This window comes from Pagrus pagrus, assembly GCF_965226575.1.
Source record: "Pagrus pagrus genome assembly, chromosome: 11".
Taxonomy (NCBI): Eukaryota; Metazoa; Chordata; class Actinopteri; order Spariformes; family Sparidae; genus Pagrus; species Pagrus pagrus.
This window is the reverse complement of record NC_140195.1, coordinates 23,234,151-23,522,508: the sequence shown is the minus strand read 5'-3', so window position 1 is coordinate 23,522,508 and position 288,358 is coordinate 23,234,151. Positions and strand designations below refer to the sequence as shown.

The 288,358-nt window shown below is 40.6% G+C and overlaps 1 protein-coding gene across 1 annotated transcript; it reads right to left on the bottom strand.

Moving 5' to 3' along the window:
- Positions 1-121,529: 121,529 nt before the first annotated feature.
- Positions 121,530-287,519, bottom strand: nphp4 (nephronophthisis 4). The gene is made up of 29 exons (XM_084367532.1): positions 287,210-287,519; positions 286,468-286,605; positions 264,458-264,624; positions 263,830-263,894; positions 252,133-252,282; positions 248,990-249,126; positions 230,439-230,623; positions 227,073-227,208; positions 200,998-201,216; positions 200,459-200,588; positions 194,197-194,249; positions 182,188-182,325; positions 174,352-174,509; positions 171,408-171,599; positions 167,828-168,015; positions 159,375-159,535; positions 158,333-158,516; positions 149,754-149,885; positions 146,856-147,055; positions 144,655-144,878; positions 140,117-140,306; positions 138,909-138,992; positions 133,935-134,091; positions 133,122-133,198; positions 132,751-132,836; positions 130,690-130,861; positions 127,603-127,782; positions 126,890-127,033; positions 121,530-121,854 (listed from the first exon to the last, which is right to left on the bottom strand). Exons 1-29 carry the CDS (start codon positions 287,384-287,386, stop codon positions 121,714-121,716), a joined length of 4,365 nt encoding a protein of 1,454 aa, XP_084223658.1. The 5' UTR covers positions 287,387-287,519; the 3' UTR covers positions 121,530-121,713.
- Positions 287,520-288,358: the final 839 nt, after the last annotated feature.

The following is a 288,358-nucleotide window of genomic DNA, read 5'->3' as shown; positions in this document are numbered from 1 at the left end:
AGTGATAACGCCATATGAGACAACACAGATATTGTTCTGTGCAGCGAATAGAGTGGAGAAATGGACATGGATGAGTGGCGCGTATTAGCCTCCTATAGCTCAACGGGATCAGCTTTATTTGCCGAATATGTGAACACACACAAGGAATTTTTTTTATGGCTATAGCGCATTGTTATGGTTTTCCTACAAATGGACAGCGGGAGTTTCTGTTCTCATCGACTTCATTTCCAGCAGCACCTGGTAACTGTTTTCAGCAAGAAGCTTTGATAAATCAGCTGTTGAGTATCAGCACCGCTTCAAATGGTAGACAGGCAAGGTTACAGACTAGCTGTTAAATAAAGTGGAAAATGTAGCTGCTAAAGAGCAAGGGTTTTTCCTCAGGAGCTGGTGGAGACAAAGCCAGAGCTAAAACCCAGATAGCACACATGCATCTTGCAGACGTCAGCGCAACAGTGGAAGCGGAAAGACGTAGTATGGGGAGCGTTTGGGAAGACGTCTGCAACATCTTCCCAGTTAGCACCTGCTCCCATACTACGACTTTCCGATGTAACATGCGCCAACGTCTGTAAGATGTGTGCAATTGGGGAAGGAGAGTGAATAAATTGACCTACTGATGTGTAAATAACACAGATCCACTTTGTTGTTATCATAGACTGTATAAAATATGGATGTGGTCCCTGTGACATCACCCACTGGTTTCTGAAGAGTCGTATGTGAGGCTCAATGTGGGTGGCTCCGGCCAGTTCCTGCCAATGCCTGACTCCGCCCAACTACTTGCTCATCCAAAATGGACAAAAGTTGAGCATAGGTGGAGCTGAGGTGAGTCGAATGAGGTTACTGAAACTCCTCCACCCAGCTCAACTAACAGAAAGCGAACCAAATGTTGTGTTTTGTTAGGATCATTTGTTTTTATTTGCGTCACACGTGCAAGTTTGAAGACAGGTTATTCACCCAAACAGCCAGAAGGCCGTACAGTGCATTAGCCATAAGCTAGCAAGCGGGCACTGATGTGTGTCAGTGTATATTTGTTTACAGTCTGTGACTGACCTCAGCAGCTTCTTTGTTATCCTCCAGTGGCATTTCTTTTTCCCCTCTCCTCTCTGTATGTTCACAAAATACAGTACACTTCCCCTCCATTCAGCCGTCCAGTAAGATTACAGTGCATTACAGTGGCTTCTGGTACATCTGCAGCTCAATGCTTCAGAAGTTTGGAAGTGACAGTGAAGTTAAATCCATATTTTAATCCCAGAAGTTTGAAACTAAACTCGGTGCTCTCCTCCCACTGGTAAACAGCTCCGCATCAGAGCAGAATGACCGAAATGCTCTGAAACGCTTCATTTTTTAAGATGGACTACTCCTCCAGAATGTGCATGCAAGTTTTTCCATCCAAAACTTTACGAACAACGTACGTTTTTGTGCATATATGAATCTATTTGAACTCACAGAGGGTCACATCCCCCCTCCCCCACTTGAAACCATTGCTGGATGGAGATATTCTGATTTGCAGTTATTTGTGGTAGGAGCCAAAGATTGCAAACACATTGACATAGTCCCTTTAAATGCAGAGGTGTACAAGAACTTATACCCATATCCCCGAGTTCTCCAATGTTGAAGTGGTAGCGCTTTATTTGAGCTAGTGAAGTCCTGTTCATTGTCTGTCAAGCACTGAAGCCCAGAGCATGATGGGAATACAAAGTGTAAGAAACAAGTAGGTGGCATGAAGGGTGACGAATGACCTGAATCCACTCACACAAAGAACTTTTGTGTAATTCATGCACATACCTGTAAACTACAGCCAATCATTTTACTGCTAACATACAACACACAACTCCAGTCAACATGTTTCACAACACAACTGTAAAAGAAGGAAGTAAGTAAGTTAAACTGCATTTGAATTGAGGAGATAACTGCACCAGCGGCCAATTGCCACGTTCAGTCTGGATGAAGCCTGAAGTTAAGACGTGTAGTAAGTGGCTGAAAACACACATGCTCTATGGGAAGATGGATCGCCACTAATAACAACCACGTGCCCTATGTGATGTTATCTCTTCTCGGACATGGAAGCTGTAACATTGCTAGCTCAATCTAACAGTTAGAGTAATGGCTTTTTGGCATTCGAGCATAGGTCTCATGTTCTGTAATTGCTCCATTCAAACGTGATAGGCCCATTATGGATAGAGCTGCAAAGCTGGCTGGAATGCTTTGGCACCTGGTGCATGAGAAGGAGCATGAGAAATTTATGACAGTGCTCTTTCTGAAGGCAAGACATGCAAAGCTCTTTATTTTAAGTCTCCCTCCAGTCAGAAATGCGCTTTTCTTCTTGTTCTTACAGTTGTATGTTTGAGCTTCACTGTGTAAAGTAACACTAGAGGGCTGTTTGAGAACCCACTGCACTCACAGTGTAAATTTTCTCTGTGCTCATTGAAAATAGAGTTTTAAGAGCCGGGACTATGAGCATTATTTGTGACATCACAACATTTTGGAAGCCAATCCTCGTCCAATATTCACCATGCATATGTCCATCCAACCATCTTTCATCGACCGCATCTCCGGGTTCGGCTCGTGGTGGCAGCTGGCTGAGCAGGGTAGTCCAGATGTGCCTTTCCCGAACAGCGCTTTCCAGCTCCTCCTGGAGGATCCCGATGGGTCCCCAGGCCCGACAAGATAAATGATCTCTACAGTGAGTTCTAGTCTGTCCCTGGGTCTACTCCCAGTTGGTTGTGCCCTGAAAACCTCCAAAGGGAGGCACCCAAGAGGCATCCTAGTCAGATGCCTGAACAACCTCAACTGGCTCCTGTCAACGTGAATGAGCAGAGGCTCTACTTCGGGTGTATGAGCTTCTCACCCTATCTCTAAGGCTGAGCCAAGCCACCCTACAGAGGAAGCTAATTTCAGCCGCTTGTAGCTGCAATTTCATTCTTTCGGTCACTAACCACAGCTCATGACCATAGGCGACGGTTGGAGCGCACTGTAGATGGACTCAGCTCCCTCCCTCTTCACCACGATGGTCCAGCGCAAGGCCTGCAGTACTGTCTGTCCATCTCACGCTCCGCTTTCCCATCACTCGTGAACAAGACCCCAAGATACTACTCAGGTCTGGTGTAGAAACTCAAAGCGTCCAGTGCACATAGACTGAGAATGGACTTTACAGAGAAAGACATCTCGTTTCCAGCTGTCTGGAATTTTTAATGAGTGAGTGGGAGTAGGCGCCATTTTAAGAATTTTAATGTGGTAATTATACATTTTTCTGCAAAAACCATATCAGAAAGTGAGAGAAATGTTGCGTGCCTTAATACATGTGCAGAGGGGGATCTTTGAACATCTCCTGCTGTATCTCCCTGTTAATGTCATTCAGGTCTGAAGAGTTGAGAGAAGCGTTTCTAGGTCTGACCTGATAAGACTGCCATCGAGAATTGTATGGAACTGTAGCCAGTGGCATAGCTGTTTTATTCCTTATACAAAGTTATTGATACAAAAGGAACCATCCTGAAAAAATGTTGTAACTTACTTGCACTATTTGAACTAGGGTGCACTGATATTTTACTTGAATAAAGCAGTAAATGATTTTTTCCAACTCTGATTAAATCCCAAACTCTGTGCAACAAAATTACAAGCAGACAAAACAGCAAATGATGGTGCCGATATGCCAGCACTAATTGCTGTAATAGCTCAGTCTGCCAGCATTGTGCGAAAAGCCCAATATGTCTGCTTTTTTGTAGCATATGAGATGTGGAAAGGCAGGGTGCTGCTGTGCATACAATCAAACAGAGTTGCAGGAAAGAGCAGAGGACTTGGTGTTGTTCGGAGATAACAAGATGTCGTCTCCTGTAGTGGCTGACATGTTTTTATGCCACACGGGGGGGAAGGATGCCATTAAGCATGTCATCTGACAAAACAAAGCCCTGTGTGAAATTAGGTTGCAAAGAAACAGCAAAGGTGCTGGGATATGAAACCAGCAGTCCTCTGGTGGTATTTTCCTCTCAAACTCATATTAGTAGCCTTAAATTAGGTTTAATGCTTTCTGTGTGAGACAGCGAGAACCCTGATTCTCCCCACACCAAAGGAGTGGAGCTCGGAGCAGACAGGATATTTACTGCTTTCATTTTGTTTTGAGACAGCAGCTTATTGCTTATTGTGTTCCATTATTACTGCCTCCAACTGGGGCTAATTTATTTAGATTAAACAGCACAGTTGTTTCTTTAATGCCTTTTGAAAAGAAAAAAAAAAAAGGCGGGGGGAAAAATCATATTGTCTGGGGTCTGGATAGAAAACAAAAAATATTGCCAAGAAATTGTTTTGTGAAGAAACAGAGAAATGAAGCATTACAAAGTTGATCCTGAAAGATGAAGAAAAAAAGCTCTGACTGTTTAGCCTGGAGGTGTTTGGCAGGATCATTTGGCTACATCACCAAGCATGCTTCTTCATCCTTACAATATCTTATGCCTCAATAATAATGCAAATGACTCAGGTAACTTACGCATTTGTCATCTCACAAGAACATTTATAACAGGTTTTTTTTAGGGCTGAATACCTACGGCATTTGTATCCATGGCTTGGATGATAAAACTGTCCAGTGATTAACGCTTATGCACACTACTCCTCAGGCTGGCAAATGGGACCAAATCAGCAATAGCTTTTCAAAGTGGAGCATCACACTTTTAGCAACTTCCTCTGCATCCAGTGCAGCAACAGTGAACACAATATGAAACAACAACAATATTCACGTATTTTGGGATATTTCACCTCTTCTTTGTCATTGAATATCCCAGTGTGGAGTCACTGCCATGCAGCTCATAGCTGTTGCATAGCACACACGTTGAAAATGTTGTTACAGAAGTAAAAAACGGAAAAAACTAACTGAGATGTGTAATTATTTTGTACATGATATGTTTTTGATAAAATACTGAAATGAACTGAAATCAATAGTCAAAAAGATATAATATGTATAATTTCTGCATTAAGAAGTCTAAAAACGACTGCACCTTTGTAGCATGTGTTGTTGCATGGTGCACTGACCCTTATCTGGATATTTCCAACAATGACCAAACTCAGAGAACCTGGGTGTTTATTCCTCCAGAAGGTCTGGCTCTGCAGCTGACTCTCCTCTGAGCAGCTAAGCAGAGGTTCTGCCCCCCACCCTACTTTGCTCTCCACAGAAACAATAATCAGACGTCTTTTGTATTAATTGAGAGACTCCATAGCGGCAGAAAATACACATTGTGCGCTTAACTTATTACTTATTCCTGAATTGAGTGGATATAGTAATATTTGCAATTTAGCACTAACAAATGCTAGCATGAAATATTGGAAATATCCAATGAAAACTAATAAGACTGTAACAGCAATGCAAGCAGCTATACTTTGAACTACATGCTAATGTTAGCATGCTAACATGCTCGCATTGACAGCGTTCAAATGCTGATGCTTATCTGGTATATTACCATGCTTCTGCTAATTAGCATTGAACACAAAGCACAGCTAAGGTTGATGGGAGTTAGTTTGCAGGTAATTGTCACAAATCAAAGTGTTTATCAAACAGACACTTTGACCTGATGGTTGTGCTGAATGATCAGTGATTGCAATTAATTCCTGAGGGTAACATGAACTTCCGTGCCTAATTAAAGGGCAAAGAGTTTTGCTGTTAGTGTGGCTAAAAACCCAAGTACCAGTACAAGACTTTTAACACTGGATCACACGTTTCTTACCTTCTCCCATTAAGTACGTGGCAATGACTGTGCACTCCTAACATCCTGAGAGTTAACAGGATTTCTCATGGTCTTGAAAATGTGCCTGAGATTCAAATCATGGCCCACATGAGTAAGTGCCTGCCTAAGGCCTGTAGACCGATCCTTGCTGTCATACAGCCTAATACAACTCCTCTTAAAGTCAGTGGATAGATTGTCATACTTTGAACCTTAATTCACATCCCTTCTCAACAGCCAGAGTCAGACTTAGTGTGGCCTGCACTAACCCCTGACCGTGAATCCCCAAGTCACTGAGTAAACTAACATTCGGTGTGTGACTAGAAATGCAAGCCCACACACACACACACTCCACCCTGACTCTCTCACCTCAGAGTGTCTCAGCTTTTCTCACTCAGTGACTTCTATTAAGTAAACAGTGGCTGTAAGCTGCTGGGATGTGTCCGCTCACATTCTGACTGTTTTCCCCCCCAAACTGCCCAAACTTTGCAATTAATCTCTCTTGATGTCGTCAAATCTGGTGATACAGCTAGGTGTCATGTTCTGAGGCAGCACTTTGCATATACACAGACGATGTCTGAAAGTGTTATTTCTGAACACAGAGCATATGGTCAAGGCAATCATCTACAGCAAACATTTTAAATCGTGGTTTGGCATGGACATATTAATGTGTGTTCAGATATTCAGCAGACTCTTTGTAATGCAGATCCGGGTGGTGTGCTCGTCTGTCCCCTGAACAGCCTCAAGTCTTTGTGTTATGGATTCAACAAGGTGCTGGAAACATTTCTTAAAGGTTCTGATCCATGTTGACATGATAGCCTCATGTAGCTGCTTCAGATTGTCAGTTGCACATTCATGCAGCTAAACTTCAGTCCCATGTGATCCCAAAGTTTCTCTACCATATTGAGAACTAGTGTCTGTGTTTGCCATTTGAGAACACTGAACCTCTTTTGAACCCACTGCCTGTGGACCTAGACTGAGATCACGTGTGCTTTGTGACATGGTGCATTAGTAGCCATAAAATGATGGGTAGACTGTGGCCACGTAGGCTGTGGCATTTAAAAAACGCTGGTGTGGTATTATGGTCTGAACCCCTGACACAGGCAGGAGCGTTCCATGGATTCATGTCGCTAACACCAATTTTTGATCCCATGAACTGCGTGTTACAGCAGAAATTGAGTTTTATCAGACCAGGCAATGCTTTTCCAATCGTCTGCTGTCCAGTTTTGGGTGAACCTGTGCCCACTGTATCCTCACTTTCCTGTTCTTTGACGATAAAAGTACAACCTGCTGTGGTTTTCTGCTGTTGTAACACATCCCCTTCAAGGTTTGAAAAAAGGCATTCAGGGACATAGTCTCTTGCAACGTGTGGTTATTTGAATGAATGTCACCTTCCTGTCAGCTTTGATCCAGTCGGGCCATTCACCCCTGACCTCCCCCAATGAAAATTTCAACAATATTTTTGCCCACAGAACTGGGAGTCACTGAATGTTTCTTTCTTTCTTTTTTTCTTATTTCACCATTCTCAAACCAACCTGCCTGAAACCAACACGCCTTCCACAGTCAATCCCCCTTGGATTACATGTAATGATGTTGATTGGATATTTGCATTGAAGGTCTATAAAACAGGTCTTGGTGCTATATAAGTGCAGTGACAGTATCAAAATGCTCAATCCACAGAGAAATGCACAAAAAAGCCTCAATCAGAAATTGTGCCTTTAAACGAGCCGTCAGGACTCAGATTTTGATGTTACAACTATACAATCACGGCCCTCAGCCATCACCACAGTATGGCTGTCTTTGCAAAACAACCAGCAGAGCTGATTTAGAGACACAGTGTGCAGTGCCTGCTCAGGCCTGTAAAAACTGACCAATCAGAGCAGACTGGGCTTTTTTTTTTTTAGAAAGGGGCTCTTAAAGAGACAGTCACTAAAATTGAACATTCAGGACAGACTGTGAAAAGAGATGCTGCAGAAACAGACAGCATGAGAAAAATAATGTGTTTTTGACAAAATTGGATCTTTAATGTTGTAGTCTTGCTTGATTTGGCGACACCAAACACATTTTGTTTCCTGGGATTGCCTCTCAATAACAGTCGAACGCTTTCAACTTGAAGCAGCAGCTGCTGTGTATTGTTTGGTTTGCATTAGCAGTAACATAATAAAGCCCACGTATGGCTGCGGGAGAGTGAACAGTAAACATTGAGGCTGATATCAATGAGATAAAATTAAAAACAGTAAGGCAGAATCACAGGCATGCCTCATTTACTGTGAATCCTGCCAATTTGACTCCATCACTAACACTGAAATTACTATTGAAGTGCTTACAAACAGGCTTTAATTCCAGCCCATTTGCCAGGATGTTGACAGTTTACATTTCTGCAAACCACTGATACATTCACATTTGTCCACATAATATACAGTATGGACATTTCAACAAAACATCATGTTCACATTACATGTTTATGACCTGACTTTCATGTCTGGAGGTGGATGGCGGTGGAGTTGTAGGCGAGAAGGCTGCCAAACCAGTGACCACTGTTCAAGACTGTGTTTCAACATTTGTAAGTGTGACACTGCATTTGTGGTGACTGATCCAAATATTTTAAAGGCGGGCCATCTCATGCCTTGTTTGTCCCAACACAACACACACACACACACACACACTAACACACACATATGTATGTATATATATATATATATATATATATATATATATATATATATATATATATATATATATGTGTGTGTGTATATGTATATGTATATGTAATGTAATGCTTCCCTGATAACCGCTGCCTTGTGGTTTATTGAGGATTTAATGGATGATGGGCTCTAGTCTGCAATTCTGCAAATATTCTACAAATAAAGCATATGAAAAAGATTCTTTAGACACATCTCCAATATCAACCCTTTTGGAAAGAAAAACTGAATACCAATATTTTAAAATGTACGAATTAACATATTCCCAAAGCAGTCATGGATTCCAAATAAGCCTTTCTAAATTGTAGTTGAGGCAATAATCAAAGTGTTACTGCTTTTGAATTGACCTATCAACACACTGAAATGTGCTGCAGAGCATTAAAGGAAACAAACACAAATCCAATAACAACCTCTGATATGGAGTCAAGGCTCATTGATGATTCTGTTCAACATGTACATTTTATGTTTGGCCAAAGAGAGACACAGATAACCGACTGACCACGTTGTCCATCTGAATATTTTATAAGCCCACTGATTGTCTGGTTAATGTCAATTAAAGTGAAATTATAGTATCGTGAGCTGGATAATTCTGCTCAGATGAAAAGTGGCTTGTGTCATGAGTGTGATCGAATTCGCAACATAACTGTCAGTTCCAGTAATACTGGAGTTGAGGTTTAAGTCCTCCTGTCAAGCTTCACTGTAATTTTTTCAAGGATGTCACTGTGGGTAATGTGCATCAACTTTTACACTGTCATTGTAAATAAAATACCACGTTCTCTGCTTTGTCTACCAACGGATAAACAACAAACTAGGATTTTTTCTAAAGCCTTATCTTATCTCTGTTCTGTCCTTGAGTCTGTAACAGTCTGTGTCTAAACATAAGGGAAAAGCACATGAAAATAATCCCTCAGACCCAGGAGCAGCACACAGTGTGCAGGAGGGGATTATTGATTCCATGTGGTAAATAGGTAATGGCGGGAATGCATCTCACCCCAAAAACAAAACAATTTCTCATCTCTAGAGGAAGTCAGTGTTGTCAGGCTCGGTCGTTTCACTCAAGACAACAGACTTGACAGGATGTGTGATCACTTTTGTAGCTTCTCAAACAGGATGAATGTCAGATGAAAATGACATACCTGGCAAAGAGCTTTCATTTGAATCCAGACACATTTTGTTGTCAAATAATCATCTGCTCACAGACGATTGTGGTTTCAACAAGGTTCATTCTTCAGGGTCACATAACACGACTGGGCAGCTGACGAACATCGAGGAATCTGTCTAGAAAACGTGAGCGAGAAGAGGTAACAAAAGAAAAACACTAATTATATCCTTTCAAAAAACTCCTTTGATGCTACCTGACTTTGTTTGGTATGAGCAAAACCTCATATGGGGCTTTTCCACACACATATGCTGGCCCAGCGTGACTCGGCACATCAGCCCATTGCAGCAGGAGTTTACATTTCCCTGCTTGAAGTTTTCTCTTTAACTGATGACTCATTTGTCTTGAGTAGTGGTTCAAAAAGAGGTTGTTAATATGCTTCCTCCCCGCAGTACTAACGAAGAATAGTCGCCAATAAATCGCCAATATTTTGGTTATAAACACACCTCATTTCCTATACTTTCTCCACGATAAACCGCAGTTATCTGGTTATCTCAAAGCTCTTATTGTGGAGCAGCAAAAGCAGAAAATGTGTGGTTTTCACCAGCAGTAACGTAACACGAATCTTTAGACAGCTGAAAACGAACATGATGAAACAGTAAAATAAAGCACATATCTGAGCGTACAAACAGGGACGCAGGATAGAAGTTTAACTTCAAACCACACAGAATCATTTAGAAGCTACAGAAGTTCAGAGAGCTGAACACAGACACTTTTAAAAAATGCCTTTCTCTCAGGTTTCATGCAGAGATCAGTAGAGTATTGCATCACAGGCTTGTTGAAGGGGAAGAAAGGGGGTCTTCATGGGTTTGCAACGGTCATGAAACATCCCTGCATCAGTCTGGCATGGCCAAAAGTGCCGGTGGAAAAGCTCCGATAGCGGCTAATGGTTGATAACGCGAGCATACTTAAGATAGATATTTGTTGAGTTACTGACATTACAGAGTCTGATTGGTGACCTTGTGATTCTTCAGCAGCACTCATTTTTTTAAATCAAGGAAATTTGGCAACTTGGCTGTCGGTCTTTTTTTAAATTAGCAAGTTTAAAATAATTAATTAAAGTATTATACATTTGGAAAATGATCACACTGAACAGGGCTATGTTCAGCTTGTGATTTTACTTGGTTTATATCGTTAAACGTGACTCATAGTCATGTAGTGTTCAAGCCCCCGGTAGCAGTCTAAGATAAACAATTTAACACTTAATTATGTAGTGTTATGATCTGTCACAACCCATTTAAGCCAAAAGACAAGCTAAAGCAAGGTACTTCTACCAATTACAGTTGTTGAAATGATAAATAACGATCCATTTTTCACAATTTAACCTGTCGACTTTGTTGTTACTGAAAGGAAATGAACACTTATGCTGACATTTTCCCTTGTTTCTGGAATATTGTGTAAAGAGTCATGGTCAGTGACATAAACCAAGTGAAAAAACACTTGAATTTGCATGAATATGACCCTGTATTGAGATTATTTGAGTTTGATAGTATTCTGTATGAAGAATACACAGTGATGTATTTGTTGCAGTGTAAGTAAATTTAATTCTCTGAAGAGACAGTATGTCTAGGCATGTGTGGCACAGCAAAGTGATGCCTTGTGAAAAAAACAACATATGGTCGTTTTATTCTAAATACGTCCTCTCTCTGACCTGAGGGCTCTCCTTGAGCACGCCTGTGGCCCAGCCAGCCCCGTAAAAACCACGTAAACCTTCATCTATCAGTCTGTTTGCACTCTAAGCTTGTTGGAGGCCATTTTAGATTTTGCTGCGTGTGTTGAGAGTGTTTCTCTGAGAGTGCATTTTGTCCTGATGGCCTCCAGCGGTGTGCGGGGGCAGCGGGGGCGTTTCTGCTTGTCCTCCGTCTCTGAGGACCGCTGCAGTGTCACATACTGTCCCTAATTAAGGCGTAAGAGCAAGCTGGGTCGATGTTTGCAAGAGGAGGTTGCAACACAAGATTGGCCCTTCTCCAGAGTTTTTTCTTCAACCTTTAACACGTTCGCACAGCTCTACATATTCACACCTCCATGCTTCCTGGTAATGCAGTCTTACTAGGAACTGGCAGCTGGTTGGGTAAGTGTTCCATGAACACCTCTTGTTCGGTTTTGGGTGGTTAAGTGCCTCACATTCATGTCTGCGAAAGCTATTAGGCCTGAATGTATGTGTTATTCACTTCACCCACCTACGTTTTAACAGCCGGGCTGAGAGTTGGACCCTGTGACCTTACAGTTGCAACTATAACTTCCATAACCTTTACATCACCCAGGGGTGCAGGATGTATGCACACTTCATCCATATATTGCGAAGCCTCCTGCTACTGCCGAGGCCAAGTTGCAATTCACCGTCCCAATAAAGTTTATTTGTAACTATATGACTTATTAATGAAATAAAAACTGCGCTGTGATGTCACTGGATGCTCTTTGTTGTATAGGCACAGAGAACAATATCACTAAATGAAAGAAGAGTTGGAGAGAAAAGAAGTGAAGCAATATTGTACCAGCTCCAGGCCTCAGGCACTTAATACTGGTGGGTGAATTTGGTTGCCAGGGCAACAGAGCATCCAGCATTGCAGAAGTGCTTAAATACATTTTTTATGAGATTGTATAAAATGGGGGAAAGAAGGTGAACTGAGAGCAGCTGTGCCACACTGATCTTACGTAACTCCAGGAGCGCCACGACGAGCGCGGCGGCAGGTGAGCGCGCTCGGACAGTCAGCAGTCACCGGCGGAGTGCTACTGTTGTCAATTATAACAGGATCATTTCATAATCCAGCAAAAATAAATAGCCCAAAGGCAATGTAAGCAGGAGGTAATCGCAGAAAATCCCCCATGTTAATAGCAAGTGGGAAAAAAATCTAATTGGCTGTTATGTTGTGTTTGTCTGATATCCTAATTTGTATGCATGCTGGAAGTGTAAAGGGAATGGATCCTGTTGTTGACACATGGAATACACTTAAAGCTACATGACAATACAATTATTCCAAGGCAGTTTTTTTCCCCCCGCCGTGCTCTCCGTCTCGAATAATTTCCCAGCTTCAAAAGCACATCAAAAGCCTCAGTGGCCGCAACTTAAATCTCACAGTTGGCTGGCCATCAAATTGTGTGCATCAACGATGATGATAATATCGGGTAATAATGGTTGTAACGCATGTGAAAGAGGAAATACGAGCGACATTTCGACATCAAAGACAGCAGCCCCCCGCAGTCTGCAACAGGCTGAGGATGAAAGACAAAGTTGCGAGGCCTCTCTTTGCGTCAAGCCAATCACATTTCTAATTTCCAACCTCCCCGCGCTCTTTTAAGGAGCCAAAAGTAAAAAAGCAGCTGTTTGATGGCTTCAAGGTCTGTGGCAAAATGTTTTGGGTCACCATGCAAGAGTCCTAGATATGATCCCCAAAACTGCATAGCTCAGTGAAAGCTTTATTCACCTGCTGGATGATCAGAGAATCCATTTCTTGTTGCATCCAGCTCAGATCACCTCCAGTATTGGAAGCACTCAGCCAATAAGTTGCAGTGGGGATCTGAAGATGTTTCCCAGTGGCAAAGATAAAACTACTAATCCTTTTGCTCACAGAATAAACTGAAATTGCTACTCGATGCCGAAGGATAAGTATTATGTATCTAGAGTGAGTAATCTACTTCAGGCTGGCTGAAGCCATATGGTGTTCCACAGGGCCCATCCTTCACTTTCACAATTCAGGAAGAGGTGCCCAGGGCTGGGATAAGTAGCTGGAAGGCTCTCCTGTGTCTGTGCTCTCTAGATGGATGGTATCCCCTCTGCGTAGCGTGTCCCACTAATTACACCGAACCAAACCTCCACACCCACCCACTGCTGGCTGTCGTGTGTTTTCAGATCACACCTCTCTATTGCTGCCCTCTGTCCTCTGCTGTCCTGATTTTTTTCCTCCTGTCCTGATTTGTTCTCCCACAGGCAATGACCATGACATGGCAACTGCGCTACATAATGAATTTTCTTCTCTCAGCCCCGCTCTTCCCTTTTCCTTCTTTACAACCACTCCCACTGGGATCCAACTGGCCATTGTGCTAAATACATTCAGAAGTGCTTGGCTAACCCAGCGCACCTTCTTTCAGCTTTTGTCTCTCAGTCGTCCCCTCGTCCTTAACATGCAGTAACTCAAGAACCATAATCCTGGGACTACATAAACACATGTTGTGTTTGGCTGTAAACAAGTTGTGCTTTTGTTTCTTTCTACAAAATGCATTTGCCAAAGTAAATTAGTTGTACATGAACGTCATTTTCCAGAGACAGGTTTTGATTACTGAAGTCTTGTTTTTCTTAAAGGGGCACTATGTAGTCAAGAAATTCAAACTTGTTAACGAGGTTATGATTCAAACTCAGAAAAATGTATCTTTTCCATAACTGGATAAACAAGCTGCTCTCAGAGGAAAATAAGATCCACAAAACACTTTGAAACTAGAAAGGTGGCAGGGTCGCCATTTCTAAACAAAGTAAAACCGTATGAAATTGTGTCGTCCTTTAAGGTCAGTTAAAATGAAGAGTTTGTTTATTTTTAGGCATCAAAAATCAGTCAGTGGAGATCTTTCTCTTCTGATTAAAATGTCTTCCCCAAAACTACACGGTGCACCTTCAAGTCCTCTAACAGCTGTGAACAGAGCCATAGTTTGCATCCAGTTTTGAGGGAAACCTCGAATCCCTTTGATGTATTACAATAATGTGTCATGTTTAACCTAGTTCATACCTGAAGACCAAATGAGATCTGCAGATCTTGTAAATCCAGTTATAAAAAAGTCATAAAGACATAAGCAGTTTTTCTCATGTAACTTTTTTAAGCTTAATGCGAGGAGGCCTAAAAACAGCGTGTGAAGTTCTGGTATGTTGAACCAGTTTACTGTAATAGATTTTGGCAGATGCAGTGTGGTGCCTGAGGGGGGACAGAACATCAGACAAATGATATATCAGACCTGGGAGAGATAAGTGTTAGGAAAGTTTTTGAAAAGTTCAGATCCACTGATATATTGCTCGCTCGTTGGCCTTGCGCTAGATTCAAAACATCATTTATCTTGAAGCGGGCTCAGACGTGCGGTATGTCAGACCCTGCCATGAAGACATCACAGTGATAAACATTCCAGAGCAATAATGATTAATTGAAGTGAAGATCATGACTGAAGATTTATCACTGGAAAAAAAAACACTGCTGTTGGCACACAATCGATGGCAGGGAAGTAGAAGCAGCATAACCTGGTTCTGATTAGTGCTGATTTTAGCAACACGTTTAGCGTGTAGCAACGTATTTGTTGGGGACATTCTTAAGACAATATAATTAGGCTAAGTAACGTTTGACAATCAGAATCACACATATCCCCTGAGTGGTAAAGCAGTCATTTCACCTGCTCTAAACCATCTCTCTCTTTAGAAGTTCATTTAGCTGCTTGCTTTGGTATTAATGACGGCATCTTGCATTTCATTTGTGCCCATTATTTTAGTTAAAGAAACCCATCCTTGTAAGGAAAGAGGTAACAGATTTCGTTTTTTACAAAATGCTTCTACGATTCTACAGAAAAATTGACACAAATTTTTCACGAGCTACTTGATCTAAATAACAAAGTTCTGGTTGAAAGACATTAAGTCTGTAAGATTACATTTCGACATGAATGTGACACCTGGAATTGATGTGACCCATTCTGCGAGACAAGTCACAAAGTGAAGAGTCTTCCCTCACAAAAGATCTTTGATGAGTTGTGTGTACCTGTCAGAATTGGACTAAGGTGAATTAACAGCAGCTGATATGATTCGCTGCAGTGACGTTTGTCGTTATAATCAGCGAAGGAGCTGCTGTAAATGAGAGGCTGCTACCTGACTGTTCTGTACACTGAGCTCTGCTAATGAGAAAGAAAGAGGAAGGGAACAGGTTTGTTAGGCAGAAGTGAAAATTAAGGAGAAAGTACACTAAATGGGTGAAATCATGGATGTTACAGCGACAGACTCAGGGGGCTTTCCCTTTCTATTCTGTTTCTCTTCTCTTGCACCGATTCATTTGGCTGAACAGTGATTTCTCTCACCGACTGGCTCTACTGCTGATTCAACACACTATCTGCCAAAAAGTCACCCACAAGAGACGACTAGTGTCAACAGTCCGGGACCCACTGCAACAACTAGGGCCACAGACACTCACAATGGCCTGACTTTGGCCGACAACCAGCCATCGGGCTGGTGTGGTCGGGTCCTCACTCTTCCTCGTTTGGGGGCCAAATGAATGTAAGCACTGTGTTGCGTACAGCTTATTTAAATGTTTATAGGATATGTAGAATCCTTTTAAAGCTTAATGTGTCAATGTTTTGAAGCAGTGTATTTTTGGTAGGTCATCCCTATCTCCAAGGCCCAGAGTTTTAGCAGTACAGCCACGGATTTGTCAGTCATCTCTCTGTCAGATGAAATGATGTTAACTTTTCTCCACTCCCCCAAAAGGGAGATCTGATGACAACCGTGCTGTGCTTGAGTATTCCCTAGCACTCGTCTCTAAAATACATCTACTGTTCTCTCTGGCCACATGGTAAAAGAAAAAAAGAGTCCTTAATACATCCCCAGATGTCAGAAGCATTCCTCTTTTCAACGGGGGAGCGTCTGTCTACCTCACAGGCGACCGCAACTCAAAGAGCGATGCACTTTTGGAATGATAATCACCTCACAGTGCGTTTTTGTGACACCCTGCAGCCCCGCTGATGGATGAGTTACCAAATCAGAAAGATGACAGATGTTTCCTGAATTAACACATTCCCCCTTTAAATTCCCCTGCTGTCAGAAGGTCCACCACACAAGTATGATTTGTTGTCAAAGGGGACAGCGGAGTGACTTTTTTTCATTTCAAGTGTCTTTTTAATCAACTGGCACAAAGGGAACCCTGCTGTCAGCTGACAGGAGGGAGGTAGAGGGGTGATAGCAGCGGTGTCAGATTTGAATCCCTCACTGACATTGATTTAATTGAGATCTCTGTGAGGTGAAGCTCAAATGAAGAGTTTAAATCGAACTGAGACTTTAGATTGGGAATTAAAAACTCAAGGCACATATAGAGGATTAACCACATGAATAGCAATGATAATGTGACTACAGTTTTAATTAGTATCATTTAGCACTGCGGGGTCACAGACAGACAGACAGAGAGAGAGAAATGTCACTGTTCAATCAAGATCTATGTCAGATATTGTTATAAATAGCTGACCTATAAGTAATAAGTGCCCTAAAATCATGTGAAGGAATCTTAAAGCTGCAAGAATATGGCAAAAAAATAAATAAATAGCATCAGTCTTAACATCCAGATGGCCAAGTGAGATCCTGCAGCGAAAATCAAAACTCTATGCACAGCATCAAGATTATGATCATGCTGTGCGGGGGTTATTGACATCATTTGATATTATTTCTGAAATGGAGAACGTATTACCAAAGTCCAGACAGCACCCATCTCTGCAATGCCCCCGGGCAGTTATTTCAGGCTAACAAGACCAGGCCCCCATCTGAATGAATGGGGAGCGAGCCAAAACTTCACTTTCAATGGTCATCAAAACATAAAAAAAATCAGCATGTACAGTATAGAATCACCAGTCAAATCTGATCAAAACCACTTAAAAAGGTTTTATGAATTTTTGGCATGGTTCAACAACCAACTTCTCTGACGGCTCAATACACAGCGGCACAATGTGACGGCATCAGCTCACCGCACCAGAGCTCTTGAACAAGTCCCAGTTTCATGCCCAGTGTTTGAATAACCTTACCGTCCTTAGTAATCCTGTGTATTACTGCGTTATCCTCCTCTTACTTGCCTATAGAAGTTCATCTGCAGCTGCAACAAATAGATTGAAAATCTCCTGAATCTCGACTGTGCGCTCGCTTCACTGCAGCAACGCAGTTGGCTGATGTGTTTCTGGATTCGACTCTGATGAAGTAGACGATTTGCTTTTGAGGGGAAGGGGCAGGATATGTGTCATACAAACGGCCTATTCAAACCACCTATTCAAAATCCAATAAGTGGTTTGTCTCCTCTCTTATGACATCTCTGGTAATACCACTTTATTACATTGTTAAAAACATTACCTAATGCTTAAGCAGGTAATGTTTACGTTCACCCTCTTATTTAAAGGGCCAGTGTGTAGGATATTGGTACAAATGAAATTTAATATTCATTCAGTATGTTCATTAGTGTGTAATCACCTTAAACTAATGTTATGGACCACAGGGAAGTGAAGTGACGGTCAGAGGGAGTTGTTCTCTCCCTCAGGATTTTTTGTGATTATCGTAAAAGCCAATTATGAAATGTAACTAAGTACATTTACTCAGTACTGTACTTAAGCTCAATTTGAGATACTTGAACTTGACTTGAGTGTTTCCATTTTCTGCTACTTCATACTGATGACTTTAGTTACTAGTTACTTTATAGATTGTATGCTGCATCAGAGCCAGAGTAGCACATTTTAAAACGTAAACATTTATTTTATCAGCTATAATTGAAAAAAACACTAATTCTGATAATCAGAATACTGCATACTGTATGATAATCGGTCGACCCACAGTAACAATGTGTACATACATGTAAATATATGTTTAATTTACTTGTACTTGTACTTTTCATACTGAAGTACATTTCTCCCAGAAAATTACTCTCGATACTTGATGGATTTAATATCAGATGCTATAAGACTTTTACTCAAGTACTACTTTTATTGGTGACTTAATATTTTAGCATATTTTCTTTTCTAAAGTTTGACCTTTTGTGCCTTTTACAACTCTGTTGAATGCTCCGATTTTAATGACTCTAAATAAATAATGATCTGTTTGTGCTGAGAGATTTAGTACAGTACCGAGGTGTTGTTCAATGTGCTCCAGGCACTACACGATTATTGACACGTTCTGTGACGTTTTCTCCCGGGAACAGCAGCCTCACTGTGATCCCAGATCACCTAATATACAAATTAAGCACTGAGCCAACCCCTTCATTTTATAGAGCGATGACACTGTTGAGTGGAGGGAGTTTACTAAAAAGCATGAAATAGGAGTCGGTTAGTACCCGGAGCTGTCAACAAACAAAACTGTGTTTTGGAATTTTTTAGGAAGTTTGATGCTGAGCAGGGACGGTGCCTGTAAGTGCAGCTTTACCTCAGAGTCTACCATCTCTCTACAGCAACAGTAAACCTTGTACATCTGAAATGCTGGTGGCTATTATGTAGAGCAACTTGTGGAACTTGTGCAGGCAAGAGACACTGTTAGATATTTTTCCTTGCTTTAATTTTTCACATCTGAATCACCACGTCCTATAACTTTCTCATCCAGCCCTTCTCTTTAAATTTAATACAGATATCCCTCAGACTTTGGCTGATGTCCAGTCTCGGTGAGTTAACATGTTTCAACCTTTTCAATTACTTGCTCAGCAGGTTGGAAGGAGAGGATGTCCAAAGACTTGAATGGTGTAAGCCGATTTTCTCCTTCGCTTCAATCCTAATTGAGTTTCATCGAGCCACTGATTGGATCCTGATAGGACTCTGCCATCATCTGATTGCTTGCCGCTGTAATTTCTCTTTTTAATCTAATTAAATCAATTGGCAATGTTAAAGAGATTTATTACTACTAAGGCTTTTCAGCAATTCCATTGAGCTCGGGCATTTATTCATCATAATCTGGACCCTGAAGTAATTTAATATTTCACAATAACATTATGTTTGATCACTAAAAAATGGTTACATTTAATTATTCCTGCTTTATTGTGCATCTACAAAGAATAATTATATAAAGGCCTTAAATCCTAAATTGGGTTTTTTTTATTAAAGAACAAATATTTGGTCAAAAGCAGACTTATTATAAAAAAAAACAGTATTATCTACTGTTTGTTTGATTAACTTTTGAAGCCAATTGGAAATGAGCAGCTGAATACTGTGACTCTCAACTGTGCTGACAGGCCTCATCAAGGAGGTGAAATTGGCAGGCAAACTCAAAGTGGTTTACGATGCCCTGAAACACAAAAACAATCACTTCATTTGTCACGCTTAAATTCCTGTGGAACGATACTTCAAATTCCCAAGACATACAGTCTGTACATCAGAAACTCATTACACGCTGATTACCAGGCAATTAGAAAGCACAGAGCATGTGAGACAGTTCAAGAGATATCTGCCATCCCTTGTTATGCTAAATAATAAGCTAAAAAACTGGGATTTTGGCTCTGTAGACTGGGGTGTGCATGTTTATTGCTTTCATTATAATGTGCTGTCATACTTCGCCAGTGTGGGCTGGAGTTGGACTATAATATTTGTTGAGTTGAGTTATACTAAAATTAAAGTTTCATTAAAAGTCAGTTGTCTTCCATGCAGTGTTGTGTCTGTCTTTTATGGCTATGATATAGTTTGCTTCATTTCACTGTCTATTGGAAGCACTTAAAAATGCTTCATTCTAATGCAGCATGTTTTTGTATTTCCTGCGTGCAAACATACGATTACGATAACGATTATTTCACAATTACTTTATTTCATTATTTTCTGATTATTTCAATCAGGAGACTTCATTCGAGAGAACAATTATGGATTGACATGTGCACAAGTAAGGATGATAAACGAGGCAAGTCTTTGGCAGTTAGACTTGATCATGATGTATTTTAAAGGGTGTTGTGAAGCCATGAGAGGTGCAGGATACCATCCAGATGGAGTCTAGACAGTGGTGATGGTGGCAGTGATGAATAAACAGGGATGCTGACATCTGGATGGATGAAAAGGGGAGCAGGCTTCTCAATGAGTTTTACTTCCAGGCTGAAACAAATTTGTCCAAAATGTGCCTGGATGTTTCAGAATGAATTTAACCCCATCGTATCTTGTAACAAAAACCAAAAAATGCTGCGAAAGTGCCCTCTTGGATGCCCCTATGGTAGATAAAATGTGATAAAGTGCCCTCTGGTTGCCCTTCAAGGGGACAGGAGGTCTTCACTATACACAACTTTCAGCACCTTCACTGTGCCAACTCAATGGTCTCATTGACATGAATGAGGGGGCTGACTTACTTTGATAACATGATAACTGTGAATGCACCTTATTACGACCCAAATGTACTACATGTATTTCTTGCGCCCTCTAGTGGCCATAGTCAGTATTACGGCAGCAAAGGAGGAAGTCAGGCAGAGTAGTAGAAAGTGCGACAAAGTCTGCTTAAAGGTATAGTTCGTAATCCTGTTCAGAAACACTATTTGTTATACTGGGTGAAATGGTCTTTCCACCCTGAGAGTAGTCCATACATAATGTGTTCAGAAAAAGGAACAAAATAAATCAGACCTCTGTGGCAGCTGCAGGCCTGTAAAAACTCTGACCAATCCCTCCTTCTCGGTCCGAGTTCAAAGAACCAATCAGATGCCTTCATGTCTCGTCCTGCCTGCACCCCCCTCTGTCCCCCCCTCCTCCCTGCGCGCACTCATCACGTGTCACGTGTTGCTGGATATATTCAGCACACTCCATATGGAGTTAGCAGGAGATCCACTCCAGGTCAGAAGGTGGCGGTAATGCACACCTAAAAGTTGTTTGCCAACAGCCATAAAACAACAGTAGAAGAAGAGTTAGCACAGTTAGCAAGAGAACGATGGCAGAGGAAATGCAGCCAAAGGTAGCACTTCCAGAAGTGATGCAGAGGTTGCTGTCTTTCTGTTGGACAGGTAATTAGTTGTTTTGCTTCGGGGGGATTTGTTATTTTCATGAAATATGTAACGTTAGCCAACTTAGCTACTTTTGTAGCTTGTATTAGCCCAATGCTTACGGCTCTCCTCTGCCCTGCTGACGGACTGTCTGATGCGCGTTCAAGTTTGTGGGGGCGGGGCTTTGGACAGAGCAATGACGGGAGGGGGAGAAGGGGGTGGAGCTTAGACGAGGTGCCACTTTCAAATCTTGCTAGCTCTCCAACATTACCAACTATACCTTTAAGGAGGAGGTAGCAGACGGATGGCCAGGTTAAACAGGCACATGACTTTGGCCTAGGAGTCCACTGTTCATGTCCCGTGTGAAACCAAATGTCAACAATGAGTTATTTTTAAGTTAATAACTTACTTAGTTAACTTGACTCATCATTCATAAAGTAAGTCAAATTACATATATGTAACATAGGAATATTTGTAACTGAGTTGCATAAGTAACATAGTTATGTAATTATTTGCCTAAACCTAACCATACAGGAGCATAAAAGCTCATTTATGTTCTACATTAAATAGGCTCTGTCCATAACCTACATTCATTTCAAATCCGAATTTCTGCATGTTTTCTGAAAGCTTACGGATACAGAGCAGCGCCTCCTGTAGTAGTGAGAGAAAGTGTAGCAGTGTAGCCAGTAGTTCAAGCAAGTCACGACCACAGGACGAGAGGAATAAGTTTTAATAATGGTGGAACTTTTTGAAGAGAGGAAATGCAAGTTGGTGAGAAGCTTTAAACATCTGTATGCATGTTACTTTGCCAGGACACAGAGACAGTTACTACAGAACAGCTGGGAGGAGATTGGACGGGAATCATATGTGGGTTGAATGGTGGCGAAGATGAAGTGGACGTCCATGCAAGACTGCTGGGCGGCGCGGTGGCACACTCTATTGGTTGCATTACTTTGGGAATCACTGCGAATCAACCTATCAACCTGATAGGATATGTTGGTGTAGGCCTCATTTGTATCATTAGAGTTGCAGAATTAATTGGACACTATTAAAGAATTTGAATTCATTATGTGAAACAATTACTGACACTAACAAGCACAATAGGTAGTTTATCAACCAAACTGCAATAGTTTGTAGCCCTAATATATTGATAATGTTTAGTTGGCTTGAAGGCAATAGCAGTGTTGAAGTGCCAGTCTCTGTACTGTATGTGTGTCTGTGGACTTGTAATGAGGCCCACAGAGGCTTAAAGCTACATATTCCTTCTCCCTGTGGTCCTCTGTGCTCGGCCCCTTCATCTCGGCCACTAATCCTTCCTTTGCAGATTCCCAAGGTAAGGTAAACTGAGGGAACAGTGCAGCGGTTGCAGTTCAACAGTGCATGTTAGGGAACACTTCTGATGTGGGCTATTGTAATTCGTCTCACATGGGGGAAACCGACTTCAGAATACACAGGCGATTAGATGAAAAAAAAAGATGGCAATGCAGTTACGGTGGACAGTTTTGAATATTTTCTGAGTCCCATTTGGGGATTAGACAAAAAACTGGAAATACCTACAGAATATGAGTTTCAAGCACTTCTTGGAAGTTTTCTTTTTGTTAAGAAGCAAGTATTCTTGTTCTTCAGTTGAGTGAGGAAATCTTTCAGATCTGCTGACTGGAGCCATGAAGGGAATTCAGCGGTACATTGCTGTTAATTAAATCACACTTAAATTTATTTAGCAGTGTTTGTGGGCCTTCATCATTTTATACCAAACGCTAACCCTGATCCTGCAAAATACTGCAGAGTGGCTACAACAGAAACATATGCAAAATGAAATGTTGCCATCTCCACAGTTATGTTTCTTGCATAAAAGCGTAGCACGGGTGTAAACAGTGCATGAGGAAGGCTGGTAGCAAAGAAATGCTGTAAACAACAGACAGCAAGAATAAAAAAAAGGATGTTGATGCAACCAGCACAACAAATATGGAGGAGGTTGAAGACACCATCTTTTATTGCTTTATTTTATTTTTGTTTATTTACTTTTTTTTTTTTTTTTTGCTGCATGAATATTGGATGTTTCCACAAGACAAACAGATATCGGGAGACTCCTCTGAGTCTGAGAAGCAGATGAATACCAAAAATAATTCAGTCAGTCCTTTCAGTAGAAACCTTGGCTTTATCACACTGTCATACTGACAAGACTACCAATAACACAAATATGATGAAAATATTATCTTATTTGCACAAAAGCAGGCTTCTCATATTTTACATTCATATATTCAATGTCAGTTTGTCTGCTGGTTGGTCAGTCAACCACTTAAGACTAGCAATGGATGGACTGACGTGTAATTTGCTACGGCGATTAATACCTGCCTCGGCATTGGATTGCCATAACGTAGGTGAAACTAAGTTAAACTAAAAAAATGTTTTTTGACCAATGACCAAATACCTACAAAACTACTGGCGATGCGGTCTGATACTGCGGTTTATGAACGGCAGATTTGCTGGTAAACGCACCAACCTTTTCAGCCTCTCTACTGGTTTTCTGCTGCTCTTCTCGGTGTCTTTCATCCTTTGCTCTTTGCTGCAGGAGTCTCTCTGCGTTTGTTAGGTAGAGCGACACCAGCCTGTCGGCTGTACTTAAGGAGCCCAGAGACACTGCAGTTGCGACAGCCAAAGTGGTCGGTGTGTTTACCAGGGCAACTAAGAACTAACTTTTTGTCTTACAAATCAATGTGTTGCTTACACAAGCAACACATTAACAACAGACAACCACTGAACATCAATTACGCTGGCCGAGATTTTCGTGGTCCACTGGATAGCAAGAGGGTGGGAGATAGGTAAGACACTCACACATGGCTGAGTACCTGTTCTTGAGCTACTTCTAGAAGTACTATATGACAAGTTTACTCATAGTTGTAAACCAAAGGTGCAATTTGCAAAAAAGTACAATTTTGAGGCAAAAATACTTGAGTTATGTATTTTGATCTTGAGGAAATTAATGTTTTTTCCCACCACATTTCAGAGGAAATTGCCAACTCAACTTGACTTGACTTACCATTCCCAACTCAGCAAATACTGATGCTTTGGGATCGTAGGTCGGGTCAGCCACCATCCCAAGCGTCTTTTTTGACAAGTTGGGAATGAGACTCAAAAAATCAACTTTTCTTACAAATAGCACCTTTAATACAACTCTTTAAGACCATTCTTCTAGAGGACTTTTACTTCTGAAACTGTATATCAGCTCATGTTGATAACATACAAAGACCCATTTTTAACTTTGACCATACTGGGAGGATAACTAAGTTAACTTTCTCTCGTTGCAAGCCTCTGAATACTTTTTCTACACTGATTTAAAAGCAGTGGCATAGCGAAGTCACGCTGTGCAGCGAGACACTGCAGGACTGAGATGAAGCCTTCCACCAAAAGCCCCTGGTGCTTGCATGTGGCCCTCTCCTGAGGTGGATCTAAACCAGGAACTACACACGTCCTGAAACACTCCGAGAGACTGCAAATACATTTCACAAGAGTTACATGTGGAGTCCAGTCCTGCAAATTGGGTGGCCAGTGCCCTTTCATTATGAAATATTAGTTGCAATCATTTGTACAGTATATGGCCTCATTTCAACAATAAAAGCTTGTTGCTTACTAAGTATGTTTGCCCCCATATTCTCACAATGCAGGACAACTTTGATGATTTATGAATGAATCATCGTGTGTTTATATGGGCATATTTAACTAATTCAGGCTTTGCCTTTGATGGAAGAGCACTGGGACAGTTACCATGTTATATAACCTCTACCAACTCATTCAAACATTTCCAGAGTGTACGTGGGGTGCGGAGGTTTCTGTGCACAACTTTTGAAATGTGCCCGCTGTGAGGCAGGGATTTCAGGCACACACGTTCCTGATCTCCCCCGTGACAAATCACTTTGATGGTGATTCGCTTGTCTGTTTGCATTCGCAGCAACTGTCCTGAATTTTGTACAAGTCAATTTTCCCAGCTTGTATGCATGTGGCGCTTTAAAATTGTCTCATTTCCTGCCTCAAACTGTCAGGGGGCAGAATCCAAGATGTCATGGTTAAAATAATTATACCTCAGTAAGTCTCATGATGACTTTGTATCTGTCACTCAGGCTTATGCTGATTTATATTTAAGTGTTCATTTATGTTGCGCCTCTCTTTTGTGTTTGGCTCCGTTTTTTCCATATGGTTACTAAGGAAACAAAGAAAGGGGGAAACATTTAGTTTTCACTGTTTTTTTAATTAGGTAAAGTGGTGGCTTTGAATGTATAGTAAACTGTGGCTAGACAGTAAAGTTTACACTTTGGCTACATTGAAAATGTAACACATGCAGTCCACTTGTGGAACTGATGTGCAGCAGAATGTATCTTTTAAGTGGTTACACCTGCAGCATACATACTGCATAGGATTGTTTGAGTAACAGGCCAACACAAGACGGTCAACTTTGGTTTTTGGGATTGGGTCTTCAGTATTTGGACCCAGTAGCTCTGTGAAATGTCAACTTTCACCAAGTTTGTGTAATATGGGTGATATAACATCTACAAACTACAGAAGGCTAGGTAAGGGATACAGTTACTGAGCAAAGATCACTCTGATGGCTCATATTTAATTTTTTATTCGGCCTGCTTTAATAATTTCCCTGTCATTCAGTCTGCTATTACAATCTCTCTCGTAGGAAAATATCAAAGGGCACACGTGAAAGCAAACAATAAATAATAGCTAGAGTCATTTCCTGTATACTGGCAAGGAACCTATAAAAGAAGGAAAGGGCATCACGTCATCGTGCCAAAATTCTTGGGGCCTGACTTTGGTGCCAGTTCTATTGTAGCCTATGGGAGATGCATGGACACGCAGACTAAAACCCAACATATCTACATTGTATGTCCTTCGATGAAGAAATATCTCTACAAAATGAAAGAACACACTTCAGAGAACAGGCTAATGACTTCCAATTGTGCACATTAGTTTATTTGCTGTTGGTCTCCATATAATATCAGAACACGATTATAGGCATACTCTACAGGGACCATGGCTAATTAAAATGCTCACCATGGTAAATGTAATGAAAAAAAGTTGAAAGTGAAGTGTCCCTTGAAAAGGTACAACTCCATATCCTCTTTCTTTTATTGCCATAGGAATATCACATGTGCTATAAACTAACCTTTAACTATAAAGCAACAAAGGTATACATTCTAACTATTTGAAACATGTAGAAACACTTGACAACAAACTTAATCATCTGAAAATAATGCATTGTAATTATGAATGAGACTCTTCATTCAGAGGCTAATACCTAGTGCATGGTCACCATATCATAAACTGGGGTTCAGAGTTAGTTTAGTTACAAGTATTATCATTGTTTCTAGTCTGCTACTAACCTCAAAGAGAAATTCCAGTCAATTATAAGTCTAGCATAAGATTTACTTAACTGGCAAATAATTTAATTAACATAGAAAGCAAAGGAAATCTACCTTGAAAACAGCTGAAAGACTAACTAAATAATGCACCAATAAAAGGGTGCCTCCATCACACAGAATGTTAACCTGTGAAACTGAGAGGGGAATGATGAAGGAGTGGTCTGTTCATTCTCTGCTAACTGTGCTGAAATTTCTGACTTAGATATCACTATTTGGAAACCAACAGCAAACAATCTAACGGGCACATTTAGACAAATCAGTCAATAGTCTTTTCAGTGTTTTTTTTTTTCATCATGTAGAGGCATTTCTTCATCAAAGGTTATATGATGTAGGTACGTTGAGTTTTAGTGTGTTTACCCAAAGATTTCAACGGAGCTTGCATCAAAGTCTGGCACCAATGCAAAATTCGATGACACAGGCTAATGGCCCTTCCTTCTTTTACATTCCTTGTACCAGACGTTTAAATTAACACAATATAGACAGACAGATTGGATCTCCTTGGCACGTACGCACCACTTACACGCACCTCTCACACCTGGTGTTTCCAGTTTCATTGATTATAGTGAAAGCATAGTGTTGCATGAGCCGCTCCACGAGCAATGTTAGTTTACTGGGTCTCACCCTTGTCAAACTTCCTGATGTATAAAATCCACAAAATATACAACTGCAAATATGTGGATCAAGGTTGTAACATAACAGCAGTTCACTGATATTGAATACCATGTACTTTGACGTATCAGATAATGCATGTCAAAGTAAATATACATGCTATATAGGAATGTATGCATTAGGCCAGTGATGAAAAGGAAGATAGATTGAATGCCTTCCTTAATTACAGCACCAGTCCTAAATGACTGATGCAAATGTTTACAATTTGTTTAATGTTTAACTCGGTTTGACATTAACACATTAACCCGCCCTACCCCTATATTCTCTCTCCACACACACACACTAACACACACCATTATAAGTCACACTAATTCTTTGTGACATTTAACTTCACAGTGTTGGTCATCGCTGTCATCTAAAAATAAACAACAACACACACACACACACACACACACACACACACACACACACACACACACACACACACACACACACACACACACACACACACACACAAACACACAAACACACACACCTCTAAAACCCCATCCAGAGCAAAGTTATGCTGCTGCTTGGTTTATTTCAAAGTGCATCAGCAGATAAGAAGCTTTTAGAGTGACTTAAGTAAAGTGGATTGTCGCAGTGACTGCCAAATGTTTTCTGAAGAAATTATGAAGTTGTTTATGCTGACAACAATCTTTAAAGAGAGAAACTATTTAAAGAGATAGCTGTATATTATCTCAAGGTGCTACATTTATCACCCTGACATCAGCATTACCACATTAATTTTAGACATTATGATATTACAATAAACACACACAACTATTTTAGACAATCGGATTTATTTTGCACTCAGTGACAGGAAATCTGCTGCGCTGCTTTACAGCACAAAGGCTGCATGCTTTCAGTGAATATCAGCAGCAGATGGTGGAAGGACTGAATGCATGCTGGCGGGTAGCAAAACTTCAGTTTTGTAGTGGACTTCAAAACAAACCATTATAAGTAATGGAGGATGGGAGGGAGAATGATGGCACACTGTCAGTCTGGCAGGCACCTGTGAGGTTGTTAGGAAATGTCTGAATGCCTGACAATAAAAGACCAGGATAACTACAGGTGGGCAAAAGGCCAAAATCCCACTACGGTGTATGAAATTTTAACTGTGTAATAAATAGTAGCTGTTCTGCAGATTCAATGAAGAAATTGTTTAAAATAACCATACTGTATTAAATCACATTCAGTTATTTTCATTATTGAGTTGGAACTTCCATACAAACAAAAACAACTGTCTCACATGAGATAATACTCGAGTTAAAAAACAAAAGGCTCAAAATGGAAGCTTACCTGCTCTGTATTCACAATTTCACGTTCCTCCTCTACAGTATTTTATCTTGTCACTCTGCTCCTCTGCAGCAGTTGTCAAACCAGCTTACATTACCACCACAGACTCTCGCTCTCACGTCACTTGAGAACATAGCAAGCAGTCCTGCTGCCAAAATCACATTACCTTGCTAGGCAGCTGGATTCGCATGATCACATGCCTGCTTTGAATATGCAGTAGAGACACTAAGGAATAGCTCCCAAAGTGGCAATGGTACTGCCAAATCTCTACCAGAGGATACATTTCTACCATTGCTGGGTATATACCGTCATATCGTCCAACTCTATGGCCAATAAATGTCACCAACACTCTTCATTTTTCATTTTTCATTTTACTTACCTGTTCATGTTATTCAAATGTACAGCTCAGTAAAATCAGCACTGTATTTGAGATTTTGCTACCTTTATAGTACAGTAGATTTCAATTATGGTGCATAATTACAACATGTTTTCATTGTTGGTAAATCATTTTCCTGTTCAAGTTCTGTGATCACATGCTTGTTTCAGAAGTATTAAACACATATTTTCCCATTCCCTCTGATATATATAAATCTTTGTATAAATCGTGTTTGCCCATCTGGTATTGACCTCTGCCTGTTTTTGGATTGAAGATTGGACTTCGCTCTTCACTGTTTTGAAACTTGTGAGTTTCAGCCTGTTCAGGCCAACAACCATTAAAGCACAAATTGAAAATGAACCCAGCTGGCTCTGAGTCAATAAGGCCGTTGCTGGGGCTCTCCCTGAATTCTCTGCACAAGAAGACAAGCAGTAGATTCCATCCGTGAAAAAATTTAGCTGCTTTCCATCAGCAGCAGTGCCGACATCAACACGCCAGCTCCTCTATTCACCACACCAGAACCACGGCTCAAACTACCGGAGTGATTGTCCAAGGCTTCGTGTACCTGTCGGCAGTTCCTTACTCATTGCTCTCTGATGTTCTGGATCACTAATGCCCCCCACTGTCTTCCAGGCCCCAGTAAATTATGTCCTCAGAAACTTTATTAATGACTCTCTATTAATTTACCTAGATGGCATCCCTGCAGGAGCATGTGGAGCACATCAAGTTAAGCTCCTGGGGACAGCAATTTCCAGACTTGAAGATCCTATCAGTGTTCAGTAACCATGGTAATTAGGGTTTGGACCCGACTGAGGAAGAAGACGGAAAAGTGTATTCCACTAGATTCTAACATCCCAACATCTTGAATTACCTCACCTAACTTTAGGATAACAGTACAGCTGCTCTTTCATTGCTGTCACACAACCAACAAATGTCAACCGTTGGATCTTCATCTCTGAGAGGCTATTTTGTGTATCATAGTTACAACTCAGCTCAGAAGATTGCAAAAAGGAAGTCCACACAAAGGCAAAGATTGAAAGAATATTTTATTAAAGGTGCACTATGTAGTTTGGAGAAAGACATTATAATCAGACTAGAAATATCTTCATTGACTGATTTTTTAATTTTTTTTATACCTAAGCAAACTTAATAAACAAACTGTCTTTGTTTTCATGACTGACTAAACTGAATAAACAAACTGACCTTAAAGGTCAACACACTTTCACCTTATTTTCCTCTGAGAACAGCTTGTTTATTCACTTATGGAATAAATAAATATTTCTGAGTTTGTATAATTACCTCATTAATATTGTAAATGTTAAAATTAAAATAAAGAGTTTGAATTTCTCATCCAAAAGTACATAGTGCCCCTTTAAATCATATTGAAAAAACTTCCTATGTAGGAAGTAACTAGATAGTAGGTAAATATCATCTAACACTTATAACACTTAGGGATATTTAAGTTTACTTTGGGAAATTTTCAGGTGTAAGTCTTTGCAATATATTTTCTAATAGAGGTGTCAGAACTCCATAACTACAACATCAACAGTTGTGTTGAGTATAGGTCACAGTGTGTCAGTTGATAAATGCAGCAGCGTATTAAGATGTTAAGACAAGTCTCCCCTGTTGTTTTCCAACTTCTGGAAAAATGAAGCCAGCCCATAACAACCCCACCTACATTTAAGGGTACTGTCCACAGTGGAAACAGTAGATACTGTTAACAGGGGTTATGTAGCGTTCAAATGTTACTACAACAAAAGAAACGAAGGTAAACACGGATATAAGAAACTGACAAAATTATAGCAAGCCATTTTAACATTTACACTTTTCCTCGATTGCTAAGACATATTTCTTGAAATTAATTTCCCACTTCCCAAAACTCTAAACACAAACTAAACACTCATCGTCACAGACTTCAAACTTTCATGTCAAAACCAAACTCTCCACTTAAATGGCATAATCTGCCTACCTTACACGAAAGCCCTCAAATACACTACGAAATGGCAATAACACACTGGTGAGATCAATTAAAACACCACCATAAAAACCTCTTTCTGCAATGAATAATTAATCTGTACTGTACTCTTACTGTATGGTTTCCCTGAGAGCAACCTCTTTTTACGATAAACACATTTAAAAAAGGCACAACACATGTATACATTTTCAAAATCTTTGATTTTACAATGTACTCTTTAACAAAGTGAATATGAACAGTAAATCAGATGCAACTGGTAAAGATTTAGAGAACAGTCAAATTATTTGCATGCACAGGAATATAAAGCAATGATATAAACATTTACCTAACAGACAAATCATATTGTTCTGACTCGGCATCCCTTCGCATTTGTGTATCAGAGATTCTCGTGAACTTCAATGACACACTTTTGTCTAACCTCGAGGAAGAGGGTAGATTAGCTCAACCCTGACTGAACCCTGGGGATTATTCTGCCTCTAAACTACAATGACACTCTATCAGGAGGTCATATCTTGCTGAACTAGGGGCAGAGGGTATTCTACCATAACCCCAACTGAACCCTGGGGATTATTCTGCCCCAGTTTCAAGGGTTAGTCTCTAAATTACAATGATACTGTGTCAGGAGGTTGTCGTTTGCCTGACATAGGGGTAGAGGGTAGTCTCGCTCTATGCCTGTCCATGTCCGGTGTTTAGGTTCTTGACTGATGCCTTTACTTTTCCTCCTTTGGGGGTCCTGGTTGATGTCTCTGCTCCTTCTGCGTTTTGGTTCTGGGTTGATGTCTCACCTCTTTCTGGGTTTGCTGACATCTCACCTCTTGCTGAGTTGGCAGAGGAACTTCCTTGTCCTGAACCTCAGACAGTGGTCATCCCATCAGTCCCTGGGATAGTCAACAACACTCCAGCGCCTGTTTTTCCGGTGGCGGCTCAACCACTGCCTTGGTGGCATGTTCCATCACCAAGGAAATAATTAACGAGTTACTGTCTACAACTGCACTAGGAGCAACAATTTTCATACTAAGATATGTCCTACACACTTTTAAATATACTTTTCTAATCGAAAAATTTGGACTCTCGGCAGGGATCAAGTATGTTCACCAACCAATCAACCAATTACCTACTGATTCCTAAATGAGATAGATGAGAAGCAGGGTAGATGGGCAGTCAAAGTGATCAAGGTGCCTTACCCCAACATTTTTTCTTCCTTTTTGTTCACTCAACCTTCTGTGAACTCTCAACATTATTTTACAAGTTAAGTACATTAAGGTTAGACTCAAGTCTGCAATCATATAATAATTCTAACAAAAGTGACAACATAAAATGCAGAAATGCATAGACTACTCTGTGCTTCTTTCCCTCTTCCCATTAACAATTTGCATTTACGACACATGACACACAGACCACTGGCATAGCTGAAGAAAATCTTCTGAAAAATTACATTTGAAAATAACCAAACCCAACTCTGGCCCAACCATGAAGCTTTACAGTACATAAAGCCCTGAGCCTGAAGGATATCAGAACCAGTGTTGGGGGTAATATAACAGTAATATATATTTTTTAGCTGTAATGGAGTAATATACAGCTAAAAGCATTTATTGTGGTATAGTGTATTGTGTATACATGACCATATTAATATGTTAATATTATATATTGTTAATATTAATAGGCTATGCGTGTGTTTTCTATAGCCGAGCCTAGTTAAGTCTCTGTGTGACTGAAATGAGCCATATTTCGTAGGCCTAATGATGGAGATGAATTCTCTGAGTGCACTTTAATTTACATTCTTGAATCACATGCCCATGCATTCCTTGTTCTGTGGACTAAAATAAAAAGGCATTAAAAAAAGAGATGTTGGTCTTGTCATGTCATTAAAGGCTACATTACAGAAGGTATAGGTCTATTGTGTTTCATATAACTAACACTACAATTAAAAATATGTATTTCATATCTCATAATATATCAGACTTTGATCCTCCTTGCCTGGCTGCTCATCCCTGTGTCAAAGGCCATTCATTTATTCAAAAAGATCAAGGCTTTTTAATTGTTCTATATAGGTTATTTTGGCATTTTGTTGAAGCTAATTAAAAAGTAGTGTATAAGTAAAATATTACTCTACACAGACAGTAATAATTACTTTAAAATGAAGGTAACTAGTAATATGTAATATCTTGCATTATGAAAGTAACCTGCCCAACACTGTTCAGAACCCAATTTAAACACTGGGTTTGGGTAGAACACATCTAGCGTCTATGAATATTTGATCATGAACATCATTTCACAACTGCAGCAGGGTGTATCAAATTCTTAATAAATTGTATTTCCAACTCTCACTTCCTGGTGAACTGGCACTGCTGCCCTACTTTACAGCAGTTTTTATGGTGTCACTGAGTACTAGAACAGAGCATTTGGTTCCCTTGTCACCAGCACCGTCTTGAGTGGCCCTCACTGTCAATTATTACTGTATGCCCTCAGACAGTAACAGTAGAAGGATGGTAATCATTTATTCATTTGTGAAAAAGAAAGACTCATTTTCCTGCAGCTCAGAGGTCAGACCCCGGAGCTGGTGGGCTTCAGCTTCTTGCTCAAGGACACTTGTGAATTGAATGAGGAAACTGGAAGTTGGGATGGATAATTAGGCAAAATGGTCTGTGGACATGAGGAAGGTTTGCAAGTAAAAAGAAAAATCATGTTCACTATTGCATGTCTTCTCTCTCCCGATCAAAACTGAAACTATTGTGCTCCAGCCGACCCAACCACAGATATGTTTACGCATTACATTTCTTTATGTTGAGACTTTTCGTTTTTCTTTAGGTTAAATTTTCTTCTTTATGTTGTGACGACGCTGTGCTTATGCTCTGGTTAGGTTTAGGCACATAAACCACTTGGCTGGGCTTAGAAAGCTGTAGGTCTTCTTTAAAAAAACAAACAAATCAAAACTCAGTCTCAAACTGTGGTCACTGCAACCTTCTCGTTTAGACCCACCGCTATCCCCTCCATGACATGTACAAATGTGAACCGTATCATTGGTTTGCAGAAAGTTTTACTGCCGCATTTTAGTCTGGTGATAGGGTTGGTATCAGCAGACTTACCAGGACTTATCATGGACCAATTCTCTCTTCTTCACTGTCTTTTCCTGTATCAATTGTCAGCTCCACCAATCATTATTTACTCACCATGCTTTTTACTATTTTTTTACTTAACCATTTATATTCTTATTTCTACATAACTACAATTCTATCAAACAACACGTTCACATGAGAAATATTTGGATATTTTGGATAATAAAACGTCTTTCCCCATTAAAGCAGCTTTCAGTGAAAAACAGACGGGCATGAAGGAGACTGTCTTGGCCTTATGGCTTTCTGTGGCACGTCATTAGTCTGCCTAATTAGATAATAATGACTGCTTTCCATTACAGGCTAGTGTACTACACATGGTGCTCAGAGCTTCAGACCACCTTACCCATGCCAAGACAAGTCAACTCAGCTGACAAAGTAGATCAGAGATCGCTCCCTCTCCCACATCACTTTCCTTTCATGTCTTTGTGATTACTCACGAAACCAGTCCCACTTTATTTTGCATTCTCAGCTGCTGCCTGGATTGAGCTCAAACTGAACTGCTGTTCTGACAGACAAGCAGACACACGGCTCATTTGCAGCTATAGCTGGCGTTGTACTGTGTGCGTTCACAGCAATACAACAAAACATATGAGGAATGCACATTAAAGAGGGTTTCGCAAATACTTCATACCTCTTGAGACAACGCTATAAAGATGACTCATTTGAGATAAATGAAAAGCAGGGTCGCCTGGCAGTGAGCATCACAGGGCTCACAGTCAGGTGTATCTTCCACAAAGCTTTCTTCTTTTGTCACTTCAGATACTGTATCATATAATTTACAATGACGGATGTCCTGAATTTCTTGCTATATAGATTTCAGCCCACAGAGATGACTAAGCTCTTTTGTGCAGACGATGAAAAGATGGCTAGAATTAGTTTTGGTGGGTTTACTATACACAGTATCCCTGCCTTCAGCTCATTATAAAAAGTGAGTTCAACCAGAGAGTGTTTGAGTATAATTTTTTTTTCATAGAATAAGATTCTAGTTTAAAAAGTCCCTTTGAAAACACATATAATCTGCAGCAACATGAACACTTATGAGGAGTTTTTATCAATGCTCAAGTGAGAGTGAAAAAGCTGCGGTGGATTGTTGATCTCTGGAGGATGTTTTTGTCAGTGGCTGAAAGCTCGTGAACTCTTAACCCATTTGTCAAAGCGACTTTTAAGTCCTCAGCTATTCACATCCTCAAAAAATGGAGGAAAAAGAATGACTATGATTTGAGCTGTGTGGGTCGTAATGAAGAGGGAATGTCTTTCACAAGTCAGTGACATCGCTCAGTGCATACCAGGCTTGCAGTCATATTCAAACACCCCTGGTGGTGACCCACCTTCAAATGACAGTACAAAGATGGTTTGTTGCTAGACTGACGCTCTGCCCTCAGCAAAACTGGTTCCCTGTTGTACTGGAAACTGAAACTTTTTCGCTTAAGGTCTTATGAAAGAAAACCCTTCCTCTCCACAATATGTTTCGATGAGCATTTATGGATTTTGGATATATTTGCACCCATATGCTCCTGCAGGGTTCGGCTTTGTTGTTAGTTGCTTTGACATGGATTGTTGAAAATACCACTTTTATCAGCTCTACCATCTTCATATTAAATCCATTCTACTGTCATGCATGCATGTTGTAGAGTGCTTAAAACACATTTATAAACTTCAGATAAAACACCTCATAAATCATCAAGTTATTGTACCAACTATTTATATGCAAATCTATACATTCTGATTCAAAAGCTGATTCCACTTTATGAAGAAATGGAATATAATATTCAGGTGATTATACATAAGTGTTTAACCACCTTCCCCTCCACTTCCTGCTGCAATAAGTAGCTGAGAATCTTAATATGCCACGTTTGGTAGGCTACACATGTCAATCTTGGACGTTACTGTGGTTTGCAGAAATGTGAACTGCTAACACAACATCCTGGTGACTGGGCCGAGGGATCAAAAGTGATGCACTGGGGCCCAAAAAGACTTATTCCCATAAGCTGAAATGTTGTTTCTACAGTAGCTCAGAACAGACAAACCCAACACTGGCTCTTGAGAGGGCATTTTGGGTTATTAGTGGCCACCTTAGGGGAGGCTGAGATGAGGTGTGTTCAGTTGGTTGCAATCTGCAACCTGACTACTGGATGCCACTAAATCCTACACACTGGACCTTTAATCTTGATGAACAGGATTAATCCGATGTATGAAATAGGTGGAAATTCAGATGCTCTGCATTTACTGGGATTATGGGTGTGAATTGGACTGCATGAATAAACAGCTGTATTGTCTGTAAACTTGGTTCAATCTTCTGTGTCATTGTGCTGCATATTATAGGCTTAGCTGTGCTATAGTGACACGATTCACGGTGGAAAACTCACCTGTATTGATAAGTAATATTGTAGAGCAGACTGACACATACTGAAGGAAAGTATCTAAATCCTGTGTGCTGCAGGCAAGTGATGTATTTACAGCATCATTCAAAGAAGTGTTTAGCTGCTGTATGAATATGTAAGTAGTGCTGATGGATCTCTTTTCATCCCAGATCAATCAAATGAAACGAGCAGACAGTCCATTGTGTAAGCGTCTCGCTTATTTCCAACCCATAGTCATTATGACCACAATGTATATCTATTACTCAGATTATATAAATTGGAAATGCATGAAGAATCAAAGTGGTTTGAATACAACAGACGCTTTTCAAACCAATTCTGCCTGGATGGAAGGAGAGCTCACATGTACAGTAGCTTTAGGCTTTCAGTTAATCAGCATGACAGTATCACGAGGATTAAACTGTGTTTTTAAGATGAAATATGAGTGCTTTGAAGAAAGTACATGTGCTCGTGTGAATGTTTCATAAGCGTGAATGGTACGTGGGGAACTAGCGCTGGTGTTGATTCAGCAGATTTACTCCAGGGCGAGATCTATTGGAATGGGTTATAAATAAGCTCTCATGTCACTGGCTGTAGCTGAGAGGCAGTGCACTCAGACTGACCCTGTTTGAGGTGTCAGCAACACAGCGAGGAACCTCATCAGCCAGAATCACTCTCAATGATGGAGTCTGACCTGCTGTACATACACAGATAATATAGATCAGAGGTATAACATACCACCTGCCTACCACCAAACACTGCCTCCTAAATATTATGTTTATAATTAAAAGGGTTTTGCCAAAGGCATTTTTTGTAGAAAAATAATTACTGTCTGGTTTACATTCACTGGTATTGACTATGTAACCACACTGTTGTACTGCATATAATTAATTGTGAGGAGGCTATTAATTTACTTTGACACCAGAAACATCAAAGGCAAAAAAAATGTGTTGTATTTAGAGGACAAGATTGTATACTCGAATAATTAATAATGTAATATTAAACAAGTCCTGTCTCATGTCACCAGTACAGAAGCCCGGAACAGCCATTAGTCAAACATATTATTTCTTGATAACTATTTCTCGAGATCAGTTATGTCAATATCACAGAGTTATCACAGACTTACATACATGGCATAACAAACACTCTTGCCAGCTCCTCACAAGTGTCTCACTCTAAAAAGGCCATGTGGAAACAAGCACTGCATTATAATACTATTGTTACGCTAATAGCTCACAGTAGCTGTAATGTAAATACCCTTATTCCAAATCCAAAGGTAAAACATTCATTCATTCAAGATAAATGATCTTGTTATCTTGGGAAAACAACAACTGCTATCTCATGATAATAACATAAATGACTTGTGTATTCTTAAGAAAATAAATGAAATATAACTCTTCAATAGTGACTTCTTTAATATTTAACTACGAGACGTTTTATCCCTAATCATAGCCAAGTGCTTCGGATTGCTAAACAATTAAAACATGCTTTAGCTGCCACAAGTGAATATTGAGGAAAGCAAATTTAATATAGTATCAGTGTTTATTTTGCAGATATGTATGCAGACGTATCACATTTTGCATATACTGTATGTTCAGCACTTTGGCAAAAGAAAAATTAAGAAAAATCTGATTTGTTGACAGTGTGGAAAGACTGCTCTTTGTAATGTACCTGTTCTTACAGAGAACAGTCAGTCATTGTCCACTCACCACCATGACGATGGAAAGTCAGGTGAAGTGTTGTAGTCCACAAACAATTTCTGGACTTTCACCGCAAAACTGTGTTGCAGCATTGTCCTAAACAACCAAAGTAGATTTGGACTATTTTTCACGTTTTATAAAAAAAAACAACAGAACCCAACAGCAGTGGTCCAGGCATGGTTGGTTGGACGTGTCTGTAACAACAATTTGCCAATACTCATCAGAGGTTAGCGCTGTTGAAATCCCTGCCCACGATGAGGGCTGTGTCTCCATGGTTAGCCTGGTAGCTAACGACATCATACGGCTCAGACAGAGCAGTATCTTTGCCCCCCTGTGGTAAAATATAGACCACACTGATGATCACTGAGGGGAACTCCCATTAAAGATTGATTGATGGCCATTTGATGCCCAGGAGCTCCATACTGGGCAAACAGGAGCTTGTGAGGGACTCAATGTTCTTGCTATTGCACCAGTGATTATTTACCATGAGACATACATCCCTTCCTGTAGATTTTCCAGAGCCCGCTGTTCTCTCCATGTGGTAAACCAAGAGTGAATACCAAGGGGGTCAGCCATGTTTTCCATACGGCAGAGGATGTTACAGTCCCCTGTGTCTCTTGGGAACTTTAACCTGGCCCTGTTGACATCCAGCTTGTTCTCTAGAGACTGAACGTTGGCCACTGAGGTTTTATGTGGAAAGTGAAAATGCGCATATAAGCAGGTTGATGGAAACCCACCATGTATGTTTGAAGATGTGAAAAAAACTGCTTTGACAAAGCAGTAATGGACTGAAACTAACCAACAGGGATACAACAATAGTTGTGGGACAGAAATGATGGATAGACAAACCGACCAAACATTGTTGACAATTTTGTCAATATTAATGAGGTAATAATACAAACTCCATATGTATTTTTTCCAAAACTGAATAAACAAATTGTTCTCAGGGGAAAATAAGGACACTGTTTGAAGCTAGAAAGGTGGCAGGGTCCACCAAATATAAACAAAGTAAAACAGTATGAAATTGTGCTGTCCTTTAAGGTCAGTTTGTTTTAAAAAATGTATTCTTCTGATTAAAATGTCTTCCCCAAAACTACATAGTGCACCTTTAAACAGAACTTGTATTCATAACATTGTCTCCACAACAGCAGGCTTAAGGCTCAGCACAGAAGCCATGTGATTATCTCATCTTATCTTGACATTGACAATAACTGCCAAAGGTTACGATCAATTTGCCTTGGCGATCATTTCAGCTTTCAATCCCGGTGTCTTGGTCCTGTCTAACCAGTCTAACCAAAACTAAATTGGTAATTCTCCATCATTCTCACCAACCACAGATACAAACCAACACGCTCAGAATTTCCAATCCCACAAGTAAATGTGCATCAACTTTAAATTAGCATTCAAGCATGCCCTCATCAATGCAATTGTCATGTTGAATAAATGTAGTCGATATATGGTCGCCCTGAATGTAATGAGTGTGTTCATGTCACATAAATCATGACTGTAAATATTCATTAACAAGACCTAATTACCATTTCAAAGTCGGCGATAATGGCCACAGTGATATGGGGACAAGAGAGGCCCTCAGTATGAATCAAAACAATTTAAGGGGTTGATTTCCCGCGATGACTGCCAATTGGGTTGATGAAATGAACGTTCCGCTTCAGCAGGCTGCGAGTATAAAAAATGAGCCTTCTTGTCCACTTGATGAAAAAAATTCTGCATGTTCACACAGAAAATGTAACCTCTCCTACCTGGTAAACAGGGAAAAGCGGAGTGGGTCCCATCATGCCATCAAACAATCAATCATAACAAGACACAAGAGGGCCAATGATCATTATCTACACAAATCAAACATTTCAAAGGCAGTAAATCACAGCAGATCACCCCGGCTGACGGCGAGTCATCCCACCCACTGGCAAAATATTTGGTCAGTGTTTTTCTATTTAAATGCAAATTAAGTAAAAGGTTTCTCTGCGGCACAGAGCCCCTGGCCAAGGCGATTAGTCTAATTAAATATTTTATATATAAAAGCAGTTGAAATGCTTGTGTTACCGAGCAGGTTCTTCGTTCAGGGAAACGGCAGCAAATGCACATTTGTGGTGAAACAGAGCAGCCCACGGAAACCCAGATGGTGCATTCTTAAGGCCAAAACAAACAGGACTGTACAGAATTTTGTCAAAGAAATGTATAGCTGTTCTGAAAGGAAACACTCAAAAGTGGAGTGAGTAGCCTGTCGCCACAGAGAGGGGCAAATTGTGATAATGACTCAAATGGGGACAATCTTTTCTTGAAGGCACTCATGGGGTTGCACTCATTCACACACACAAACAGTGGCAGAAAAAAGTGTGCAAAGAACAAAAAAAGCAGTTCAAACATCAAATCCTGCCGCTTTTCTTCCCCCCACACACCTGGACAGTCGCTCTCACAGAGTGGGCAAAATTGGGAGATTGTTTGTTGTAGAAAACTACAAAACATTGTCAGATAGTGCTCCCCAAATTGAGCTGTTCAGGTGAGATTTCCACAGATCCGTATGGAGACCTCCAGTTCAACGATCTGACATGACAGTGTTTGAAGCATACAGTTTTCTTAACAGGAAATTAATTAATATTTCGTCAGCCATAACTAACAGGCTAACGCTGCTTCATCAAGAATTTTACACAGCCTAGTATATGTTAACCAAATAAAAAGCAAGCAGCCTGGTTTGTCATGTTTCAGTTTCTCATTGCTCAGACTCTGCTGTCATCACAGAGATATAACTGTCTTAACTAGTGTCAAATGTAAAGAACATGGTCCTTGGTTATGAAAATTTAATACTCACGTCTTTATGTGACCTAAATAAGCAGAGGCAATAATAGGCTGAATAGTTCTTATAGTTAATCTTATTGCCTGTCACCGGGTCAGATTCCAAATGATCTGGTTAGGATAAATATTAATATTAAAGCTATTTTTATGGCATAGTGCTGAGGATGAATTGGTGAGTCACAGCCTGAGGACAGAAGCTTCTCTGTAGTCTTGTGGTATGAAATGGCACTAAAAAAAGTTTACTTTGTTTCACCATAATAATATTACAGTTAGCCACACATAGATACATTTCCTCATCGTTATAAATTAGAGATCACTATAATTGAGCCCTAATAATTAATAAAGGCCTATAATTGATAAAGATTTGATGGAGCGTTTCTATTTTAACTGGCAGCCTTTAAGGGTTTAGCGGCCCCTTGAAACCAACAGACCAATTGCGTGCAATTGTAAATCATCTCACATGACAATCAAATCGGCACATTGGGACGAGCGGGGCGACTCGAGCCAGTGACAAAATACACACAGACAGAGACAGCTGTCAGAGGAATACACAGAATCAGAAAAGATAATTTTCACACGGCTTGCTTTAAAAAGAGAAAAATGGACAACGAAAACAGAGCTTTTAATCAAGAATGGACTCATTCATGTTCATTCTTCGCACAGGCAGTTCAAAAAGCAGTCTGTCTCATATGTTCCGAGCCCGTGGTGATTATCAAAAGCGGCAATGTGAAGCGCCACACCAAGCGCAACTTTTAAACAAACAAACACCCTTGATTCTGAATTAAGGGCACAGAAAACAAAGGACCTTTCTGTATCATCAACATTATTTAAACAAAAGAGAGATAAATATTTTTTTGTAAAAGGCTAATTTTTCAAAAGCTCTGTCATGTATTTTATTTTAAAATGCAGCCCCTATTTTGTCTGAAATGAGAAACCAACATTTATTTATTATGAGAGTAATTTTTTATAATCACTTCAGTTCAATTTGAAAACTGACAAAACAATTTTGTTGAAATATAGAATTGTACTTTATTTAATTCTACAGTCAGTTGTTGTCTACATACAGAAGTTAATAGATCTCAAGATCTCACTAAAGGAAGCTGTGGTGCTCATACCGCTTTTATCCACAGGGGCCGCCAGAACCAACAGAAAATGAAAGTTCCTTGTTGTCATGTCAACCTAGAAAGCGACCCTGGATGTAACAAACCAATCCCAAGCCCATTAACCACAACCTCTTCAGATTTCCAATAATAGCAACATCCATCTATCTAAGTGGGAAATAATAATAGTAGAAACACAGAGTAGAAACACACAAAAAGAATAAAGTAATAGAAAACAAAAGTCAAAAGGAATTGGCTTTAAATTCTTTATGAAATGTTTATACACTTTATTAAGCAAGCAATACAAGGAGTACATGTTTTTCTCCAAAACTGGAGAAAAACATCCAGAGTGTGCCAAAGAAAATGAAGTGACTTGAAGAAAGGGTGTGATCAATGCTTGCTAAAGTCAAATACATGAGCCTGAAATGCTGTGACTCAGCGCTCAACTGCTAAACATGCTACAGTCGTCATACCTGTTATTCAGCGTCATCTTCTCAGTCTATAAATAAGAGATTTTATTCACACAGTTTTATTGTTTCCCCTGAGCTGCAGTGACGGAATACAAGTCCAAAATAGACTCCATTCAACCAATCAGTATCAGGAACAAGCAATTATGGGGTGAGATGTGAAGCGTGTCGGGAGAGCTGCTGGAGTTTCAATTCTGGGAGAAGATGTGGAGGCAGTAGAAGACTCCACATAGCCGGGCATTCACCTGGACACAGACTGGACCAGAAATGTGGCACAGAGACGTTGAACAGGACGGGACAGAGCAGACTTCTTGAGGACGCTTCGGTCCTTCAATGTGTGCAGCAAGATGTTGTACATCTTCCACCAGTCTGTTGTGGATAGTGCCATTTTCTCTGCAGCCATCTGTTGGGGCAGCAGAATCAGAGCCAGCGACTTGAACTGAACAAACAGATAAGGAACGCTGGCTCTGTGCTGGGGACTGCTCTGGAGCCACTAGAGTTAGATCTGGAGAGCAGGACATTGAACAAGCTGCTCAATAATGGTGTTCCCATAGGTCGATACAAAAATATTGATACTTCTGATCCTGATTGTTTCTTTTCTACAATCGATTTTCATATGATACGATATCTAAACTCAGTACTTTGGGGTAATGTGTGTTTCATCATCAACAGGGACACAGTAGAAAATAACTGAGATAACAGCAGGACCTAGTCTAAATAATACCTGCTTCTGCCTGTCTCATATGTGAACTACGGCTCAATAAATGCGGGCGCCACTGACAGAGAGCCGACTTTGATGATGGCTGTACAGTACGTGATGTGTGTGGGAGGACTGTGGCAACACCACAAACCTGAAGCATCTGAGATTAAATCACAATACAGAATATGATTAAAAAGATGATGCAGCAGCAGTCTAAAGAAGAGGAGAAGAAAGGTGCTGCCGGGGCGAAACAGACTTCAATCACAGAGTCCTTTGGCACTGGCAGGCTTTATCCAGGTACAGAGAGAGAGTGTGTAGCTATTGGCAGCGTTTAACTCTCCAAAATTTGTTCGACTGAGTATTGTTATTGTAGTGGTATTGGCAATGCACACCTGGATTTGACTTGGTATTGGCACATCACATCACTAATGCTCGACATAATGGACAACACTTCACACCCCCTACACAACTTCTGGTCAGTGTCGTCAGTCGAAGACTCAATAGAAACCATTACAGGAAGTCATTCCTGTCCACTGGTCCAATAGCCATCTACAATGACACCTCTCTGTCCCATGAGAGGAGACTCCTACTCTGAGTGGCAATGCACATTGAATTTGCACACTTCTACCAATATCAGCTGTCTAATTTCTGTATATAGTAGTATATATTCTATATATTCTTTTTCATGTCAACGTGTCACACCAAGAGGTGCCCAGCTTGCATGGGCTTACATGTGCACTGCAAACATAACGAAGAGCAATATAATGAGATAGAGAGAACAACTACAGTACATCCCTATTCATGTTAAACAATGTCAAACATGAGCACAATCCTACCTCTTGCAAAACAACTTGGGCACACATTGACTGTACCTTTCAAATCAAACAGAAAGTTCCTTCCTACGTTGGTGGTAATTTAACACACAGTGAGATCAATTAAAATGAACTTTGTCAGTAAACAGATCCTGAAGTCTACATTCATCTGACACAGAAAACAAATCGGGACATTCAGCACACAATGTAAGGAAAAGCTTACTTGTAACATTGTGATACAGGTGACACTTTCTATTTCCCCTCTGAAATTGAGTGGAAGCATCCAGGGTCCACTGCCAGAGGCAAGATACAACATCTCAACTACATACAGACCACCAGACCTCTGCACTCTGCTCAGGTTAAGGATGATATAGGGCAATAAAGAATACTCAATCAAACTCTACATTATCAGTGTTGGTTAACACAAAACTTATTCTGACCACAATAGTAGTTTTAATTTGACTTACACTTCAAAACAAAATTAGTAATTACTTTTGTATTATTGTATGCATAATAGGGATGCAACAATATTCAATATTTTATCGAACCGTTCAATACACAAAGGCAAACAATACAATACAATACAGCACAATACAATACTACAATTATGTTTGCTGTTTAACTTGATTGGATACTGCATATGTTTTTTATGTAAGGCAATTAAGATAAGTGTTAAATTTTTATAATAAGGTTTGTGGTTTGACTATATCTGCTTTTAATTATTTTTACATGCAATATTGCCTTTGCTAGTGTGAGTAGTTTTATATTAAGATATTGAAACTGTAGCGTTACCGTGGCCCAAAAACTGTGATGCATACCGAACTGTGGAAAAACTCTACCGTTGCATCCCTATTGCATAACTGCTTTTGTATTAGTTGTCCTACTGATGTTTGTAAGAAGCCCTTTAATAAAAGCAGAGCGAGTGGAGACTTAATGAGCACTAAAATCTTCTAATATATATTTTTTATATACTTCTCATGGAGTGCAAAGTATTTCTACTTTGTCTACTCTAGCTGTTTAAGGTTGCTAAGGTCGAGCTTTGGCCTACAACCTAGGGTTAGGGTGAGAAGGCCAAGACGACCCAAGTACCCACTAATCTTGCTTAGGGTGAAGCCAGTTACTACTGTGATAATACAGTGTTATGGTTTAAAAAGGCTACTTAAAACCCTAATAAAAAAGGCTTTGTTTAAAAGATTAGCGAGTTGCTTAGCAAGCACTGAAGAAGAAGCAGGAAACCTGGGCTCCCTCCAACTTTGAAGACTTCTTTTTTAACAACCCTTACAATAATTTGACAACTTTTTCTGTTTTGTATCTGTAATTGTCAAGGCAAGGCAAAGAAGAATCCAAGAAACCACTTCAACAATCCACATTCATCCACAGCTGAGAAAGACTACTTCCTGCCTCACCACCACATTGTGTTTATCGTTTCCTTTTGTCACGTCGCATTACACTCACTCTCTAAAAGCCAAAGCTTGATTTACAAAATAAGCTATCAAGTGGCTTCAAGCAAAGTTTCCAGACTCTTGATAAAGTGTCTCCATTCCTTTCAGTTACTTCTAAAGTATAATAAAAGCCGTGCAGCAGCTAATGGCACTACTATCGCAGAAATCTTTTATAAAGCCTCAAGGTAGCTCAGCAAATATATCCAAGAATTTATTTTTCTTTAAATACAAGGTAGGACATCTTTATTTGCCAGATGTTTGTGAACAAAAAACACTTAATTTCATGGCTAGATAGAGAACATAAGGAGGAAGGGATGAATGAAGCAGCACAAAGTGTCTCTAGTGTTCCCCGTCTGTTTGTGATATTAGCATTCATATTTTGTTTCAAGAGGGAGGAGTGCATGGCGATGCCTGCAGAGCATGAAGTTCTCCTGCCTCGCCAGCTTTCCCCCCCTCTTTTTGAAAACTTCCCTCTCCTGGATCCTCGGGAGATGTAATTACTGTGCAGTCAACATGTAAGACCCATAGTCCCGGGGAATGCATCTCCCTTATCGACCATTCCTGGTTGTTATTTTTAACGGCTCACATCAGAAAATGGCTGTTTTTGCAGTTTCCCTTTGCTAAAATGTATACCCCGCCGTCACAATCAAGAGAAAATGGTAGTAATTCACAAGATGTATGCAGACAATCAAAGCACTGTGGAAGATTCTGTGAGTCAGACAGTGAGTCATTCTGCTGAGGCCCGAGCTGAGACGTGAAGAGTTAAATTATGACTGAGAATATAATGTGCATTATCACGCACGGATGGAATATCGATCAGTGAGCAATCACACGCCATACATCGCCATTGCATTATATTTCAGCTTTTATTTTCCCAGCAATGAGAAGAGAGTTGACACACTCTCTTTAATGGTGCTGCAGTCAATACAGAACTGACTTCCCTAATAATTTGTGCCTCTCCATGGCTCATTGGTTTCATATTGAGTTCTATAATTCTGTGAGCCATATGGCAACAACAGAAACTGATTGTTCTTGCCTCTGCAGAGTAACTATAAGAAAAACCTTGCTGCCGTTCCTCTTAAGTATGTTTCATTCATTGTTCCTTCAATGTTCCTCCACCTTCTTTATTCAAAAATCAATCTATGAAGCCTGATGGACTGGCAATCTTTGTGTTTCATATGCATTTAAAGAGAGCCAATTCCAGGCACGATGTCACATGCAGTACGCAGTTTAGTTTAATATGACAGAAAACACACTGCTCATGCATACTACAAATGTGTATTTAATATAGGAAATGCCAATTCTACAAACAAGGGGTGTAAATGATTAATCATGAATCAACTGATTGCCGTTAATTGAAGAATTAAATGATTAATAATGTCTTATTTGAAAGTCAGAGATGGGCGAAAAACATCAAAAAGTATCTTTTTTCATTTTTTCAAATTACAAACACTTGTGGATGAGGGCCCGACACTTGCTTATCAAATCCTTTCAAAATAAAAAACAAAATACTGGTATGAGAAAATAATTTATAATTTATAAAAAAAACAAAAAGGCATACTATACAAACTGGTATTAATACATTTTAGCCATTTAGTAGCCTCAATGTGGGCTGGATTTGTTTGGCCAATCGTAATAGCTACTGACAGGAACTCCACAGTCAATTACAGGAAAAGTCAATTCTACAAAGTGCTAACATTTCAAAATATAATACAAAATACTGGTATGAGAAATTGTATTTATTTAAAATACAAGTAATTTATAATTTAAAAAATAATAAAAGGGTTATACAAACTGATTTACATTTTAGCCATTAGACACAGTATGGGTTAGTTTTGTTTGTATAGTGACAGACAGATGCTCCACAATTAAAATAACTACTCATATGTTATTTAGTTCATTCAAGTAATTCGGTGTTTACATCGTCTACACTTTAAACTCTTGATGTAGCCTGCTCTGAATTTGCATCAAACACAGATCATTTCATATATTATCTGTGGCCCACTCGGGATGTTGGAGGGGCGGGGGCCCCCTAAAGTACCAGAGGGCACTTCACCATGTGTTGTCCGCTGGAAGGGCGCCCTGGAGGGCACTTTGTCATGTTTTATCTACCACAGGGGCACCAAGAGGGCACTTTCAACAGACAGTTGCTTAAAATTTGCATCCCCACTACAAAATATCATTGGGGTCTTGTCAGTCCTAATCTCCTGCACACACTCTTACATCATGCAAACAAACTTCTACTGTATCACATTGCAAATGTTTTCTCTCCCCGGTGGAAGCCACAGAATGCTTTAGAAATTATTCAGGGTGTTGCGTTATGCTGATAAGAATGTGAGTTGTGCCACTTAAAAGCTCCAGCACATGTTTTATTAATACCGTGTGCAAAATACAGCCGTCCGAAAGCTGTGAAATCTGTGCGGGGCAAAAACAGATACTCATTTAGTGTCAATTTATGCAACAAGAAGATATAAGGATCATTCTTTTGTGATTAAGAGTGAATATTTTAGCGGGGCTCAATTGAAATGTAGCACTCGGAAAAGTGGGATCCAGACAAAAAGGCACTCATTTAATCGTGGACTTCATCAGAATATATCAAGGTTCATTTCAGTTTGGAATAAGAGCGTGTGGAGGTAGAAGAGAAGCTTTTGAAGACGTGGGCCAGAGACACACTCTGCACTGCGCCGAGAAGGAGGCTTTCAATATGTTCCTTGATCTCGCAGCTTACATAATATAATTAAGCAGTTTAAGCTGGCTTTATTGACGCAAGCACTGAACGCAGCAGTGTCATGGGGGGGAAAATCCCATCAGAGCCCCCTCCCCACCGGCCCTTCACCCACCACACTCCCCCGTTTCCCTCCTCAGCATATGTGGATAGATAACAAGAAAAAAATAAAGTCTTTCTTGCATCGCTGTGCCAGGGATTGCCAGGAGGAATCGGTTTATTCCACAGCTCCCCGCTCTCGTTGGCCTGCCAGCTTCACATCCTACCGGCAGCTACAGAGAAACTGCGAGGTGGTCGCCTCTCAGATATCATTCAGAGGGAAAGCGGGACAGCAGTTAAAGCGGAGTGAATACACAGACCGCGGGATCCATTCCATTTGATTATTGCGCCATTTGAATTATTTAACACAAATGCAGAATTGCTGGTGGTAGGGAGTGGAGGCGGAGTATCAGGGATAAGTGAAGGGAGATGAGGAAAAAATATAACTGTGCAAATCAAACCCTGAGTGCTGAATTTTAAAGATGAAATGCATTATTCATGACTAATCACTTCTGGCAGTGATTGCATGAACACAAATTGCAAGTGGTGGGGAATTGACAAATGCACAACAAACACACCACATTTAAAATGTAAATACTTCTATTAAGCCACCAACATACACAAGATAAAGTTGAAATAATCAGAGGTGCTGTAGCTTGACACTCAGTAGGAGGCTGTCACGTCTCCACGACAATACAGCCCCCCTTATCTCTGCAGTGAAGAACGGAAAAGACTGAGAAACTTTGCAGAAGACGCTGATAGTCTTCTGCATGTGCTTTCAAATTTCTGGTCCAATAAACAGAGTTTAACAGGAAAAAAAAAAGTGTTATCATTAACCAAGGGTGCTGTCACAACCCTGTCTCCCTGTCATCCCTGAGGAAACATAACTGCTGACAGGTTTACATTCACTGGCAACGCTTTTTCCAAGTGTGTGACGTCAGGGCGGGCATAAGAAGCACAGAACTTTGCGCATCAAAGTGTTCACATCCACAGCGACCTCGGTTTCTAGAATAAATCTACATAGAAGTTGAGGAAAGATTATGGTTTCGGCTAAATATAGCAAAACATCAACATGTTCGCCCAACATGCTTCAAGTCAAAGTTCTTCCCCTGACCTTGAGCAAGTGCTTTTAACTTGCTTAAATGTCATATTTATAACACGGCTGTTTAAAGTGAAAAAGCTCTCATGAACAGACTTTATGTCACCTGACGAGCACCAACAGCAGCCAGACAGTGTCAGCGACTATAAAATGAACAAAGTGGAGAATCTAGTTGTTAAAGATCCACATATTTCCCTCAGGAGTTGCCGGAGAGCAAGACAGAGCTAGGAGTGATTACCTGACTTAAATTTGTCAGGTGGCTAGAAACACGACGCCAATTGAGTACTAATGTTACTCCACGTCTGCTGAATGTAAAAAATGGGTAACAATTTGCAAATGCCACAAAAACCATTTAAGCTGACAGTAAGTTAATATTGTGTTTAAATCTTGTTTAAATCCCTTCAAGTGGTGGAGAATTATAAATAATGCAGTTTAACTGCAGGGCATACTATTGAGAAAACAGATGAAATACACTGAGTGAACAGTTTGCAGACACATCCAACGTATAATTTTTCCCTCATTAGGTAAAGAAACACTATGCTAGTAGCATTAATTATTATGAAATGTAGCTGCTGCTGCAAGTCGATAGTTGACATTAAATGAATAAAGATGTAAAGTATGAGCAGACAGATTAATGTAGCATTGCATTATAGCTCAGTCTACATCCCCTGATTGTAAACTATACATCTCCATCCAGTATCACAATCATCATCGCAACTGTTCAAACGGCCTTGAGACACTGGTGGATTTATAAGACTTGTTCAGTGACCTGAGTTTCACCTCAAAACAGGGTGCTAAAATGAAATCCCAATCTGGCACTAGTAAGTCATGGTTTGGGTGCCTAATGCCAGTATTCAGAGTAATATATGACGGGGTCTGAAGGATGGATGAATCCTGAAGGGGGGTTGGCGAACCTATTTTAGTCCGGAGGAATTAGCTGTGAAGATGCAGAGCTTGTGAATATGCGAACGCCCACGTCACATGTCAGGGAAAATGAAATGTGCGCTCTCGGTGTTACCGAAGAAAGGACCAGTCTAATGAAGAGGGACACACCTACTGTATGTCTGTGATTTGACAGGGTTCTAATTGTGTTTACTGTATAGGTTTCATTAGGAGTGACTTCGGGGAAGAATGGAGATAAACAGCAGAGCTTCGGAGTCTGAAAATTCAAGGCTTCCTGAACCTTCTCCTGTGCTTGAGAAGATGGACAGATTAGTCAGTGTGTTTTCCATTTAATACTCTCACTAAAAACCTATTTTACATTCATAAAAAGGTGCTTATCTTAAAATGTCATTTAAACAGGAGTCAGAATCATTTAGCCAATTCATCAGAGAGGAAGTTTCACATTCATACCGGAACAATATGTGACCCGACTGACAAGGGCTCGGAGGCACCCTGCGATACTTTCTTGATAAATTCTGAGACTGATCCGATCTTAACATGCGCTGCACCCTTGTTTCAACATGTAACTTTCACATATGCGTGTGGCGCCCCAGGGAAAAAGGCGTTTACATAAGGATATTAGATTGCATTAATCATTCAGGTCGCAAAAAAGTTTTCTTTGATTTATGGTGAGTGGCTTTTAAGTTAAAGATGGTGGAGATTGTTCCATCAGCAAACAATTCAATCACTCACTGGCATTTTCCTGTAGAGGGCACAGGGGATAAGGATAAGAAGCAGAGAGGGGTGGCGGTGGCGGGGGTACATGGAGAAGGGAGGGTTGAATAATTAACCAAGCCTCGGGGGAGGGCTTTGCATACTCTTCAACATCGTGGTGGGGGCCGTCGGCGTGAGAGAAACGACCGACTCATTCCTCATTCATGAAAATGGCCTGCTTCCTCCCTAGTCATATGGCTTTGGTCTAAAAATACTCCAGAGGTCATTTGCCTGGCTTATTACAATCAATACTTCCTTGCTGCCTCCCCCCCTACCCAGCTGCTCCCAGGTGGGATGGTTGCTGCGCTCAGAAAAGCTACGCAGCGCCGAGGGGGTCCAGGAACAGTACGAGGGTCAGATCTGAATGGAAAGCCGTGACAGGAAACAGATTGCTGATTTGACATAACAGCGTTCAAAGAGTTGCCTGTGTTACAGCCGGGGTCAGACTAATATATCTGTTTGTGAGGGTGTGACAGGCCACTGTTGAATAGCGATTAGCAGTGTCGGCCAGTCAATGCTGTCTGCACTGATATGACAGAAGTGAGGATTTGATTTCACTTGACAGTGTCAGGGGAGTCGCACTGTCAAGTGTTGCCTTCAGGGAACCTTCCTACATCTATTTAATTAGAAAAAATTTCAGAGTCATGTGATGATCTAAATGTTGTTGCAGAGGCTTTTCCAACATAACAGAAATCAAATGAAAGGATACTAAATGGATCTAAAGCAAAAAAACTATGTAGCTTTTTTTTGTTACCTTCAAATAACAGCTTCAAAATCATGTTGATGGTACAGTGTCTTGTAATAGGGTGAATGGTGTCTCTGTCTCAGCCACTTCGCCCCCCTATCACTTGTTTCTGCACTATGTGACTTCAGGAACTAACAGTCAAGTCTTCAACACATAACATTGCTATGACGTAATGAGTTTTGTTTGTAGTTGGCAACAAAAGCCAACTTTAACGTTGCTAACGCGAGCTTACATTAATGTTGCCAACATGATCTAGCCAACGTTAAGGCAGTACAATATGCCGGGCGCATACTGTAGCACTCAACCATTCTTACGTTTTTTTTCCCACAAACTGGTGACTACCAACACCGTTGATCGCTGACGAAACACAAATACAAAGTGATACCACCAGCGTTATACTATTGGCTGGAAATCCTCGGTACAAGCTGGGACCAAGGGTTAGAATTCTGACAGAGATAAACATTACAATCATTTTGGACCCGACAAACATTTTAAAACTGACTGATTCACAATCATAATCATAATAATGTTTTTCAGAAAAAGAGATTTTATTCTGCACCTTTCTACAAGCTCTGCAGATGATTTACACTACTCAAAACTAGTTAGGAATATTGGGATGTGTGTGAATATGTGCATGGATATGCAATGAGAGTCAAATGAAATGTGTCACATTATTTTTGGAGACCAAAAATATTCACACAACACAAAATAAACATTCAGATGTCACAGAATAAACAATCAAGTAATCAACATGACCTTTAACAAAGCACTGGTTAAAGAATTTTCAAGTAGCCTACTGTTTTTTACATTCAAAAGGGCCAGATTCTCTGTAGGAACAACACAGTAGCAGATGTATTACTGTAAAATTATACTTAAATCCACAGGCAAGTGCAGTATATGGATGGTTTTGAGAGTGGGCGTTCTACAGTCCTGTGGGACTTCATTTGTGTGCAGGTGGCAGTGCTGGTAATTGGCATGTTTGCAATAGAAGCCATACAGAGATAATTGTACTGACTTATGTTTTCTCAACGTGATGCTGCATGCCGTGCATCGCTCTGTGCTCACAAGCATTTGCGATGCACTGAGCATCAGAAGAGAGTAATTGTTGGAGTTCAGGGTCACTCAGGAAGCAGCGGGGAGGCCGGTGCAGCTGGCGGGACGTCTAATGCATTCCGTGGTTTACACATACTGCCCAGATGGCTCGGCTAAAAATTTCCACTGATTGCCCTGTCCAATAGGGGGAATGCTGTTGATATGGTGCAGGTACGACAAAATCCTTGGCACATTTCCAGGTCTATAAAATAAATTGCACCCTGATGAGGAAATCTCTATCAGGTATTCATGTCATCATGTACTGTAAGGGTTTGCTCTGTGGCCTCACAGTGGTGAGATACAGTCCTTTCTGTGTGCAGATTGCTTGTTCTTGTGCTCTCCTGGGTCTCCCACAGTCCATAGATTGTGCACTTATGAATCCCTGATCCTCACCACATGCAGCCATTTCAGTCAAAATTTCTGTCAACAAACCTGCAGAAGCAATTGACTGTACAACCATGTATCCCACCATCTAATTGCACCCAGTTGACTCTGTAATAAGCAACCCAACTGAGATAAGTCATCGTCCCGTGTAATACCCTCCCTCCATCTTGCATGCTCTGTATATTTTACTATGGACAAGAAAAAAATAACTTCATGTCAGGCTGAAATGTTAATCCCTTTTGTGGGTGAAGCTCATAGACTGTATAAAAGAAGAGGACTTAGCCACCGTGAAGTCACCTATTGGTTTGTGGAATACTGTTTTGAAGCCGTTGGACGAGAGGTTGTATCTGACTGAGAACCAGAGGACACCATGTACTTCCACCAGTGTTGGGAGTACCACGCTACAAAATAACATATTATAGTAATTTATTACTATAAACAGTAACAAAGTAATACAACCCGTTTTTAATTGTACGTATGTAACATTAGCGTTGCCACCTTGCCAACTCCACCAGTGCGCCACTAGTAGCGTACCTCCTGAAGAAGAATCATGTCGGCAAAATGCCAAAAATTGGTCAGTCAGACGGAGTTTTGCCTACACTTTATAGTCCCAAAGGTTTAAAACATAATCTCCTCAGGGTTTTTATTCCTCCAGAAGGGTCTAATGGGGATTGACTCATTTTTGGGGGCAGCCTCAAGTGGCCATTTGAGGAACTGCAGTTTTTAGCACTTTCATGTTAGCTTAATTGTTCAGTCCCAACGGTTGCTGCTAGATTAGGCTACACCTTGTACTGTTCGTTCAAGAACCAGCAGATCACCAGATCAAAATTCTCTCATTTAACTAAGTTAACATTGCATTACAGCCATCATCTCCAATGTAAATAAATGCAATACAGCTGATCATTATGTTAGTGTGCATTAACATTAACATTCTTTGGACAAAGCGGTCCTGTTTGCTTCATTGTCAGTGACGTGTGTGGAAAACATCTAATGGAAGTATTCTTTCTGCCTTCTACAGAAACAGTAATGTTACTGAGTCCTGGGAGTCAACATGGCATGTGCACCCACACAATGCCACAGAAGTGAGTGCATTTTAATGTAAAACAGTGCATCAGTGTTCTTTCATAACTAAGCTCAGGGAATAATGTATTTTCAGATAACTTTGTGAGGCTCATATAGTAAGAGAGCTGTTTGGTTTGCTTTTTTCTCTCAAGCCTACAATATGAATTTTTTCTCACTAGTATGGGTTTCCATCCAGCCGTGGTCTGGATCATTTTAACCAGACTTTACAATCATCTTCTCTGGCAGCAGCTCAAGATTCAGGTCTGTGAACATTGTTATGGTTCCATGTGTATGTTCATTATTCAAGTGGCAGCTTGATACAACACCTGCACCCACCCAACTCCAGCTATGGATAAATGTTCATGTCTGACAGTGTGTTCACCAGAGAATTAAAACCTGTCTAACGTATTTCTAGCCCTTGTGATACCTTGCATGAAATATGGCTGCGACTTGCCTCCTGTCAATCCATGGTAACAATCCTCTTTCTTAGATCAGTCAGAACGGCATGTCATTCATTCATGAAGATTCTGGGTTAGTGATTTTATTGAGTGAATATTACTAGCACTATTATTATTGCTAAACTCACGCAGCAAACGCTTGAAAGCATCACTTATTATGACACTTCATTATTTACACTACCTCCCCAGTGACTTCCGCAGGAAACTCTTGAATAGAACTTTTGGATTTGCATGATGTAAAACAATGAATATGCCGTCACTCGTTACTCGTACTGTTTTGTTAATTCTGAGATCATGGCAGAATAAGTAACTGAGGTGATGAGGTGATGATTAGCTCCGTCAGATTAGCCCACTGATATAGTATACCTCAACACACACAGTGAGCCGGTCACTTGAAAAAGCATCTTGCCTTCACCCTCCAAATCCTGTCATCAGCAACAGTCGGACCTATGGTCAGAGAAGTCAGCAAAGGAATACGGACTGGTCTGAAGGATGATGCTGTGGCTTTCCCCAATGACAATCAAAGGAAGCAGATCCAGGATTTCTGCTGTTGCTGTGTGGCAATAGATGGTTAACACGTCAGAGTCTGTGCCCCAGTCAACAGTGGAAGTTCCTTCAATAAGATCAAAAGGATTTTGATAAATGGGCACTATTACCCTGTGTGCCATATTTGTGTCAAACATTGTTAATGCATCAGCAGTATATGAAAAAAAGAAATCTCATCACTATTCATAATCTTTATAGCAGGGGCCAATCTCGCTGCTGAACAGCAGGTCCACAACAACTGCCGCTGCAGAGCAAGGTGGGTGGTTGAAAATGCCTTTGGCATTCTGCCGGCAAAATGCAGGATGTTGAAGAAGGCCACAGAGTATTCTGTTTAGACAGCTGAAGACATGGCAAAGGCAGGAGTGGCTCTACACCATAACCTACAGTATGTGGCACTGACCAACTCCAGGCAGAGATTGCAAGGTGCATATACAGCCACAGTGTCACATCTTATGTGGTGAGTGTAAGTTTTTTTTTTAGATTTTATATATATATAACTCATGTGGCTATAACACTGTCAAGTCTTACCAGATATGCTCTTCCTTATTCCCTACACCCTTTCCTATTCCTGCTGTCTTATTCCCTTACCACTCCAGTCTCACCCCCTCATGGTCTTTTACACTCTCTGGCCCCATGTCGGATGTAGCTGTAACACATTGTTAATAGTTTAAAATGTTAGAGTTCATAGTTCATATAGTTCATAGCTCTCAATTATCATAGTTAATGTCAGAGTGCTGTTTCAAGATCATCACTTATTTAGAGAGAGGAGAAAATGTACATTAACATACTCTGACAGGTCTTTGTCCCGTTTATAGTGACCTACGTTAAGGACACAGTCCTGTGGGTCCTTAATCTTTGTCAAGACCTAGCAGTTTTCAGTGTGTAGCTGGCTTGGAGATTCTTCTTGTTGTTTCACATAGCGAATGACTTTGAAGAGTGATGCTGCGATCCTTTACACTCGGAACTCGTAAAAGTGCAATGGAACAGCAGTCCAAGTCAGAATTCAAAGTGGGAAACTGGGGCAAGATCCACCAAGCCCAACTTCACCAACATAAACACACATGACATCGCAGCAGTTTGGTGGTGCACATAGTGAACAATTGCCCTTTTTCTTTTCATCACTGTGTAATTTGTATAGTGTTTGTTTAACGAATACGTTCAGTATATACAACTTTGTGTACAACAACTTCGATTCAGTTGATTTATGCTTGAGAGAAGTCTTAGTGAGCATGAGTAGGGAGCCTACTTCTCCTGTCTCCTTGTAAGTGCACTAATCTCTTAAATCAGCTGCTGTCGTTGCTTGTGAAGTTCACAGACTTCCCATACAAACATCCTTTTGCTGCAGGCATCCGTGTTTACACCGCAACGCATTTATATAGGAAGTTGAAAACACCGGCTCGGAAATACTGACCTCCGACTTGCAATGAAACGCAGCATAACATACAGATCACAGAAATGGAGGCAAATGCTGACTGAAATGCGAATGGCAGTCTTATACCAACAGCCTACTCCCCTGGAAGTCAGACTACTGTGTCAGTCTCAAGGTAGCCCTGGACTGCAACCTTCTTGGGTTTTTTGGAAATGGTGTTTGTTAAAGGCTGCTAAATATTAAAATAATACTCATATTAATATTAATTCATACTAAGATTAATGTGGTTTTGAAAACGGTTTTCCTACAATTGAAACTGAATCTGTTCCAGGTGTACTTCAACTACAGGTGTACTATGTTGTATCCACTTCCTTGTTCATCTGGACTAAAATCTGATGATGGACCTAGATTTTCTTTTCATTTGTTGACTAAATGTAGTATATTTTAAAGTATAATATTTAAGAATTCTGCAGTAAAATGTCTAAAAAATGACTGGACCTTTGTTGTATTTTTTGTTGAGTTGTTACATTATCTCAAATGTTTCTAACAATGTTCAACCGAGACAAATCCACAGGTTTACTCAAGCTAACGGTGAGTTTGAATAGGTAGCTGCCACCACACCTGTGATAGGGTAGTCGGTGAATGTGACTAGATTTAAGGAGAAAACTTTACCTCATTCCGCCATATAGAGATCAGTTTCAATTTCACTTTCTCTGCAAACATTTCTTGTTTTGATAGAAAGTCTATCAGCTGAAGTTACATATTGTACCTTTAATGTTATTGAGGTATCACTTCAACTAAGTCATGGAAAACATTCGTGACAGTTTTTGTTCTTCCTTGAATGATCATGCACTGCAAGTGAAACAAAAAATACCATCATTTTCACATCCAGGCAGCATGTGTTGAAGTGACCACAGCAGTTACCTTATGCTCTGATTTCTTTTGAGAGCCAACAAAGTGGCCCATCGGGGCCATCCTCTACACCGTTGTGAGTACAAGTGATCCCATTTAGGCTGTGTCCCTCGAGAGGCCACACAAACTCTAATGCTCCGCTGAGCATCTGCTGTAAGTGAAATGTTTGCCCTGTGACAGACAATCCTCTGCAGAGCCTCAACTCCACAGCTTTGCAGCCAAGTCCCTCCAAAACACACTGCTCTCTCTCATTTACTCTCAGAGCGTTTTGACAAGTCAAATTACTCTTTACTATATTGCTCCTGATTTAAGTTCATGTATTGCTGTATAATTTAAATGATATCTGGGGCATAGACACATTCAGTGGGACACGTATTATGAGTGTAAGTCCCACCTCAAAGTACATATTTGATCTTTTTTCCAAGCAGTCGTTCTGGTTGAGAGGTGTTACAGACAATTAGCCTCCGCGATCGACTTGTATGCGTCTGACGTTCCATGAGGATAATAGCTGTCAGTTATGTGTAAGTGCCCATAGTGGTGATCATAAAAAGAGGAAGGTTGTGAGAGGTCCCAGCGTGAGATAAATATTTGATGGAGATTTTAATAAAAGGCTTAACAAGCTGAATTATTGAAGGGACAAGTCTCGAGTGAACTGCACCCAGAGCTAAACGGGTGTGTGCTTAATTATTCAACCGGACGCATTTAGCTCCAAAAGAAGCTCATCAAACTGACTCCTTCCCAAAATCCTCCATCGTGAATGGAAATATTTGACATGAAAAATCCTGTCAAATATTGATTCAGGATAAGAATATGAGCATGTCTTTTTTCTTTTGCTGGAAAGGAGCCCGAGGTTAAAAGGCTAAATCTGTCATACCGTTTTCCACAACCATCACAGTCATGCTGAAACCGCATGGGAACAAGAACCTTTGAAATTCATTTCGAGATAGACTCTTGGCTTTAAAAGAGGCATCGATCCTTGATCTTTGACCTTCCATATGATTACCTTTATTGAATCCTGTCAGTGACCAGTCAGAATTACAACAACTGGAATAACGCCTACAGGGACCTTCACACTAGAAAGAGGAGTCATGAAGTGGAGGGTCAATGCCAGTTCAAAATGCAGTCCACAGTTGGGCTAGGCCAAGCGAGAGAGGTGGATGGTGTGGTTAAAGGCTCACAGAAATAGCGACCTAACAGAGGGTCAAACTGGAAAACGAATGAATAGAAGATGCCCAAAGCCTGGCTCATTGTCAAGAGAGAATGCTAAATGGGCTGCATTTGTACAACACTTTTCTGGTCTTATCGACCACTCAAAGCGCTTTACAACACAAGTCGGCATTGACCCATTTACACACACATTCACACACTGGTGGCAGATGCTATCATGTAAGCCACCACCTGCTCATCAGGAGCAATAACCATTCATATGCACACTTACACACTGATGGAACAGCCACCAGGTTCAGTATCTTGCCTAAGGACACTCGGCTGCAGTGGCTAAGGATCGAAACACCAACCCTCTCATTAGTGGATGACCACTCTACTTACTCAATAGATGTTTGCTGTTTACTAAAAGGCATACACACAGCGGACAAATGAATGTTCTATTATAGAATCTATATATAATATTATATATCTCTGATAATTGATTAAGATACAAAGTAATTAGGTATTGGATGTGGAGAAGAAGTTTTATATTATTCCGAATAAATGTGTAACAAATGTAAGCATACAGTATAAATACAGGCTTATTAAAGGATAAATTCACCCAAAGATCTAAATTCAGTCATTATCTACTCGACCCCATGCCAGTGGAAAGTCAGGTGGCGTTTTATAGACAGTTATAAACAGTGTTGCTGCATTCTTCTGCAACCAATGAAGCAGATGAAGACTTGTTTCCAAAATGTAAAAAGAAAAATGAAAAAATGTCTTGAATGCTTAATGTTAATGTTGAATTCTGGAGATATCTTATTGCACCTTTAAATGTGTGGTGTTGTTGTGTTGTATAGCTACATAGTTTTAGAAGCAAAGCACCTTCAATTACAGGAAGAGTATGTCACACACTGGATATAACTAAATCACAACAAATTTACTGCAACAGTCCTTTGCCCTTTTTCTTTCTTTTCATAGCTTGAAACCAAAGGGTATTGACATTTGTAGCTGTAATGGTAGCATTGGCTTACAGGAAGCACCATCTTCCATCACAGAGAGGCTGAAAAATATATCTGACAGAGCTCTCAAAACTCCAGTTGGTGTGGAGTTTTTTTCCAAAATACTCGGAGCAAAGGCCAGAAAGGGGGAAAAACATCTTACTAAAAATCCTTAACAAGAAAGCCAGAGGGCTCTGCAGCTCTCCGGGTAATGGTGGAGTCACAGGTAATGATCAACCAACTCCCCACAGACACATAAGTCATTCTGTGTTGTAGCCAGTAAAAGTCCCCATCCTGGGTAACATGGACACCTTAAAGATGCACTCTTTTTTAACAATAGGTCAAAGGATTGTACTGTATGTACAGTGAGGTAAAGTGAGTTTATCTATACAGCACCATTCAAACACAAGGCAATTCAATGTGCTTTACAGAGACATAGCAGTGCAATTAAATAAGACAATAAAACATTAGGAAAATGTGAAAATTGCATTTAAAAGTTAAAACAAGCAGAAATAAATATTCAAAGATACAAAATGCTTTTATAAGGCAACAAAAACAAAAGCGAGCAGAAGTTTTGAATGTGATTATTGGAAAGTCATAGTAAACAGCAAGTTTTAAGCCCTGATTTAAATGAGCTGATAGTTTTAGCAGCCCTCAGGTATTCAGGAAGCTTGTTCCACAGGCCGGGAGCATAGAAACTAAAAGTTGCTCCACATTGCTTGGTTGGTTTTGACAGATAGAAGTGAAGCTAACTGGAGGCTGAAAACAGGACAGAGCCGACCAGAGACACGATGTACAGTGCTGGCTCAGGCCTGCATGAGCTGACCAATGAGAGCAGACTGAGTTTTTGAGGTCTTAAAGAGACAGGAGCTAAAACGGAGCGTCTCAGAGTGCTGCAGCACTGGAGAGTATGGGAAAATGGACACGTTTTATGAGAAAACCTATTCTAGTAGTCAGACAAAATGCAAAGATGACACTGAAAATGAGAATACGTCTCCTTTAAATCATCTCAACGCTTAGACCTAGTGCATAAATGTGCTGCATGGTGTAACTTCCATTCATTTTGTCAGGGTTGTTTGTATTTTCTGTAATTCACATTTTTAGCAAGAGAATCCTCCTCTCATCCACCAAAGTGATTAGAATTCAGAAACACACTTTCCATTATAAGGCCCTCTAGATGATGTCAACATAATCAATAATGCCATTACCTTTCAATTAGCAGCAATCATGCAGAGTTTAGTAGATTAACACCGCAATAATATCCCTCAATAAAATCAAGTGAGCCTTTTTGAAAGTCAGAGGATGTACCTGCCTCCTGCAATCTACACTCCAATCTGTTCTTTACCATCCCTCTGACACCTTTAACGACATCTCAGTGCATCGGCGCTAAGTATCTCCCCCTGTATCATCTCCTATTCCTTTGCTTTCTCCCTCCTCATCAGCCACAGTGATGAATCTGTTAGCTATCTCGCCCTGACAAAACACTTTATACCAGGGAGAAGGGCCCACGTTTGGAAATCTTCCAGGTATTTCAGAAGAGCATGTTTGATTGTGGCATAAAATATCCTCCAGACCAGCCTTCCATAACGGCAGAAGTTTTATTATCAACTTAAACCTCCTTTACAGGGACACATCGTGCTTTATTACTTTTACTACTTTTAATGTACATCGGACCCTTCGTTGCCAGCTAAAAGAAAACTTCGCCGAAGTTTTCCAGGAGGCAGTTTTTTAAGGAGCGTACATCAGAGGGAGAACACAATCCACTTTGATCACAACATCTGTGCTGTGGTACTTCTGTTCCTTGTCATGTCATGGGAGCAGGCGGATACTTTCTGTGAGAGCTTCTAACCAGGACGGGGTGTACTCCTTGTTTATCCACCATGGTTCCCGCTGGCGTGAAAGGGCTGCCGGTTAATTTTTAATTTCATCCTTTGAAACACATCAGTAAAGTGGGTTCCCTAATTAACCCCATTGCCTATGCAGATTGAGGCAAGAGCCGGCCTGAAACAACACAAGCCTCCAAAGTGTTGTCTGTTTTACTAAGACCTAGTTCCTCCGCCTAAAACCTCGCTATCGCCACTCACCGGCGGCAGCACAAACATCCTCCAGATAGAAGCAATCCAAACATTGACACTAGCTTGTTGCATCGGTCAAAACCAGAAAAACACACGCACAACATGAGATGGTAAAGTTTACTTCAGTGAATGATCTCTTTCTTTTATCTTTGTCGGTAAGATTACTCCCTCCTCCACTCCCCCTGCTGTGAAATGCCCTTTTTCATCTCCCTTCCTTTCTTTTTCACATCTGACAGTACAAACAAAAGGCCCGAAGATGGCCTCATATCTGCTGTGTGAATGGAAAACAAAGCCCACATCAGCCCCTAGACCTCCAGTAGAAGACACTGCCATCCATTATCTTGTTATCTCCTGTTTGGGAATTGAATCGTGTGAGAGGAGTTATACAGTAATCATGCTGCCAGATTCTATTAATTTTGTGTTCCAGCGAGCGTGATGCAAACTGCCAGTTGTCCTCGCTGCCACAGCACTTAAACCTGTCCCAAAAAAACACTGAATATGATGTGATGAAATGTGCCATTTTATCCTTGGTGTCAACCTGCTGCTGAAGATGAAAAGAATATTTCATCAAAAGGACACTGAATCCGTGGCGTTGGACAAAATACAGAAGAGGAAAAGGGAAATGTACAGACGGTGTTTTGAATCAATACATTATGAAGCTGGAAACATTACAAGGTTAATCAGCGTCTTGGCTACTCAGTCATACTTGGCATAACCTTGAAGAGGTTTTCCCCACACTGGTAGAAGAGATTTTACTTAAATGAAAAAGGTGACCTTAATTTTCTATCTCCCAGACTTTGCACAGCTCTAAAATCCCATGGTGTCCCAGGGAGTAGCCAGTTGTTAATCATCCCTTTCTTCTTGTTGTATTGACCCAGTCTAAATCCACTGGCATGGTCACTTTATCAACTCCAGACTTGTTTTATCCACACTTTACTTTTTCACCGATGAAATCTGTCTGGAACGGGAAAATTGAAAGTGTTCTGCTACAAAATAAAGTCACAGAATAAAGTCTGTAAGTCTCCAACGATCCTCTCACATCACTTGATCCTTTTCAAATTACACCATCGATTCTAATTTATTTCACATGGCTGGCTTCAAGCAGAATTATCAGTCACCCTTGGATGAGTTGAGTCATCTCCATATGTTTTGGGAGTGCTCGATGGTTTTTGGCTTCTGATCCTGCGTGAGAACCCCCAAAACAAACTTTTACAACATGATCTTCTTGTCCTTCCTCTCTGTTCTTTTACCCTGTTGAGAACATTAAGGAAAATTGATTTTTTGTTGTGCACCAGGTTATAAAAACAATCCTCATTTCTATGGTTGAATTGCCTTGGGGTCAAAACTATGCCAAAATTAAAGCATATACGATCTAATCACAATTGCAAGGATAGGCCTCAGCTTTATTATAGCCTTTATTTTGTTTATGTGTCTCTAAATGCAGAACCAACAATGTAACGTTTAACGGTGCAATGTGTTAGAACTTGCCACATGTCAAATTAATACTCAAAACAAATAGGGGCAGCTGTGCAGCTAGCGTTCTGGGCTCACGGGAAGTGATGGTGTTTACATTTCTAGCACAGGAGCTTTGGACCAAGACAGGCCGAACTTAACTTAAGTATATCTATGCATCATAACTCTTTATTTCTTTACTTTGTGTTGATACTTTAAGTAATTTTTTTCATGTTTTTCAACTAAAATTCTTACAAAATGCACCTTTATATTGTAGATTTTATCCTCTTTTTCATTTTATAGTTCTATAGTCTTCAAAGGGAGGAAACAGAAACAGGTATGCTAATGTTTTGGGTTTTTTTTTTAAAAAGCATGCTGTTATTGGAGAAGACATTTAGCGAGCAAGTGTGTTTTTGTCTGTGGGCTGGGGCGGTTCATTGCCACAAAGAGTCACATTGTCTCAGCCACCAAACTTTAAGCTGAACAAATTCAGGCAGTAAATGAGTGTCATTACGTCACTGCATTATTAGGTCACATTGATCTCTACAGCCAAATCTAATATTTATGGATTTCTTAGTTCTTGAAATGCTCGTCTGATCTTTACATTTCTTTAAAGCGTGCCCGGATAAAAAAGAATCCCCAGCTGTATACATACTTGCCAATGTAACCTTGAGAGAGAGGAATGTGCTTGTTTGAGGAGTCAAATTGTGTACATACTGTACCCCTGCTGCTGCTGCACTGCAAATCACATGCTGATGACTCAAAGCCTCTGAAGGTTACTTTTTCATAACAACAAGGAAGAAGAACCTTAAACAAATGGAAGGACGGAAACAGTCTGTGTTTACTTGGCCTTTTCGAATGGTGGGAAGGTGCAACAGCTCTCATCCTTTGCCGCTGATAAGTCACTGCCACAAAGAGGGCTTCGGTTGCTTTCATATAGTCTCACCTTGGTTCAGTTCAGTTTTTTAATAGATGATTATCAGCATTTAAACTACTGCAAATGTCAGTTCGCTGAAATGTAAGCTCAAACAATAGATTAATTTATATTCTCACCACAGAATGTAATAGAATATATATAAATAGAATTTTATTGAGCGTCGTCCCTTTTCTTTATGCAAATATATTGCATCTAAGGTAACTTTCTGTCAAAGCTCAAACGCAGCTACAGTTTCTCTATATACTCTTCTTTTAATCTTCATAAATCATGACCGTAAACTCTTCTAAAAGGAATAACACAAAATCATCATTGTCACCACTTTCTTTTAACAAATGTTTGGTTTTAGTGCTGCGACTCTTGTAGAAATAGTTGAACATCTGTATCTAAACAACATGTTTATTTGCTTTCTTGCCAAGAAGATTAAAATAAATGTAAATGTGGTATTTCATACGGAAAGAGAACGTTCTACTACTTTGAACAGCCACGCTCTCGTTTTAGTGTACAGCGTCAGATTGGACTTACGAACGCACCCTAAATATGAAGCTAAAGCCAGCAGCCATCTAGCTTAGCTTAGCAGAAACGGGGAAACAGCTAGCCTGGGTCTGTCTGATTGAGGCCGGGAGAAATCCACTTACCAGCACCTCCAAAGCTCACTCAAAATATTCAATCTCATTTGTTTCAGGCATGCAAGAAAGGCGTTTGCAAAAAATTGTTTAGCCTTTGGACAGAGCGAGGCTAGCTTCCCCCATATCCAGTCTTCATGCTAAGCTAAACTAAGCTAAGCCAACAAGTTGCTAATGCACACTGAACAGCTTTACCCATAGGAAAATAAATCTAGGCTCATGCATTTGGATTTCTATTTAATACCTCCTCCAATGAGGCTGACCTTAAATATCTGTAAAGTGGAGGAAAATGGAAATCCTAAACCAGCCAGTCAAAAAATTGCAAATGAGAAGTTATCTCGCAAAAGAATTCAAACGTTAAAGGAGATCTAATGCAATAAGAACATCCGAAAGAGTGAATACACAGGCTATAATTCTGGGAATAAATTGAGCGCAATTGAATAAAGTAATCATTCAACTAGGCTGCAAATAAAATATCTTGTGTGGATAAACGAGGGTACTGGTTTTGAAATGTTCTGTCACTGTAATACTGCCCTCATTCATCTCAACAAAGCTTGTGTTTTCTCAGCGATCATAAGAAACTCAGAATCTTTGAAATAGTCCACACACAAAAAATAAGAAGAAAAGAAGGAAAGGAAAGCCCTGGGAGGCACTGAGGAAATATTGAGTGACACCTGCCACAGATATGGATCAAAACCAGAGGGGGGATTCCTACTGGGTGACATCTGAAACCTCAACACAGACCAGGCGCTGCATGAAGACTGACACTTCACAAGGTGACTTAATATTCATTCAGCAGTCGCGTTTGAGGTTTTCTACCTGTTTCTCCATGTGTGTATTCAGCAGTATGCATAATGTCTATGTGTGTGTGTGTGTGTGTGTGTGTGTGTGTGTGTGAGCTGGAAGGTAATTGTTTCCATGTGGATATAAATAAAAGATTCAAATGTTGACTTTGCCTGCACAGCCTGTGTTTCTGGGCCTCAATTTATCTGATTATATCTGTTTGGTTACAGGCAAGCAGACAGCATGGATGGAAAAGTCATCACCAATCTCAGCTTCGCACAACCGCAATGATACGCCTCATATTTCAATTTCAATCTCAAGCAAATTGTGGAGATTGTTTTTGTATTTGCACCGTTTGAGGTATTTTGTAGCACTGAAACACCCCAGGAACTCAATCACAACCGCTTTTCCATGAAACCTGAGTTATGATTTACATGATGTAGTTAAAAGCTGAATTTGAATGCTGCATCTGAAGACATAAAGGAGCTGTCCTCTGTACAAAACAACAGCATCAGTGGTTTGTACAAATGACTCTTAACCTTAAAGAGAAACTTCATCGATCTTACACATCAATGTGTGTTTACAGGTTTTTTGCAGAGTACTTATATCTGGGAAAAGTTCCTTAAAGCCTTTTGCAGCTCCAGGGAGCTGCAGGAAGTCTGATACAATGGCTCAAGTGACACCTGAGTCTGTGCTTGTGAAGTCTGAGGACTTCAAGGTTGAACATTTTTTCTTCAACTATCCATTTTGACTCCATCAGTGTTTGAGGGATGCGATCCTACTCTTTTAAACTACGTCATTTCTTGAGTACAAAAGGAGCACATGCCAGCAGGACTGCTGCCTCATGAATGTAAATCAAAAACTTTTGTTCTTTGGATTTAAGGTGATCACATGAAACCACAAAAGAGCCCAGTAAGTGGCAACACTGTCTGTGTTGCTCCTGCAGTGCTGCTATTGCCAGCTCTGGAGTTGAGGATGGACAGGTGTATGTACCGTGACGTGTTCACTGTCATCATGTCATGCAGTGTGCCAAATATCCGTCAGTATTCGGGGGTCCCCATCTCCAGATTGTTGCGCAATACCGATCTAAATTTTCTCAATATGCAGTAGGCCTATAACATTACAATATTTCATGGATGCAAGCCAAGACAATCAGTCTACAGCCTACATGACAACACACACGCACACACTTAACAATTTTTGATAATCCGATATGCTATAGTATTCGTAAAGCAACACTGACATAGGAGGTTGCAAGTTGTTTGGATGCACGTTGTTTTATAACAAAGAGAGGCAAAGTTGTGCGTTACAATTCAGACAGACAATAATTGGCACCAATCTGGCGCACTTACAAGAGCAATCAGCTGAATTAATGCCAGGTATAGCCTGTCTGAGACTGGCACGCGATCAGTGCACTTGCAAATGAGAGCCTGCAGTATGACCGATCGTGTGACATTATTTAACCATCCATCTACAGCAAATACGATCAGATAGATGCATCATTGAACACATACACAAAGCACATTCGCCTAACCGTGCAAACAGGCCATCTCTCAGACAGACAGCCTACAACAAGCCAAACAGCCCGACGGCGGGTGCTCCCACCAGGCCTACATAACTTACAGTCTTTCCATTCGCCCACCTGCTTCTTTGTCCAACCAGCCGCAGGTCGCCTGTGCTAGCAGCAGTAGCAGCTAACGTTACCTCCGCACCTGCTGCGTCTTCGGAGCACTCGGCCTCAACTTCACGTCGTTCTCCTGGGGAGTCGCTGGGTGGAGAGGGTCCTGTTCTGGTACCGACTGGGCCCGCTGTGCTGGCTGCACCGGCATCGTCTTTCGGTGCCTCTTCATCTCTGAGTGCCGCCTTTTTGGATGTGAGCCCAAAGTGTGTGAGCGATACACTCTGGTTTAGCTTTCCCTTGCTAGCCATGTTTAGCATGACTTCTCAACGTCACGTCTTTCTTCTGTTTGGCGCACATGGCTAATTTGCATACGTGCGCAGGACCGGCTGCTCCGCGTGGCAACAAATACAACATATGTGTGAATACATGTTTTGGATTCTGAATACAGGACATGGTGAGCTTAAACACATTTTAGTGACAATAAAATATTTAATTTTTTAGACAAAATTTGAGACCCCCTTCAAATGTTGCTTTTGAGGCTTAATGGGTTAATTTGGCACACTGACGTCATGTCTGCAAGAGCCTGAGACTGCAAAGCTAACAAGCCACTGATAGACAGGCCTGATACAATACAATGCATTTGATTACCTACAGCCTGAACAAATGTCGGTATCATGATGTGGTTTAATATTATTTCTATTCTACGTGATACAACTAATGTTTTAATAAATTCATTCAACAACTTCACATCCACATCCAAATCAGTGAAATCTGCACTCCAAGCAGACTCTCTAAACCTGCAGAAAGTTCACCTGAGGGACCTTGTGGACTGGATGAATTGTGGTGTAGCTGTCATGCCAGGCCTGTTGGGTTTTACACTAAAACAAATAATTTGTGGACTAAATAAATTGGGCATGATTCATTAAGCAGGAAACAGGTAGAGGAAGGCTGAATGCCAGGACATCCTGCAGGTAAGTCTGCATTTTATCAGCCCTAATGGAAGCTGAAGTTAGAGTCAGTTGTAACCTTGCTGACGCTCCCAATTTGTTAGAAAAACACAGTTAATTGAGACACCTGGGGTGGGGATATATTTGCTGTATTGATTGCATTTCACATTCGTGAGGGTCTTTCATTTCATAAAGCATCCCAAATGCCTTCCCCATCATTAAAATGTTTCCAAGTCTTATTAGGAAAAAGACCAAAAAATCAATAAAGCCCACAGTTAGTGTTGTGATAAGTTTTGGGGCTGTTTTTCTCTGCTTGGCCATGTGGGGTTGGAAAATCACTGAAGTCTCATTAACTGAGAGTTATTCCATAGAGCCGGCAATATATGGGGCTACAGTAATTACTGTATTCTTTATGTTGTATATGTGCTGAGGCTTTTAGGTGTAATGGTGCCTCATTAACCTCCCTTACTTTATTTCCAAAAAAGCATTTTTGCTTCTTGTTTCTGTTCTGTTGCCAACATGTCGTATTGATAAAAGAATAAAGTGCACAGTATAATCACTGAAAACATGTACCCTCAACCTTAGTGGTGATATATCTGGAGATATTTGGCAGCGCTGGAAAAATCCTGCCCCCCCACGTGTCATTACACTGCTACTTATCTCACCATTCTCCTACAGCGTGTGACTAATTTCTGCCTGAGCTGACTTGGAATGTCATCGTCAAAGTCAAACCTCCGGCTCTGGACAATCCGCTGCTCGCTGCAGAGACCACAGAAATTCAATCCAAATCCAATTTGGCCTGTGATTGATTACCGTGCCCGCTACTTAATTAGGTGGGCAGCTAGGCTAATAACTGATGTAGATACCTAGGAGCCATTTCCTTCAGCTTCCATGTAAACACACTATTGACCTTTGCAGCCATGGATGACTACGTAGCATCACTTATCTGTCTCTGGCCTGTAAAAGAACACATCCATCCTTAATTCCACTAATATATAGATAATCTGCTGATTCATCATCCGAGCCAGGAATCCTTGTGTAAATGAATTTAAAGATTTCAACCCTCTATGCTGTAATTGTTCCTCTGATCTGTAAAGTGACCTTTGAGGAAAACCTTCTTGACTACATGGAAATAATCAAGCAGGGGATTTAAAGAAGACAGAGGAGGTCATTTACTCATATCGAGGAGCAATCCTGTGCTCCTATCAGACAAATGACACCCTCTTGGATGATGACACAAGGTGAGCGCCATAAATACATACAGCTAATTAAAGTTCAGGGTGAACATCTGGTCGGATGTGATGTAGCCTTAGCATAAGGGAAATTCTCCTTGTTGAAGTTTGAATGTAGCTAATTCTCTGAAGAATTACAGACTCAGTGTGATGAATCAGATCTTTTTAATACATGCAGCATGGGAAGAAGACCCAAGCAGAATGTCCTCTACAGACTTTCAGATTGTCTTGAGTTATATTCTGCCAGGTAACAACAGGAAAACAGATGTAGACCTCATGATAGGTGTTAATTATGCCTTACCCAGGGCAACGACCATTTGATGTTTTGCAAGGCAATGATTGTCAGCTAATCTGACTTCCTTACAACACCTCAGGCAAAGAGAATCGCCCCTCATCCAAATTCCTGACATGGTTTGATCCATACATTGATTTCTGAATCTAAAAATTGTTACAATCCTACATGAGACAAACAGTCAAAGTGCCTTGACCTGCAACTGTCACTCAGACAAGATATTTGCCCTCCACACCAAACATTGTGCAGACAGCAGCAACCAAAGAGCAAGAACTAGTCAGTAAAAAAATCAAGTGCCAGGTGTTTTAAAAAATATCCACCACTTTTCATACAGAGAGCAGCAAGAAGGGAATGTGCTGTGAGAATGTGTGTGTACTTTCCTGCCTGCTGCACACAATGTGTAAACAGAGTTATGACTCAGCTAAGCAGAGTGTGATGAAGAAATGGGGCGCGGAGAGAAAAAGTAAACCACAGAGGACCTTAAAAAACACTTTATTTGGATCCTTAATCTTTTCAGTGCAGCAGGTTTTAGCCAAGTCTCAGCAGAATTCCATTTCCATTGTGTGTGTGTGTGTGTGTGTTTTAACGTCCTTGTCATTTCAACTTTGTTTTAGCACGAGTGAATACGTTTACATAGTCACCCAACACTGGAACTGGAAACAATATCATATCAATCTGATGTGGCCCCTGCTGTATTATGAAAAATCCACATATTTTTTGTTGGATATCCATTTTAAAGGATCAGTCCACCACGAATACTGCTCAGCCTGCCTAAACAGTTGCATAGCGCAGCATGTATTCTGTAATTCTGAAGGAGATTTGCCAAATTTAAGATTATAGCCCTGATGATGTCATAAGACGATGTATGGATGGGAAACTGTTCAATAATAATAATTCATAGTTATCAGTTCTGTTATGGAAGCCTGGATGTTTTTCTGACGGTTGCACATTGTGAAACAACATTAAACTCATGTATCCACGCTGCTGGAAGTCTGCAGCAAGAAGGAGTCATGGTGAAGAGGAAAGGATGTCTGTAAAATGATCATTTCAAGTAACAGATAAAACATCAGCAATAAATTGAAACATCTTTCTATGCAGCATGGGTTTAAATCCCTGGATTGGCATGTATTTGACACCACGCATGAGTTTACGCAAGACCCTTGAATTAGCGGGCCTTTCTGTATGGAGCTTCCAGATTCTCCCTATGCTTGCGTGGGTTTCCTCCAGGTTTCCCCCACCATCAATACTTGTATATTAGATTCATTCTCCAGTCAATACCCTTGACCAAATCACTGGCTTAGTGCTTGAATTGGTCCCAGGGGGCTGTATGTTGGCTGCCCACTGCTCCTCAGGGATGGAAGTGGAAATTTGCTTTCAGCTTGACAGGTTAGTTAAATGCAGAGCGAGAGTGGTGGAAGAAGAGGCAAGAATGGTGTGCAATGGAATAAACAAAACAAAAAATCTCAGTAGAGCACATACCTTTGCCAAGGCCCAACAGGCCCCTTTAATCCAATCAAGCCTAATCATATATCAGACTCGATAGGCCTGTATTACTTAACCATAATTTAAGATCACCAGATCTGGGATCTGAATCAAATTTCACTCACTCATAGACAATAGCCAAATGAATATGAATGCTTTTTTTTCATCAAAATATATGCATTATTTCCTGAGAAATTAACAAAAATGTCGAAATTCCTGGATCCGTCCCTCTATCTGGAACCGCACCAAAAGTTAATGGGGTCTATTCTGGGCCGAGACCCATTATCCATCCAAGTTTCGTGGAAATGTGTTCTGTAGTTTTAGTGTAATCCTGCTGACAAACCAATAAACAAATGGACTCAGGTGAAAACATAACCTCCTCGGCAGAGGTAAAAATATAATAAGAAAAAGGTCAAGTTGGATCCACACTGAAACAGTCCTCCTAGCACTTTGCAAGCCATAAAAAAAACATCTGGACTTTCTCTCATCACTGCTTCTGCATATCTCCAAAACACCCACGTCAACATCCGACCTCTGTTTTGTCCTCATATGTTTGGAGTGCTGAGTGTTCTTCTTGAGTGACAAAACCATTTCATGCAGACTGGAGAGCATTCATTTATGCAGACTCTTGACTGATGTCAGCTGGACTGACGGGGGATGAATGCAAAGAAAAGCTGGGGGCATCATACCCAGCAGCACCGAGGTGCCGGCACATCAAAGAGTGAGGCGAAGCTTTTTGATACAGAGGGGAGGATAGCAGGACAAGCTTCAACTCTGACAGTTCACCACAGTGTGCTTTTGTAGATTACGGTTTGGTCTTTCCCAGGCGAACGGCGCACAGACGGTAAGCAGCAGACAAGCTGACAGAACACACATCAGGGTATCTCTCCACGACGTTGGCTGAAAGAAACAAGAAGTCAAAACAAAAGTTGTGTCAGATGTTTGCGGGGCCTGTAACTCAGGGTCAGTGCGCAGCAGAGAGAGGCACTTACACTGTGAAACTTTGATGATGCGATCAGCTTCTCAGTAGGTGCTCTCTGCTAAAAACTTTATCAAAGTGTCATATAAAATAAAGCCACACAGTATAGTACGCAGAACAAAGCAGTGGATCTTACATTCACAGCCCTGCTTGAGTCTTTGGTTTTCTCTCTACACAACCTTTAAGTCCTTCATGTTGTTGTACTGAAAGGGTAAAATACAAACCTTGGGTAAAATATCGTTATACTTTCTATCTCTGTTGTCATGGGTTGATGTGAGCTATGAATGCTGGCATTCAAAACACTGAATACCAATTCAGCTTGTGTTTTATCCTTGTGTATGAATGTTTTCAGTGCTCTTTACAGCATCTATGATAATATCTTTCAGCTGGTTCGTGAAATATTTTCTGCCAATTATGCAGTTGGACATTTACCTTTGGCCTCATTATGTTTCTTTGCACAGACACATGGCCACGTCTCCTCTTGGGTTACTGTCGCCAGCTATGCATAATTATTCTTTCTTCATGAGAAATTATATTTATTTTTCCATCATTTTTTCCGTGTTGAATACCACTGAATATCAAGCCCAGTGGCCTTTGTGACTATATAACTATATGTACTTTCAACATAGCTGTTCATTAGTTGTACAGATGATTAAACCAGAAATGTTTTATCCTTTAGAGAATTTAGACCGAAGCGTGTAACCTTGCTGAAGTGTTGCTTACAGGTTGTTTTCGTGTGAGTAGATACATTTTCATGTTACCTTCGTATTAAAAAGTGAATGCTCTTATGTGTTAACAGTGTTGGGAACTCACCACATGGTCCTAACAACAGAGAGGCTTGCATGTTAACTAAAAGCCTAACATGTGTCCTCCATGCACTAAAAAAAGCCTGAAAACAAGAGGAAAAAGTGCACTCCAGCAGTCCAGTAAATCACACCTTACCTTTGCCGAGGACGCAGTCTTCAGCCTCGCTGGACGAGCCTCAGTCTGGTTCATGTTTACTAAACAGTTTCTGGATCCAGAGGACACGCTGTACAATCCATCCTCTCATCCCTGTAGAGGTGAGGACTTCCAGCAGCCAAGTCCCGCTTTCTTTGCTTATGTCGACTCTGGCGTTTCCTCCGCCACGACGCACACAACAGCTACCATCAGCCTGCTGGTCGTACGCCACAGCAGCAACGCCATCTATCCACGCCGAGGAAACATTCTGGTTTGACAAGTGAGGCTTGGTTTAATGTTTGGGCAGATATATGATTTATACTAGATATTGATAGCATGAATTGTATGCTTTAAGCTGCATCTGTGAGTTTTGTGGATCGCGAGTCCAACTTGCTGCTGTTTTACACTGGAAAACATTGTGATGATGCCGTTTTTTCTTTGTGCTCTTAGCGAGTTGATTCGAGCTTCTCCACTTTGTGGACTGAAGTGTCAGCTTTGTCACCTTGTGAACGCACAAAAAGCCACATTTCTATCATGGAATGACCAGTGGAAGGTGATCGAGCCCACGTTCGAGTGATAGAAAGGCGAGTATTGTGTCACAACAAGGTCGTTTTCTCCTCCTTGCCACTTTTTTTCCTTCTCTGTCCTCTTTTCATGTTAAATTAAGGCATGTATGTCACAGGATCATGCAATTTTCATTCAACCTATATTTAAATCTTGAGGAATCGTTCCCACGTGGGATCAAAGTGGGATCACTTAAAGCCTATATGGGCAAACACAGGTGGGGCCACCATGGAACCCATTGAAAACCAACTTGGGACCAATGTTTGCAGCCCACACTTAACCCATATGGAGACCAAATGGACATGTTGGTTAAAAGACAATAAATACACACACACAAACACACACACAAGCAAAATAATTAAATAGAGCAGGGTAGTTTGTCACCATGCTTTTACCAGTCTAAAAAGAAAGCATGGCTCATATTACGAGGGAGCTAACGAGAGCTCAGCTCCCCTGAAAGCCTACTTTAAGAGGTTTAGGGGGAGCTCTTAAACATTGTCCACTTTTGTGTCACTTACATACTTGACATTAAGGATCCGGGTCCTTTTAACCTCATAATCCATTAGTAATTTATAAAATCAGCTTCATGTGTGATTAGAAAAGTGCAGCTGAGCAGAATCACTTGCAGACTGGCATCTGGTGCTCGCTCCAGAACTGACGTGTCGCAGTGGTTCGCGGCGTGTCCCGGAGCTGATGAGGTCCATAGACAGACAGACAGAACACGCGGGTTATTCACTTTCCATCTTTCCCTCATTGTTTCAGTCCACAGGCATACGGGAAAATGACAGGAAAGTGAACCAGAGAGGTATAGTGAGAGAGATAGGGCAAGAGAGCATGAATTACAAGCCATGAACAGCTGTTTCATTTCTCTGTAAAACAATCTGTTGAAAATATGAGTTTGCTAAAAATGTTTAACAAAAGTTCAGTGTTTTTGTCCATGTGAAGTGTTATTTTTGAAGGGGTGTGTGAAACACAAAATGTCACCTGTACCTGTGAATGTCCCTGTCCCTTTTGTGATTTTTGTTTTTTATGTGCTCAGATTATTGAATTTATTCCTTGATGTTTAAAAAGGTAGATGTATGTTGTTTTTATTTAGCCTCTATGAAATGTTACTGACAGTATCAACTGTTTGAAGTAGTAACAAGAGTTTTTTGCAGTAATCCTGCAATTAACCACAGTGTCGTGCACGTCCATGTATGCGCATGCATGTGACGTGTCTAGTAAAGGTGGGCACTGGAAAATAGGGTTCCCCTGGAAGTAACTCAAACCCTGTAAGTAAGTGATACATGATGGTAAGTTAACATTAAAGGCTTTACGTCTTATTGTTGTAGATTGCAAAATGTGTTGGATGAAGTATGTTCTTTAATGCATGTGCATTTGCTGCATTTCTGCAGCCTGACTACAAACAGTAATGGCAGTTGTTGAAAGACATTAAGCGAAGGGGAATACATCCTGCAGCACTGGACACGAGGTAAAGCAAAGACAGTGGCCTTGACTATGACGAACAGCAATGCTACAAGGATGCTGTGCAGCAGCTAATCATCAACCTGCAGCATGTAACATTTTAATCCTGTGTTCTGGAGCGGCCCGCCATTCAAACACGAAACACAGCGAGTGCTCCCTGTGGATCAGCCTCACCAGCCCGCTCACTGGGCTCAGGAGGGACATTGTGTGTGGCACCATCTGCTTGACTACCCAAAGGTACATTAGAGGGGATTTCTCAGCAGGAAAAGTTTTATTGTACTCAAGCACTCTGGTTCAATGCAAGTTTCAGACATGTTGATGCTGTTAAAACTACACTCATCAAGTTTATTCACAATAGAGAGAATGAACTGTGCAATGTGAGTGTGAGTGTGCAACCTGAGCTGTGTCCTCAAGTGTCTTCTATGTTTTGGCTTTACAGCCCACAACATTACCGGCTTGGCTCCTCTGTTTTATTTTTGTCAATCTTGTTCTCTACAGGCACTTTTGCTGTTTTCATCAGCACCAAATGGTAGACAAAGAAAGCAACTTGTTTGCTCAAGATGTTGTTTGCCTAATTAGAGATTGAAACACCCTTTTATGAATAAGTTCTTGCATTGGGAATATTTAACTTACATAACCCATAACCCTATACCAGCAAGATTTCAAAGAAGCCAAGGTGACCGGTATTGTTTCTGCTTCTTTGAGGTTTATTGGTGGTAAGCAAAAAAATGGTATTCAAGTTGGCCAAAAAGAAGAAATAATAATTTACTGCACAGTAGTTTATGAGATACTAAAACAAGCCCGAGCCTGTGTCAAGGGTAGCCCCAACGATCTTGGGGCTACCCCAACGATCTTGGGGCTACCGATGACTTGGTTACATCAGAGGAGCTGTATGAAGCCATTTTTCTTCTGGGTGTTTTTTTTTTTTTTACATTTTAAAACCCGAGCTACTTCAGGTTGATAGAGAATGCTGTAACGCTGCTTTACTGTGAAGCTCCAGAACGTTTTGTGGTCTACAAAACTGCATCCACCTTTTCATCGGCATGAGGGTGAGTGATAATGACTGAACTTTTTGGGTGAACTTTTCGTTGAGTGGACTAAGATCATGCACGCTTGAATTTACTTTTATATTTTTACCTTGAGGACTTTTCAGTATTTTTATTTATTCCCAGCCTCCATCTCTATAACTGACCTTTACAAAATAAAACTCTGCTTTTTCTCGTGTGCAGCATTCTCCAAAACAAGCCAGTTCTTTTCAATGAAGAGTGAACATGAACTCACCTGATTTTCTGCCAAATTTCAAATAAGTTGACCCCCCACAAAAACAAATTTGCAAGCAACGTTTTAAAACCGACATTATTTACTAAATGGGGTTTAGTTTTTTTCTTCTTCTTCTTCTTCTTCCTCTGTTACGGTTGCATTTCTGCCTTTTATAGCAAAGTCAGTGACCTCATATCTTCACTCCAAAGGTCGAAAACTAGAATTAGTTTTCGCAAGGATAGCAAATCCATCACACACACACAGCAAGTGTGCATTCAAACATGCACCCTGTCAATTAAATGTAACTGACATGTTTTCCACTGAGGAAAAGACTGACCTGCCTGCGCTCCGTCTGCCCCCAGCACCCACACACATCCGTCTCTTATCTCAGGGGACTGTGAACGCACCAGCTTTCAATCTACAAATAAGCCTGCTTAATTATAGGTAACTGCTGGCTTCGCTCAAAGCCATGAATTTTATTTCATAACGCTGTCCGCAATCGATTGGTTATATCTCATGTGATAGCTATCAACTGTTTAAATACAAGCAGCAAGCTCAGAAGCTGAGGGCAGCCGAGCCCATTGGTGTAAGATGGATGACTTCACAAGGCCTGAATCAATACCCCACACAAGCTGGGAATCAAGCTAAAGACTAGCTGCTCTCAACTCAAAATGAAGAAAAACATTCTGATTGGTCAGGTTGTTTGAGGCGGCCCACTGCTCTGACCTACTTCAAGTTTATCACACATATACATACCAACACACGTTTTTGTCTCCCACACATAAAAGACTCAGGAAGTGCCTTACCCAGGGGAACAGTGAATAATACAAATGAAAGATTTTATACAGGTTTCCTGCATGAAAAGTGAGAAATATGGATTCCCACCATGAAAGCATTATGTGGGAGACATGACAAGGAAAAGGAAGCCAATTAAATGGCATGGTAAACTGTAACATGAAAAGAAGTCCATGCTGGCCATGAAACAAAGGACAAAAATCCAATGTTCATTGCTTGCAAAAATGCATTCCAAAGTTTGAAAAGGTTCAAGGTGACTTACTTGTCATTGTACAACACAGGGTTGCAGAGGGAAATGAAACTTCTTCATGCTACACAAACATACAACACACAAACAGTTATTTGTACATAAACAGTACATTTTTTTAATTTGCGTGTGGGTGAATGTAAACAGCAGCAACAAGATGGTGATGACAATACGATCGGCAGCTTCACATTAAAAGTTTGACTCCGTCAGCTTGGAACATGGTCTGCACGACCAGCTTGAGCCGGGATGTTATGGTGGAGACAGGTCTCTGTAAAGATGTGGGCACAACAGTCTCAGTTTTTCTGTTGTTTGGCCAGGAGCAGCCTTAAATCCAAGCGAGATTAGTGTGGCACCTAACCTGGATCTCTCCTCTCTCCTGGACAAAGACGGCAATTTTCAGCAATAAAGCCAAAAAAAAAAAAAAAAAGTTAAAAAACTAAAATGTAGCAAAATTTGAAAGGGATGTGCCAGGCTGCGACGTCGAAGTTTTGTGTTGTGCTGGAAGCCACTCGTTATGTTAGCGGACTCCATTTCGAAACCAACGTAGATACTGTTGCTCTCTGTTAGCGGAGAGGAGAGACGCACTGAGATGAGGCACTCGAGAACGTCTGGAAAGTCCTTCACAAAGAAATCCACAGTCCAGCAGCGTTAAACAACTTCAACAAATTGTCCACAGGCATGTATATGTAACTGAGAGAGACTGGGAATGTCTAATTTTTCCATGTCATATTACAATCTGCTCACTTATACTACACATATAAATTGCTACAAATTGTTACATATAGAGCCCCATTGAATATAGTTTAATTCTCACATCTGTCCAGCTCCTTATTTCTTGACCCGATCCAGATGCACCCTCTCAAACAGCAGGAATCTGACGTTATTCCTTTTTTTTGGCGTTACTACTAAATAACAGGCCACTTCTTAATTTCTAAATGAAGTCCTGTCTGTCAGGGGTTGAATCTGTATGAAAAGCATATTAATGCAGAGTGGAAAAGGAGACCAGCTTCACAACAGCACCACAGCTTGTGTTTTCAGCTTTACCTGCAAATCATTGGAGCAGAGAGACATCGCCATATGGGAACAGCCCACAGACAGACAGCCGAGGTTGAGATAAGGTAATGTGCTTCTGGCTTCTGTAAGCAGCCTTCCAGTCTTTCATCTGATTGCGTATGCATATCAGTGTCGCAGACAAACAAACACTCGCACTGCCTACAGAGCTGCCTGTGTTTTTGGGTTGTCTTTGTGTCTCTTCCATGAGATTGTGGCTGCACTCGCTCCCAGCCCTCCAATACAATACTCCCTCAGTAGGAATAATTTAATTTGTCGCGATTTTCCACACAGAACATTATCTATGTGAACAACACTTGAGCAATCACTCAGTAGTTTTGTTCAGGCTATCCAAAGAGATTAAGGAAATCACATCTTGGAGGAAACAAGACGAGCGCGAGGCTCCTCGCACCGTCGCAGTGTGTGACTTCGCTGAACAACACGCTTAATTTGCGTCACTCCCAAAAGTTGGTGGCGATTTCTGCTCCTCCGCCCATTCACAACGCCTCAAGAGGAGGCTGGTAATCACTGCAATTAACGTTCTTCTAATTAAAGCTTTGCTTGGTAGTGCCTTAATGGACTGCACAATACTGGCAAATTAATCCATGCTCAGAAAATAAATCTGATTTGACAGAGCACAAAATCATTAACCCCATCACCCGATGACCCAACAGAGTGTGTGAGATGCTGTGATTGGCTGCAGCTGGGGAAAGGGCTCTTGTTGGCATCTCTTGTTGCTTTGAAACAATCAGCAAGTTTTAATTTCCAGACTTTTTGATGTGCTGTGATGTTTTACAGGCGTAATCGTGTAAAATGTTATGCCACCACCCCCTCCACCTCTTTATATGAAAGTCAGGTCATAAACATGTACTGTTCCTGTGCTATGACACATTTTATTGTAATGTCAGTATGGCACGTAGCCTACTGCTGGCACAAATTTGAACATATCTGTGGTTTGCAGAAAGGTTAACTGTTGACATTTTATCCTGGCAACCGGGCTGAAAAAAACAACCACAAAAAAATAAAACAAAAAATGGCTCCATACAGTTTGTCTCCAGGTCTCCAGAAGAGCTGAGTTCCCAAATTGATTCGAAAAGATGTTTACACCCTTTTTTAAGCGGAAATCTTCTCTGTAGCTGCTAAGCTAAAAGCGTCAGCACGCACCCTGTCTTTAGTGGTGTCACATACTCAACCACATGTTAAAGGATAATTACCATATTTTACAACCTGGACCTTATTTCTAGCAAAATATATGATGATTTACTCACCCAGATAACTTTGGTGTCATTTGGCGTCATTCGGACGAAATTAGATCCAGTGGATCGCCGCGTATATCCATATAATGCGAGTGACGGGGCACCGAAGCGCAGCCTTTATAACGCATTATATGCCACGAAACTAGTTCATTTCACCAATATTTTGTTACGATACGCTATTCCCCTCTGAGTCCGGCCTCGTCTATTGTCAACATCTGGGTTCTGTAGGTTGACCTACTACCTCTGACCTGGAAGATGTCGTCTCTGAGCTGTGCACGCACCCGCGACAGCCCGGCTTGTTTACCTGTAGCTGCTACAACTAGTTTGACCCCGGATGTTGATAACGGACGAGCCCGGACTCAGAGGGGAATAGTACTAGCGTATCATGACAAAATATTGGTGAAATGAACTAGTTTCGTTGCAGATAATGCGTTACATAGAGGCTGTGTTTCAGTGCCCCGTCACTCGCATTATATGGATATATCAGCGCTACACTAGATCTAATTTCGTCCGAACAACTTCAAATGACACCAAAGTTATCTGGGTGAGTAAATGATCATATATTTTGCTAGAAATAAGGTCCAGCTTGTAAAAAACGGTAGTTATCCTTTAAGGGTGTAATTAATGGCTTGGGATTTTGGAAGTTTGGGATCTCAGGGCTTCCATAGACTTAGATTACACTAGACGAGCAACGCTGTTTTGGTGTGAAGCTCCAGAAATATTTTGTGGATGACCAAACTTCACCTGTCTTTCCATCTGCAAGGGGGTGAGAATATAACTACTGCATTTCCCTTTTGGGTGAACTTATCATTTACCCCATCCAACACCTTTTGGGATGACCTGATATGACTGCAAACCAGCACCAAACATCTGTGGCCAACCTCCCTGAACTTCCAAATTTTTGTGTTAAGCCTTCCCAGTGGAAGCTGTCCTAACAACATATCAATGTCCATTTTGTTTAAGAATCACATAGTAATGTCTGGGTATCCATATACCTCTGGCCACATCCTGTGTTCAAATTATAGCTAAAATAGTGCTCGACAGCAGATTTGTATTAAGCTATCAGAAAAACATAAAGAGCTAATATGAGGTTTTGGTGTCAGCCTTGAGAATAAAACAGGCAGGCCTTCCTCGGAGACTCACCATTCTGTGCCAGCATTATACAGCTCCGCGGCATTGTTCTCTCTCTGTCTCGCTCTGTGTTCCTCAGACTCGCAGCACTGCTGCTGCTGTCGCTCTCTCCACCTACGTGTTTACACCGCAGAGAAGCCTTTTGTTGGAGGCTGTTAAAAGCCATTCTCAGAAATACAGGAAATTGCTAACTGAAGCGAAAGTTGACAATGCAGGTTGAGGGGAAATGGGTACACGGAAAATGTAAATCACGACACCTCAGCTTCTGGAACACAAGTTGGAAATCAGTCGATTTTTGATGTAGAACAATGTCGAAGCATCTGAGGGTAGGTTTACGTCACCGGAGGCTGGATCACCAAACAAGTACAGAGGGCTGCAGACCCACGGGAACCCCCCACACCTCTCACTTCCCCGTTTTGGTTTTGTAATTTGATTAATTACAGATTTAAACGACACAATGTCTTTCATTCTGCAATATGACCCCGGCTTGTCGAGGGGCTCTGTGTGAAAACAGGTATTTCTTATCCGCGGGGGGTTAATATGGGCATTGCTTTTGCCTAACTGGTTAGTTAGGCCGTGATGTTACTGTATCATATGGCAAAAAATTTGAACGCAGTCACACATGCAACAGCCCAATGGGAACACCAGAGCTCGTGCATGTCATTATCCTTAGATCCAACCTAAAAACCAGACAGATGCTGCTCACAGATCTTCAGAGAGTCTTCCACCGCACTGTGATTGCTAAATTAAGCAGTGAGGACCATGCTTTGTGGTGCACATGACTCCCCGAACAAAACAGGTCAGCCAGAAAGAGAACAGATATCCACATCATGCTTCTGACTTTTTCCCCAAAGTCTCATAGTTGAGTTACTGCACACACAGCATAGAGAATCTCTTTATACAGCAGATATAGGGGTTTCTACCTTCTGAAGGAAACTGGATACATGAGCCTGGTCTGTGGACTCACTGTGAATGAAAATACAGTTTGTAAGCTTGTAACTACAAAGTTAAAAGTGCAATATGTAAGAATTGGCCACCTGTGAAAATCAAACTCAAAACAAATAGGGGGTAGCATAGAGTAACTGCTGCTTACTGTCAGCTAGTTAGCTGTGCAGCTAGCAGCTTGGACTTTGTAATATTCCTCCATACTGCTCGTCCACTGCAATCCAAGTGTCCTGAAGTGGCGACATCCAGAGTTTACTTGAAACGTCATTTAGTACATTTTTGTGTTTACTGTGAGTGTCAAAGTTTCAAATCACTAGTGCAGGCAGATCCCTTGTGTTTGTGTGTCGCGTGGTCGCTCAAAGCAGGAAGTAAATGCCGGTGTGTATCTATCGCGAGTCTCATTCATCTTGTCCAGCGCGGCTTCCGTAGTGCAATCGACTGCGAGGGAGACTCGCGTGAACGCGGAGCGCGCCTCTGTGTAAACATAGCATAGTGACTGTTTAGGCTAGAAAAATGTACTAAATGACGTCGTTTCGAGTAAACTCTAGATGTCGCCACTTCAGGACACTTGGATTGCAGTGGACGAGCAGTATGGAGGAATATTGCAAAGTTTTTGTGTAGTTTTATGGACCTTTTCCTCTCGGGCACAATTGACGCTGGTTATATGGATTGTTCCTGCCGGAGGGTAGCCCCGCGGGTCTCCAGCTGCACTTTGAGGAATAAGAAACTACACCGGAGATCTCATCAGCATGAGGGTGAGTAGATAATGACTGAATTTTATTTTAGAGTGAACTATTCCTTTAAGAAACTATGAAAATATGGCATTCCATTAAAATCATTCTGTGTCCCATGCTGTTGCTGAATTAGTTTGTGTATATGTGTATATATATACCACACAAATATTGGCGATCCAAATGCATGACTCATAAAAACAACACAGTTGCTACTGTTCTCACATTCTTCTGAAGTTTGGGTCCGGGCCAGTGTGTGCTGGTCATATTAGAACCTCTTTTGAATTATACAAATGTCATTAGCATATATTCTACATTTCTACAAATAGTCTCCTACACACTATGCATAGCTTTGTTGAATTAGCTTCTATTAAGAGATACATAGATAGTTTTCAGTAAATGTGACCTTTAGTGATGTTTGCTGCTGTAATCCTGCGGCACAGGGATCCTCGTGTGACCGTGCTCTGCACTCACACATGCATGCGTTCTCAATAATTCAATGCGCTCCCAGGAGACGTTGGCAGAGGAATGATCTACAATGTGGCCCGTATTGGGAATAGCACTTAGACTTCATCCTAGATATTGTTTGTTTGGTGCATAGTCAATATGGTGGCAGCTCTATCTCTATGATTGATAAGGTCCTCGGTATGGGCCCCAGCTTTCCATTAGAGGAGAATGCCTCCCACTGATTTATGCTGTCATGCGAGCAGCTCATTTCCTCATAATCCTTTGTTTTTTAACCATGCTTACAGTTGGGCTCCATTCTCCTCGACCAGAAGCTCCTCTTAACAATCCTCCTCCTTTCTTTTGTTGTCTAACATTATTTCATATGTTTTTCAGAGTCGGTAGATGCCATGCTCTTGGGAGGCAGATTAACTGTTGAGCACACTTCTTCATTTCATTTTTTTACTCATTTGTGCAGAGCACGCCTCACCGTGCTAGGTGGGTTTGTGTGGTCGTGGGCTGACACACACATTTCGCCTGGCAGAAGGCCACAAGGGACGCCAGCGAACAGCTGTTCCTGGAGCAGTGGGTTCTCCCAGCAAGGCAGACGGAGCTACCGGTGCTACAGTGTGTGTGTGTCAGTAACTTAACAGCCAAGAGGCCATATGGGCACTCTAACATTTATTTATTTTTCAGCAGAATAGATGGACTTGCTACCGTTAGCAAAGTCGGCTAACTGTGCTGGTCTCTTCATGCTGGTGTCATCTCAGTATTGAACTGTAATTACTTTACAAGACATTTTGGTGTATCCATTTCCTGTAGCAATCATGGCTTTCTTCAGTGTGCTCTTTTTTTTTGAAAATTGAACAATCACCTGAGTGAATGGAATTGCTCAATGACTGGAAAATTTCAAACTCTGTCCCCCTGAGCTCTCACTGCTGCAGTGCCACTCTCTGTTTCCAGCCAAACCAACATGGACGCGGGGAGAAATTTCAATGCCGAGGGTAAATTGCTTGTATATTTAATTCTGTGTGGATGGGAGAGTGCAGTGGACTGCAGGGAGACAAGAATTGTAAATGCATTTTAGGATACTGATGCGTGTCCCTTCTTGACTTCCTGAATCCATTGTGCACATTTGTGATTGTAAATAATGTGCGTTGTTGCAAATAGCGATAACTCCCTGGGAGAGGAAACTCTTCCCTGATGCAGCCAGTGTTAGTGAGCGAGAGGAGGCCCGCCTAATTGAATTCTCCAGTCCAGTGGTGAAGATGGCTGAGCACAGCAGCCAAAGTGCTGCGGATGCTTGACTCATGACAGAGGTCAATTAAAGACTGGAGGCCCACCAGTGGCCAAACAGCTGACTGGAATTCATAAACAGAACAGCGTAAGTTCACGTGTTCTCAGTTAAAGTTACTATGGACAACTTTCTCTTTCATGTGTTTTACTGTTCACCATGCTTCACCTTTCTTTTCTCTTCCAATTACGTTTTCCCTGCCTGACTTATTTATTTCCAGATTCCCATATCTCAGCAGAATCTTGGGGAATACAGTGTTATTTCTGTACAAATAGGAACAATTGCCAAAACTAAGAAAATGAGATCCAAGTTGCCAAAAACCAACATCTTGAACCTTCATGCAACAATCATTTCAGAAATTGTCAATAAAGGATACTTACATCAGACAGCATGTCAACATTTTGGCATCATTTTTACTCGGCACCCAAGATTTTACTTATGGTTTAACAAGACTTAGACAAGTATCTGCAGCTACACTTGTGGCTCTGTGTGGCCCTACTTAGCAGGCAAAGTAACTTCGAGCTACACCTGCACCACCAGGGGTCATCTTCTCGCTGAAACATGGAGTAAATCTTACACTTCATCAGAAGCAAGCGTCAGAATTGAGGCCATGTGTCGCACTCATCTGTGCAGCTAACCAGCTGTTAGCAAGGCATAAAATGTATCTGGTCACTGAGTAGCCGACACACTCGTACTGCAACACACCAGGACAAACTGACACAATGTTTTTATACAGATAAAGGAATTACTAATGTAGTAAATTATAACAAAAGTATCCCAGTAGCACAAGCTGATGCTAAGCAATAGTCGCGTAGCATTCACATGGACGTGCATAACTAAGACCAAGTGTAATTGAGACAGGGCTTGAGTTTAGGTGGTGTAACCAACTTCTAATGAATGGTCCTAAAAATAACTGAATTAATAGTAAGGACGAGGCTTAGTAAAGACCAGTTGGTGCAACCGGCTCCTGATGTTTTCTTGGGAATGGTAATGATGGTCACTATCTTAGTGTAATGTTAAGAATGACCTGTCATAAGTAGCACTCACACTGTGATGCACAATCCATTTTTGTGGCCATTTTACCAACATTATTAGGCTCAGCCACTGCTTATCTGGTTGCCAGAAGCTTGCAACAGGGTCAAACTTTCTTGCAAGCTCTCCAGCTCGTGTACAGGCCTCTTCAGGTTATTGTCTTCTTCCTTGAAGTATCAGATTCTCTGTAAACTTCGTAATGATTCTGAGACTGCACAGATGACTTTCTCTCTTTCACTGCCTCACTGTGCTGTAATTTGCGGGCAGGACTACTTTAATTTCCTGCACACACTGTATGATGTGCACTGTGAATCATATTTTGTCTTATTGGAGTTTCATATATTGTGCCGGAGCTGTTGTAATATTCCAGAGCTCATTTCTCCTTTTATAAAGTTTTGACTCGCATGTCTCAAGTTTGAAACGGTGTGTAAAGAAGTTAATATCAAGCTTAATGCAAAATAAAAATGAGAGTGGTTGTTTATGAGATTTCCCTTGTCGCTGGAAGAACTGTTGCCCTCAGGTGGTGTGTGAGCGTTGCATAACAGACAATATAGGGCAGTGTGGGATGGAGCTGGAAGAGACTCGAGACAAGAAAGCAAGCGGTGGCTTTCTCCCGAGACCCACATAAGAAAACAGAAGTGCTCTTCGTGATGCATTGACAGAGGTGGTTTGAGCATCACATAATTGAAAGCAAAATATGAAGAAGGGGAATGAAAATATTATTCTTGAATATAGAACAGTACTGTGAGGTTGTGGGTCTGAAGTCAAACTCCTTCCATAGCTGTTATGGCAGATGTCAAATACTTCACAGTCCTTAGGAGTTGTTAAATGTGTTCTCGAAACTTTTGAGCGCCGAGAAACACACAAGGCGTTGTAATATTTCATTTGACAAAGCCTTTTGAACTCAACTGAGTCATTCTTTTCCCTGTCTCAGCCAGACAATCAATGAAGGGCCGGCTAAGAGGAGGAAAGTGTCCATGTTTTATTCACTCTCGCAGAGTGATATCAAGCCTTGTTGGAAACCCCCGTCTTCATCCCAGGGGCAGAGTGTTGTGGTGTGCTAATGGATTTTGCAACAAGGGTGCATCTCTGGGAAGGTTGAAGATGCAATTATGCCGGTAATGGTAGTGCCACTGCAGAGTGAATGCATCAGCAGGAGCGAAAATGATCACATACAAGACCCCAGCAGTGTGCAGCAAGTTTAATTGCGTATCTCTGATCCTAACCTCACATGACGTTCTCTTTACACTGTTGGAGACACACGGTATTGTCCCGATGACAAATTTAGATGATTGTTTTAGGATTGTCATAATTCCCAACGTCAAAATCTGATGTTCTATAGTTGATTAAGAAAATCATGTTTACTACACTGAAAGGCTATAATTCATGCGATGTGCCATAACAATCAATTTTCTTCGTTATTTGGGGTAAATGCTGTGAGACAGAGGCTTTTATTGTGTCGGATGATGAGTCTCACTTAGTCCTGTTCTTGTACAGAATGGAAAAACACTAGAGACACATCTCAGGTTTCGTTTTCGAGCACAACATATTGCATCAGCAACGAAGAATGTAGAAAACCTTCAAAGAAGCAATAGGGAATAACAATTCAAAAGACAATAATTATGAAATGCTTGTCGTGGCATTATCATATCTGATTGACTTTGATGTTGAGGTGCAGATCTCCTCTCCAAACATGTGTTTACATGATAAGCACTGTGCCAAGGAGGAAAATCTACATACAGCCATGCTCATAATGTGCCTATGATGTTTTATAATGGAGATAGAATCAAAAGGAAATGAGGTCAGTGAAAAGAGACAACTGTGAAACTGCTCTATTCAGTGATAATCTGTGTGTTTTTGGAAAAAATGTTTGTAGAAAATGTGTTTGCTACCCGGCATGTGTATCTATTCCTCCAAGAAGGCATCTAGATAAATGGTCCACGGTCCAACACAAAAAATTGCAATTCAAAGACAATTGGATACAATGATTACCCTGTGTTTTAGTAAGGATCCATATATATTTTACTTCGAAAATCACAAATGTGTTTCAGTTTTGAGCGGCTCCATAAAAACAGACCAAAGACTTTCCTGCTGCCACTAGAGGTCAGCGTGTGAGTGTGATGGTTTGGTGCAAAAAGTACACCCGTGTATGAAGGTCCCATACCAGCAGGGGGGGATAATGATGGGAACAACGGGCGGACGCAATTCAAAGATCCAGAGAGTCCATCTTAAGAACAGGTTGGGGATGGTTGGTTGGTTTATTCATAGGACTTTCACCCAGGCGACCAGGAGTTTGGGTCCTGTGTGAGGCAAACAGTTGGTGGGGACTCTTTTGAGGAAGTAGTTATGTGATGGAAATAAAAGAAATACTGTAGTTTGTATTTCTACACACCGCTAAGTATTGGGCAAAATGAAAATGTAAGTAAATGTATCACCCGAGTTACTCAAAGACATTCTCTTGGGACCTTGATATGCATTTTCCATGGCAATCCATCCAATAATTGTGAAGGTATTACACTTATGGCACCACAGTCATCAGGACTCATCTTGTCAGAAACATAAATAACAGTACCAAATTTAGCTGCAATCAACCCCATAGTTGTCAAAGCATCTTACTCTGAACCAAAAGTGTCAACCTGCTGGTCAGAGAATACAGGAAATCTTTGACCTGCTGGTGGAATTAGAGGAAAAGGAAGAGGATCGCCGTAGACCGCAGCTGGAAACCACAATTAGGTAGAATATCGTGTTGTGCAGTCGCTCAGAACTGACTGAACAACACATCCTCAAACCTAAACAACTGAACAGTTCGATTGCCAATGACTCCCAAATCAAGACCTATCTCTCCTAAACCGACATGACTGTTGCAGCGTGTCAGCAACAGGCTTACCGGACCTTCGTCATACCATAACAGTTTAGTTAGGTTTAGGAAACAAAACTATTAGTTAGGTTTAGGAAGAGATGGTGGTTTGGGTTTAATTAAGTATGTAACTTACAGTACATTAAGTACTAATAAAAATTGATGTATGGAGGAAAACACCTCTTCTTTTGGAAACTGTTCAGTTGTTGTTTGTGTTCAAGGTATTTTGTAAAAGGGTAGTTGAGGATTACTCCCATGCACTGAAGCATAGAGTCACCTGTCAGATTGTAATGATGAAAACACAAATCATATATTAAAGTTGACACTTTTTGACAACAGCAGGTTGCATATATGCTATTATCCAGTCACACTAAACCAGTCTTGACCAAAAATGCCAAATATGGCATTGAGAAATTCTTGTCATTCAACTTTTGCAGGGATGGACATTAAAACGACTTCCCTCTGAAGGCAGTATCCCCGACTTAAATCCTTACCATGGACTATGCAATTACTGTCAAGGCTGCAGTCAGAGCAGTGAAAAGTGCTGGAATATAAGCTGTTCTCTGCCTCATGTACAGGTTGTAAAGTAACAACCGAGAAGGAACTGTCAGTGAAACACAAGTCCTCAGAAAGCAAACATGTGCTGTAGTTGTAGTCTGCAAGTCTGTTGACGCATATGTAGCCGTGCATGCTAGAAGTGGACTTGGGTACAGGTGTGAGCTGTAACCTTGAGTATATTTGCAGAGACAGTGGAATTTTGAATGCGATAGAGGAAAAAGTGTACTTTTAAGGACTTTAATGTGGAAATTATATTTGTTTTGCAAGGAAAAAAACAACATATCAGGTGCAGATTATTGTTACAAACAGACTATTTGTATGTCTTAATGTCTTTGAAGGGGATTTTTTATTTGCATTATTTCTATATTAAAGCAGCCATTGCTTTCCATTAAGTTCAGTTCATAATAAAAACCCGCTAGCAAAGACTGCAAAGTGACATTGTTGTTGCTGTAATATGACTGACAAACATAGAAGCAGGTGATGTACGCTGTGATGAATCAGTCTTTGGATTGTTTGTGCTGTATCGTAGGCAACTGGACTTGTTTCAGTTTCTTGAAGATGTCTCACCTCTCATCCAAGAGGCTACCTCAGTTCTAACTAACCGGAGGGGAGTTGCAGGCTTTTAAATTCTGTGTGGAAGTGTCCTAAAGAGTCAATAAGGACACGTATGAGCTCTGAGTTTCAGAGTCATTAGGGCCACTTGTGGGTCGTTGACCCAGCCGGCCTTCATGTGGTTTTTAAGGCTAGATGAGCCCAGGTGTGAATGGTTGTTAAACTGTCTGGGGAGAGAACTCAGTACTGTCTGTAGGTGGGTGATAAGTAATGTCTTAGGCCACCTCCTCTTTTCAAAGACGGTGGTTCCAGTTTGACATAGATGGATTCTCTTACTCCCCTTTCAAACCATCTGTCTTCCCTGGCCAAGATGTTTACACTGTTGTCCTCAAAGGAATGATTTGTCTCCTTCAGATGTGAGTGGACAGCAGAGTCTTGACCTGAGGAGTTGGCCCTCCTGTGTTGTGCCATTCGTGTATGGAGAGGTTGTTTTGTCACCCCAATGTACAAATCTGTGCAGTCCTGGCTGCATTGAGCAGCATAAACTACATTACTCTGCTTATGCCTGGGTGCTTTGTCCTTAGGATGGACAGGTTTCTGCCTCAGTGTGTTGGTAGGTTGGAAGTGAACTCTTACTGAAGATCCTCCTGAGTTTCTCAAATGTTCCCGCAGGTAAGGAATGACGATGTTGTTACGTTTTCTCGTCTCCTTCTCTCTGTCTGCTCTGGATCTTTTAGAGGTTTTGACAAAGGTCCAGTTTGGGTAGCAACAGGTTTTAAGTGCTCCCCTGATGTGCTTCTGTTCCTCTCCTCCCCCTCTTTCTTTGTGGGCACCGTCTCTGCCCAATGGTTTCGGGTTCTGATGACCCCCAGCTTGTGGTCCAGTGGGTGATGAGAGTCGAACAGCAAGTATTGATCTGTGTGTGTAGGTTTTCTGATGAAGCCACTTGGATGAGAGGTGACACGTCTTCAAGAAACTGAAACAAGTCCAGTTGCCTACAATACAGCACTTAGAATTACCATGACCTGGATCAGTCTTTGGAAACTGATTTTATATTTTGTAGCGAAATTAATGGAAAGCAATAAATCATGTGGTGACCATTTTCCTCTGACATCACGCTAAAATGGGATAACATTGTGATCCAGGTTGCCCTATAAATGTAGAGAATCGGACAAATTGTTATTATTTCACTGCTTCCTGATTATCAGCAACTGCAGAGACAATGGATAGTAAAGCTCTGGAGCGACGTCGGGCCCATTATTCTAAGTAAAACAACATATTTATCAAGTATGTCGCTTTACTTGACTTTACTACTACCTCCAGATTTTCACTGTCCATCATCTTATTAGTTGCTGATTATTTGAGAAGCAGTAAAATGATAACAATTTGGCGGATTACCTACGTTTATGACATTATCGGAGCTTCCCACCCAGAGCGTGACATCAGAAGAAAATGGCAGTTATTCTTTTTTTTTCTTGCCTTTATTTTTATGCATCATTTCATCTTTTTTAAGCATATCCAAAATAAATCAATAAGACCATGGTTTATGGCTCCCCAGAAGGAGGGAACAAGACAAGTGTCAAGAGCCATAATGAAAACTGAATCACAAGATGGAGGTTTTTAGCAGCTGAGCTAAATGTAAATGTAAAAGGATTGTGGAATGACAATGCTAACGCTGATACAGTAATAGCAGGTACGGATCACCTTGTACCCCATCTTAATTTAGCATGTGAGCATGCTACGATTTGCTGAAACACAGCTGAGGTCGGTTACAATCAACATTTATAACACGTAAACTGCTGTATCATAATTGATTGCCACTGTCTGGACTGTGTGATACTGAGTAGGAAAACAGATACGATTTAACAAATCACCATATTGGTCTAACCCAAGTATAGAGTTATCAGAGGGAATGTAAAATTGCTTTGTGCCTGTCATTTTGGCAAGACAGCGGCTGTACCTGAGGCTGCCTGCAGGCCAGGTCTGCTCCACTGGAGTTTCCCGAGGGCTTCTTCCCACCACCTGCTCTCCCAGCTGTGATGGAGCAAATCCAAAAGCCCTCCTTAGTATTCTGCCATCCTCGAGGAAAGGAAAGGAACTTTGGTCTAGCTCATTTTGTTTGTGTAACTCAATAAGTGACGTGATTGAAAGGTACAGAGAATGAAAGAGGATTGTCTGGGGAACCTGAGAATGCAGCTTATCGGCAGATTATAGACGCTCAGGTTTTGACAGGCAGACAGCCGAGAGGAGATACCATATCTGCACAGCATCTGGAAATGAAGAGAATTTTATGATGTCGACGAGACAAAGCTTTTTTAAGGTCTCACCCGATTCCCCGCTGCCTCTGGTTATTGTGTCTCTCCAGCCACATACTCTTCTCCCATGGGTGCCAGTCCGAGTTGTCCGTGGAACTCATACATAACAAACATGCCTTTTCATGTTTGTTTGTGCTCTTCGCATTTGGATGCTTATCACAGGCGGAATTGTGCCTCCGCTGTGTGAAACACTGACATTTGACTCGACTTGCTCATTACAAGGAGGTACATGAATATTAAAACACCGTCACAGCTCGGTGCAGCTGACTGGCAGCTCCATTTGGAATTTGTTAGTCAGTAACAAATAGGATTGAGGAAGAGAGCATGACAAAGATCAATAACTTCTTCTGTCCTTGTTTATTCTTACCAAGAGTTTACTTTTATGGCACTGTCAACAATGAGCCTTAATGATTCACATTAGTCACTGTTGGAATCCATTCTTAACTTCTCAGTTAAGATGGTTGACAGTTATGATGACGTTAATATACTGACCCTGTGAAATGCATACATCTTCATAATTAATCAAGTGCTGGTTTTGACTATATGTAAGTGTAGACCATTGATGGAAAGTAGTAACTTATGTTTCTGCTGTCCTGAAACTGTGCTGTCATCAGTTCATATGTGATGTTGTTATTGAAAAGGATCACAACAGCAAGTACTTAAAGAAACCACTTCAATTCATTTCAATTCAAAAAACTTTATTTGTCCCGGGGGGGCAATTAAAGGGAAGAAGTAGCCAGTCAAAATATGCCACTGCCTCTAAAATGATCAATGGAAAGACAAAAGTCACTTTCCCGGTGATGCTGTCACTTGCTGTTCGTGTCAGTTTAAGCAAGTGAGCAAATGGTCGGCCTGTTATTTTGTTTTTGTCATCATCTGCTAAAAACATCTGTGTCGAGCCTGATAGTTGTCATGAAGGGAACAAATCACCCTTTGGGCATGAATTACTAATGTCGGTTTTTGAATTTATAGTGTCATAAAGAGAATATTTTCAAGGGATGCATCATGTTTTTTTTAAAGTCATTAACAATCTGTACAAAATAACAATTCATTCTTGTCGGCATACCTCGCAATCCTTCCCATTAAACTCTGAGAGCGGGTCCATAGTCGGATGACCTTCGTTTTCACGGTAACAAAAAATGTAGTTAACATAACATTTGCAGTTTGGTTAGGTTTAGTCAACAAATCTGCTTGGTGAGGTGTTTAAGTTAAGTAAAGTTAAGTCTCTTAAAGCAACACTATGTGGACATTTTTTATTTGTGTGCTATTTATCGATGCCTTTTCACAAAAAAGTTTGCTAACACAGCCAAACTAGCAACACAATACATAGCTTATGTTACTTACCAACAACAGAAAGTCCAGCTTGGTATTTGCCGTGCAGCCTCTTTTTTAAGCAAAGCTGACGCCAACAACTAAAAGCCAGTCTGAAATTTTTATATTTATTTAACCTGTACTTAACCAGTAAAGAAGTCTCATTGAGATTATAAATCTCTTTATCTTGAGAATTCTGGCCAAGAAAGGCAGAAGCACAGCTACACAGTTGCGGCACAAAACAAACATAGCAATTAAAGTGAGACAGATAACAGATTGCTGAGTCGTAAAATATCAAGACATTCGTCAACATACAACACATCTACAGCCAGATGTCCTTTCTGCTAAATCATTTAGGATCACTTTAAATGAATTCAGTGAGAGCAGCTCCCGAAGACAATTTTGTGACTGATTCCAAGCAGAAGGAGCCGCAACTTAAATGTCCTCTTTCCAAGCTAAGACCAGACTTTAGGGGCAGTTAGTAGAAATAAGTTCCAGGAGCGAAGAAATTAATTTCTCGTTCTTTTTTGGAGGCGTCCTCCATGGAAGCAGACTAAGGCTAGCCATGTGAACAGAAAACACACAATGTTTGAGTCAACAAGTAGGCAAGGCAGACCATCCAATGTGGTGAGTAAGGCTTTTAAATTTGTCATGAATCTCAGTGTGTACTGCATGGTAAATGTGTTGGCATTGCAACAATGCATGCATATAACTATACCATAGTCCAGCACAGACATAAAGGATGCAGCAACACGTCTCCTGTTGACCTCGAAGGGAAGGCAAGACTTGCTTCTGAAATAGAAACCCAATTTCAGCTTTAGGTTTCTCACCAGTTGCTGAATATGAGGCTGAAATGAGACAGAACTGAGTGCAGTTCTTAGATATGTGTATTGAGATACAGGCTCAATGTCAGATCCTTGGAAAGAGCTGATAGATGGACAGTTCAGCGCATGGTGCAGTAAAAAAGAGATAAGGGGCGGGTTGCCCGAGACACCGACACCATTCACACTATGAGAAGTCAGTGTGACATTAAAACGATTTTGAAGCTGTTATTACCTCCTCCAATGAGGTTGTGTTTTCAACCGTGTCCGTTTGTTGGTTGGTTTGACTGCAGGATTATACAAAAACTACTGAACAGATTTACATGAAACTTGAATGGAGGATGGATCTCAGCCCGGAATACTGCCCGATAACTTTTGGTGCAGATCCAGATAAAGGGATGGATCCAGAAATTTCTACTTTCTTTTGCAATGTGTCCATTTTTCTACCTTTTTTGCTAAGTACTCTGGGAACGATACATGGATCGTGGTGAAAAAAAAAGAGTATTGAGTATATGAGTGAGTACAAAAGGAGAATGTTAGGCCTTGGCAGAGGTAGGCACTCTACTGAGTGCCATTCTAGTTTTAAGGTTCTAAGGTAAAATAGTTACAAAAATGTCGCTTTAATTTACAGACATAAATCAAAACAACACAAAGTTGACTTTTGGTTCCACACGGGACAAGAGCACCTTCTGTGCACTTTCCTGTTCTTTGTACTATCACCTGGTATTTCTTATGAGTCGTATTTGGATGCATCTGTTTTCTGCATATTTTAAAGGTGCTATTTGTTGAAAAGTTGATCTCTTATCCAACTTGTCAAAAAATAAAGCTCTAGGTTTCCCGACTTGTCAAAAACTGAACGCTGGGATGGCGGCCGACCCGTCCTACAATCCCAAAGCATCAGTTTTTGATGAGTTTGGGAACTCAGTGTCACCTTTAATGGGCAGGTTTGTTGTTTCACCTGCACATAAAAATAGACTTTGGCGAATGTTCTGAACAAAAATGAATGTCTAAAGTTGTGCTCTTTCTACGCAGATTGAATGCTGCCTCTTCAGTGTGATGATAAGGAGAAGGCCTATCCGTCAACTCAGCATATACAGTTGACCGGGCGACTCTTTATGTGGCACTAATCATTTGCTGGTTATAAGGAACCTCTCCAGTAAAGCGTCGCATAATCCTTAAATTACAATTCCTCTGCCTAAAGAGTGTTTATGAAGTCACATGTGGGAGCATTATTTAAAGCTGACATTTCCACAGCAAATTGACTGTAATCGCTGCAATATGATCGTCACTGCAGACCCGTTAGTGCAAAAGGCACAGGCACGGTTTCCAGCTGCTCATTTTCCTCCCTGATAATGGAGTGAAATTTCAAGAGTGCTTATTTAAATGTTGGATTAACAGGAAGCATTTATTGGCAGCCAACTGCCAGAGTCATGGAGGTGAGAGGCAGTGAAGTCACAGCTCTTCTCTCTGCTCCCGTTACACTTGCAGGTACAAGGTTGGATGAGGCTGTAATGGCAGAAACAGTCAGGGATGCCAGCGCCGTGTTGTTGCACAGAGCTGGCTTGCTATTAAGGGAAATAGTCTTTCACAGCAGAACTTCCGGGGTGAATGAGGGTAAAATGTTTTGTGCGTCTGCCTCAGATGTGAGCCTACCTGGTGAGCGATTCTGCCTTTTTCGCCCATGGGCAAAAGCCAGCAGGTGGGTGACACATCTATGGACACACCTGCTGGGTAAGAGTGGGAGGCTTAATCACAGGCTGACAAAAAAATGATATGGTGAATCAGGGCAGTTGTTACAACTGAATGAGATGAGGCCCGGGTGTACAGTGTTCCTTCTGCCTGAAGACACTGAGGAGTCGCTGTGATCTTATTCAAAAGGCACAGTTCAAGCCTCAAGTTAGACCTCATTAACATACCGATTTACACTCAAATGCCCTAAAGCCTGCGGCGAGCCAGTTGTGACTTTCCTTCATAAATTAGATAGCTATTCATTACTGTATATACTGACATCATAATTCTATGCTGTCTGCAGGACAGCTCGCCGGGCCCCGAAAGAGTCTCCAAGAAGAAATGTGAGCACAGCGGTTGTCCTCATCGTGTCCCTATCACTCTGCACGCTACATCAGGTAAATGCTGAATTGAGAACCATATTGAAAATCACATACATTTGCAGACCCCTGCCATCGGTGTGTTCTTTAAATTAAATTACAGACCCATGATGGATGGGGTTCAGCAGCTCCTAAATATAATCCAGGAAATAAAGTGCAAACTATTTTGCTGGAATCTGCAAATTACTTTTCAGGCAGCACAAGAATCAGCAGAGTCTGGGTTCTGACATGGATAATTTAAGAGCAGCCAATACAGTATCTAATTGCGTGCGAGCGAAACAGCAGTACTTCCTATTAAGTTCTCTGCAGAGAACGGAGGTGACCTTCGTCGTCGTCCATAGTCAGGTAGACTTGAAAATGATATCTCTTTCAAACTGGACAATAAAATCAGTCACACCCACTAACTGTCATGTCTCGTCTGCCTTCAGGTCATGCTTTTGTTTCTGTCTTTTACGTCTGTTTCCTGTTTTATCATGGTGTCTAATTCTCCTCTCGCTTCAGATCCCTTCCTGTCACTGTGTGTTTTCCCGCAGTTGTGATTGTCCTCCCCTCCCTGATTTGCTACGCCTGTGTCTCATTATCCCCACCTCCCTTTTGTATATAGTCTGCGTGCTCCCTGTCTTTTGTGCCAGTTTGTCTTTGTCTCCCATAGCGAGCCTTCCAGCATTTCTCCTCGTGGTAGCCTTCCTAGTGTTTTTCTGATCCTGACTTTTAGCCTTTTTAACTGAACTGTCTCGAGTCGTGCATTTGTCTTCTAATCTAGTGTGTCAGACCTTGTCACTGACATCTGGCTTTTGTCTCTAATGTCAATGACAATCAGCATTCTCGCCCACGTCAAACCACTCTGCAGTAGTCATTTGAGTTTATTGGCACCACGATATGACGTGCATTTGACGTTCAGGCTGCTGGCTTTTAAATACTTACGCATCCATCTGTGTCAAGCTGCGCCGGAACAACATCAGTCGGCCCTGAGTTTGAAAGAGAGCCTGACGTAAAAGACACAAAAAAAGTGACCACTGTAACAACCACTGTCAGTGGCTTCCTTGTCATTGTCGGCTGCCTGATGGGTTCTGTGAATGTGCGACTTTCAACAGAGATGAGAAAGAAGCGAGATGTCTCACTCCTTCGCCACCTCCATCGTACACGTGGGGGAAAAAATAATGTGTCTTATTCAGAATGTTATGGATTAAGACTTTTAAAGGCAAGTTCAATGCGTCGTCGCAGCTCCTCTGTGGTCAGATGGGGATTTGTTTGTAAAGCTTCAGCTGGATAGATCAGCTTCAGAAGGTCACCGTGCTCCAGCTTTGGCCAATCATTGTTCAGCTGCTGCGATGAAATTGGCCTAATTGACACCTACTCACAATATAATGCTGTGCCTCGCTTGCTTACCCACATTTTCACATCCCTAACCTGAAGAAAATCCTCCCTCTGAAATAAAGACAGCGAGGTTGCCATGTCCACAGCCAGCTTCCCTCAGATCAAGGCTACGCATCTCAAAATAATGTCAAAGCCCTCGACATTTCTTTTTGTTACATAAAGGTACGAAGGCTAAGTTTGAGGTTTTATTGCAACAGGGTCTCTTAAACCTTTGTCCCTGCTTTATGGTTTCCCACCTGGCCTTGAACTTAAATCCTCTCCCCTGTGGCCCGATAAACAGATTACAGGAAGTAGGGACTTAATAAAAGATAACACTGTTGACTTTTGAAGAACTTAAGGAAAAGATTAACCTACCTGACTCCTAATTTTCTAGATAACTGCAGAGAGTTTGATATTGACTGTTCTCAACGCTCGAGGGATTGTTTATTTCAACCCCCGTACACAAAATGAACAAAATGCCTCCAACATGATTAGATTTCACACAACGTGATAGGTGAACTGTGGGAAGAGGATTTTAGAGTTATTAATTAATAATGTTTACTAACTTATTACATAGAATTTGGCATACATGAGTAAAACATAATGCTGTCAAGCAAAACTGTATATTTTTAAGTGGATATCTGAACAATCTTCTGCACAGATGATGAATCTGAGACTGTTTTTACCTAATTGAGAGACGTGATGTGATTTCAGCCGTTAACTTTTGTGATATTTTCGTAATGATCACACATTACCCTGGCTGTGTGCGACCAACAGCATGTTTTTATATGTTGTATGTACAGTATGTGTTGGCTTGACTGACGAGGATAAACTTTTGGGAATTTTTTTCCAAACTCATCCTGGGTTGTTGCCACAAAAGCTTCCTCGTCCTACTTCCTGTTACAACCATCCAGCAATTTACACTCAATCGGAACAGCAGTTTATACGCTGCTATGCACACTGATCAGTGACATCATTTGTTTGAAGCAAGTACACAATGTCACAATATTAAAACTGACTTATTCATGTTGAAATGCCATATGTGCCCTAATATTTTTTGGAAAGTATACGGCTCGACCTGCCAAAGACAAGAGCAACATCTACAAAACGTCACCTGACTTTTCATCAGCACGAGGACGAATAAGAAATTTTCATTTTTGTGTGAACTTATCCTTTAAAGACAGTGTTCTAATTCATTATTCAGGAGTAAATCTGATCGATGCACAACCGAGACACTGTTCAGTTTCAATAACACTGTCAACTGCTAGAAAACTAGCTGGCTGTCATTACGGCCCTCTGCTAAAGATAAATGAAATCATTACTCATGTTAAGGATCACAAAGTGACTTTGAGCTGAAAACCTCACAGAACGGATTCAATTTGCTGCTTTTCTTGGAGGGTGTCGGCAATTTTAACAGCACCATTTATTTATTCTTATCAAGAATCCATTCTTTAATTCATTCTTACAGTCTAGGACGGAACAATCAATATCTGCAAAGATGAACTCTATCTCCTCAGACACAAAGCACAAAATTAAAAACAATGTGTCACCCTGATGTTTATTTGCAGTTTTTATACAAAAATCTAAGGCTGATGTATCACGTAACTCTCTTCAAGCTCTATTCAAATACGTCAAATGTACTGCTTCTTCAATTTGCTGTTTTCCTTCCCTGCTCGCTTTTCCTCTACTTAATCCTCTGTGTCTGTGTGTGATATGTTGGATCTATTATATCATTATGAAACAAAGATCTCCTGTATATTTTCCCCATTGGTGTATGTGATGTTCTTGGGCCACAGGGGAAATAAACATAAAAGAAAATAACTATGAAAACTGGCCATTACTTTGGTATGCACCTTGCGTAGCGTTTAATTGGTTTTGCCAATGAATAAGTCATGTTGTTCTCAATCTTTTTAAATCTGCGTACACTCCGCAACCATCTGAGTTAGTCAAAAGATTATGCATTTATTCTGAACATATGACCGGTGCTTTAAACTCATGACGCACACACACTCATCATCACGGCATCGTTTAGTGACTATATTGTGATACAGCTCCTTCCATACCTACCTCTAGCTGAGCATTGAGCAATCACATACATTAAGCACATCAGAGACCTCCGTTGAGCACATGTTCAGCACAAATTTACATAAAAGCACGGGGCCCTGAGTGTATCATTATATATTTTTTTCCAATCTACCGAAGTGAGAACTCATTTGTGGAGTTCTGGGGGGAGGTCTGAGGTGAACAGAGCAGTGATAATGAAACAAACCTTCTCTTTAGCAAATCTAATGGTAAGGCTAAATGATGAGAGCAATGCATGTTCAATTTTCTCTTCCTGTCTCATCAGTGAAGATCATCCTTGACATGAATTTAGTGGTTCCATAGTGGCAAACATGAGATATGAGGCTTTAAAGCAGGGGCGTGGCAATACAACAACCCTGGTGGCTGGTGACGTTAGGAAGCTAGCAGGTTCGAGATGGCTACTGGCTAGTTATTCACTACCTACTACTTATGCTCTGGGTGGCGCAAAAGCTTTTATGCCGGTGCGGCATCATGCATGGTGTCTACAAAGGAAAAGGACTGAGGCTGGATTCACACCAAATCTGGCGCTCCTGACCGTCCTCTTTCATTTTAATGAGGGGAGCGGGCTCTGGTTGCGGCGGTGCGGGCCGCAGGGGGTTCTGGCACCTGCGAAAAAGTTGAAACAGACTAAACTTTTGGAGAAACGCAGCCCGACGTCACACTGTGCTGGCCAATCAAATAAGCTGGCCATCAGACTAGCAGCATGAATGACGAGTGTAACGTGTATTCACAGTTTGGCATTGTGCACCAGTTTAAACACACTTTTCTTTCCCTGAATACCCTGATAGTTTACTACTGTCAGCACCCTGACCAGCTCTCGCCTCAATTTTCATATGATGTGAGCCTTTATGCCCCCAAACTTTCAGCCAATCAATGCGAGCATAGCTTGCCTAAACTGGTCATCCTGGAGACGCAGCCTCTGGGGGAGGACAAAAGGTATTTCATGAGGAACTATATGAGTATCAGTGGTTATTACATCCAAGTGGGATGTCAGGTGACCTTAACCTGACCCGTTTTGTTCAAATTGTCATCTATCGTTCAGAGTTCAGAGCAGAAGCACTGATGCTACGGCTGCCTGTAGTTCAAAGTCACTTCACTCAAACTATATAAAAATATATTTTCCCACTTAACCGTAGTGAAGTCTGGCCATGCAGATAGCTTTGCCTCCTGCCGCCGTCCCAATACAATAAAGCTTTGTTTGTGCTGCTCAAAGCATTGAGAAAGTTACATCTGAAAAAGGTAAGCGTGGCAGTGACACAGTTTTAACAGCCTCTGGCACCTGTCCTCATACTGAGGCTTTTTTTCTTTTCCCGGACAGGCCACTTGTGAATTCAACATTTTGGTTTAGCTGAAGTTCAACCACACTATCTGTGAGGTTCATCCACTTTTTCTTTTTCATTTGCTTATTTTTTTCACGAGTTGTCCAAAATGTAGGTTATGAAGGGACACTTTAAACTTCCTGTCGCTGATCAAACACTGAAGCTGAACATTTCTTTCAATGAGATCTTTGAACATTAGCCTTGGTTGATTTGAATCCTGTGCCCCCCACAGTCTTTAGTCTCTTTGTTTTTTTTCTTTTCTTTTCTTTTCTTTCTTTCTTTCTTTCTTCTTTTTTTTTTTTTTGCATTTTGGCCTTGAGACAGCTGTTACTCAGCTTTTATATTTTGGGCTGCACCTCTCCAAAATGTTGTTTTGAGCATAGTGTGAAGGTTTGGCCTGAATTTAACCCGCAAACATTATAAAGTAACACTTCATACTGTCATGTCAGATTGACATTCACAGACCTGCGGTCCACATCACCCATTTCTGAATGCCAAGAGTATTTAAAAGCTCAGTTCAGGGAAGGAGGAAATTTAGGGTGAAGTCAAAAATGTTTAGTGTCTCAAAATCAGAATCACTATTGAGATCAGACTTGTGGGCTGTTTTTCTGTTTATTACAGAGTCTGTGATGTAGACCAGGGCTAGAAAAGACCATATTTGGATGAGAGGCTGCAGCAGGGGGGTGTTTCCTAATCTGACTGAGAGCCCGGGGACATGCCATGGTAGTAAGTTGTCAGTCACAAGGCAGCTCCGGCCTAAAGCATACCCTGCTTTGTCATCAGATTTACTCTAAATTTGGACCATAATTTACAAAATGAACATCATGCTGTATTGTACATGACAGTGTTGACATTCTGTCAAAGACGTCTCTGTGTTGTGTTGCAGAGACAGAAGTAGCATGCTAACAGACTAGCCCTGTGCCTGAAAACCTCAGTCCAAAGCTCCTGTGCAAGCAGTGTAAACACCAACACTCCCCGAGTGGTCCGGCTAGCTGCGCAGCTAACTGAGCTAACTAGCTAACAGTTAGGCTACTATAGTCATGGAACAGAATACAGTTAGCTGCAATTAGCAGTTATTCTGGTGATATGCTGCCCTAATTTGTAAGTGGGATAGATTGATGCTACTTTATGACTAGATCGCCCAACCTTTATTGACATCAATACAATAAACAACCCACTAACTATACATTTTGATTATCTGCAGATAATGAAATTATAGCCGATAAATAGAACCAATAATACAAAGCCAAATTGCTTTAGTAGACTTAACAAGTCCAGCCTTTACACACAGTATGCAGCGGTAGGCACCTTTTAAGTTGGTTTGCCAGCTGCCAATAAACACAAAGAACAACAACAATGCTGTTGTCGCGTTCGTGGCATAGAGCTGCTGCACTTGTGTAGAGCCACACAATGTAGAAATGAGCCACGCATGTCGTTGCTGGAATGGGTGTTGTTTTTCAAGTTCAGAAGAAGACAACACAACTGTAAGTTGCAATACGTGTTCTGCAACTGTCTAGAGAGGAGGGACAAAGTCTTAGTTTAACACAATAAATCTTATTAGAGCTATGAATAATAAATCATCCATCTTTGCCTGCTACATCTTAGCATTTTTACTCTCAGGGGTGCATAAACTACAGGCTATGAACTTATTTTCAAAATACAAAATGTGAAGTCATTATCGTGCATCCCGAATTTTGATACAAAAGTTGTTCAATTGTGATTGGTGCATTGAAATTGACATCACTTTGTTTCTTCCCAATGGCAGCCTGTGAAGCATGTTAGCATTTTAGCATAGCGACAGAAGCATCAGACCTGCATTCTGGCAGCACTCAGAACTCAATGCACAATCCCTGTAGTTACTCACTGTGAGATATTGATCATGTTACAACATTAATGTAAATAAACCATTTGGGGTCTCGACTTCTCTGCTGTTATTAAGACATAGGGCTCTGTGGTTGCTCTGCAAGACATGTATGTCATACATCAACGCTACAGTTACCATCGGTCACATACAGTCATGAGCATTAACCGGGCGGGCGAGCACTCACGCTGCGCACTCCACCACCGCTGTGCTGTTACCTTCCACCCTCCTCCTCCTCTATGAGCACATATACATTAGTATTAATTAAAGCCGTGTTGGATAAGTAGGGGTATGTAGTGCAAGTTGTCTTTATAATTGCTACTCGGAGTGTTCTGGGATCAGAGCCACACGCTTTATCGTGATGAGAGTGGCCTGACTGGAAGGATCAAAATTGGCATCGCACCCATCTAGTACTTTGTTTTTTATCATGACCTCCAGTAAACCTGCTTTACATTTCTAATCAATAAAGGACTACTCGCGCAATTTCACCCATAGCACAGCTGTGTGGATTTAACATCATGTGAGGCGCAAGAATATATGAGTTTGGGTATCACTAACACTAATTAAACCTTTGTCTAATTATGCAGAGAATTTTATGCAAATGTAAGCATGTATGTTAAGGCTTAAATGAATGCTGTCAAATGTGCAGCTTTTATAACTTTGAGGGCAAGTGTATATTCATTAAATGCCAGCTGTCATAGGTAACACAAGATAAGCCGTAACATTTTAATTTAGTCGACTGCACGACACTGATTCCTCCTCATGTCTTAATAAAAGTCAGTCAGTGTATAAAACCTTATAGGAGGCCTGTAACACCATCAAGTCTCCGAAGCAGGTGTCTTACCATATGCTGCATTAATTACACAAAAATCTTTAATGACTTATAACTCTGCTCGTTACTGAGCTGTACGGCAGTCTGCCCTCTTATCCCTTTTCTCCGGCCCGGATGTTATTTATAGCACACATTATATTCTAAATAGCCGGCGAGAGACATGAGTGCCTGGTGTAAAGCGGAGAAGTGAAATTTCATGTTCAGGGAGACCCAGCGAGGGTATGAGATGAGCAAATCCAATTGTTTTCAAATTATTCCCATGTAGAAGAGCATCAGAGGCAGGCCAAGAAAAACCAAGTAGTCAGAGGGGATTATTTTCTCCGCCGCTATGTACGAGCAGACATTAAAATAAACCTTAATCCGAGGGAAGGAGAGTGGTCATAAGGCCTGATTACTGACCATGCCATTATTATCAAACTCCCTCAGAGTGCAGGCGTGTAGCTGTGGAAGTGGCTTCCAGGTCTGTTCACTATTTATGCATGCAGAGTGTATGTAAGAGCACCTACATGCAAGGTACTGTACATGCTGTGCACAGAGAGAGGCTCTGTGAGGAGGACCTTCAGCACCACGGACAGCACCGCTGCAAGAGGCAGCTGAACCGCAGAGGCCACCAGCTCCCAACCAGTAATCATGTCGGACTTATTTTAAAAGCCCGGATGGTTATTTCTACATCAGGACAGGAAGCTGGCAGGCAGGAAATGTGCTGATGGGACCACTAAGGTAACACCATGAGCAAGTCACCATGTTGTCAGAGGTGAATTCCTGGCTTCCCTGTCGTTGATTGTCACTAGAAAAACCCATGTTTTGTAGCCTGGAGTATGGGTTTTCTATTTACCGCTTCCTTTCCGATAAATCTAAATTTGAGAAGGGTGGAGGAAGTGTGGGTTGAGCTGAGGTGGGACTGGAAACAGCCAGAGGTATGGATAAACTAGATTAACTGCCTTTTGTAGGATCATTTTCTGTGCCCTTGCTAGCTAGGCTACTTCCACTGCAAAACTTGTATATTATGAAGATAATCATCAATAGAAGAGCAAAACACAACTATTCTTAAAGGATAAGTTCATCCGAAATGAGAAATTGAGTCATTGGTATGCTGATGGAAGGACAGGTGATGTTTTGTAGTCCACAAAACATTCCTGGAGCTAAGAAAGTAGATGGGCACTTGTTTTAAAAGATGGAAAAAAAAGACTCCATACAGCTCGTCTTCATACAGATCCCAAACTGATTTCTAAAGAAAAAAATAAATATATATATATACAGTATATATCTACAGGTGGTCAAGCTCATGCACCCACTTCAGATGGGGGGCTTTATAAAGGGTGTATATAACATATTTTTATATCCATATGGGCTACCGGAGACTTGGATTACATTGGACAAGCTGCATGGAGTTTGTTTGTTTTGTTCTGTTTTTAAAATGTAATGTGTGAGGTGACCCAGTCAGTGACCTCAGCGCTGCTCAGCCGACCCGGCCAGAGAAATATAATGAAGAAGGCAAACACATAAGGCAGGCATAACATTCAGTACAATTAGTTGAGAGACACTGTAAAGCCCACAGCCACTGGTGAGCCTTAAGATGGGTCAATCCTTTCACTTTCAATTCACATCATGGACTTCCCCCCACAAAAAAAATCATGTTGAAACTTTTATTCAATTCATGGGGCGTTGCAAAGTTAAAGTTTGAAGTTTGGTATTTTTATGATTCTTCGTATGTGTATTCTCAGACTCACCCAGAATACCAATGGGACAGAACTACATTAATACACAGAACTTAAATTTGGTTTCCAAGAAAGTGAAAACTAGCAGAGACATTCTGCAATAACTATTTAAATGAATACATGTTGTCAAGTTTCCTAAGGGTCTCTTGGATGTTCATTAAGAATTCAACCCGAGGTTAAACATGAATTTATTCAAGAAAATCGATGACGTGAACTGGGAGGCCCTAGCCCATTGGAGCCATTTTGTGTCTTCAGCCCTTGCACATAGTTGTAGCCACTTGGTCCAGTCAGATCATGCGTCCTTTTCCTTTGAAATCTATGAAGTTGCCATTGTCATTCTCATCACTGGATTCTTATCAAAATAATACGAATTTGATGATGTTGATCCTCGTCAGGGTTTTCTCAGTTCGGGCTTTGATGCTACCAACCTATCACAGTTTGAAAGATGTGGGCATTTTACATGCAGGGAGGGTCTCACAAAAAGATGCTATCGGCTGCATAATGGAAAATGAAGGATCCATCGACCCGTACTAAGGGCTAAAAGTCTGCATAAGTAGCTTCATCGACTTTGATTTTGATTTTGACCATTCTGTTTTAATCTGTCTCTTGTGAGTCCTCCAACTTAATGAAAGTGCAACACTAAATCACTGGAGTACCCATTTAAAACTGGGCTTATGTGTTTTATTGAGATTTTCCATTAATTTCCCTGAATTAGCATTTAGATCATGCAACATTAAAACTCTCCATTAAAGAGCAGTCACCCAATAATGAGCAAGTTTATTCTTTCTTGCGCAATTGTGATCAAAACATCTGAGTTAAGACACCAATTCTACACTAAATGTGTAATCAGTCAAACTGCGACAGGTCCTGTCTCACATGTGAGTGTGTCTTTCTTCATGTAGCCGCAACCGCTGCTGATGGCCCATAAAACTACATTAGTCGGTTCTAATAGTCCGTGAGTCTTTGTTCTGTTCTGTTTTATGAGCTGTGAGCTTGTCCACACACATTGGATCATTTTCTGTCTGAGGGGCAGATGAACCTCCGCTGACCCCCGAGCTCTGGGGGCCGACTGCAGGGCTGTGGATGGTGATGCTTGGCCCTGTGCCCAGAGCCAGGACATGGAGTCTCTGTGGGCTGAGGGCAGAGAAACTGGGCTGACCTTAAGGAACACAGAGTGCGCTCCAACTCTGCAGCGGAAAAAAAAAGGATCAAACTCTGACTTTCAACTTAATTTAAGATAGCAAAGTGCAAGATCAATGAGCTGTAAGTGTAAGAGGTGCTGGGTGGTGAGAGATGCGGAGGAAAGACTGCGAGGTCACAGAGGACTCCGGAGCTCGAAGGAAATGGCAGCTTGTCCACAGGCGGCGGGAAGAGCTGAACACAAATGGAAAAGGACAGCTGATGACAACACAGTCAGCAATGCTAAAATAATTCACATTAGACTGTTGCCTGTGAAATCTACAAGGCATGCTTTACTTTGTCCTGTAGCATGCAGAATTCTGGTTCAATGATATGAACTTCCACAGTTCTGACGAGTCCTGAGAAGTGTCACGCAACGCTCCAAAAATAAAATGCAAACAGTGAAACAGCTTTTGGTCATTTCAGTGATTGACTGTTTCAACCTGAAAACCAGCCAACAGTACATCTGTTTAGCCCCAAGAGACACTTGATTATGCTGCCTCCTTCGGTGTTGGATTCCTCTTCACCAAACTCAAAGTTCTTAACATAAACTCACGTGAAGCCACTGTAGCGAGGTCTGCTTTTGTCTCCACTGTTCCTCATCCACTTTGGGGTCAGGTTGCCTGGAAATGAATTAGGACGCTGCTGAGAAGGTAATGCTGAATGCAAGTTTTGCATCAACAGCAACAACCACAAACAGTAACGAGAGTGTTACTACTGCGTCTGCAATAACGAGGACAACCAAAAAGAAGAACAATGGAGAATGCTTGTTTGACAAATGAATATGTCCATGCCCTCATTACTGTTACTCCTAATTACAGCAGAATATAAAATGTATGTTGTAGGAAATCAGAAATAACCTGTTTGTAAAATAAGGCCAGGAAATCATGGTACCAAGGGGTTCTTAGAAGCGTCAAGTTAAGGGTTTCTGAGATATAGGGGGGAGGTGTGGGTACCTCACTCGCCCAAAAATGCTAATGACCAAACCATTAAATCTCTAGCATGAAATTACCTCACCTCATCTACAGATTGTTTCATGTTGAACAAGAATAATGTTTGAGAATGATTAGAGATTAAAGCAGCACTTATCAATTCTTTTGCAAACTTGTAGACAGACCTCTACAACAAGCTGAACAGGTTTTACATTTTACGGCCTTAAAGAGACGATATGGCTAACATGTTAGCAAGTCCAGTAGCAATCTCTTGCCATCTGATGAGTGTAGGCTTACGTATGTCCAGTATCCACTCTCTCCTTCAACACAGCCTCATACCTTAACGACTTAAAAGGTTGATTGCCAGTGACTCGCAAAACAAAATACTGTATATCACCCTGCCTAAACAACATGACCACTACAGCAGACCAACAATAGCCGTCATACAGTACGCTCACAATTCAGTTAGGTTCAGGTACTAAAACTACTTGGTTAGGTTTAGGAAAACACTGTGGTTTAGCTTAAAATAACTATGTTCCTAATGTATCTTCAGAACGTTACAATGTTACTGTGTTACGTTATGCACAAACAGTAGTCTCCTTAGTACCACTTTGCCTGCCTTCCTCCTTTGCTGCTGTAATAATTACTAAAGCCACTAGAGGTCTCTGCCTTATAAGAAACATAAGTATAGGTTGTAATGAGCCGCTTTCACAGTTAACCCATAAGGTTGTTTTGCTGATGAAGATGGCTTTCTCCTTGTATCCTTGCTCTTTGATATTCACCAATTCCTTAAGAGTCTTTTGCTGCTAAGTTTTGTTGCTCAGTACTCCACTGTGTTCACCAGCTCATTGCACTTCTACTTCTGTATGCCTACAGACTTATGTCCACTGTTTGGTGACTGGCAGGTATCATCCAGTCGATTTATTCGAGCTTTGTATCTGAAAACAGCTGCCTGCTGCTGCTGGAAACGGAGCTGATGAAAGCATTGAGACTGAACCAACAAAGTTCCTTTGTGAGCTGTAAAATCAAAAACATCGGCTGAAAAGCGCCAAAATACTTTGTAAAGTGGAGAGGAATTAACACTTGAGTGCAAATGAGCAACACTTTTCATATAACACGTCGTCATCTGAAGCATTCAGGCTTTAAATGACTTGCTAAAATGTAATTTCTTAATCTTATCCTGATGTTGCAGTGGAAACAGTCGTACAATACTGACTTCCTACCACCCTTTTACACTCTCACAACACAGGATGTTGATTAGTTGTCCGGTGTTAACACATGTTGTCCAGCTAACAAGCTTATTGAGAGGTGAGCACTTATTGACGGGTGAACCTTCTGCAGGACAGGATCAGCGATTAAGCCGGAAAATCACCAGGGGCCTACGATTTTTCTTTTTTTCCCTTTACTTTAACAAGTCCGTGCTGACAGCAGGAAATGGAGAATGATTTAGGGTGAGAGCTTTCCATTCTGAGTTGGATTTTATGGAAAGGTTCTGAACTGCCTCCACTCTGCTGTAAGAAATTACCTGAGCTCTGACCCCTCGCTTGATAAGGTGGACACACACAGGCGAGAGCCCAATTTATCTCCCGGGGACCTGCCGCTCACTCATGAATATTTACAATATTTCTAATGCAGTGCACTCAGGTCAATAGGACTGCACTTAGTAATCAACATAGAAGCTATAGGTTAATAACTGCAATTTAGGCTTTGTCTCCCAGCCCGATCTGATTAGGTTAAGATGAATTTTCCGGTTGTAGTCAATCACAGAGGATCAGAATAGAAGCATCCTCGCAGATCATCTCTGTGTACGTCTGACACATGCTGCCTTGACTTTAAATGCAGTGTGTAAATGTAAAAGGACAAGGCAGAGGCGGGAGGCAGCTTTGTAGTGTCTGTGATGTGACTGATAATGTTTCTGTGCATCCCAGCCTCGCTAAGTGGCTGCTCGCTCTGATGTGCAGCGGTTACAAAGCGAGGCAGATAGGTCTCCAATAGGTCTGAATGTGTGAAGTCAGAGGGAAAAATAAAAGAGTGGAGCTCTTGGCTTTGAGCACAGCGCTCACTGCCTCCATTGTGCTGCTTTTCCTCATTATGGCAGGCCATTCTGCTGACAGACAGAAAGTGCACTGTGACGCCCAATCAGGACTCCATATTTCATTTCCTCTCTCCCTCTCCTTTCTAACCGTTAGTATATTAAACCAGAAATCCGGTGGCTGATTTTCAAAGAGACTTGATTAAACCCAGGAAATGGGACATGATTTCCCATTTAAAATTCATAACAGGCTAACACTTAAGTAATTTAAATCCCCTGTACCGTTGGTATCTGCATCAAGACTTAATAATTTTACCTAAACTGCATCAATCCATTTCATTTCAATTTGATAGCAGGCAAACTCAGTCGGGGCACCCCTGTGACTGTGTTTCCTGTAAGATGTTGGCAAACCAAAACACAGAATGCACCGCTGCTTGTAATTACATTTGCTTGACCTTCCAGTTTGCTCTGATTTGAACAAAGGGCTGCATGTGAGAAATGAAAATGCTTCTGTGCATATTAATTCTCCATTAGTGTTAAAAACCTGATGTTCTTATTCTATTATCTGTCTTGGGTTGAATACATCAGTGGAGTATAATGCCCCCGTCTGACAGATCTAGTGTTTCCTGATGAAAAGGGGACACTGTCAGTGCTACACTGGTTATAAATGGGTCTTTTAGTAGAATTCAAATCAAATCTGTTAAATCAGTAATTATTGTATTTTCAGTGTCTTTATATGTTAATAGCAGCTGAGAAATGGACTTCAGTGTTTTACAAAGCAAAACTATGACATTTTGAACAAAGAAATAACAAGTTAAATTCATGAGCAATAAAATGCATCCTCGCTCAGTTCAATTCACAAGGGTTTTGCAAATGCACTGACATTTACAGTTATTCTGTACTACTATTTCACTTAAAGATATAATGGGAACATTTTGAAAAATTTAAATGTTTAAGAAACCACCAGACCTGTGTTGTATATTTCATTGAGCTGAGCACTTACATTATCCCAGATCTTTCTAACAACGTTCAACCCAGAACCCAGACGAAATGTGACGTGAATAAAACTTTAATGCATTACTCCATCCATGAGTCACGGAGATAGATTTTCATTCGTAACGTACACACAATTGAGCTTTCAGCAGTGTAACCTCACATCCCCCTTTGGGGCTGCCACTGAATACGACAGCCATTATAAATATAATTTTTTGGCACTTTTATACTTCAAAATGTGTCTACAAATACATCCTACCCACCTCCCCATGGATGCTGCTTTTGTCGTGTGGCGTCAAGTGTATGGGTAAGAAGTCTGACCTTGACTGATGTTTCATTGTACTTTTTTTAGTAGCAGGTCAGACATGCTAGAGTGAGGAGTTGAGAAATTGTTAGCTAATACTAACTAGCTGATACTTCCAGTGTTTGGTGGAGATATTGTGCACTTCACTGCTTCAGAAGCGTTAGCTAAGTGAGCGAAGCAGAAATAAAAGTGTTAGTAGCAATAACTCTACAAAGTCGGCAACCTCAATCTTCATGAACGATTTACCAATGCTTTACCTGTTGCTATATGAATGAAGATTAGTGTCATGTTACCATGGAAGATGCCAGTGCCGGGTCAGTGACCGGATGCACCGAAACGTGCCATGGAGGCTAGGAATAAAGTGGGTAGCGCAGCAAATGACCAGAGCAGAACACACCGCAGATGGGTTCTTGCTGCAATGATGTGCTGGCAAGTAGCGATTAAAAAAGGCGATGTATGAGAAACGGGATCGCCACGACGCTACAACTGAATGAATGTTGCAGAAACTGGTAAATAAAGTAAAAGTCAACTAAAGTCAAGAAAGTAAAGTAGATGAATAAAATGACTGATGTTTAACACTTGAACTACTGTAAATCTGGAGATTCTTCCCACACCGCTGACTGACTCCTGACAACGTTATTGTGCAGGTTTTGAAAAGGCCTAGTCATTACTGGATTTTTGTCGCTGCAGCAACATTCCCAAAACTTCTTTGATTCAAAGACAGACTTTGAGACGGCGCTTTGTAGTAATGTCAAAAGAACTCTCACTCTATGCCTCGTCAGAAACCTCTGAAGACGGCAAACACATTCATTCCATCAACGCGGAAAAAAACTTGAGTGTCAAGCAGCGAGGACTCCATTCATGTGGATCAGACCTCTCCTTTAATATCGGTGCCTGTACAGTTATCAAAAAGGAATACGCTAGAATCTCCGTGTTACCTTTGATCCAAACCTCTCGTTTAACAAGCCCCAGAAAGTCATATTTTTTTATCTCAGAGATGTTTCCAGAATCTGTAATTCCCTTTCTACCTTTCTGCATGATCAGCCTGACCCGAGCTGCTCCAATGAACTGCACCGGGGTGGTCCGAACTCCAGATGCATAAAAATATGCATATTTAAACATCTGGAGATGGAAAACGCATGCAGACTAGAAAATGTGAACTCTTTGCGTCATCATTCACTTTGTGTTACCGCTCCTGTCATAAAATCTTTAAGAGGGCACTGGCCCGCAATTTATCTTTGGTTTATTATCCGATAAACCCACATGAACTCTCCACTATGCGGCTACAGGATTATTGTTCTCCAGAATCGAAAAGCAAACGGCGAGTAATGGAAGTTTCTCCTCTCTAACACAACCAGACTTTTTGTTTTTTTGTTCAGATTTATGTGGCGCAGCTTTCAGTCTACCTTCCCTCCCACGGCACCAGCAGTCGCTCTCCCTTCCCGTTCTTGACTGCAGCCAATTTGCAGTTTCAATTTGGTTATTTAGCTGACACTCCCATTCAAAGTAATTAACAGCGTAGGGTTCACAAATTGTTCAAGGACATTTAGAACTGGTCACTGCTCGGTAACGGACGGCTGACCCAGTTATAGGATGATTTCTCTCCTCTAGACTGCCATAACATTATTTTAGGCATTTATCCTCAGCTATATACTGAATTAGCAGCGATGAGCGTTAATGGCTTTAGTGGGTTACATAAGGAGGACACTTATTGTACATTCAAGATCTGCAGATAGCAAAAGTGTGTTTCTAACCACGAGGTTAGTGGGGTTCCTGATGCTAGCTGCAGCCACTGCAGTGGTTTGAATGATCTTCTTCTGGTTTAAACCTTTTGATGTATTGAAATGTAATACTGCAACACAAAAATATGACAGTATGGGTTAGAAAAATGAAAGGGGATGATGTTATCTCTGTTTTTCTTGATGTTGTTTTATTCTTACAGGGGTATCACAAATCTGAAGCTTGACCATGTTCTAGTGGTTTATCTTCTACCTTTGATCTGAGCCTTCAGTAACTTTAAAGGTACATTGTCTAGTTTTGAAAGAAAAAACTCAGAAAGTTAGTATTTACAACATAAATACAAACTCAGAAATAGTTATTTGATATATTTCCATATAAGCAAGCCGTCCTCGAGGGGACTAAGGTCCAGAAAACATTGTTTGAAATCATTTTGGTTATCCAAACAACATGGTTGCACTGAATGAAATAACCTACGGTAGATTTTGTGGAAACAACACAATGTCCTCAACAATATAACAAGCTCTCCGTCCAGATTATATCTTTTATACTTGGTGATGACATTTTGAAATTGTTTACATTGTAGCAAGACAGTGTAAATGTTTGAAAGATCAAATCTAGGGCTGCATGATATTGGGAAAAAACACTGACATTGTGACATTTTGATTTGATTATTTATTGCAATATGGAAACGTACAGGAATTGTTACCAAGTAACTTCAATAGAGGCTATGCATGAGATGTCACAGCAGGCGGAAGTCACCATGGTTACTACAGTGCACCACTGAGTGACTGATTGTTGATATTTATCAAGTCCTGCAATCTTCACACTGAACTTGAATGTCGCGAAAAACACAAAAAACACAACTAAATCTTTAGGAGCTGAGTTAATTTGTCTTACTTGACATTGCATATCCTGCAATGTGACTATTTTGCATGTGCATATTGGGATGTTGATGCTCAAACAGTATATTTAATAGCCGTAATCACCACATATTTAATCATATTGTGAGATAAGAAGATCGTCTCATCCCTAATTAATCTCAATTAGGGGAAGAAAAATCTAAACGGACAAAAACATTTGTTAGAGGAATTCTTCTCTTCCATCCTGATTTTCACCATCCACAGAAACTACTGCTGCTGCCACCAGGCTTAATACACTGTGCAGTTATTCCTGTGGATGTGCCCTCGGGCCCTGATGGTGGCTCTTCTTCCATTTCCATCAGAAGTTGTGCTAAAGGTCTTAACACATTTACTTTAGGGGCTGCAGAATATCTCTCTCTGGTTCTCCATGCTGCCGTGCTCCGTGCCTAAAGCAAAACAAACTGGACTGAAGCAGTGGCACGTTCCTGGTTCACTGCAGAAGCATGTCAATCCTCTGTATGAGAGATTCTTCTGTTCTGGGATGACACGCTGAATCTTTCTGGTTGCGGGTAAAAGTTTCAGGGTAGGAGGAAGGACCTCTCAATTTCTTTTCCATCAGTGAAGTAGAGTAGAGCATTTTTTAAAAAGCTATTGGAAACCATGTCATGGAACTGCTTGGCATTGACAATGTCATGTCCTTTTTAAACCAGGCTGTCAGCTGCCCTCTTCACGGCCCTTCCAATTCCATCCGGAGCGCCCTTTCCATGTGGAGTTGGAAAAAAGGTTCCATGTTGCCCTTTAAACCCCAATTTCAGAGGAATGTCACTGAGGAGGAAGATGTTTTTCTCTTATTCTTGTGTTGCTTGCTTGGAGCATCTGACCAGAAATGCACTGTATCGACTCAAAGATGTGCCCCTGTGTACCTCTCTCAGTGTGGGACCCACAGAGGCCCAAGTGGATGCTGCATCTTGATGCTCAGATTCAGAGATTGTGCAGAATTTCGACTCAGCGACTAATACAACGCGTAAATGAAACATAGGTAGGTTCTGTCTGAAATGAAGGCCTGGACTTCAGCATTTTACTTGTGTTTCCATGTCTCTGAAAAGTGTTCGGATAAAAAAAAATGTAAACTCAAAGAGGTCCAGTTAGAGCACATTTCCTCAAGCGAAGGTCAAAAACATCAGAATTTCTATCTTAGCATATAATATTTTATTTCCTGTGCCCTCAGTTTGGATTTGAGTGGGCATGTTTGCTCAATGCTCTGTCCTTTCTCTAGTAGTGGCGCATCACAGGAAGCTTTTAATAATCGCCACAGTCTCAGAGATGACTCATACCGATTTTAAACTGCCCGTGAGTCCATTCTTGATTAACAGCTCAGTTTCCGCTGTCTATTTTCTGCGACTGCTGTCTCTCATCTCGTCTCTTGTTTGTGTGTGTGTGCATCTGTCTGACTTGAATCACAATGCTTAACACAACACGCAGATTTGATTGGAGTGGTGTCGCGGGAGTGATTTACAACCCACGCAACTGGTCTGTGAGTTTCTCGGGCTGCTAGTGCTGCAAAGGCTAGAAATGCTTTCATAATGTTTTACTTTGTATATATGTGGCGGACCCTGCCACCTTTCTGGCTTCAAACAGTGTTCTGGGGACCTTATTTTCCACTGAGAACAGCTTGTTTATTCACTTGTGGAAAAATGTGAGTTTGTATTATTACCTCATTAATATTGTCAATATTACAATTCTGAGTTGGAATTTCTTCTCCAAAACTACATAATGCCCCTTTAATACTAATCAAATTACACATTTATATTTATGGGTGATGCACACCTGATTTGAGTTTGTCAAAAAATAAAAAATAAAAGGAAAAGCTTACCAGTGCCTGAGCAGCGTTCCCGCCTTTTTTGAAACCAGGAAGTGAAACGGGGGTCCTTCTGATAGAGCTAACCCGTTTAATGCCTGATTTAAGTTGTGTTTTTGTAGAAATCTGGGCAGACATCTTAATCAAAAAATATATTTGGAAACATATATTATTATAATCGGACATTTTGACACCTATAGTATAGATACTTTACATTTTGAAGGCTAGTTTGAATTAGTCAATTCTCGTCTGGGACAAGTGTGTTTGTTGTCACAGGGCAAGATTAGAAGTTTTAAAAAATGAAAGCAGATCAAGACATTTTAAAAATCATATTTGCCCTCAAACATAAATCATGAATTGTTGCAATTCTCCTGGCAAAAGAAAACGTCTCTCTTTTAAAATCATCAGGTAAAATGAAAGAGGTTTGTTTTTTACCTTTATTTATTTAGGGAGGTTTCACTGGGAGCGATGTTTTCTCTTTCTGGGACGCCCTAATCACATTCACACAGTGACACATTCACACCTGGAAGAGCAGTTGGGGTTAAGGGCCTTGCTCAAGGGCACCTCAGTGCGGCACCAAGCGCGGCATTTACTTTCCCCACCCAGGGTTACTAATGGGGCCGTTCATCACAACACATAAAACTGAAGTGCTGAATGAAAAGAATACCATACTGACAGGTTTGTCCTGAGGGTGGCATTCAGGTCAAGTGGACACAGCTAATTTCAGGGGATTCTGGCAAGTAGTTTTTTTTGCTGTGGATTAAAGTTCTTTATAGTCAGTCAGCAGAATGTACAATATAAAGAGATAAAGAAAAAAAAGAAAAAACAGACAGCACACCGGCTACATTCATTTCAGTCTTTGCAAGTGCTACAATAGTCTGATGTTCAGGCAGAGTGGCCATTTCTGCTCCATTATACAGCCTGACAATGCTTTCTGTTTTCTGTGGGCGAAGCGTTTGATTGTACCTGAGCACATCTCCAAGTCGACATCCACGCCGCATTTCCTGTATCAGGGCATTATCTGTGTTATAATGGAAACTTAGAAACAAGAGAGACATTTTATATACTCAGGACAAATGAGGCAATCAAGAAGACGGTGGAAACAACTGTTATCATTATCCTCAGGTTAATGTGGGGAGAAATAGGTGGGCTGGGACAAAGAGGATGGTGATGGTAGAAAACACGTTGGCTAAAGTAGCTGATGATAAACTCTTCAGTTTAAGTTCATTTGGATAATGTTCTGTTTCATGCAGATTACAAATCATGAGAAGTGATTTCAAACTGAGTCCAACTAGGTAAGAAACGAAGCCACCGTATCCGGATCAGCTCAACTCCTGCATTTGGAGGCACCCCTGATGGTCAGTCCCTCCTTTTTAAACCACAAATGCAAAAATCAACCCATTGCTCTTGAATTCTGTGCAACCTTGCAATTTTATCCCATTTCAGCATATTTTTTGGAAATTTGACCAATCATTGTAGTTTCCTGTGAGTGTCACCAATCATAGCAGCAGCTTTTCTCCGCTTGAGGAAGGTTTAAATATAAAACCTGAGTGGATCAAAGATTCCTAACAGAGGTCGAGGTGTGCTGTCAACAGCTTTACAGACACTCTATGGGGAAAATGCTTTTTGGGCCACAGCTGAATTTTTATACCCTGACTGGGCAAAACTGGAAGCATGGTTGAGTGTCACTGCTGTTTCCTGGTCTTAATAGTAGACTCATGATGTCACCAAAATCACTTCCTTATTTCTGACTATGAAGACACGACAAGCAACACATAAACACACAAAAATGACTGCTTCTGCCTCAAAAAAGTCTTGAGAATGGCTGAAACATTTAAATCACAGACAGAAGCTGTTGCATTGAAATCTATTGCAAGTGCTGCAAGAACCGAGGTGTCTCAGATTTAATATGCACTGTTAGTGCTGATGTTAATGTAGTGTAAATCACAAATGGATTCAGGCATGCTCGCCTGCTTGCGTGACAAACTGTGTTGTTGTCTGTGATATAAAAAACTACCGAATTAAATGTTGAAACACGGCGTGCAAGCTTTATTTAAAAAATAAGTTGGATGTGTAATGAAATCAGAGATGGGGTGTGATTATACAAAAACCATTTTACCATTTTTATGTTGCAAAAAAGGGCTAATAACGTTGCAACACGTCACAATATTTTTAAAAAGCTGTCATGAAATCAGGCATTTAGGATCAAATCCACACAAATATGGTAGGAAGGTTGTAGTTATAGCTTAAATTCAGACGGACCTTCTGCAATGTACAGTGAATTTACTGATCTTGGTCCTATCCACAACGGCCATTTACAACACCAGGCCTGTTCGAGTTGCTCACCAAATTTGTGTGTGGAATCAGGATAATATAAAATACAGGACATGATCCTCCAACCACCAGGAGATTAGTGCTGCAGCATCGAACACAATCAGGGAGCAGACGGAAAGAGGAGAGGAGGAACTCTGTTTCACCCACCATTTTATTTGCGGAATTGAGTTTATCCCTCTTTTCAGCCTGACCTATTTCTAAATGAAATTGACTGTATGCTGTTTACATACAGCGCAGACAAGCAAACAGAACATTGATTGATCTATTTAAGGGAGAAAGGATGAAATAAAGGACAGAAAGCTTTTCTTAGTATTTCTTAGATTCTTGGTTATCTGTGCCTTACGATAGTTTCAGATTGGAGGTCATAGTTTACCTCCTTGTTTATTTATCGCCTGAGAGGAAAAGGAGATTGGTGAGAAGGAGGAGTGGGACTTCTGCTGCGTGTGAAAGGCTGCCATCTACTGAGAGCTGTCTTCAGACTGGATGTGTGTGTTTGCAGTGAGAGGAAGAGCGTCGCTGCCTCAGCCAAACACACTTCCTCTTCTGCTCGGCGGTCATGGCTGAGGGAAGGCTCGGCTGAGAAGGGTAACGAGGTAATTGAATTTCAATTTGTTAAGAGCTCCTTTTTCCCCACTTCACGTCCGATCTGACCCAGGTCCCCTCCCTACCCGAGATGAAACGAGACAGCTGCTTTAACTTTACCTCTCCTTTCATTTCTCTTGCTTTCTTCTTCCTGTTTCATTGTTTCAAAAATTCATATTTTTCATTCCTGTGAAGGCACTGACTCCACGTTTTTGAAAAAGGAATTCAAGCCTTTGAAATGATCAAGCATGCTGCATTTCCAGTCACACCCCGATCGCAGCGGGTGTTTCGCCTTTGACAGCCGTGGAAACATCAGTTCCGACATCACTGATTAGGGCGTGGCAAGAGGTGAACACACATCTATTTTTCTGCTTTGGTTTATTTCAGAATCTTCCGCAAGAATCGTCTTCCTCTTTTCTGAACTGTGTGTGTTCTCGGTTTGAATCGAACTGCGATAATAAACACAGACTCTCTCCTCTCCACTGTATGAGAGCCGATCCAGGCCAGCGGTGTACATGAGGAGGAGGGCTGGTTGCTAGGCTGCATATCCCTCCAGTTACAAAGCTCTTTGATACCTGCGTCGCTGTGTTCTCTCACAGACACGCACCCACTCACATGGCTCAGGCCAGGCACCTACACTCCGAGCACACAGACACGCACCAGCGGGTAGGCCTGGTTTTCTCCAAATCAGGGCAATAACAGGTAACCTTCCACCCGGCAAACATATCAAGGCAGCCTCTCCAGCGGGCAGCCAGACAGGAGCCGCCTCTAACCGCACTAACAAGGTGAGCAGACAGTGTGAGTTGTTGTGGCGGCTGTCTGTGCTCCTTCAGGAGGAACCGCCAACAACTGGACTGGCACCGCTAATAAGGTGTCAGCGCTGCTCTGCCCCTCGCTGAGAGAACATCACGCGGCTCGAGCTGCGCCGAAGACGACGCGGGGATTAAAACTGCAGCGCGTGTGAACACACCTGCCTCATCAGCCTACAGTGAATCGCAAAGTAGGGCTGCGACAGAAAACATCCCACCCATACCGCAGATGCTGTGGACTATTTTGCCCAAATTGGGGATGGATGGCAGCACGAGTTGTCCTCCACGCGCAGCTAGTGAAGCCTGGAAACATGACGGCTGTTCACCGTCTCCACCCCGACAGACACAGGGAACAAGCTGTGCAAGAAAACTTGTGCTGCCACTTGAGGAATAGGTTTAGATATCTAAAGCCTGTCTTCACACAAGATTCACATGCAGTACGTATGAAAGAGTTATCTGTCGTCTTTCCTCTGGACTGTGAATTGATCCTTTCAGTGTGACAGGCGTGTAGGAAATAAGGCACCAAACCCACATTCCTCAAGTTCAGCAGAAGTTTATACGAGGATTTAGGCCGGTTCCCACTCTCTGAATCCCCTGCCTACGTCTCAGACTTGTTCCGTGATTCATTCATTCAGTTACCCCTGGTTGGAGAAACAATCGAAGCTTGGAAGGCAGAAATAATGGAAAATCATCCTCCTCCATAGTGTGGTAGCTACACACTGTCAGTTCAGTCAAACTATAAGGCCAACTTAACTAAATCGTCAGGATGAATCTTGGCAACGTACGTTTCTGCAAACCACAGATATGGTGAAACTTTACATTTCTTTTGGCTCAAGTTTGAATTTTATCTTGTGGCAACAGTGCGCCTATGGTCTGGTTAGGTTCAAACACCAAAAACACTTAGTTAGGGTTAGGAAAAGAGCATGTTTTAGCTTAAAATACCTGCCTAAACACGGCTGTAAATATCTTTTTGTGCCACAAACACAGCTCAAAATTGTCCGGAGGTCTCCTGAATAATATCCAGTGTCGTCACGCTTCAAAATGCTTAAACACAGTCTGGAACAGTGGTCAGTGGCCTGGCAGCCTTCTAGCTTAACACCACCACCCTCCCCTCCACCTCCAGATGTGAAAGTCAGGTCATAAACATGTAATATGAACATCATATGAAAAGTATTGCAGAAATGTCAATACAGTACGTAGCTTATGACATGTACAAATGTGAACGTCAGTGGTTTTGCAGAAAAACTAACTGCCAATGTTTTGTTCTGGCAACTGTGCTGACCTTAAACAGTCTGGAGACATTTTTACATTTAAACTGCAGAGAACAAGAATGAGAATCCCTTTCACACATGTAACACACACAACAGAGGATTATCCCTGCCAGACGTGTTCTCACCTACTTGAAATACTCAGTTTGATAATCGGCGAGAGGTGACACGTGGGTAGAGCTTGCAGGAGGAGGAGGAGGAGGACCCAGCCGTAATGAGGGCTGTCTTGGCGTTGATATCAGTGCTACATGTATTTGGATGTGTCCACAATATCAAAGAGAGAGTGGAGAACAATATACAGGCAAGCACAAAAGAGTACGAAGCAGCTACACACTCGCACGCTGTGAATTCCCCAGACAATGACCTGCTCTTTACGCACATGGGCTCAGTCGGACATTACACACACTTTGAACTACGATGCCGGCAGGGTCAAGTCTGTTCAACGTCCGGGTCAACCGCCTTCACATATACAGCACCTCCAGGTCAGGGTTCAGGGTAGCGGTGCATGTGTGAAAGGTTCTTGGGTTAGCCAAACCAAGTGGCAGTATTCACCCTCAAAAAAGATCACTCCTGAGCCTGTATGAACAGGATGAACGATCACAACAACCAATTACTATTTCACCTTACATATGGCATACGAGTACTGTAATAAGATAAACTTAAAAAGATCCTAACTTATCCTTTAAGCCACATGTTCAAAGCAGCACAGAGCGTCTTTAAACATAAGAATCAAGTGTCAGAGGCTACAGGGAGCAAATGATGAAGTGAACACAGCTTTAATGTGTATTTCTGTAGGCCTTTAACATATTAACATAAAGCAGAGACGACAATGAGGCTTCTGCTTCAGAAAAGACGTTGGAGAAGGTAAAGATAAAGCGCATCCGCCGTGGTTGCCGTCTTATTTTTTATTAGCCTCTGCTGCTGTGCTGAGGCTTATTTTGCAGCCTGCATTCTAATGAGCGAGCAGGAGGAGGGAGGGCAAGGGAGTGGGGGGATTGTGTAACTGTGTTACATAACACAATGTGCACGGCCTTCACTCTCTCTCTCTCTCTCTCGCCGTGCCTCAGACAGCGAGACACACAGCAGAGCGGGGAGGAAGAGGAGGAGGACGCAGGGCTTTAAGAGGCTGCTGGTGTTAATGAGGGCGACGTGAAGAGATGTGTGCCTCGCTGGAAAGTCATACCTCATTACGACACCGTTTCTAATAATGCCGGCGATGAAGATAAGTTGTTTAGGAGGCGAGGGGACGTACGAGAGCAGACCCCCGGCTTGTCTGAGATTAAAACTCAACTATCAAGTGGCATTCAAGTGGGTCTGCAGGGTAATTAAAGTCGATAAAATGTTATTGCCTTCACCCTTGGACCACCTATTGTCAGACATGTGCTGGACATTTCGGAAGGGGACGGATCACAATCAAGATTTAGTGGTGTTGGTGTGGTTGGATTTTTTTTTGGCGCTGCTTTGCTGATAACAAAACACAAAATCATGTATATATTTAGTTACTTTTGAACATATTTTTTTTTTGCACCCTAAATTTCCCTTAAATGCATAGAAATGCTTTTAATTTCAGTCTGTACTTTGCTTTGCTGTATAGTAAAGTAAAAGTAAAGTAGGTGTTGTGTTCAGGTGTATGTTTGAAGTTCATGAAGCAGCACAAACCCTCGCATTCATTCATCCCTGTACAAAAGACCTGAAAACAAAACATAAACAATACATTTGATTACAAAAGAAAGTTTATTTCTGTCTAAAAATATAATAATACAAAATTCCAAACACCAAGTAGAAAAATTAAAGCTCATTTTTACTCATTTTAGCTCATTTAACGCTCAGAAAATACACCTGAAACACAAATCAGTCAACATTCAGGAAGCAGTTGTAACTCGCTGTATTCATGAGTATATTCACGAGTAGTTGACTTTTACACAGAACGTCTCCTCCGTCTTCTCCTCCAGGTTGTTCACGTAGACGAGGATCTCCATTGAGCCGGGACTCTGGCTGGGGGCGAATCTTAGTCCGATGGAGTAGCTCTCTCCCCCGCCGATCTGAACAAAGCGAACACAACAAACAATGCTTCATATTCATCTGACCGCTTCCCGAGGGTGAGTTGATGATTCGTTCTTTCTCTTCAGCTCGTAACACTGCACTGATTTAACCATGTCCACATACAAAGAGTTCCTTTATCCCCCTTCTTTGCATATAATCAGTATTGTTAACTACAAGGGGAATGTCAGTTTTATCTGTTCAAGTGTTATTTACCTAAAAAAATATTAGTTTTACATAACTTATTATTAATAATTATAATTTATTATTACAGAATCATGCTGAAAAAAATGTGTTTTTAACTTCCCCTTCTGTGATTCTGAATGTGTAATTTTGAAGTGTGGTGTGATGTCAGTCAGCCTCATTTTCCCAGGAGATTTGTGCCCAGTGGCAGACAAAATTGCAGAGTGTTTATAGTGAACCAGTCTAAATGCCTTAGTCGTCATTAAAATGTGTAATGTGTAATGTGTAATCAACAGTGACTTCGTAATGATATGTTAAAACTTCAAATCCCTTCAATGATGTGTTTTAATCAGTGTCTATAGAGGAAGAGAAGAAGAAAAGTGAATAAATGAATAAGTCAAAAGGGAAAGAAGGATATTGCCATTGATACAATAAATAAAACACAGGATCGGGTTACATATCTCTTAATTTGGGATGTGAGGACAAGATAATTTATGATGAATTGCGATAAAAACATGGCTATCCTCACACGAGTTACTTAAAATAGTTAAATAAGCTAGCTAGCGCAACAACATACAACACTATATTGATTTTCCAATGTATTTTGAATTGCTACAAGGAGGGAGCCTGCATCTTTCGGACAGGCTTTGAAGATTTAAAAAACTTAAGCCTGTCAACAAAGATGAAGGCTCAGCTTGCACATAGTATCCCCACAAAAAACTGTTAAATCGAATGTGTGTAGATACTCTGGATTCCAAACTAAAGAATGGGGAGATGAGGTGCATTAATATTTTATTTCAGGTTGTTTGGATGAAAGGATGTGTCACATTTGTAATGCAGTAAAAAATATTTGTTTCTTAACAAAATGTAAGGTAAAGTGATTCCAGTATACTCTCATATATCGTGAATCGCAACTGTAAAGGACCCTGGTGTGAAGTTTACATTTGTTATGCACTTTTGTATGCTTTTATTTTGTAACTTCCTGTTATTTTGAAAGGACTCTGAATGCACGTAAAAAACTGAACATGACGGTAGAAACCGAGCAAACGGTGCAGAAAGCTAACAGTAAGCATAAGGAAGGAATCGATGATAAAAGAAAAACGGGGAGAGCACAAGCAACTTCTTTCGATTGGATGCTGCAGCAACTATTTTGGCACATGTAATTTTCATATCATTGATACGTCAGACAAGAGATCGAACTTCGGACCTTCACAATGCCCATGTCGAGTCACATTCCCTCCTCAGAGAACTTCAAAGACACATGCAAGCATGCACATGCAAACACACACGTAACGTAAGAGTGAAAAGTTGTTTCTTCCTATTTGATGTCGGGTCGTGATGTTCCATCGTTGCCTCTCAAACAGTATTCGTGTCAGTGACTTTGGAGCAACTCTAAACAGCTTTCCAACAGATTTGGTGACATTTCTCTCATTTGTGCAAAGACACGACATTTTAAAACCCCCAACTTTAAGAGGGGCGGCAGGAACAGCACTGGTTTTAGAACAAGATACTGAAGTGCTAAAGTGCATCATGTGTTGTTGCTGTTGTTTCATAGCAATGTATAATTGTGTATGTAGAGTAAAGTTTATCCACACCCTCGCTGCGGGTTTCCACTGACTAATATACAGTAACAGGGGTAGTCTGAAGCTAGGACGTCATTACGTGAACAAACAGTTTGTTGATGGTTTGTATTCTTCGTCCTTATAACCTCTTGACCTCATACTCTTTGTTTTTCTTCCAAATTACCACCTCTCTATCCAAAGTGCAACGTTGATGATTCTTTTATAATAAAGGCACACAATGCTTAAAGTTTTACTGCTTTTTTTATGTGCAAAAAGTCTTTATTTGGTCATTTTTTCCCTTCCTTCAGTATTTCAATCAGACCAGAACTGTCTTCTTGTATTTTCTGTAATAGCCAGCAATGAATATATGGGTCAATTTTGAGGATTTATGCTGTAATCTTCCCCAAAAGCACAGCAGTATTGATCCCTGCTTTGCTCTCCCTTCTGACAGCGGATTTTATCACAGCGGGGTAGTTACGGCAAAAAAGAGAAAAGTGTCTCCACATTTGCTTAATGCTGCGGGCACAGTAAATTCTTTATAAGACACCTGGAGCCTCGCTGACAAGATGGAATAAAACAATGGCTGTTTTTCACTCTCTGCCTCCTTCTGTCGAAGTGATGCAGTGTCTTCTGGACAGCAGCAGCGAGACTCTTAAATAGTTTATGTGGGAACAGACTCTCATTGCATCCCATTCATTTATCTGTTAATTTAAAATGCTGCTTTTCCATTTGGTTTGCCATTTAACACACCCCAGCAAATGAAAGGCAATGACAGCAGCGGCTCTGGTGTCTGTGCGTGTGAGTGAATCAGCCATTAGAGGCACTGGCACTGACAACATAACAATAAACCAATGGCAGTAATGACTCTGTTATATTCTCCTGTTTCGTTCTATAGGCAAACAAGGACATCATTCACTTGTCTAACAGCTGAGGAACGAACTGTCAACATGAGAGGCCTGAAATAACTGATGTCTTTTCCTCACCTGTCAAGATGACAGGAGAGTCAAAAACATATTTTCTTTGCTCATACGGTTAACACTGAAGGTTGCTGCCGCACACAAATGTTCTTATTTGTCACAATCAGCATGTCGGTCAAAACTTTTCCCTCAAAGTTTAACAGTGTGTTGCGGCGAAGCCAATTCATGATTTTAGCTGAGAGGGAACCAAAACTGATTTTGAAGCTGATAACAGGTAAAAAAAAATGTCATTGTGTGACATTGCTGAAATAATCCAATACTAAATTGTCTCCTCGTCATGTCCACTGGATGCAGCTGTGTTGCACTCTGCCTGCACTACAGCTCCATCATAACTGACGCAGTTTAAATGGCCAAGGCTCACAACAAGGTCTGTGTACAACAGGAGGCTTTTTTAGTTGTTTGTCTCATGGACGTCTGATGGAACAAGTACGTGTCTATTTTAAAGACATATTATGTAACATTTCTGCATTAAAGCAGCATTATGTAACTTTTTGTTAAAATAACAGCTTCAGAATCATTTTGATGGTACAGTGTCTTAACAGGGTGAATGATGTCTCTGCCTCAGACACTCCGCCCCTCTATCACTTGTCTCTGCACTGTATAACTTCAGTGAGAGGGTAGGAACACATACATGTTTACTTCAACATACAAGTTTTCAACACACAACATTGTTATGATGTAATGAGTTTCGTTTCTAGTCGGCGCCTATACATTACATCTTGGACGTTACACCTGGGTGTTGCATTAAGAAACTGTGGGGGGGCGCTAAGTCGCACAAAACCAATTTCTACATAATGTTGCTTTAGAATGTCTAAAAACAACTTGACCTGAATACTTTGGTGAGTTCTGTACTTAAATTATCATAAATGTTTCCAACAACGTTCAAACCCAGAGAAATCTGTCATTTTTATTCACAGTGACGCTGCATTTCATTTGGTCACCCGTCGCTATAACTTCCAGGAAAGAGCGAGAGGTTGCGAGGCTGCGTGACGCTGCTGTATTCAGATAGAAATAATCAATTCATGGTATTTTTACATTTCAAGTCTAATATTGCCTTTACACATGTGTAATTACACTGATGAGTGAGGCTGCCAAATCGCAGAGAACCTACAATCAATACTGTGCCTGAACGAATCCTGTGCAGACACAGATGGAGCAATGAAGCTGCTCACGCTATACAGGCTATACAGGCTGTGCAGAGTCATTAAGCAACCTGTTCTTCAGCAGCTACATTTACAATAAGGTTTAGAGGTGTATTGTCAAATTGTTCGTGCTTTATGAGCATATTCATCATCGATGGGGTAACAGATGCTTTGTAGCTATACACTCCTCATTTTAATTACTATATTATAGCAGGTCGTTAGTTTTACCTTGCGTCTCTCTCTTTTGTACCAAATGAAAAGGATCACTTAGTAGTCATTTCAATTTTCAGTACACATTGTGAATGTGGATGCAGTAGCCTTGGGTTTGATTTTGGCAGGTTTTACACTCTATAACAGACAATACATGGACAAACTGAAAAGTTTGTGGTGTCACTGTGAAGAGAAGAGGAGAGAATGTGAAACTATTTAACAGAAGCAACCTAATCATATTCACAAAAAGCCCCAGGAAGCGTCAAAAGCTCATTTTCAGTCAGTGAAGAGACTCATCGCTGTAGCTAGCTCTACAGCAGGCATTCATACTGAATACAGTTTGTTCTGTTGCATGATTGGAATATATTCTGTGAAAGTGCTCAATAGGAATTCTGACTTATTATCGTAAACTGCTTTGTATTGTGACTTGTTTACATACAGATGTGATGTCATTAAGTTAAAGTAGGCGAAAAAGCCCAAATAAGTCTTTGGTATAATTTGTTAATTTACATTTTCCTCTTCTACATCAGCTTCCTGACATTATCATCACTGTCAAACTTTAAGATACAGTAGAATTTTATATGGAATCTGAAATGTGAATAAAGCTGTCAATAATAACTCATTTCCACTGCAGCACTATGATAGCTCTACAACTGACCAGTAGGTTTGAAGAAGTGTCCGCTATTTACATTATTTTATTCTAAATAGGATTAAAACAAGCTGATTTAAAGGGACTCCTTCCATTGGTCAATAGCCCTCCCCTTTAGAGCTAATTACTTACAGGGTGTTAACCATGCAAGGTACCATTAATCCCATGAAACTACCTGTACTGATGCAAGGCTTCATTTCACTTCAACAACAAAGACAAGCTCTTGTCAAGGATGAAGGATCCCTTCGGCGTTAATCAAAGTATTGATTTCAGAGAGAGTGAGAGAAACGGCATGACTTCCTGTCTTATCTCACCTGGAATTTATCCTCTTTGAACTGAAGCAGGTCTGGATGGTCCGAGCGGAGCAGAAACGTGCGGCTGCTGGTGTAGGGATTGATGTAGGTGATTTTCCTGGAGTTGCCACGCCAGCCGCCAACTGGAACGGACACTTCAAACGCCTGCACACACACACGCACACACGCGGACAGTTAGTGCCATAACTGCTTTGTCATTAAATCATTTGGCCACTTCTAGAAAAGCTCCACTGCGCTGCTTATATATCACATTTTTCTCTCAGACCAAAAGTTTAGACTAATACATCACCAGCAGGACTCGAATATGAGAGGGAAAAATGTTATTCAGACACTTCACTGTAATGTGAACTTTGATAGGCAGACAGCACTTAGAGAGGGGATTGGCTTTGAGTGCTGTCCTTAGCTTTCACTTTACACTTGCCATAAAGGGAATGGGAATGTCCAACTGACCCTGGAAATCACTAGACTGGTTCAATAAGCACTGAATGTGGCTCTGTGTCACCAGTGGCTTTGAGTTAGACGTTCCTTTAAGGTTTGAGCTGTCCATCATATCACATGAGAGCAGTAGTGAGAGCTGAATCTTAAAATCAGAGAATCATGTCCACATTGTTTGATCTGAGAGGAGTGTAGTGCAAGTACTTACTGTACACTGAAGATGAAGACATAACAACAAACCACATGTTACCATTTTAAGCAGTAACCTTACAACATACCTTTGACAGTACGGGTCGGTGGACGTTGAGACAGAGCAGCCAGGCGGTGACGAGCCGCCGGTGCTCCACGTCCACTGCGTTCACATACAAGAAGCGACTTCCTGCCTGCCATGGTTGCACCTTCAGCTGGAGTTCCTGCACCGCTGCAGGAGGCAGAATGAACACACTGTCTGGGTCCACCTACAGAGAAGGTAAAGGGTGATTAGGTTTGGCATTAAAGTAAAGAGATGTTGTTGATTAGGTGTGTTGTGAGAATGAGAAAGACACAGTATGAAGGAAAAGAGAGACATTTTATAGGAGAGGTAAATATAAAAGGTCTAGAAATGGACAGAATTAAGAGGAAAAGGTGGTTAAAAGAGTCAGAGGGAAATAAAGAAGGAGTACAGATTACAGGAGAGAGTGGGTGAGGGAAGAGGGCGAATGAGGTTCATTGAAAGCAGCAAAGAGAGGCGGCAGACAATGAAATGAGAGAAAGTCGTGGAAAAAGTGACGGAGAGACACAAGGACGTGAGAATGAGATTTAGTGCGCAGCTCCTTTTCAATCTGTTGAGAAAAGCAAAGCTATTCTCTGGCGGTGAGCTTTATCCTGTTTTATAAGACTCCTCTGATGCGTTCCACAGTGAGCTAACCTGCCGAGAGTCAGATCAAAGCGGCCGCTGATGCACACGGTGAAATCTTTTAAAAAAACATCTGTCGCGTTTGCAGCTCGTACCCTGATTCTGGGAGAGAACGTTTGGGTCGTACTGCATGCACCCATGGTGGCTGTGACAGTCCGTCAACGTCTTTTTCTTTTTTTTGAATGTGAGTGAGTAATATGAAATGCCCCTTTTACAGCAGCTCTGAGTGAGAAGCATTGTCACACTCTCTTCCCTCTTGTACCCAGTTATGAATAAGAAACGATCCACGTTAGAAGAGAAGGCAATCTGACACTCCTGGAACATATTTTCATATGTTCACAGAGCATAGAGGCACTGCTAATTTTTCAGATTGTGTCAAACTGTGTCCCAACATGACATGATTGCAGGAGGTAATGGGGGAACCTAATAAAATGAAATGACATGAAAAGACCCATTATGTCAATCTGCATTTATACATTCTAGATAATGACTTGAATTTTAACCTGGGGTTATTACAAAAGAGACTGTAGCCGTGCCATTGTTTCCTGCTGCTAAGAGAACAATTTGCATGAAATCACATTTGGTAATGCGGATTGAAAATTGCTAATACAGAAAAATATGTCAAAAACAAAGCTCTCAATGTCTCATTAGGAATCAAGGATTCGAGGTGAGATTTGAGCTGTTTTGATTCCACTTTTTGTTATTTCTGTATGTTGCTTCACATTTGTGCCAGCTGTGTTTTGTCCCACTTAAAACACTGAAGTCATTTCCAAAGGGATGACAGAGCAACGTAACTTGCACCAACGCCTCACTGCCCAGTGTAGGGCTTGTGGGCCAAAAATAAGATGTGGCACACCGAATGTGCAGACAGTCAGTCAATTGAGGGAACTTGGGATCCTAGTGCGTTTTTGCATCTTAACGATACAATACATTACAATAAGTGTTTATTTTTGGCCCACAGTCCCCCATTAAGTTTCATTTAGGCCCTCCAAGGGAACAGGTTTGGCCACCCACACGTAGTTTACCACCTTAAACACTACCACTGTTATCTTTTTTCCAATTGCAACTCCAAATGAGAGTCAAGTATGTATTAGTGTGCGGCTTGGGCTGCATTTCCCAGTCAGATCCCAACCGAGTCTGAGAGAATTGTCACCAAGCCCAACCCAAAATTGAGTTGTTTTTTTTTAACAACTGAACCTGACTCAAGCCTGACACCAATTTATTTATTCAGACCAAAGATCTGCGATGAGACGAGTTGAAACTCGACGATCTAAAAAGACGAGACGGTGTATCACCTCAATTGCAACGACTCCTTGTACTTTCTTGTACTTTTTGTAGCATCTTAAAATATGAATGAGCACGGTGATACTTTGATACTTGCTACAGTTGCCTTTCTAGTATTGATGAAATGGCAAAAATAAAAGGTGTGTGCATAATTACCATGGTTACAGCTTGCCTGTTTACCCTGATACAGATATGTGCAGTGTAGATTACCATGAAAAATGCTTTCTGAGATATAAATATTTGTAAATATATTTCATATATATAGGATCTGACCAAAACAGATCCAAACCCGGACATCATTGGAAATTTTCGTTGGGTATCCATGCTCTAGTATGTCACTACAGTGCGGATGGGTATCATGTGTTTCTGGCGGTCATGAAGAATCAAATAGAACTTTCCACTAACCGAATAAACCCAATCTAAAAGGAACGGAGGACAGCACGACCATGTACAAATTGGGCCTGGACAATTAATCCATCTATTATCAAACTCACAATATCACCAAGTGTGATATCCAAATTACAGGAGCAGTAGTTTTTTGAAAAAGGTAAAATGTGTCACAATGTTCCATTATATCTGCAGCACTGTTGTGCTACAGAGACGCCCTGGCCTGCAAATCATATTATATCACACATCATACTTTTTACTCAACCGCAATGTCTATCAAAATAATTCCAGTCTGATTTTTTTTTTTACCATCATTAAGCCCTAATAGACCCACAAATAATTAGTCCTGATCCAAAATGTGGTCCGTGTGGGCAGACCCAAATAGAGACAAAGCACCAACACTGGCAGATGCATGATGCTCCACCAATTAATGAGCAGCTGGTGTCCAAAAGAGCAGCAATACATGTCAGTTTTCCTGCATATGTGCCTCCAAAACAGATTTTCTACTGCAGTGGTTGTGACACACACAAGATTAGAGCTGGTAGAGGATCTGCTCGTATCCTCTTGGGAATTAGACATATTGATACACAGGCTTGACACCTTCAGCTAAACAACTAAACCCTCACTGATGTGATGTGATTAGACTAGGTGTAATTAGGAAATGACACACATTTCTATTTTGATATATGCCTCAGTAGAAATGTCAGTGCTTTCTTTAGGGACAACAATCAAAGTTACTGCGTATTTAACTCACTCCAAAATGTGGCTTCAGTGTTAAGTTCCTATCAAAGATGTGTACCTCAATCTCCTGGGGGTGCGATGAGAAACATTTGACCTTGCGAACAGCCTGCCGCCCCCTCAGCACCAGTGACTGACAGCTCCGCTGGCCACTCACACAGCTGACATCCACCCGCTCCAGGAAATGCACGTAAATCTGCCAGATCTGGGAGGGCGCTGCCATCCACTTGTCACTACAGAGAAAAATATCATCAGGAACAATTAAGCTGAGGGCCCCTGGAGACGCAGCGGGAGCAGCATGAGGTCGGAGATGAGGAGGGCTGATCCACGGCTGTGCTAGCATTTTAATAAGCAGCAACATCATCCTCCTCCTCACACTGCTGAAGAAGCAGGGAATTCAGTCTCAGTGGCCCTCGCTGACTCTGAGAGCTGTGTGTGGGAGGTGATGCAGTCACCTACTCAGCCCTGCTCTGTGACAACAGCACTCAAGGAGCATTTGGGGATATTTGGAATAGAAATCAAGTGATATGGGTTTTTGAAGGCAAACACTATATTACTAGTGTTTGATTGACAGTGCTGAGAAGTGATATTCAGCTGTTCTGAATGTTTAAACTGGTCAGCATTGCAGTATGTGCTCCTGTAATGCTTTATTTTATGGATCCTCGAATTTCTTAATAGCTTCCAACTACATTTACCAGCCCAGAGCTCCAGACCACCAGGGATCTCAGAACTCCCAGTTTACCTGTGCGTCAATTGGTTTGGGTAGTTTGAGAGTTCTCCATTATCATCTTGTGGACCTGTCTGTAGAAGGGGCCATGTGTCGAAATGAGGTAAGGGGTCATTCAACTACTCTATTACTTTAATTTATATTTTGCTCACATGGTGCATGTTCCTAATGATGTTTCAGCCCTCAGGCCTTCCTCCTTTCTTACATTCATAGTAGGTAGATGGTGGATCCAATAGTGTTCCCACCGTCCATCCACCTTGTGGATAGAATATAGATTATGACTTGATGTGTTTTCCATAAAGTGCCTCTATTGATTAAATATTTTAGATAAAGGCGTGTATGATGTTGTAGAGCTGATAATCTTGATCTATTAGAAATATATTAAAAATTAATGTCCTTTTAACATTTCAAAGACATTTTTGGGTCTTAATGATTTTTTCTCACCTTTACATTGTAATATGTTGATCACCAATGTGATGGTGTTAATAGGGTTTGACGACCTGAGGGACCAAACGACGTCCGAAGAGACTTGTGTCTCACATTTTTCAGTAACACTATAATAACCATCATTGATAAATGGTAAATTTATAGTTAATCAACCTTTAGTTAATAGTCATTTGACTGTCAAAAAACAATGAAATGCTTTAGAAACTATTTATTAAGCAGTTGTTAAAGTTTATAAGCATCAGTTGCAACTGTACAGTATAATGGCCATCCAGATAATGTTTATAGATGAACTGCACAGTATTTATTAACCATTGAAATGTTGCAAGTAAATTCACTCAAGTACTGAACTAATGTACAGTTTTGAGGTACTTGTACTTTACTTGTTTTCTGCTACTTAATACTTCCGCTTCACTACGGTTTGGCGGCAAAAATGTTACTTTTTACATACTACATTCATTTTACAACTATAGTTAGTAGTTACTTTTTAGATTACATGCAGCATTTGAATTAATTTATTTTATTGGCAATCAGATTACAGAAAACAAACAAACAAACTAAAGATAATCTACAAAATGTCTGAATTTTGGATTCGATAACTGTCCAGGCGGGTAATCGATTTCTAATAGACAACTAATCTAATGCAGATAAGTTTTGCAGTAAATATGTTACCAGTCAGAACTTCATCATACCTTCATATCAGAGTGGAATTACTTAAATAAGAGACAAACATTGGCCCTGCATAGCAAACCCACAAGTGATATTTCTGTTATCTTGATGAAGATGTGAAAGACTACAGGATGGGTTCTGTAACTTCAGGCACTCAGACCACCAAACCTCCATCTGATTAGTTAATTAATTCAAGCCTGTGTGAACAATTTAATTAGTCCAAAATAGAATGCTTCTTCAGGCTAAGGTGTGCGTGTGTGTGTGTGTGTAAATAATACATACGTAAAAACCATCACAAAGAACATTTTTATGTGTGGACTGGGACTCCCTGGCACTTTCAAGTACACATCCTGAGGCTCCCCTGGTACCTGAAGAGAGAGACAGAGTGAAAGACAGAAAGATGTTAAAACACAGAGGTAAAGGAAAAGAAAGAGGCAGAAATAAAAGAGACCCCACACATTAGCACTTTAAAAGTGTATGGCATGGCTTCAGGGCAAGCCTTTGAGGGACCAGACCAACTTGCAACAGGAAAAGCCGTGACTGGGTAGCCAGGATAAAGTGCTGGTGATGAAGCTATCAGTTCAGTAATTAATCCCTTGCTAATATTAGAGTGGGTTATTAGATAGTGTAAGAAAATAGTGTCAGTCTCTTACCAGCATCCTTGTCTGGCAGATGATATTAGGGTCACTGCAGCGTACGGATATGCGAGTCCTGGCACTTGGGTCTCCAACTGGTTCCCCCAATAACAAGAAAGGGTAAAAATGGTTAACATACAGACAGTAAAGTTCTGAGCTTGATGGTTTATATAAGCATTTTGTTATGGGTTGAATCAGTTTTACACCAAGGCAATCTCAAGGACAAGTCTAATGTAATATATTCACCAAACGCATCAGCATCGGCTGGTAATGTTTTCACCTTGTGAGTCTGTGTATGTGTGTCATCATGGCAAAAGTGGTCCTAGAGACACCGTTCGTGACAGAAACCACCACAGAAACTGTTTTGAATACTTTGGCAACTGTGTATATGTCTATCTGTCTGTCTATGTCTCTAGTTTATGCATACATGCATGTGTACACATAAATATGCATATATGTGCTATAGATGTTGTGCCATTTTCTTCATTTTATCCATTCTTTTTTTTGCTTTTCATTTCCTGCTCTGGAAATAGAGATGCCTCGCTGCTGTTATTGCCCATTTTTCCTGATAGAAACTGTATTAAAATGCAAGATTGTTTCAATTGATATTTTAGTAAAAACACGACAAAATAAAAGGCAGAATATAATTTGCACATTTATGTGCATGTCTATGCTCCTCCAGGAGTGTTGGTGCACCTACTGAATACAAACAATACTAAAAAACACGATATTATGCAAAAAAACAGGATGCAAAGAATCCTCCAATCTAGACAATGAGAGTGGAAACTGTGGGATAGGGAGTAATGGCTCATGGGAGATAACTGGGGTAACCTGTGGGGTCATGCCAGGGTGGCAGGCGGATGGCTTTCTTGAGGAAGCAAAGCTCGGGGTGATAAAGCCGGAAGGTCTGGTCGACAACATGAGGCGTTGGCTCCACGTTCACCTGGCAGATGGCCATTGGCTTGCCGTCTTCAGCTTTGAATGTAACCTGTAGAGGGAAGGGGGAAGGTCAGCAGTGTCAGCAGCATGACATTACCCTACTCTCTGTAGGGCCTGCCTCTGCAGTCTACATGTCGAAGTGTCCTTGGACAAGACACTGAACCCTAATTTGTCCTTGGTGGCTCTTCCATTGGTGTGTGAGTGTGTATGAATGGCTATCGCTCCTGATGAGCAGGTTAGCGCCCTTTATAAATACAGTCCATTTAACATTTACCATTTGCATGATGTCTATCCACTGCAGTGAAACAGCATTTACATCATAATGGGACAGTAAAATTCCTCAAGTCAAACTAATGAGTTAGAAGCTGCTTAAAGGAATTTTAATAACAGAAATTCAAAAAGGAATGTTAATAATACTGAGAGAAATTTCAGTATAATTTAACTTGGGTATTCATAGTTTTACCTACCATTGTTTGTCGGTTATTTTAAAGGGGAACTACCGTTTTTTACAACCTGGACCTTATTTCTGCCATAAAATATGATCATTTATTCACCCAGATAACTTTGATGTCATTTGGAGTCGTTCGGACGAAATTAGATCCAGTGTAGCGCCGCTATATCCATATAACCGAAGCGCAGCCTATACATAACGCATTATCTGCCACGAAACTAGTTCATTTCACCAATATTTTGTCATAATACACTAGTGCTATTCCCCTCTGAGTCCGGGGTTGGCTGTTGTCAACATCCGGGGTCAAACTAGCAGTAGCAGCTACAGGTAAACAAGCCGGCTGTCGCGGGTGCGCGCGCAGCTCAGAGATGACATCTTCCAGGTCAGAGGTAGTAGGTCAACCTACAGACCCCGGATGTTGATAACAGACGAGCCCGGACTCAGAGGGGAATAGCACTAGCATATCGTAACAATATATTGGTGAAATGAACTAGTTTCGTGGCAGATAATGCTCATAGAGGCTGCGCTTCGGTGCCCGGATCATATACGCGGCGCTCCAGTGGATCTAATTTCGTCCGAACGACGCCAAATGACACCAAAGTTATCTGGGTGAATAAATGATCATATTTTATGGCAGAAATAAGGTCCAGGTTGTAAAAAACGGTAATTATCCTTTAACCTTGTAATCAACAAAGTGACAACAAATTCTGAAAGGTTAAGGGCCACCACCGCACTGTTGGCACATGTGATGCTTATTGGCCGAGACACAGGTGACAAGAGGCGACTCAGCAGTCGGCCTTCAGCACCACTAGTTCTTTGAGGTCTGTTTGGTGTGTCGGGGCCTAAAACCTGCCAGAAGTTTTGCCACAATATCTTAACCAGTGCTTCCCAACTTTTAGCTTGTGACCCCTTAAAACAACCTCTTTTTACTTGTGACTCCCTGTTTTAAGTTATGTCCTTACTGAGAGTGAGAGTGTCTTTCTTTCTCTGACTGTTTCTTTTAAAGAATGTTTAAAGGCCCAAAGAGGATAAACTATCAGGTATTGAAAGAAAATTCTTTCTTAGAATCTTTTTTATATTTGGACCCCTTAGGAGGTCAGTTTAGGGTTGGGTTGGGAACTGTTGATCCAAACCATGTAGTTAGAGGGAAATATCAAAGTTAACGCACCAGAAATGTTAAAATCATTGCACGGGAAAACTCTGCGCACAACTACTTCAAGCAAAGAACGTCAAAGTTGAACCAGATCTTAGCGACGACCGTGGTGAGTACAGTTATTTTGTATGTACAGATAGGAATTCATAGCCGTATTAATGAAAATAAGACCAAAGCTACTAATAATTTTAAAATTCTACTGTAAGGCAGTGTGAGGGAGGTCATGTAAATTTCAAGTTATTTTCTGGCAACAACTCTAACCAATTTATTCCTGAGTTCATCTGTACTTTCTCTCCTGTTTTCTGTGTGGTTTGTGTGTGTATGTGACCCTCAAACAATACTGATCACGTGTCATTAGACATTAAGAGAATACCTGAGGTGCAGTTCCTTGACACTATTTAGTGAAACACAGAACTGACATAGCCGTGTCTTTTTTTTCCTGAGGCAGTTCAGCTATAAACAACAAATACAGCTTTACATAAACAGCCTTTGAGAAGTTTTATAATAATATACACCAGAGAACGAATGATGATGATGGAGCACGCTGTACGCTAGAATATAAAAAGTTGGCTTCAATCCGACTACTGAAACCCCCACAGACCTGCTGAATGTGCTTTGAAGTTTGCTGCATTAAAATAGCCCTCAGGATCTGTGCAAATCAACACAAATGTGTTCATACATATACAGTGCACTAATTACATATGGCTGCATATCATAGCTGATTTATACACACATGCCTTTATAAACATGTTGGAATTGCTAACCTTGTCACGTACCATCACAGCCTACACCATCTTAAACTAGTGTTTACTGCCATGATTTATATGTTAAAATGATACACATGTTTAGGAATTATAGACTGCATCTAACTGAACTGCATGATATGAATTATAAAACAATGGTACTTCTGATCATGTATACAGTGGATGAGGCATTATCTTTTAGCTGACCACCTGCCTTTGCCATTGTGCCAGAAAAGGGCCTTGTGCAAATAAATCACAATCATGCTCCCCAGAGCATGAACCATTTTCATTTTGAAAATTCCACAAACTGTCCGATTGTGTCAACATTCGGCCAAAATCCGTTCCAAATATCTCGGAATCCATCCGGCAGATTGCGATCAAATTCACACATTTAGAATGATCTCATGGCCTTTCCTTACCCTTACTACTGTACGAACCCTCCGCGAGAAACCCGAGAAACACAAGTCGAAACTGAAGAAGAAGCCAACAATATTGACTTTGTTGTTCATTCTTGCTAATACATATGTTGCTAATACATATAGATATATAATTGCTAATAATTATATTGTGATGTCCAACAAACAGTGCAGCTTCTAAAGTCAGCAGTCGGAGCTAAAAACAGCTTTCATTGGGAATTGCTCACAATTAGTGCTAAAGTTAAAAATACCAGGGAACACCAGTCTCCTCTAGCTTATATCTGACAATGTGTTTTTCTGTGTTTGGTGTTGGACTCGACTGACATGCACAGAGCCCTGACCTCAACCCCATCCAACACTTTTGGGATGAACTGGAACACCAGCTGTGAGCCAGACCTTGTTGCCCGCATCGACCTCACTAATGCACTTGTGGCTGAATGGGAGCAAATCCCAGCAGCCAGGTTCCAAATTTGTTGGAGCCATCCCAGAGGACAGGAGGCTGTAGAAGAGGCATACTAACAATGTCCGGGTGTCCACATACTACAAACTGTAGAAGTCAATTACAAAAAGACACAATGCAAGTAAATCTATGCAAAACAAGGACCCTGCTAATGAAAAGGACCTTAATTACAGCAACAGTTTAAATATGAGTAATGGCCTCTGAAGCAAACTTTGCACATTTTGGTCACTGATTCACAAACCCAGAGTTGATTCCTGCCAAAGAGCAGCTGTCCAAGTCGTTGATGGGTCAGATTTGCGGGCCCATGCTGACCTGCAGGAGGGGCCCATATCTGGCTCTGGTGATGTGTGCTGACTGACAGCAGTGCCAAAGCTGGCATCCTGACAGCTCTGCTGTTGGGGCTTGTCAGTTTTAGCGGGACACAGATTTGATCCAGACCTGACCTCTTTGACCTCTTGACAGGATTTTTGCTCAGAGCAGCAGTGCTGACACTGACGCACACACATACACACACACACACACACACACACACACACACACACACACACACGTGCGCGCCCGTGCGCTTGGCAGACTGGCAAATATTTCATCACCCTGTGCAATGGGAGAGCTTCAGGGTACTGTACTTTACAGGAACAACAGGATTATTGCGAGGCACTGCAGGTTAGCGCACAGTGATGATATCTTTTTTTTTTTATCAGCAAAAATGTGCTAATAACATACGCCTAGATTTGAGGTCACGTCTGCAGAGAGGGCAGAAACTTCAATTTGAATGGATTCATGAGGAACAGAAGTTAATTTTGGTGACAGCTGTAGCATACAGGGGCTGCAGAGCACATTACATCACATGGAGATACAGAGCGCATCGTCTTATCTGAACTACATCCGAACAAGCACACTCACATTGTCTCTCCTTCCTCTAAACTTCTTACATATTTAAACACTTGAGTAAGTGCGTAAAATTGGAAAATAACTCAAGAATAATGCTACATATGCACGCTTCATTTGAAGCAGATTAGCCAGACGTGTCAAGCTGTCCTCCAATCGGAGATAGTTTAACTCTCCACCCTGACATTTGCCAGTTGGAGAAGATAAACAATGTTGAGTAAGATAAAAGTGATTTCCAGCATATAATTTTGCCTGACAATCTTGTCTGGCTAGCGTAACTTTTTAAATAGTTGACACTTCAAAGCGTTTCTTTGTGTCTGAGCTGTGACTGTGTGGGAGAGGAGGGTAGGAAGGAGGCGGTGCACTGCCACTCTGCAGAGAGTTGTCTGGGAGTGTGTGGTGTGTACACTGGATGTTGTTAGACTTAGGGATGTGAGAGAAGGTTAACACAACTACATCCAAATCAAAAGCTTCATACAATACATGAAGTTTAGGTCTTATCGTCATCTACTCTTCTGAATTAAATATTACATTTTTATACCCTAAGGATGGTGAGAACGTTTAAAAGGTACTATGTTAAAGCTCTTACCATGACAGAAAAACATTCTGTACATACACAGTTCATCTCATATCCATAGCTTACTATAATTCCAGCCTGGAGACAAACAACCGTGAGATTCAGAAGCACAACAGAAGGACATAACGATTGTCCAACACACAGAAACTACACAGAGCATAAGTAGAACACTGTGTACCTTGACAGTCTTGGCAGCAACAATGTTGGAGAGATTCTTCTTGGCCACCTGAGAACCTTTGCCTGTAGGCAGGAAGCTTGGTCCCTGTGAGGATTTGATTAAAAACAGAATAGCTATCAAAATTGGTCATTTACCAAATAACAGCAAACGACTGCAAAGGAAATATTACATCTGCATATTGAGCAAGAAAACTGTAAATGATCACAAGAAGCAGAATAGAACTGGAGGCGGTGTAAAACCCCCCGTCATCTACAGGAGATAAGAGCCCAGTTGGCTTAAATGGCATTTATTTTGAACAGTCCTTCTGGCATCCAATTAATTGTAAGTCCTGAGTTTCCATTACACATCTAGTGACATTTATATCAACGCAATTTCAACTTTTATCACTGCTCCACCTCTTATTCTCACGGTGTTCTCACACCAAAAGGAAAACTTTGGACCACTCTAGGCCAATACATTTTAAAAGATTTTTGAAATGGAGTCAAAAGGCAGACTTACAGTATGCAATACAGTTTTATCTGAAGAGAACTTCGATCTTTCATCTGTGGTGATGGAAATACGCAGTGACTAAAAAGTGTAACGCAGAACATCTGCGACTGGATAAATACAATCATGTTTGTCAGAAATGCAATAACTGCCATTCCTACAATGTTGTTTCATAGGTGATATATCGTAGAAATTTATGGTTTATGGTTTATAAAGCTAGTCTAGGTGCTGTATAAATACCATGAAAGTATCAAAACACTCAACGAAGAAATGCATACAGCCAGTATTCAGACACTGTGCCTTTAAGCAAGCTGTCAGGACTTCTGTAAAGTTGTGATGTCACAACTTTAAATCATCACCCTCAGCAACGCACTCAGCACAGCTGTGGTTGTAAAAACAGTGGCAGAGCTGATGGTGAAACATGGTGGGTGGTGCTTGCTCAGACTTGTTTGAGTTGACCAATCGGAGCAGACCGGGCTGTTAATGGGGGGGGGGGGGGGGGGCTTAAAAGAGACGGGCATTAAAACGGGGCGTTGAGACAGAGGCTGAATAGAGGCGCTGCTGCAACAGTACCAGAAAAATAATGTTTTAAAGTGTGTAAACATTTCTTTGTAGACACCCACAACACAAGTCTGAACCTGAAAATGAGCATCACATGGAAACTTCAAAAGTGGATCAGTCCTGAGAGGTCCATCAGCATCGACCTCTGGTCTCCATTGTACCTGAAGGCTCATGGTGTTGTCGCAGAGAAAGCTCTGGTACTTCAGGGGAATATGGATGCTCTCCTTGGGCCTGAGGTAAACCCTGGGACCCGCAGTACCCTCCTCCAAGTGGAACATATTCTCCTCCAGCGGAGTCGGAGTTTTGGTTAGTGCTTTGAAGTAACCCCACTCATCTGTGTTAGTGATGACACTGGATGGAAAGATTAAAGGACATGAGTTAGATGAAAGCAGGCTCCTGTATATCTTTAAGGGATCCGTCCAGGATCAGAGTTAGACTTGTTACGTGATCAGGAGCACTGCACTGTTCATTATATCCTACACCATGAAAAGATGGCACCAAGCGACAAACAAAATACTTATGTCTTTGCTATTCTTTGAGATTTAACAGAGGTTTAGCTAAAAAGGACTGTGGTGGTACAGAAAAGTTCACAGAATCGTTAAAGAAATCAATTCAACCAAAATAAAATGAGACGTGACTGTATCATATTAGAAACTTGAATGTTTTCATTACATCTGATTGTAATCTTGATGTTTGATTTATTGGAAAGGTCTTAAAGTGTACAACAGTTTGATTTTGAAAATGCTGCTTATTTACACAACCAGCAATAACGGAGCAACGTTATCATGTACTCATGTTTCTGGTCACCTGGTGAGTCCAATATTTACTCTGTTTCAGCTCTGCTTTTTTTTTTTATCAATACCATTTCAGGAGAGAAATATCTTGCTTTGGAGCTGCTAAATGCTCTCTTATGTTCACCAGCCTGTTGATGTCATTTGTGTTGTGCTGAACAGGTAGTGTACAGTGGGTTTTTGGAGCTTTTGCACTGCCTGCTTTGGTGAAAAATAGGGCTGTGAGAGCGGTTACAGTGAACCAAAACAGTAAAGTTGTGGCCTGAATTTTCTAGAAAAATTATAGCTGATACGATATTGGCTACTTTTGAGGAAACAGTATGTTTGAGGGAAGGAAAAAATCCTCATCTTTGATGTGTGGCCATGGGAAACCATGGGAAATATGCCTTACATACTGGAGCGAATCTCTCCAAGGGATCCAGCAAAGCATCTAAAACAATGCAATTCCCTTTGGTACAATCAACAATAAGGATCTCCCACTCTTACAAAGTGATTCTAGCAATGTTAAGTTCAATGTATGGCCAACAATTGAAGTGAGCCAATTCCACGGTCGAGCAGTCAACACAAAAACACAATGCTTTCCATTTAATTACCAATGGCAGCCTTCACAAAAGTGTATAAAGGTCAGAGAAAGCCCCCCCTCTGAACCCCAACAAATGGATTTCCAGGGAGAAAGCAACAGGAACAGATAACACAGTCCAACAGAGGGAGGTCTCGTCTCCACTCTTTCCTCTTCCTTTGAATGCAAAAATTTCACGCACAAATGCATAAAGGGAAGTGCTGCTTTAAACATCAAAGGTTCCAACCCATGGGCATGGAGAGGGGAATTTCTCTCAATAGGAGAGCGAGAGTTTATGAATTTTTCAAGGCCCCACCTCGCTAACATTAGGGCGAGATGCAACAGTCCATGCCATGAAACTTATTTGGAGATTCCCACCTGTGCACGTGGAATAAAACATTTTGCCTCTGGCTTATAATGACAACAAAGAGCCTGTGTGTGTGTGTGTGTGTGTGAGAGAGAGACAGCGATGCCTCAATAAAAAAGCATGGGTTGATTCATTTTCTACAGAAAGAAAACAGAACAAGGTGGAGCCAAACAGACGGAGAGAGAGATAAAACCAGAGAGGGAACAAAATAAAGATGATTAAAAAGAACATCACGAGAGAGAATTGAATGAATGCAGAGCTGAGAACAAGATGGATAATGAGAGGGAGAAATACTGAGAGAACGCAGCAGGAGGAGTTTTAGGCTCCCAAAATTCTCTGCCAGCCAGCAGTCATGGCTCTCAGTAAGCTCTGTAAGGCCAAGTGTAAAAGGTAACCATGCAAAATGGATGGCAACAGGTAGCAAACGTGTTCTCCACGTCAAGGGGAGCCTCTGGGCTCAAAAGCCCACTGCAAACATCAAAGCGCCAGCTAGCCTAGCCTCTCTCTAAGCACACTTCCTTCAAAGCCTGACGCTGGATCTTTAGGTTGAGACGGGTCAGACTTTTTTTTGCAGTTTGTTTCTGTAGAACAAAGAGCTAACCCAAGGTCTTGCTTGTGTTCTCAAGAAAGCTCCTTGTCAAATATTGGTTGAAATATTGACAAGGGAGGAAGTAACAGAAGAGTAGCCTCGATGCACTGGCCAAGCTCTGGTTCATGCAGGATAACAGAGGTCCGGGGGCTAGTTTTGTTGTTTGTGCACAAACTCGTAGTAGTTTGTGCACAAACTCATAGTAGTTTGGTGTAAAAATATATGTCAGGCTCCCTCACTAAACAAATACAGCCCTTACATCCTCAACAGCAAATAATCTCGTGGCAACGACATATTGATGAGGCTTGATTATCTGGATTTCGCATACAGGGATTTCTTTGGAGTTCAGACAAAAATCAACTTCCTTGTCCTTGGACATTTCTATCTAAGGCAACCCAAGATTTTGAGTGTGTTTTTGTGTCTGTGAGTGCCTGTGCACTGGCTTCCCACAGGCTTTTGTCTATACTGAAGCAAAACAAACACTCCGATCCGACCTTGAAATGCATTAATAGGGTTATATAACTATGTATATCAATCTTTAAGCTGCAGCACTTTCTAACAACTGCTTCTCATCCTGAAATGGCAGCTTACAGTTCAGCTTTGCGGCCAAATATGTCTGAGTGTGAATAAGTAAAAGTAAACTGTGCAGGTGGATAAATCAAACATAGTGCAGAGCAGAGTTCAACAGGTGGAGTATCAAGGGCAGAAGATTGCTCTAATGTAACAAAGTGATATAAACTCAGAAAGCGGTTATTTTAAAATCATTCAACTCTGATAAAGGCCTAGTTTATAACAGCTCCGTTGCATATTCTCTTCATCTCCTCTGTGGAGACAACAACACACATTACAGTACAGCAGATTATAAAATCTGTTTTGGGCAGTGCTGTGCTCAGTGAACTGTCTCAACCTGACTAATTGACCTGAATTTGACTCTTGAAACCCACAGTGCTGCGGTAGAAACACATCAAACGCAGAAGCGTCCTCCCTAATTTACACATTTCTGGCTCTCGGTGGAGGTGGCAGACGGTTTGGTGTAAAGTGTCACGCTGCCTCATCAGGAAATAAATAAATAAACCAACAGGGCGCTAAGCCGACGAGAGGACAGATGCAGGGATTGATGACTCTCAATTAGACCTGGTAGGCTCGGTGGCCGGGCTAATGCCATAATGATTCATCCGTGGCACACTTCAGCCTTTGTTGATCAACGTGATATGTGTTAATCCAAAACTCAGGCATGAGCAGAATCCATAACAAAAGATTCAATGTGGGGGGATTAACGACAACGCTAACCGAAGGAAACAAACACGGCATGAATACCAAAACCGGTGAGCCAGGAAACGTCACTTATAATGGCTGCTATGCGTAGATTAAAGGGGGTATTTAGCACCTCACCAGCATTATGGTCTGCATCCATGTCAAGGACAACTGATTGTGCTGCTGAAGGAGCCAGAATATGTTGTTGAATGTTTATAGGCCTACAGTATGTGTGTGACCAATAGAGTGAAATGTAAAAACATCTGCAGTCATCGTCCTTATTCATGCAAGGACACATTTGCAAGTTGTGTTTGGGAAAGTGGCTGTTATTTGTTCCGTACAACTAATAATTAATCGTGTTTATTCATTAATAAAAGTACACACGTCTCAAAAATGTGAGGAAAATTCAAACGTGTGAGGCGTGCACGTACACAAAGCGTGCTGTCTCAAATTAGAACATTCAAAGACTAAATAATGCACCCACCACGTGTAAACAAGATGTGTCAAAACAGTAAATAAACCCGTTCCAAACCCTAAAATAGGCATACATGCAAACACACACGTTAGTACACACCTACACACACATGCATCATATCAAAACAGTGAGCAAGCTGTGAATCAGACTCCCACAACCTGAATAAAACACAGTCACACAAGCAAACACCATCATGAATTTATCTTGACATTCTAGTGTTGGTTTTTCATACTTATCTTTTATACTTATTCATACTTATATATTAACTTTCGTTTCAGATGCTGGAATTTCTTGTATCACCGTATGAGATCCATAATTAACTTCATGTCTCTTTCCACAAAATGTCTCCACCCGGAGCCTTTCAGAACCTGTTTGTTCTGATATGTTTATTGTTTCTGTTTCTGCTGCACTGTGAGAACTATACAGGTTATACATACATCATACATGCTTCATAACCAACACAGCTCACATACAACAAAATATAAATGACCTGAAAAATGAATGACAACCTGCTCTTACTCCTAACCTAATCAAAAAAGTCTTGTTTCTAAGATTAACACATGACTAACAAACAGTGAAACATTATCACACTAAACAAACAGTTGAGGGTCGGGTGCCAGCTTGACACCACCTCACTGTCAACTCACTGTTTGCAAAGTCTTACCTGAGCTCAGGGTCGTCGCTGTGAATGGTGACCGTCTGAGGTACATTAAAGGGATTTTTAAGGACAAACTCCATGTACTCAGCAGATCCCAGGCTGGCATAGAGCAGGTGCTGGGTGGTGATGGCCTGGCTCAGCATGTTGGCGATGCCCTCTGCCTTACTGCGCTCTTCAACGGGTTTGATTGGATAAAGTTCTTTGGCCAACCGGGCTTCCTTAGTCCGATCCTAACACCCGAAAAGAATGGCAAATAATGAAGAGGACGTTCCGGTGTAAGACCCAGCAATACATTATCATTTCATTCTGTAAAAGATGCTAAATTATTACCCGCACATTGTAAACAAAGTGCTTTCTGGTTTAATATTGAACTACTGTAATTGTTGTAGTATGTACACACAGACATTTTGTGCAATGAGAGATTACAGACATTTCTGGTGTGCCCACCATCCTATAAACCGACGAATAAAGTGCTTTGGATAACCTGGCTAGCTAGCTAGTTGACTGATTAGCTAGTTGTCTGATTAGCTAGTTGGCTAGTTTAAATCCTTCAGACATCTTTGTAGCTATTATAGTTTGAGTTTTTGGTTTCGTTATTTCCTGTTTCATTTTGGAGTTCTCTGCTCATGTGCCTTGTTTTGCTTTTCACTTCCTCCCTTTGTCCTTTTCCTGCCTTATTCTCCTGTTCATCTGTGTTCCATTTGTTAATTATCCCCTTTCTATTTAAGTTTTTCCTTCACTCTTTGTTGGTACATCTTGTTTCCCCAAGTCAATCTTGTGTCTTCTGTATTCATGCCTGTATTCATAGTGCTTCTTTGGTTTTAACTTTATTTAGTTTTTGTATTTTTTGTACTTCTTTCTTGGATTTGACCCCACCGGCTCCCTCTGTTTTTGTTGTCTTTTGGTTTCGGCTTTTTGTTGACTGTCTTTTGTATTTGCATTTTGGCTTTGTGTACCTCAGGTTTGGGACATTAGCTTATTAAAGCTTTTTTTGTTCCTTACCCTGCCTGCCTCCTGACTGTCTTACATTTGGGTCTTCACTATTTTTGCTACCCATACACGTTACAACAGCAGCCGTGATGTCAATTCTCAGTAATGACTTTGGTGAGAACTAAAATACCACATCTGATAGAAATTATGGTCCAAGGTAAGAAAATAAAACCAAGGTTGCAATAAACCACAGTTTTCTCTGACATTTCAGTGACTATTTTGAGGCATACAATAACTCATTCTTCATGAACAATACATACAAAGCTACGTTCTGATTACATGTTAGAGTTGAAACACGGAGCAGGCTTATGTTACACAGCTTCCCTTATTGTGTGAGCACGTAATGACCTTTTCAAAACCTTTAAGAAAAAAAAAAAAAACATACAGGAATGGTTTCTATTGCTCTTGAAATGTTAAGTGCAGGTATTTGGAAAGGAATCAATATCATATACAGTATTTTGTAAAAATGTTTTGATATCATAGTTTGAGAATATTTATATTTATATTCAAACATTTAACTATTGCAAAGGGTACATTGAATTGCACAGTAGCTACACTTGTCTTGAAAAAAAAAAGAAACACCTAAAATTGAGTTTCAAAATCAGGGTGGTAAAGCAATGTGTGTGAGAAAATACGATATTGATCTTTTCAACAGGTCTGTCGCACTGAAATTACACCAGGGATAGGCCCGGACCAAACTAAGTCCTCACTAGCAGCCCAGAAAAGTCGAATCCAAATTGAATTGCACTGCAACTCTTAAGATATTCTTCCTGTGTGAGCAGGACACAGTTATATTCCACATAGTGTTGGCTGTTATGGGGGTGTGAAACAACTACAACAAAGGTCTTACCAGAGGAAATGTAATGTGTAAAATGTCTCAGACAGACATGCACCACAGCCAAAATCACATTTAGCATGTGCGCCCATGGGTGAAAGTACAAGATGTGCCTTCGGTTAGAAGAACAATTAACACCTTCTAGTACAGTCACTAAAACGCAGAGGGTAGGAGGGCACAACGGTGCGAGAATTGTAACACCGGCAGGCCGTCTGGGAGATGCTCCTCGCCTCTACAAAAGCTCTCTCATGACATGTTTCAGAGCCAGGATGAAAGCTGCTCTGTCTTTGTTGTCCGACTGAGATTTAAGCAAGTAGTGTAGCTTTACAGACAAGCAGCTATTCTTGTCTCCCCATTGGCTTAGTGCAAAGTTTGACCTCACCGTGACCTTAGACGCTTTAGCATCTTCCTTGCCCTCCCGCTGACGTACGGCGGCCATGCAGTTGAGCTTGTGGCGCTCATCGTCGGGCTCGTTTAGGCTGTGCTCTCCGGGCACGGTGGTGTCAGCTCTGATCCCACGTCTGAATGACGGCACGCGATCTCCATCTATTTCCAGTCTGTGTGCTTGTGCAGTGTTCCTCGCTGCGAAAGAGAGACAGGCCACGATCATGAATATATTTACTGAACAGAGTGGAATCTAATCTCATTGCCATTTTGACCATATGTTCTAAAACCCTCCAAATGTCCAAGGGAGGGAGTTGTGACAGATTAAGGTATTGTTGGAGCACTAGAGACAACAGCTTGCACACAGACAACAGTCAAACAACTGGCACAGCTACAACTGGGCCAAAGCCCTGCTGCTGGGAAAACACACTTTCACTCTCCTCCTAAATTATTTTTCACCTCAATGACTTTGTATCCACTGCAAGCACCAAAATATCTAATTAAAATACCTGATTCATCCTCTAGTCACCAAACAATTCATCCTCATTTGGGCTGGATCATGCAAATTATCCGTGTTCTTTAAAAGCTTTGACAGGAGAATGTGCCTAATCCTACAAACTGAACAACGCTGAGACATTAACAAACTTCAAAGTCAGGTCTGCATTTTTTTTTTTCATATCTTAAAACAGATTTACACTTCCCCCGCTGAATGTGTAGCCATGTGATGAAGTAGGTTTGGCAGCCTGCCGGAAGGTGAACCTGAACTGACTGAAAGTGGCAACAAATCTGAGAGAAATAAGCTCAGAGAGAGAAAGTGAGCAGTACGTCAGCTGATCAGCCGATGAACAAAGAGATGATTAGATAGACAAGAAAGAGAAGATGACAGGGGAAAAGAAACATGAGGCTTATGTATCGAAGCTTCAAATTTAAGCTCTTCAAGAATATACTTAGATTAAAGGAGAACAAAAATCTAATCTGAGCGAATTACAGGCATTATGATGGTTTTTTTTTTTTTACCAACCTAAAATCACTCATATTTATGTCAGGATGTGGAACCTTGATACTTTAGTTTCTTTTGATAAAAACAAAAAAAAAAAGTTGTAGAAAAGTAAGGTTCACTATAAATTGTGAAAGTTGACTTTACTTAAAGAAAGTCAGGAAACAAATGATACGCAGCCCTACTCATAATGCAATTTCAGGAAAACACGTGCAAATAAGAAAATATTTTCACTATTTTGAAAGCACACAAATGATATGCAAAGAAGCAAAATGTACATAAAAATATATATAGAAAACCAAAAAATATAATAAATAAAATAAAAAAAAGTCTACTTACATGTGTTTCTATTGCCTTTAATTTGCCTATTCATTGTCAAATTAATGACAGATGTGTGGTCACAGGGGCCGAGGTGTTGATTGTGTTCTGTCGATTTTCGTGAGCTGTCTGTAGCTGCAGTGAGTGGAGCCTTCTCAGCCGACATAGTGATCTGATAAAAGCAACATGGACCAATGCCATCTAACTAGCGGCTTAACCAACCAATCAGCAAACAGCCCATTGTCTTTAACTAGCTGCACTCTCTGATGGTTTAACAAAATTATCTTTGTTCAATAACCGGACCTATTTTTTGTGCTTACACATAAATTCTTGTACATTCTCTTCTCCCTCTGTTTTCCTCTCGCTGTATCATTCTTTATCCTCAGAAATTTCCCAAGTCGCCTTATCACAGAAGCATTCAGTCGACTGCCAGTCACCAAACCAGATAGTGTCTGGCTACACTGCTTCCTTCAGAACCACAGGCAGACAGGAGTGGGATAGGACTGTGACTGAGCGTGTGTTCACAGCACAGCTTCAGTGAGGCTTACTGTTGCCACTGGACTCCAATAAGAGCAATTAGTCGCTTTCTATGTTTAAATTGCAAGGGAGGGTGGAGTGAAGAGAGGAGAAGGTTCAGTGTGTAAGAGAGGAAAGAGTAGTGGAGATATGGTGGTGGTGGTGGTGGGGAGGGTGAGGTAGGTAGGAAACAAAGCAAACAGTGTACAAATTGTTTGCACAGTAACTGCAGGGGTAAATAAATGATTGCAACAGTGTAGGGACTATATTTGGATTGAACACATGTATGCATCTGTGAACATGTTTTATACAGTAAGTGTTTGTTTGATCATGCTTCCGCGTACATGCTTATTTGTTTTCAGTGTATTAGTATGTTGTGTGCTGTGAGCAAATGCCGGTGAAATATAATTACACAGCATTTCTGAGGTCTGTTCTCCTCAGAGTGGGCTATAATCCTAGACCTGCCAGACTTGCTTTATGTCATTATAAGCAATTATCTGCTTGTTTTCAACTCTTTCCAGTGTGTATATGTATATGTGTGTGTTTGTGTGTGTGTTTGAGTCATAATCCCCATTTTAAGGACAAATTTAGGAATACACACCAGTTGACTGGCGACGGCTTCTCTAATTGAGGAAAAAATTGGTTTCCCCCGGTGTGTGTGTTCCTCTGCTTGGACTGCACACTCATACACACGCACGCACATACACGCACACACACAAGCACACACACACACACACAAAACACAAACAGGATTGTGGCTGGCCACCAGAGATGCTTCTGCAAGCTCAATTAGGCTGAAAATTGAGTGGTTCAGTGGTGCAGCCAACAGACAGAATGTGAAATGGATCTGGTTGAGTTGATCAAGGCAGGAGCATGGTCACCGCCCAAATAAAAGCCACTAATTACTCCATGGTGTAGAATACACACATGTGCATGTGTTTAGACGTACACTGTAAGGACAGTGGAGAAAAACACGAACTACAGGTTTAATGAGAGTGAAGTCAAATGATGTGTTAGTACATCAGCACAGACAGGAATCAGTGGGCTGTGGATAAAAGCTCTTGCCATTGAGTTGGAGGATGTTTCTGGAGGTCAGGCTTCCTCCTCTGAAGCTGCCTGTGACTTTGCGAGGTGTGATGATGTGAGAATGAGACTGCATCACTTCTGCTGCCCTCCTGCTCAGATCTACAGGGCACCCTGTGGAGGAGAAATACAGGTTTTAGTTTGACATCTTGTGTTAAGCAACCAACAGAACCTGCTTTTAAGTCATTCATAATCTCAAACTCACACATTCAGGCTGCAGATTCTCCACAAGAGGGAGTTGTTAAGTCATTATTAGTCATTTTAAAGAAAGTGAGAAAAAATGTTCTTGTAATGTCTCTGTCCCTTTTTCTATATCCGCACCAAAAGTTACCCATCCTCAAATCCAAGTTTTGTTGAAATCCATTCTTTAGTTTTTGAGTAATCCTACTGACAAACAAACAAACCAACCAACACGAGTGAAAACATAACCTCCTTGGCAGAGGTTATAATAGAAATACAATTCAATTTGTTGCTGTAATACAGCATTGAAAGATTTTGTTTTTTAATTCCATTACTAATCATCTAAGAACCAAGCATGCGATTAAGCTTTGTAAATTTTTCAGACAAGCAATCATTCAGTTGTCAGTTTACTGAACAAAAAAGTCCCATTGAAAAAAGAACTTGACTTAAGCTAGCTAGTATTACGCTCACTGCGATAACAGCCAAGATTATACTATAAACATTTCACACCACAGACGAAACTTAGCCAAGCTATGTTACTAATTATTCTTTTTTTACAAAGAAAATGGATATTCTGCCTTTACTTTTCTTGTTTTCAGGTAGGGCAGGTTGGCCTGGAGCTGTTGGGATTCAGGCTCTGAACCTGGGTATTACCTGGGTGTCACCACAGATGCTTTCCAAAGAAGAACTTGTTAAAAACCAGAGGTACCTTGGCCTGACTGAAACTCTAGATTATTTGTTTCAAACTTGTGAATAGCAGCAGTGGCTAATGAGCAAGACAACAAAGTCAATGAACGGGCCGCCCAACAGAAGTGTCAATGAGGAATACTGGCCTTGCTTGTTCTTGGATCACACACATTACGTCTGAGGCTATTTATGTATAACTATCAGGATCATAACTAATGAAACTCTGATTTGATTCATTCTATTTAAAGACCAAGTGTGTGTAACTCCAGCAGTGGCTTGAGACTCGGCTGCTTGCCACTTCTTGAAGTAACGAGCCAAACTGACATCTAAGGCCAGATCCGGCTAGTTTGCCAAAAAAATGTAAAAATAAAATTAACAGTTTCAGGCCAAAGTTCTGTTTGAAGTCACATGTGAAACAATGAATTTTCATTGTAGATGGCGCCAAAGTGAATGCATTCCAGGTTAAACCCTGGCTTAGAACACTCAAGGCAGGATCAATGCATGAAGACAAGCCTACAGAAGTTAATTAGCAGCCTGAAATAGCCAGAGAGACCTGGACACAGAAAGCTTGCAACGCTTTCGCGAGTGTCACACTGATTGATGGTTCGTGTTTGGCCTTTGTCCAGTTTGGCTGACTGCTGGGTGTCAGAGATGCAGCTAGACACCAATTTTTCTAGAGGTGGGGGCTGACCACGTCATTACAGATCTTTTTTTTAATGAACAATTAGATTTCTGAATGGGCCCAGGATCTCTAAGTCATTACAGAAGCTTTATGTTATTGTTTGGCTAAGCTGACAATTTTGGGTTATTCTGCCTCTTGTCAACCAGACTGCCTCCAGTCGCCAACATTATTTGTCTCCCTTTCTGTTCCTAAATGGCAAAACCAACACATTCCCCCCTCTTTTAAAAGGCAAGTGGATAAGTAAGCACTCCAGGGTGCACTTGTACAAAGACAGTGAGTGATGGTTGATATTACGTTTCCTTTAACATTAACTCATCCTGTGCAGAGCCCTGACAGTACAGTAGCTGGGGGAAAAAGGCTTGCTTATGTGTTTGAACAGTGCTTTGTACACAAAATGCCTGGTAATGGAGGTGTGACAGATGATTGCTCACAGAGTCACAACCAAAACACCACCCTGCAAACCACCTTCCCTCTCCCCGAGTTTAAAATACCACAGGTCAAAAGACTTGTCTTGTGCAATTTACAGGTAAACCGAGGCCAACACTTGGAATGCGTTAGGTGCAATTTACAACAGTTCACTGAAGAAGTAATTAAAACTAAAGTTTACGGCTCTTTAAATTACAGTGCACTTTGACACAATGCTCCCATTACTCCCATCTGTGTCGAGGCTTTGGAACATCACAACATACCCAAATGAGGTGCTTAATTGTAGCGTAAGAAGGTTTAGCCTTTCCTGAGAGACTCTGAGATACCTAAACCCGGGATGCTTTCATTTGAAATATGGTGAGTGCAGCAATTAAGTGGCTTTACCGCCCAGAACTGACACCTCTGTGAGCTTGTCGGAGTTTTAGAAGGGGAGGCGAAAGCACCCTCCAAATCTTTTTAGAGGCAAAGTCCTTCATCAACAAACTGATAATGGGCGGCAGCTAAATGAGTAATGGGGAGCTGATGCTGCCATGCAAACAGACACAGACAGCGCAGCCCTGCAGATTAATGGGTGAGGTGTCTGCCGTCCCAATGCATTCCCCTCATCATCCATCACCCTTCCCTGGCCACACGACTCAGCCGAATGTATTTGTTTGAATTATATTTCCCAAATATAACTGTGAAGACATTACTTCTGCCGACGCATAAACATCTCTAATCAATAACAGAGCCTTAGAGATCTCATTCCCAACGCCTCATTATGGCCCTTTGAGCCAGCTTTCTTTGTGCTTTGATGATGGATAGAATTGTAAAATAAGCCTGCGAGGACGCGATAAGATGAACGCCCGGGGCTGGCTGTCCACAATAAAACACATGGACTGATGATGAACCCAATTGTGACCCTCTGATTTAATCAGTCAATCATTTTAATTAATCGGCTATCACCAGAGCCATCATTAGGCTCATCAGATAATACCTACTCCAGCACTAATCCAGGTTGACGTGGATGCCTTTCTCCCGGTCACATTATCGGTCCCTAACTGCTGAATCACACTGGCAGATTGTTGAGACAGAGCTGATGATCCTCATCACTGAAATGAAAACTAATACTCTGGGTTTGTGTTGCAGAGAGAAAACCCAGCACGGCGTTTGCTGCTGTGTTGTCTGTGTGGAGCGGAGTAATTGTGAACAAAGTGCCAGGGGGCTGAACTCTATCAAATTTATTGACTACCTCTCTCTGTTGCATGACAATAACACTGCTCGGCACTACCCCACCTGCCCTCCCTCTTTGCTCTGCTGGCAGTTCTTGAGGTTAAGGCCACAACAAACCACTGATTTACTGGCCCTCGGAACAAATGGGAGCAAGCACCGAGGGGGTTTCAAAGTAGTCTGCAATATTCGATTTCTTCTGGCTCCTCGTTCCAGGCCACTGACCTTTCAGAATAAGCAGATTCCCTCTCACCTCAGGGCTAAAAGCAAGGTTGATAAAGTCGGCCTTAATGCGCTGACAGCAAGAGCTTTTAATGAGTGAGACATACTGCATGTGCGCCCCTTAGGGAAGCCACCTCGCTAAACTAATTGTTAGGTAAATTTCAGTGATATTTTGTTCCACTCGTGGCAGCTTTAGGCAGGGATTCTCGCCACCCTCTCCTGCTGCAACAGTCAGTCTCTCCAGGGCTTATCAGGCTGCTGCAGATGAGGAGCACTGTGAGGTCTGGAGAAGGTTCTAATCTATCTTCTCTACTGTGCTGAAGCAGATACATGCAGAGAGAGAGAGAGAGAGAGAGAGAGATGAGAGTAAGAGAGAGTAAGATGGTGCAAAAAAAAACAGTGAGAGAAAATGAGAGTTAAAAGAGAAATGATACAGACACAACTCAGTCAGCAAAATGATTTGATATCAATGGCTTTCCCTTCTGTCACATATGGGCCTTTTTACTGTTGGCAGATTTCAGCAGCATGTTTCCAGATTGGATATTAAAAGCCCTCACTGTCTTAAATTTTGGCAATGTAGCTAATATTACCTTTTTATGAAGCTTTACTCAAATAGTATGTATATAAGATTGTTGGAGCACCAACAGCTATTATATAAACAGCTGTAGCCTTGGCTCAGATATACGAGGTAGGCTCCTGTCCCAGATATGTAATTTGAAATTATTATCAGCTAAAAAAAAAAAAGCACAGATTTCTTCTTCAGTCTTCCCTAATCAATATTTTCACATAGATATGACCCTGTGTCAAGTAAAAAGGGTCGATCATAGTGAGGAACCCACAGAGATATATCACTCAACTCTGCAGTTCCCTTCATGTTTAGGGCTCATTTTACAGTCTTTTTGCTCGTTGTTTCGGTTTTCAGGCCAGCAACTTTGGCTCTTAACAGCCTTGTTGCCAGCCAGAGCAGGAAGCTTTTTCCAATGACAAAGATCTGATAAACCTACGGTATTATACAAAAAACAATCGTGTTGGGCAGCACTAGGCTCAGGATGCCGTAATGGAGCCCTTGCAAAATAGCATTGGAGGGAACTTGTTTTGGTGGATGATTTGCTCACTGGGGGGCGAGTCCTGGCATTAAAATTCAAAGAATCACAGCAAAAGAATCAAGCAGTCCTGCCTGATTGCACGAGCCTGATCGATGTCAAGACTTGGATTTTCAGCTTGGTTGTTGTTGTCATTCTTTCACATAATCACAGGGACTGGAATGACAATGGTGACACGCAAATAGCAGAAATAGAGGGGATTGCTTACTGATATATTCAGCCAATGATAGGCTTATACCAACAGCGAAATTCCTGTGAGTCAGACTAGCATACGTACCCCTCTGTTAAGTGGTTTCAGGCTCAAATCAATGAAAATGGCTCCTCTTTCCTTTCCTCCTTTCATTCTCTACTTTTTATTTCATCCATCCTCTACTTTCTATCTGGCTGTCATCTATCTATCTATGCGTGCCAGTTTGTTTTAGAGAGACACCGTACATTAATCACTGTAAACAGACCATCAATTAGACCACCGTATAAGTCTTTGGAAAAGCTCTCAGCTGTACATCATAATGACATCAGGGATTAAAACAGATCATTCAGTGTTTTCCATGTTCTATCTTTGAAAGAAAGTAGCTCACACATACTGATGATTCTGCTTTGACTCAGCAGACTTTGGCCCACGTAATTATTTAAACAGGTGCTACAAAATATTTGTACCAGCTTCCAAATGTTAAGTTCTTGCACAGTTTTCAATTGTGTTACAGTTAAACATCTCTCTTCCCCTGCCTCTATCTTCATTTCCCTCTCAGAGTTCATGTGGATTTAGCAGATGAAATCAATAAAGCATTGTAGCCTTCCTCTGGATTCACCAGTCGATCAGTTTCATGGGACGAGCAGGTGGTCGTCATGGCTTCTACACTCCTCATCTGCTCCTACAGTTCACTGTGTGGGAGCAATGTGTTCCTTCCTAAAGACGTCATACTGCAAAACCAACCCCCCCAACAATTTCACAACTCTCTATTATTCGGATTAAGCCACTTCCTTTAGTCATTCATGACGCTATTAATAAAAGCTGCTTTACAGAATGATTGAATAGGCCTGACAGCGTATATCATTACCATTTAATTAATTACTTGTCAATCCCACCTTGTGATGATTAAAAAGGATATCATTCGGTGTTTCACTCTTTTTCATTTGGAAATGACAGTCTGCCACTCACTTTTTCCAATAAAGCCTAATTCTGATGAATTCCCAAGGGGGCGAAGTAAAGACATGATTAATAGCATGCATGACTAAAATTAAAAAAAAAAAAAAAGAAAGAAAGAAAGGGAGAGAGCAGTATGTAGTCAGGACTGCATTGCTTCTGAATCATAAACGCACCAATAATTTTTTTTAAATATTATCTCCATTTTATGGTGACACCATGGCTCACATGGAACTTATACAATATGGACACAACAAAGTCATGCTGTACTCACCGCTCTGCGTCTCTCTTTTCTTTATTTTCTAATTTATTTCAATGACTCCTGTTGTTTCTCTGAGTGCTATTAAGTTACTTTCACTGAAACTTAACATTTCCTCTCAATGTTTCAAATTAAAAGCCAAGCAGGTATGGGAAGCATAATGCCGTGTGAGTCACTGGAAGGCTTTGAATGTGAAACATCCGCGCAGTGAAGCGCTATTGACAGCCACTTAACAGCAAGACTAGAATTACCGCCTCACGATTGTGTGCCTCCGTGCACCTGTCAAGTTGCTGTTCCTGAGCTTTAAATAATGACAGAAAGTTTTTAGTGGAGTATTATGATGTCACAGTGCATTTAACCGCTGACCTTTTGGATATCAAATTTCATAACCTCATCATTTTATCCTATTAGACATTTGTGTAAAATGTAATCGTAATTATCGTATGAATGCTTGAGTTTTGGCCAAAAAGGGGTTTTGTGAGGTCACAGTGACCTTGACCTCTGTCCACCAAATTCTAATCAGTTCGAGTCATCGTGGACATTTGCACCATATTTGAAGAAATTCCCCCAGGGTGTCCCTGAGATATTACGTTCACAAGAATGGGACAGACAGACAACCGGAAAACATGGCTGGCAAATTGAAAACAACATTGCTGTTAGTGTACTTCGTATTCCATGACTCTGTTGTACTAATAGAACTATATATTACTTTAATATACTAGAAACTGAGGAAAATTAAAAGAAAGGCCTCTTAGATTATTATGTTTCAAATCAAGCCATCAGTTGAGTTAATTCAATGCTCTGGTGGTCACTTCTCAACATTATCATACAATAATGCATGGATAAAATTAAATCAGTACATCAATCGAAATTGATCCTCACAACAAAAACACATTTCAACCTCACTGAGAAAAAAACAAACATTTGCTGCTCTTACACACTTCTTCTGTCTCACACTCTGGGTCATCGACCATTTTCGAGCAACCTTCCATCACCTCTCGAGCTGAAATCCTGGAGCTGTATCCGCACCGTCTCGACACACACATACAGCCTTTCCTTTCAGCTTGGCCAGCGTGCGTTTTGAGTCCACCCAGTGGGGATTTAGGAGTAGTAGGGAATCCATAGCGAGGCCAACTAATCCTTCTATTGAACTTGAAAATCACAGAAATGGAGTTACAAGCTTCTCACATGACGTAGATGATATACTCTACCTGTCCTCCTCTCATTTCTGCCACCCCGCCTCATCACGCAACCTGTCCACGCTCTGCTACACCTGCCTATCTATACGTCCGTGTGTATGCATGAGTGCATGGCTTCTTGGCATGTGTGAGTGATTTGATATGCACACATGCTTGTACTGTACGTGTGCTTCCTATGAAATCTCTGTCAAAGATTTTATACAGCAAATCCATCTGTCATACTGTGGGTGACTTCTGATCCCCTCCTCCCAGTGAGCATTAATGACCGAGCTTCACATCCTCTACCACCCACCAAATGAGAGTGCTGATTTATTACAGCTTGATGACAGACGCAGAGAAAGGAAGAGACAAGCAGGGGATGTAGCAGTGGTGAGAGACGAAAACAAATAGCCGGATAGAGGGTGGAAGAGAGGGTGTGAGAGAAAGGTAAGAGGTAAATGGATGAATAGGAGAAAACAGGAAGACAGTGATAAAGAGCGAAGAGAGAAGCATGAAAGGCAGCGACAGATGGAAGCAGAAACAAAGAAAAGTGCTTGCGAGTCCTCCCTTCCCAAATTGATTCTGACTGTCGGCCAGGGCGCCTGATGGATATCTGAGCCTTGATTGGAATTTACATGCCAGACACAACCGTCCTCCTTCCATCCCCCAGCACGCCCAATAACCCACTGCGCTCTCAACCTGCTTTGAGTGATAAGTACTGGCATATTTAGCCCCAACAATGGCACTCTGCAGAGTTTCTGAGGCCCCCAGAATGATGCATTGTTTATGAGAGGGAGTATCGTTTCAGCAGTTGATTAATGGCGAGCAAAGCTATCGTCAGCTGCCATCGCACTGCGGGGGCACGCTGGGCCCAAATTGGATGAGTGCAAAAGGGAAGAGGAAAGGTGCTCAGTTGCTAGACGGAGTGGAACTATCACATCAAGATATTTCCTTTTGGCACAGTGTTTACTTTGCGAGCCAGCACACCTCCAGAAAATGGGAACTTTCAACAGCAGCAGCCCTGGGGAATCACTGTCATTTCCCAACTCTACACATCAATAAAAGTAAACAGACAACATTACTTCATAATCTGAGGCTCCGAACGGAATATGACCTGAATATAAAACACTCTTGTAAATATTTCAGAGGTAGAAGGAGGTTTGGGTGATATTGAAAGTGTTTTTTTTTCTTTTGAAGGCTCAGACAAATACGAGTTCTTCTTCTCCGGGCCTTCTTCACATTTACCTTCATGTTTTGGTTATGCAACTACTCAGCCATTCACAACAGCCCTCTCATCCCATGCATCCACTCACTCTCTACCCTCTACTATGTCCAAATGGGGGCAAGAGACCCCCTAATGAGACCATGTTTTTTTACACATATTGACGTTGTTGAGCTGGCAATGGTCACATCAGCACTTGGTAAGCAAAGAAGGACTTCGATCAAAAAAACAAAAAAACATGCAACGTACCTATGTTGCCTGTGCGTATGTGCAGCCGGCCCCTGACAATGGTGTGGACCGTCATGGTGCTGAGGGCTGACCGTTGGCCCAAATCTGCGCTAGTCAGCAGGGTGTCTTCTCCCACATAATCAGTGGTCAGAACCTCCACCTCATGAAGGGCCTGCACTGCTGATTTACCCTGACGCAACATGTACTGGAGATGCAAAAAGACATGGGGGGGAAATGATTAAAGGAAGACAGACTAGTAAGAAAATAGGTAGGAACGGTTGGGGGTTTGAGTAACAGTAACGGGTCTTGTTCAAAAAAGCTCTAACCGGTTGTAAATTACCGCCTTACTTCTTCTTCATTAAATGCTTTACAAATATCAAGTTGCAAGGCAAATCAATTCAACATCAAGATTGGGAAAAGAGTTGCATTACAATCAATATGTATAGCAGAGTTCAAACGACCAAAATTAAAAAGCCTTTACTCTGGGGTTGGTTTATCTTAAGAGGTTAAAGCTTCGTTCGAATCCTTGAACACAGAGTACACAGTGAGCAACACTAAATAGTGCTGAGATTGTTCATACTGAGCCTCACTCTGGTGCGTTTAGTTTTGTTTTTACAGATTTCAAACTCATCTAACCTTTTTCTATAAAAACAAACACTTTTTCAAACAGCCACAACGTTTCCATCTCTCATCATTTGTGCTTGTTCAAGTTAACAAAGAGCAAAACCATTAACAACTATTATGACATGTCTGATTGGTGTCGTCAAGGAAAATCGGTTCATACGGAGTGTAGTGTTTTGGTATTTGACATTCTATTATCAGTAGCTGTTTTCTCTGCAACGCCTGGTTCACTCTATTAAATGTGTTAAAACAACCTGCAAACGCTGCAAGAAACCATGACAGATGCTGCAATAAAGGTGTGCAAAGAGTTGACAATGCATGTGTAAACAAAATGTGCTTTTTTCTTTCGTGTTGTTTAACTCTTCTTGTGATGAACACCAGGTGAGTGGGAATCAGAGCCTAGTAATGTAATACTGCAACTTTTACTGAGTCAGTCTTCTACCTTGAGCTCGATGGCAGTAGAACCGATGAGGAGCAGTGAGTCGCTGTCCCAGATGTCGACATGCATGGTGTGGAGGGCCAGGTAGCGCAGGAACCAACGCTTCTCGCCTGGCCTCAGGAAACCCTCATCTACTCTGAACTGCACCTGCAGGCCCGGAGAGCCTGCACAAGAAGAGAGAAGACTTCAGCACGGAGGGAAAATCACACACACTGTTCAAAAATGTGGACTTTATAAGAGAGGGCCCATGAGTACTTCACAGTTGTACAGGGAGAACAGAGACTAAACAAAAAAAAAAACCTCTCTGAATAATAATGGACTGCAATATAACAGCATCCTTGCATTTGTTTGCATATACTGCTGTGTTTCTGGCTACATCACTGCCATCAACTGTCAGTCAGAGGCATAGCATTTAACAGCTGGCCGTTAGGATATTGCTTCGCAGACATCCTTGTGTGGGTTGATGGGATACAAACAAAACGGAGGGTCTCTCATAAAAACCTGGCTAAATAGCACTACTAGTGGTAACAAACTTTACAGCAGACCAATAATCAAATCAGGCAACCTATTTGTGTTTTCCGCCATCTAGCTGCGCTGCCATTACTGCAGTGGTAATTAGTAGTAGTAGTTGCTGCCTGCTGACAGGGACAGTAGTTGGATTGACGATGTTACCGATGAAGCTATCTCATATATATGGCGATCTTAACGTTACTCATATTTTAAATTTTAGACATTGGTTGTGACAATAGCCAGAATAGATAATAGAGAAATAAAGAAAACATTTGACCACCGCCACACTTAATGATGAATTACTGTATAATATACTAACATTACTGTGCTAGCTAACTAGCATAATTGATCAAGAGCCGCAATTAATCATTAAAGACCAGTTATATTGCTAAAAAAAAAAAGAATTTGTATTGTTTTTATACTGTATTTATTTTAGTTTAGTTCATTGATTACTCATTCATAACAGGTCGAAATTACTTTAATAATCATATTCACTAAGCAATAATAAATATAATAATAATATTCTTGATCCACATCTAGCGGACATCTTGGTCCTCTGCATACCCAGTGGATCTATGTAAAGTGTATAGTCTCAGACATTACTTCAGACAAGAAGTAAAGGTTTGTGCATTTGCACTTTTTCCGAAGTTGAAGAGCGCCATCTGAGAACTGACTTCTGTGACAACAGTAACATGCATACAGAGAGCAAAGGTAACAGTCGAAAATTGTTCACTTCTTAAGACAGCCTGCATTCAAACGCACTGATATTTAATGTTTTTTCCATTTTTTTTAATCCATACAGTCCCAGTTTGAGCTACCACCTTTCTTTGTCCTATGCCTCAGTGAACATTTTAGGTAAGATTAATTGATAATAAAAATTACAACCCTAGTTGGATGAAGTGTGTAGGATCCTGTGTTTTTGGAGACTGACCCATACTTGAGATTAAAAGCCAGGGTATCTCGCAATTTTCTTATCATTATGGAAGTGCCACACTAAGTCACCCTTACAAAAGGTTCAAAAGTTGAACCAATGTAATTGTGTCCAATAACAACAAAGTAGGTACGGAGAAGAAGTCATCAATCTGATCATTATTTTAGCCTTTCCCTCCATCCAGATGGGTTTAAATTTGAAGTGAGAGCCATAATATCTGTAACCAGCTGTCAACCTACTACTACTACTGGGAGTCATTAGGTCTGATGATTGCACTGCATGGGAGTACAATAACCAGGGAGTATGAGGCCATTTTACAAAATCAGAAGCACCCCAGGGTTCCCATAACTCAAGATGATAATGACGCCTAACACACTAAAACCCTCAAGAATGATTTTATGAACAGCAGGAGAAAATCATGGCTTTAATCAGCACATCAACAATCAGAGTGGTGGATTTCCCTCTTGATCACTCAGAAGAAAAAAGGTTTTCTCTTTTGAAGAAAATACTATCAACACAGTTTGAGGACTTCTGCTGCCAGTAAATTCCATTTGATATGTAGAATTTACATCATTAGCCCGTTTGTTATTTTGTTCACTGCTGCAAGGTTGCATACTGTACAGGGACCATCTCACCAGCCATTTCATTTTGATGAATTCAATTCAGAAGTAAACGTCCAGATTCACTTTGAGAAAGTAAAACGACTGCCCGGATGAATCTCTAATAATTCTTGATATCTGACTCATCCTCTATCTCCGAGCAGTTGACCCCATCAGTGATCCAACTCAGCTGGTGAGTGGGTACCATGCACTGTAAGCTGCAGCCCAAACGCAACCTACAGTGGCGTGTTCATGCTACCGCGTCTATTAAAGGTGTGAGTGTGCCAACTTGACTCCCACAGCCTGCCTCCAACTCTGTATCAAAGCCCCCACGCTGTCTTTCTTCCCATGACTCTAACTTGCGGAGAGGCAGCTGGCTGGATAGAGGCGGAGTAATGAGGACCTTTGGTGACAGCTAAAGAGACCAGCAAACCCCTCCACACATGAAGTGATACGAAAATTCTTCCTTTTTTTTGGTATGTGCGCCTGTGTGTGACTGGTTCTGGTCTGCTGTTCACAGACAGGAGATGCTGTCTGCCTTTGTGAGATGCAGCTGAAAGCAGACATATACTCTAGCAACGTTCTGCTTTCTTCTTATCAAGGTAGAAAAGCTTTTGCAACAGCATTTAGACCATCAGGAGACACTATTTTGCCTTTCACTCTGCAGTGAAAGGCAAAATAAAATTCATCTGGGTGGACTGCAGCTGATTAAAAGAAGCTGAGGTAGGTTACAGTGGAGGTTTCACAGACTGCTGAGTAAAATCCACCCACACTGGAATGTTTTACTTTCCTGATCAGATATCTGAGAGGACATACAAGAGAAATAAAATCCATTTAATCTGAAGTAGACAACAGCAATAGACTTTTACAGACTTGTTTGACAGTATTCAAGAAAAAACATAAAGAGACAGGGAGAGACACACAAAGACCAAAGCAGTTTTTATGTTTCTGTGCTGCTTAAGAACTTATTTTCCTCTAACCTAACCTACGCAGACTCCTCTCCCTCCCTGCCCCCCCTTCCCCCTCCCCTCTCCCCAACCACCCGCCAACTCTCTCCTCTTGGACCATTAATTCTCCCAGCATGCTCTGGAGCTTGTGTGCAGTGGACGGGTGGCAATGAGAACACAGAGGTAGAGTGGCGAGAGAGAGAAAGAGAGAGAATCTGCCGTGTGTGTGTCTGTGCTCACAAGCGGGGAAGAGCTGACAGATCTGGCCCAAGGGTTTGTAGGGGATTGTGTGCGTGTGTGCAGCTAGGTCTGCAGACGAGGAGCGGCACCCAGCAGATACCCCTCCCACCCCCACCCCCTCTCTCCCTCAACCTGGATGGCCGTGCCTGGTGTGTACACAGCAGACCAGGCAGGCTGAAAAAATCCTGCCGGGGATCAACAACTCTCAGCAACACTGTGAAGGCTGAGGGCAAAGAAAACAGAGAGGATGCACAGAGCGTGCAGATAGATGTAGAGACTGACGCAAACCAGAGCACCGCTGTGCACTGAGGCACCATTAACCAATTTATCCACGGGAACAAATGGTGGCCACGTAGGGTTTCTCACTGCAATATCAGGGATATGATGCACTTTATTAGATTTGATATTTATTATGAAATTAGTCAACACCTTGGTGGTTTTCTACAGGGACACCTAAAAGTAATAATCCACAACATTTTTAGATAAGTAGAATCGCAATTTCGTTTACCTAAAAAATATCTGCTCAAACATTTTGATTGACAATGTACAGTCATATTAACATATTGAGATAATAGAGAGTGCGTATTTGTCCTCCCAAGAAAAACAGCAGCATCAGTTGTTTCAGCAAACAACAACCACATGTTCTAAATTTATGTTCATATAGAAAAGATCTCCAGTGGGAGTATAGAAAATATGACTCTTGTCTGTCGGGAGCAAAGGAGGAAGTGTTACTTTAGAGCCAAAAAGTCTGCAAAACACAGAGTTTGGTGTGGTTGGATGTGTCAAAGTGCCAAGGTACCCTCCATTAAAGGAGCAATGTGTCAGAATTTTAGTTGAGAACATTCAAAAATTGACTAAAATTATCAACAGAATGTGAAGAACTATTATGTTAAGGAGGTATCTACATAAGTTAGCATGCTAAACAGCTAGCTCAGGCCTGTCTGAGTCCAAAGTTCCTGTGCTAACATTTTGCACCTTTAATGCAACAGTTATTTTTCAAAGCAAACCACGATCTCTTTCCATAACTCTGACCAGGTTGTTTTTGTCTCTAAACCTCTAACATCATTAAATGTTAATTACATAAAATAAGAACCCTGTGAAATTACGGCTGCTAAGGTACAGTTCCTGAGCTATGATTCATCAATCACAGTTGTGAGGAGAGGTTTAATGAACGGCCAGTTTCACAGTTAACCCCAACTTTCATGCATATCAGATCAATAATTGACGTGTAGCAGTTTAATTGTTCTGCGGGGGGAATTCTTGGGAAAAACAGACGCCAGATTTTTTCAAGCCTACGCTTGTGACGCATTCTCGACCAAACACATGTTCTGTAAGCAGATGCACCAGACTGGAGTAACAGTTTACATGTCATTTGTGCCTGCAAGGTACACTCTCTCCTCATTACGTCCACCACTGGTTGGTTGGTTGGTTTGTCAGCAGGATTACACAAAAACTATTGAATGGATTTGCACGAAACTTGGATGGAGGATGGTTAATGGGAAAAGACCCCATTAACTTTTGATGTAGATCTAGGAATCAAAGGAATTAAATAACTTCCTTTATCATTGCAAGATGTGTTTTTTCTTTTTCTTTATTAATTTCTCAGGGAATAATGCATGGATCTTGAGAGAAAAAAATTTATCAGGGCAGCTGATATCTATGACTGAGTTGAGTGGATCCAAATAAAAATCCAGACTCTGTAGAGTGCCAGTCTAGTTTTACATGCTTTTAAGGGAGGATGGCACAAATAACAGGAGGAAGCATTATTATCTATTCTGTGTTTTCCTTCATTCCTATATATGTGTTTTCCTTCCTCATAAAACATTTTCAAAGCAAATCTCTTAAGTATTTCAAATCTCTCATTATTTACATCCTTGTTTACCATCTAGCAGTCACCTAATCTTTTTGTTTTTTGGCGCACTGCAACATGTTTTTGCTTGTTACTGCCCCCTTCAGCCCGGTGGAAAAGTGTGTGTCCAGTTGCAAGCATGTGTATCGCATGCACATGTGCATAAAAGGGGCAATATGTAAGAATGGGCCACCTTCTGAATTTATATGGCAAACAAAAACATATCACCATAGTAACCCATTACCTACTGCTAACTGTAGCTGCCATTAATTAGTGAGTTCAGTTAGCTGTGCAGCTAGCAGATAGACTGGAAGCTCAGGATGGTATTACGAAAAAAGATGTGCTGAGACTAGCTGGTTACCATTATTAATTCAAAAGATATCTCTGCAATACAGTACATAGGAATATCTGATTAAACAAAAGAAATAATCATCAAATCTTGAGAAAAATAATTATTCTTTTACTATGTGAAGTTTCTCAATCTATGCAGCTGAAAAAAATGACAATATTTTCCAAAGGCCTTTTTCCAAAGGAGTTTGCTGAGGTCTCTAACTCCATTTAAAAATAAATAGAATTTTAGAAGCTAATTCATGTAAAATGAGACGAAAATTGTATAAAGTCACTCAGACTCATCCTTGCGAATTGAATAATTGTATTTGCTTTACTTATTACTCCAGCTATACAAGGTACAGAGCCAAGGGAGGGAGGAAGTTTCTGGATAAGTTTTGAGACTCAACTACCACAAAACACCAAACACAGAAACACTTCATGCACGCATTGTTAGCTAGCTATGGCTAACACCTATTCAGTTGGTCCATTGTTGTTGGCAGAAGGGGAAAACTGGCTTTGTGTTCAATATGAATTCTCCTTAATAGATTCAACAGAACCAACTGGAAAGACAGAGACATGTCAATCAAGCACTGTCTGTCTGTCTGCACCCACACAGTCCTGAGAAGAGTTCTAATCAGGAGGCAAATGGAAACGTCTGTGTGGGTGGACCCTGGCTGTGTAAGGCATACACAGGATTATTACCACCCCTGGAAAATAACTGCTAAAAATAACACAGTTCACATATTGATCTGTTGTTACCATTGGCTACTCAGAACTTCCACTGTGTTCTGCTGCTGCCTTTCAAATAAAATTCTCATGTCGCAACCTCAAAAACACAAATAGAACGACGCAGATTGCATTTTTCTTTGCTCTCTGGTGAATTCTGTTAATTGCTACTACCTTCAGTTTAACTACTTTAATTGCTTACACATAATTGGAAATAAACAAAAAACAACTCCTATTGCCTCAGCGAAATAAGTTGTCGAGACAGAACACTTTAACTTACATGAGGTAAACAGCAGGATGCCAGACTGAGTCTCACTCCTTTCTCAGTCTTTAGTGCCACAGTGGGAAAGAGGGGGTTAGTGACTGAGGGAGCTGATTGTCTTCTTCATCGTGAAATTACTGAGAGAAACTTACTGTCTTTGGTGGCAAGAAGTTATGGAAGGTGAAAATGCATGAAATGGTTTTGAAGAAATCCGTCTATGGAGGCAGTTTGTCACAATAGCTGAAGTGAGACATGCACTCATCCAAATAAATGTCAGAGACCCTACAGTATGTGGTTGAAGCTCATCGGGTTGGACAAGGCTCTGCAGTCATTTTCACGGATTGAGACATGACAGCAAGACTGATAAGGAGTGGGGGACACCACGGAGGAGACTACTTGGAGGAACAAACAAATCATGACTGCGCATTTTAGATTTTCTCAAGGCCAAACTGAATATCAAGAGCTCATCCCAACACTGAAGCATGGGCGAAGTTGCAGATAGTCCTGCCTCAGGGTATGGGACTCACAAACCACTTAATAATGACAAAAAATCAATCAACACAATGCTATGCATTTTACAGGGGAAAAACATTTTGCCTGTTTTGGTTCACACACCTTTACAATGACCCTGAGCAAAGCAACACAAAAGCTTAAAATATGTATAGGGGGCAGCATATCAACAGAGTAACCACTAACTGCTGCTAACTGTAGCTGCCTATAACTTGCTACATTTGATAGTGGTGTAACTAGCGGTCCGTGCTGGGAGCATGGAGCACTGGGGGAGTGTTGTTAACACCACTAGCTCACAAACTTTAGACCACCGGGAGGAGAAAGAAGGTTTTCAGACTTGGGACGGGTGATCCAGCAAGGAATGCCGGCAGCGAGCAGTGTCAACAGGTTTTTCTTCAACTTCAGTTGATATTTTAGTTATTTACTTGATTTTTTTTAAACTAAAAATCTTTCATATTGCACTTTTTAAACAAAATTAGCATGATGATAAAATCACCAGGGAGAATCTACAATGGTTTCTGCAAATGTCTGTTGAGCCTGTGCTTGTGATTTGATATTTAATTGATGAAATTTGTAATTTCGTGAGCAATTAGAACACACATTTAAACGTTTTTCCAAATGTTCATAAACCTCATATCTGCTTGTAATGAGATTGAAATTGAGGTTGCAATTTTATGACAAACTGTATTAACATCTTTACAGAAAGGGTTGTTTCTTAGTAGGACATAAACAGTACTTACATTTTTGGGTGGTTCAGCGAGTGAAGTTGCAAAAGAAAGATAAAAAAGGGAAGCTTTCGTAGTTGAGCGTTTATAAGTAAACAGGTGGAAAGGCTTGCAGGCTTAGAATATATGGAAGGATCTGTCTGAATGCAGGAGGGCTTTGTGGAAGCGCACATGATGACACAGACTGGGAGAGACGCAGAGACAGACGGAGAAATATTGACGGAGTTAGACCTGAGTGTATATGTCTGGGAAATGGAGAATATGGGTGGGCGTAGGGAATGAGCAGGGAGGGGGGGATTGTTTGTGTGTTCAATATCACGCTCTGTCAGAAGCTGTAATATCTCTTCCATTTCATTAGTTGCTACATGAATAGACTTGACATCAATCAGCGCCCGCTCCGCTGATTGAAAGAGAAGTGTCTCGGCATCGGAGAACATCGTGGAGCATCATGGAACGAGCTTGCAGTTTGTAGCAGCTGATTGTACATTGTAAACCTGGACAGCAGTAAAATATAATGTCTCCAGAAGCTGTAATGGATAAATGTTACAAACACTGTTTGTGATCAATGGCAGGGACTTAATGTGGGCTTGTTATATGATTTTGTAGACATAAATGCATTGCCCCGCCTTCTGACATGGACATGAACACACCAAACAGCACATATTTGTCATACCATGCTAATATGAATGAAGCTAATGGTTGTCAGAAGGAGGGGGGAAAGAGGTCTATGTAACTCTACTATAAGAATCCTGTAGTGTATCTAAACTTCTGTGACTGAGGAAATGAGCAGCATTATTTTATTTTTTTTTGCAGGGAAGGATCCTTACCAGTGTTGACAGTGCCGTCTTTGTTGATAGAGGCCAGGACACAGGGAAGTGGATCGCCAACTTTCTGCTGAACCTTGTCACTGGTCAGCAGTTTGAGCTGCTGCGATGTGACAGGTGGAAAGCGATAGAACTGGAAGGTGAAGTAGATGTTGTCGGGCCAATCGGGACCGACACCCGCTGTTGGGATTCTGTCAAAAGATGGAGTTCTGTAAATATTCGGATAACAACCATATTTCACAGTGTTATATTTGAAAGCATAAGCATGCAAACAAATGCACACGTGATTGATTTACTACCCTGGATACTATCAATTAAACACTAACTGTGATATTTTTATTCCCAAAATCCATGTGGGGAGTGGAGTGGTATGCATATTTGAAAATTAATGGGGGAAAATGTCATTAACAACCTGGGAGAGTAAATCACATTTCAGCTAATGATTCAGCTCAGACAATTTCAGGAAAGAGTAAAATCAAATATGCATGTCTTGCACGTCCTACCAGAGCCGGTAATTCAGCTTTACAGCTACTTAAAAGTGAAAACCCAATAATCAGAATGAGGATTAGAACTTAAGGGGGTAAATCACAGCTTAAAAGGGGCTATAAATTGGACTGGTGATTGAGCAGGTACAAAGTCAGCACTACACCTTTGATTCATGCTAAGCAGAAAGTTTGGCTCCTTCATAAAAACTAGAGGCAGCATGAAAATTAGATTTTAGATCTGTGGGAGACAGGAAGTCTTGTCTGTTAATGTATTAATATGGTTATATTCTCTAAACACAAAGGGACTCATTTTTTGTTTACGAGGACTCCTATGGTGAAAAAAAGAAAGAATTTGTGACTCAGAGAGCCTCCTGGTGTTGTGTATTCCTTTTCACATAAACACCACCCTCTGAGTGTGATTTCACACACACGTATACAGACCTAAACACACACTTCAAACTGCTGACGGCCCACAAAAAGTCCCGGTGAGCCTGCAAGCACTCGATTTAGCGCCGAACACATTAAATAATGAGCGAGTCTCAGGATGAGCTTCTTTCTGTTTCCGTCTGATAAACAGATTAGCAATCAGTCGTCGGGTATTGAATAATGAGCAGAAAAGAAGAAGCAATTGAAAAAAAGCAGGGACTTGCTGGGAGGCCCCCCACGACCACCGACAGGCCCGTCAGAGCCGGAGATTTCAAAGTGGAATCTAATAAGAGCAGTGTGTGACCTCCCAGTCAATCACACACTCAGATATTCCACTGTTAAAGACGCTGCCGTGCATCATGTTCACAGAAGAGCCGGCATTAATATTCATTCTGTAAACAGACAATATTGATAATTATGGCACCCCGGTGAAAGGTAGAAATTTTATTGCCATCCATGGGCTCCCCGCCTGGCTAAGTGCTACTGCTGCCGCTGCCTGAACCCCCGCCATGCATGTTTGTCATAATAATGAGATAACCCCTGACCCGCTCCACAGCAAGCCACAGAGACATAGATACAGAGATATGCAACATATGTTTAAGTGTTTCGGGCTGCACTTCAGAATGTCTTAAGGTCACCTTGAAAAAAAACAACAGAATAATCAAATAAGATCATACCTTCACAAAACCAAACTCTCTGATATTAAAAAATCTGTTTTGTTTCACTGTGTCCAACTGATAATAATCTAGTTTTTATCTCCCTGGAGGCTTTATACATTTGCTGTTGTAATCTTACAATATAACAAGGTTTTTACAACCAAACTTCCTTCCTGCAGTAAGGAGGTGATTTAATTGCCAGCCTGTATGGAATAAACACAGTAACGATGCTGTGCTACGGAAAGCTGGAGGTAGGGAAGATGTAATTATTGGCTGTGTTGTTCAGCCTCAGTGGGGAAAAATGGGTGAAAAGGGAAAATGGAAAGAATGGGTGTATTATTCCCAATGTGTGTATGCTTGACTGTGGTAGAGTAAAGTGGAGCCAGTAGGTAAGTCTTTAAATTGTAATGTCAGTCTGTGTAGGTAATAATTTGTCTGTTAGCCTTCAAATTTCGCTCTTGGCAAACCTGGGGTTTGTTTTGAACCTGTCTGATCGTCTGACTGATCGTGATCCTCACTCCACCATGTCACTGTTTGCCCAAACCAGAGTTTTCCTGTAAGAGGTTCAAATTTCAGCAAGATGTCACAGTGCTGCCCATTTGTTCAACTAACAAGCTGAGTTTGGTTTTGTGTTAATCTGCTCTATATATGCTTGATTTTAGAGGCTGCAACAGAGACTGACATTAACTGAAACAAACAAAAAAACACTAAAATGTTTCAATAACAGTGGCTGACAAAACTGTCTGACAAAACTTTTGTCAAAACATGTAATTTGAACATGTAACCTTGGGTTCTGTTAAATTTTGATTTGACATTTCAAAGACAGAACTCACTCAAAAAAACAAAAACAAAAAATATATATTTTTGTAAAAGAAATCCTTGTTAGAAATCCTTGTTGTCTTTGTTAATCCATTACTTATCCAGACGTGTTGCTCTGGGGATCTCGGTCGCCCCTCCAACAGAAACTCTTCAGAACTAAAGTATTCATGCAGGTGCCATATTTTTGTTGAAAACTGTAATTGTAGCTGTGTGACATGATTGGATGGGAGCACTATCAAATATAAATTCAAGTCACTTGCTTGTCTGTAAAGTTTAAAGCACCCTCAGGTGAATCTGCATGACGTTAATGGCATTTATTACCACACAGGAAGAGCCAGAAGAACGTTTTGATCTACATATATTAATTCACACCATCAACAACAAAACAAATCTGTCTATTCACACCCAGCACTGAGAACGGCATTATGCGTCGCGTCTCTTAGCAGCAAGAAATTACAGAGGTTGGTAGCCATGGCAGCATGGTGGTGAGTCTATGACAAACAAGACAGATGTGAGTTGGGTTTATCAATCTGCTGACAGTGCTGATGACAAGATAGACGGACACACAGTGGTGTTTTGTACCCATCCTTCAGCAGCCCCCCCTCCACTGTCAGCCCCTGACAGAGGGGACACTGGCTCCAGGGTTTTTGTGATGGGCCGCTGACAGTGACACGATTCTTCCCATGCTGTCGGGAAATGTGTTTTTTCTGCAATTTGTGAGCGTATGTCTGCGTGCTGTATGTACTTGGCATGTGCATAGAGGATGACTGGAAGGACTTTATGCCTGAATGGCTTAAGTGCATTGAAGTTTTGGCTGCAGTTCAATACAACAAAAAAAAGAAAGGAAGGAGAATTCTTAAGGCAAGCAGGGCATTTTCCTTGGCCTTTAACCAAGATGCATAAAGGATGGATCTTTTCCTGTACACAATTAAATGGCCTGTGGCTCAGTGTACAGTGAGATGCGAGTGAAGTGCTGTCAAATCATCTAGTGCAACAACAACAACACTTCTGACATTTCTGGAAACACAAAATATTATATTTACAGTAATACTTACCAAGCATGTAATCTATCAGAGCATACAGGCCTTATCTGTTGTGATCTTTATGACAACAGCAAATACATTGTGAAGGATGTGCCGCTGCTGTCAGTTAATAGTAACACTGGAGCCACTAGTGACCCAGCATGGCAGGCCTCACCTGCTGAATGCCAGAAACTGGAACACCAGCAGGTTGCCCTGTAGCTGGTCAGTCTCCTCGCGCTGGGGGTCAAAGGGCACGGGCTCTGTGGGGTCCAGGACTTCCGCCACCTGCCCGCTACAGTCCACAATGTCAGGGAAGCCAGCGGAGTAGAGGTGGGCCATCGAGCTCCTGGAGCTGACTGAGCAGGAACTAGAGGAGAAGGGTTAAAGAATCATGAGCGCACATCGATCATTCTCCGAGCTGAAAAGATTTCGGCGAATGCCACTCCAGATGCTTTATGAGCAGCAGGAGGTAATGTGTTTAGTCCCTGGTGCACTGGCCTCACTTGGGTGATTTGTGGTTGTAAATGACCCAGATCAGTTTATCTTGGATCACTTCCATTTAGACTCAAGATGTTTATCTTTGGGGAGATAACTTCAATTTACTTACTTCTCTCTCCTGTTAAGCTGAACCTGAATTTCAACACCTGGCTGGACCTCACAAAAACGCAGTGAAACAGTGATTAAACAGCATGAGGATGTCAGCAATATCCGTCAGGCGGCGGTGAGGCGAGAACGCTTGCGGGGGAGAGAGAGAACGGGTGCCAAAGCGCTCCCTCAGGAGTTTCAAGCATAATTGGCAGTTATCTCTAATCATGGCGGCCACCTGTTTTTCCACAACTATGGAAACATTCATAACTTATACTTTCAACGCTGACACGAAACACTCTGGGTATGATAAACACAGTGCACAGATGGCTGGCTAAAGTGCAAGCACAGGGAAATTAACAATAATGTTTGGGCTTATCATAACAGCGAGGCTGTCCGGTTGGTAAACAGTTGAGCCCACAGCGTCACATTTTGTGGAAGAAGGAAGCCTTGATCAAACTAATTAAGGCAGCAACAGTGAAGAAGACAGTCGATCTGGGTTTTCCTCTGCGGCTCTGTCGATTTCATGCTTTCCCCCCTCTCTTCCCCTTCGCCCAAAGTTCTATCTTAATTTAGCCCCGGTGGATTAATATGCAAGCCATCATTTTTATTTCAAAAGGGGCTCAATCAGATATGCACGGCAACTTCAATTTAACTTCTTAAGAGTTCATTGTTCCTCTCAAAGAAGTGGGTCATTCCACGTCGAAAACAGTCAAAAAGATGTTTTGGCTCCGAGTGAAGAGGCAGAGATGTTCCAGCCCACTGAACTGAAGAGCATCATGTCTGGATCCAAACTCTGGGATTGGGAAACTGTTTCGGTGCCAGCTGCTTATTTACTGACTCTCTGCACTAATGCAATGCCTTGTTTCAGAGTTACTTTGCCCATTATTTGCTGGGTGTACACTCTCTTTTGGTGTCTCGCCTCAACAGACCTGGCTGCATTACCACAGCCATTATGATGTCCTCTCCCAACTCTGTTATTTGCTGTAAAGTAAACCCTGAGCTCATTTTTATTGTGTTCTGTGACTCTAAATCACCTTCAAAACCTCTTCTTTACAGCTAGGTTTGAGAATGAATTTTCACACTAACAAACAACGCTGAGGCCATTAGCCAAATTGGGATGTAAAGGCTGACACACCGATTTCTTTAAATTGGCTCTGAGCTAAATTCTCCTATACAACGCTGCTATGCTACCCAGCGAACACATGCTGCCAATTAGTGAGCCGATCGATATCGCTCTGTAGACAGCAAGACAGTGAACCGTTGTGGTAATGAAGGACTGTACGAGTGTTCACACTGAGACTCCAAGGCAGATACAACAGTAGCATGTTAACAGGATGTTCAAAAGGGCTTTCATTCAATAATGTCTCCTGTCAAACATGAATAGCACTTATGTCACCCTCCTATGCTGCAATGGAGAGGTTGGCCACACAAGAAACTGTAGCAAGGTGCCAATTACAGAAAATAGAACTCTGAGGAATGGTGAAGAAAGAGGACGGACGCTTAAATCATCCTAGTTTCATATATCTGGAAAACACTAGAATATCCTTTTACAGTGCTGACCACCAATTCAATTCTACTCAAGTAAGTTAACAGCTGCGCATAATGAGAATTATTATATTGACCAGTGCTTACCGTTTTACAGATTACAGCTGGCCTCTTTATTGCAATTCATGTTACAAAGTCGATGCCAACAGCAACACATATGAGGCGGAAATTCCTTTATATCTCTATATTTGGGTTTCAAAGAGCAGAACGGTCCCAGTTGCTGGATTTAAGACCAGTTTATGCATATGATCCACCTTAGGAGGGAATTCTGTTTTTTTTTAAACATGGGCCCTATATTTTACATGTTTTGATATGTAAATGATTCATACCTACCAAAAGTTTTGGAATCTGTCCAGTAGATCGCCTCAGCTGGGAGCTGCGGCACGGCTACAATGGCTACAATGTAATCCTTTGGGGTAATTATGACCCTCAAGGTTACATCCACTTACAGTGCTTGTTTCTGCTGCTTGTTATTATAAGCGTAACATTACAGAAAGGAATCCTACGGAGATAGACCTTGTTAAATAATATGATCCTTTTGTAATCAGAAACATAAGTGGCATCGAGGAGAAGTCTCGCTTTGAAAGACGACAGAGGAAACGTGAGTTAGAATTGGAGAAAGGAGTTTGAAGTTTACCTAGAGGAAATGCCAGCAAGAATTTATTTCCAAAGTCATAGATGACTATTAAACTGTAACTATTCAGGTCAAGACTTATGCTTGAGTGAGACGTGTGTTTCTGGCTATGTTGCATACGTCGCAGCTGCCAGCTGAGGCAATCTACTTTAGGTATGTAAGTCATTTACACACTAAAATATTCAAGTGATATTTCACTTTAAGATACAATTGTCCTGTTAGGCCTGATGGTATTTATATATGGCAGCTTCAACAAAAACTGCCACAGAGGCTTTTGGCAGATTAAGTGAACCTGTGACTTTCTAAAGCAGATCATTCACCATGTCTGAAACAGTCAATAGAGGTGGCTCACCTAGGCACATTCATCCCCAGTGTGATGACAGGGGCATGGACAGGGGTGAAGGGCAGCTCCCGAAGTTGTTCTCCTTCATCTTGAGCTGAAGGTGACACGTCCCCTTCCCGCTGAAGGTCCATTTCCAGGTGGGCGATGTTGCTGACACCCGAGTAGGCCTGGACCAAAGTGGGATGATATAGATGCAGGTAAAGATCAGCCAGTAATCCTAACCCTAACCCTAACACCCCCAAGATTTGAAAAGCTTTTCTCCAACTAAAAGGTCTCTTTATTCAATAGAAACCATTTAAAATCAGGTGCAGGATTTCCCCCTCACCTCCTGCTGTACAGTATATAGAAATGAGATGTTTTGATCTGTTTTCATCATGATTTTTGTTATTTTGCACCCAGCAACTTGGCTGTAAGAGAGAAAGTGAACGGTAGAGTTGTACAAACAGATTCTGGAAAAGGCCAAACACTCCAGCAGCTCCAGCCACACACTTACAGTAGAATTACACATCTTCAACACACAGCAGCCATATACATAAGGAGCTTACCCTCCTCTATTTTTACTCAGTCCTTGTGAATGCATGCATTGATAGTACCCATCTGCAAATTACAAGGCACTTCCACTGCCTTGTTCAGTGCAGGGTCGACTTTTCTGGATCATAATTTTCTTTTTTTTTAACACCTGTAAATTGATATGTTAGTAAAAGATGAGCTCCTATTCTCATTTCGGTGGGTGGAAAACCAGGAGACGTCTGAGGCAGAAAGTGAGACTTTGTCTTAGCCATCACTCCCTACAAGCTGCCCTGCCAATTATAAAATCACACTGACAGTGTGTTGGGCTGGATTTTGAGATTTCCTCCTGGATGTAACTCTTTTGTTTCTTTTGTGTTGAACGTTCTTTTATCGCTTCTGTTTGAATACTCTCGATTATATCTGCTTTTTGTGTGCGTTGTTATCTACAGAGACCGCTGTGACACACCTGTTTGTTGAAAATGCTGTATAAATAAACTTGACACGGGGACAATGCATCACCGAGAGAAAGTGGTAAGGTGTGCCAATGCAATATCTCAAGCCATCGAAGGGCAGGATATGTGGGATAGACTTTAAAGAGATAATTCAGCTCAGATAGTATAGCCTTAGGAACAACAAATATAAGACATGAAAGTACGTGTCTGACACTGGATTCATTGCATCAGCAACTTCGGTTATCTGCTCTCACTCGATTTCTACCTAACATACAAACCAGACTTTTACATACAGTAGGAGCTCGTTGTATGTGTGTGTTAGTGTTGAACTGCCCATTTCATTCAACATTGTTTGTTAGCAAATAACATGAAAAGACCAATACTAAAAATGTGTTTGTCCATCTGTCAGTATTTTTCCATTTCCCTACTCTGCCTGTGGCCTTATAGTTCCAAGTGAAGATGCAAATCTTTAAAAGTGGGTCAGACATACCTCGTTCAATTTCTGAAAAAAAAAAAAAAAGGCTCAGTTATTTCCCAAAACAGCTATTTTGTGGATTTATACACATTTGGTGCATGAGTATGTGAATGTGGGACTACAGAGCCCATGGTCAATGTGATGGAGGAAATTGTCACCTGATGTGGCTCCCTTCTGTGTCTTAAAAAGCTTTTGGTGAAGCTTTATGGCAAAGAGGAATAATGAAGTTTTGGACACACAGTACTTGTTATCAGGATCAATTCATTGTTGGTTTTGGTCATGAGATTTGCCAACAATAAGAAAAATATCGAAAGCTTTATCTTTGGAAACTAAAAACAGCATTTTAGTATTTAGTAGTAATAGGAAAAGTTTCAGTGAATGAATTCAGGTTGATAGCTAGTGTAAACAACACAGGAAGTCAGCGGATCACACAAAGATCTGAAATTCTCTACGGGCAAGTACACAGTTCAAAATACCTTGAGAATAAAGGTTCCAATAATGAATTCAAAACAAATTAATATTTACTCGGGATGTGAATGGAGCTTTCAAGGACATTCCTGTTTTCCCAAAATTAGTACAAAATAACATAAATCTTTCCAGGAAACTTTCAAGGACCCATAAAGCGAGAATGAGCACAACCGTGGTAACTTTTAATTTAACAAAGTGCCATCCTAACTTTTTAGTTAAATGCCAACAACTTATTGTTTATGTTTTGATTTTGAGGCAGTCTTGCATTTAATCTGCAATGCAGTTACTGACATTCTAGTGTTTAACAGCATCAGTTCTTGTCATCCATTTTTAAGTCGTTTTACTTAACAATAACAGCTATTTAGGAAAAGAAAAAGAGACTGTAATGCCTGCGGTTCAATTCTACATTCAAGAATTTTTTTGGCAAACATTAATCCTCTCTTCATTGTCATTGACAGACACGCAGCTGGAGGGGTATTAGCGCAGATAATTAGCGAAGGAGTGCTAATGGTGTCATTTTCCAGTCAAGTGTGTTTTATTCTGGAGTCTGATACATGCACATGGTTCAATTGGCCTACCAGAGGACATGCATGGCTGTGCATTATGGGGCTTTCCATTAAACATGCTAGTAATAACATCAACCAAAGTCGTGCAGCAACATAGACATCCACGTTTCTCCTCTGATCAAACAGCCTGCGATATAATAATCTTAGACGCTGACAAGGCATGGTGGAGAAGCCTTCACATGTTCCAAGCGCTAAAAGTAACGGCTTTATACAGCATGTGAACCTGCTGCCATCAAGCATACTGTGTAAGATGACATGTGAGTAAGTGCTTCTTATAGGCAGGTGTTTTGCAGGATATGGACAAGGACAAATAGAGGTCCAAACAATAAATTCTGCAAGCTGGTTTAATGACTCAATATATGCAAAGAGAATGTCACAGAAACCCTCTTACAGTATCATAACAGATAACTAATAACAGCAAATGGACTGGTGATATAATGCATCATACTTATCAACGACTCTAATGTCGACAGGGTTTTTCAGGGCATTGTGCAGTATCAGCCGAAGAGTATAAAACAAGCAAGCGCAATCAAGCAACTGTCACCTTGGTATAGAAAAGGAATTATATATATAAAAGAGTATCAGGAGGTGGCTCCAGAAGCGAGTTTATGTAACTAATGAAAGAAGAAATACTGCAGTCATTTTGTCCCTGATGAAAAGTTGTATTCACAAGGATTAAAACACACCCGTCCTCACTTCAGCTATCTAAAGGATTTTGCTGCCACAGCCTTAACTTGTTCTGGTATGACCAGTAGGTTTAGGTAGCTGAAGTTGGCAACCTTAACCCTAACCCTACTTGTGCTGCTTGTTGATGTTTTAGTGCTTAGCATTACGCCAAAATTTGTGGCAACAAAAGTCATACTGTATAGGCTCACTTGAAGGGCCATGACCAAACCAGGCCGACAAATAAAAAGAGAGGAAGACTCTTGACCAAAAGAAAAAGAATTGCATAAATAATCCAGGTCCAGGCACTTAAAGTGGTTTGATAATTGTCCGTTGGTCAATGTCAGTGCCGTTGGTGAGTGTTGTGTCGCTAGTTGTTGCAGTTCGTCCAGCATAGTTAACACTAGTCAGCAGCTTTTTGGGTGACTGAGCAAGTGAAACCAGCGGTGGAGCAAGTCGGTGAGCGACATCACACTGATTGGCTGTTCAGTTAACTGAATCAGTGCAAAAGAAGAGAAACGGAAAAAGAAAGAGAAAGCCCATTAAGCCTGTCGCTGTCAATTATTTTACCCATTTAGCACAGTTTCACCTTATATTTCACCTCTGCCTCTTTGCCAGTGCCAACTGCAACTTTTTTCTATGACAAATTCTTGATTAGAAGTGGCTATATTAGCAAGAATGGTGTCAAAGTTATAACAATTTGCAGAGCCGTACTTCTGAGTTTCCGGTTTCCCTTTTTGATTGACAGACCTGTCATACCTGGTGGTGTGGAGAGTTATTTCCTCTATCACATAGGCAGAACGTACAAGCTAGTTGGCCGTCGGCTGTAGTCTTTGTGGTGTGTTCTAGTGCAGCTAGTACAGTCAGCCTCTGTCACTCAGTTCTTCGATGTCCGTCTGGAAGATATGGGCCCTAAAACCAGCTGGCAGTTATGTCACATTGTCTAAACCAGTGGTTGCCAACCCTCAGCTAGTGACCCCTTAAAATAACCTCTTCATACTCATTCCCCAATAGTATCAGCTAAATTAACATTAATGTGTTATACTGAATCAGAATAAATCCCCTGGTGGAGGAGTTCAAAGTTTAATTCTAAAATTACAACAAAGATTTTTATTATATTAAAACATCTAAATCTGCTAGTAACTAAAAAAAAATCAACACATTTTAAGGCTGCAATATCTTTGGAGTGCTGCCAAGTATAGTCTGATAGTTGTATGGTTATAAACATGGAAGTTCATTAAGATATGAACAATTTGTAGGCAAAAGCAGCTATACAGTATAGGTATGTTTTACGCTATGGGTTAATCGTACTAAATAAAAGAAAAAAATCACAAACCACTTACATTTGACTTGTACTAGTGTCATTTTTCAGAGTTTAATGAGAGCCTATTGCTAGAAATATAAAAGAAATGCTAAAATACAGGATGGTTTTAAACTTTTGACCACCAGCTGCAGATACAAATGAAACAGATAAGTTGTTCTGACAGTTCCACAGCACGACCTAGTCAGTCTTTCAAAACCAAATTGAATTGTGCCTTTTTTTAGCCATATTGTGTGCCTGATTATATTGTTATCTCCAGTAAGCCTGATCCACACTTCCTGGATTATTCCTGCAATATGATTCATGGCTTAAGCTATATGGATTTCCAGCATGAAATATGGGAGAAACCCATTAATGCTACTGCTGTCTAGTTAGAATATGAGCAAAGTTCTGTGATTTACTGTGATAACAAATGGGTAAGAGGAAAAGTTATTATAGACAGGCCAATCAACAAATGAGACAATGATTTATGGTATGTTCAGCATTACATATTTGACTACTGGAAAAAACTATAAAGATTGAATTACAGTTACTGTAACTACGACTACATTCATATAGATGTAGTTGAAGGCTCAATCCAAATGTCCATCCCTGCACTCCTGGGTCTGCAGGGGTTCTGCAAGTTGCCTCAAGCACACTGCTGTCTTTCACAGACTCTGTCTCCAGCTCTCTCGGGAAACAGCTACAAATGTAGGCAAAGCTCTTGGATTTTTAGTCAATCCACATTTCAAGCTCATCAATAGCTGTGGGTAATGACCAAAAGAATTACATTACAACCAAAATGAGTTTTCATTGCAGGGTGTCTGGGCTCACCCCCAAGGACACAGGCAGACATCTGGAAGTTGTTTGAGCATCTGATGAAGACGCTTCCTATGAAGATAATTTCAAGCATGACATGCCAAACTGGGAGGAGCACCTGGGGCAGACCCAGAACACAATGGATGGATTATGTGTCCCACCTGGCCTGGGAACATTAAGGAAAGTACTCAGCGATGGATTACAAGGTCAAGATATCTGCATTTGTCATATCCACAGCAATGATTAATGTCTTAAGTCCTGTCTTTTACTGCACATTATACCTGTCACAGCTCAGTGCCCTCACAGACTTGAGGTGATGACAGAGAGTACTTAGACCAATATCCACGTGATTCCAGTTCACAAGTCTGCACATTTAGTTTTACCTAAATAGGTAATTGACATGTTGCACGTTTTCTATTTCCCAAAGCTACTGTATTTGTTACATACTAAGGTTTGACTATAGCACTAACCTAACTCCAGAAAAGCTACTTTGCATGAATGGCGAGAAGAAGAGCAATGGACTGGAGAGAGAAAGTCTACAGCACCATCCCACACTTTAGCATGTGAACTAGTCAGTTCACAAATCCCTATACAGCTCGAAATGTAATCCTGAAGTGACGATTTTTCTCCATCACTTCATAGTACATATCATATAAGAAGGTGCAGAATGACTTTGATAAGCAGAAAAAGATTCAGGGTTAATCCCAGGATTAAAGCGTTACGCTTTCTCCTCCATTCTGTGAGATGTTCGCACTGTTTCTACTCTGCTGTGGGCTGATTTCCAAATATATGCAATCTTTGTGGGTGAACATGGACTAAATTAGCAAAGACTAGGTGGCTTTCAAAGGCAAAAAATGACTCTGCCTGCTGTTTCCCGGCAGCAAACACCTACACCCGAGGGTAACAGGTTATCCTCGTGTCATTTCAGGAAATTATTCAGTGCTATTAGCTCTGAATCAGCACAGTGTAGCTGACTTCCTCGTTCCTGCTATCCCCTGGCTGCAATGATAGGATTTTTATTCAGATTCAAAAAGCTTGTTAGCAAATACAGCCAGTCAGGTATTTTCTCATTATTAACTGTACGCTATTTCACTGGAATCTACATCCTTTCAATATGATGGAGCTGGGTTGGAACATCATTTATTAAAGACCGTTCACATTGGGTTTGGACTCCTTGGAGTGCTAGTGTGGTCTGGTAGTTCATAGCAAAGTTCACTATATTATCACCAGTTACAAGAGCAGGGCATGTACTGTTTTTACCGTGTGTGTCTGTCTGTGTCATCATGGCTAAATGTGGTCCTGGAGACACCTTTTCTAGTGGGGACTACCACAGAAGTGGAGTACTTTCCTAAGCGTTATTATTTGTCTGTGGAAAGATTCTGTGCACGATCTGATATTCAGCGTATTTCTGATCATTGGAATCATTGTTTTTTATATCTGATTAGCAATAAAATAAATACATTTAAAAATGTGCTACTTTGGCTTTGATGCAGCATGTAATCTGTAAAGTAGCTAATAACTAAAGTAATTAAGTAAATGTAGTGGAGTAAAAAATACAATATTTGCCTCCAAAATGAAGTGGAGTGCAAATATAGTAGCTGAAAATAGAAATACTCAAGTAAAGAACCTCAAAATTGTACTTAAGTACAGCACTTGAGTAAATGTAATTACTTACATTCCATTACGGCTGAGTACTCATGTGATAATGTAGTGCTTATGGGTCTGAATGTCAACATGTTGACGAGCACTGTGACTGGTGTGATCCCAAAACAAGATGGTCTCTTGTTTTGAAATACTTTCAAAACTACTCACCAATATTATGTATTTCACCAAGGTGTGCATTCAAATACTAATGCCTTGACCTGCATGAATTACATTTCAAAACTGGAGTTGATAGAGAAAAAAAGCAGATATGTGATATATAAAAAAGATATAAAAAAGGGTAAATCATTATTAAAAGTGGTCCTGGACATAGCAGATTAAACCTGTTTTCCCAGAGGGCAAAACACAAGGTTATGCAGGATACTGGATACCTTAAGAAAATTGAAGTGGCCTTTGTAGAAAGATTTGAAAAGCCAAGTCAAAGAATAATGTTTCTTTTGATTATAAAGATGAAAAAGAGTAGCGCCGACACCTCCAGCAGCTCCAGTATAGCTCCAAAGACAAAGAGTGCGCAGGGCTGGAGTTCAGTTTAGAGGTTTGGCTTGTGTGTGTCTCCATGGGTATGAGGCTGGGAGCAGAGTGCTGTAAAGGTGAGTGTGTCTTTGAACTCTATTGAGTGACTGTCTGCATTTCCTTAGGGATGTATAAAGGCTTACCATGTTGTGCATTGCTGTGTTTGAATGTACACTTTGTGTGTAAAGGCATCTATGACTCTTTTGCTTAATGTTTGTGTATTTTGTTCAGCATGTACGTGCGTGAGCACAATGCTGTGTGTGTGTGTGTGTGTGTGTGTGTGTGTGTGTGTGTGTGTGTGTGTGTGTGTGTGTGTGTGTGTGTGTGTGTGTGTGAGTGCGTGCGTGTGTGTGTGTATGTGTGTGTGTGTGTGTGTGTGTGTGAGTGTGTGTGAGCGTACGGGGGTGGAAATCTTACGACATGTGACAGCTGGTGGGCCGATGCCAACGGGGAAGGATGGAGCAGAGAAGGAAACGACTGTTGCCATGGTAACGCAGAGCTGGAGTGGCTGATGGTCGGGTAGCGTGAAGTAGCTGCCAGCTGAGACAGTGAGAGCTGCGAAGAAACAATGCAAATGATTCGCTGTTATTATTATGATTAGGAACAACAGGGCTCAGGAATATACTTTACGCTGGAGAGACACATGTGCCATCTCAAATGACAACAACAGACCATTACACTGCCTTGGCACTTGTAAGCCCTTCTCTCTCCACCCGCTCCTCCACCCACGATCCTTTAACACTGTCATCCCTCAGCAGGTCGAATACAAAACAGTTTTTATGCTCTCTATTTGCTTCTGAAGACTTTTGGCTGTTAACAAAAAGAATGTAGCAACTAATTTGAGAGTTGGCCCTCACAGTTTTACAAGGGTGTCAAACAGATACATAAATAACTACCAACAGTGGACTTTTATGAATATGATTTAAAGACAGCGGAGCAGCATGACCACTCCACTTGCACTCTATAGAAAATAAGGTTAACACTGTTCCAGCTTGAAGTGCAAAGCAATAGCCAGTGGATGTACAGTGCAGGACATTTGCATAACACGTCAGGGACAAATGTACCATCACAGATTTTTTTTTTGGACGATCTTCCAAGAAAAACAACATCAGCCGTTTGAACAGGTGCCCCAAAACAACTCATGGTAAATAGTACGTGGAATGGCACACAGTAGAGCACGTACTTCCGCCAGAATCCAACAGTCCTCTTTAATTCAGTCAAGCCTAATTCAATATCAAACTCGATAGCCCTGCATCGCTCTAAATTAAAAACCACCCATAACTGCTAAGCTATAATTTGTGCTCACCCGATCTGGGATCTGCATGAAATTGTACTCACTCAGAGAAGCCAGCCACTTAAATACGCTTTTTTCACCAAGACCCATGCGTTATTCCCTGGGTAATCAATGAAAATGCCCAATTTCGCAATGTTGAAGAAAGTGAAAAAAATCCTGCATCAGCACGAAATGTTCAGGGCCAAGACCCAATCTCAATCGAAAGTTTCGTGGAAATCTGTTCAGTAGTTTTTCGCGTAATCCTAATGACCAACAGACCAATTACCTCCTTGACAGAGGTAATTGTGGCAGGAGCAAAGGAGGTAGTCAGGGAATCATTAGGGAGGGGAAAAAAGTGAGTTAAACCTCAGGCTTAAAAATGGGAAAGCAAAGCACTGCTCATTTCCTATTTCAACAAGACATCCAACTGCTTTTTGTTTTGAAAGTATGACCGTGATTTTTAACCACTTGTTCATAACTGGAAGCATGACAACCAAGGTCCTGTAACCTTGATTAAGTTGTAATTTTACGACCTTAGTCCCAGTGTCACATCATAAAACATTTTTTCTTTTAACAGTGTTTAGCAACAGTTTTGGACCGCACAGACAATGATGTGTCGTCCTTCTGATAGGGGTGTCAGACGTTCTGTGTCGTTGCAGGGGGCATGGAAAAACAATGTTTTTTGTCATTTCATTCATAGCTTCTTGCAACTAACAACTGAAGGTTATATATGACACATTATGAAAGGTTGTGTTTGATGTACACTATAACAGAACACATTTGATTGCATCACATATTACTTTCCTTATTTAACATGGAATTTTGAATGCATTTGCTGTGTCCCAGAAAACTTATAAATAATAACATATATAATATTGTTATATTGATTTCAATTATATTGCCTCGCACTATATACTACAGGCTGAAAGTTGTTAACAACAAAGAAAAGTAAACATTGCAGATATGAAACGATATTATCACGCAACTCTATGGAATATTTATGGAATATTTACTTTCTTCTTGTTGATAAAATAGGACACATAGTGGCCATAAAGCTTTTCCAGAGCAAAAATCTGAGCTAAAGACAAATCTCAGCACTGGAAGAAGATTTTTGGTTGAATTATCAATTGCTTTCATTACTACTGAGTGATAATTAAATGTCTTGGTAAAATTTTTGCATACCCAGACACCTCGTCATGTATTAACAATTATGTATTATGGTTTACAGAAGCAAGCTTTTGACTCATTGCTACCTGGAAATTTGAAATGTGTCTGCCTGATGATCATAATCACAAGTACTTTTTCACAAGAAATTTTAGACGTGAATTCCTCTCATCTTCACTATTTCCTACTAGTTATCTACTTTTGACAAGATGAGTAGCTTTGAAATCATTTCCCAGGCCAGCTGTAGATCCTCTTGGGGGATCCCGAGGCATTCCCAAACTCAACAGCATGTGCTATACCTCTGGTGTGAGCCTGCCCCGAGGTTTCCTGCGGATTTCTGCAGGGAGGAGTCTAGGAGGCTAACCTAACCACATCTATTAGCTGTCTGCGCAAAAGAGCAGCTCTGAGTTCCTTCAGGATTTCTGAGCTTTTCACTTTGTCCCTAAGCGTGAGCCCAGACATCTTTTGAAAGAATCTTATTTTGACCTTTTGATCAAGGGAATGTTTTAACTGAACCGACGAACACAGCTCACCAAATGTTCCCTAGACTTTCCAACTTCATATTCATAGCTTCATTATTTAAGCCCGAATGGAAGTGATAGGTTAACATTTAAATTGTAAAGACTGGAATGCTGTGGTTAAGGACTATTTGGATACATTTGCTAGAATTTGTCATATCCTATTGGGAAATGTTCCCCCAGCTAAACCAGTAAATACTATCAGCAAAAAGGCCTCATCTAACACATCTCACTTGAGGGAAGAAGACCGCCTTTTCTGTTCCAGCTCACTTCATTATTTAGGCAAACAATTTAGGCAATGCTAACCACTGAAACTGAAGACATAAAATGCACTGCTTCCAGTCCAGTAGATAATTTACCAAGAAAGACTCACAGGATCTCTACGGGAGTAGATGTTACATTAATACGCAAAAGAAAAATAGTCTGTTTATTCAAAATTAGGCCTAAGCATGGTTTTTCTTGTAAAGTAGAAGATAAACAGATCTATAACGTCAAAAACAGTATCATTGACATTCTTGTGGCCAATAGTCCTTAATAATCCCGACGTGTCTTCAGTTGGTCTCATCTAACAGTCTGCTTATGAGCGTTGTTGAATCCCCTATGCTCAAAACAAAAGGCTCCCTGGAAAACAAAGATGCTGCATTGAACCATATTGAACAGTAAAAGAGGCACTCACCCATTGATCTGTTTAGACACATAATCTGACTGACTCTGTACTTGTTAGTATAGAAATTACATACATTGATTAACATTAATTCCCACGGACCTTAAAATAAATCAAACAAAAAAATGGACACAGACAACTTATGACCAGTCTATACTATTTTATATCAACATGTTTAACCTAATCACATTTACATACCAAATCTTAAACTTCAAGACCCTAAAGCCAAATATTCCCCTTGAATTGACCCTTAAGTAACTTTAAGGTTGGAAATCTCATCTTATTCCACAACGCTTGACAGCATCAAACATATCCTGTATCAGCTCGTTCCAAATATTCATTAAGGATATATGATGTTCATTCTGAATTAAATACTTAAACAGAAGACTCCATGTTTTTGAGGAAATATTATTAACATCTCGGGAGTGCACATTTCCCAAAAATTCACCCTGACAATTTGTTCTGTTTTAAAATGTTGGGATCTTCACTCGAATTAAGAAACATCCGTTGGCTGGAGCAATGTAAGGCTGCACAGCCTGAGCTTGCAATAATATGATAGTCTTTATTTATACAGGACTTTTAAAATCCATAGTACTTCACAATAGCATAAAAAAACAGGAAAAAAAAAAAGTATGGAAAGGCTCTCTGATTAAAGTACGTTTTAAGAAGGGACTTAAAGATCAGAGATCACTGACTTAGCCAACCTGATTTCCTCAGAGACAGATTGTAATGTCATGACTGACCCTCCGGCAGGTCAGTGAGGTTGAAGAGGTTCAGTTGACCCTAACATTTGTACTAAAAGTAGCCACACCTCAAGGCAGGGTGGGTCACCATGCAGGGAGAGTTGAGGTAAGGACATACAAGTAACACATACGCCATAAAATATACATAAAAAAGGTTTGTTAATGCCAAGTGTTTATGTTAAAAGTCAAGTTATAACTTGTCTCTTTTTGTATTTTTATTGTGTTGTTCTATTATTGTGCTTTTTAACCTGTCAAGTGTCTTTGTGTACCCTGAAAAGCGCTATATAAAATAAATGTATTATTTTTGTATTATTATTATTAAATATATGGTGAATATTTTAATCTCTCAAATATCTGTATCGTTAATTCATCTTTGTTATTTTTATGTCATGCCAAACATCTGGCCCATCACCAATGGGTTTACAAGACAAAGAATATCTAGTATTGTTGGGCTTCATTGGAATCCAACCTAACTAACTGAATCCACAGCTGCTGTTCACCCTCAACAACATTTACAGGCACCGTTAAATTCTTCCTTTTGAGTGTTTGAATACTAAAGATTTTCTTGGTAGCATATCTTTTTAAAAGAAAAAATGCACACTAAATGGCGTTAGAAATAGAAATTTTAAAGTAATTTAACTGACTTTACTGACATTTTGCACACTTGAAAATTCTACGTTATTGTAGGTGGAAGAAATCCTAACATGAGCTGTTTTGGCTGTTTTGATCGTTCAAAATGTCTTCCCAATTCAAAATGTCCCAAAATGTCAAGATCAGTAGGCTGTCACAAGTCAGTCCTCACAAGTACTGTGAAGCTGGATCACATTTGATTACACACATGCACACATGTGATCTCACATTGAGTCACCACATCCTGCACACAGAGAGTGTGAAAGACACCGTACTCACTCTGCATGTGAGGATCTCACACACATACACACACATACACACACCAGGGGAGAAGACACAGAGAAAGGCAATTAGTAGTGGCATGGATGTGGCTGCCAATGTTCCGAACTCAGCCTGTTTGCCCTGACAGCCAAGCAGATCATCTGTTCACACGCCGGCTTCATGAGATCTGCATGTGTGTTTGTGCATGTGTGAATGCGTCCCTGTCATTACATATATCTACATGAATATATATACACGTGTGTGTGTATATGTATATATATATATATATATATATATATATATATATATATTGTATGTGTTGTTTGTGGATGACAATGACTCTAATGATTGTACATTTAGCTGTTTTTTGATGTGTGTGTGTGAGCGGGAGACAGAGTGGCAGGGGTTAAAGCTCATCATGTGGCTCATAGACAGACTGTGAGAAAAAGGTGTGGTTTGAAAGGGAGGAGGATTACGAGGAAGATTCAGTGAAAAAGATGGAGATAACTGGAGTGAAATACTGAGAACAAAGGGTGGAGGCCTCGAGCACACAAAGAGGAAAATATTAGAGAGAGAAAGGGGCAGAACCAAGTCAAAGTGTGAACATCGCGGGTTGAATGTACGTAATGATGGGTGATAATTGCGTGTGCGGATGTGACAAGAGAAGATAAAAATAAAAGGATGAGCAGGACCGAGTGAAATGCTACAAGAAAGACATATTATCTCTACTGATGATTAGGAATATCCAAGAAAAATTAAAATAAATGGAAATGGAGTAAACAGGGGATTTATAAACATGACAACCTAAACATGTACGAGGTATCTGCAGATTTCAGGAAGTTGAACATAAGTGCTACTGTACCTGAAACTGATTTTCTATCAACTAACTGTATTTGTTGCCAAATTTTAATTAATGTAGGAAGATCTTCGCCGCACCAAGCAAATCACAAATCATCTATTGGCCTTTTTTTGAACAGAAACAGCCCACGCTCTGTTTTTCTTCACATCAAAGTTTTTTTCCTCAATGACAATGGCATGCAGAGAGCATATTAACCAGATGAAAGTAGAGTCTTTAAAGTGGATCTTGCCAACTCACAGATTTAACATTCATTAACTACAGCTCAGTAAATGCGCTGTTGAAAGGTCGTCATTATAGCAGATGATATCAACCGTCACAGCTTGTGAAGACACTATTTATTATGTGAGTTATGATCAAAATCGCTTGACACTTAAAATCGCAATATTAATATTTGGGTCTGACAAGAAATACAGTATACAGACTTATATACACATTATACGTATATATATGGACTTATCCCATCTGTAAAGCCACTATTTGTAGAATTGTAGAACTTTGCCAAGCTGTTATTCTTGGTACTACTCCTCAGTGGTGCCAAGGTATAATATTTTCTTATTCTACACATATTAAAAAAAACAGAATATTATAGAATTCACAAAAGCCCTTTTCACATAAGCAGTCAACATTTCCAGCATGGGATCATGTGTGAATTGGGGCAGGAATCAATAATCAGGGATATTATATAGGTCACTGCAACAGTTTTTTTTTTTCCAATTCTATAAATTAAAAAAGGGATTGGGCTAGAGAGTCATGTCCGTCTTTATGTTTGCATTCGAGACCAAAATTATCTTGTTATCTTGCCCTTTCCAATTACACAAACAGAAGCGCCATTACACCTCTTCATCTTGTGAAACTGTTGTTCCAAATGATCTGGCAGCCTTCAAATAAATGTAACACCACAGTTTTCCATTCACATTTTCTGGAAAAGTTATCACAGCTAATGTGCCTTAACATCACAAATATCTGCGAAATTAAAGTTCAAGATGACCAATGACGAAACAATCCATCTCTAGCAAATTAATTTTAAGCAGCATATTGACATGAAGTACCAGGGTAGTTGTAAGAGGTTGAGCCGTCCCCTCCAAGGGGATAGTCATCAGACAAACACCAGTATTTACAGGAATCTATTATAATTTCAAAGAAAACTATTTAGGCTTAATAAACACAAGGCACAATAGGGACAATAAACAGTGCTCGAAAATCTTGAATCATATTGCTGGGAAGACATTTGATACATGGACGAGTCACTAACTTCCATTGTGTGAAAGGGAGCTGCAGAAATTAGGTCTGACTGAGCCACTACCAGCTGCCAAACAGCCCTCTGCCAGCAACAAACTGAAACATGGCCTCACCTCTAGCCCACGGACTACAAGACCACCTGGGTCAACAGAATGCGAGCACGACCCTGAAACATGACCGCAGCCCGATGCGAGGAATCATCATCAACACAGGCAAACATAGTCAGCTGCTCTCCCGAATGCTGGCTATAAATACCATGGGATCCTTAGCATTCTGCAAACGGAGAGTGTCAGGGATCAATAATTTATGCAAGCAAGAGAAAGTTGTCAGATCCAACAATGCCTACAGACAGAGCAGGAGCGTACTGCTTGTTTACAGAGCCATTTCAGAGAAGGATGCCATTGATTAATCAGCAGTCAACAGTCAGGTTGAAGAGGAAAGAAAAAAAAAAAGGTTGAACAGCAGAAAATCATTTTAGGATTGAAATGAGTGTATTTTTATAACAGTATCTTTGAAAGGGTAGGAGACACGAAGATCGGGAGAGACACTAAGACTGTTTCTGTGAATTCTGTAGCAAGTCGTGATGAACTGAAGGGTGACTGCCAACAGCCGTGGCACGGCTTCACACAGTGTTTTCTGTTGCATTTCTTTAGGCTGAGTCCGGGATGGCCATCAGATAGATGTCTATGTTGTGCCCACCGAGGATCCAGGGCACTAATGACTGCTCTTTGACCCCCTTGTTTACTCATAAATGTGTGTAAAGTAGAATGGATGGGATATTTACTATGAACTTAAAGAGGAATCCTGTTATCCTTAAACCTTGGTCCTATGTTTTCATATTTGTGTGTGTAAATAACTAAAGATACAAGAAGTTATGGAATTGGTCCAGTAGATTGCCCTTTTTCTAACCATGGATAGGCTAGTAAAATTGTTAATTTAACCAGAAACAGCCACTATGTCACCCATGCCAAATCCACCAGACTCCATTTAGAAAAAGAGTTATTTTATCATTGCTAAAAACATTTAATTAAAAGTCGACAGAAACTAAATTAAACTCATCAAAACTATCATGGTTCATCCTTCCACTTTTCCAACGATCACTTACTCTGGTTTGGTGAAAATAAACCCTTAATTCTGTTAGATGTGAAAATACTGAGAAAGTAGCGAGAGGGAGGTCAGACATCAGTGAAGTAGTGTTGGAAAACAGCGTGTAGAGCCAGAGTATTTTCACATCTAACACAGCAAATTAAGGTATTATTTCCACCAAGACACAGAAGCCAGGAAGGTTTTGGTTCACGTTTATTTTGTTTCTGACAATTTTTAATGAAGTGTGTTTTTGATAATGAGAATATTGCAGTTCCTGCAGATGGAGTCTGGTGGATTTGGCGAGAGCAATAGCAGCTGTTCCTGGTTGTAAAAAAAGGGTTTTACTCGAACAAGAAGGTCTATCTCTGTAGAGATCCTTTCCATAATGTTCTCAGACTCGTAGGATAACAATCTCAGCCTGTCAATTGCAAACATGAGCACTTTTAGTGGACTTTGGCAGTCGAAGCTGAGGCAATCTACTGGACCAATTCCAAAACCGTTTGTACCTATTAAGCATTTACACACCAAAATATGTTTAAAAATACCAGTTATTCCTCTTAGAAGCTGCTTTCATGATATTTTTGGCCACTAGGAGCTGCGATACATGCTGAAAACACAACATCTGATCATGATTCTTAACTGTGTTTCTAGATACCCAACAAACGCCAGTCAAACATTCACTTTCCTTTTGGACTGTAAATAAAATATCTGGCCTCTGCTGGATATGTGACATTCTTCACCAGCTAACTTTGTCAGTTCGGTGTTTGGTGAGAGGCAGCCAGTGAGTTTATAAGAGCTTTATACATTAAAAATAACTGCCTACTGTGGCTGGACACATGATGGATAAGAACTGCTTTTGTTGGCTAGAAAACCAAAACAATGAGCAAACAGATGCTGGTACACTCCTTTCACAGAGGAGCAAACAACATTACAATAAAAAATGTAATTCAGAGCAGTTTAAAAGCAAGACTACTAAACATTTGAAGGAAGAACTAACACAACCTTCTTTAATCTAAGTAAAGGTAGCTTTATAAAATGGACTCTTGCTCAATTTCATACCTACAGCCTTAATTGGTCTGGTATGACTGGCACGTTAGCTAATGTTAACAATCTTTAAATAGAATGAAAAAATGAAAATGAGTCCCTTTACAAACTTCATTTCCTGCATGTGATTCAATGCGACCTTATTGATGATGTTTTTGAATTCAATGAGCTATCATGCTGCAATCTCCACTTGTTCTGGCAAAATGGACCTACTGTTGCTTTAAATAACAGCTCACATCTTCTTTTTATCCATTTTACAATGTGTGCTTCACCTCTGGTGCAAAACTAATTGCTCCTTTTGGGAAAATGTGGGTGAACTTTAACCTTTAAACACTGGAGATGTGAATTAAGCATCGACTAATTTAGTGTGGAAATAATTGTAGGATATTTAAGGATATTCAAACAACAACACGCAGTGGAAATAACAATTTCTAATTAAACTAATTCTGCCTAGTTGGTAGACCAGATATTTTTTTGAATTAAGAGTTGAAAAAGAGACTACATGCAGAGCAATATATCCAGTTAAGCACCACAGTCTTCTGGTGTCATCCCCTAAGAGCTGCCCAGTATGACCACAGTCGTCTCTTGTTACCCACTGGGAGCTGCCCACTTGCAGGCTTCCACCGCCCTCGCTGCTTAATCAAAATGAAGGTCGATTTGTGGAGTTCATGGGTGCAGCGCTCCCACAGCTCACAGCCCCTGTTGGTTCAATTTAAAATGAGTCGACAATACAGACAGTGGCTCATTTTGGCCCAGAGAGCTAACACTGAAACAGAGCTGATCTCTCTCCTCCTCCGCTCTGTGGCACTGTGTTAGTGTGTGTGTGTGTGTGTGTGTGTGTGTGTGTGTGTGTGTGTGTGTGTGTGTGTGTGTGTGTGTGTGTGTGTGTGTGTGTGTGTGTGTGTGCGTGTGTGTGTGTGTGCCTGGCCTCATCCTGAGAGAAAGCAGCATCCATCACAACTCCCAGTCTCCTCTGGCACTTCCACTCAGGCTGAGGGATGATGGTAACGCCCTGTAGCTTAGCTCAGCCAGCACGAAGAGATACACAAAGCACACATGCAGCAACACACACTGTTGGTATATGTTACATATGCTCAATGTGTGGTATCTTACTAAGAATGGGGTATGAGTCAGTCATTGTCGCCCACCTCAGATGTGATGGATGGATGATTATGGTGCAGCTGAAATTGTTATTGCAGAATTGATCAGTATATGAGCTGCTTGTGGGGAGCCTCTAATATAAACTGATGCTAATGTGACATTTAATCTGACTTGATGCAGCTAGGCATGATTATCTTCATCAGCATTACTTCTACTTCCCAGATTTCTGTGGTGATTTAAATGTTCAGTGATTGACACACAGAGATATTTTGTTTTCTTTTACCAAGAGTAATATTTTCAAAACTCACCCACACACTTTTCCAAGCCAGCTGCATACATATTCAGATACACTCTGGCTGCGGGATATTTTGATGGACCCAATCTCTCTTTGAATCTCGTACAGGTGAGTCAAAAGATTAAAAGCGAAAAACATGCCTTGTAAACATGCCTCTTCTTTTACTCATGCCAACTATACCTCCTAATTACATTGTTGTTGCGAGATTTAGGACAACATAGTGCATGTTTTCTGACGTTTCTTAAAAATGTATAGCCTTGACCTGCAATTTCTGTCGCCACACCAGACACAGCACCACTGTGGGTTAGTCAAGATTTATGATCTTTGTCTAAAGAGCATGGACGGGGAGCTGTATCCACGTAGAGGGAATTGCCAGAGGGGCTTCCTGCTTCTGTCATCCAGCCAGGAATCACTACAGGTCGGCTGCTAACTGGAATACATTTATATCACTTTCCTGGTTCAGACAAGAGCCGCATAGTATGTGAACACTAAAAAATATATGTATTTTCATGATGTTACTTTACTCAGTGGGATCGCAGAAGGAAAGACATATGTTTCCTGAAAAGGTCATGGATAAAAAATCTACTCTCTGTGTGCAGAACATGCAGCTTTCTGTTGGTCATTTCAAGCACCGAAAAAAAGTCTATATTGTGAAAAATACACTGGAACTTTGTACAGATACCTAATTTACACAGTAGTCACATTTTTAATTTACACCTGAACATAAGGTGAGACATTTACATCTTTATCGCATCATGCACACTGAGCCTAAGGCCCATCTGAATTGACACTGAATACATTACTTTTACATAATGGTAGTAAAAGGATCAAATGTAGCTGAGAAAATTAATTACTGCTTCCACATGCTTCTTTAAAGAATAGTTACAAATTAGTCTGCAACCGAGCAAATAATAATTATTTATCTATTATTTACATTAAACAATATATCGATTTCAGAAATCTTGCCTCCATAGATTGGTATCTGCATCAGCCCCAAAAATCGAGTATTATTTTTGGCTCTACCACGAACTCTGACTTCCATCAACCTTGTTTCCAGATGTAGCAGGCAGCGTTATCCGCTAAAATGTTTTGACGAACCCACTGTAGACTAGTCACCCAGCTCAGAACGGCAGAGAGACGAAGTTAGTGACTAGCTGGAGAAGACGGTCGGATAGTGAGAAGCTATAGATTCAGAATTTTTTCTGAGGAGTTGGTAGAGACCAAAGTAGAGTAAAAGAGAAAGAATACTGCATTTGGGCAGAAGCACACCTCCAGATGAACGTGAATGTTGCTGGATGTGTAAATAGACACATGCTTTCTGTTGTCAGATGTATTTTCGGTTTGTTCTGCAGACCTCCTGACTGAACATTTGTATTCCTTTTGAGAGAAATGTGAGCGCAAAATGAAACTAGAACGCTTGCAGTCCAGACTTGCTCGAGTAAAAAAGTCTTTTTTTTTGGAAGAGAAAACTTTCCCGTCATAGGAATGGCTGTATTAGGACTTAGGGTTTAGTCGACCATTCATTTGAGTAGGTGACAAGGTGTCTTACCCCAGGGCCTTGAGGAGAGTCCGGTGGAGAAGCTGGTGGAACATATTTTCGACCTAAAAAACACAAGCAAAAAAAAAAATTAGATAAAGACAGAAAACTGACTCCACATTGTAAAGTGTAACAGTTTGAATATTTGCAAAGTGAATCCCTTTCATCTTTGTTCTTGTTGATGTACTCACCTACATATCACTTGGCTATGTGCAAACTGTTCAGTGTTTAACAAGCTTAATTAACAGCGTTGTATGTGATGCTCTGTGTACCTGGCAACACAATTATTTTTATAGTGTGGTTAGACATTTAATGGAATATTAGCTTGTGAGCGAGAACAGGAGGTGACAGTAAAATGTCATCTTTTCAGATTGCTTTCTTGTTAATTGGATTTGCAGTCAGGTGCATCCTGAGTAACCACGTGTGCTGAATAACTACCGCAAAGTAAGACTGAGACACCAAAACTACTTAGTGACAAATCTATCCAATTTCACAAAGATCAGGAGGCAGAGTTGGATTTAGATGTCACACTGAGTTTAAAGTCCAACAATACTTCCTGAGGTTTTTGGTTGGTAGCCATGGTAATACTGAAATGAAAGGCTTTCCAGCATCTCTTTGTCCTCCTCTCCCACTCTTTCTCGCTCTCTGTGCTCGGCTTGACTGGCCTTTTGGAAATTGCTTCAGTTGCCTGGGGTGTCTTACTGTAGCTCCCATCTGTTCAGACTATATGCACACAGAGTGGACACAGTGCAGAACTGGTTGGCTCCCTGTCACAAATGTGCTCTGGCACCCAACTCCCCAGCAGCCATTTTGTTTTTAGGGCTTTCCATTTCCTCACAGTTTTACATCCCGAGCCAGTGGCAAATGTGTTTCACCTCATTAGCCGGACTGACGTGTTATTGGCCGTTTATTCATGATCAACGAGAGGCCTTCTTGACAGCTGATCAAAGCAGCAGATGTACGAGAGGCGGATACCAGCACCTATATGTGCACAAGTCACTGGGGAGAGTACATTTAGATAAATATGTAAAGATGATGCATCATTAAAATTCATTAATAAACATCTGTGTCAGAACAGCAAGATCGCCTCCATTTCACTCCTCTCAGCATTAGAAGCAGGGAGTGTTGTGCGATGGTCATGTACACAACAAGGGAATCTGTAGCTGAATTACAGACTCATGAAAATGTGTGGATGAGAAAACCCCTCTAACTAGAACTCATGTAGCTGCTATCATGAATATCTTAGCGGTACGTTTTGAAAACACAGGATGGCAAACCGTCTTGCTTCTTTACAGCACATTCAAAGGTTGTGAAATGCAGCAAGCTTTCTCCACATTAATAAATATACATGCATCAAAGACATTAATTACATATTCCAGACTGGCCTTGATTTATTATGTTTTTTGTATCTTAGTCTGTGTGCCCATGACTCTCTGTGTTTAATGTTTTATGGGGGTGGGGGATAAATTGATTCTTAGATGCATAGTGATTTTCTCTTGAAAGATTATGTCTCAGTGCAGAAACGTCAGTAATCAGGAATTTAAAACTGAATTTTTGAGATTATGAATGCCTGTAGCAGTTTTGGAAGATGGCATGAGACAGTGTGAACCAGCTGAAGTAACATTTTACGCGAGTTGATGACAACTAAAGTAGAAAAGGTAGAAAAATGACGTTTTTACTTGCCTTGTACTGGTTGTTGTTTTACACAACCACAGCAAGCGTGTTAAGCTGATAGCAAAAAAAAAGACGAAATGTTGATCTCAGTTTGCCACGATTGAAAACTGTTCAAAACTCAACTGCAAACCAGCAGCTTCTCTCAACAGTGGTTCCTCCAGGCAGTGAATCTCAGCAGCAGCAGCAGCAGCAGGAGGATAGAGGACAGGAGGAAGGACTGATACTGACTGATGTCTGTGTTCTTCTTTCTTTCTAAACTTAAATCAGTATTTTCAATGTCAGCAATATCTTAATATATCTTTTTACTTATATTTTAGATTTGTTTCCAGTGGGACACAATTGAGTGTATGCTTTTGTAGACTTTACTGTCGCTGCATTAGAAACAATTTTGAGCTCTATTTAAAATATGAATCAATTCTAATCCTGCTCTGAATTTATTCTTTTTGACAAAAATAAAACAATTTTTTAGTTGTGAAAAAGAACTGGTAACAGTATAGATAAAGAACTGGGCTGATTGGTTCAAATACCTTTACTACAATCTAACCAATACCCCGGGACAAAAAGGCTTGCATATGGAAGCATTTTGGCCTTGATGAAGTTAAAGGGAAAATGGACCACCCACACTGTGTCTGACTAAACTCATTATGGATCAATACAAACACGTTATGTTTTAAATGTAGTTACACAGTAAGAGAAAATACATCATGTATAGAAATCAAACATTTGGATCCATCAAGATGCATCAACAATCATTTTTATCATCGCATTGAAGCCCTCTGATTCAGAATCCAATTGAACTGTGCCTGGATGTTACCACACCTAATAGCCTTGTTTTCCACCAAGCAGTTCAGTTCATTACCCATTAGAATGGTTATTTTTGTGTTTCCATTATCGAAAGTTGTGGATGGTTACAAAAGAATCGTTTTCTGCCGTGGTGTAGCCCACGTTTGTGTTGTGCTGGGTGAGTGTTTGATTGAGAGAGAGAGAGACACAGTAAAGAGGCAGTTAGTGCTTGCAGAGCAGAGGAAAAAAAAGCTACCAGTTTCTATATGTTGTCAGTCAGGCAGTAATTTACTGTATCGATCACAGTGTGTCAGTTAATAACTACAGCAGCTTTTAAAGAGTGCAGACTCCCCTGTTTTTTCCCAATTGCTGGAAAAGTGAAGGGCGATTAGCCCCAAAGCCTTTCTTAACAACCCTGGCTTCATTTAAGACAAAAATAGATCTAGCAATTCCACAAGTTATGTATGGGTTAAGAGGTACTAACCGAAAGTGCTTTGGTGGAAATGTTTTACCTGGCTGCAAGAAAATATTTTCAAATTTTCACTAGAAACAATAAAACTGAAGTTGAATTTCATATTAAACTAAATCAATAAAAGGAAGCAGCACATTCGAATGTCAATGCACCCACATAGGCACACACACAATCTTGGAAAAACAAAGTCCAGGATAATTAAGGCGCTGAAATCAAAGAATGACAGCGATTCCGGATCTCATTCTCCTCTGAACACTAGCCCAAATCATTCAGGCTTCTTGGGCGATCCTCTGAGGACACTTGAGCACTGATTAAAATGTCATTAATAGACTTTGCCAAAAGCCTTCTCTACACACCCATGAAGTAGGCGCTGATCAACGCTATTCTTCTCTCCCAAGATAAGTTAACAGCATCATTAGTGGGGAAATCGTTGAGTATACGGCCGGGGTCCACTCAAGTTCTCTCTGCTGTCACCAGGATTGAGTGGCTGTGTGTAGTGTTTACTGCACTTCTAATCAATTCACTGACAGACACAGAGCAAATCAGCAGTTTGGGTTTCAATAAGGCTACGTTCACACTGCAAGCCTTGAGATGCAGACAGTGGCACATCATTTATCTCTGGCTGTGTGCGGGATGTGGAATATTTAATCAGAACTTTGTTTCAGTGGGAGGCCTCTTTAAAGCTTGGGGTTCAGGAGCTATTTTTGGAGGGATATCGTGGAACGGTCACGCTTAATTGGGAACGACGGAATAAAAAAGCTTCTGCTAGAGAAATTCATCAGCATACACTGAAAACCCCCTTAAAACTGAAGAGAGTAAGAGAAAAAAAACAGGGACTTGGTTCAGGTTTATTTTTGCACTCTTAATCACTACACTTACAGAAAGCAAAGAACTGCCAATATGCGTGGTTATGCCCTACAAACATGTTTTTCAAAGCTATACTGCCACTATAACCTCACTTATATGGGAAAACAGCATGTCTCTGCCTGCTGAAAAGGTAATTTTTAGAGATTTGCTAATTTTTCAGCACAGCAACAGAAAAGTTCATGGAGGTCTGGAGGAGTTTGAGACAAAGCACAACGATGATGTTAGCTGGATCAGCAAAACATTAAACCTGCCTGAATCTGGATTTCCAACCCTATCCCTAAGCCTTTTTATCACAACTAGTTAAACAAGACCTCTGCAAACTTGACAGAATGATGGCCTTCCTATGTGAGTTTACAACAACTGTAACCAGGTTTCTATGCTATGAGATGGATACATGAAAAATGACCAAGAACCCTCTGCACTTCACCACTTGATAAAAAAAAAGCCTCTGAGACATTTTTCGCAGTTTAGTGAACAACTGTATAGAACTAAGTACAAACCTAAGTACAGGTTATAAATAGGTGGAATTTGTTTAAAAATGGATATCCATGCTTAAACTGTAAAAATATTATTACCATTTATTACATTAGAGGCAAATTCTGCATTAAGCGCTTAATTAAAAGCACAACTAATGATAAATAACTTTTTTTTAAAAGAGGAAACAAATTGCTGTGGCTGAACTAAAAGTCCTATTGCACCATCTTAAAAGAGAATCACAATTTGGAGCTTAATTTTTTTATAGGTTTGGCCACCATTCCAAACCCTAGTAAAAAACACTGTATTTAAAATAATAATAATAATAATTGTTAAGATCTAGGAACAGCCATTTCATAGCTCGCACGCTACTGTATTTAGTCTTTGGTCATTATTTGGTGGTCAACTTTTAACTTAAATTAAACACAAAGAACTTTTGACTTGATGGTGGTGCGAAAAGATAAACGGCGATTAACAAATTGGGCATTGCTATACCATATTCACACCTCAGGATTTTAGCCCTGATCTTTCGGTTGCCGATGGTTTTAGGAGATCGTCGACAAAAGGCCCCAGATCAGAGGCAGGTGGGCGTGCGCTCCCCAAACAACAATCGGTATTTATGAAGTGTTCAAAGACGTGAACCAGGACAGTTCACTGACACAGTCATTAAGTTTTCAATACACAACAACTGAAAGACTACCGATTGCAAGACAGGAAGTTGTGTAGTGTGAATAGCAAAGCGATCTGACAGCTTTGAAAGCTGTGTAGTGTGGCCAAGGCATAAGCAGTATATGAATGTATGTACCACATTTTAGTTGCAGGAACATTTCACTCAAAATTTCAAATGACAACCTCATGGTAGGAGTAGAGGAAAAGTCGGGAGATCATCAAAGCCAGTATGATTCTGCCTTCGGGGACCACGATGTCTGTGCAAAATTTGTCATGTAGATGTTGAGATATTTCATTGGATAAATGAGAACCTGGTCTTGCTGTTGACATTAGTGGAAACGTCAGGGGATAACCAATTTAAAAGGGATTTGTCCTATGGTCACCATGGCCATTTTTATTAATATTTCAGGGCAAATCATCCCAGTTGTCAAGATATTTCACAAAAAATAAAAAATGTCAACCTGCTGGTGGTACTAAGAGGAAAAGTCAGGGGAAATCCAAATGTATTAGAATCCATACATGACTGTACAAAATTTCATTGCAATCCACCCAGAAGTTTGACAAACTCGTGGTTCAACTTCTCATGTTTCTTACCCAATTCAAGTGTTTAATTATGTCAGTCAGATGAACAGACGTGAGGCGAACTCTTTGTTGTAAAAATCCATCACAGTTTGCAGACTGACTTGACCTTTGGATAGAGATACTGGATGCTTTGAAACAACAGACCAAAAATGTATTACATAAATAAATTAGTATTTACCTTTTAAAGGATTTAGTCAGAATCCAAAGAGTGAAATTACTTGGCATGTATTTTGTTGTCTATGTTCAGGCCAAAGTTCCCCTTACAGAGCAGACACCAGCATGAGGAAACAAAAAATAAGGCTTGTTGAAGAGCCCCTTTGGCCTGCCAAAAGTCTTCTCCTTGCTCTTTGAGTTTATCCCTTTATTCCCCTCAGACCCCAATCATGAAGCATGCTAATCATTCAGAGAGCAGGTGGTGCAATTGAGATAACACTGAAGAGGTGGGGGCTGCATTATATGCAGAGGACAAGCTAGTTTGATGCTTGTTGCTTAGAACTTTGGCTGATTACACCTGGGTGTTGCTGCACACTTGAGCTGCAAAACAATTTGCAGAAATAGACCACACACTCTCCGGTCCAATAAACAAACCTCTGTCGTAGAGAAACAAAAATCTGGGTTCTTTTAAAGCTGTGAGCAGTAAAAAGCCTCTCACCTCCTTCTTAAAAGAAAGCTCTTTCTATTAGCTTGCTTCTATTCCTTTCCAAGTAATACATGTGCCTAAAAAGCCATTATGGATAACTTGATGATATTTACCCTGTGAAGGTGATGAAGGTAATCTTCTCTGACGTGACCCATCTTCCTGCTTTGCCCTCAGAGAAGCCTTTGGGCTGGGTGACTTCTTCTCCAGGTTGGACGACAGCCGAAACGTTATCGTATCCTTCCCCTTAGAGGATAGAGAAGAAAGTTTCGTATTTTTCAGTAACACAAAAAACACTGCGCAGAACCTGTAGAGATGACAGAAGAAGGAGATATGTGGGGTTATTCTAAAATACCTCAACTGTGCAAAAATTCACAGCTAAGGCGTGGAAAGTTATGACATTTGCACCCTTTTAATTTTTTGATACCTTCACTTGTTATCTGACTGTATACTGTACGTGTGTACCGATTTAGAGAACATATTGCTGTTTAAATGTCAAAAAAGAAATTAGATTATGTGAAAGTTTTTGTCTTCCAATGAAAATCTGTGTCAGTGCTGAAAGGTGCTAAAATCCACACCTTGTCCTAACACCTTTCAACACATTCTTTACATTTTGTTCCTTCGACAAAGACGGTCGTCTGTGCTATTGTGTTACCTGAGCTGTGCCTGGGGCTGAGAGTGGCGCAGGGCTCTGACTCTTGGCAGGCATCGCTGTGCTGTAGACCATGACTCCGTAAGGGTTTGGCTTTGCACCTCCTTGCAGAGCAAGCTGTATTTCTCCCCCCTTCCAGTCAGCCGGCTCCTTGAAGGGGCACCAGATCCCCCAACGAAGGCACTGCAAGAAGGCAGCTCGGGATGTGGAGGTGGCAGACAGCTGTGTGATGGAAAAAGACACAACACCAGAGGACATTCTGACTCTGACATGATTATTAATGTTTAAAAAAATATGTAAAGGACCTTGATTACGCCTTATTATAGTCTGTCTCACTATATGCAGGAGCCAAAAAAACAGCAAACGGCAAAGTTTTGTCTGCATTTTAATGTCACTACAGTCAGAATATGGCTTCTTAAATGTGCTGCTGGAATAATCTAAGACAGATTATGCCTTAATAAAATCAGAGTAAAGAATTGACTTTGTGTTTTTCTACTGGCCTATTATATTCCATCTCATAACTTTCCACCACAAACAGTGATTGTCCAATCCAAGCAACTGAAACTGGGCACCGAGCTTTTGCCAAGCATTTGTCAAGCTTTGGACTTCTCCCACATAATTCATCAAATTCCTCGCAGAAACAACTATTGGAAGAGGGAGAATGATAAATTACAATAAGAAAAGACATCAGTAGTGATAAAATATTCTTTGGACCAACACATTTCCATTCCTCACAGTTTGACCAATGGATTTCATTACACTGTAAACTATCTTTCACATAAATCATAACTCTGCCTCCCTTTGAGCTGACTCTACTGTAAATGAATTAATGTCGCTAAAGGGGGGTTACAGTCCAGTGAAATGTGATGGGCTTGATCAAGTTCTCGACAACTATAAAAGCTTAGGATGTTGGGTTGATGAGCTGTGACTGCACCTGCTGTACCTGCCGCCATCTTAGCGGAAAGAAGTCACGAACAGTTGCCAAGGGACTAAAGATGAAAAACAGTCTCTTAGCTGACACTGGCACATTTACCACAATGTTTATTAATGTGCACAGTCCTTATCAAATAAGACAGCAACAATAAATAAACATGCTGAAGTGGTGTGCATGGAGCTTCAGTAAGAGTGATACTTGATATGTAAAGAGTTTGGAGGGTGGTGTCCTTTTCTATTGTCTTCCAAAACCTAGAATGAAGGAGATTCCTACAGTACTAACTTAGCTTTACTTCTAAGACCAATCATTACTGCTCCTGCTGCTGTCTTGTGTATTTTCCCTTTGCAGGTTGTCTGCAGGTAGGGATGGACGGAGCCATCTAACCTGATGTCTTGCACCTGGTGACGCAGCTTTCCAACACGGAAGCATGAAATCAAGATCCACCATCTTGATCTCCAAACAATCACACTGTCACAACGCCAAGCAGACGATTTACGTAAGCGTATCTGTCTACTGACGGTTCTCTGTATTGTCTTCCATACTGTGACTGTGGATTTGAATATCATTGTTGTGTGTTGCGTTGCAAGTGGCACAAAAGAGACTTTGAAATCCAATATGAGTGACAAGAGTGTCCAGGATGTGATTTTGGGTCCTTTGTATAATTTGTTTTTGTAAATGTTGTTATCATCCACAAAAGAGAAAACTACAACTTTTGAGAGGCGCTGCCTACAGAGAGTCATTGTTTGATATTCAACCGATACAGCAGATTAAGTTTCCTTTAGAGAATTACATTCTTCCATACCACCTCCTTCATATAGAAACACAGTTGGTGTAATACAGCTTCAGGGATGATGATGACAGCTGCTCAGCAGTTTGCAGGCAAATGAAAAACTACCATTATATTGTAGATTTATAGTTGCTACATATCAAGATTTAGACAATTCATTGTGAAAGTCCAAAGAAAATCAATTACGGCCTTCGCCATATTATCCAATCATGAAAGTATCCAATTAATCATTTGAATAATTTAGAAAGCAATATACGAATAAGTCGAATTTAATTCAAAGCTTTGAAAGTAATGCACTGCAATGGGCTACATATTCATTATAATGTGGTCAATATATACAGAGTTTAGGAGCAGCTTTGTTGTGTTTAAACATGATTTACAATCACTCCCATCGCACCTCCACTCCAGCAATCCCAGGAAAAGTTGAAAAAAGCCTTTTGCTGTAAATCATCCACAAGGGACTCTGAGGTTTTGCTGAATCGATTAATAAGCTGGTCAGCCTCAGACAATTGTAATCAATCATAGGCAGGACAGTACAGAATACAAAAGGAGCCTGCTAGTCCACATTGTTATAGCAAGACAAAGTGGAGCGCATAATGGTCCACTCAATGCTCACAATTCCCCTGAGCACAGTTTTTACATGTAATACCATAATTCAATACTATAGATCATCATTCACGTAAGTACCTTCTTTATTCTAAATGTCATGCAGAGTCCATTAGGTGGTATTATGTAAAACAGGAACTGTCTGCAGCAGTCCTGTATCGGATTGTGACGCATTCAACTTCTTCATGTAGTGAAACGCCACCTTTTGATCAAAACATGTTAAACTGCTCTTAAAGGGTTTTGTCACAACTGGGATAAAGAAAAAATTATATTCAGTATAATTCTTCAAATTCTGGGAGGTTATACTACCAGATGTGGTCTTAAGATGCAGCACTTTAAGGCCTGTCCATATATGTGACAGCAGGAGCAATACTAGCAGCCCATTTCCCCAAAGTTTACACCAGACTTGAAACTCCAAACTCTGTTACAGCATCGAACCACTTGTTCTTTCAGGAGCACAGCTGAGCAGCTGACAAGACAGTGGCCGGAAAAAGAAATGTCCTCACCAGGCTTGATTATATCAAAAATTCAATGGACAAAAAGCGATTTCTAGTAAGCTCCACGAGGAGTACAGGAGATGAAAACAACATTGCTTTTCTTTATTGATTCATTTATTCTATTTCTATTCTATTTCCCCTGCCACCACAGCTCTATTGGCCCACAGAAACCAGACAGTTCATTGTGATATACAGTAGTTCACCAGCAGTGCTGCAGTAGTACTTCCCGAGAGAGGAAAACATGACTACACAGGTGAAACAGCAAAGAAGACCATGCTGGACAAGAGACTGAATGGACACCAGAAATAGCAACAGCATCTACAGGTACAAGGTCAAAGTCTTCAAGTCTATCCACACCCAAAGATCATCTTTTAACAGGTTGCAGTCTCCTTTCCATATATGATCACCTGTTATCATGTGACCAGCGTTTCAGAACTCATGTAGTGACAACTGAGCAAACTCCATCCACTGAGGAGGACAGAAGGATGCAGAGGAAAAAGAAAATAGGTAGATCTTGACTTACAATATTTACACATTTTTACAAATAAACTTGGTGAGAGTTCAGGAATATTTGTGGTTTGAATTAAAATGTCTGTGGTTAAGGTCAGTGAGAGATAGAGGTCATTGTTAAAAGAAACAAATGTTGATTGTTGGTAGAAAAACCTGAAATGAACAGCTGTCTCCGGTGTTAAAGTCACATTGTTTGTTGACCTATCCATCCACCTCCGTCTTCTCTCTAATTCTTGTCACACACTTTCAGTCTCCGGCCCTCTAACAACATAAGGCTACTTCTAGTTTTACTTCTTACAGACAGCAGTCATTACTCACACAGCCACAAAAGGTCTTTGTTAAGTAAACAAAAACATTGATCATTTTAGGCTTAAGAACAAACAACCAATGCTGTCTTTGTTTTTCAGGTTTCAAAATGTCAGATTATTATGCATTATGCAAAGTAACATTGCTGTCCACTTGGCTTGCTAACAAAGCCCAAAGTCAAGTGTTCAGATAGGTTAATAGCGCTGACATTTTTCACACTGCAACTTAAAGTGCACTGCAGCAGGGACTAAGCAAGCTAAATGTGTAAAAATTTAACACGTCACCTTCCTGCATCAGTCCCTTTTTTGTCAAATACAAATCAACAGATCTAAGCCAGCAAATATTTCAGACGTGCAGGTTGCCATTTCGATGGCCTTTAATTGGAAATACCAAGCAACCTCTTCAGTCTCCAAAATGGCCATGCCTGTTTGATTTGTGCCAAAGCTTTAAAGACTTCATACATCAGTTGTGGAATAATTTAAGTAGAATATATATATATATATATATATATATATATATATATATATATGTATAATAATACCACACTGTGAAAATACTCTACTACAAGTCAAAGTCCTGTATTAAAATCATGTATTATCAGCAAAATTTACTTAAAGTATGAAAGAAAAAATGCACATTGTGGGTGATAAATTGTTTCTTGTCAGTGGTACTAATAAATACAATGTTTTTGGATGAATATTACTGCTGCATTAATGTGTATGTTGTATTTTTAGGTGGTAAATCTTTAGGGTATAGCCAATTTTAATTACATGTACTTTACATACTTTTGGGTAGTTAAATGTACAGTAATGCATCATATTCTATAAGATCGTCATATGTTTGTAGCAACACTTTCCAGCAAGAACCACATATGGTAAATGGACTTCGTTTCTATAGCACTTTTCCACTCTATTGACTGCCCAAAGCGCTTACTAAAACACTTCACATTCACCCATTCACACACACATTCATACACTGAGAGGCTTCAAGGTGCCAACTGCTCATCAGTAGCAAAATGGGGTTCAGTATCTTGCTCAAGTATACTTCAACATGCAGCCAGGGGAGCCAGGGATTCCGATTACTGCACGACCCGCGCTACCTCCTGAGCTACAGCCGCCCCTCTGCCCCTCACATATTTCTGAAAAGTCATCTTTCCATGAGCACAGAAAACAGCCCTGTTTTCAGCTTTGTGACAATGCATCTTCCAGCTAATTTCCAGCTTAAATCAAAAATTCAAATTTAAAATCAGCAAAATTGGAGATACATGGTTTTCACTGGATGGAAAGGGTATGAAAATACTAAAACAAATGTAATCTGAAAAGTTACTGGTAACTATGTTACTATATACTGTATATAAACATATATAAAGAGTGTTGGTGTTGTCTGTGTCTGACAGAAGGTACCAACAGGAAAGTACCTCATCCTACCATTAAATGTCTGTACATCTCAGAAGGCCTCTTCAGAGATTCACCCGTTTTAAGTGGCCCCAGATGCAGATCAATACTCCATTCCTCTCAAGAGGGAGTTTGCTTCAGACTATAATTTTATCCCCAAGTAGCACGGACATTAACAGCTATTTCTTTGAATTGTAACTCTAGAAATATATGGCAGCCATAAAACAGATAGCAATGTATTCCCCCTTGAGGCATTGGCTGTTTTTCCATCTCATGGGGTTGAATTAATAAGATGCTTTATAGGAAACATTCAATCAAACAAGTCTATTTTCAAAGTGATGATTTTGTAAAAATGATCCAACGAGAGAATGATCATTTTATGGCACAGAGAGTAGCCAGTAAAAATTGTGAGGTAATTTATCTAATGTGTCGCTCTTTTTTTCCCCAAGCACTCTCTGTCTAACATGTCTGTGCTCCCACCGAACACAAGGGAAAAGAACAAAATGAGTGTCTAGTACATGACCCAACACTCACTTCTTGTATTATTCAGTGAATATATTCGGTTGCGATGGGGATGATTCGAGAGCAGAAACGCCGGCTGAGCTCTGAAAGAAAGAGGGAGACAAAGGGCCAATCGGGGGGCGCTTCTACAGGGACGCCTACAGCCTCGGAAAAAGCTTTTATCTGTCCGACACTCAATGCTTATCACACACTTTCAGTCTTCCAATCATAGGAAACTGAGAATGACTCTATGTCCAAAATTGCACTGAGCAACTGCAAGTGAGGATAAAAAGGAAAAGAAAAACTGGGAGTCACACGGCCACCGAATCTTAACTCGTTTCACCACTACTTAATATCCTCAAGCACACGTGAAGAGAACATCGGTGACCGGGGTCAAACGACTAATAACTTCATGGTCAAAATGGAGGATCTGTCAAAATAACAACTAGAATTCTGCGATCATGACAATGGCTATGAAACATGCACAGCACAAAGTCAGAACTCCCTTTGAAACGCAAAGCTGGTAGCAACATGAATCACTATTAGGATTTCAGTGCAGTGGTTTCAAAGTGCTTGGGAATGGGGTGATCTACATATGAACTGCATAAAGCACTGACAGCTTGGGCTGGCAAACAATAGGATTGAGGGAATCTCAAAGAGACTCTTTAGTTGTGGTTTGAGTAAACAAACAGGGATAATAGTTTCATTTAAAGCCGGGCAGAAAATTCACATTATACGTGTAATCCTTGTACACAAACAGTCCGCGACGTTCGGAGGCATACATAAGCTTAAGAACAACAATATGCAGTTCCCTGATTATATGACAGCGGAGATCAATGCTACATCAACATGCATGGATACAGTGCTGTAGGAGGTAGTTAGCTGATGTATGCATGTGCAGAAAGCCTCCAGTGAGAATAAAGTTGCCTAGAGGGTCAGACACATCGATTCGTTCTGAGCACCACAGTAACTCAGTGAGTCTTAATCAATTGCAGAGCCTGCGTGTGACAGCAAAGAGACATCAAATCAATTACATTATATTTCAGTGGAGCCAAAGTATGACTTTTTGCACTTGCACTGTTTTGAGCAGGAAACATTTGAATTAATCAGGGTATTTGCCATTTGAATCAAAAGTTGCTTTTACAACTGTTCACTGTGGTCATTATGTCGGACAATGCAGAATGATCAATAGCCAATTTCCCCAAAGTGTGATTACACTGTTCATTTGAGTGTTAAAGGCTATATTTAAAATAGGAGTCATTTACTTTCGCTCGCACAGCAACCAAGCACTTGTTTCAAAAGTGCATTTGGGAGAAGAAGAAACAGAAACAGAAACGGTAGCCCAAGGCAAAAACAAGGCAGCAGCAAACTTCTTCATAAAGTTGTACTGGAAACAATAACAGGCGATGTCACTGCACACATAATTGCTCCAACTGGCAAAGTGTTTTCTAAGGGAAGAATCCATCAACTTTGTTTGGAAGTGTAAAATATAATGCTGCAGCATCTCCAGACAAATAATAAAATAAAAAAATGTCTCAGTTTCAAACTTGCCATGTGAAAACAAAGATCTCATGTCTGTAACCTGGAGCAAGAAAGGTGATCATCAAAATCTGGGGGGGGAAACTGTGAGAGGTAAAAAGAGGGAAATTATCATAAGGTGACAGACGGCGAATTCTGCACATCAAAGATAGCTGTGAGCCCACTCTCTAGCAAGTACGAGAAGCACAAGAAGCAGAGAGCCTGTTTATACCTGGCATCAACATGCGTCTAGGGTAATCTGATCACAAGTGCACAACTCTAGTCTGTCAGTTCACACCTGATATTATAATGCATCTCGACATGCGTCTACAGTGACCACTTGTGTTCAGATCTCACTTCCCCATTTTATATGCAATAAACACCTACATCACTGGGCAAAAAACAAATTAACAACAAAGCCCATATGATTAATAATTTGTCACAGTGTTCCATTAAGTTTTGAAAGTTTCCTCCAATTTAACTATTCACAAAGTTACGTAATTTTTAAGGAAGTATCGGGACATTGAAGTGGCCTACTGTATATAGATTACTAATAAGATCTTCTTTCATAAATTTAGAGTAAATAATGAAATCAGTTGAAACAATATGTTCAAACTGGCATGTGTTTTACAAGGAAACAAACAACTTGAAGGAGCAATTTGTAAGATATGGACAGAATTTTAGTTTAAAACATTCAATGAATTAATTAACTAACTTTATCAGTAGAATGTGGAGAAACAACAGTGTTGACATTACATCAAAGACATCTATGTAATGTGTTGCAGAGATGTCTACTTATGTTAGCATGCTAACCAGCTAACCCTAGCCTGTCTCTTCATACCACTTTGGACGGACAAAAGGCAATAAGCTGATAGACATAGTATGCCGCTCCTGTCTCCTTCTGTCATGTTTTGTGGTCTCTGAAGTCATTGTCCTGTTCAAAGTCGCTGTAAATCACCTCCTTACTGTGTCCCCTTTTTTCAAGCTGGCATCCATTGGCCTTTGAGGCCGTGGTCACTCTCAGGCTGCCAAGTCCAGTTGAGCCTGCCCCGTTGCCTGTTGTGACTCCCCCTGTGATCCGAGGTCCAAGTCCGGGCAAACTCTCCACTGGCTCCCCGACAGACTGTGCCAAGAGCTAATTAGCTAATGGTAGCTGGCCACAGCCATGGATACCCAGCAAAGAGCAGAAGTTGTTTAATGTGCTGCATTTAATGCAAAAGTCACATGAAGGCACAAATGATTAAGAATTTGCCATGGACAAAACACCTGCTACTTACCTTGACAGGTAAAAGAGCCTTTTTCATTACAGTGACCAAAATAAAAGCAGACAGCATCTTTTTGTGTGTACAAGAAAACATTATGCCTGATGTCTTGGCTTCTGAGTAGTCCTTTAATCCAGTCCAGGACACGTTCGCATACACACTGCCTAAAGAATGTGGCCATATGTGGCCCAGACCACCTCCAAGATTGATCTGATTGCAATGTGTCCTCTGTGCCTCTTGGGTGCAATCACACCTGTACTTACAGCTGTCCACTTGTGATGAGATCACCCAAGACGCATGTTAATGCCAGGTGTAAACAGGGCCCAATTCACCCTCTTACTAAATGAAAAAAGTATGAAAGGCCTCTCAAACATAAAAGTAAAAACAACAGTAATTTCAGAAACAGCTACAAATTTAGAGCTGATATTGCTGTGCTCATTTAAATATTACTTACATGTCCAAATATAAAAAAAGCCAAGTTTGTGATAAGCCGAGATAAAGAGGCTTGCAGGAACAGAGTTTTGGAGACGCTCAAAGAAAGTGGCAAGACATTCAGCGACTCAGGGCTTTCTGGAGTACAGCAGGAATTAATCCTAAATTAGGGGGATGTGAGCATTGATGGGAGACAGAGTCTGACAGTTATTACTATTACCTCAGTCTGTTGGGCTGTTCAAGTCATTATTTCAGCCAAGACCCTGTGACAAGAACCGGCCCACAGCTCCCGCTACTTATTCTCCACAATGAGAAGCCCTGAAGGAAGTGAGGGGAACATGCACCGAGATCATTAACTTAAGAGCACTAAACCACTCACATTTTCATCCATCTGCACAAGTAGTCCAAATGAACCCAGCAGGCTACTGTGCTCTATTCAGCTCACCAACGCCAAATAGGGCTTGGGAAGGAGTGCGCTCAGTCTTAGATCTCGCCTTCGTCAACGGCAAAACTTCAAGGAGATGTTCATGAAAGGCATGTTCGCTGCTCAGGCCAATTTACTGTGAATGTGCACATTTTCTTTCAGCAGTTTCTTTGGCAGTTGCTTGGACGGACAGTAGATGCACATAGTTAGGATGGTTGAACTGCATATATAATGAACACTGAATCAGTTAATCTCTAATTCATGAATTAATACTTATTTGATTTGTTTTATTCTACAAATGGTACTGGAATATACTCAAGTGGAATGTTTTTAGAACCATTGGCATATTTTTCACTAGCTTTTGACCAAATAGTTTTAACCAAAAATTTGCTCAGAATTGAGTTTTTTCAGCCAAGCTAACAGCATGTTCTTTTTTAATGTTATTGAATATCTTAAGAAATATGGAAAGGATTACTATGAAATGTTGTGCAAAGGTCCATGGGGCAAGATGATCTGAATAACTATGGTGGTCAACTGACTTATCCTTTAGCATCACCAGATGGTTGACATCTAGTACAGAGTGAAGGACCACGAAATTTCATCCAGACACCTGGTCCACACAGGATGAATTGTATTAATTTTGGTAATTCTTGTACTTTTCCTCTGGAACCAGTATCGGCTCAAAAATCTGATTAATACTTGGAAATGCAAATTCCTTCCAATGACAGTTATTTTCATTATCAATTAATATGCAGATTATGATCACTTGATTAATTCTTTAGTCTATAAATTAAGTGCCGTCTTCAAATTTTCATTTTGCTAAACAAAAAGGCGAAAAAGCTCGAGACTCATTTAATATCATAAATGACAACAGCAAATCTTCCTCCTACATTTCAGAAACAAACATTTGACATTTCTCCTTGAAAAATCACTGAAATGATTAAGCTATTACCAAAATAGTTGGTGAGTAATTTTCACTTCAACTAATTGATCGACCAATCGTTAGAGCTTGCCTTGTAAAATTTGACATTCCCATCAGCCTAAGTTGTATTTTGTGTTAAGGGTTAATTAGTAGGTCAACAACTGTGGGCATGCCTTCACACTAAACACTTATCTTGAATACGGTAAGCACTACCTGCTAAACATGTTTCTGATCTGATTTGCCTGCAGTCTGAACATAGCCAAAAAGAGAGATTCATCTTCAGACGTACAAGTTATTTAAGTCTGGTTCAGGAGATCAGCACCAGTAGCTGCCTCATCTAAAAAAACTGAGATGCATTTAACTCAGAGCAGTAATATAAAATATCTGAGATGATTATCTCAGGCACTTGATGATTAGCCTCAAATGAAAATTTGAATCCCCTGAAGATAATTATGCGAAAGATGACAAATCACTTGATGAAAGTAAATGATATTAGCTGCACACAGCACAGGGAAAAAATGTCAACATAATATCTCATCTGTATAGTTTAATATTAATCTTTTGATGATATTGTTATCTACGATGCACAAACACACAAACAATATAAAATCTCAAAGCAAAGTCTGCAGGTATTCATCAACATGCAATCTGATGTGACATTTTGCAAACACAAAAAGCAGCATCCATGTACCATGTTCCATGTTTGGCTCAACCACTTGAACAAAGTGTATATACTTTGTCATGGAAAGACAAGAAAAAATACAAGTTAGTGTGGGACTTTATACACAATTCTCTAAATAGATATATACAGGAATACATAAATGGTAAATTAAAGGCCCCTTAGTGTCTGGGTATACTGCCTTCAAATCTGAAATGAAATCTTTTAACTCACATTATTTTCGTGGGATAAAGTAGAGGGGCAGAAAAGAAAGCTGAACGAATACTCAAATATTTTGGTCAAATGCCTTGGTTGAGTTCTGAACAGTACAGCATGAGGAAAGCATAACCACAAACATTACAACACAACAATTTAACATTTTTCACCATTTACTCTCCAAGAACTGGATTCTGTATTTGTATTGCTGTAGTTGTAATTTGCAATGTGGAACAATGGATGCCTAAAAACAAATTTGCTACAGCTGCTCGGGCCTCAAATGGCTCCAAATTGCCGCTGACCACTTCATACAACTGCTGTTTTAAATGAAAATCATTCAAGGCTGGGCAGAAACTCCTCCAGATTTGAAGCAGGGCCTCAGTCTGAGGTGGCAACCATTAGATGTGCAAACATCATCTCCACTGCCTCTCTGGCTGCCAGGGCGATGCATCCGTCTGGAGAAGGATAGCACTGCTGGCAGGCACTGACAGGGTAAGACTCACTCTGGGCCCATCGCAGGGGGAGATTGATGCACTTCTCAGTGGGGGGAGAGCTGACATTCATTTTAATTAGGCGGGCGAAATATTGTCTCTGCGGCATGTAGCCTCCCTTGCCTTATCCTCAACTTCTCTTCTCGTTGTTGGGAGAAAGGAAAAGGCACCTCTAGGGAGGAATGACCTCCAGAATAGGCCGCAAATCAGCTAAATATATCACTTCCAAATCCCGGTGACATTACTGTGCTTAAGATGTTTCATTAACATTTGATTAACATTTGTATGACATTTCTGATCAGAGCCAAACAAAAATACAATTGGTTTCCTTTGACGATAAGATCCACACCAGTGGGTGGACTCGGTATTCACGTGTCACGACATGTAAGTAGTCAAGATAATTAAGGGAGGGGTTCGTATGTTCAGGGGATACTGTCATTGTAAAGAGGGCATTTTAATGAGCATGTGATTGGGAAGAGTTTCACGAGATGCTTTTTATTCAGCAAACATCATTAAAGCCTTCAGGGACCCACAATAACCGTGTAAATGTGCATGCACGCACACACATATATACTGCACACAGCAACACACAAATAGCCACTTAAGGGAAGTCACAAGAAAACACACAACAATCTATACAGCATGTAACAGTTGGTGAGCCAATTAAAATCCAAACAAGACTCTCAGTGGCACAGAGGAGAAGCGTACACCAACACCTTTAATAAACCCAGCCGCTAGCCATGTCACTGCTTTCTGCTCCACATACTGTTTATCTTCCATCCCCTGGCAGTGACATCTGAGACAGAGCAAGGAATAAATAGATAATTAAGAGTGGGATTTGTTATATATCTCAACTAATGGAAAGCTTCTCTAACACCAAACACAACACATGCTCACAGAACATTATTAACCACAAATATCAAAACCATCGGTCAAGAGTCAACAATAGGTATACTGTAGATTTAATATTAAGTAGAATTTTCAATATTCAACTAAAGGAGTAACCTAGCATTATTTTTATTTTTTATTTGAATCTTGTTTCATCTCTTCCTTGACACATCAGCTGTTGTAAAGGTACATAGATACAACAGAGCTGCATTTCTGACAGCACAGCAGGCTTGTCAAGCTTTGGATTTCTCCACATGTTGAAGCAGTGTGCATGGGGCTGTAGTGAGAGCGATATTCTGTTTATAAACGGTCTAGACTGTGGTTCCTTTTTTTTTTTACCTTCTCCTGGACCCAAAAAATAAAAAAACAAAATTGCCACTCAGTCCCCCTTTATCTGCATGGATTTGTACTCACTCATAGATGCCAGCCACCTAGATACACCTTTTTTGTTTTTTCATCAAGATTCATTATTCTATTATTCCATGAAATGTCTGAACACCCGCTTTCGCAATGTTGAGGGGAAAAAAGTGAGAAAGAATTCCTGGATCCATCCCTTTATCCAGATCCACAACAAAGGTAATGGGGTCTGTTCTGCGCCAAGATCCATCCTCCATCCAAGTTTCATGGGAACCATTCAGTAGTTTTTGTGTAATCCTGCTGACAAACCAACTAACAAATGGACTCGGGTGAAACATAACCTCCATGGCAGAGGTAAAAAGGATAGATTATTAGAATTTTTTTCTGCTTAGCATCTCCTAACTAGCTAATAATGCCCGCACGGAATCTAGGCCTGCAACATTTCAACAACACTTCCACAGATTTTCGGCAGATTTTAAATGGATAGAGATTCTGCTTGTAAAACACAGAACATTAACATATACACTAAGAAGACTCACCACAACATGAAACTTTGCTCGTATCACCATGGTCTCTACACATGAACACGAGCATTGAGAACATTGTTTGTGTACATAGAGTTTACTTGTGTTCATGTGTAGAGACCCTGGTGATACTACGAGCAAAGTTTCACGTTGTGTCGAGTCTTCTTACTGTTTTAAAAATAGCGATTTTGATGCTACCGTAATGTTGGCCCTAGCACGCCATTGAATATGATCTTGACCCGAAAACGAAAATACAGTAAATCTTAAAAGTGGCTTTTCCGTCATAATTATGCATACACATGAAGGTTTGACTTGGGTTCCTTCACAAAAAAATCCTAGGTTGCATTTTGGCGCGAGTTTCACTTTAATGTTAGTGGCTCTGCCATGTATGTAGCCATCAATGCATAGTTTGATTTTAAAATAAATCAATGACCCTTGTGATGCTAATATTAGTTTGATTAGCAAGCTAACTACAGCTGATTAAAAATCTGTTAGCGACTGCTGTCAATAGAGGCCAACAAACTCAACAATTCAGTCAAAAAACATTGAAGAGGGTTGGAAATATCAGTATGGCTCCAATGATACATTTCCACATCACTATTTCACTAACACAAAAGCAAGATAGATAATGCTCACCACTCCGCTTCTTTGACTTTTGACTAAGCTGGCTTTACTACTGCTCTGAAGTTGAGAAAATAAAAGGCATAAGCTACTATTTGGAAATGTACGGAAGATGAAAAAATAAGCTTCATTCATGAAATGTTAATTGGTGTGCACTCATAAATTAGTCAAATACTGTAGGATCCTGCAAGCCTTTTGTTTCGAAAACATCCATCGGCAGGAACAAGTCTAGGCTGTGAAATAAATAAAACACAATTGCCATTACTAAATCATTCCATTGGAAACTTTATCATTTTCATTATGAGTCCAAACAGTTAGGTCCTAAGGCAATAACAACACAGTCATTCAGATGGTGCATTGCTTTCCAGCACCGAGGCAGCATCTTGCCACATGCTTTAACTCGATGCCTGTTACAGTATGTAGCAGGGTGTTCTCCGGTGCTGGCAACTCTCTGTCAAGTCTCACTTCAGAAAATGAAAAAATTGAAAACTTGTGAAAATGCAGTGAGAACTGATGTCTCCTCAAGTTCTGTATCCACTGCACACATCCGTCTCAGTTACACGGAAATTATTCTCTGTAGCCCCTCTGACAGCTGACAGATGTTTTTGATTTGTAGCCTGAAATCAAACCACTGACAGTTCTTGAATGCTGCCCAATGTGTTCTGTAGGTGACCACCACAACAAACATCTTCGGCTTTCTAATGGCCGTGTTTTCTTTGGGTTGGAATGTTGCTTTATATAGCATATGAGAAATGGGCATACTGCCAAATACAGTCCTGCGTCTGCATATAACCAGATGAGAACCTAGTAAAGGGCAAAACACCGAGTACATTTTAAAGGTCATGCATTAATGGTTACACTTACTCAGACGCTTCAGTAATCGACTGTGCCACTCACCAAGCCCAGACAGGGTCAAAGGTGACACAACATGAACATAAAATGTGCGTGACACATTCATTACTGATTGTGCACTGACTCAAAAGGAGAACCCATTTCGGTACACAGCTTGAATCACAACTGTCTAAATCTATTTTTCAGAAACACAAGTTTGCTGTTACAGCTCGGGAGAGTTGCCAATTACTGTTCCGAGGATGTGATTCGCATCTGACAATTTCTCAGAAGCGTATGGGTGGTTGTTGAGAGGATCAAACCAAGTATCTCCTCTCTACATGTTCCTCCTTTTCCCTCTGTCTATCCGTCTATCTGCTTTGCTTCCATCTTTCCGAGACTGTGACCCACGAGCAGTCAGTCATTCTCTGTGTCAGTGTTTTGGGTGACTGCAGCTGTCACGCCTCCCGACAAATTGTTTCCTGGCAAAAGCACAAAGCCATGCCGGCCAGCCGGCCGGCAGTGCCTCCTGCTTCCACTTGGATTGGCCCCTCCATTAGCGATGAGCTAGTGCTTGTCAGCGAAAGAAGGCAGACAACAATGAGTCCGATCGTCTTGCATTAAGCTGCATGCAACTGTAGTACATGGCTCAATTGATGAGTGAGCTAACATTGGTTGAGGACAGGCAGCGATCTGCAAACAGGAGAAGGCCAGAGATGTCTCGGATGAAGTTAAGGCCGGGACAAATTGGTGCTGACAGACCGCAATTAGGAAAGCCGTTGTCGCCTGGCGTCAGTTGTCAGTGACCCAAATATTCTTACGGTGAGTAAATCATGTACTGTGGAAGGCGTCCACTTACACTTTTGACTGGATAACTGAATGCTTGATGTACTATGATGGAGACAAGTTTTTCACTTCTCGAACGGATGAACATGTCAAGGAGCTGACAGAAGAGTGATTAAAAGGGTCAAATGGTTTTACAAGTATTTACTCTTATCAAGCCTCTCGTGAATGAGATAATTTCTTCACTGTTCATAGATGGATGGGGACATACTGGAATCCAACACCCAGAAATTCTCTTATATCTTTCATGATATCTTGGTATATATGGTTTAAAGCTTAAAAGTATGTTCTTGACCTTGATGTGATAACAGGTGGCTGTATAAGGGAGGATTGTAACCCATGTTTCTTTTCAAGAATGGTCTCTGGCATTGGATGTGAATGGCCTGATACATAAAGATTCATTGAATGTTCAAGGTTAAGGTTGTCTACACACGAAGATGCATATTTTTTTTTTTACATATCATATCATATCTTTTACATATTGTGGAACTTGGTGCTTATTCACAAGCTTGTTTTCTACTTCCATAGTAACCCTGCATTCAAATGGTCCTCAGACCAGAGGATATATTGTATTAGATATAACTTTTTCCTTAGCTGAATAAACAAGCTGTTGTCAGAAGAAAATAAGATCCCCAGAACAGAAAGGTTGCAGGGTCCGCCAAAAATTAACAAACAACATGAAATTGTGTTGACCTTTACGGTCAGTTTGTTCATTCAGTTTATTTAGTCATTAAAACAAACAGAGTTTTGTTTATTTAGTTTGTATGGCATAAAAAAAATCAGTTTTTCTCTTCTGACTAAAATGTCTTTCCCAAAACTACATAGTGCACTTTTAATGCTCAAAAAACACATCAGTCTTCTCATACTGTCCAGTGCAGCATCACCGTATTCAACCCCTGTCTGACATGCTCTGTTTTAGCTCCTGTCTCTTTAAAGCCCACCTCCCGAATACCCAGTCTGCTCTGATTGGTTAGCTCAGACATGCCCGAGGCCAGCACCACTAACCGTGTCTCCAGTTGGCTCGCTCCTGTTTTCAGCTTCCAGTTAGCTCCACTTCTACCTTGAATTTAGGCATAAATTATGCAAATCCTTGACATTAAGGCATATATGATGTCACAAAGTCATGGAATTAAAGGCAGGATTACTGATGAGGTGTTTAAGGCATGTAGAAGCATTTTCTGTCTCCCGTTGGCATGGACTTTGGGCTTTTTGACTTTCAAGATCTTTTACATGCACAATAACCTATAAAGTGTAACACATTGAAGGAAAGGAAAAAACCAAAAAGGCATAAAAGGTCTCCTTTACCCAATGCTCGTGGGTCACTTTAGGTCACTCTATGTGGACAGCAACTAATGGTCACAACCTTAAAGCATATGACAAACTACATGAGAGCAAAAATATGGTATGCGATACATGAATAAATATAACGTTTCTAACTATCAACCAAACTTTTACTTTCGTCCGCCAGATTTCTGTGAATATGACCTCATAGTCAGCAAGTGTACTCAGGTTTTGGCAGAGTTTCTGAGTTCCAACTTGAGGGGGCATTCGCATTAATTTTTTCCAGTTTTGAACTAATTTCTCCTGATTAGTCCAACACCACTTGAATGCAGTACTAGTCCTTAATGGTTGTAGACATGCCCACAGAATTTGTAAGTGCTTCATAATAAGGGATTAAATGAAAAGAGAATGAAATGACGCATCTGTCCTTTAACTATAAACGCTTACGCTTTAGATGATGGCGGGATGGATCCAATCCGAGCTGACACTGCGCGAGAGGCGGGGTACACCTTGTAAGGACCAACAGTTCATCACAGGGGTGATATATAGAGACAAACAACAATTTCCGCCAACATTCACACCTCCAAGGCATTCAGAGTCACTAATTGACCTAACTGATTATGGGAGGAAGTCAGAGCACTCAGAGGAATACCACAGAGACACAGAGAGAACACGCAAACAACACACAGAATGATGCATCTAATGTAAATAAAATTAAGGATAAAAATAATCAGACAGAAGCAATCAATGTGCCTGTAATGGATGATTCACAGATCACTGTGTGTTTCTGCCTCTTGCTTGTAAACCAGTAAGTCTAGCTAGTAAGTAAACCTGGAATTCAGATTCAGATTCAGATTATTATAACAAGTTTTATTTTTATTTTTCCATGATTTGAGATGGAGTATCTATCTCTGAGATTTCTGCCTCTACCACTATACACAACAGAGGTGTACACAGAGGTGAATGAAATAGGGCTGAACAATTAATGAATGAATTAATCAATTAATTAATTAATCAAAATAGCAATATGGCCAAGTGCAATATCCAAATCGCAGGAGCTGCAATTTCTGTGTAAAATGATTGACAAGAATTTTATAAATGAGGCACTGTGTGTGCAGGGATGACTTAAAAGTTCTCCAGACATAAGGAACATGCTTGTTTGGAACAAACCCCAGCAAAAATGACCAATTATGGGGCGGTTGAGGTTCAGGAGGTGAGCGGGTCACCCACTAATCAGAGGGTCAGTGGTTCTATCCCCAGCTCCAACAGGGACACTTGGACATGGGGCACTTTGGTCAGGAAGTGCTGCATCGCTCCTGATGAGCAGGTCAGCACCTTGCATTGCAGCCTCCTCCATCAGTGAATGGCTGGACATAAAGGATGTAGTTCCTATGAAGCCGTCACAGTGTGGTCTGTGGACTGAAGATTATATAAAAATATTAGATACTGATTCTGTATGGAGATGCTGCTGTTTTCATTTCCCATTGCTGTCAGTCCCGAAAAATTAAATTCCATTCAACTCCATTGTATTGGGGTTGAGGCAGAAATACCTTAAAATCTGGATGAATAAAACCAAAACTATAGTCATGAATACATTTAAATTTGCTTTTTGATGGATTGTTTTGGGGTTTTTTGTGTGTTTTTGGGTGAACCCAGCCTTTAAGTCTACATGGGAAGTTGTGTCAAGGGTGCTCTACCTCACAGCATCCGTCAAGTCTCTAATAAGGATGGACTGAACTATCTGCATGTGTCTACGTCAAACTGTTATATTATCATATCCAATTAATAACATGTTCATTGCCAAATCAATACAGTACATAAATGAGCAATTACAATAATAATTTCGTAGGACGTGAAGGGAATCAAGGGTACCATCATCATAATATTTTTGGACCTCTTAATCACAGAGCATAGCAGTGAGCAGAGCAACTAATTGCAATTCTCACACATACTTTCACACAGTCTTTCTCTTTCATCTACAACTTATCCGGGTTTCTTCTTCAGTAGTAAGTGGGGTAAGTGTGGCTGGAGTGGACACAGGAGGACAGAGTTCCCGTGTGTGCATCCCATCAAGAGAGTGATGCAGAGTACAATGGAGCCCTTGATGAGGGAGGGAACAGAGACATAGATGATAGCAAAACAGCGAAAGAAAGCGAGAAGTGGACATGATGATTCTGACTGAAAGAAAAGTTGATCATTTGAAGTTCATCGACCCTGGACACCCTCTGCGAACAGCCTATCAGACAAATTCCCAGTCCCTCTCCCATCCCCAGCCTCCTTAATTTAAATTGTTATCTCAATCCCTCTGACTGCTGCTAAGGAGCATGAAAGAAGTCTGCTCAAAGGCTCTGAGAGAGAGACAGAAAGCGACACAGAGAGACAAGACAGAAAGAGCAGCCCGATCACAACTAAAATCAAAAATACCAAAGAGGACAAATGACGACATAGCTAGATTTTCTTTCTTCATAACCAAAGGCAATGAGGGCAATGCAGTTTTGTAAAAGGAGGCCATCCTCGTTCTTTGTCTCGCAGTGAGCTTTCAACACAGCGAGGATGAGACATGTAGGCAGTCTCAGAGCACCAAGTGATTGCCTCTGGATTGCAGCGGTTATGTTTTAGGAGAGAGGGGATTTCAGCAAAATTGTTTTACTCTTTTCACCTTAGCTCCCTCAGAATACATCAAAAGACATAATTCTATTTAATCAGAGGAAAGAACAACAGTAAGACAGACTGCATGTTCCTGCCCTCCACCCATCCAAGCACAGCCCCATAGCAGTGGAGGCTGACTCAAGTTGCACTACACAGCACCATCTAGTGGCTCTGAATACAGTCAGAGGCAGAGCAACATGGAGAAAAACAGCTTTAGTACTCCATCATGATGGACTCTAAGTGTTATTCATGGGTAAATACACACACACACACAATAAGACAATGTTTTATACAACATTCCTAAACTTTACAGAGCTTGAACTGCACTCAGTGTTTACGCTTGAACTAAAACTTCAATGTCTTTTTTAATACTTCCATTTCGACGTATTTCAGTGATTTCAGTGTTTCAGCAGGCACTTCTGTTGGTGCTACGACATTAAGTGCATCTTAATATTCAATCGTCTACAGCTTCAGATTTTAAGCCTATACACATCCATTGAAAAACACTCGACATGTTGAGACATCTGAAAACAATTCCAGACGTTTCAACTTTCTTTTTATTTATTTTGTTTTAAATGATTTAATTTGTTTTGAATTGATTTCACTTTGAATTTTTGTGCACTGAAATATGGGGCTATTGACTGGGCTCATTAAATTCTGTGTTTGTTGTTTTTTCTTGTCTGTATTTCTTCACTTTTGAACTGTAAATCTTTTGCCATATTTTCATCCTGTGAGGCGCAGTGAATCGCTTTGATGTATGAAATGTACTATACAAGTGAAAGGGCCTTACCAAACTTTCAGCACATAGCTCCCTCTAGAAAATTTAACTTTTTCCTACTTTCCTTTGAACTATTTTATCTTATTATAAAGTGTATTCCACTCCATTATATTACTAAATATTGGATTGTGTTATCTACTAAATTGTATACATATCTGTATAAATGCAGACATAGAAGCATACTACTCTATGTGACTTTGCTCAGGAAACTGCACTACTGGTTAAAGTCTATTTTTTGCATATATTACATTAATGCACATGCTTTGTTCATATCTACCATCCTTGGATATTACACTGTAATGGCTCTCTAAGTTCTATTGAATTTTTTGTTTTCTATGTATAATTTACTCTCTTCTACTTGTTGTATCTGTATACATCTATGGAATTTAGATTTATGTTATAGTTCTATTTATTGTTTTCCTTAACTCTGCCAAGCATATCCTGTATGTTGTGCTTTCTAACATCTAATGTCCCTCAAACAACATAAATCCAGCCATACAAAACAAGGCAAGAGCATAGAGCCACTGTTGTCAATAGCCATAGTCAAAGTGTTGACGTGTTTTGTCATTGACTTAAGGGCATCAGAGTACACCACGTTCAAAGGTGCATTTCTAAGAATATAACTGTAAATAACTTAGCTTATTGACTATTTAAATCTACTTGATTGATTTTTGCTGTTATAAGTAGCGGTGCAGTTCCACATCGGCCTGAAAAGTGCAGCAATCAGACTTGAACCTTCGCACTGGTTCATGAGTATGTGAAGTAGTGTGAAGTGCTGTTGACAGTGTACAGATGCCTGCCCTGAAGGCACACCTCAGCTCAACACGGCTGTAACACCTCAAAAGCATCACATCTCTGACAGCTGTGACAGTGCAGGGACATTTACGCTGTCCCATCACGCTCTCCTCGGTAGCCAAAGAAGCAGAGACTAAAGTTTTAGCTTTGAGCTGGTAATATGGGAACCTTTCTTGCAATTCGGTGGGTGGTTGGGGGAGATTTAGGATGTTGTGGCTGCTGCTGCTGTCGTCAGCAGGGCAATAGGTATCAAACCCTTATCCGTCAACACCCAAGACAGATCAGGCTCTGGATTAACACCCACAAATAACATATGCACACATAAGCAGTCAAACCCATACACACTCCACTCCCACACATAGACAGAAATTACTCTCCCTCCGCTAAATATCTCTCACCTCATCAAACATTCATAGCAGAGAAGGCGAAGGTGGTGAAGTAGAGTGAGGTAGGAGATCTTTTTTTTGTCACCCACGCAACAATTTTCACCTAGCTATTCTGGGATGATGTAGACAGACATCAGTTGATGGTTTTATCAGATTTATCAGATTTCTCTACTTGAGTAAACTTTTTTAGAAAGAGCAAAGCGAGTTTGTCCCGCTGGGAGCACGACCGTTCTCAATGAATGCCATGGCAGTCTGACTATTAGATTAAGAGATGGACTAAGGCTGGTAAGAACAATCTGACCATTCAATGTTGACGTTTCCTGTAATCTAGTGTGAATTTTGGCCCAATGATGGCACTAGGGGACAGAACAGGAGGTCGTCAAAAGCATCAAACTTCATCCTCTGGGGAACTTGAACCTCTACAGCAAATTTTCTGGGAACCTGGCCATTACCAGTCATCACCGTTATTCCTCCTTCCCTCCCTCCTTCCCTCTGTGTTCAATGCTGAACTGCACCACTCGCCTCCATGTTGGCAGCGAGTGGCAGTTTGCTTACAGAAAAAGAGACTGGCAGAGTGCAACTGAAACCTGAAACAAGTTCTATACAATAGCTGAGATAAATTTGTTCATGTTCAGGGAGCTGATAGTCTCAAAGCACACACCTGTGTGCTGACTGCAAAGGCAATGTTAGTTTTCTGTAGCTTGTTGCTATTAACCTCCTGTACCAACTACATGTACTACCTCAGTTTTTAACTTACTTGCTCACGATGACAATCAGGTTATTTATTTTCCACCATCAAATGCAGCCACTTCCAACTATCCAACTCTGGATCTGTGATGTGTTAGACAACACGATGTGCAACCTTGTTCTTTTTGAGTGTACATCAGCCTTTAGACTATGCCACTAGTAGGGCACAAGTAGGGGTAAGACTGCATCTATGCTCGTAGCTAATTCCAAAACAACAACTGAAATAAATTCTCTCAATGCGAGCGCACAGTCCTGTGATTTTTAGCAACACTAGCAGTGTAACTCTAGGGGTGACAATGTCAATCTTTTGGTCAGTCTGTCAATCAGACTTTGGTGATCCACATTTAATCTAGAACCTGGTTGACATTTGTGGTTCAGGGAGAAAGTGTCTGATGGACATCAGTGTCCTCAGGTTTAATTGGTTTAATTGGATTCATTTTGGTTAACCCCCTGACTTTTCATCCAGCACTGTCATCAGGTCAAAATTTACATTTGTCCAATACCTTCACACCAAATGAATGAATGAAAGAAAATGATTGATGTCTTAGCTGTTCACAGAGTTGACAGTTGAGAGTAAAACTCTTGGTCTTGTTATCTCTTGGTATCTGATGCATTTTATTTATTCTCAAAGTCACTTATTTGAGCAAAAAATAAAGAAATAAAAAAACACCCCCAGTAAGGACTTCTGTTGAGAGACTAGATGTGTGGGAGATTGTTGGCAAAAACATTTGAAGCAATTTGAATAATGCTCTACATTTGTATGCCTCCCCATAAGCAGTGTTTACTGCAACTTTCAGATAAGAGGCATATACAGTGCATAGCTCCTCTATTGTATAGTCTGGTGTTAATTCAGATCATGATGTGGTAACATCAGGGTAATTTTCCTCAGTAAGTGACTGAACAGAGAAGCAGGGTAACACAGACAAACTGCATGCAACAAAGGAGGTGGAAATGTTGAGCTGCTCCTTGTGCTGTGATATTTTTCATGCTTTCTAGAACATGCTGTTCTGTGGAAACTGCTGTATTTTTCCAAAACAGTATCCATTATGTGTCAACAAGATTCACTCCATGGTTTAAAAAAATGGGGGAAAACTGTCCATTTACAACAGACTGATTGGCTGTCAAGTGGTTGCAGAGGTAAGAATGAGTGAATTAGTACATAAATATAAATGTACCATAGCACTCGGATGATCGAGTGGCTGCTTGTTTTTCTGCAGCTTTTAATTGTTGATCTGGTGACCCCCAGCTTGTATAAAGTACAACACACAGTGACAAAATGAGAGTCCAGCCTTGGCATGCATTAAGTGTCGAAGGCTCGCCCACTCACATAATCACCACAGTCTTTCTGAGGTTTTCCATGCCATGAGCGATTGCTAAGCGGCGCGGCTTGAATTTAGAAATGACTGCCCTCGGGATGTGTTCAGGTGCCAACTACTGGTCTATGTAATTCATATGGTCAGGGGGGAGATGTGACAGCACTTTACAACAGGTTTCAACTAAATGTCACTATTTTAATGGCCAAAATATTGTTTAAAATAATTGTTTTGTGTTGAAATTTGGTATTGTCATGTTAATTGTCGCAGCAGTGTGGTTGCAAAAGCTTACGACATGCTCCTGAATTACCATTTACACAAAAAAAAACTTTGGGCAACAGACTTCCGAAAAAAATGTAATGATGATGTGCTATAAAAAAAATTATTTAAGTTAAACTTAATCATCATCTTACCAATGAAGACCAAATTAGAACTGAACAGCAATGAGTAACCATTATTCGACTATTTGCTGAAGCCTAATACAGTGTATCTGCCAATTACATCAACAAATCAACATAATAGGATAGTCAACTTTCAATGACAGGCGGCAGAAGACAATTTATACTGATTACGGTCAAATATTGCAGACAGCTGCAAAGTGAAGAGAGATTATGTATAAATTAGTAGTAATTCTATTTACACTCTAACTCAACGTTGATATGTCTGAAACAATTACACCTAAAGAAATCCTCTGACAAGGTCTGAGCACTGAACCTAAATGTTTTTTGAGTACCGATTAAAATGTGTCTGAATCATTATCAAAAGCTGTCAAGAACTGATAACTGGCAATAAACATCTGCTCAGATTCTTGTAGGGCTGCAACAAACTATTGCTTTCATTTTTGATTAATTTGACTATAATTTTTTAATTAGTTGTTGTCTATTACATGTAAGAAAATTGTGAAAAATGTCAATCAGTGCTTTCAAAAGCTCTATACGATGTCCTCAAGTGTCTTGTTTTGTCCACAATTCTGTGAAGATATTCTGTTTACTGTCATAGAGGAGTAAAGAAACCAGGATATATTCACATTGAAGAAAACAATTATTCAAACCAATCAATCGATTAGATGTCAATTAATTAAAAATACGTCACAGCTCTAGATTCTTGCTCACTTTGCTCTGACTAGATACTAATTTAAATCATATAATTTATTTGGGCTATTTTGCTCATTTTAGAGTGTAGCATTTGCAACATGTAGTCCAGTTTCCGTGTTGGTACTGAAACTGAGGTATTGCATTGGTACATGTATTGACTAGAGATTTACTGTCTGTTTGTAACAAAGTTCAACCGATACTTGACTTTTAAGGCTGTTGATGATGCACATGGATTTTAAAGATAAGTTGTCCAACATTTGCTTTCTGTACTTAAAATCTCTTGTTGCGTATTGGCTGACATACTGACAGTTTCATGTGGACGTACAGTATGTGTTAGTTCAAGGGAACCATGGTGACTATGGAAAACATCATAATAATATTTATAGTATTACTATGCAACAAGTGAAAACTAGTAGCAGTATCACACAATATCACAATATGTAGTTCATGCTACAGTGTGCAACAATGAAGAGCACAAGTAGAGAGGAACTAAAATCCTCCATTCCTCCATGCTGTACTGTAAGCAGTGGCAGAATAAATTGTACAGCAGACCTGTGCAGTAAGTTGTTTTTTAAGGAACATAGTGAATAATGCCCATCGGCTGTACAGTCAGTGATGTCAGCATTCACCAAGGCAACATTTTGAAGCTTTGGAGTTTGAGTTTACTGGTCATGACCGCTTTCTTACTTACTATAGCCAGAAAATCCTACTTTACTTAAAGAGGTAGAATAATGTTAACATAACTAACAAAACAATGAAATGCCACAGGGCATCTTTAAGAAAACAGGCTCCAAGACAAACCTCTCTTTAAGTAACCAGCAGCTTTTTAAGCAAATTGTATTTCTTTCAAAAGAAGTAAAAAAAAAAAAAAGTAATTGAAATCATAGCTTGTTGCACAATTGAAGGAGCTAGGAAGTTGTCTAAATGAAAGACCCCAACTTAGGCATGAACCTCCACATGACCAAATATGTGGATAAAAAGTGAAGATAAGAATCAAGTGGTCAGCTCGCCTGAAATCATCATGACTGGATTTGTTCCCCTCACTTCCATCCTTCTATCCAGACCTCTTTCAGTCTTGTCTGTTTACAAAAGGTTTATGGCCAGGGATGCCTTCAGTAATTTCCTCTGGGAGATACTGGCAAAAGACGGATGGAGTGATACTCGAAGGACAAGAGCAAGGTGGTGAGAAAAACAAAGGCAGGACGAAGAGGGGACAATAGGGTCTGTCTCTGTGTGTGTGTGTGTGTGTGTGTGTGTGTGTGTGTGTGTGTGTGTGTGTGTGTCTGTGTCTGTGTGTGTGTGTGTGTGTGTGTGCGTGTGTGCAGGTGTCTGTCTACATCTACAGTATTATTGCAAGGTGCCGCTTTAAGTTTTAGAACTACAGAGGGAGTGAAGAGGTCATTCATTTTATCCTCATTTCATCCAGAGGTTGATTTACAGGCTAGGACCAGGGCTAAGGAGTAGCATTAGGAAAGGTTTAGGACTTAGCATATACTGCATGTGTGTTCCCACTTACCATCGTCTCTCGGCCGATTGGAGCAGAGAAGACGAACTCCAGCTGGAAGACTATTGCCAAAGCTGGATGATTGGTCAGCCTGAGCGCCAAGTTGCTGCGAAGGCCCAGCATCTGAGGAGGGGCTGATGTTGCCGAGCTGAGGAGCAAAGAGACACACAAACATATATTGAAGGTGTGAAGCATCTGTTAAGAGAGAGAGAGGCAAGGGAAGAAGCTATAATAGGACTCATTATTTGTGATTTATAAAGCCATTACTGAAGAAAATGACAATGTGCCACTAAAATGTAGAGTCTGCGTATTTCTTTTAATACTGTTTTATTTTTTATTAAAAGGAAGAGAAATCAATGTGCTGAAGGATCTACACTCGCTTGCTAAATGTTCCCTGGCAAGCACTGGCCTCCTGTGTGAGCCGTGGAACAGCACTCTCGGTATTCGTCATTCACAGTTTGCATACACCATAGACGGGAGCATACTGTGGAGCGCTGGCGTGTCACGAGGTGGGGCCGAGCGCCTTTTTCTTTTTTCGCTTCACGGACTCCCTGGAGAATGGAGCAGGCCAGCACTTCAGATTTTTTATTTTTTTTTTCACTGTTTTCCGTCTTTCTCTGCTGTCTGGAGGCACCAGGCATAACACAAGCAAGACAGGCTGTCAGCATTCACTGGCAGTGCCCAAAACAAGGCAAACATCGTAATTATAGCCTACGCTTGTGCTATCATACTAAACTGCTTTTACTCAAGCACTTCTTCTTTTGAGGAAACAGAAAAGAGAATATATAATGTTTGCATTACTTGGACGAAGATGACGATTATCGTTATCCATACACTACAGTAACTGAGCACAGACTGCTGATTATTCTGTGATTGTGTTGATTATGTATTTGCATGTTTGTGCACACATTCTCACGCTTGTAAGACACCCATATAATCATCACACCAGCGAGTGTGCCATTTGATGCAGAAAACACAATACGTTTTGATTCACAATGAAAAGGGGGATCATCTCTCAGTGTCTGTGTATCATCTGTTGAGTTTTACAGCATATTCTTTTCACTTTATTGAACAGTTGGACCTTTTATTGAAAAGTCCTGTGAATTATTATTTCTTGAAACTAGAAAATATCCCATCTAATCACACCGAGAGCCACAGCTTTAATAAATGACCTTATAGGAACAGAAAGGGTTGAAGAATTTAAAAAAAGTACACATCCAGTGTACTCAGTGGCTTCAGCTATGATGGCAACTGAAAACATGTGCACTCCATTAAGTAAGTAAGTATTTTACGGACAGTACTGTAAGCACAAACACATTTCTTCACACCCCTCACAGGGGACATCATTAAGGCACGACAAATATAGAGCAACGAAAAAGTGGCAAAATTATGACTTTACAAATCTAAAATGGGAAATACCAGCATTTTAACATGATTTTTATTGCAGCCTTAAATGTCCAGAAATATCAAACTTTCCTTTGATATACCACTGTATGATTATACTGTATGATTCTGAAAATCTACTGAATGAGAAAATACATCTTGCATCAAAGCTATTCTTTAATGGTTTCTCGTGTTATTTTGTATAGCGGTTTTGTAATATTTTGCATATCATCTGTGGAAAGAAAAGCGATAATGTGGATCTGTTGGGGCAGAATTTGCATTTTCTCTTTTCATAACTGGCAGGATCCAAATGCACAAGGTACAGCAGTGTATTTCAGTCCTGTACCTGGGAGCCTCCTGCCCTGCATGTTAAAGATGTTTCCCTGTTCCAACACACCTGATTCGAATGATCAGCTCATCATGAAGCTCTGCTGAAGCCCAATAACGAGCCATTAATTTGAATCAGGTGTGTTGGGGCAGGGAAACATTTTAAACATGCGGGGGAGGAGACCCTCAGGAACAGGACTGAAAAACACTTACAGGCATGACACACCTGCACAAAAACCTTCTTTTTTTGTTTTTTAACCCAAAGCAGTTCTGCTCGGTGGCTCACCGATGCACACTGACAATTCATTAATTGAAACTGCTGGCCGTTCTTCACTCCTAGCGGTCAGGGTTCAGGCAATCACAACATTTATGTTAGGGGGTAACACTGCAAAGGATTTAAGGTGGTTGTAATTGTGACAGCTGGTGTTCCCAAAGCTCAATGAATTACAAAGCACAAGGTATCTGAGAGGATCTGGCTTTGTTGCAGTCGCTTCTGATCCATTAACCAAGTGCTGTGACCAACTCTGATCCTGAATCTGAGGACCTGAGTTATGGGAGTGTCTTAACACTGTTATTTCACATTTTCTCATCCTGGAGTTAGAATTGCTTAATCATGTTTGTTGTGAAGCACTTTAATATAACCAAGCGCTCTATTAATAAACTTGACCTTGCACTTTTAGGACGTGTTGCAGGGATGGAGGTTCATCTGGGGTCCAGCCTATATCTCCATCTGACATGCAAAAACCATTCAATCCAAGTGCTTTATTATAAGTGCAAACACTGGTGACCTTACACCAGCAGATCCACTTTGACGAGGTTAGCACTGAGTGTCATGATGTCTCAATAAAACCCAGGGGCATGAGCTGAAGCCATATCTCCCTGATTGGTTATAAAGTGTAAACACGCATTGATATGCATTACAAGGCTGTTTTATGAGGAAGCTTGTATGTCATGGAATTGTGTGTAAATTATGCGGTTGAGTTCAGACATGTAAGGCCTTCATCAAACATACAGTGTTTGTTCTGTTAGCAAGGTCAATGGACTTCTTAACAAAGTCGCATATAAAATATATATTACCTATATAAAATCTAATTGTGTGTTAACCTTAATCATTAAAGTTCATTCATTGGTTGGAATGTAATGGACAGATAACCTACATGCAGCGAACTATAAATTGTGCAAATATTTAGCATTATCATCATGTAGCTTTTGGCCTTTTTTGACATATAATTGTAGATACACTGACCTTATTAAGCAGGTCAGGTATCAGGCAGACATGACCAGTTAACATTATAATTATAATAGTTTACACGCTTTAAAACTGCAGAAAAAAGGATGCCAGTATTGGATTGGTACTTAGTATCAACCAGTACCCTGAGCTATAAGAATCAGTATTCGGACCACCTTGGAAACAAGACAATACAGCTCAAGGGGTTTATCCTGATACAATACATTTGTCTAAGGGTTCGAGTGGGACTTGAACTGTTGAGCCAACTTACTGTAGGGACATTCTATAAATCAGTGGTAAATTATACCCCCCTTCACCCGACTTTCCACGCCATTGGGCTGAGTAGGTAATGACTAAATATAATTTTGAGGGGAGAATTTTCCTTTAAGCTCCACCATCTCCTGCAGCAGTAACAGCTCAACTGTGTTTCCTCTGCTCACCTGTCCTTGGTCAGGGTGCTCTGCTTGGAGGCACTGTCTGCTCGGCCTCTGGCCCCCGAGGCTAGGGGCTCCAGCACCACCACTTGGGGCTTGTCGAGGAAACACCAGCCATTGTGGACCCCGACGTGAAGCCTCCTTTCCTGGATGACAACTGTTCTCAGTGCACCCTCTGGTCCTGGCTGTTTCTGAGAATCAGTGAGAAGATCATTGGAGTTGTGAAATTATGCAAGAATGACAGAAGATCATGTGGGCCAAATATAAATAACTGTATATATAATTCATCTCTATCCCAAACATTTGTTTGCAAGTCTGTTTGTTTGCTAGTAAGTAGCATAAATAAAAACGAGTCCATAAAAAAAACATAATCTGTTGTATATCAAAATAGAGACTGTCCTACTTGCTGTAATATTATATAAATCTCAAGATACATGTTATTTTAGAAACAATATGGATGAAGGCATCTCCTATGTGGATCTCTTCTTTTCCATCCTCTTTTCCATTAATTATGGCATTCTAACCCAGTTTTTCTGTTCAATCTATATCTTCTTTTATCTGAAGCAAGTATATCTGATAGTTGACTAGTTCTTTCTGACAAAACATAAACAAGTTGTGGACCACAAAGGACCACACACAAGTCCAAACGCTTCCTACTGTGGCCTTGTTTGGAGTACTATTATCATGAGTTTAATTAAGAGACATAATAATGCTTAAGGCGCATATAAATATCCACAAATGTAATAACCTTCTGTAGTAATTATGTGTGTGTTTTCATGACCTTCAGAGGATAAAACCAGTTTCAATCAAATTATGGCTATACTTGGGGTCATCATTCCTGTACTAATGACACTGTAGGGGGGCTGGGTATAAAACCTCAATCAATTTATTTCAAATAGAAAAATATTTACAATTTTAGGAAGAGTAAAAGTTCCTGTACGTCTTCTTATGTTTAGACAACATACAGTCTATTAGTCTATATATCACCACTGGGTCGAATCACTGTGGGTAATGAACTAAGGGTCACTTGTAGATGATGACCTGACCCCGTTCCCCTCAACTCTGCATTTATATTTATATTATGTTAATATAGAGTATTTTAGCATCTCTCCGCACAGTGGTTCTATTTTACAGTCACTAGAGTTACACAGAGAGTGAATATTGGACTTCTATTCCTCTGGAGGCCAACATGTTTGCCATAAATGTGCTAATTTCAAACTTCCAAAAAAGCAGTCAGAAACGAAAATGCAGATGCACATGTAAACCCCCATCACAGCTTACACGTCGAATGCTTTGACCAAACATAACACAACTGCAGCTGTTCACACAAACCTTGTTGTTGGATGTTGGCTTATTACCAATTTTTCGGGTTTGACTTTAGGTCTTACAGTTAAGATAATCTTGCTCAAGTGTGCCTGTTTATCTAATCTTCCATGTCCGTGTTTCATCGTTCCCCGATCACAGCAATTACTTTGTTGAGTCCAATGTTATCGAGTGATATAACGATGGATTTACAGTAACTACAAAAATAAAAGACAAGTTGTAATAAACTGGGATCATACATAAATAAAATAATTGACTAAAATAAAATTTTAGTATGTCAAAAGGGCACCCTGGTTTTATTTTATTTTTCGAACATACTGTAAGTGCTAAATAAAAAATGTAAAACTAAAACTAAAAAAACAAGTCAAAGTGTCAGCAGGCACCAGTTGAGACTGTACTGCCACACTGTAGCTGCTGCCACTAATAACTGCTCAGTGATTGACTGTGAACTCTCGAACCTTAAAGTACGGAGCCATGCTGAGCTCGCCTCACGTCCCACTCCTTCCCATTTGTTTCATTTCAGTCTTCTCCCTCTCTCCATCACATCTCTCACTCCCACTCTCCCTTTCTTGTCATTCTCTCTTTCTGTCCCTCTCGCTGCTCATAACCTTCCCCATATCCGCCCACACCTTCTCAATCAAATTAGCATATCAATTCAGCTTTGGGTTTTTCTTTTAAACCAGCAACAGCAGGAGCAGCCGACCAGCCTGCCTGGCTACTGTACAGCCCACGTACACCGCAGCTCGCTGCTGCTCTGCTCATGTTACATCTGCACACTGACAGACTCCATCCTTCTCTCTGTCTGCCTGTTTACTATCTACCCTCCTCTTGTTATCGTCGCTCCTTCTCTCACAAGCAACGGCCGATATGTACCCAGCGGTGTACCATATTTTTCTTTTGGTGATGAGGTTGGAAGATTTTGGGGTTTTGTCGTAACCTCAAGTGATTCCTTCCCTTCTCAGTTTCCTTTAAAAAGTATCTCCAACTAAAATATCTCCTCCTTTCAACTCAAGTGCTGTATTTTGTGGCAGGAAGGGTCCGTACTGGTACACATTAGTGCAATTCTGGCATATTGAGAACAGAAGCAGGACAGGTGAATGAAAATGTGAGTTGTGTGCTAGGTTTTCATAATGAATACCCACAAGGCCTGTCTATTGCTCCGCTGTGGTGTGTTTTGCGGAAGTTTACTTTTTATTTACCTATTAGAGGACGCAGTGACTCACTAATGCAATGCTCTATGTATAGTTTGTTTTGAATCGTGTCAGCTCTCTTCTGGCTTTGGGAGTGTTACATAACTGTCTTCCTGCTGGATCACATAGGCTAAGGCTCCATTCAATTAACGTTCGCTGCCTGAGTGCCAACACTAAGACGTGTCCTCACGGTGGAGTGTACATCACACATTTCAATCTGGGACTGTGCCGCTTGCACGCACCGTGACGCGCGGGATGATTACTAATTACCAGAGAAAATGATGAAAAACAAACAACATACATCAAATCCCTGTGTGTGCGCGACACGGTTAAGGTGAGGTTTGGCAAGTGAAAAGAGAAAAAGGGAAAATACATTATCTTGTTGACAATATCAGGACATATGAACTCATTTACATATATTTATGGCTTCTCTTGTGATAGTGTACATATGTATTGAATAGAAATTGTAATGTAATACAGTTGATGTGACAGTTTGGAGCTGTTTCAGTCTGATAATGTGTTCATGTTTCGGCACCTATCCAGTATAGCTATTTAAAAACAGCTCATTGGCTAATGTGTTCTCACCCATGTACCCCATGTAAATTTCTGACACTGACAGAATTTTCTTGAGTTGAGAACGCTCTAAATCAGCCATTGGTGGACTCGGCATGCAATCTAGGGCTACAATTTTGGATGGATGAACAATTTCACTGGGTTCTCTCATGACTGTCAACTTGTTGGGGAAAGTCCCAATTTGCCCACTTTGTTGGGCCTTTAGTTTTTGTCTGTTTGGGAGGAAAGTTATGTTTCCCTGACCTATTAGTAGTGACTGTTAACAAAGGTTAGCTAACATTAACGTCATTAACACTAGGTAGCTAATATTAAGTCAGTACAGTATGCTGGGCGCATACTATAGAACTCAGCCATTCTTGTGTTTTTTTCCACAAACTGGCAACTACCAAGACTGCTGACAAAACACAGATACCACGCGATAGCAACGGTTATACTATTGGCTGACAAACCGTGTCAGAAGCCGGAACCAACTGCCAGAATTCCTCCTCAAACATAAACAAAACAATCATTTTGGACCCAACAAACATTTTAAAATTACTATTTTTCATTATCATAATAATGTTTTTAAGGAAAAAAGATTTGTCTTAAAAAAAACATGACATTTAAATCTGAGGAGATGCTGCTTTTCTTTATGTAAATGAAGAGTCTTGTTTTCGGATTGCTGGTTGGACAAAAGAAGCAATTTGAAGATGTCACTTTTTGCTCTGGGAGGTTTTGTCGAGCATTTTTCACATTTTTTGAACATTTTAAAGACTAAACAATGAATCAAAAGATCGTGAAACACTCCGGCATATTTATCAATAATGAAAGTAATCATGTTGCAGCCCTACTGTTGATTGAGGAAATATGAACAACAACCTGTACAGCTGTTTCAATCTCCTCCACACTTGTCTTATGGATAGGAAGATGATGTCTCCATCCTTAATTCCACCCACAACACTCTGATTGTTTCTTTAACCAAGGAAACAGTCGTCAAGAAGCAAAACACCAACCCATTTGAGTTAAAAATAGATGTGGGTCTGGAACCAGGCTACAAAGCTACAATGGGACCATCATCCCCCAGCATCTCCTCCTCTCTCCCTAGTTTGCATGCTATCATGTCTCTCTCTCCCTCATGTGTTTGTTTGCATCTCTTATCTGTGTGAATGCTGTGCTGCCTCTTCTGTGTTTGTGTGGCCTGTCCTCTTTTCCTGTTCTCCCTGGTGGAGAGGAGGTTGTGTGGCTCAGATCCTACCTAACATCGTCCTGGATCCACTGACTTCATATTTGTTTAACAATCTACATCTATCTATATTTCTGACATCATAATTATTATATGCTGTGATTGGTATCTATTGCATGTCTGTCTGTCCGGGTAGAGTGATCCCTCTTCTGAGGTTTGTTTGTTAAAAGTGTTTTGGATGATGTTTTATCTCCTTATCCAAATCGAGGGACTTAGAACAGCGGGTGTGGTACGCTGCACAGATGGTAAAGCCCTTTGAGGCAAATTGTGATTTGAGATATTGAGCTCTATAAATAAAATGTACTTATTGCACTGTATTAACATAATGCTCAAAATCAACTCGCTGTTTCTATTCATCTGTTTTCTTTTGTTTTTCTACTTAAGTTGTGAAGCACCACTTCATAGTTCAGCTCAAATTTCATTCACACGTTATATTTCTGTGCTTGAAACATTTGTAACACTGACACATAGCTGCACCTTTCTGTAGTTTTATACGTAGTTATATGCTCATATGGATACACTTTTTTTTACATTGCACCTCTCTCTCCTTTATTGTCTTCTTTCTTTTCATTTATACAAAGCAACTTGGACATAGAAATGTTTTTCAGGCTGAACAAAGCCTTATCCTATCTTACCTTTTATCTTATGTCAGATCAATTCTAGCAAGCTGCACAGTGGGTGTGAATCAGCTGTGAATAGTTTTCCAAACAAAACATTACATTGTCTGTAAATTAACCTATCCAACAAAAGCCGTACTTTCAGCAAGCAGCAGCAAGCAGCGCAAGTGTGACAAGATATCTGTAAATAATTGCTTTCAGTGACATCCAGATTATAATTATGATTGTGTCATCTCCTACACTGTCTGCTCTCCGCTGCAGCCAGGGCTATGGAAGTTGACAGGGAAACGGCTTTGTATCTTGTTGGACAGGTCTGCCATCAAGTGTTTTAGAGAGAAAATAAAAGAAAGACAGAGAGAAAGTTGTTTATGGGAGAACATCAGTTACAGTGCTGCGTTCTGTTCTCTGCATCCCTCTTCTCACTCCCCTCCTTCGAGTTCGTCTTTCATTTATTTCTTTGCTCTTTTTTCTCACTCCGTCAGTTCCCTTCTCTCTCTACCTCTCTTGCTCGCAGTCCTCTTTCTTCTCCCTCTCGCCTCTGTCTGCTGCCGTCACAGATTTCTTCCTCCCTCGCCTGAAATATGAATATTTTAGAGCTAAGAAGCTTAAAGGGAACAATGAAATGGCCCCGAAGTTAAATTATACTCCATTTCCAGAGTCACAGAAGAGGGACTTTTCTGAGTGATGAGCGCACCGGTGCCACGTGGGTGTGTCTTTCTCTTCTTCACACACACATAAGCTTGTTGTCTCCCGCTTTTATGTCATATTGTGATATTCTCACAGATCTTGCTCCTAGAATTGCTAAACCTGGCAGCGGCACTGTAACTGATCAACACGCTTCCCTCAGCGATCACAATGTGCACATGACACCTGGGTTAGAAAGAGTGGAAGTTTTTCAGGGCTAACATGCCTTAATGCTGTTTGTATCATTTAAGGAAAAGGAAGGGGGAGGCTGAATGGGACTAATTTGCATGCTTTTGGAGGCAGTTTGTTTTAGGGCTTTGTTAACAGAGTAAACAAAAGCCGTGTGTTGTAAGAGAAGAGTTGGGGGTGGGTTTTTGTCTTACAATTAGACGAGTCGCCCCAGTGTAGGCGTTGTATAAGGGAAACTAAACATTCTGCTTTACCAAACATTTCCTGCTGGAAAGACAATAAATTCAGAGAAAATGTTTCGATCTGCGATGGTTGCTCTCATGTCACTGAATCAAGAGCAAGGCCAAAGCTCAATATATACCAATATGGCCTCGAGGGCTCAACAGAAGTGTTTTTCTAAACTGCAAAACCCACATTTTAATGTGTCTGCAATCTCGAGGAAAAATGGCCATATTCGTTTGAAATCTGTGTTGGGGATAAAGTGCTCACCAGCAAGTCAGAGATAACGCTGGTGGAAAAACACACCTTATCTTGGAAAGAAAAAACCCAGAAAATACAGCCTGTACGTTGCTGTGGGGGATTGTAGTGCATAATGTTCGCTGAAGAGGTTTGTATGTGAATCCAGTCCACATGAACGGTATTAACTCAGACAGATTTTTATTTTGAAGGGTGTTGTTTTTGTTTTCTCCGTCCCTCATCTGAATTTCAATCCAAAAGAAAAGTACAAAAGTGGAAGATCATTTCCTCACTTGAGTATTCACACCTGAAAATGGCATTATCATTGTCAAAATATTAACAACAAAGAGCCTTTTAGCGATTCAATTTAGCGGTGCAACTGCTGGCGGTGGCAGCGGGAGACAGAGGGTTCACGATGAAATAGTAGTAAGCAAAATTCATTTAGTTGGGGACACTGTCATTTGAATAAAACTGAGCGGCTGAAAAAGAGAGAAAGTCATTTAGATGGAATTTAGAAATAATAGCAGAGAAATTTGAAGCAGGCGGCAGCTGCCTCATTGTGCAAGTTTGAGGAAAATTAGTGTAGATTTTAAGAGGAGGATAAATTACTTTCTGAAGGTTATTTCTTTGTGCTCAAAGGGCTGGAAGTGAAGTGTGAGAGCAAACCCTCTTTAATAGCTCCAGCTGGGACATGAGAAGCTCTACACAGCAAATGGGTCTTGACCCTGTAATCACTGAGTAGGGACTTCATAAACGGCCGAGACAAGGCTTAGTGCCACTGATCAATAAGAGGGTCAGGAGCCCAAAGGGATTCTGTAACCCGTTACCTACTAGCAGTATTGTAATATGGGATGCAGTTCACATCCAACGTCAAGGAGCATCTTCGAAACAGGCAAAGTTTACAATATTCTTGTTTTGGACTGTTGGTCGAACACAATAATTTGAACATGAGCATGTACTGTAGAGCTTGCACTGCTTGCAATATATCACCTTATAAAGTAGCAAATTCTTCAGTATTTTCTACCAAACTTTAATATCATACTGTAAATAATTTAAATAAGTTGCAGCTTGCAACTGTTGACTACTGACCATTTTCATAATTTAAAATCCATCCTAAAACCTTTGATTTACTGAGAATCATATACAAAGTTGGAGAAACCTCCAAATCAATATTTAGACTGCCAGGGACAAAGAACTAGTTTGTACCACATGTCATGTGACACGGTGGTGCTGTCGCACTGAGTGCATAGATGTGGACCTAAACGCAAGAAATGGTAGGCAGATGGTTCAATAGCAGAACTTTATTCAAAGTAGACCTCAAGAACAGAAAAACAGAACAGACAACTCAACACAGACTGAACTGACAACTAGACTTATAGTGTGTTCATGTGGTGTCGGAATAATCGGAAAACCATGTTTGTGAATGCCCCCTTAAGTAGGAGCAACAACTTGGAAAGTCCTAGAAAAATTTGGGTTGCCAAGTTGATGTGTTGTTTAAACGCTCTGACCGATAAAATGCAAAACATTGTCCATGTTGCTCCCACATTCCAACTTGATGCAACCTCAACACACCAAAGTCAGAAGAACTACTTCTGAACTCGGGGAAAAGGGACATTCCGAAAAGCACATGAATGCAGCAATAAATACAGTCTAAACTGACGAGGGGATGAGGTGCAGATGGCGAGGCGGAGGAGCACAGGTGAGGGGAATGAGGTGAAGAAACAGGAGAATAGGAGGGGAGCTGAGGGAAAACGCTGGGAACAGGGCAGGGCTAACGAGGCTGATGCAGGGCAGGTGTGGAGGGAAAAGCAGGTTGGGGAGGAGCACAAAAACACAGAAGGGAAACAGAGCGAACTGCAACACATGACACACATGAAAACACAATAAAAGGAGACAGAAAGGACAGGACCGTGACAGGTTCACAGTGGCCATACCCGAAGGCGAGATAATAGTTTAAATTCAGTATTGTACTATTGTATGCACAAAAAGTGAGAAGAATAGTTGCACAGAGAATTATAAAAGAGAGCTTGAGACGGTTCAAAACCTTATTCTGTAAACTCCTCGCACCAGGCGAGTCGCTTGGTGAAGTGGCTCTGAACTATTGACTCAGCTTCCCCCAATTCTGATGTTGGTATGAATGTGGTGGGAGGGGATTTCTGAAGCTGTTCTACCATCCGACAAGCACTTCAGTTAGAGTTTACTTACTGACGTTGTAATGTCGTATCAAAAAACTCTCTATTTGCTACCTACTACACTACATGTAGTACACTGTCTTATTGTCAGCTCACCGTGACATTTGTGCACTCAAAAATGGAACAAAAGAAGTAATGCACGCTACTTTTAGCAGTTCATGCAGCCCTACACTTGTCAGTGATGGAGAAAAATGACTGAAGTGATTTGAGACACATCCTCCACTGAAACCGATTCTAAAAGATGCTCTACCAATTCTTTCAAGGGAAGAAAATGACCTCACAGAAGTATACAGATTCAATTGCACACGTCTTGACGAAACTTGAATAACACAGCTATTACGTGTCATCATCGTCTCACAAAATGTCTTCATGTTTATGTGAAAGAGCAGTGATGAGTTCAGCTAAAATATACAATCAGCCAAATAACTTGAACAATTCAATGGCTCATAGGCCAATTACATCTTTTCTAACTTATCTTGACAATATAATTATTAATATTCCTTCTCATGTCTGATCTCTCACATTATCTCATATTATATTTGATTATCTGTGTTTGCCCTGTCTTTGATAGCTGCCTATTTGTGAGTGCATACACATGCAAACACACATAGGGTTATAGAGGGTACGCGGCACACGTGTCTGTATTTCTGTTCTGTTTCGGACACTTATGCCTCCTCAGGAACTTGAGATCAACATCCAGAATTATTCCTTAAATTATTAGGATATTAATCTAGCAGTGAAATGCAGAAACGCATCAGCAGATATGGGTATGCTCCGTCTAATACTGTATTAGGGTTTTATTAGGCAGGGTCTGCAGGGGACAGACACACATCATTGTTTATTGTACTGCATTTCTCAACTTGTGAATTATTTTATCCATCTAAATTTTCACTTTTGCTCTGCTTGGAGTGCTGTACTCATGGGTGAAAAACAAAAAAAACTTAACTTCCCTAACTTTATGAGACATGATTTTGAACTGATAACATTTTTCTGAAGTCTGCCACAGAAAATCTGCATTAACTCCAGATCCTGTGTTTGGCAGTCGCTTCAGGTTGGGAATCTGTATATTGTAATTTAATACACAGCATCTACTGTAGAATTTTCCTATTTTTGTTCATAGCATAAATGTCTAATAAGTAGGCTTAGGCAATATACAAAATTTCATATCACAATATTGTCCTGCCCAAATATTGTGATACACAATATTATCGCCGTTCGGGTGGGATTCAGGTTTTTATTACAATATTTATTACTATAAGTGTAAATTGTATAATATATTTAGTGCAGCTAGATATGTATAATATTGAAAAAAGCCTACTAATACGGAGTTCAATTAGTCTGAGGTCTTATTGACCTAAAACATTAGTTATGTCACTGTTTTGGAAAACATACATTTAGCGTCACCTTAATTCACTTTAACAGCTCGATATGCATATTTTCTGGCAAACAAAATCCAGATGTTGTCCAGATTAATGGTTTACTTAGGAATTATTAGTTTTTTTACACCTGCAGCATTGGGGTCTATGGGAACACTTACAATAAAGAAGTCAAGGCCATGTCAAACCAACAAGGGGTTAAATTGAAAGACTCAGTCTCAGACTGCATTTGTAACAGGCAGGAGTATGAACAAAGATGATCTTTGTTATTGACTGAAAAGAAATTACTGGGGTCCATATTATTTCTGGTCAAATTTGTCCACTTTTTAGTGGACAAATTGCCTTGCCTTTGAATGGCTTCCGTTATTCAATAAAATACGACCAACTGGAAGCAGTAATAGCTATAAAAGCCTTCCTATAATCAAAGATAAAAACACCTGGGCTTGGTGCTTCATTGCTTTAGCAAGGTAGATTTTCTTTCTCTGTTTCGCACCATTAAAAACAGTCAGCTCGTCAATAACTTTTCTTGTCAGTACTTTGTGAAATCAATGTGTAGGCTGTTGTAAAAGATAATAATAACTCTACAGATGGCAACTGTCATCTCCAGGGGTGTGTGTGAGTGTGTGAGAGGGAAAGAGCAGGAGAGTGTGAGAGAGAGAAAGCAGGTGAAATTATGTCCCACATGAGTTTTGTCAAAGCCAATTACCAAGTGAGTTACACAACTCTTGCATGTGTCTCTTAGCTTTGAAAATGAGCAAACAAAAGAAAAATGCTTCTCTGGGTTTTTGTGACTATTAAACATCTGTCACATAGTCAGGGAGAGGATGCCAGTTGGCTGTTAACTTGTCGTTTTCCATGTTTCAACCAACTGATAACACAACAGTCAGGACACTGACCTACACATGTGCATGTCCTTGTGTGTGTGTGTGTGTGTGTGTGTGTGTGTGTGTGTGTGTGTGTGTGTGTGTGTGTGTGTGTGTGTGTGTGTGTGTGTGTGTGTGTGTGTATGTGTGTGTGTGTGTGTGTGTATGCGTGCGTATGTGTTGCTACCCACACAGTGGATGTTAGCTCCCCCATATTGCGGGTGAGTCATCCATGGCAAGAAACAGTGGCAGCATCATTAGCATGCCGCTCTCATCCTCCCACTCCCCTACTCCTTAACAGATTTTAACTGGCACAGCGCTTCCACCGATAAATCACTGTTGCCCTACTGCTGAAACACTCCCATAATTCACAACCAAAAATATTAAGGCAAACACACACACATACTGCTGCCTTCCTATTCCCTTTCCTATTTCATACCTCTTGTCCCTAAGCATAACATATCTCATGTCACTTTCATCCACTGCACATATTACACCGCCATGAGCACATTACTGCTTCCACTTGGAAAGACTGGTACAGTCCAACAACGAGTCCCAGCAGAACACAAACATGCAATATCATAACTTTGACTGAAGAATCATAACTTTAAAGAATACGGCTGATATTAATATATATTTTTCATACTTTTCAAGAAAACTGTGTAGTCGGTAGCACTGAACTCCAAGCCCACTTTTAACCTAATGAATAGCTCTTTAAAACCAGGTCACGATTATATTATTTCATTTTTTTTTTAAAAAGTCTACATAGTTTCCCAAAACTTCTGGCCATTGTAGTTTTTAGCAGTTACTTAAACTGGAAGAAACAGTACATGTATTAAGGACTACTTTCAGCCGAGAAATAATAAACATTTCAGTCAGAAAACAATGGAGCTCTATGGCACATAGGACAAAAAATGGATCAGGTTTTGGCTACACAGACAATACAAACCAATTCATTGCTGGTTTTGGCCTTTTTATGGGATTTGATGACAAAAGAACTGAATATCAGCAGCAGGTCCTTTATTTAACCTTAGAAAAATAGCTGTAACACAAAATGGTGTGACGAGTGTACCAAATGAATGCTTTAGAAGCCATGTCCATCTCAATCTGGTCACACAGCATCATGGTTTCTTCAGACAGCCACAGACATGAGACAAACGATGATTAAAGACACAGTTTTGTTGGTCAAAGAAATGCCTGTACATCATTTAGCAGTCTTTGATGATTCATCTAATTTGTTAGAAATGCTTTGTGCTTTTGTTTTGCTAAATCTATGGAGTGTAGGTTGTGCTCTTAACACCATTTAACTTGGTAAGTAAACCACTGTAGTTCATTACGATAAATAGATGTGACATTTATTGTTGGATTGGGATTACTTCTGTACTCACTAAAATAGAAGGTAATTACTGGATTTAACACAGTGCAGTTTACAAGCACTGCAAATTTACATAGATCGTGATGATGATCTCTGCAAACATTTGGCTCCTGGAAAATATTATTCCCACACAAGTAATGATTTAATACAAAAAGGCATTGATATCACTCCTTTCCTTCAACATTACATAAACAAAACAGCTAGTGTTAGGTGAGTAAGAGCTTAATTTTCAGATGTTATTGTGTTCAATAATCTGTATCTGGTACTACAGCGTCTGCATTTACAGTCCAGGATGCAGGCCAATCAATCAATAAATGATGTCAGATTCATTTTCCTTGATCAATAGTTTATCTAACCTTATTCTGTTGATAATCAAAAGGGCCGTGCCTTAGGGACCAGTTGAATTCCCAAACAACTAAGGCGGCATTCACCAAATCAAGTGTTGCAGCAATAAGTGGCAGCGTGGGAGTTTCATTTCATGGCCTGTTTGTGTAACATCATGTTGCACCATTGAACAACAAAAGAGAAGACGTGTGAGCTTTAACCCCCAACCGGGGCCTTTTCCTCCATTTCCCATTCGCAAACTCTTCTTGCCTTGGACGTCTTCTGGTCTGATTGGCGGTTTATGTGGCCGCAGCAGTGTCACGTCAGGGTGCGTTTCTCCAAAAGTTCATTCTGTCTCAACTTTTTTCCCAATGTTTTCCTTATGTTCAGCAAACCCAGGGGTCCACCAACCTGATTCACCAGATTGTTACACAGAACCATCTGAAAAGTCATCCTGGGAAAAATTAAAAGGGCAGGCACTTAATATAATTGGCAGGGGATTAACCAATCCAATCAACAATAGGATTACTACCAACAGTGGTGCCCATTGGTTAATCAAACTCTGAAACACCTGAAACCTAGCAAGATGGCTTCTCATGACCATGTGATCTTGCAAATCCAGATGCCTCGCAAGGCAAGCAGTCAGCGTCACAGCAGCCTAAATACACTAACCCACATACCAAATGAATTAAAAGAAAAGCGTTCTCGATGCAACTCCTTATTAGGTTTGAATACAGCCTAAGTTATATTTGGGATGAGATGACAAAAACAGGGCTTTTGTTGAACAATGCCATATCAACTGGATGTGTGATTTCCCTTGCCATAGACTTAAAAAGATAAACTTTATTGTATGGCATGGCCTACATTCTTGCCATTTGCCCTGACAGAAGGCGAGGTGACTCCCTTGTCAGTGACTCCAAAAAATTCAAAACTTACAATAGCTGAGATCCCAGCAGTGATTGATGGATCCTGTCTCACAGTGTTCTTAAGTGTGTCCTGGAGGTCACTTTGTTCGCTTTTTGATCAGATTCTCCAAATACAATATTTCAACAGGGGAGAAACCAAAGAAAAAGCAGTGACTTTAAGACTTTCAGAGTTTGTGAATCTACCTTTCATTCTCATTCAACTGCTGGGCATTCTCTGTCGTGTCTGACTTGTAGGGACTATAACCAGTCCCAGTCTATTTCGTCTAATCATTGGATCGTCAATCATTACGAGGACATGCATTTCATGAATATTTGATGTGAGCCCAGTGAATTAAACCCTATTCCTTTGCACTGCCTTGGTTGCAGTGGTTACAGGCCTAATTATGATAAGGAGAAGGCACTCAGCTTGCACATTTGGAGGTGTAGCCAAACTGGGTGTCCTTAGAGAATAATGTGCGAGACGCTTCCTATTTCAGAAATGTTCAACCTCCTTTGTCTTTTTGATAGTACCACGTCCACAGGGGTAGTCCTACTTTGAGTGAGTTTTCTTCTTTTAGGACAAATGAAAACTTCCTGGAGCTTTGTTGCCAGAGTCTTTCTCCATTCATCAAATCAGCCTACGGCGTTTTGTTCTGCCTGCGGCGTGGCATTGGTCCTCCGCTGCTCCTTCTCCTCCTCTTCATCATCTTCTGTTCTCTCAAGTCTTTTGATCACAAGCCAAGATGTTGCATAATTTCTGATAAGATCTCAGACCCTTTCATCAGGAATGATAGATTTTATTGAGGAAGTAGGTGAATGGTTGCTACAAGTCATTTGAGGTGATGTAGCCCCTGGCTTCCCTCAATCTTGCGGAAGACAGGCATGTTCAAGCAACCTTAATAGTGGTAGGTATTTTAACTGGAGGTCAGAGTGTGTTAGAAAAGGTTCAAGAGCACAGTTGGAATTAGCCTAGTGCTCATTAAAGTGTGCTATTAAAGCTACGGAAAGTAACTCCAGTAGTTCACATGAAAAGCACATCAACTAGGGCACAGAATGTTTAATATATGGGCAAGTGGACTGTAAAGAGAAGCCACACTCTGTGATAGTTTGTGGGGCTAAAAATAGCAATACTTATGGGGAGATTATGTGAAGACCGTATGTCAGACTAGCAGCCAGCATAAAGGATTCGTCTCATGCTGCACTGTACATTCATCCACCGCCCCATTCCTCTTCATTTTCGTCACTCCATTTCTGCCTCGATACCAATTTAAGCACAGACACGCTGGAAAAAACGCACACACACACACACACACTCACTCACTCACACAACGGTAAAACCGAGTTGGCGGGTGAGGTGTCAGCATCACTTCAGAGACAGCTTGATGACAATCCAGCTGGAGTCACACTTTTAAAGGTCACGCACAGATCATACACCCTCTTTCTTTGTCTGTCTCTCTCTCTCTCACACATACACATACACATGCAAGCACACTTTAATTAAAAGCTGCAATCAAGCTGACTCCTGCATTTATTAACACCTCTCGCAGACATGAGAATGTCGTCATACCACTGAAGTTATAAAAGTCTGGAACATTTAACTAATCTACGCAAGTTAGGCTGGTTGTAAGGATGTTCAATGAGCATGTCACAAAGGAGAAGAAAAAAAGCTGTCAGAGCTGAAATTTGTGAAAATGAATCATGCTAACATGTCACTTACCTCACAGTGGAAAAGAAAGACAAAGTTGTTGCCCACAGAGTTGTTACCGGTGTCTAATGAAACTTTTATTTCGTTACACACAGGTGCCGCCACAACCCACTGTGACTAGTCTACCCAAGTGAATGTCTACACAATGCAAACATCAAACTTCCGGATGTCAACAGAGATAATAAGACTGTTCACTTTACTCGCCGATTGTCACGACCTCTGGTTAGTGACCAAAAGAATTACATTTCAGCTACATATCCTATCTTAAGTAGGAAAGCCTGGGGTTCCTCTGGAAAGAGTTAGAGGTTATGACCAGACCTAATGAAGTCTGGTCTACTTTGCTTAGCCTGTGATCCAAACCCTGAAAAGCTGTAGAAATGGATGGCTTCATAGATAGTACTATTTAAGATTTTTTTTAACTTTTTTTTTTCAATCAGGCATACACGTTATACTAAGGCACACATGAGACAAAGTCATCCCAGTTTGCTAAGGGACTCTGTGTGTGTAGTTTGATAAGTATTTTGGCTTTGCTTAAGCACACTTCAGGATTTTAGCCCTGATTTTCCACTTGTCAATGGATTTTGGGGATCGCTGACAAAAAGCCCCAGATCACAGGCAAATCAGCACATGCCCCCATGGCAACTGTCGCCCACTGCTCATAAACGTGATCAGGAGCTAGCCGACACATCACTGACGCCTGCTGGATATCTTGTAGACTAGATATCTGGGTCGCCAGAGGGGTCAGGTAGCCGGTAATGAGCTACAGCCAATGAGAACAGACACTCCTCTGCTTTCTCCCTCCCTTCTCCTCTCCTTTGCTGTCATCCATGGTAGTTCTCTGAACCCGGTCTTATCATGCAATTTGTATGAAGCGGGCACAATAATAGCCTTTAGTTTCTGTCAGAATATATACACACAAGCTTTTCATTGGTTGTAATCGTGTCGTCCTTGCTGAACCACAATATGAGCAGGAAGTTATACATTTTCATTGCAAAAATAATCCTTGCTGTCCATGAACCTAATCCATTCTTTCACCTGCATTCTTTTCTTTTTCTTCATCGCTTGTTTGCTGTAAGTTAGCATACAAACACCTTGGACTGGACTGTCATTCCCTTGTTATGTCTTGTGTGTGTGTGATCTTGTACTGTGTGACCACCTGTTGCTGATCAATTATGTATTGTGTGCAAACCCCAACAACTGCGAGACAGAAATATGTGTAGCGTGAACAGTACAGATATGGGAAGACTTTGATAGGTGTGTAGTCTGACAAAGGCAAAAGTCCCAATAGCAGCTCCTAGAGGTTTTAATGGTCATTGTCCTGAGGGTGGTGCTAGCAGTGGGGATTTTGTTCCTTTGAGAGTACAAAATGTGCCCCAGCTAATTTAATTTCTTGTGTGTCCATATATATTAATTAATACACTTACTCCTCTCTCTCCTCTTCTTCTTTGGTCACATAATCTGCACTGGGCCCTTCCATAGACTCCTTCCATATTGCTGCTTATTGCTGGGACTCGCTGCACTGATGCAGGGCAGCATGGAGAGTTAAGGAGGGCTGAGTCTTCGTAAAGCCTCCCCTTAAATATAACTACATTTAAATAGGCTTGAAAGTCCCCACAGAACTGGCTCCCTCCTGAGGGTCTGTGGGCAGTTCTGGAAGGGAAGTAAAGTTGGACCCGTGAAAGCACACAGGCCTCCCATAAGGGTCTGAGGGTGGCCCAAGGCAGGATCAACATTTCACGCTCAATAATATACTGTACTGAAGGGAATAGAAGAAAATTGAACGAAAAATGCTAAACTGGCCGCTAACCTGTGCACACTCATTTTGCTCTCTTTTCAGGTTCTTCTCTTATCTCTTATTCGCTTTTTCCTTCAAAGGTTCCTCGTGGCGTTTTAAACCTCTAGTACTGCTATGAAGCAGTTTTGTTTATCACAACGACACACACAGGCGCAGTCAGCTGACACGATACACAGTGCTGCCACTGGTGTCACACGACTACCGCATTGATCAACAGGCAGCAATAACATGCCCTGATAAGGGGAATACAAGAAGGATCCACACAATGCATTAAAATCCTAAACCTGTAGCTGATCAGAACTGTTGATCATACGGACCTGAACTCATGACCAACAATATTGTAGGAAGGATCTTTTGCAGCATGAGAGACTGCACAATGGCATATAAAGCAGAGGTATAGAAAATCATGTATTTTTCTTCATCAATTTGCCTTTCAGATGAAGAATGAGCTATATGTGTCTCTTCAGTGGCCATTTGGTGTTGGTCACATTTTGCTTTGTGCTTTCTCGTTACCACCTGTAGTGAATAAATACATTTGAAATATGTTGTAGTAAAAGAGTGGTCAGTTGAATTTGTTCAAAGTTTTCAATTTGGACGCTGTAAAGAAAACGAAAACATTATAATTTAACCTCAAAATAAATTACCACAATATAATTGCAAAAACCTTGGAACTATCATTATTTTTATACTTTTACCTCCACATTGGCAATGAAAGCTTAAACCATCTGGTCAGGCACAGGCTTTTGCATGCAGATTGTTCACTCATCCATCAAAATAAACACCTAAGCCCAAAGCCACCTGCAGTTCCTCAGAACAAACGTTTCTTCAATCTAAGATGCACTTTGTTTAAATTACAAGGTAGAGGCAGCAGTGCCTAACATTTGCTCCACTTAATAAACTCGGAACACTCCCTCAATCCCCTATGCTTGAGTTTGATGATCCAGCCCTGCAGTATCAAAGAGCAGCAAGAAAAAGATACGGAGTGACAGCGTTGTCATATCAATTCTCATCCCTACCAAAGACACATCTCACTTAGGCTGTAGTGAACAGATAGGGGCCCATGCAATGCCACTGTACAAATAATTGCTAGTCCATAGTCGCACCTGTCAAATACGGTTAACCATCTGGGTTTCTGTAGACAAGAAAAAGGGAAGAGAATAGATAAGCTCCATTTAGTTTGGGAGGTGATGTGCCTTAAATTGCAGTGACAGCTGTAAAAGCACTTGTGCTTGCACACTACAGAAACGGAAAGTGAGATAAAGGAAAGCATCACGCTGGAGAAAATAATCTTGGCAGAGGTGTGTCAAGGCCATCTTGGCCATCTTTAATTCGAGGAGAGTAGTGAAGTGTTACCACAGAGGAATGAAATGGTATCAGGACTGTGTATGTATGAGGTAATTCCTTTTTGCCTTGTAAGCGCACCACATATATGTTGGATGTAAAATTAAGGAGAGACATGAAATTAAGGAGAGATATGAAGTATTGCTATTCAAGTGTATATACCTGAATATTTTCTTTTCACCCTGTATCTGTAGTTGATTTTTCTCAACAGAACAAGCCCAAACTCTAGCCCGGAAAGTGATTTCTGGTCTAGAGATCCTTATTTGATCTTATAATGGCATAAGGATCAAAAGATGTTTAGATGTGATTGCACACCTCTCATGGCAAACTCTGGTACTGTCCTCAATGTGTTGTGCGCATGGACCATCAAGTCTGAGTGCGTGCGTGCGTGTATGTGCGTGCGTGTGTTACAAAAGCCTGGTCTTACTGTATTTTGGCAGTCAGCATTGATGAGCTGTAGCAGCTGGCTTTCAAACTTCTCCAGGGATGGCTGGAGGGAGATGGTCAGTCTGCTCAGGGTGAAGGGGAGCATCTTGAGCAGCTGAGGCCTCAGCAGAGCATCTCCTGGTGACAGTACGGACACCAACATATCAACCATGCCGTGACATTAACATGATTATATCATATTCACAGTCTAAAATGGGTTTTCTTCTCCTCTGGTTTGTTTTCAGCCCAGCAAGTCTGTTCTGTTAGGATTACTGTGGAGGAAAAAACAACTGAAAATCACCATCTAGCGGAAAAAAATGAGTGTAACAAGTTGTGTAAATATTTTTCAGCATATTCCTATTTTTGTGACCCATTTGCAAAGTTCCCTGACATTTCCAATCGTCCTCAGAAAATTTATCTTGGCATCCCAGAAGTTCTAGAGACCTAAAAGAGAGAGGTCAAGTGGAAACTACATGGTTTGACACAGTGTTGTGGCCATGCTGATTCTACTTGTGTGTGTGTGTGTTCGCTGAGAAAGTGAGCTAAACTTCTCCATGTTATTTTATCAGTGGTGTCAACTTAGGGCCAAAGGGTTGTTTTCCAGAAACACTTGCTGTTTCATGGCAGCTTTACTTAATAATTTGTTTGCCTCAGCCTGGCCTCCAGAAACCCTCCACTTTAAATGCTATACAGACCCAGAATGTTGCTTTCACCTTGTCTTTTGTTGTTGTATTGTATTTTTAACCATGCTAGTAGCTGGTTCTGTTGATGGCAATGTCAATATGTCGATCAGCTTGTCCATCCACGACTTTAGTCCAGACTGAAACTACAGGTTTAAATGAGCCACGATATAACTGTTCAAAAAGTGCTGCTGAATAAGATCCAATACTGGAGTCACAGAGGAAAATGTATTCTGCTGCTGGACTGAATATTTGTTGAAGAAAAGACATTTATGGATCAACAAGACTAAATTCATCCTGAAAGAGAATGCCTTTACACAGTGAAATATTGAATAACCTGATGTTGGACAAAAGATGACTGGCTGAATGGTTTGTTGAGTGGTGCTGAGCAGAAAGCTCTGCTAAAGAAATTATATAAGGCATCTTTTCATGTGTGTTTCTGTCTTTCTCTCTGTCTGCTTCTCTCAATAACTGTTTCAACTTGCCTAGTCTTACAACCTCTGTGTGTCTGATACAACAGTGCCACAGATTTTACACCTGCTTTTCCATCCATGTTAAATTTCACACAAAGTTTCCTGTGTCTGAAAATGATGGTCAGTCTGAGGAGTAAAAACCGGTGCAGCTGTTATTTGTATAAATTCCCATTTCCTATTCCCATATTTTGCGCCAATGAACAGGAACACTTCATTATATTGCATTACTGAATATCGAACGCGCGATTTTCAGCTGTAGTGGCACAGAACCTCATTATGGTCCTTTAGCAAATGACAGCAAATACAATTTGACTGTTTAGTACCATAAAAGAGCTATACCACCTACTGTATCAGCATGTACTATAATTGGCTATAATTTTAACCAATACTTATATATAATTGATAGTATAAATTTCCCAATCTCGGGCCGATAAGTTAGCAGGCCAATTTTGAGCGTGCATCACTGATGGAAAGCTGTGCCGTTAACACCTTAGCCTTCACTGACGGCCAAGGTGGTGGTTCAGTGGTATATTTGTATGAACTTAGCTTAACAAAGTGATTGCAATAGTGTAACACTTTAAACTTAAACTAAACTTAAACTAACTTCTAATCAAACTGATCTTTCACTACACAAAATAAGTACCATCAAGCATTCAATTATTTGTGTCATATGTCATACTCCTTCATGGATCTATTGATGAACTGGGTGGGGTAATGCCCCCCTTTTTAGGCAAATGTTTACACAATCAACCCTCACTCTTTGATTATGAATATATTTGATTAGAACTTTTCTGAGAGACAGCAGCTCCATTTGAATAAACGCTCTATTGATTTGTGGTAAGCTGCCTAATGCCAATCACTGGAATATTTATACCACAAAGAGAGATAACAGTGGTTGTGTCAAAAGATCTAACAAAAACTGTTTCCATCTGGATACTTGGCGTAAATTGAATCAGAAACGATTGAAGAAAGCATCTCAGCCAACGGATGAAGCATGCAGGAACTCCTGTGAAGTCCACAATCACCGCTTTCAGACACAACAAAGTGCAAATAGCCAGCGTGATTGTAATCTCTTCAAGAGTAATGTAGCCATCAAGCGTTTCATTGCAGCCCTTGTCTCAGGAGCACAGAGTTGGACTCTTCTGAATGCGGCGTGAATATCAAACTGGTGGCTGTGGTCTTAAAAGGCAGCTTAGGTCTCTGCTGCTCACAGCCCCAGAACATGAAGAGGATTAGCCAGCTACCATACCTCCCACTGACTCCCAATGATTATAGCTCTGCACTGTCAGACTTCATTACATTCCCCCTTAGAAACTTACTTTCTAAGCACTGCAGTCATTTCAACTTCTGATGGAACTAAGTTTCAAGAAAAGGCCAGTATTAAGCACCATGATGAATGCTGTGTATGTTGTTTTGACAGCTGGACAAAAATATGTCCAAGATGTAAGATTACATCTGATAGGTGCTGAATGTGTTGGATAGAGTCAGGTCACATATTGATTAATCCATCTCTATTTTAGGTAACCTCTTTGTTCTGTTTTTAACTGTTTTTGACCATCGAATAGAGGTTAAATGTACACCAAGATTATCTGTACAGTGAGTGTAGTATAAGAATTAAAGCAGCTCCACTACTGAGATGAGTGAATATGCATGCTCTTTAACAACCACACAGTGCCTCACATTCTTACAGTTCCACATATTCACATGTAGGAGTATCACAGCACCATCACAGTCTCTAATGTTGACAACTAAGGCTTTCGACTGAAGAAACTCAGAGTCAAAGACTGACTAATGTCTGACAAAGGTCTCCGTTAGATCGAAATGCTGCACAATTAAAATTTCTGGGAGCTATTAGCGCATTGTGTAGATCTTTTGTCTGATTCTTGCCTTTAGTCAAAGATCTTAAAACATCTTAAAAGAGCATCTGTTATTGTAGCGGTGCGTATCACTTATTTTTTGACCCAACACCTTCCCAGTGATGTGAAGTTTACCTGTTGGAGAAGCTGCGAGCCCGGGAATGTTCTCATCCCCGGATACAAGGACATTCTCTGGAAGGAGATGCATCAAGGAGGCCAGCTCGGGGTGATTTTTAATCACACATTCCAGATGTGCGCCATCAATAGTCTTCAGGAGACTGCCATCTGCAAAGACATATAACAATTTATATAGAAAACATTTCATATTTCACATGCATTTCATGACAAATAGGCATGCTCTGAATACAAATGAGTTAGATATCATATTCCACCCCACCATCACCCCCAACCCACCCAAAAAAAAACGTCATCCATCTCCTTGGTGCGTCAGAGTTTAATAATTCCCCAGAAGCAATGAGTCACCTGACAACCTGACACCAAACACGCAGACACTTCCATTTTTCAATATTCCATTTGGGTGTTGGTGACCTAGGTGCAATGTTCCATTACACTGCGAGCATCGTTTTCCAGGGCATAACTGAAATGACAACCATTCAACTCGGAAAACGCGCTCCTCCATAACAGCACTGCAGCATAGACGAGGCACGAGGTATGAGCAATGAGTTAGACATTGTCATCTTTCAAGCAGGTCATCCAATGACAAGTGACGACCCACCATTCCTGGCATCAACACAAAGCACGGACCATTTGGAAGGTGAGCAAAGTAGTGTTTGATGCGCTGCGTATGTTGGCTTCCTTCAAGCCTGAACTGCATGCCAATCTGTCACTCTGACAGGGTTAATGATTGTACCTTCAACAGCATCAGTGACAATCAATACAGGAAGATCCATTCACCCCCATAGGCTGTTTCAACAAGAGGACAGTGAGCAATTTGTCAGTGAGTCTTTCCAGGTAGTGCAGAGGTGGTGATTTCTGGGAGCATTTAGTGATGGAATGTGTTTTGGGTCATATGTAATTGCCATGGTGAGCAAAGTGTTATGATGATGATGACAATGAAGTTTGATAATTTGGTCTGTGTCAATAAAGAAAATGTATGATTTTAGTTAGCTAAAGATGTTATATCAATTGTGTCATATTGCTAACCATTATATCTATTTGAAGCTACAGCCTGCTCTTTCTAGCTGAACCCTTTCAAAATACAAACACTGACATCACCGTGAGCCAAACACAATGATAACCTTTATGGGTTCGAGAGCACATGTAAACTGGGTTAGGGTTAGGGTTACACTTGGATAATTTGTTTTGATAGTTTTAACAGTCTTGATAGGTGGTATTAACTAAACATGTGTCAAGTCAGCTATGCAGTGTTTGTCTAAAAAAGGTTGAGATTCTTGCCCATTTCTGTAAATATGCAAGTGTATGCTGAGGAAATTCATACAAATATATATTTACATTATACTGTATAGGAGCTAGGTATTTAACATTCAGGAACAAAATTGTGTTTTTAGCTTTCTACCTACCACTAGACCCAATTTCACATGTGTAAATCCCAGATTTGTGACATGCAGAGGATTATCTACACATTAACCGAAGAGAGCTGCCATCCTTCTGGCTTGAATTTGTGTGGATAAAGATTCATTTCCAGCAGGACAATCACCCTAAACACACATCAAAGCGATGCCAGGTCTATTTGAAGTCCACGGAAGAGAAGGAATTGCTGACTTACAAGGCTTTCCCTCCACAGTCACCAAACCTAAACCCCCAAACATTTTAGGGAAGGTATGAAACGTGAAAAGATGAGACACACTTTAACATCACAAGACACTGTTGGATCCTCTGAAAGAGAGCTGGAATAACGTGAATTTTTATATTTCTGAAAACACTTGGAGAATCAATACCAGGGTTCAAGCTGTGAACATGAAACGATGGATAGACCAAACATTAAAAAATAATGACTTTCAGCAAATTCACTTTTTTACTGACTTTTTAAAATTATTTTTGGTGTATAATTATACAATCTTAAAAAAAAAATAAAAAAAAAAAGATTTGTTTCTTGTGTGTCACATCTGTCATTATAACCATCAAAGCTTTTAATTGTATAATGCCTGACAAAATAACCTGGATACAAAATACAAGTTGACAAAGCCAAAATTAGATTTACAAAGGACACATTTATGTGACCTAAATTTCCTCATTTGCCCATCTGCCGTCCAAATTTTATTATGATGCTAATATCCAATGTAGCATTATGTACACCTTCAATGTACTCCTTTCCGGTCATAAAAACATGAAGCCACAGTATTGAAGTTGTAATAAATGCTACCCAACATCCCACAGTTTGGAAAAATTGCTTAATGCAATCCACACCTAAGCAGTATTTCTCTCAATAAACTGTATGTATTAACTTAAAAAAAAATCTGTTTATTTTTTCTAGTTCTGACTGCCCTCCAAAAACTAGAAAAAACAGAAAACAAGCTGTTCGGATATTGTCCATCAATAGCTTCCCAAAGAATTCAGTTTAAAAAGTGATTGAAGGCATGAACTACACTTCAAAACAAACTGGTAAATCCATCAATTACATATTTATGTTTATACTTTTAAGAAACTATTGCCGGAACCCATTTTGCTGTTATTATTTTCTTGGTAAAAAGATTACAAATAACAAATGGATCACTATGGGACCAGCTCAACGGCACAGCAGAAAAGAAAATAGATTTTAAGCTGTATTTATTTGGAGTACATTGAGGCCTGGGCACTAGAGGGAGATGGATGTTTCTGTTCATAAAGGAGTTCCTTTTCAATCATATGAAACAAAATTATATTGAATGTGTTTGCGTTCACAGGAAGGATGGGAAGAATGTCCATTTCTGCTGCAGACAGCTTTTCATCTATGTTCAGGGCAGAGCCAGCGCCTTTATCTTTAAAGTCAATGAAAGGGGATTGAGAAGGAAAGAAGATGATGGAGTGCATCACTGTGTTCTCCTCCCCTCCCTCTCCATGACTCATCTCAGCCAGACCCTCTTACTCACTCTAAGATATAACTTACTACAAAAAAGTGCTTACGTCTAAAGCCAGAAAAGGAAAATGGTTTGGCGAAATCTCTGAGGTTGCAGCACAGCTTCAACTCTGTTGTACAAACGTTTTCAGTGGCGACAGCAGCTTTCATGGAAAAGGTGCTTCTTACCATGAAACACAGAAAAAAGTAGGGAGAAGGGAGAGAAAGGGGGAGAGATATCAAACATAGAACTTTCTTGACACAGATGGTGCCCAGGTCTCTGCAACTTTTTCATCATTTATTTCTTGTTATTCATTATGCATCAAGCTTGGGTTTCAGTCAGATGCTGTGCATAGATTAGAAAACTACCCCCAAAATTCCTAACAGCGGTGGTATGGTACCTCAGAGTCAGTTGAGCAGAAACTTGGCAAGAGATGTGAAAACAAGGAAGTGGGGGAAAAAAACCCACAAATGGCTCAGCATCACACAAACAGAAGAGGTGGTTTGGGGAGATGGTTGAGCGGGAAGAAAGTAATAAAGATGAATACCAATGGGGTGATTTTTGAGAGACTGTTTTACTGCCAACTTAGATAGGAGTAAAGGGATTCGAAGTGGTGACTTGCAGTCATTTGTTATCGATGTTTGTTACTAAGAAATCACTTGCTCAAAAAGATTAAGGAAGGGTTTGGCCATTGGAATCTACTTCCCATCTCATTTCTCGGGCGAATTAAGGAATTAAAAATGTATGTATTGCGGCGATTAAACTACGTATTTCAGTCACTGTACTGTATTTAGACAATGCATTTTTAAAAAATCCATAAACACATTGAACGATCCTAAGTCCCGCCCCCCTTAATTACTGTTGTTAGGTCAGAAAAGTTTGACAATAACAAACATGGTGACATTGGTCCCGTTTAGCCGGGTGCCACAGTCTTTATAAGATAGTTTTTTGGGGTCAGTAAGTATAGCTTCAAGAAGCTGACAGCAATGACTACAGTACGGGATGGAAGGCTATATTCAAGATGTAAAGCTACGAATAGGAAGGCAAATGACACGAATTGAGGCCAAGTCCTGTCGGTTGATTGTTGATTTCCTCCCGATATGAAATCTCATTGTTGTTTATAATGCGGCCAATCATGGCGGTGTCGTCTGCATACTTTTCTAGTGTTGAGCACTAACGTAGAGGAGGTGCGACTGCCAATCTGTACTCTCTGGGGTCTGCTTGTGTGGAAGTCCAATATCCAGTTGCAGAGTGTTGTACTCAAGCCCAGAGTGATAAGTTTTCCAATCAGCTTCATGGGTGAGATTGTGTTGAATGCTGAGCTGAAGTCAACAAACAGCATTCTGATGTAGCTGCTCTTTTCTCCAGGTGTACGTGAGGACACAAATGAAAGTACTCTTTAAACATTGTTGATGAAGTTGTAAAGGAGAGTTTGACCTGGCTCATTGTGAGCCAAAATTGGAACAGGTTCCAGGTGGAGGAGCAACAATAGAGGAAAGTGTGGTTTAATTTCATTGTTTGTTGGAAGTTTGAAGTTCACCCAAACAGAAATAAATCTTGGTGTAGGTGGTAAAAACAAACACTCATGTAGGAAGCCATAGAGTTAGATATGCAGGTAAAACCCCTTTGAAGGCACTAGCAAACCTCTTTATCTTCGCCACAGAGAGGCTTTTTGGTACATCAGTGACAAAATTTGTCATGGCACTACCTTTCTGTCCCCCTCACACGACATACACACAATAACTTGATGCACCGTGGTGTTGCTTCAAATTAAGATATGGTAATGTGAACACAATGTACCATCTGTTTGTCCTCTCATCACACTAAGAGGCCCCCACAGCAGTCCTCCATCCCTCTCATTCCACTTTTTCTTCTCTACTCCTTCCCCTTTCCTCCCAGTTGGTTGAGAGGAGAAGCTTAGATCAAGCCAATGAGCTTACTGCCTCCCTTCGTGCTTGTTTCCTCCTCCTTTTTTTGACTCCCATCTTTTAGGACTTTCAAAAGCCCCAAGGCAGCTTCCTTCCCTCTATCTTCTCTCCTTTTCCCATTTCCTGCCTCTTGACCCTGACTCCAACTCTGGAAAATAGAGAGGTTTTGACTTCTCTGCCACCAACACTCCATTTCTTTCTTCCCTAGTTTCACTGCTCCCTTTTCAGTTTAAATTCAGACTGACTTGTCTCCAAGTTAAATTTCTGCATTCAGGTTTTCTCCACTTGATCTTCTACCTTTTTGCCCAGTTTGTAATTGAAATGTTTGAGACTGTGTTTAACCTAAGGAGTAAACTTGTTTTTATTTCCTGCCAGAAAGTGAAAAGCATCCTTTTCTTATTTGTAGCCACGAAACCTTGTATTTCTTAATAAGCCCAGATGTTATATTTCTGTTCCAATCTAATCTATCCATCAAAATATATAACCTGATGATGTGCTTTTAAAAACAACACAATCATTATAATTAGAGTTAAGAGAATTTATGCATCCCATCACATGGCATTCCTAGGTTTCCACCAAGTCAGTCTCCTTTGAGAGAAACTCTTTCTTCCTTCCTTTTGAATCTTCTTCATGTATTCACTTCTCTCTATCCAGCTCCATGCATTCATTGGCCTACCCCAGAGGAGGGTGGGTGTGTGTGTTACTCAGCCAGTGGCAGTGAGCCTGGCTAGGCAGTAGAACTTAGGAACATGTAGTGTTTGGCAGCCACCTATAGTACAGTATATACAATGTCTGTCCCTGATAACACTCTGGCACCCAATTACATCCCCCTAAATATGCAAAACTACACATATACACAAAAAAAAAAACACAAACCCTGGCCATGGTACTCCTCTGTCTTGAGTTCTAAAGGGTTGTCCACACTGGCATTATCATTACAAAACTATGGAATCTGTCATAACAGAATTGTGGAAGATCTCCATGAATGCATAAATTAAAACGACATTTCTTTATAGCTGTGCTTTAGAGCCTCTACACACATCAATGTCTATGCCCTCATAGAGGCTCAGTAATTTCCTAAAACAGCTGTGTACCATTAGTTCTTAGCAAATGTTTTTAATAATGCATTTTTTGCCAACTATTTTCAGCTGAGGTTAAATACATTAATAAGAAATTATGACTCGAGGAGTCTGAGTTATGTGATCAAGTCAAAATAAACTACAGGTGAGGTCACCTAGTGCAACACTGTGGCTCACTAATGTAAGTTTTTATTTAACAACTCTATGGCACAGTGGGTTAGGGTTAGTCACTTAAAACCATGTAATGAAATGTGTAATTCAAAATGAAAACAATATGGAAGATATAAATTCACTCAAGACAGTGGACTATAGGCCCTGCTTCTAACCTGATAGTAGGATCTCTGCCTGTCATCATACGTAACTGGTCTCACACACATACCACATCACGAGAACATGCAAGCAATGTCTAGAGGGCAGTGATCCATCTAATGAAAAAATGGTGATAAAATAAAGAGGAGAAAAGGCCCAGAGGAAAATGCAGCTACATGCTACAAAAGATGGTTTCAGACAAAGCGCTTTGCAATTTGCCTCTCATTCACACAGGTTTTGGGTTTCGTGTCTTGCTCAAGAGCACTTTTAAAAATGGACAGGCAGAGCAGCGGATCAAACCACCGACTGTGCAATAATGGAAAACCCGGTCTACCTCTGGAGTGTGCTTGCATGTGTGTGTGTGCATCCAAAAGGTGTTTTAGTGTGTACTAAAGGATGTTTTAAAAATAAACTCAACATCACACAGGCAAAACAATCTGACATCAGTAGAGGAAACAATGTGCTTTTAGAAACTCTAGAAGCTGGGCTCTAAGGGATGGCAATGACAGCTGTCTCAATCACCACTTTGGTCAAGAGTGAAATATCTTAACTGTCAGAGAATTACCACAAGATTTTTGTACAGACATTTAATGGTCACCAAAGGATGAACCATAATAGCTTTACAATCCCTTTATTTTTCCAGAACTATATGAACCTATATGATAACAATGAAAAAACTATATGATTGTTTCTTTAAAACATAGTTACAAATCCAATAAATGATTCCACTAACAGTAGTTTTAGATTCATAACATGAAATCACAATGTCCAGTTTGACCCAACCTGTCAACCACAAAGTAAACAAAGCCCACTGATGGTAGTCTTTGTTGCAACTGTGAGAGGAACCAAGTCAACACATTTTTCATGCAAAAAGTGTATCAAATGTATCTTTGCCACATGTTGTAATGCAGCAAACAAATGTCAGTGGAGTGTGAAGACAAAGACTACAATCTGCACTGCAAACAGTGGAATGAATACTGACATACCCCAGTACTCCAGAGGGTAGAGCACAATTGCTGGCCTTGGAAGGGAAAATAAGTGCCAGGGTGTAAATGATAGGACTCAGGTTTGTTTGCTCTACAACCACCAGGAAAGATCATACACTATGTACACAGCATACATAACATAGTGCTAAGGATGCAATGGAGGCACATCCAGGTTTAAGGCACCAAAGACACTCAGGGACAAATACTAGTACATGGCATGCTAGTCTATAGCCTGGCAGTAAACATTGGCTTCTTTCAACACGTTTTTTAGAATAGCACAGAATCTACAAAATGCTTCAAAGTTGTTGTGGCCTGGGTTGGGCATTTTAATAGATGGCAAAATCCATATCTCATGTTTCTCACACTAGTTACTTTCAAAACAGACCCTCATAGATGCTCAGTCTGGCTTCAAGCTATGTCTATGAGGCTGCCTCAGACAAACTGGGAGCCGTTTAGATCATGTTTACACCAACATTTGCACTGCATTTAAAAACACAGCCTCCTCATTCAATAAAAACACTGTGGCCACAGCAGGGGTCCCAACGCAGAGGGAGGCCCACGGACAAAAAAAAACAGTTATCCAGAAAAATATTGAACCTTGCTTGTGCAATGCAACATCATCTGACAACACACTGTGCCGGTTAATTAAATATAAGCAATCATCCTGGTAGATTACTTAGAACTGTATTAGTTCATTAAAAAACAAAAGATTAACAGTGCCACTGTGATAACTTTAGAGAGTTTTAAAACTCTGTCTTAGACCAATACAAGCCTTAACACAATACAGCACACTGTCACTTGCAAGTGGTCAATGTCATTTGGTGAGAATGGGTGGGACAAAATATCGATACAGCAAAATATTGTATCACTTCGTATTGTGATACGTTATCTATATTTAAAACATGCAGTCGCTCTTTACAGATTCCCCTAAAACTCCTTGTGGTATAAACTTCTGTAAACATAATTTAAACTCCAGAACTGTTCTGCTCTCTGGCAGTTCTGCCTCTTGCCTGTGAATGGCTATTTTACATTGAGATGATGACAAGACATTGACAATTGGCAGTCAGTACTTGTTTGTTTTATTCTGTGATTTTCACTTCTTTTAAATTCCTGGAAACTGACACAATGCAGTGAATAAATACAGAATTCCTGCCTTTTGCGGAATATATTTTCTTCCTCATTTACTCAGACACTGTGATGGATCGTAGATTATTGTCTTGCAATAAATAAAGTATGGCAGAATTGCTGTATTGCAATACCATTGTTAAAGTGGGCAATGTATTGTGACAGTATTGTATCACAAGTTACTCTGTGATTCCTACCCCTTGTGGTTAGTTTCATATTTTACTGTATGTGTTAGTCTGGTGCTGTGGTGCGTTCAGTTGTTATAGAGATAGCTTGAACGTACAAAAAACAAGAAACAACGCCATAAATCAAACATGTCAAATAACAATAGATCCCAGCCTCTGCAGAGGAAAGTTTGGGGCTGAATCTCCATACCTGCAGGACCACATGAAAGTGTTTGAGAAATCTAAACAACTGGCATCATTAATAAGCTTTAAAGCATAACTTACTTTTGTTCCTTGATGACAAATGAATCAATTAGTGCTCCCCAAAGCTTAATTTACAGTGTCCATGTCAGTGAAGGCTGCAATTCAGCATCTATCCATGCTCATGACATGCGCGTCGAGCCCAAAATTAATGACCACAGAGATAAAACATGCCATCAACACGTCTATGTATGCAGACACCCTGTGTAGCACAAACAGAACCGCATGCTATAACTGTCTGTGTCTATTTTAGAACTATATCTTAAGCCAGCTGCTTGTTTTAGGACTATAGGGAAGCACAATTCATTGATTTTCAATGGTGTGTGATTCTTGCCATTACTTGGTAGATGTGGAAATACAGCCACTTAGAGTTTAAATTCATTCAATTTTATTCTATTCAACTTTTAACCTGAGCTTCATTTGTAACACATCAAGAATTAATGAAGGTACTATTCTTCTATCTTGAGCTACAGTATTTTCAAAAACAAAGTCGGGGAAACTGAATAATGTTGAATTTGTAATGAATGAAGAATAAAAATGATGTTAGCCTCCAGGGCATGTTTTCTCATTATAATTATTTTACACAACCAGACATGAATGACCGCTAGATGGAAATGTACTTATTTCACTCCAGCACAAAGCAGTTTTAGATACTTGTGTCACTTCAGAAATTCAAACTCAAAATGCCTCACATGAAGCAGCAGATAAGGAGACTGGGTGTCCCTGTCACAGTGAATGAGAATAAAGGGGTATTAAGAAATGGAAAAGGTTTCTGACCATAAAAGAGCAACAGCAACAGTGGCAGCAAAATGGCTCTTAAAACAAAATAGCAGTGTTCCACTAAACAACAGCCATGTAGTTAATAATTCAGCGAGCATAAAAGTCAGTTTGAGAGAAGGTTTTCTAATATTCATGTGACATGATAGCCAAGACAGGAACTCTGGCTCTCACTGGGCACAGTGTTATTCATACTGTGAGGCACCACCGTGTTTTGTAATTCATAGCTTTGGTTTTCAGGCCAAGCGAGGACACATCTAGACCAACCCTGAGCTTCAGCAGCTAACTCAATAATTCAAGAAGACGTGTTTTCAGCTGCTAAACTGATGTTAGTCTAATATTTAAAGATAATCCATTCATTAGTTGTGAATTCCCCAAAACAACTCTCACTCAATGCCAGAAGAAGAAACCAAACTGACAACCTTCAGCAAGGAGATCCAGTTACATTCATTCATTCAATTATAAGCAAAAACTTTCTTTATTACCTGCTGTATATGTAATTGTAAGGTATCATGAAGGGCTAAAAGATCTTTGAAATTGCTTTGGACAAAACTTACACATAGTCTCAAACAGAAAAATATAGTTAAAAAGTCAACCACAAAAATAACTACAACTGGCCTTTACAGAAAACATGTGATGCCCAGTAATGTGTTGACCGTGGCTCTCTGAGAATACTTTCATATCAAGCTAAAAGCAGACTGACCTTCACTTAAGACAATCCAGACATTTGACAGAGAACCCATCTTTGTGTCATTTCATACTGTGGATATTATGTGCTATTCTCTCATTGGGGGCCATGTTGGAGACAAGTGGTCTCATTTTTACATGTTATCCCTCTGATTCATTGTCCTCTATATCCATATATAAAATCAATCAATCAAGCAAGTAGATCCACACAATGACTGCTGATATCTTCGCACGAATGATGTTTTCTTCATCTTATGTTTTCTTCTTCTCATTTCATTGCCCATACTGCCCATTTTATTGTTTTCTAGCAGCACCTACGGCACACCTCATGAGTTTCAGTATTCATTTTGTTTTCCCTCATAAAGTTTGTGCTGGGAGTTTTTATAAGTCAGCGAGACCTTAGGATGGTGGTGCCAGTTGAGCTGGGTTAGATAAGTTAAGTGGTTTGCTATTCATCCACTTTACTTTAGCATAAGCCAGCACTCTGATACTGAATCATTTTACTATGTGGTAGTTGTGACATTTATAAAGATGTAATTCTCTGCCAAGAAAAATTGACACCGCAGAGCTAGTCCTTTATGGATTACGGTCTCTAAAGGTTACACCTGATAACATAATGGCTTCAGACTGTATGAAGTGTTAGTAAATCACTGGTATGGGACAACCACATTTCCACAAAACACTTTTGTATAGTACGCTTTAAACCTGTAGCTACACAATATTTTCTGGGTGGGTTGGGGAAGGCTTAGATACACATAATTGGTAGAGAGTTTGGGGGCTTTCCCCCAAATAAAGAAAATTCAATTTCATATCATTTCAGACCATAATTATTAACACATCTATGTACAAAAAGTTGGAATACCCAGAGCAGATAATAAATAATCAACACTCAAAACGTTTTGTGATAAAACTTTCTAAAGACGTCCACTGGGGACTACCTACAACCATTAGTTTGTCCATAAGGTGGTCTTGATGTTCTCCACATTGATTTAATATCTGTTCGGTATAGGTGGTGCCCAAAACAGTTTGGGTGCTGCACCTAAGCCTTGTAATGGCACGGAAAACCCTGCTAAAATGTACCTAAACCCCTAGATCTGTTTTGTGTTTCCCCCACTGACAGTACTCTTAAATATCAGCTTGGTTGTTACTGTGGCTTTGGGGCCAACCACCCTTAACTTTGTCCAGCAGTTGGGAAACAACTGGCCACCAAGACATTTCTGGTCTGGAGAAGCTGCAGCATTTAGAATTGTGTTTCTGCTGGTATCACCATGGTAACGTTTGCCAATGGAATTGCAAAAACATCCATTCTAATGTGTAAGGAACTAAACTGAACTGGGCTTATCTTGACTGCTTGTTGGAAACGTGGCTATACTGGCCAGAAAATAAATACTTGAGAGCCCCACATATCCACAAACAATATAATGAGAGGGCCACAGTACATGTATGTGGATAGACCTAATAGATACTTGCAATACTCCGTATATAAAAAAGGTCCTTACAGTCAACAGTGTCTTTCAGGAGGGGATGAAGGAGGCCTCTTGGTGATCCATGGTGTAGGTTCAGCCTGGGAGATTGAAAACAACTTGAATGAATGAATAGACCTGCCATAGGTGCAAAAATAACAAAAACTTTGTCTACTGTTACCCTAGCTACATTTAATACTTGTTTAGAACTAGTGTCTGACAACAGAGCAAGTAGTAGTTCTGCAAGTAAGCAGAAAAAAGTAAAATTACTATGGCTGATTTACATATACGGTTGCAACAGTTTGAGATTTTCATAGTACATAACTACACAAAAAAAAATCATGTTTTTACAGTATTACACAACTATTATTATCAGTTACAGTGACCCTTAAAGAGCCAAAAGAAATTATTATATTTTCCCAAAATACTATGTCATATCTTTTTTAATAACACTAATACAGTAGAATTCAATACTGTAGAAGCAAACGTGCATGGTATGATAACTGCAAATTACAGTGAATACTGTGAAATTGGTATACTGCTGCAACCCTTGCTGATATTCAAGCATAGACCCCTTCACCACAAACATGTCTGTCCACCAACCATCTCCTCATGAGAAACCTCATTAATGCCTGACTGGCGTAATTAAAAATGGGCTAATCACCTTCTGTCCCCATCAGTCGGAACCTCTGGTCTGTTGGTAAAAAGCTCCAAGAGAGTGAAGCCTCGCCCCAGGGCATGCTGGGAGCCGTCTGGCCTGGGTGACAAGGACACAAGCTCCAGAACCACTGCTGTGCTGGGCAACCGCAGAGACGTATGAAAGTACAGGACCTACAGGACCACATAACACAAGGAGTGAAGAAAGACATCAATCTTACAAAATGCCCCGTGGATTTTATCCAATACCCCTGTCAGTCATCTAGACCCAAAAAACATTGAATTACAATTCAGCAATTTAATGTGAATAAGCACTCTATGTTCTCTAGTTTCACAAGGAGCTCACAAAGAATTACAATTGATAAACATTATTAGACTGCAATTTGACTGAATGTTATAAACAGGCAGGTACAGGAAGAAAAAGAGGCATCCCTGCAATACAGTATTCCGGGAACACTGTGAGATCTTTGTCATGTACTTTTGGGATGGATTTAACGACCTGCCAAAGAACATGGAGGACTTGCGTCCACTTGAAAGTGGGGCTAGACCCTCCTTTTCAAACTGTTCTTTGTCCAGTTGTTTGATTGACAGCTTCCACACAAACCCCTTTTTTGTAAAATGTACAAGTACAGATACACTTTTTATTAAAGTGTTTGTGACTTTTAAAGACAGACTAAAGGATCCCCCAATATATTTAACATGACAAGACAATAATGAGTAAATACTTGTCAAGCAAAGGATTTCAATTAATTTAATAAACAAATGTATCTTCCTACTGTAAGTACCAGAATCCAGCCACAGCTGGTAAGCAGAGGATCATGTCTTCTAATGACATTAGAGAAATGACAGTATTTCCCTCACTTTTTCTCTACACTTTGTATGGGCTGTCAAGGGGCATGAGAGAGTAAACATCAGACAGAAAGAATGAAGATCAAGATGAGTTATATGCCATGTCCTGTAAAAATGGCCAATAAACTGTATGTTGACAATCACTTTGGGGAAATGAGACATTGGTGTCAGTCTCCATATGCCAAGTCTCAAACAGGAATGAGCCAAACATCCAGGGCTGACAAGAATACCTGATTGGTGAGGATGTGACATCAAAACTCTCACATTCAAGAGGCGGGTATGTCCCTCTGGTTAGGAGACTCTTTAGGATTATGTGGGGGGTTTGACCTCGCTATTTTTACACTAGTTCAGAGGAAAACAGAGTCTTTTGGGAGCCTGTTTGTAGTCCATGCCAGGTAGATGCAATTGTTTACAGACTGTAATCTGCCATTCAAAATGGAAATAATAGCCTTCCTACAGCAGAGCCACACTGATTTACATGCACACAGGCCTTGAATATGATAAAGAGACCCACAAATTCTCTGTGATCCATTGGTCCCCGAGCACAATAAAGCCTGTTATTTTTCAAAACCATAAAGAAGAACATGTCAGTGTCAACCGAAAAAACGGCATGAGTAGACGTGAGCTACCTTGAAATACAGAGTCAATTTCACCCAGCCCACTGTGGCAGAGCCTGCTCATCTTTAGACCCAGCTATCAGCCACTGCAGAGACGTATATTCAAATTCAAAACCCCGGAGGCATTCCTATTTCGGCCACATCAGTCTTTTATCTCCTTGCACGGTGAGTTTAAATTACTAGTTTTCCACATACAAACATTGCTGAATACAAATGGAAAACGTGGGAGGAGGAAGATACTCGTCAAGCCCTAGTTTGATTTATTTATTTGTGTGTTTGCTTGTTTTCACATATTCATTGGACTATGCCTTGCCGACAAGGGTGTTGAGATTCACAACACAGGCAACAAACTGGTGCATCTGCTAAGATTAAAGTGATGATGATTCAACATTAACAACTTATCGTGCAAAGCTTTGTCAACAAGGGCCAATGAGACAGAATGGGGTGAGTAACAATAACTGGTAAGTGAACATAGATGCCCTGAATTTGTGAGGATATTTTCACTGCAGAGATTTCAAGTGAAGGTTTGAGAGGAAGTAATTTCACAAATCTTAATACGTTGCTCGAATCTGACTAATTGACTAATGGTAATGCCCATTTTCTCAAGTACTTAGCATTTATTCTGTGTGTTTGCTGAGCTGGAATTTATACGGATATTGTTGCAGCAGCAAACACTGACTGAGCTGAGAAAGTAAAAATATCCCCCATCCCAAGATGCATTTCATTCAATATTCATGGCCTGAACATTTTACCTTCAGTCTGTTTATTTATTAATTAAATCCCTCCAACTTTAACTACTAAATCAAAGCCCAATCTTTGAAAGAACTTCTATTGAACCTATACTACATCAGTTGTGTTGGGGGTGGGAGAGTTTAGGTGTGGAGTCCATCTTTTCTATCATGTTTTCCCAAGTTCCCTCCCCCTGTGATAATGTGGCTTTTGCATTGTGGTCAAAGACGTAGTCCCCAGCCTCAGATCAATTCAAACATGGACACTGTTCATGACGGATTTCCAATTCAAAGGTAGAATTCCTTTTTCATCTGCCTCGCTGCTTTGATACACCTCCAAATTGATTCAGTTCCAATCGCAGGAAAAAATAAATAAATAAACACCCTGTCCCCACAGAGCAAAAATCTCCCTTACTCAATTCGTAATATTCAGGTTTTCAAAGGATGTTGTCGATACTTGAGAAAACAGACGTGGCTGATTATGAATATTTTGAGACAAACAAGCTGAGCTAAGGATGAAATAAAGTCAACTGTTGTGAATGCTTCAATATGTCTGATATACATAAGCTCATTTGTACAGCATGCTTTCATATCTTTTTCCAATACAAATTCACAGCTGGACACTTCTTATCTGACCTGTTGTTGCTGTGTTGTTGAAGCGTGATGGTGCTTCGTCTTCCACCAACTGTATTGACTGAGTTGGTTGCCATAGTCAACAAACTGCCTCAAATGTGCAGTTATGCAAAAGTCAGGAAGACCAAAGGAAATATTATCTTCAGCTTTGCTGTGTTAACTGCTACATGTTCTTACTCTTGATCTGAAAAAAATACACCTGAGTTCGCTCATCCATAAAGCTTTGCTGCGATCATGCACTGCTATGAAGGCAATTCTTCCCTTCCTATGTTAATCCGAAGTTCAGCATAAAGTAGTAAAACATTCCAGTCTTGTACTAGTGACTTATTTTATTTTTATTTCTGTTTGAGGATTCTTTGCATTTATTATCCAGCAATTATAGAGAGACAGCAGGAAAAGAGGGAGAGGGAGACAGGGAAAGACATGTAATAAAGGTCTCTGGCTGGATTTGAAAAGATTTGAACCAGAAACATTGAGTTTAAATGCAGCACCCTGAAACACGTTTTTGGAACTGCCATTTTCAAACAGTCACTTCTCTCACTGGTCGTCACACCTAAACCATGCCCATACCTGCCAGTAGTTTCTCGAAAGTCATCTAGTCATTTTTATTTTGTGTATACAAGTAAAACCAGAAAAAAAAGAAAAAAAATGAAAAAAGACGAAGAAAAGATTGAGCCTCAAGTAACTTGTGATTAAAATATGTATTCTCCAGAACTTTACATTAAGACGTTACAATATCTTGCTCCTTGCCAACGCCACAGGAGCACTGGGATATGTCACTGAGAAAACAGCTTGCATCGGCAGCAATGCCAGGCGTGGCATATGTCGGACCTAATGAGAGGTTATATTAGGCAGCGACTGTCAACAAACCAGTAATCGATTCTCACAGGGGTAAATATCCACCCCCACCCACAACTTGAGTAAAGAGAGGCGAACAGCAATGGGGTGACATTAAAACATCATCAGCACAGAGGCATGTAGCTTGAAGTCACTGTCGCTACCAACAGCCAGCCTGTCTGCAGCTGCTGGAGGTTTTGCCGAGACTCCTTTGTGGGTAACAGAGAGCTTAAGTATGACAGGAAAGAGGCAAATTATAGCGTGAGGGCGCAATGTTGTGAGAGGTTAGGCTAGAGTAGAAAAGAGAGAGCAAGGGCGATATAAAGAGAAGATTGTGATGGTGATTATTGCTGCATTGAATTACAATTCAACACATTCAACACATTTGTGCAAGTGTATCTAACCTGACACATTTCTTGACAAACTGTATGCAAGCATGTTGATTGGGGACTGTCTAAACCAATTGACTTGACAATAACTGGACATTAGTACACCTACAGCTAAGCAAGTTACTATTATACCGGATTCAAGTGTGGCTCATTCAGGCGAAATTGATGCAATACCTTGAATCGTTTTAGATCCGTAAACTGGTTGCATTCTCTATGACAGCAGGTGAGAAATGTATCATGTTAAAAATGATGGAATGGACTTAAATCAAACTGCCCTTGAGACAAAAAATTAGGTAGAGTGTGAGGGAGGACATTTTTGGACAAATTCTACAAGCTTTGCCAGACAACGATAATTGTATTGGGCCTGGGTGATAGTGTTGGGCTGGTCGGACATGTTATCAATGGAGATCTGCTTTATTAAAGGACATGTATAGTAATTATTTGATCATACTGTCTGATGTCTTGCATAAAAATAATGGAGAAAAAGTTCATTTATAAAATACAGTATCCTGTTTTTTTATACTTCGTTTGGCAGCTGTTTTAGTATTATACTAAACCATGTCTGCACTAAAGCTGTCTTAATGTCTACTGAGAGGTAATACAAATAATCTGTTTCACAGCATTAATCAATAACTTGCTTTCGGAAAATATTTTTAAAAACTTCTGTAATAGCTTCATAGAGTCCTATTACTGGCTGTCAGTGCTAACCAAGCAATTATGAACCTCTCATAGTGCTTTCAGAGTGTAAGAGCTGAGGCTAATTCTTCCTGCTCTCTCGAGGTGGTCATTCAACTGCTCGACTTGTGGGAAACTGGGCGAGCACTGAAGGGGGGGAATCACAAGCATTGTACGAAACAAAGAGGCTGCAAATGGGCACTGGTTTTGCATAGGGAGGTCCAGAGCAACTGGAGTGTAATTGACAGGGCCCTGTTGTTTGACCCCTGGAGGCTTCCCAAAAGAAAAGCAAACAGGGCATTTCCATTTAGCCAACACGCTGGCTGGGAGGCTGGGAGCACTAGTGTCTGCTACCTGGGATTAAATAATAAGCCAGCTCCACATGTCTGCATGCTTGTATTAACTATTCACCTGTTATGCATGTAACTGTGTGAGAGCATCTGTACCTAAGATGAATATATGCAGACATCATACAGCGTAGAAAAAAGCACATACATACACAATCAGGCTTTAATAAATTAAACAAGTGAACATATAACTGTGAGCTCCTCCTATAACTACTACAGTTTTGGATACCATATGCCTTCACCCTGGGAGTTTGGAACGTCGTTAAAGGCAAAAACTCAAAGTCATAGCTCAGATCATGAAGTCCTAAGAAGCTAAACTGAGCACGCACATGCACTCAGGAAAATTCTTGGCTGTAATGCTCTGATACTAGTTTTGGCAGCATAGCAAACGCCTTGAAGTGGAGGGAAGGAGAGAGAGAGAGGGAAGAAAAGGGACAGGAAGAGAGAGAGAGAGATACAGTAAGTCATTTGACAGGCACAGGACCAGCGGGTATCAGCATCACAAATCCTCTTGGTGTGAAATTCTACGACCGGCATAGGAGGAGATGAGAGATGGTAGTGTGGATGATAGAGAGGCAGAGAAAAATGAAGTGCAGGAGGCTCCAGGCATCCTTAGTGTCAATAATGTCATGGGATCACAGATAGGACTGAGTATGCATACTGTATGTGTGACATTTGAATCGAATAGATGAGAAGTTTCAACAAATTTTGGACCTTATGTGAAACTAACCCGTGGAAAGCCTGCCCAAAACAGACCTGATCCAAAAAGAAAACAGAACGTCAGAAGCAGTTTGAATGAGACTGGAGAATAATTCATCCCCAACTGAGAGAAAACCCTGGCAGCAGCATCAGCCACCAACTAATGATCAGAATAATGTAAAGTCAACGAAACAAAATCCAAAAATAGGTCCCAATTATCTGAGAAAAATTTGGACCAGGCCAAATTCAGACCTCTGAATCACTGCCACCAACTCCAATGTTTTATGCGATTCAGGTCTGCTGCTGTGCTCATCAGAGCTTTATAGTTGGGATTAAGAATGGGAGCATCATTGTCCTGTGCCAGACCCAGAAAAATAGCAACCAATAAATTGCCACAACAAATGGTAATTGAAAAAAAAGAGTGTATTGGACTGACGCAGCCAAAGTGGTTGCTGTAGGCACGAAATAAGAACTCTGGAATAAACACTTTCTTTGACCGGCATGAAAAATGTTAAACTAACTGCTCCATAGCAACTGTTTCTTTGTCATCTCAAGAGATGTCAACAGGACAGTTATGTCAGACATTACTACTTAAAACGCTTCACATAAACACAATGCCAGACTAATTAATGCAGTTACAAAATGGCAGTTAGTCCAATTATCAGGCTACTCTGCAGGCCGGTCGAGTCTGAGTTACTAGGAACCAAGACACCTCTTCCACCAAATTAGCTCTGGTTCTTCAACCTGATCCATTCAGGATTCTTAGAACCTTGGTGCTATAATGAGAACCAGCCGACATTTTCATCAGTTTTGAGCAAAATCATTGTAAGCATGGATGCATCATCAACAGAGGACATTGCACAACACACAACAGATACAAACAGAAGTAGCAAGATGGCAGATTGGATTGATTATCTGCAAGCTTCTGTTCTGTTTTTGCAGCTATTTGTATTATCCCACAGAATGCATGGAGCAACTATTAAAGATAACGAAATGTAGAAGACTATAATGTGCAAGACGAATGGCCTACTTACGTCATCACAGTTTACATTTCAGGTCAAGGAAAAACCTGTTATTTTTTTCGTTCTAGTTAAGAAAAAACTTTTTGTGTTCCAAACCAACACACTGCTGAACCCTGATGTACTGTGTAAGGATGGCCATTCTGCAGACTGCGGAGATGTTGAAGTGAAGGAGGCAGCTAGTGAAAGCCCTATGCATGACAAGTGAAAAAAGAACAAGCATTGTAATGGAGCTGATTGAGAAGTTGGAGGCAGAAAGGGTGTTATTTTCTATCACCTGAGTGACTGGTGCAAGGAACAAAAGAGAATTGGGTTGTATTAATGAAGGCAGGGAATGCTGTGTCCCCTGAGGTGTGCAACGTGGCTGGGGGAAAAAAATAAATAAAAAAATAAAAAGTGGTTTGATATAAAAGTTTATGTCATAAGGACAAAACAGAGAGGGAAAAAAGAAAAAGAACAGGTGGAGGACAGAGAAAAGCTGATTTATCAGCCAAAGATGAAAGGACAGCAGCAATTACTGGAGAAACAGCCCAATTATGTGGAATCCCTCCAAGGAATGAGGGTGACAGTGATGCGATTTCTATCCAGCAAGGACTTTCATCGAGCAGTGACTCTCATTTTTCAAAAATGTCCTTCTGAGGCTATTTTAGACTACAGAGAATGGCTAGTGAAGCTATTTTGAAGTGACCAACCCTTTATTTTCATTGTAGAGTAGGATGAAAACTGAACCTCATTACTTTTCAGATACTGACCGAATGTGTCCAACTGATAACTGTCAAGCTGGTTTACTTATTGTTTGATTTCATAGTTCCTGGCTTCAGTCACAGTTTCTGATGATGACCAGCCTGAGTAGGTATCAGCCACCATTAAAGGTCCAGTGTGTATAATGTGGAGCGAACTATTGGAAGAAATGGAAAATAATATTCACAATGATGTTTTCACTAGTGTGAAGTTCACCTGAAACTAAGAATCATTGTGATTTCGTCATCTTAGAATGAGCCGTTTCTAAAGAGGGAGTGTGTCTTCCTTCACTGAATCCACCATGTTGAACCAACATGTTTCTACAGTGGCCCAGAACGGACAAACCAAGCACTGGCTCTAGAGAGGGCCTTTCACATTTTGCACATTTTTAGCAGCCAGCAAAGATTATCCTATGTGCTTCGAAGAGGATAATAAATTGTACGTGTATAGTCTGCCAGCGTGTTCCTTTTGAGTAAGGTGTGATGGAAATAGATTATTGATACATTTTAAAATCCCTGCAGAACTGCGTCCATAAGCAAAGTGAAAACAGATTCATCGTGCATGAAAGTACATGAAAACTGCTGACTAGCTTTCTGTAGCTTTCAACCACATCTCATGGTCTTTTCAAGCCAAATGGCCTAATGTTCACTGTAGAGCACAAAATTCCTCATCTCTCATTCTGACTGAATGAAGTCTTGTCTGAAGTCCAATCTATTTTGGTACACTGGCTAAATGTCCACTTTGTCGCAGCACTAGATCTATGACTATCAAGGCTGACCATCTTGCTACACTGCAGCAGCATCAATTACACATCAATGGCACATCAATGGCACACACTCCTGGGTATTTAATTTATCTTTTGAGTCTTTTGCCTCCACTTGTCCCCATGAACTACCTCTAAATCATGAGCTACTCAGTGGCTTTGTAGCTCATGATTTGAGTCTTTTCAATGTCAAGCCAAGAAGCAAAAACATAAGTCAAGATCCAGCAGAAAAACGACCTTCATGTCATATCAGTGAAAAGCTTAAACTGTGAAGCAGCAAAGCCAAGTGTTGTGTATACATCAAGAAAAAATATTTGCTTTATTGTTAGTTTTGTTACCAGGTAAGTTGCTTGATGATTGGTGATAAGTGGTGAAAAAATACTGTGTACAAAATTGACATTTTGGCTTGAGGATGATGTTGGGGAAGGTTCACCAGAATCTTCAGGTAACATTCTCTAAAGACCATGAATATCATCAGCACAATACATTTCAAGCTAAGCTGGGAAGTAGTTTTCCAAAGGGACAACTTCAGACAAAACTCATCATCCTCAGACCACACAGCAAGTGTAGCAAAAGTTCACAAATCCATTGTGTATTTGAATACAAATGCCACTTGTCTAAAAACACATTATCTGAGAGAAACAGCAAACCATCTCTCTCGATACAATAAAGGGAAGACAGAAACTGACAAAGATGGATAATGGCTCCGAACTGACTCGGGTATAACAGATGAATCTGAAAAAGGTCCTGAAAGTGGGGGGAATTTCGAGTCTGAGTTACATGAGTCCTGACAGGTTATGTGCCCTGGATCATAGCCAAGGCCACTGTAGTGTAAGGAAGATGGGAAATTAACAAGAAGAAAGAACAGTAGTAATAACTCTGACATTATCCTTTTGGCTAACTTGCATCAGTGACAATTCAAACCTATTGCCAGCATCAAAACTAACTCCCGTTTCCATTATAAATGCATGCACACAATAAAAACCTCCTGATCAGCACAAATTCCATAACGTTTTCCACAAGTCCCTGTTCCTTGTTTTTTAGTTTCAGTGCCTCTATTGTTTGCTGCCTTGTCCCTGACTCCAGCAAAACCCAGAGATCCTGCATTCAACGACATCCCCAGCTTTTCCAAAGACAGATCTCAGCACTCACTGGGTATAGTCTTAGTTTGTCACCTGAGTTTTGGTCTCCTGGCATTTTGTAAATTCTGTCTGAAATGCCTCAGAGACAAACTGCGGGCACTGACGGTGAATGCTGGAGATGCATCACAATAAGGGAGGAATGCAGGAGATGTACAATGATGAAAGGATAAGAGGAGCACTGCCAGACTTCAGATCCAAAAAGGTAAAGTTGGAATTGACATGTCAAAGCTTGGAACAACAAAGTACGAGACAGACAGAATCTCTTTCTTTCTCTCTGTCTCAACGTCTCTCTTTGCCTCTCTACCCCACACACAGGCAACGCAGACCCCCGGAAGAGCTGAGAGCAGAATTATAGGGACGAGCTGTGTGTGTTTGTGTTTGTGTTTGTGTGTGTGTGTGTGTGTGTGTGTGTGTGTGTGTGTGTGTGTGTGTGTGTGTGTGTGTGTGTGTGTGTGTGCGTGCGTGTGCATGTGTGTGTGTGTGTGTGTGTGTGTGTGTGTGTGTGTGTGTGTGTGTGTGTTTGCATGCATGGGAAGAAAAGGGAGTGATGGTAAGAGAAATGAGATAGGGACAGAGGAAGAAGAGTCAAGTAAGAGTCAAGTCAATACACACCACACACACCTAACACCTCCTCGAGGCTCTCATCTCTCCCCACTGTCACCTCCGCAGTAGCTCTTGTGGCCTTTGAATTCCCTCGATCACACACACGCACACACACACATACCTACAGTATAGCTGTGTATTGCAGGGCGTGCCACTCCAGTGTGTAAAGCTGTTAAGCAGCAGCTGCTCCGCTAGATGTTTGGTTCCCTTGGAGCTGAAATATTGATCAGTTCTCAGGCAAGGCAGCGGAGTCTGCGCCCCCACCATCCCCATGTATAATTGAAGTGTATATCTCTTAGTGTGGCATGCAAGTTGGGAGAAGGAATTAAGCCCCAAGGTAAGCTGAAGGCCTGTCTGTGCTGCCATAGCAGCTCCTTTGTCCATCAATCACATGGCTTTTCACACAGGCGGGTTTCATAGGCTCGCTACATTTACTGTAGGAAATGCCATGACTTGTAAAAGAAAATAGAGAATGGAAGACAGAACATAACAAGACTCAAAATGGGTTTCGTGTTTTACTGCTGGTCATTTATCTGAGCACTTAGCGGTTCAAAGGAGGGCATACGAGACTCCTTTGGGCCATTTTCCATTGGGCTAGTGAGCATTGAAACAGGAGCACAATACAGTATGTTAAAGGATAAGACTAGTGTTGTCAACAAATTTCATGAAAAGACCAAAAATCAATGACATGTTGTTGTGTCTATGAAAACTTTGACTCCCCTACCCTGTCTGTCTAGTGGATGCTGTCAGCCCCAAGCCCATTTGTAACTTTTGAAGAAGTTAATCGTTAAAAAAGGTCACAGCATAGTTGCTGTTATTATTTTTGTTTTGTTTCAATATTTATTTTTTTTTTTTTTCCTTAAATAGCTGGGCATTGTTTTCGTTAGGAAACATTACTCAAACAGATATAAATAGATCGACTCAAAATAAACTACAGCACCCATGTTGAATAGAATGAAGGGACATGTCGCACAGTGTGACAGTGTGGCCATCGGTGTGATCTTAATAGTTTTGAACAACAACGGATCTCTATGGCACCAAGTTATAAGCTATATCAGGCTTTGGAAAAATATATTAATATATGTTATTGTAAAATGAATCTAATATTTCAATTTTATTCTTTAGGGCTGACATTGATACTAATCTAGTATTCCTAATTTCAATCTTCATATGAAAGGTCTAAATCTACCAACACATTTACCACCTGGATGGTAATGTTAACAATTTCCTGTTAATGTGTACTCAGAATGGAAAATATGTAATGAATGACAAATCGTATAAAGCACAGAATGCTGAAAGAAGCTGAATGTTGAATGGAGTGAAGACTGACAATGCTATCAAGACAGCCAATCACACCGGTCTGAAAAACATGATAACTGGTTCAGCTGTGTACTGTATAATACACAGTGCATTGCAGAGCAGAAATGTGTATTTAGATTCATATAAACATCACCTGCTGTTTACCATACAGCTCATGTAAGAGTTTAAAAACATTCAGATAGCATGTTTACAGCCCTGCACTTGGTAACAGCCAACATTTTCATACCAGGTGTGATGCATAAATCTCAAAATTCAACTGAGCACATACACGGTGAGGTAGTGCGATTGCTGTCAATAATTGACATCTGCGGTGTTGTGCATGTGTGTTTGTGTCTGTCCCTGAAGCCTTCCACATGTGAAAACAAGCATAATAATGAGTCTTGTTTTAATCAAGCCTCCCCACTTATGTAAATCTATAGCAACAGGTTGAAAAACCCATAGGCTACAAAGTGTAAGCCATGCAGACAAAATTAAAGGTGATAATTGCACCATTACAGCAAACACCACCCACACAGCTACACATTCATGTAGTTATACTAATAAAAGGTTCACTTAATCAAATAATAACGCACTGCCATGTTAAAAACAAATAGTGTGTCAGGTTGTTTTGTAAATGATTGTGACTACGTTAATCATTCTAATTAGTACATATTAGCATGCTAACACATTAAACTAAGATGGTGGACATGGAAAATATTATACTTGCTGAATATCAGCTCGTAGGTATCATCATGCTGACAGTACAGCATCAATCCACCATATACTGTGCATGGTCACATCCGTAGTCAGTGGCTCCACTGTCTCTTTTACTGCAGGATGCCTGACATCAAAAGTCACAACCCCTCCAGATGTTTTTTCTGCCTGAGCTACCATAAGACATGATTCTGAACAGCAAATACTAAGTGGACCTTCTGTTTGAATTGTTTTGTTCAACTACTTTAATTTCCAAGGTCAAGAATGAAAACTGGTGCTTCAGGGTGCTGTGCTGCACACCCTCAAAGTTTTTTTCTGTTAACTTGACTAATTGCACCTCTGCTAAGGTTGATGTTGGGCAGAAATATGCTGGAAATGACGTGATGTCACTGAAGTGACACCTGTGTGGGTGGACCATGGGAGTGCAGGGAAATTAACACAGCTATTGAACAGATTCTTAACATGACTTAATTATGTCGCTATTTGTGGTTTGATGGTATTAGCCTTACTTTTTCCAATGTTTAACAGTTAATGACTTCCGGCGGCAGAAGGACTCTAAACTCTGAACTTGAACACAATTCATTTATTTCACAGAAGGCATTTCCAGAATGTAGCCTTTTGCTAATGATACATTCGTAAGCATTGCATGACCATATTGTGGAGCAGTTTACAATCTGTGGACTGCAACTATAGTGAACTTTAAAGCAAACAGGCTCAAATGTATGGGCTAAAACAGTGGGCTCACTTTAACAAAGTGAAGAAAACCCCAGCAAAGGTTAGGCATGCAAAACATCTGTTGCAAAGACAATAACTGTTTTTTACTTTTCTTTTAGATAATCTTCTTCTTTTATGTACAGGAATATGAATATTATTAATAAGAGTACTTTGATGAGAGTACTACTTATCAAAAAACAGTGCACAGTACCACTATCAATAATGGGTAATTATATATATATAATTACATGCTTATAATTAATTAATCTAAAGTAATTGCATATGTAATCCGTCACATGCAGACTAACTCGGTCTGCCACTGTTCGAGGGTGGCTTGATGACACTGGCTTCTCACAGTAGCCTCTAAGCCCACTGCTAAGTGCTTTTAGTTGAGGTGATAATTCAGGCTTGAAGTGCTCTGATGGTACAGAAATTCCTTCCTACAGAAAATGACCAGAACGATGATCCTATCAACAGTTTATTGATACATTATTTTTTCTGCAATTAATAAAGAAAGTTATTCTGTTATTTTGAAAACACTAGTTTATAGCATATTTTGAATTACTGTCATATGGCACCTAGATTGCTAGGTTTTAACTTAGGGGCACTTATAGGCTACTCAGAAAAGCCATTAACTGGCATGTGGTACTATAATACAGAACCTCATAACTGACCATCTTGTACTATATTTTGTCACTTTCAGGGCTCCATGCTAAACATTTCAAATGTTGATTCTTTTCTGGTGGATGAAATAAAAAGTGGACAAGAGAGTTAGGTAATCTCACCTTTCTCTAAACACAGGAGAAAAGGGCAGAGCTTCCTCCTATGTGACAGCTGAATGGACACGCTTGAATAGATCTGAATCATGTGTGCAATCATACGTGATAGGCTGCAAAACACTGTGTACATAGCACACAATAACAAATATACCAGAGTTAAGTCTTCCTTCAGCTGAGCCAGCCTTTCTGGAGTGTGTGTCTCATTTTAGAGAGCGAGGCAAAACTGGGAGGGGAGCAGGCTTTAGCTATAGCTTCATTACAGCACTGACAGCTTAAATTTGGCAACCCATTGTACGCTTTAAGGAGAAACTTATGCTTTACAGGATGAATGTGACTACTGTCTGCCACGTTTTCGTTACTCCAAGCCCAAGTTTGAACCATATGGGATTCTTCACTTTGAAACCAGTTTGCTCTTTAGAGAACAACTATTGTAGAAACAAAAGCGGAGGAATTGCATGACTGATGTTCAAATGTTTTCCCATCGGTGAAGGATTGTCTTCTCCTGCTTTTCAGAGCTTTGAATTCATGTAATAAGGCTGTGTGTGTGTGTGATGGTGCGTACGGTAGTGAGGGGTTTAGTTTTTCACCACGTTATGGGTTAGGGTTGGTGGGGGGTGAGTGTGTGTGTGTAATTTCTACTTGATTCTGTGCACAGCTACCTACGTCACGCCAAACAGCATTTGGAAGACCTAGAAAAACAGAGGTTGCACGGACAGGAACAAAACTTGGCCTTTTCTCCAAAGCCCAGCTGTCGGCCTGATAATGTTGCACATATGAGGAGAAACCACTGGCTCCCTGTGAAGGCAGGGAGTTCAAATGGAGTGATCACAGTGAGAGACAATGCAGAAAGATGCACATTTTTGTCTGCCCCCTCCAGTCTCTCAACTCCTCCATCTGTGCTGTCTGTAGCACAACATTGCCCTCTACTGGCCAGAGCTTACACTTGCTTAGACTGAGTATAGCAAGGAGAGCTACCCTGTAGAAATTATCCAAACAGCTGTCAAACAATCTGAGTCATGATGTGAGAAAACTAGCGACTGGGGAGAAAGTGTAAGTTTATTCTGAGTGATTTGGGACGTACTGGACTTTGTGCCAGAATAAATAAAGATACTAAAAGACAAAAAGGGATATTATTCATAAGCTGTAGATTCTCTTTGGTTTCTAAAATGTATTTTTAAAAAGGAACACTACACGGCTTCCCCTGAGTATCAGAAAGCATTCAAAACAGATGTACAATAACCTAAATTTCCCCCTGCGCACCCAAGCGAACAGACTAACTAAAGGTCTAAATTTTCAGTATGATTTCCCCTGATTGGTCTATACTTGCTGCATCCCATACATAAAAGCAGCAAAATCCATCAAAGCAGTGACAAACCTAAGAAACTGTCCTGAAATGTGCAATCTACGTTCAAAAGGAAAGCCCAACATGAAAGACTTGACAACTCAAAAACAGCCTGTAACTTGGCAGCGCACAAAAAGCAACAGACGTCGTCATGAACAAGACGTCTTGCGTCTGCTGGTGGAGAGAGAAACACAGAGACAAAGCAAGGAAATAGATTTAGTAAGAGCTCTCTCTTTCTTTCTTTAATCACTTTGCATCTTAGCTTTTCACCTGATATTAAAACCAATCCATCATGGCTGACTTGGGGGGAGGTGGGGGCCTTGCAATTTTCACTGCGCTCCTGTAACTCAGGAGAGGATCCCCCCTCTGACATTATTTGGATATCAAACAGCAATTTGCCACTCATAAACACCAGCATGAATGTGAGTGCATCGGGCCAAATCCAATAAAAAAGCTGGTGCAGCTCTTGCGGCACGACACAGAGAGGGCCAGGCCCACTTTATCATCCTGATAGGATATGATGTGGTTTATATTATTACCCTGGATGGATAATGGGATTAGGATGCTTATTGGGATACCAAGTGGGTTTTTATACAGGCTATGACTATAATGGTGGATCAAAGTAAGGCCATACACTGTGAGAGATTGTTCGATCAAAAGAACATCAGGCAAAAGAAAGGACAGAAAACAGATGGTGACAAAACTGGAAATCAGAATGTGCCATAGCTGTGACTCATTGGTGTCTCTGTAAAAAAAAAAAAAAAAGGACTTATGCAACACTGCATTTATCAGCCAGCTACAGCTCACGGTATTCTTTCCATTAAAAAGACTTTCTCAAAACAGCTTGTACAACAGCTCACACTGTAAGCAGATCAGGCATCCTCAGCATTGCAAGCTACTGAGGAGCTCAGCGGTGCTCTGACGCAATCATAAAACAGTGGGTGACTGGCTGCCATCCGGGATGTACAGAGACCTTCAGATGTTTGATTGAGAGTGAACACAGATATCCAGATATCTGTTCAAAAAGTATCAGAATGACTTGGAAGAGATAGTAAACATGATGCTGGGAGACACATTTTCAAGTGATAAGACTACATAGAGGTACACAGATGATGACCGTTTCACAAGAAACTCCTCTGGCAGGCAGTTAGACTGCATTTTTCAACTGGTTCAAAGTTCAAGTCATGCAATAGCAGGAATGCCTCCTCAAGTGTTGTCTTGTGCAAGAAGATCCCGAAGAAACATCCAAAAGCATGGCTGCTGTCCTTTATTTCACCCAGACTTCTGGCTTTTCATTACCATACAAAGGGGTAAGAGACCAGAAGGGACAAATATGTGCTGCTGGATGTTGTGTTCAGTCAGCCTGAAGGGCAGGTCTGGATGGAAAGATCGCTGCCAAATGTAGTGGACTTGCATGGAGCAGGGGCAGTAAAAGCCTTATTTGTTTCCTCATTCTTCCTCCTTTCCTGCACAGGTATAAGATGGTAAATGCTGAAGTGTTTTTCTATTGTTTTACTTACACTGACATTTAATGTATCTCCACTATATGTCATTTCAAAGCACTTTGTGTTGACTATTTCAGATCCCTGCTTTCATTTGTTAAATCTAAGGGAAAGTGGGGCATACCAATACGACCTGTCACTGGTTTTGAGGGCTCTTTTAGGTTGCACTTTAGTTTACTTTTTGCCAGTTGTCCTGTTTCCTGAGGACCCAAGGGACTCATTACTACCAGAATAGGGCTACAACCAGGACCAGAAGGGCTCACTAGTTGTTTCGTATATTTAGTATTCATCACTGAGAGGCTTTATAGCTCAGTATTTTACCTTTAATACATCAGCACTGTATCACAACCTGGCATGGTCATACTTGTAACCGTGTTTACTAATTCACTTGTCAGACAATTCCTGAATTAAATGAAAAGCTGATCTTTTTTAGACTATTCCATTATCATAAGTTCTCGTACGGTTGCTTGTATTAAGACATTTAACATTTGCAAAGTTTGGCTTCTTTTGTTAAGCTAAACAGTACATTTTGTGGAAAAAACATTATATCAAAAGGTATTGTTTTCATATCTCGCTTTCATATTGGCAGTTGTTTCAAAGGAAATTACGACAAAACCCATGACATCCAATCTCAATCTAAAAAGTTGTTGCTGCTTCTTTAAGCACTGTTAATCACTTTCACATTATTGCACAGAAAAAACTCAACTGTATACATTATGTTACTGGAGTCAAATATAGCATAGTGCCCATAAAGCAGCTGTATAAACTAAAAGAATGGCATCAACTTTGTCAATGCATTTATCATTTCGAATAAAATACAACATTAAGTGACGAGATGTTACTGCTCTTGTAGGTTCAACTCTCTCTGGTCTTACTTTGGTTTTTGAATACTTCTTCTTTACCCCAGGTATTAGCATGATGGCCGAGACTAAGCTGACGGAATAAAAAAATATTAGACAATCGATTAATAATAGCTCAATTTATGTATTTACCTGCTGAAACAAGACTTAGACTAGTTCTGTGCTGTTCTTGACCAGTGTCCTGCTGTGCATCACACTACTTTTTAGAAGTAGTGTGGTGCCATAGGTTTGCCCAGTAAGATATCATCTCCTCACATCTGACTAGAAAAGCTCCACACTGCACAGTGACATGTGAGGCCATGAATTTTAGCTTAACCTACTGTACAAGCCACTAAATCAGCATGGATATGACAGACCGGAGGGTGCCGAGCTAAACAAAAGAAGCTCTTTCAAGCTGAATGGATACCATGACGAAAATCAGATTTGTGGCACATTTCAATATCAGTGTAGTATATTTTGTCTTTTGTGTCTCAAGACCTCTGTAGCTACAGCATGCTCTTTAGCATTTTCAAGAAGTAATTGGAAATTTCATCATCAAAGCACATCTTTCAAAGAGTACATCACACAGTTTGACCTCAAAAATGGTTTCTTTGTTCCCTTTATCTAATGATGATTACAGAGGAGAAAAGGCTCAAAGAACAATGGTTGGGGAAAGTAAAGAAATTTTAAAAATGCAACAAAGTCAGACAGTGGACTTCTGCCTAACTCAAATGCCACATTTGACTGAAACTGCAGGCCAACTTCATTCACATAGACTCGCAGAGAAAAGTTTATTACTATTATAATCCCCAGTCAATAAAACCAGTACGTCTTTAGTGTTGCTTCTTCAGAGGAGCACAACTGCAGAAGAAATATTACAACTCCCAAAAGAGGAAATTAAAACACAATAAATACTACAGTGAGAACATGTAATTGCACCAAATTTACCTCCAAACCATAAAAGATTTGCGCCCTAATGGGTAGAGTTGCCGCTTGATAATGCAGCCAACGAGCACTGCTTTCAGCAATACAATCTGTGTACAAACACTAACATGATGCTGAAAGTGATGACATGAGGAAACAAAACTAAAATTATCACCACATCACAGGAGGAGCTGAGCTTCAGGCTCACAACAAGCAGTTGACTTCACAGTGATTTTGTCAGAAAAGCAACTTCCTAAAAAGAAAAGCATACAGTTTTTTGTTCGTTTCTGATCAAGTAATTAGTCAGCTTCTTCGTCAATTAATCAATCGTTAGCGTAGGTTATAAAACGTCACGCTAATAATAAATGTCTGTAGTTAGCTCAATATGATGGTATTAAATAGTTAATGTTTTCTCACCAACAGTCCAAAATCAAAAGGCTGCAAACTCTTTTTGCAGATCCTATAAAAAGCCAGTGTTTAAAATAATTTACCAATGATGAAAATAGTCAATCAATTTTCCGTCACTTGAAACATTCATTAGCACACTAATCAATTCAGCATTACATGCATTACCAAGTAATATTAATTAGAAAGAGCAGTAAAGCTCCCCACTGTTCATGTATGAGAAGCCTTGTTTTTTCCAACTGTTTGATGATGCTGCAGTAAGAGTAGGTTATAGGGATTCCTCTTGTGAATATTGGGAATTAATACGGGAAAGCAGACTCTACACAAATGATCAAGTACACTAAAAAAGTAGTAGAGTGCTTAAGTAGAAAGATGTACTGCGAGCATCCTCCATGTCAGAAGGGGTTAAAAACAAACAAACTAAATTGTGATAACACTGAGCTCTAAAAGCCCTCTGACCCAGTTCTGCAAATCTTCAACAAACCACCATAATGCACTGAAGACTCTCTGTGAAACCTTGTACAATGAACAAATTGTAACATTTGGTTGGGATGCCTGGCTGCCTGCGCCTGCCTCAGCGTGCTGCACTGTAATTCAGTCTGAAGCAAAATGTGGCCACGGCCAAAGGCTCCACACAACTTAGTTGTGATGTTTAAGGTGATTGATGGATGCAGTTAAGCCTAATGGTCTATTTTGAATTCACTGCGCTTCTCACAGTTTTTGTGTACCTGCTGCAAACAAAACTGGTGCTGGCTCTTAGCAGGGCTGCCGAAGAACCTGTCGCTCGTGAAAGTCGAACATATAATGATAGTGGCAGCGAGATGGCACAAATACTTGTTGTTGTTTACTCATGAGGATGAGCAGAGAACTAATGAGTTGCAGCTGTGAACGCATTAAAGAGGGCAGAAATGCTGCGATGAAAACCACTGGAGTTGAAATTCTCCTACCCGGCACATGCAGATTCACAATCAATCAAATCCATTCAATCACATATGTTCAGTGGGAGTGTGAAAACTGAGATGAGATGAAATAACAAAACATAACAAATTCTCAACCATGTGAGACTGCCCGCATTTTACAATTATTCGCCACTGTCATGGTTTTGGGTTATAGTTTAGTTATTTCCTGTTTTATGTTGAAAGTCTCTCCTCATGTTTTGTTTTACATTTCCTGTCTTTGTCTTTTTCCCTGCCTTTTTTCTTTTCACCTATGTATAATTTGTTAATTAGTCCCTGTGTATTCAAGCCTTTATTTCCTCACTCTTTGACAATTCATCTGTGTTACCATGTCTGTTCTCCTGTTTTCTCCTCATGTTTTACCTGCATTGTTGCCTGTGTGATCCTGGCTGGTACTTAGTTTACTTTTATTCTTGCTGTTTGTTGACTGTCTTTGTTATTTGGACTACAGCTGTGGTTCATTAAAGCTTGCTTTTTGTTAGGTCTACCTGCCTTGCCTTGGTGTCTTATGTTTGGGTCCTTTTATGATAAACCTCAACAGCCACGCAACAAGTGAAAGGCATGAACAAGATGCTTTCATGGTTTAATTAGTCCTTCCAATTATTATAGAAATGCAAAGCCAAGCACAACTGCTCAAAGCACACTGACTTCCCCAGTACCACTAAACCTGAACTGTGAAACAAGCGACTTTTTTAATTGTCCAACACAACCTTGGTCCAGTCACAAAGATGTTCTCATTTATCTTAGCTTATTAAAACTCAGGTCAGAGTTCAGCTTTTTACAACTTTGGCTGAATGGATATGATCTGCCAGCCAATAGAAACACTCATGCATTGTGTTTGGAGATAGAGAAGTTATCATTTTAGCATGTTTCCTGATGCTCAAACACTGTTTACATTAAGTCATCTCTGATCAATATTCATTAATTACTCTCATAAGAAATGGGACATAGCAACCCTTTTCTGGGGCTGCCTGAGGGACATTTTTTGTAGTACAGAAATGTAATGTGACTGTACCTTCAGGACCGTGTGTGTGTGTGTGTGTGTGTGTGTACAGAATGTGCTTGACTGACATCTGTCTAACATCTGATATTAGTACTGTTGCATTTTGTAGGCTGTGATAGCTCTCCCTTTAATATATCAGGCCATATTGGGTCATTGCAGGCAATTTGGCAAAATCACTAAGCAGACTGCTTTATTGCAATATTGGATTTTTGTCAGATTTTTCCATTAATGTGATGAATTACCGCGCCTTTCCACCCCTTTTTTGGTATTTCTTTTTCTGGATTAGCCAAAACAAAATGTGGTCCTATTTCTATATTTATAATCCAGGAAATCTATGTAACGATTTACATATTCATAATGAAATATGTATTTTAATTTATATACAGTATATCACGATAGAGTATTATCGCCCATCCCTAGTAGGGTTGTTTGCTTATGCTGATGGATGCCTAACAGCTAAATCTGATCAAACAACACCCAAACAGTCCTGATGAAAATGTTTATTAAAAAACCTATGGATGTTATCTTTCGAAACTTTGTTGAACTGGTATTGTGCTTCTTTAGTCATGACTATGACTACTGACTACTAATGTTATATTGAAATACTTTTAAACCTTTTAAAGTATTTACCTCTAAACTGCAAAACTCACTAAACTTTTGTCATTTGTAGCAGGTGCCTGATTACCAATTGATTTACTATTCATCGTGTATCATCTATGTTTTGATTATTTTTCAATTCCTCATGGTAATTAAAGCAATACGATATAGCTGCAGTGGTATTGAATGTACAGAAGCTATATCAAGCTGTATCACAATCAGCTTTTCAATCCACGGCTGCACAGATATCAACGTTATAGGTGGTATGGGTTTAGTGACTTATTCTGTACCAGCACTGTGTGCAGGTTGTTAAAAAACTTGGCCTTTTTGTTTTTCTTTTTGCTGTGGTATCAAGGGAGGCATTAATAGTTTCTTTATACTGGTATTGTGTCGAAGTTTAAAATTCTGGTATCGTGTGACCTTTTAAAACAATGCAAAAGTTAGTTTTGTACTGTATCAACAATTTTCTTCTGAAAAATCGTCTGTAATAATTCTCATAATTTGTTGCTTCGCATTAAAATGTGTTCTTCTTCAACTTGCAGGGTGAGAAAATGGACAGGATCACTTATAACATGGGGCTTCTTGCAAGATGCAATTGGAATCAATCAGAGCAGTTTGTAACTCACTGTGTTTCTGCTGGCAACATTCTCAAGAGCGAAGCAGAACACAGTCCAATCATCACTGCTAATTTAAAGCTTTGAGTGGTGGAGCTTGTGAGTTGGTTTTAATTCAATAATGGCTGTGCTAAATTAATGTAATTTATGCCTGAATGGGCATTGATTTTACTATATAATCATCAACCCGCTGCTCATCAAAACAACATGAGAGGAGTTTAAACACACAGAAAATCACAGCTGCGTGAATTCTTATTTCAGCTGAATGAATGTTATATTAAATCTACCTCATTGAAGGAGATCTTGCTGTTTTTCATCCTCTGAGGTTGACTCTTCCATGTTTTCCCAAAGAAGTGCAGGTGATTTTTATCAAACAGGGTCACTCGCAGCTGGTAGGTCACATCTTGTTCACCCTCTGACACCTCCTGTGGGTAAAAAGGGAAGACACCCACAGTAGATTAGTTCATCCTCGCCATAAAAGATATATCCTAAAATAAATCCTTAAAGTCTTCCAAATGTTTTGCCCAACTTCTCTGCAAGCATCCCTCGGTGTGCTCCATTCACATGTGTTTACCAATTAACACTTTGTCCACAAAACTTTTTGGACAAAGGAACAGAGGCAGCAAGGGACAATTGTGCGTGTAAAAATGACCTGTAGCGGTGTTTGATGGGTTAAGTGTAACCCGAATTTACAAGAGGATACATAGCATGCTGGCAATGTTTTTTTCAACTGGTCAACGTAATTGACAGATCGATAAAACGCAAGTTCAGCTTCAATTATAAAAGTTTTAGACGGAATTTCGCGAGTTGTCTTCAGATGCACTGTGACGTATCATAAAATACAGTAGGGGCTAGAGAGTGTCATGTCAGGGCTTTATCATATCTTTGCTATGTAATGACAACCCAAAGTCAGTGGACTACTCCACAAATTACAAACTACACCGAATTTCGGTGCGTTTAACAACCATGAGCAGAACTGTTCCTAGGTACATTTCTACCGTGCATTTAGCGTTAGCTGTGAGCTGTCACCTGCGGGAGGTGAGCTGCGGTGAGCCGGTTGAGGCTGAGCTGGAAGCAGCGGGACTGGGTGAAGTGGCTTTCCACAGCCAAGTGGACTGTCTGACTGGGCGGTGGGACCAACCGACTTCTCTCAAACACTTCTGTCCAGCCGTCCGCCATGGTTGACATATCTTCTGTCTTCACCATATTCTCTGGTCAACAGAGAAATGACAATTGAATTGTACAAGACGTATACATGTATAAATGCAGCGTAAAACAAAGTTATTCATGTAAATATTATTTTCTGTCCGTTCAGATTTTCAAAGCTGCAGCCGCCATATTGAAATCGGATTCTACTACTTCAGCGGAGGGGTTACCGGGTAAATCAACGACTTCACCAAGAGTATATACATGGGTGAAAAGATTAATACACATAGTCAGAATTGAACGAATGAGGAAGTTGCTTATGCAAATAATAGCTTTATTCCCAAACTTAACATCTAAATAAGATTTTGAAACCGTTGTCTTAAACCTGTACACCTTTCATTTGGTATTTCCCATCGCGCTGCATCAGTTACTATGGTAATGCTCACGTTGCCATGCAGGTCCCCAGTAGAACCCACGGTCTTTCATGGAAGTGTCAGGCCATCTCATACTCCACAGTTCAGGCTTATAATAATGAATAATTACTTTAAATAGATTATGAATATAACTGTTTATATCAGTGGTAGTGATATAAGTAGTACAGCCAATATAAGTTTAAATATTTAATCATGTTTGTGGCCCCTTCATAGTAAAGTGTGAGACAATAGGAGGATAATGTTCAGACCTTATTTGTCTCTTTTCACTTAATGGTCCTTGTCTGGGACTCAGAGGGGGTGCAATCAATAGCTGTGTGAAATGGCTGGCCTGGCTGCAACTGAGTGTATCCCTATTGGAGACAATCTCCCAAAATGTCGAGTATTGCTGCACATGCTCAAAATAGATATTACAGATAATTCAGGAGATGCCCTTCACACAGTCAAGAAGTTAAGATTAAAAAAAGTTTAGGCCATTTCTCAGCTCTTTAGGTTCAGGGCACTGTTATATGATTGGTTCCTCCTAGATTTATTTATTCTTATGGAATTTCTAGTACCTCAACACTTTTCTTTCATAAACATCAGGCACTGGAGGTAACTC

What these genes read in the sequence shown, in the direction of transcription:
- nphp4 (XM_084367532.1), bottom strand. Translation starts at nt 287,386, where the DNA reads ATGGTGAAGACAGAAGATATGTCAACCATGGCGGACGGCTGGACAGAA. An exon ending in ACTCTCCTCAAGGCCCTGGG is followed by an intron (nt 182,326 to 194,196) that starts GTAAGACACCTT and finishes GTTTCTTCGCAG; the next exon opens with CTCTCACTGTCTCAGCTGGC. An exon ending in CGCACCCCCAGGAGATTGAG is followed by an intron (nt 127,783 to 130,689) that starts GTACACATCTTT and finishes CCTTCTCTGTAG; the next exon opens with GTGGACCCAGACAGTGTGTT.